A 288,358-nucleotide genomic window follows, 5' to 3' on the forward strand; every position below is an offset into this window, starting at 1 on the left:
TTAACAAAGCCAAGTTCCCAGACCCCAGGTTAGGCACCCCTACTTGAGCTAGAAGCTGCCATTTACATGGCACTTTTTAAGACTTACAAAAGCACCGTGCACTCTCCCAATGGACCGTCCCGTAGTCCCCTTGCTGGTACCGTGGCCTTGGGAGTCTACCTCCTGTGCGTGTTACAGTGTAATGGGTCCCGTCTCTGAAGGTCGGGGGGCGGGGGGGTGCCCTCTTTGGGAGGCAGAGCCTCTTTGTTTCATGGCAGCTGCCAACACAGGCCCAAGATTCTCAAGGGTGCCAGAGCCGTGTCCCCCCCCCATCCCCCAGGGCAGCCCGATCACCCCTCCTCCCTTCCCGTTCCCAGAAGTGACTTCAAGCAAGAAGAATCGGAAACGAGCGCATGGTTTTAAGAGCACTTTATTGTTCTTTAAGGCTACTTTTAAGTACAAAAAAAGATGGCCTGCCAAACCTTTTTTTTTCTTCTTCATTCAGGTGAAACAGGCCACAGAGAATGGTATATTACAGATTTACAAACATGGAGAGAATGGTCCAGAATGAACTGCAGATAGCTCAGCTTGGTGAAGAAACTTCACTGTGCTTTTTTTAGATCAGGGAGCTCATTCCTTCCCCGTGAAATGTTTGGTTCCCCTCTCCCCACGCTGCTCAGTCAGAGCATTTGGGCCAGGGCTTGTCCTATCCCATTCAATCTGTCCCATCCCACCTCTGTCGTGACCTATCGCAGATAAGTCATCGCCCCAGGGACCCAGCTCTTATTGACACTGTTTGCTTTCCTGGTCTTCACCACGTTGTTGTTCCAGAAATGTCATTGGGAGTCACACTGTCCACAGAATCCATCTACAGTGTTAGTATTTTCCTGTTACAACACTCAGTAGCCTGTAGCGATAAACTAGTGGCTATTAATGCAGATGCGGTGTTCTCATAGAATAACTGTGTTCCTGCACTTTGACTGTTATCACAGACAACTCTAAAACAAAAAAAGATCAACTTTTTTCTCCAAACAAACAAAAAAATGAATGATTACAATAGGAAAGGGAAAAATTAAATAGCTACATATCATTAACAAATTAATTGTTCCTCAAAAAATACCTACAAATTTCTCTGTACATTCTTTACGCACAGCGTAATGATGGTCTTAAAGTTCCCTATATAAAAAAAAGTGTTCTCAATGGTTTTCCTACAGAGAGTAGGGGCCTGAATGCCAAAGCAAGGAAGCATCGACTACCAGAAAGACGGTAGTGAAATGTACGGGAAGTGGGGCGGTGGGGGGACGAGGGGAGTTGGGGTGCAGAGAGAGACACTCCCTCAAAAACAAAACCAGCGATAACAACAGCAACGCCACCTCGGCACCAGCCACCCTCCCTAGGAATGCAAGGGAGAGCCGAGCCGCTTTTCATCCCGCCCTGCACCCTTTCCAAATTTAACAGCTCCACTTCAAGCTCCTCCAACTGAAAACAAGTGACGATGGCCCCAATGCGAGGTCACGAGTTGTGCCGTCACCATACAACTCAGCAGCAATTTCCTAGAGTGCCCCGGGTCTGGCCAGGTGACCCAGGATCCAAGGCTCCTGATGGAACCGCACTGGGGGGAGGCTGGAATGTCGTACGGGGAAGGGGAAGGTGACAAAAGGGAAGGGGGGGGGGGGTGAGGGCCAGGGGTGTCATTTAATAAGAAAAATAAAGAGAAGCTGCTGTCACTTCCACAGCCGTGGTGTTTGCCATGCTTTCCTCTTTCCCTAATTTCTAGTTAGTAGCTATTAATATAGCAAATGAGAATAAATGCAGTAATAACTGTATAAAGTCTTCTAATGGAGGAATGTACATTGCCTTGGCCCAGGCTTACGAGTAAGCACAAAAAACATCGCTTCACAGATTGTCCTTAATCTGTTGTTCAGCCAAGAGTTGGAAGGGAGCAGTTTCTGCATCTAGGGGAGTTTGAGGACAAATCCTGAAGCCTCAGGAAGCAAATCTGTCGAAAACACAGAACGCTGCGCAAAAATTGATGACGACGGCCCTGGGCCAACCCGGGATGATCATCTACCGAAGCGCTCTGCTCAGGAGGGCCGTCTGGGAATTCCCTCCAGAGCCAGCTGTGAGTAAAGTGAATACCAAATACAAAAATCTTCGAGTACAACTGTACCAGCAGTGAGTATATCTAGGACTGTAACTGACAAAAATAAACTAATTCTGAACAGAAGCTAGTAAGTATTATGGTTTTAAAACTGTCTATACATTAATAGATACCAGCTATTTTTTTCCATAAAACATGCATCTTTTAAAGCACTATTGAACCCTCCAACCTCAGCTCTAGTCTAACAAACTGCAGTGTTTAGAAAAACTAAAATGCCCGTGTTCGGTCGAGTAATGCAGTCCAGTTGCAAGCACCAAGCACCTGAAAACTAGAGAGAAAGACCTATAACCTGTATGAGACTTCCTCTTCCAAGCGGTTTTGTTGGGGAAAAAAAAGAGCGAGAGCGAGAATACACACACCAATGGACAGAAACGTCGTTCTTAAACCCTTGTTTTCAGCAGTTTGCCCTCAGAATACTAGCATCTTGCCTAAAGTTGCCAGGCAACTAGTCCTCCTCCAATAGTGCAAATCATACATGACAGTTCTTTTCAAGTATATACATACAAAATGACTGAACGAAGAAAGCAATGGGAGCAACCACAAGTCTAGTCTCGAGAAGCTAATTGAAAGCACAAAGCATTTTGGGTCAACCACCTGTCATCATGGCTTTCAGTGAGCAAGCAAGCAAGCCGCGCGTGCGCATTGCAGATTTCGGTTCCTTTCAGAGGGTCAGCAGACCTGCATCAGAGGTTTCTTTGGTAACTGAGGCAGGAAGTAAGGATGCTACATTATACGGATGTTTCACACGTAGTTCCTGCTATCATGTTTGAGGGCACCCTTGTACAAATACCAAGCAAGTACAAAAAAAAAAAAGACGTTGCAAACTAACCTTTCCCCACCCCCACCCGTCCCCTACCCCCATCCCCACACTATTTTCCATTTAAGCATCGACTGTTCAAAGCTCAGGCAAACCATGCAGATTCACTTGTTCTCCAGGAGAGGAGGCGATGGTGGTCCTCTCTTCAGGAGACAACAGAGGGGGAGTGATTGTGATTGACCATGTGGGAAGAAGGGCTGGGCGGCTGCCCTCTCCTGGAAGCGGACTCGGGACTGCTGGACGCCCCATCCTTGGCAGCCTTGATCTGCAACCATGTGTCGCCCAGTGCTTTGGCAAAGTGGTCGTCCACCGACCCCGTGATGGACACAGAGTTTGCCACGGGCTCCGGTTCCTTGTAGTTCTTGCCGAGGCTCCGACGGAAGTGCTCTTCCACCACAGGGTCGCATGCAGTGGTAGCTAGAAGGAAGGGCAGGCAGCACATGTTGAGAACCCTGCCCACACCGCACCCCATGCCCCCCAACCTGCATCTCCTCCATACGTCATTTAAGGAACAACTTTGGGCTTCACCTGCCTACTAGAAAGTCAAAGACTCTCAGGTAATATCCCAAATCTTCCCAGAGGGGGGAACCAAATATGCAATAAAAGGGCTAGAATTTTCCATCCTTGACTAGCCCAGCTCACAGGGAATCCTGGCCCCTTGAACTTCTAAGGCTGTTTATCCTTCATCTGGCACTTAAACATTCCACCTCCGGTGGGCTGATGTTGCCTGCCTGGATTAGATTCTAACATTTCAGAGGGCAGAGACTTCTCTTGTCTCCCTCCTCCACCATCCCTCATTTCCCTCCCACACCTCTTTCCCTGGGCGATTCACAGTACTTGTTCCTGTACTCCACACAGCTCAACACCTCGTTATTTACTATTATTGGTCATTTACTAATTATCCCAGTTCTCCAATTAGCCTGGAAGCTTACTAAGGCCATGTACAATGGATGTACCCAATGCAAATCTGCTGGCAAAAACATCTATGTAGAACAGGACACCGTGTTGATCCCACTCCTTAGATTAAAGCAAGATCCTTTCTACTGAAAGTTGTGTAGTTTCCCAAGTCTCATTCCCAGTCCCCGGATTAGGCAGTGTTCCACAGTGGTTCACAGCGGATGTATTTTGTGGGAAAGTTCGTTGGGAAGTGTCGGTTGTGTCGAAACAAAATATCAATAAAATCGTTTTGGGACTAGAAATATGAAAAGCATGAAGTAAATCAGTGCTGGTGATGAACAACAAAGGCGGTTTCTTAGTCATCTCTTCCACAACAAAGGGGTGGTGTGGTGACTATAGAATTTTTAAAACCTTTTTTCAGAGGTATCATTTAGAAACTAGGTAAATAGCACTTTCTGAACCAACAGGGTTTCCCCCTGCTCTGTTACTGTTCCCCACCCACTGCCCCCAAGTGAAGGGGAAAGAGCAGAGTTCACTTACTGCTTGGGGGCCGCCTGTAGTTTGCTGGTGTAGATGAGACGCACCCACTGTGGGCAATGGGGCAGTGGGAGAGGTTGCAGTTACGGTTGCTTGCAGAGGCACAGGTGATAACTGAGGGGCGGTTCTAAAGATGCAGAGCAAGAGAGGAAAAAAAGTTAGTTCATTGGCAAAAATGCTGGCAACTAGCTGTCCCTCCTCCCCTCAAAAGGAGCCACCTGAAATGAACTCCGTTCCATCCAAGCTTGAGGCATGATGTACTTCATAAGGAATGAAGAGAGAAGAGGTTGATTTGACTTTGGATCTCCAAAGGCAAGAAGGAGGCACCATGGCCGGAGTGCTGAACGTGGAGTCAGGGAAGACGAGTTCAAATACTGGCTCTCAAACACTTACTAGCTCTGTGATCCAGGGCAAGTTCCCTGGCCTTCCTAAGCCTCAGTTTCCTCATATATAAAATGGAGATAATAATTGCACCCACCTCCCAGGGTATCTATGAGGATAAACTAAACCAATGTCTGTAAAGCACTTTGCAAACCTCAAAGTACCATATAAGTGCTAGCTACCATCACCGACCCTTCCAGAGGGTAGGCTCAGTCCCCAGGCCGGTGCACTAAACTCTTAATCACTGTTTGTTGAGTTAAACTGACTAGTTATTAGCATTCTCCTTCCTGTGACCCATCCACCACTTTACAAAGCCAAAGAATAGTATTGTCTGCTATAACAGTTTGAAAACAGACTTTTTTTTAGTAGTTTTCTATTCCTCAGCTAAAACCTCAGAGTCTGAAACCTCAGGCTGAACAAATCCAGGGTGGGCAGGTTTAGAGAAGAATCTGGGCAGTTAAGGAAGAAGGCTGCGATTTATGGAGGGCCTAGCCAGGGGATAGCCTTCTTCTCTTTTCTGTCCTTGGCTACCATTTTGGATTCTACAAAATATGAATCCCTTCTGAGCCATTTTTCCTCTATCAGGAAGTCCTCCACGTTAATGTAACCTGGCCAAGTCAAAATTTCTCCTGTGGTCACAATTACCCCCTGAAGACGTGCACAAATTTCCATGGAGCCTTTTGTGGGAGGGGTTCTATGTGGTGGGAGGAATACAGAGAGCCTCCAGTCTAAAAGTCTCTGAAAGAAATCCCTGCTGCAAAGGCCCTTGTAGTTACATTTGTGTGTCACCCAAGAAAAATTGGAGTCAGCCTGGAATGGGCTTTGGATATACAGAGAGTCATCCCTTAGCTGACTTTGATAAAACATATCACACATGTCAAAGGTGCCTGTACATCCCACCAAACTCCAATGATAGCATCATTCCAAGCTCCTGGGTACCCATGGATGTAGTGGGTGTGTGCACAATTACACTGCATTAGGCAATGTTCATGGTGGGGTCATAGCTTTAGAGGCAGAAGGGCCTTTGGAGATCATCTACTCCAACCACCTCGTTTTAAAGGAGAAGAAAATAAGACATAGTTGCTTCCCCAAGGATACATCAAAAAGAAGTCAAAGGACTGAGTATGGACGGATCAACACAAATCTCATTGGGATGGAGTGTCTGAATTGTTTGTGGACTTGAACGTAACTCTCCCAACTTCTAATCTACATTCATTCAGAGGCTGTGCCATCTTTCTTTTCTTGTGGGCTCAGGAGAGATTGATATTTTGTAGAATACAAAATGGGGCCTTGGCCAGAAAAAGAAAGAAACCACTGCTGCTCACAGCTAACCCAACATCTGAGGTAACTCTGCGCTCTTATAACCTAATTTACTGTCTGAATTGTTCATATTCTTAAAAAAAATTTGGGTCTTCCTATTTATGAAACCTCTTCCTCCAAAAGCCCAGAGAGCTGAGAATAACCTAACTTCTCATGGCATTCTCCAGTCTTCTCTCTGTGGGGTACAGCCTAGCAATCCTCTCCAATGACCTTCCAACCCTATGACATTCTCCTGGCTTGGCAGGAAAAAACGAGATAGTCCATGGGGAACCCTGGCAAGCTTGTGCACATATACACATGCATGCATATACTTCACATTCCCACCACCACTGAAAACATGTCCCATTTGGAATCTGAAAATGCTAAAAGGGAGGTGAGGGGGTGGGAAGTGTAGGGAAAGGGAGATCAGACTAGAAAATAAATCCAAGGGGCCCTCAAGGATCAGCTCTAATAATCTTCCATTCTAGGATGACCTAGTCCAACCTCCTTTTGCAGATAAGGGAACAGAAGCTCAAAGTCAATGGCCCATGATCACAAGGATCTGGTGGCTTCTAATCCAGTTTTTTCACCTCAGGCAGTTTCTCTGCATGGACGGCTAACCTAGGCAGCCTTAAAAAACCCCAGCAAGGAGTGGAGTCTCCTGCTGTTACATTTTTCAAAAATGTACTTTATTCAGCCTCATCTTCATTATTGGTGCCTTCAAAGCACCCCATCCTGAGACTCCTTGCACATTTTCACTAGGTCCAACATACGTTTCCGTAGCTGCTATTCATAAGGACACAATGTACCTACGTCACCTTCCATAATCCACTTCTATCTTAGGGTTCAAGCAATTTGCCCATGCCAGTTTGTTTCATCAGTCACATTTCCACGCTGTAGAGGGAGTTGTTTGTTGTTGGCCCCTTTGGGCCCTCCTTCAGCACAGCCTGTCCTCCCTGACCCAGTGACGGGGAGCCACAAAGCTATTTCTCTCTTGTATTTTCCCTGTGCCTATATCACTTCTTGCTAAATTTCCACTTGGGCCAAACAGTCATAGGAAATACGTAGTCAAATAAATGAAACCAAAGCAAGTCCCTGGAAATAGATGAACAATGAAAGGGCTGAAGGTCAGGGGGATGCAGGCTAGGAAAAACGCCTAGAGGAGAACAGCATAATTGGGGCAGGGCTGGCAACTAGTCTAGAATGGGCGGTTCCACTAACACGGGACACCAGGGACTTTTCCTTTTCAGTCATCAATGAGCCAAAGTTGTGCAGGAGGGAAAAGCTGACTGTAAAAATGGCAGCCCTGCCATTAGGTTGGATAGCACTGTTGAGGCAGCCAAAGCTTGTCCAAGTGAGGACCATTTGTAGCATAGCTGGTTTGAGTGTGTGCTTTTTAACAAGGAAAAGGAAAAACCATTCCAGCAAAATGCTGAGCACACACGTCAGTTCTGAACTCTTGGCTACCATCTCCCACCTCAAGCAGGAGTGGACAAGCTTTACCCCACGCCTCACGTGGTGCCCAGCCTCGGAAGGTCCTTAATAAAAATGCTGGGAGATTGGAGAGCCAGCACAGGGAAGGACACTGCCCTCCCCTGCCTGCTGCATACTCAACATAAGCAGACACATCTTCTCTCTCTTTGTATCTGCCACCATATCAGGCTCGTCTATGGTCATGAAAACCAAAGACTGGACAGCCCCTCCCAAGGCTAAGATGCTTCCATACTGTGCACAACAACCTCTGAAGAACAAATTCCTGAAGGCTTCCCTTCTCTCCTGCTTTCATCTCAGAAATGTAGGTCCAAGCAGACGTTTAGAACTAAAGAAATTGCTTGGATGATGCCATCCCATCATTGTACAAATGAGGAAACTGAGGCTTCAAAGAAGCCAAGGAAAATGGCTCAAGTTACCAGGTAAACTAGCAGCCATGCCTAAACAGTGGTTTTACATGTAAAGGGCTTCTGGTTACCCCATTTCCCCAACCACCAAAGCAGCACAATCTGAGTTACCTTAATTTTAAGTCTGTCTAATTAACCCCTAACCATACATCCATCTGACCCTTCTTCCTAACATGCCCCTTGTCTGATCTCTACCTTGTCACTTGAAGACTATGTACACCATCCTAAACAGAAAGCAAAGCCCAAGTCTACAGACATCCCAGAGAATACCTCCATTGGAAGGCTTTGGAAAGATCCTAGACAGTCTAGGGAAGCTCAGGGCCTCCTCAGAAGAATGCTACTAAACACATTCGGTGACATACCTGCTGGCGTTCCACAGGAGTCAATGTTGGGGAGATGCCAACTGTCCTGCTGGCATCCATGCTGTTTTTGGTCAGTGCAAGAGGTTGCTCCATGGTGATGCTGGGGATGGAGGCATACATGTGATTGCCATGCAGACTCATGGTGGGAGCCACAGCACGTTCAATGGGACTGCGGCTTCTCTCCCGGTGTTCTTTCCGGCAATCCCCATTCTTGCTTCTGGTAAGGAAACATGGATACATGAAGGTCAATACTTGGCACTTACAAAAAGTCATGATACTAAAAGGCATGCGCACAATGGCATCTGGGGTTACCACCTTTCTAGTCTGTTGTTGTTGGACTCTGAAGAGGAAACGCAGGTGATCAGTCATTCAAAACCTAGACTTTTTTGTTGGTTTAATTATTTTTATGGAAATCTTTACCCTTTTTTAATTGACTTGCTTGTTACATTAAAATTACCAGGGATCTCCCTCCCTTTCTTCCTTCCCCACACAAGAGAAAGCATCATTTGACTTATTTATTGCATTTATCAGATCTTTCTCTGGAAGTCATTCTTTAAACAATATTTCTGTTACTGTATATGATGTTCTCTTGGTTCTGCTCATTTCACTCATATTATTTCATGTAGGTCTTTCCATATTTTTTTTACATTAACCTGTTCATTTCTTATGGTGCAGTAGCACTCCATCAAAATCATATGCCACAACTTGTTCAGCCATTCCCCAACTGATGGCCATCCCCTCATTTTCCAATTCTTTGCTATCACAAAAAGAGCTGCTATACATATTTTAGTACATGTTCTTTTCCTTTTTCCCTGGTCACCTTAGAAAATAAACTTAATAGTGGTATTGCTGGACCTAAGGATCTAAAGGTCTAAGACCATTTTATAACTCTTTGGGCATAATTCTGGATTACTCTCCAGAATGGTTGGATCAATTCACAGTTCCACCAACAGTGTATGAGTGTCCCCTTACAGTTGTCATTTTCTTTTTTACTTTTTGCCTTTTATTATTTTTGCCAATCTGATAGGTGTGAGAAGATACCTCGGAGCTTTTTTTTTGATTTGTACTTCTCTAATCAATAATGAAATGTCTTATTTATATTTCTATTGTCCTAATTAATTTTTTAAATTAACAAGACACTATATTTCTCTCCCATTGGTAAGGAATAAAAGGAAAACAAACCATTGTAACAAATAAGCATAGTCTCCAAAACAAATTCCTACATGGGCTGTTTTTTTTTTTTTAAAGAATGCTTCATTCTTCAGCTAGGTGGCACCATAGTGCACAGAGTGCTGGGCTTGTAGGAAGACCAGAGTTCAAATTTGACCCCAGAGACACTAGCTGTGTGAGAGTGGGCATGTCACTTAATCTCGGCTTGCCTCGGTTTCCTCATCTGTAAAATGAGGATAACAAAAGCACCTCTTTCACAGGGTTGCAAAGATCAAATGAAAGAATATCTGTAAAAAATGCTTAACACAGTACCCAATTAGAAAGAGAAGATTAATACATGCCCAAAAAACAAAACCCAAGATGATATAATTCAGTCATCATTAGATAGTATCTGTCTGTCTCTGTATGTATATATGTACTCTAGGAATTCAGACAAGAAGAAGATCAGTGTGGGGATACAGAAAAAATGTGAAGTCGTAGAGCTTTTCTCTTAAGCAGCTTACAATCTAACACAGAGATGTCAAACATGAGGAGGATAGATCCAATGTAACTGGAAAATATTTAACTAAATAAATAAAAATACACCAGAACATAGATAATGCCGATATGTGGTTTTCTAAGTCAACATGGAGCTGCCGGCTTCCTCCTTATGGTTCAGTGGTCCTTGTTTCTCCACCAGTCACCTACCAGGTAAGTCACGACCAGCACAATAAATCAGCAGAGGACGACAAGGCTATATCTAATTTAGTACAGAGGTATATGATCTGCACTTTAGGGGTCATAGGAATACCGAAGAGCTATCACAAATGGCATAGTCAGAGAAGGCTTCGTGGAATAAGGATGACTTAAAGTGGGTCTTGAACAAAAGGTTACTCTGAAAATACCCAAATATCACCTCTTCCTCCATGTGGAAGGAGAGGCAGCTGGGTGGTATGGGTCTTGGAGAAAGAGAGAAACTAAGTTCAAAGCCCACCTCAGACACTTACTAGCTACATAGTTCTCTCTTGTTTCCTCATCTGTAAAATGGGGATTTTCACAGGGTTGTTGTACAGACTGAATGAGTTAATATGCATAAAGTATTTTGCAAAACGCAAGGTGCTACAGAATATTGTTTTCTCAAGATTGATCTATTCGTTTTTTTATACTATTTCCATGGCCTAGGATCTCTTGGTAAATAAACCATGAGAACCCAAGCAGGAGCACCCACACATAAGCAAAATCTCATTTCTTACACATTGACACCTAGATATACCACTGCTATTGATGTTGTTTTCTCTTTATTCTCTGGCTAACACAGAATTGGATTAGGAAGTCTGGGAGGAGGGGAAGAGGGCTGGTGTTAACTACAGACTGGCGTTTCTTATACGATCAGTCCCTAGAAATAACTCCCAGTACTCTGGAGTCATGGGCTAGCTAATCTTGGGTATTTTCAAATGAGTATTGGACCCAAGGGCAGAGGATTGAGTTTAAACCCTGACTGCTTATGCAGCTTTGGCAACTCATTTCCCCTCCTCTGGCCTCAGTTGAATCTAAACTGTATGGGCATATGGTTGGGAATAGAAATTTCCAATTAACCTAATACTCTTGTTAATAAGCGTTAATGCCCCCTATACTGGCACTTTCAAAGAATATGAACATTAAAAAATTTATTTAATCCTGAAAATATGTGGCGAGCATTTAATCTTTCTTTGATGGTCCAGAAGGCTTGTCAGGATGCTTCTCTGAGACACTGAGGGTCTCATCATAAACATCAATGCTGAGCAGATGTGCAAAAGTGCCTGTGAATAGTGGGCGGACTGACAGAATGTGAGATAAATCAGCATCTACTATACTATAGTATTTACTCTAAAACAAAATCCATTGATGTGGGAAGGGCCCATGTGAGTACACATGCTTCCCTGGCACTGCACGCATCCACTTTGATGAACGCCCAGAGTCATTTTGGAAAGAAAGAGCAAACTGTTTTTCCTATGAAAATACACTTTTTCTCTGTGCAGTGGCCCCCTTGGTAGAAACTTGGATCGATGGGAATCCTGGAGCTGGAAGGGATCTTACCAACCAGGTAACTGAGCCCCTGCTGTACTTGTACAAATGAGGAAATAAATCCCCCCCCCCAAAATCATCTAGCTAAAGTCATGCTGTGTTAGTAGCCTGTTTCCAGAGATGAACTTTCTATGATCAGGAAGTAAATTCAGGAAACTTGGTGACCAGACTCTGCCAGTGTCAGGTTTGGGAAGTACATTGGACAGCAATAAAAGCATACCTGGGAGTCTGCTAAACACTATGGAATTGCTGAATGCCAGAATAGGCTTTTTCATGACTGGGGGAAGGGGAGAGCCAACCGCGTGAGCTGAAGACAAAGAACAAAGCCACAATGGCTTGATGGCCAATAAGAGAAGGACACAACACCCAGAAGGAAAGTCAGCTCAAGAACTCCTAGGTTAATTTTAGCGAAATTATACATTGCTCACATCGCTGGTTCATTTTCCCAGTTCCCAGGACTCAAAAACAGACATTGTTTTCCATGTTTCTCCCCAATGAATCATAACCAAGGCTCCAGCGCTTACCAAGCATCATGTGCTTCCATGGATGTCAGACCCAAACCACACACATCCTGCCTGGGAGATAAAAGTCTGCTCCCCTCTGGTTAAAAATAAAGTTTGCTAATTAAAAGCAACGCTTCAGCACTACCAAGCCTGAAGTCATTCAAAGGTAAGCAAGTTACCCAGGCGCCCAAGAGATAGCCTCACTCTCATACCACCTGGAAAGCTGGGACTCGGGAACTGGCCGGGAGCCGGTCCATTCACACCATCCCAGAGAAGCGGGCTCCTCGGGCCAAACGTTTTAGGAGAGGAAAACGGAAGGGGGGGGAGAGAGGCCCTCTGAAGGGAACAGCTTTTGTACACTTCCCTCCAGGACCCAGTTTCCTAGGGAATGTATGCCAAATATGTTACTATACTCTCTGCATTGAGAAATCAGAAATGTCCACATCTTTGGCAGAAAAACCAGAGAATCCCAACAGTCAAACTGTAAGCATAGCTATCACAGGAAGAAAGAGCCCTGCAGCCACTGGTAATTCTCATTAAAATGAGATTTTCTCTTTCCTTAAGCAAATACCCCAAGTTCAGAGTTCAGGGCAGGCTCTCAGAATGTATCATTTGACATTGGCCCTGGGCTTTCATTTAAGCGTCAGACATGGTGTTTCATTAACTCTTTGTGGTGATTCCCAGTCTAAAGAGTTTGAAGTTGGTGGGGGAAGGGAAGGGGTAGACTTCGTAAATGCTGTTTAAGGATGCTGAAGGGTTCTTTTTCAGTGGCATGGGACCGAGCACTCCTGTAGAATGTAGACACTGTGCTCCCACTCAAATGGAGGAGACCCCCCCAGGACAGAAGGGAGCCCTAGTTCCTTGTCTTTCCCACAGACTGGCACCCACATTACACAAAGCATCCATTTTGAGGCAACAGATTAGCTCTTCTGGACGCTTGCTTCTGCTGGCAGCAGTGAATTAAAGACCTCTGTGACAATTGTCCACTCTGAAGCCAGACTAGGCATGAGCTACTGGGAAAAGTGGCAGTGGCCCCAGGAGCCAGGGCACAGCCAGAAGGAAACGAGCACACATGGGGACCAGAGCCAAGAAAAAAGAGCTTCCTCCCACTCCCTCCTCCTCTCCATCATCAATAAAGTTACTGATGGAGGATCTATTTGCATCCATTGCTGGGCATTATTCAAAACTGCTTTCTAAGAGCCTACTCTGCCCTACGAACAGAAATCATCTACATGGGACTGGCACATATCACTCCTTAAAGCTTGCCAATAGGCTCCATCCATCCACTAGAGCTTCATCCCTATGAGACTGGGGCATGGCTCTTATTATTATTCCCGTTTCACAGAGGAGAAAGCCAAAGTCAGATAAGCAACTTGTCTAAGGTCACCCCATTAAAAAGCTGCAGAGCCAGGGATTCCTACTGCCCTGCTCTATTGTCCATCATACTTTACATAAAGGAAAATAAGCGATTACCAGCCACTTCCTTCTTCAAACCCTCCTCCCAGCCTCTCTGTTTTGTTTTTGTTTTTTCACCTCCCCTTTCTTTCATCTCTCACAGCATTCAGTGTCCATCACCGCATGGTCCAACAGCTCAAGGCTTAGAATCATCGCCAGATTATTATAAATCACTGTCCTTCTGAGTTTGTTTCCTTATTCATTGGAATACTGTTAAATGGAATATCTACCTACCCAGCTAACAAGGTTCTTGATAGGCTTCTAGAAGTGTTTTGCAAACTATAAAGCTATTATTAGTATCAGTTTGGGGCACATCATAATTAATAATAATACCTAGCATTTACAGAGTGCTTTAAGCTTTGCAAAGCACTCTACATACAGTATCTCACAACCACTATTATTATCCCCATTTTACAGAGGAGAATCTGAGGCAAACAGGGATTAAATGTCTTGACCAGCGTCACAGGGAAAAAAGTATCCAAGACAGGATCTGAACTGTGGTTATTCTGTATGCTATACTGCTTCATTTTATAGATAAAGAAACTTGAACTATAATAAGTGAAGGCTTGCCCAACATTCTCATTAGTAGTAAAAAACAGAGGCAGGATTTGTAAACAAGTCTTCTAACTGGAACCTAAATACTCATTATAGTAAACAAATTTTAATATTATGTGTTCATTTACGGAACTTGATGCTGGGTGAATAATTTATAGGAATTTCATTTAGGAGGGAATTAATCAAGGAAGTCTTCTTGGAAGAGGTATCATTTTCAGGGCAATTTCAATTGATCTTAGCCTTTGGGAATTTTAACTAAAACCTCTTCTTTTTACATTACATAGAATTAATCATCATCTCCTCCACAATGCTTCCAAATTCTTCCCCTACCCCCTTTCCCCACCCCTTCTTAATTGGCTAATAATTTCCCAAACTCTTGCATCAGAGCCTTTTGGCATGTCACAAAGGACATCTTGGATAAGCTACAACATCCTGGACTTCCTCACTGGCTTAGGGCTAACTGGTGACAGTGCAGAAGAGTAGCTGGGGTGTGATGGGTGTGTGTGTAAATGGTTAGGGATGAGCAGGACCAATAAATGACTAGACTATGAACCATACACAGTAGGTACAAAATAAATGTTTGTTGAATTTATGTCTGGATTTGGAAGGTGGAGGAGGGGGGGGGGGAGCTAGACTTCTAAATACTTCAGCTGGCAGGTTAATTCGTAGAACAAAGACTAGAAAAGGGGCAAGAAGCACTGGTACACATGGCTAGTTCCCATTTCTTCAGACCATTACCAACAGCTCCCAACAGCAAAGATAACAGAAAACACAAGGGATAAACCCCTCTTTGTGTTCAGGGACCAAGAAGGTGGGGAGGATGGAGAGAAAAAGATACAGAAGTCTGACTCTGTTTCAGGGTTCCAGACCAATTGTCTCTTTTACCTAACAATGACCATAAGGTTCAAAGAAATGACTATCACTAGCATCGCCAATCATTCTCAAAAGTGCCTAGAAGAGAGAAGAAAAATCAAGGTGGATATTATCACTTAATTTATCATTTTTTGGACTATAATTTTATTGTTCTTTTTCCAGATAAAAGCATTTCTTTGGATCTTTTTACCTTCCAAGTTTTACATTTATAACAGCAATGAAGGCAGCAACTGACTTTATATGACACATGAAGATGTTTAAACACCTTTACACACATTATCTCATTTGAAGCTCACGACCACCCTCTGAAGTAGCTACTACTATTGCAATCATCCCTGTTTTACAGAGGAGACAATGGAATCAGGTTAAATAACTTGCCCGTGGTCAAAGAACTAATCAGCTGACAAAACTTAACTGTTTCTTGAAAGCTTAATTTTTTTCAGTCAAGAATCAAAATTATACAAATATAGTCAGGCCAAATCCCTGTCAAAAGGCAGATGATAACAATAACAAGAAGCTATTTCCACAAAGTCCCTTCAGTGTCTATGTCATATGACCACTATCTTTCAATTTCCCTGTCTAGACGTCAAACTCTGGACCTATTCTTTGGTGCTACTATTCCACCAACTCTTGAATTGCTTCCAGAGTAAGTTCCTACTATAAGATTTTCATTTGCAGACACTCATCTAGTATCAATTCTTTCTTTATGAATTTATGTGACCTTGGGGAAATCACTTAACTAACTCCCTTTAGAGCCTCAGTTTAACTAGCTCCATTTGGGTCTCAGTTTACTTATCTGTAAATTAAAAGGGTTAAATCAGACTGCCTTTCAGATATCCATATATATATATGGATATAGATATATAATATATAACCATATTCCAATATAGTTGGCTTCCTAGGTAATCCTATGTATTACATTTTATAAATTTAGAAATGTTACTCTGAGAAGGGGTAAGAAGGTTTCACCAGTCCACGATGCATGCAGCTGTCTCATCAATGCCTATACAACTTTAGGATGCCAGGGAAGCTTAGGGCATCTTCCCCGGATCACAGAACAGTTAAAGTTGGAAGAGAGTTTAAAGTAAGGTTTCCCAATCCAAATGATATCAAATCCCAGAGCTCTAGAATCAGTCCCTTGGGGGCTAGACCGTCAGTCAAAGGTAAGGAACCAGATGAAATAGGAAGAAAAATCAGTCTTGTAAGTGTGTAGGGGTTTTGTTTGTTTGTTTTAAAACCTTTACTTTCCATCTCAGAATCAATCATGTATATTTGGTTCCAAGGCACAAGAGTGGCAGTGGGGGTTGAGGAATTTGCTCAGGGTCACACAGCTAAGAAGTGTCTGAGGCCAGATTTGAACCCAGGATTTCCTGGCTCTCAATCCACTGAGCCACCCAACTGCCCCAACTGGGTAGGTTTTAAGAAATACCATCTTTTGCAAATCAAAACAACTCTGAGGTATCACCTCACATCTAGCAGATTGGTTAATATGACAGCAAAGCAAAGTAATGAATGCTGGAGGTGATGTGGCAAAACAAGGACATTAATTGCATTGCTGGTAGAGTTGTGAATTGATCCAACCATTCTGGAGGGTAATCGGGAACTATGCCCAACGGGCACTAAAAGTCTGTCTGCCCTTTGATTCAGCCATACCACTGCTGGGTTTGTATCCCAAAGAGATAATAAGGAAAAAGACTTGTACAAGAATATTCATAGCTGCGCTCTTTGGGGTGGCAAAAAATTGGAAAACGAGGGGATGCCCATCAATTGGGGAATGGCCGAACAAGTTGTGGCATATGTTGGTGATGGAATACTATTGTGCTAAAAGGAATAATAAAGTGGAGGAATTCCATGGAGACTGGAACAACCTCCAGGAACTGATGCAGAGTGAGAAGAGCAGAGCCAGGAGAACATTGTACAGAGACTGAAACACTGTGGTGCAATCTTCTCCATTAGTGGCAATGCAATGATCATAAACAACCCAGAGGGATCTACAAGAAAGAACACTATCCACGTCCAGAGGAAAAACTGTGGGAGTAGAAACACAGAAGAAAAACAACTGCTTAATTACATGGGTCGAGGGGACAATGGCTGGGGATGTAAACTCTAAATGAACATCCTAATGCAAACACCAACAACATGGAAATAGGTTCTGATCAAGGACACATGTAATACCCAGTGAAATTGCGCATTGGCTGCGGGAAGGGTGGGGGGAGAGGAGGGAGGGAAATAATATAACTCTCATAACCAAGGAATAATGTTCTAAATTAACTAATTAAATTAATTAAAATTTTAAAAAAGAAATACCATCTTTCTGTTGAAGCAAAGGACTGGAACCCAAAGGAATATGCATCAACTATACAAGAACAACAGGCTGCAAAGGCAAACTGCTCTGAAAGATTTAAGAAGTCTGGTGGACGCAGTGACCAACCACAACTGCAGAGTCCATGAAGCCCACTCCTCCCCTCCTGAGGGGCTCAGGGCACAAAAAAAAAAGATGAAGAGCTATTAGATTAGTGGGAAAGAGTATAAGCTCAGCATTAGGATGTTGAGGAAGAAGTGGTAATGGTAGGATATCAGGTGCACAACCAGAGAGAGACAGAAGGGATGAGAAAGATTGGGAGAAGAGAACATGAAATCTCAGAAAGAAGAGAGACTCTACAGAAGGAAGGGGTTGTCAACAGTGCAAAATGCTGCCCAAAGGATAGAAAGGCTGGGATTTAAAAGGCGATGGAATTTAACAATAGGATGTCAATGGGAACCTTTGAGAGGCTAGCTTCAGGAGACTATTGGGTTCAGAAGCCAGACTGCCAAGGAATAGAGAAAGTGAGTCCTGAGAAAGTAAACACTCAAAATCTCTTCGATCAGGAGTGCCCCTTTGTCAATGCTTAATAGCATTCTACCTACCTGGCTCATGAAGCCCAGCCTTAGAATGATTTGCTCTTTCCTCTAAGATGCTTTTATTTGCTCATTTGTCAAAAATCCAAAGAGATAATTAAACCAGGGCATAAAGAAAAATAATCAGTATTTAACCTTGCTGTAATCCACTATCAATTCAATGAAGAATTAGTAAGAACTTACTTACAAATGTGCAAGGCATTGGTGCTGGCACAGAGGGGGAAAAATGAATCATCCCTTGCCTGCCCCCAAGGGGCTTACATTCTATTGGGTAGGAGACAACCAGAGATGAGTAAATATAAGGTGATTTCAAGATGGAGAGTGCCAACAATTAGGAAGTGGGACAAGAAAGAATTATAAGGAAAGGCTAAATATAGGAGATGGCACCTCAGTTTTAAAGGGTGACAAGAATTCTATAAGACAGAGTAAAGAGGCAGATGCATCCCAGATATGGAAAATTATCTGTGCAAAGTCACGTACAAGAGGAAGATGGAATGTCAAGGAAAGGGAACAGCTATATGGCAAGTTTGCCTGGAAAAGAAATATAGTAGGATCTCATTTTATGCAAACTCAACACATGTAAATTCAGGCAAGGTGCAACTAGCAGTTGAAAAAAATGAAAGTAAAAAAAATCTGTAAAGTAACAACTTTTAATTATGCATTAAATCCACACCATTTTCCCAAGTGGCATAAAGTCTCCTAGAATTTTGCCTAATCGTGCTCATTCTCTGCTCTGAAAAGTGTTAGTGCAAGTCATTGCATGATTTTGCACCAAGCATTGGCTCCCCATATCAGTGTTTGTCTGGATTTCTCTCTTGTTACAAGTCATGTCCCAGCAGAGCAGTGCTTCTCTTTGTTTCATTAACACTATTTAGTTATTAAAGATGGCTCCAATGTAGGAGAGCAATGATGCTGGTAGTTCTGATAAGCCTAAAAGAAGTTGTAAAGTGCCTGAGTTTGCATATGAAATGCTTCTTAAATTCTAAACTATTATATGTGATTTTCAACTTATGTGAAGGGTTTTAGAACATTTGGTCAAGTAAAACAAGGTCCTACTGTAATAAGAAAAAGGACTGGAGCAAAAGGTGGGAGTCATATTATGGAGGCTTTAAATACCAGATTGATAAGTGTGTACTTTATTTTTTTTTAACACTTGCCTTCTGTCTTAGAATTCATACTAAGTATCAGTTCTGAGGCAGAAGAGCAGTAAGGACTTGATAACTGGGGCTAGGACTTGCCCAGGATCACACAGCTAGGAAGTATCTGAGTTGAAATTTGAATCCAGGACCTCTCATCTCCAGGCCTAGCTCTCAATCCACTGAGCCACCTAGTTATCTCAAGAGTGTGTATTTTTATTAATTTAAAACACAAGTGTCCTGAAACATGGCATATTTACAAGCAGAATCAGCCTATCCACTATATCCTCTTTGCTCTGCTCTGAGACTGATTTTCTAGTAAATCTGAAAGAAATCTACTAATTTGCTTCCTGAAATAATGCTTGCTATTCTTTTGAACATAAATATACATCAAGAGATAAAAGCATACTATTACCACTAATAAAAATGTCTTTGAAAACCAAAGAACAATAGGCTTGCTACTCCCTTAGAGCAAAGAAGAGCAATCCACATTGGTCGAGATGGATGGGAAGGTTTACAAAGTGAAACTCTCACGACAGCCCAGAGGACTGGGTAAGTCAAGTGTTCTCGTCCCCTACAGAAGACAAAGCAACTAAAGGGTTAGTGGCTCTCTAGTGACCATGCAGCCAGTTAAGTGTCCAACAGAATTTGAACCCAGATTTCCCAAATCCAAGCCCTGAGCTCTTCCTGTTACACTACACTAACCCTCTATGTGAGTCCCTTTTTTTTTCTAAATGAAAACATTTTTTTTTCAGATGAGAAAACTAAGGCTCAACCAGGTTAAAGAACTTGCCTAGGGTTAACTGTTTTTAATTGGATATATTTTACTTCCTACCACTAATGTTAATTGTGCTGAGGATTAACAACTGACATTTCTAATACTGCTTTAAGGTTTTCTACATGTACAATAGCTAATAATCCTAAGAGATAGGGACTATTCCAAGTCTGATTCCCATACTTCAGAACCATGATGTCTCATCCTGGAATTTCCCTCAGTGCCTGGGGATTCCTCACTCAGGAATATCCAACTCCCCCATTGGCCTGCTCAATCTGAAATGCCCTTCTGTCAGGCTCCTGGAAGCCCACGAGGAGACTCAGGATAGCCTTCATTCCATCCTATCTGCCTCGTGGCTCCCAGACTTCCAAACTATGCTATCTCATCCTGGAACTCCACTCTGTGCCTGAGGCTTCCTTCCCCTGGAACACACAATCATCTCTAAGAATTGCTTTACCTGAAATATCTCTCCTTCCTCTTCACTCCTCTCCTTTTAATCTCCCTTGAAAGCAAGGACTTCCTTCCTTCCTCCTTCATTCCTCCCTTCCTTCCTTCCTCTTGTCCTTCTTTCCTTCATTTTTATCACAATGTTTTCAGTTTATTTAGATGGTGTCACACATGCATCACTTGATCTGGTTTAGACCATTAATAGTGTCCCTGATTAAGGTCTCCAAGATTGTCTTTCCACAGGGTTCATCTCTATCATAGTTCATTCACTAAGCCTCTTGTACTTCATTTTGAGTTTCACTTTTCCTTCCTTTCTTCTTTTCCTTTTTTCTTCATTCCTTCTCTCTTATTTTATGGCAGGGAAGACTGAGCCTTAAGGAGGTCAGATGGGTTGCCAATGGTCACACAGGCATTAAGTAGCTGAGTTATGGTTTTAGCCCAGATATGGGCAGAAATGTGGTATCTGACCTGGGTCCTCATCTGTAAAATGAGGGGGTTCCATTAGTCAAGCCTCTGAAGTTCCTTCCAGCTCTCTCTCTGAGCCTGTGAATTTTCCTAAGTGCAGAACCTGAGATCCAAAGGAGTGAGCTCATTTGCCCAAGGCATGGCAAGACTTGAAGGCAGAATGCCTATAGGACCCCAAATCTCCAGATACCTCCTGGTAACTCTCTCCTTTCCCCTACTGTCTTTCAGTTGCACCTTGAGATTTTACAAAAGGCAAACACTGCCCACACTGCCTAAGACTACAATTGGCCACAGGTTACTTTATTTCAAGGATACAAGCTGTCTCTTCTTATTCCTAGTTCCTTTATTCATAAGAAGGATCAAAATTATAGACAGAGTCAGAAGAGATTTTACAGACTCTCATCAAGCCCCACACATTTTACATTTGGGGAAACTGAGGCTCAGATCAAGGGCTTGTCTGAGGTTGCATCTTTGGTTGGTGGCAGACCTGGGGATAGAGTCCAAGTTCTCCTAAGTCCTGGCCCAATTTTCTTTCCTGAAGATCTCTTAAAGCCTGTCTTAGAAGATGTAAGATCTCTCTCCCTTTTCCCATACCCATTCGTGTGCAAAGGTGAGGAACAAGAAGAGAAATTAGGGCCATAGGGTCCCATGGGCTAGTATGTGTGTTTTGGGTTTGAGAGAGGAGGATATAGTTTTGGATTGGTTCTTTTTGACATTCAAGGTGCTGGGAGGCTATGGATTCTCAGAGCTTATTATACCAATTTCCACCTCGATAATATGAGAAGCAGGCAGCTAGTTAGCACAATGAATGGAATACAAGGCCTGGAGTTAGGGAGCCTCCTCTTCCCTAGTTCAAATCTGATCTCAAGACATTTATTATATGTATGACCCTGGACAAGTGACCTAACCCTATTTACCTCAGTTTCCTCATCTATAAAATGAGCTGGAGAAGGAAATGGCAAACCAATCCAGTATCATTACTCAAAAAAACCCAAATGGGGTCAGAAAGATTGAGACATGTCTGGAAAATTGATTCAACAGCAACAAATTATGAGAGATGCCTTGCTCAATGTTGAAACTGCCTGGTCCTGCCACAGCAACTGCTCTCTTCTCCCTCACTCATCTCTAACTGAATTTCAGGTAAAGACATGATCATTTACTAAAAAGTTAAAAAAAGGGGGGGAAAGGTTCCAAGTTCTTTGCACTTGGCAACAAGGGCATGGACAATCTGGTGGTCTTTTCTTTTTTTCTTGGAGGCTGGGAGTAAGGGGAGAGGGAGGTGATACCAAGAATAGGAATTTGACATATAAATTTTTATGAATCCCTGTTGCCAGGACTTGGTACTCAGTTGATTTTGCCTTTTAATTCATTTTTTAAAATTTATTTTAAAACCCCCACTTTCTATTTTACTATAAAATCTAAGACAAAAGAACAGAAGAGTTAGGCAACTGGGAGTTAAGTGATTTGCCCAAGGTTACACAGCTAGTAAGTGTCTGAGTCCAGATTTGAACCTATGTCCTCCTGGCTCTCTGCCTCTATTCAACGATACCTAGCTGCACCCCACCCCACCCCAGACAGTGGATTTAAACTCATCTTTCAGAGTTCTAAATGAGGGGGTTGTGATTAAATGATCTCTTAGGTCCCTTCCAGCTCTGAATCGCCAATCCTATGAACTACTTAAGTTTTCTGAGCAGAAAAGTAACATGGTTGTACCTCAGCTGAGGAAGATTACTTTGGCAGCTCTGAGAGGGTGTAACCTAGAAAGAAGAAATTGGAAGCAAGGACTGATTAGGAAGCTAGTGCAGTAGTCCAGGCAAAAGGTGATGACCTGAACTAGGGAAGAATCAAGAGTAAGGAAGAACTGCTGGGAATATACTTCAAGGAAATTATTACGAGAAAGAAAATACTTATATAAATATCCATGGCAGCATTATTTGTGATAACAAAGAGCTGGAAACAAAATATTTGCCTAAGGATGGGATAATGGCTGAATGAGTGATAGGATGTGGAGACTTCAAAGAACCATGGAAAGATTTGAATAAAGAGATGTAGAGAAAAGAAAATAAGACCAAAAGAGCACATACGCAATGCCTACAATAGCGTAAACAACATCAGTTTTAAGGGATAATGAAACTGGTCAAATGCAACAACCAGCCTCAGTACTATCCTCTCAAGATTCCAGGACATAGCTTTTTTTTTTTTTTGCTTGGGCAATATACTTGATAGGAGAGGTTGTTTGGGTATCTTTTGAGATGTGCATGTAATGGCAAAGTGAATTGCATCAATATTTAAAAAAAATAATAAGGGAGAAGGAAGTCAAGGATGATGAGGTGATGAATGTAGACAACAGGGAAGGCAGGGTTTTCGCACAATGAAATATGGGAATTTGGGGTAAGGGGCTACCAGTGGAGGGTGAAAATAATGAGTTCCAATTCGGAACTTGTATGATCTGTCAGTGCTAGATCCTCTACAGTCAAATCGAGAATCAGGTTCTCTCTATTTCCCAATACTTCATCACCATCATCAACACTTGCAAAGCCTTTTAAGATGGAAAAAGCACTTTCTCCACTGTAACTCTGGACGTATTAAGTAAATACATTATATTTGTATAAGAGTATATAGATCATATATTATACATAAGCATAATGTACAAGTAAATACATTAAGTAAATACAAGTGGATACAAAAAAAATTGCTATTTGCATTTTACAGAAAAGAAATGGACTAAAAATAAGAAACTTGCTAGGTTTATAGAGGAAATGTCAAAGCTTGATTTCTAACTCCAACAGATCAAGGCCAGTGAGCTTTCTATTCTATTGCTCTCCTTCCTTTAATCAATCTTTTCAGATGCTGCCTAGAAAAATAACACACCCCACCATCCTCTCCACAAGAAAAAGGGAACAGAAGAAACAACAGTATAAAAATGAAAAAGCTGCATGTATTTATGTATATGTATACACATATAGTTTATAGATATATACATACATTCTGTATATATCTGTACATAGACAGACCAGACTGCTAGACAAATAGGCAGATAGCAGATAGTCAGATAGCTAGACAGACACAGATAGACAGCAGACAAAGGTAGATACATAAATGACTTGTCAAGGGTCACATAAGTAGTAACTATCTGAGGGCAGAATGAAACTCAAATCTTTCCAGAGTTCTAAATGAGGGGGTTGATTAGATGATCTCTAAAACTCCCTTCCAACTCTTAACTCTATGATCCCATGAGCCACTTATGCTTTTTGAGCAGGAGAGTATGTACGTATGCATGTATACACACATACATAATTATGTTTGTATATGAATAGATTATTTTAATATACAATGTGAATATATCACTATATTCCTACATAAAAATGAGATATAAATGCTATATTCGTATACATACATGAATTATTCAGCTCCCCCTAGTATATTGCCTGAGTTTTAACCCCCATCACTAATTACTTTTTAGATAATCCAAACTGGATGTTCCAGAGACATCTGAAATTCCACATATCCAAAACTGACCTGTCTCTTTCCTCTCAATCCTCTCTCCCCTCTTCTAAGCTCCCCCATGACTGTCCAAACTACCCCCAATCTTCTAGTCCCCAAGGTTCTTAACTTCCCCTCCATACTCTCCCTCATGGATCCAATCAGTTGCCAAACATCCCTCATATCCAACCTCACACCCCAGCTAACACAGCTGTCACCCTAGTTCAAGTCCTTGCTGCCTCTCACCTAGATTCCTGCAATACCCTTGACAGGTCTCACTGCCTTGAGTCTCACCATTCTACACACTTCTGTCAGTCATTTTCCTTAACTGAAGATCTGACCATGTGATTCCCCTATTCAACTAATTCCAGTGGCTTCTTATTTGCATATAGGGTAAAACCCTTGTTGACCTGGCCTGTACTTACCTTTCCAGATTCAACTGGACATTACTCAATCAGTCACTGAATAAACATTAAGTCCCTGCTATGTGCCAGGCACTGTGCTGAGTCCTGGGGATACAAATAGAGACAATAGATTGTCCCTGCCCTTCACAGGTTCACAGTCTAATGTTGTTTAGTACTTTTTCAGTCATAACTGACTCTTTGTGACCCCATTTGGAGTTTTCTTGGCAGAGATACTTCAGTGATTTGTCATTTCTTTCTCCAGCTGATTTTACATATGAGGAAACTGAGCAAAGAGTTCAGTAACTTGTTCAGAGTCACATAGGATATACATAAATTAATTCACATTATATTTATGCTATATATTTTTACATATAAATTGTCTCCCCCATTAGGATTTAAATTCCTTAAGAATAGATTGTTTCATTATTTGTATCTGTAGTTCTAGTGCCTAAAAGAATGCCTGGCATACAGTAAGCACTTAAGAAATGGATGGTATTTGAGTGATTAAATTAAATACTTTAGAGATCCTCAACAGGAAGTTCTGTGGATATAAATATTTCAGAACCACTGGCCTAAAAGTACTATCATCTGTAACTTAAAGAGAAGACCAAGTCTGTTTAAAAAAACAATAGTTGCTTAAGTTATATCCAGTGCCTTAAAATATATGCAATGGCATATTTGTAAGACTGAGTAATATTGAGAACAATAGCAATAATAGCTGATGCTTCATGTTTTAAGATTTTCCAAAATTCTTCATATCATCTTTCTGAGATTATAGACATAAATGCTGTGAAGTGTATGCTGCAAATATTACCATCCCCACTTAAGAGGAGGCAGAGATGAGTCATAGAAAGGTTCCTCTTCATGTAGCTAATACGTGTCAAAAGCAGGAATGAAGTGTAGGTTTTCTAATTCCAAGTTCAGCATGCTGCATTACTTCAAAACACAATGCATGTGTGCCTCCACTGTAAAAATCCCCATTAAAGGTGAGGTTGGCAGGACCACATATCACCTGCTACAAAAAAGTGAGATCATAAAGTGCTGAGGAAATCTGTTCCATGTAACTGATATTCATCAGAAATGAAAGGACCAACAACATGTGCACTTGCTGTTTCATCCTTTCTGGGGTCCTTCTGAGTTAGTCTCTTGTCATCTTTAATAACCCTATTCAAATTCTTATTGTCTTGTTCTCACTTAATGGACTACACATTTGGAAACCAATAGCCAGAAAACAGTAAAAGGTAAATGATGACAAAATATCCAAGATTTTCATTCATCCAGAGAAGGAAGTTTTGCATTAAAAAATAAAGAAATAAAAGAAATTTGTTATGCTATTATTCTGTGCTAAGTTCTAAGGTACAAATCTATGAATGGTCTCTCTTGAAGATCATCTCACTCAGTGTGACAAGCCTCTTTAGAGAACACCAGGCAGATTCACGGGGCAGCAGAAATAGTACCACAATCCTCAATGGAAGAGCCAGAGTCAGGACCCATATTTCCCAACTCCTAACCCAATACATTTTTTAACCATCCCATACAAGCAGTGTCAGCCTCTGCCTGCTTACAAGCTTCCAATGATATAGTATTCTCTATGTTCCAAGAGCTAGTTAAATAATATTTAATTAATTAAGTTTTAATTAATTAATTAAAACTCTGATAATTAATTAAAATAAATAATAATTAAGTAAATAAATAATAAATAAAAAAATAATCCTCATAACAACCCTAAGAATCTGGTGCTATAATTGTTATTGTTCAGCCATTTGAGCCAGGTCTGAATTGTGATCTCATTTGGGGTTTTCTTGGCAGAGATACTGGGGTGGTTTACCATTTCCTTTTCTAGTTTATTTTACATATTAGGAAACTGAGGTAACTACAGTTAAGTAACTTTCCTAGGGTCACACTCAGCTACTAAATGCCTTTGGCTGGACCTGAACTCAAGTCTTCCTTATTCTAGGCTCAATACTCTATCCACACTCTCCCCAGCTGCTTAGACCCACTAAATATTCTTTATACGGAGCCCAAATTTGATTCTTTATAATATACATGCCATGAGTTATTAATCTGCCCTCTAGGGCAACACAGAAAAATGTTTATGACAGCCCTCTATATATAGCTATTAGGATGTCCCCCCCACTATTCCTTCTAAGGTACAACTTCTCAATTCCTCAACATCCTGGTTCACCCTCCTTTAGATGCATCCTGATATTCCATTATCCTTCACAGATCATGGCAAACAGAACTGGACCAAACAATCCAAATGCTTGACCAGTATGACAAACAGGAACAACTCCCTTCCCGTTATTTGAATGCTGTGCCTCTATTACTTTAATCCAAAATTACATCAGTCACATCACGCTACTGTCTTCACATTGAACCTGTGGCCAACTAAAACCTTTCAGGTCTTGTGAACTGATCTATACTCCTGATTGTTAGATTTTTTTGGTTTGGACTTAAAAATTAAAGTGGTGGTCACCAGGATTTTCATTTCAAAATCCCAAATGAATTACTAAAGTAAATATAATTTATAGTAGTTTATTTACAATAGAGGGAAGATATCAGGTCCAGTTCCACAGCCAAGTCTCTTCCCTCCAAGTCTGAGTGTCTTGTCTTCCAGTCTCTCTTCAAGCGTCTGATGATTCTTCAGTCTCTCCTCCCAGTGACTCTTCTTCACTCTTCATCCAACTCCCCAAGTCAGAGCTCTCTCTCTTCTGGACTCTGTGGTCCTCTATTTAAAGATCTTTTTCTCTTCCTCCCCTAAATTTCACATCTACCAATCACAGCAGATATACTCTCCAGGACTGCCCACTCTTTAGTTCACACCTTTTTTGGTTAGATTATACCTTTTTTTGGTTATATCACACCTTTTGTAGTTAGTTCACACCCTTAGTGGTTAGTTACTTTTTTGTAGAATAAAATGGGTAGATCTACTTCAAATACTGATTTAACACTTTTTGAGGATTTAAGTCTAAAAATAGACTGGGGATTACAATTCAATCTTCCCAATAAAGGAAGAGTTAAGTACCTTCATTGTTATGATCGGGGATAGCTAACTCCAATCTTCACATGATCCACTAAAAAAACTTTGATACACAAGCTCAAATAAGAGCCTAAGATTTGCCATCAAGGAAAAGGAGAACAACAAGCAAACCTTCTACTGTTTGCTTTATTACAAACTAAAAGAATTCTTCTCACAACTGGGCAAAAGCAGCCAGCCCTAGTTTCTAATCCCTACGTGAGAAAAAAATCAAATGAAATAAAAAAGATGATGTGTTTCTATAATACTTTATAAACTATACAGCTATAAATGTCAGCTCCTATCGTTATTAGCCAGCATTTACACATTCAGAGCATGTTGATATTAGAAGGTAGTTTAAAATTATCAACTAACTTGACTTGAAAAGTTGATTCAACAAATGGAAGTGATTCAACAAAAACTTAACAAAGACCAGGAAACAGGTTTAGGAAAAAGCCATCCCCGCCTTCTCTCTCTACTTTGCTGGCAAAGTTTAAATAACAGAGCTAAGAGTACAATGGAAAGTACTCCTAGAACTGCCATTTGGAGACCTGGCTTCCAGGACCCACTTAGCCACTTACAAGTTATGTGACCTCAGGAAAGTCACTCAACACTTCTGAACCTCAGGTTCCTCATTTACAAATGTAATGTAATGTAATGTATGTATGTATGTATGTAATGAATGAATGTAATAATGCTTATCTCACAGAACTGCTGCTAGGAAAGCAGTTTATTACAAATTTTTATATATACATATATATATATAAAAACAACTTTTTCCTCAAATAAAAGCATATGTGTGTATTAAACAAACTAAAACTTTTATTAAATATAAACAGCTATCAAGTGTACACATTAAGAGAGTTCTCCAGGTTCTATTCTTCAAGAATGTACTATGGTTGATGAGCTATATATATTTTCTTTCACTTACTGGTTGACAAAGGGTTCATCAACATGGGCCTTAATCTATGGCTGATGACTATAAAGTTTTATAAAGGAATATTTTGATGTTAACTCAGGTTAACACAGACAAAGACATGTTTTAAAGGCAGATCTTGAACCAATCCTCTTGGCTTTGAGGCTACCTCTTACCTTCCATCCACCAAGAAATATCACCTCTTTTTCTACATCAAAATAAGATTTAATCTATTTCACTTGTTGAGAATTTGTGTTTATTCAGACAAGCTGGGATGAATGCTGTTTTTGCAATAGCTACAAATACAGGACTTGCTGAATGAATCAATCAAGGAAACAAAGTTGTGTTTAAATTAATGAACATAATAAATTGATTTCAATCAAACTTCAAAGTGTGTATTTACAGATAAATACTGGACACACCTCCCCAGATACCTCCCTCATCTCATATCAAAAAATGGAGGGACCTTAAAGGCTGGGCCCCATGGAGCAGAGATTCTAGGAGATTTTAGAAAACTAGAAAAACACAGACTAAGGGCAAGAAGGTCGTCACTGAGTGGGCTGTACGAAGATTTTTTTTTTTTTTTAACCACAGAGATTCTAGAAAACTGTCTACCAAGTCAAGAGTGCTGATGAGCTCCCTAAGCTGAAGGCATACCCACAAATATAAAACCTGAAGAACTGAAGTACCCTGACTACAATAATTCAACTAAAGTAAATCCCCCTAGAGACTCCTCCAGACAACACAGAAAGCCTGCTTTCAGTTATTTTGTTTCCAATATTTGAAATTAATAAAACTAAGTTTAAAAAAACCTCACACTCAATCTATTCAGGATGAACTTCTCAAGTTCTTAATTAGTAAGCTTTTACTGTATGGTATTATTCAATCTAAAAGGGATTTCCTTTTAGGATTTCCTACTATCTGGTAGAATGGGGGGGGGGGGAATGGAGAGGGAGGCAAGAAAGCCAACTTACCTTCACCATTTTATAGACAGGCAGATGGTTCAGTGGATAGAACATGAGGCTTAGAATCAGTAATAAAGGGGTTCAAATCTAGCCCCAGACACTTACTAACCATGTGACCCAGAACAAGTCACTTAACCCTGTTTGCATCAGTTTCCTCACCTATAAATTGAGCAGGAGAAAGAAATGACAAAATATTTTGTCAGCTTCACCAAGAAAAGCCCAAAAGTGGCCATGAAGAATCCAATACAACTGAAACAATAACTAAACAAAAACAAGATGCTAGTATTGACAACTCTGAAACAAGTCAGAGAATCCTAAATTAGTATCTGGCCTCAGACACTGACTAGCTGTGTGACCCTGAGCAAATCATTAAATGTCTGTCTACCCAAGTTCCTCATCTGTAAAACAGGGATAATAATAGCACCTACCTCCCAGAGATTTTTAGGATCAAATGAGATATTTGCAAAATCCTATGCAAACCATAAGGAATTGCATAAATGCTTGCTATCATCATTATTGTTAGTTGCACCATTTATAGCAAGTATTTCATTTCTCTAAGTCTTGGCTCCTTCCTTAACTAAATGAAGATGTTAATACTTCACCTACCTTACCAAGTTGTTGATAAAAGAATCAAGTTATTTAATAAAACAATTACTTAAACTAACTCAAACAAACGTCTATTTGTCAAGTACCTATTTCTTAATAAAATAATGTGAACAAAGTGCCTTGTAACCAAAAAGGGCTACATATTATATTTAACCCACATTGAGAAGTGTCCTAAAAAAACCAGCAAGATAACTCTATCTGATGGAAAAGTAGTATTCCCCAAAAGGTTATTTCAGAACTTCAGACTCTCTAGCAGACTGTCAATTTCTTAGTACTGTACCACAAGCAACATTTTTCAGGGACCTCCAAAGAGCCAATGCTGTGAATAAAGTATTTGATTATCCACTATATTGGAACTACAGAAACATCAGTTCTTACCATTTAATTGGTTGTATTATTTAGAACTAATTACCCAGGTCTTGAGTTATTCTGGCTGCCACAGCTTTTCTCCAAGCTGCTTGCCTTTTGAGCAGCATCTTCCTCATAGCAGAGGGAAAAAAGGAGCCACCACAGTTGTTTCCTTCCTTCCTTCCTTCCTAACAGCTTTGGCAAATCATTGGTAGAGAAGGAAGTTGAAATTATTGAAAGAAAAAGTTTTAATATGAACTATAGCCTTTATTCTCCTTCTTTACCACAGAAAGCCAAAGGTCTACTGTTATCTTTGGAGCGATAGTAAGAGTTCCAAAAAATAGGTCTCATATCAAAACTCCGCTTTTGACAAGAACAGATCAAATAATTTCACCAGGGAAACACTCCTGAATTTAATTCCAAATTAGGAGTAAAATGCAAGGTATTGTAGAGTTGTGAGAAAAAAACAACACTGGGCTTGGAATTATAAGACTTGGGTTTGAATCCTGGCCTTCTCTGTGACCTTGAGAAACCCAATTCACCAAGGGGCTTCAGCTGAATAAAAGGATTAAACTAGATTATCAATAAAAGTCTCTTTGGCCTCAACATCCTATCATCAAAGGATGATAAAATTAAATAAAAGCAGAAAAATGTTTTGTTCTATCATCAGCTTAGCTCACTCAATACATCATCATCACACATTCCGAATTTGACACATTTGTTGTTCAGTGGTGACCCTGTGGACTATATCACCCCAATATTGTCCATGGAGTTTTCTTGGCAAAAGAAGTGGAGTGGTTTGCCATTTCCTTGTACAGTGAGTTACTTTCAAGCCTAGCAAAGGAAAATTCTTGCTTTCATCCTGAGACTTTCAAAATTAAATTCATCCGGAAGGGGTTAATGTTAAATAGGCATCCTTTCACTGGCTCAACTAGAGCCAAGAAAATGTTTCTCAAATGATAAAAGTGGGAAAAAAACACACTAAAATTCAATTGCACTTAGGTGTGCAGGCATGTGTGTGTTCACTGACACCCAGTGTTCAAAAGCACAGAGTTGATTATGGCACATTCATTTAAAACTCAGTTTTCTCTCCCCACAACAGGGAGAAGAAAAGTTCGAAAGCTCCATGCTAGGGGGTTCCTTTAAAAGTTACAAGCTGATAAAATGCATTCAATTTCCATTAAATGGGAAAGATCTCTCTGTCTCTAATTGATCCTACACTCTAAAGCAACTCTAGAGAAATAAAGTTTCCACTGAGAGAAGTGATCGAATAACTGAGGTCAGAACCTGGAGACTTCGACTGGAACGAGCGCTTTTATGCCCCCGTTGTAATTTTCTTTGAGAATAAATACTCAACTTAAAACATACCCCTTGAGGAGGAAGTCGTGGCAGCTGGAGGGAGCAGAGAAAAAAAGCGCATTGTTCTCCCCCCAATCAACCGCCACTTGAAGACTATGCCCCATTGTCTAGGGACAGTCACATGATAGCCCAGCCTGGCAGTAACATGTCAGCCATCACCTGAAACTTTGTTACTCCCAATTCATTAAGGATACAATTACTCAGTGGGCATTAACCCTTGCGCGTTACAAAGGCTGTCGGTCCACGGTTCGCAGTCCCAAGCGAGGGAGCGCAGGAGACGGATAGGGAGGGAGGAGAGAGAGGGGGAGGAGTGGGGAGGGGAAGCACCCTTCCCCCGCCTTCTGCATGTCGGGGATGAAAGCCTTGCATCCCTGACACGGATCTGATGATGAAGCCAAGGTGCATGCAGCCAGCCGGCCAGGAGGGGATGGATGGATGGATGGATGCGAGGGAGAGCAACCACCACTGTCCCTCCTGGCTAACAAACTAATCGCCTGACTCCTTTACAGCACTTGCTGCCTCATCGTTTAAATTAATTGCAGCTGAAAATACAAGGCTGCCATCTGGTTTGAAAAAGCAAGGCTAAGGGAATGAAATGAAAGGGGGTTTGGGTACTAACCTCACTTTAATCATTGCCAAAGAGCATGAAGACAGCCCAGCGTCCTCCCACAAGAAAGCCTTGGGCCTCACAAACTTGGCAAGCCGTCTCCTGCACAGAAAGGCTGGGGAGGCCGCGGGTCCGTCAAAATAAAAGTCCCGGCCGCCCGGCCCCGCTGCCAGCCCGGCGGCGCACAGAGCAGCTTCCCCACCGAGCAGCCCGGAGAGAGCTGAATCAATTCTAGGCCTGTTTATTTAGGGAGCGCGCAGGGCCAGAATGCTGGTTCCATTTTTTATGAAGACATGCTTGCTGCTGCCCACGATACCCTCTTTCTTTGTCTGAGGCAGCTTCTACCAAAGCTCCATTTAACAATAAGACCTCTGCCCCGGGGCAGGAGAGTGGGAGGCTGGGGGCGCACCCTATCCAGGGCCCTCTCAGGAGAAGCCCGGCGGATTCCTGGCCTGGAAACCGTCTCTCTCTTCCCCCGCAGAGGAGGAGACAGGGCAAAAATCCCCCATTCCTGCACTGGGGCTGCACTTCGGCCTTACAATACTTGTGTTTTGGAAGCAGCAACAGAAACGTAGAGGGCAGCCTCCCCTCCCCCAACCCTGGGAGTCCCCACCAGCCCTTCCCAGGGCCCTCCCCTTCTCTCCCAGCAAGTATGTCAGTGAAATCCTGGCTATTGGCTCTGGAAGTCCACAAGGTCTCTCATGGAATCCCTCCGCAATTCCTGAAGCCTTCCCTGACCCTGAGCCCACCCAATCTTGGGATCGTCACTTAAAATGCACAAAGCAGTCTTTGCAGGCTAAGGAAGGCTGGGGTGTCGGCCATTCGGTGGAGGGAATACCATTTAAAAGGCAACAGGAAGGAGTTACAGTCAATCTCTGTTTCAATTACGCTTCGCTAAAGACAATGAAAGAGCAACACGTTTTCAATCCGAAATTGAAGCTCCGTTTATAGTCCAAATCCTGCCCTTCCAGAGGCACTGTCTATAGCAACAGTGTCCATAACACTCCAAATCTCCAGAGTGCAACTTTCTAGTAAATGGTACATCTGTCAAACCTCAGGAAACATCTGGTAAAATGGTTAAATAAAAGCTGTGATTTTAAACTTTTGTTTCAGAGCTTGCTTAGGGGACACAACAAGAGAATGTTTCTAAATTCATTCTAGATTTTCACTGCTTTCTGAATTGGCCCCTGGCTCCATAGCATGTAGTGCTACAATGGAAAATGTCCTTGACAACAAAGGGGGAGGGGGAGGGAGAGAGATGATCTCACAAGGCATGGTGTTTCCTAATCTTGGCAAGCCAAATCAGAGGAGTCAGACTCAACAAGCTCCCTTAGTAATTAATGGTCAGTTCAAGTAGAATCCCAGACGATCAGAACTCAAGAGAGACCTCAGAGGTCGCTGAAGATAACACTTTCATTTTTTCATATAAAGAAACTAACATCCATAGGACCAAGGTTGGTGCCAGCTAGTTCATGTCAAGAATCGAGAATTCAATGGTCCAAATAATATTTCAGCTTTACATGGAGATTTTGTTCCCCCACTTAATCTGTAATGGCTGGTCAACCTTTTACTAAAACACATGCCCATGTACACAAATGCCTATGAGCTCATCAATACTACCTAGTGAAAACTCGATATGGATTTATCAATATTTTTCTTATCAGATTCTATTACCCCACCATGTGACATCAGGCGAATAACCAATATAGTTATAAACTCTCTTCAGTTTTAATGGAGAAAAACATCCTTCATTCGTTCATTCGTCAAACATTTACTATGGATCTTTTGTGTGCAAAAACCCTTTAAGATATATTTGCAGTTTGGGCACAGATATTTCATTTCCCTCCTAAAAAGTTATACCTATTAAGATTTTTTTTAAGTTCCCATGATTTTAAAAGGAATCTTATTGCGTATCACATGCTCAGTCAGAACTGAGAATAGATTCAACCACAGGAGCTAAAATAAAACTTTTATCTCTAAGGGATTGAAGTTGAGCTTCAAGTGAATTACTGACAAGTAATAAAACTGAGAGCAGGAAATAAATGGAGTATCTCACAGGACATTGGTCTAATAAGATTCAGTTTTGTTTATGGGCTTTGATAGAAAAGGGATGGTACTTGTTCCTTTGGTCCATCAAAGTGAAAAAATATGAACTAAAAACATATTTTTGGGATAAGAGAAGAGGGAAATGGGATAAGGAGACAGTAAGGGTATACTGAGTAATGCTAAAAGTATCTGAAAAGATGATTTTGTTTTCTCAGATTTTTACACAGGTAATCATATAGCCGGAAAAAATAAAAAGTTTACATCCTTCTCTTCAATTCTTCCACTTAGTTCTATTTCTTCTACAGCAGGACAATCCTTAAAACAATGATTTTCTCTCCTCACAATCAACCCTCTTTCTGAACTCATGCTTTCCATTTCATAATTATTCCATTACACATCTGAATATATAACCTAAATAATTTTCCAAATTTTTCATTTCATTTTCATCCTTTGTTCTGGAGGATATATTTTTATTTTTAAAAGTAACTTTATTAACATCTTATTTTTATATCACCTATGTACACACAGGAAATTGTATTCTTCTCTCCTTCTCCCAGAGAGTTATTGCCTATAATAAAGAATAAAAAAGTAGAGAGGGAAAGGTTGGGGGCAGGGATTAACAAATAACAAAAAATATCTCACATTCTATGGTGCTATTCTACACCACATTGATCCCCACCTCCACCATTTAGTCATTTCCCAATTGATGGGCATTACTTTGTTTCCAGGTCTCTTAATAACTGGCATCCTTGGGGTACACACATGCTTAACAGTCAAAATGTATGAACATTGTAGTCATTTTCTTAACAGAATTACCAACTGGTTTCCAGAATAGGTAGATAGATATATTTTCAGTTAGGCAGATAACAAGTGAGATTATATTGCATTCTTCTTGTAGCTTTCCAACTTCAGAATTCACTTCTCTTATCCTAATTCCTTATAAAAAAGACTTCCTTACAAAACCTATCTGAAAATGGTACCCACATGTCACTAAACCCTAGAAGCTTATGGGAAGCTCACACTGTAAGTCAGATCTAACAAATGGGGATATTTGGGAGGGGGTGGGGTGTAAACAGATGAGAGCTCAGTCCTGCCCTGAATTCCCAAGATAACAGTTGTCAAGCCAACAAGGAAGAGAGTTGCATTCTGGTCTTAAGTTTCCAAGCCTATACTTCCATCTGGGTTTTCTTCTTTGGAGTAGGGAGAGGAAAAAAGGTCAAAAAGTTAAACAATGGTCTTTGAAGTACCTCCAGGTCTAGCAAACCTTCAATGATCCTTTTGATGTTCTCTAAACTCCTATAAGATTTATAGTCTACTCACATTTGTCCACTTATCATATACTTATCTTATAAGGCAGTCCTGGGTGGTGTAGTAAATAGAATACTTCACTCAGAGTCAGGGAGACCTGAGTTCAAATCCTACCTCAGATACTTACTGGTTCTATAAATGTGGGCATGTCACTTAGCCATTCCTAGCCTCAATTTCCCTATCTCTAAAATGAGGACAATAAGCAGCCTGCTTCACAGGACTATTGTATGGATCTAATGTGATAAGAGTATGTGAAATGCTCTGCAAACCTTAAACCATCATACAAGCATGCTTCATTCCAGCTATCATATTCTATTACTAGAGGTGAAACTACTTTAGGGTCATTCTGAAATGACCATTACTGGTCTGTTTGTTCAGCCCTATTACTCTTCACATGGTCTGTGAATTTTTTTTTCCTTGTTGGTCTTCAAGGGCATTTTTCATCATGGCATTCAATACTAGGAATCAGTCCAACTGAGAAATCCTAAAGACTCTGAAAATGACAGGGCACAGACAGAGCGTACTTCAGGGCAGAGGTCTTATTTTGTATTTATTGATGAAAAACCCACTACATATGAGACCCTGTGCTTCATGCCCTGGGAGAGAAATAAATAAGTTTCGGGTCATGCCTTCAAGAGGCTTAGAATCTACTGTGTGTGTGCATATATGCACTGTGCACAGAGATAAGTCTGATATAAGGTATTACATGTGATACTATGTATTAGTGGTGAAAGTGAGATCCAAATTGCTATAAAAACTTTGGAGGTGGACATCCATTCAAGTGGGGTCATTCCTGGAAAAAGTGGCATCAGAACTGGGACATGAAAAAAGAAAAGCACATCAATACATGGAGCTACAGACATAGAAGGTAGGAATATTTGGTTTTGTTCTTAAGAATATAGAAGCTTGGGCGTAGTAGAAAGGTTCCAGTAAAAAAGAAAAGATCAGAAACAAAGGTTTAAAAATATGAGCAAATAGTTCTAAATAATTCTGAGGAATATGATCATTCATATTAACCATGAAGGACTTTTGAGGGGAAAATGCTAACTATCTTCAGAGAAAGAAGTATGTATTGTATGGTTTACATAGCAAGTGATGACCTTCTCTAATGTTGGTTTGGGAGGGAGGGAGAGAGGTAGATAACTTGGAACTCAAAATGCAACAATAAATAAAATAAATGAATGAATGGATAAATAAATAATAGTCCATAATAGTTTTGAAAAGCCCTAAATAAGTTCCCCCATTTAGGAATGGCCTAATAAATAGGCTTAAGACCTCTTATGTGAGATCTATCCTTTTATTCAGGATTCTTCATTAAGATTTTAGGCAAATAAAATATTATTTTCCTATTATGAATCAGAGGCACAAAGAAACTCAGTAACTATTTAGTAATTTCCCAGGAAAATTCAGGGATATTTGTAAGAATTGGAACTGTAACCCAAGGACTTCTGGCCACTGCCTCAACTATTTCAAGTCCTCTCCTAAGAATCTAAACTGTTCATGGCGTGGCCCCTTCCATCCTTTCCAATCCTCTTGTTGTAATTATGCTCCTCCACTAACTGTCTGTCTGATCCAGCTCTGCTGGCCTGCATGCTGCCCCTTGCACAACACACTCCATTTCCTCTTCAGTCTTTGCACTTTATCTTTCCCCATGCCTGGAATGTTCTCCCTCCTCACCAACCCAGAGTAGCCTCCCTGACTTCCTTCCAAATTGAGCTCTAATCTCACCTTCTCCAGGCAGCACCTCCCTGTTCTCCAAGCAGCAAGTGCCTTCCCCTTTAAGATGACCCTCTGGCTATTCTGTATAGCATAAGTCTTACACATACCCAGTTATCTGTGTTTTCTTTCCCATTTGATAATCTAAGATCCAGAAGGGAAGGGACTGGTTTTACCATTCTGGTATTCCCCAGGGCCAAGCAGAGTAACTGGCTTACACACAGTAGGGGCTTAGTGAATGCTTTTGGACAGACTGACCCTAATCTCAGAAGCTCAAGAATTGCCTCTTCCATGCTCCTTCCTGATGCAAAGGCTGGCAGTGATGGAAGAATGTGGGTAGAAGCAAGAGGTGTTGCACTTCCCAGTGGTAAGAAGTCGCAGGTCCTGTGAAGGGAGTATACTTCTTGAGAACCTGCACTGAATCTCTAAGAGAAGAGAGGAATAAAGCAGGAAGCAAAGAAGCAGTGTAATATAATGTGAAGAGAGAGCAGAGTGCTAACTACTGTATCGATCCCAAACCGGCTATATTCTCTCTGGCACCACATTCCTATCTGTGGAGATGATCTCCAAGGGCCTCAAATCACCTCTCCTGGTTTAAAATCATCATTTAATTATTATTATTTAAGCACAAGCAGCAGTTTCATAGGGAACCACTAGAGAGAAAACTAGCCCTGACTATCACAAGGCTTGTTGAGAGGCAACATGGAACAGCCCCTAGACTAGGCATTAGCAGAGAGGTCTCGAGATCACTTTAAGGAAGAGACCTTAAAATTCATTTTGACCTACTCTATTTTGTTTTATATATGAGGAAATTAAGGCCCAGAGGTTTAAGTGACTTCCCTGTGGTATCAGAGAAATCTGACTCTTCATCCTCTCTCTCCAAATTCATTTTTCTTTTCTCTTATCCCACCTGGATTGGAATTTTTGCTTCCTACATTTACTGGCTATTTAACCTTAGGAAGTCACTTCACTTCTCAAAATTCAGTCTCATCATCTGTAAAATGGGAATGATAATAATACCTCCAAGCACTTATTTCTCACAGGTTACTATGAGGGTCAAATGAGAGCATGTGTGTCAAGTACTTTTGTAAAGCTCAAGGCTTTATATAAATGCCAACTGAATTAATTTTTATTATTGTAATGATGAGTACATCTTTATTGAAAGCCACTCAAAAACACATTTTATATTCCTAATTTAAGAATCTAAAATGCAATGAATTGTACAACAGCTTCATTTATAATTTGAATTTTTGAATCAGGGTTCATCTTTCCTTTTATCAATCATTTCCCAAGTGCCCAGAGCACTGGAACTGGAGTCAGGAAGATTCATCTTCCTAAGTTCAAATTTGGCCTCAGACACTTAATAACTGTGTGACCCTGGGTAAGTCACTTAACCCTGATTGCCTCCGTTTCCTCATCTGTAAAAAATGAGTTGGAAAAAGAAATGGGCAAACCACTCTTTGTCAAGAAAACCTCAAATGAGGTGACAAAGAGTCTAACACCATTGAAAAAAATGTCAGAAGCACTTAGTAAATACCTAATTAGGTGCCAAGTATTATGTTAAGTGCTGGTCTTACAAAAACAAAAATGAGTTTCCATCCTCCAGGACCTGTCTTTTCTTTTAAATATTTTATGTCTAATGTTCCATATATGTGTAATATATGCATAAGTCTATATGGTGTCCTAAAAGAGTACAGTTTTCTATTATTAAAAGCTTAATATTGCATTAAGATTGAGACACTCTGTGTACAATCACTCACCAACAGACTTATTTAAGGGGACAGCTGGGTGGCTTAATGGATTGAGAGCCAAGCCTAGAGATGGGAGGTCCTAGGTTCAAATCTGACCTGAGACACTTCCTAGCTGTGTGACCCTGGGCAAGTCACTTAACTCCTATTGTCTAGCCCTTCTGCCATGGAAGCAATACACAGTATTGATTCTAAAACAGAAGGTCAGGTTTTTATTTAAAAAAAAAAAAAGACTCGGTTAAGGAGGAAAAAAAATTAGTAAGTCAAGAGAATACATCAATTCAGTTGTGAGATTTTCTATCACTCCAATTTCCAGGGGCATATCAAAATTTTCTTTTTTGTCCCATTTTATACTAAGTCATTATTTCACTAGGGATGGGAGCTTAAGTCAAAGATCCAGCCAAAAGGTTTCTTCTTCACTAGAAGTGGAAGAAGTGCCCAAGCACCACCGGATTCTATTAAGTTAACAGCCAGGATAAACTGTGGGAAGAGCATCCTCTCACTTCTGAGTGGCTCAGACAAACAGCACCCCCTGATATTGACTTATCAAGCAATCCAGCCCACTCCTGGAACTCAATTTCATGGAGTCCCTATTCTAATCCATCAATATCATTTCTTAAATGGTTCCAGCGATGGGAAGGTAAAGGGGAGAGGAGTTCAAACAAAGGATGACAACATGATTTGATTCTTTTTACTCTGCAGAGCATTTAAGACCGTCAGGCTTGGAGGCTCTAGTCCAGAATCAGGATACCCTATTTGGCAGAGCTGATAGCTACTGCCAAACCCAGTATATTACTGCATCATTAAGTTCTCTCATTGTGCTTTGGAGACAACCTAGGAAGAAACTTCAGGTTGAAGAGCCTTTCGACAGTGGGGTGGCAAGAGTGTGGGTTTGTTTTTGTTTAAAAAAAAAATCAAGACAATGCAAAAAAGCAGGTCACTAACCAAGTCTACATATCAAACCCTTCCCTCCATACCTTTCTTTTCCCTGTGTTACCAAACAATGTGCCTGGCCCAGACTGTTTTAAAAACAAAACAAAAAACAAATTCTGCCCACAAAAATCCCATCAAGCTGAGTATAATTCCATGTATTTCTCTTAGTGTCCAGGCAATACAGGCAATAAGCCTTGGGGAGAGGGTGAGGTGGTTTGTTTTTTTTTTTGTTTTGTTTTGTTTTTTAAATCATCCAGATTGGGGCTCTTCTCTCTAGCTCTTCTCTCTAGCCCTTCTCTGCTCTTGCTCTCCTGAAGGTAATGGTACTTGTGGGCTCTTTGAGCGATGAGTGGCTCCACAGTCTAACAAATAAGAGGCCTCAGGAGGTCACAAAAGCAAAAGCAAGATTAATCTCAGGACTTGAGCTAAACAGCTGCAATTTGTTGCCCCAGGAGTGTGGCATCTTCATGTCTACTGGAAACTAACCTAAGTGATCCAAGAGAGACAAACAGCAAACAGAGAATGAGGGACACAAAAGTACCCACATTTCAGAAGATAAACACATGCTTCCTTTTTCAGAGCCCAGAATAAATGCATTTGGTTTCATCCAGAATCTCTTAGCAGAACAGACATGTCTTTTTCCAGTTCCATTAAAGACTTAAAAAAAAATGTTATTTTATGTGTGCTGACTAGCAGGCTCTCAGATAACAACACTGTTCTTTAGTGGGTGTTTCTTATTACCTAAAAGGTTGGGAGTTTTCATTGTTCTCCCGCCTCCCCCCTCCCCACTTTAGTAGAGTTCAAAATAAAATTCTAGCCAATAAAGGCTGAAGGGTCTCTTGTGAAATAATAAGGTGACTGTGGAAGTCCCAGGTACATGTTAGATAAACGAGCTTCATTCCTTTTTTTCTGCCCCTTTGACTCTTGGCACCCTTGGCATTTGCTTATTGTGTGTGTTACTTGGCAAAGAGGCCTCCAGGAGAAGAAATGGCTATCCAGCTTTCCAAGCTCCCTGGGAGGACTCTTAAGGCAGAAATGATGCCTGCTGGGAAAAAGCTGATGTCAGCTCTTAAGAGCCCAGCTCCCTGCAAGGATAAGGAGGTCTTTGTTTTCAGCTGAACTGTGAAAATGAGAAAATGCCTCCTGCCTGACAAACAAGAGACCCACACAACACAGGTCAGGCCTGGGACCTTTATTTAAAGGTACAACACTTGATTCTCCTCACACTTCCACATATATGCATTTCCAATTACAAGGCAGTGGCCACAAAGAGAAAACAAAATCAGACCCCCCTCCCCCCAATTTAGCTACCTTTTCTCATAGCTGATATTATATTATTCTTGTTAGAGAGATGGATTTCTGATATGGGGCAATTATTAAAAATTATTAAAACACCGATTAGAAAGTAACAGAAGCTTAAAATGTTGAGCAAAAATCAGAGGATGTTCATTTAATAAACTGACCGTGTATGGACACTATAAAGAAAGCTATAAAGTATAGTTTTTAGGGTATTTTAAAAATGGAGCAGGAGAGAGAAGGTATAGACTGTACACTGTAGAAAATCTCTCCATCTAAACTAAATTTTTCCCAATTTAAACCAGAGAGCTGGGGTGGGGCTAGAACATTACTAAGGGAAGAAGAGGAGGAGGTGGTGAAAGAAAGTAAACTATTTAAAGAAACCAAATTGGACTAAGACACACAAAAAAAGTTGTGGTATGTACAAACACTTTCTAAGCTAGTCCAAAACTACTCAATTTAAAAAATTTCCCAATCAAGGCCACAATGGATCCCCAACATTTATGTTAATCATGAGTTAAGTTTGAATACAATAATCAGATTTTCCCAGACCATGCAGAATACAAAACCATAAAGTGCTCTCTCTCTCCCAAGAAAATTAGGCTTTTAAAGCCCATTTAAGGTTGCAGCTACTTAGTGAGTTTCTCCAGAGCACTCCCAGAAGGAAATTACTAATGATTACATATCTAACCTAAGACTTTTTCATTTTCTTCCATTCTTCACTAGTGACATCCAAATATTTTTCCTGATTTTGTAAGATAGCATGACTGTATATTTACATTTACCCCAAACCTAATATGATGTCTAGAACATTTATAGGCTTTGATTTGTGATTTCAATCACTGGTAAAGGGAACTAGAAGAAACTCCTACCAATTTAGGTGGATTAACTAAAATCCTTGGTTTCCTTCGAGTCTCTGTTCAAGCACCAGGAACCCCACATCTTCTTCCTCCCTCAATGAACTCCTGCCCTAAAAAAATTTGTATTCCTTTTGTGTATATTGTATATTTTCTTACACGTATATGTATATTCCTTGTTGTTAGGATGTAAAGCTCACTGAGGGCAAGAATTGTTTTACTTTCTATCCCCTAGTTCTCAGAACAGGGCCTGGCACTTATACTCCCAATAAATGCATGCTGATTGGTTGATTACAGCCTTAATTAGAGAGTCACTTTAGTACACTGAAAAGAATTGCTTCCCCAGTGTAGAGGAGTGGCAAATTTACTTGATCTTCATTTTTCTCTTCCTATGTTGCTCTTCAGCAAATGACCAAAATCCAGAAAAAGATGAGGCAAAGCAAAGGAATTATCCAAAAGTTGGATAAATGACTCCTGAATTAAGAACCATTGTTTCCTATTATGTGAAAAATGAGGCAAGTGGTCTCTTAAGTCTAATTTTCTATGATCCAACTTTAGGAAAACTCCAAAGAAATGACTAGTTACTAAGAAAGCATCAATTCATCCCAAAGCAGTATGGCCAATGTGACAAAGAAATGGTGGTGTGTGTGTGTGTGTGTGTGTGTGTGTGTGTGTGTGTGTGTTTTCATTTAGTCCTTCCTTGTTTATCAAATTCTATTAAAAATAGCTCAGTTGATTATGACATGAGGTGAGCTTTAGTCAATTCCATAGGCATAGTATAGATATGGCTTACTCTATTTGTCTGCCCAATGAAGTAACAAGGCCCATTTATCTAATAAGTAATCATCTCTACTGCTGGTGTATAAAAGCCCTCATAGGCTCTGGATGAAGAATTAATGGCACCATCTTCAAATAGGAATAGCACGTGAAGACATTTCAACTGCCAAGAATTGTATATCAGTGCCCAATCTCCAAAGGTGATACACCTCACAGGGCAACTCCTTATACCAATTCCAAATATACACTTAAACCAGTGAAAACTACTTCAGTTTAAAGAGTAATTTACTGTGCCTAAAACTTCAGCTCAGAGGCCTCCCATCAAATTCCACCTGTCAGCCAGCCCAGAATAAGTCTCTTTAAAAAAACACACCTCTGGCATATTCTTTTTACTATGTCAACTTGGTTGAGTCACCTATTCTAGCTACTTCAAATTTCTTATTGACACAAAAACACTTAGTCTTTTTACTAAGCAAAAAAGAACCGGATTAAAAGTGGCCAGGTAAAGTAAATTGGATTATGTGTGTCAGGAAGTGAGGTAAAGGAAACACTTTCCAGAAACCCTTCAAGTTCCCTCAGAATCTGAACTCTGGAGATTACTAACTAAATAGCTTTTAAGGTTTGCAATTTCTCAAGGTAAAGGGAGATACCGTTCCTAATTTACAACCACATCAAATTTACAAATAGATTCCACATTTTCCTTTTTTTTTTTAACCAGTAATTTCACATGAACTTAGGATTTCCTTTTAACTGTATCACTGGGTTTGTTTCAATGGGGAAGGAAGGAGTAAGCTTCTTAATGTGAGAAGATACATTAACTCTTTTGTCTCCCATAGCTCAGATACTGGAGTTTTTCCTGTTTCTTTACCAGACATAGTCTCTCTATCATGTGGTTTTGTTTAATTATTTTTCTAAGTTATAAGAAATTATTCAATGCCAGGGAAGGGGAACAGAGGAGCTGCTTTTTCAGAAGTGATCTCCATATAAAAGCAAAAGACTTCAATAAAACTTATTGAAAACAAATAATTAAATAAACAAACAGGGGACAGCTAGGTGGCTCAGTGGATTGAGAACCAAGCATAAAGCCAAAAGGCCATGAGTTCAAATCTGATGTCAGGACACTTCCTAGCTGAGTGACCCCGTGCAAGTCACTTAACCTCCACAGCCTAGCCCTTACCACTCTTCTACCTTGTAACCATACACAGTATTGATTCTAAGGGTTAAGAAAAAAAAAAAAAGCAAAGATATGAGTTACTTGGAAAATAGGAGGGAAGTGTCCTAATATTCAGGTATATTTGATCTTTAAAAGAAACCCATATGATATCATGTAAAGTGTAAAAAACACCCAGATTAGCTAATCCATTTATGAAGGCAAAATAGAGACCACTCAAAATGATGACTAAAGCAGATTTCAATGAGATATATCAGAAAAAAAGTCATTAACTGGTCTGAGAAATAATAGCAACATTGTCATTATTATTATTATTATTAGTTGTTAAAGTGAAAAAGAAAATCTGCAAAACTAGAGGATCCGCACAGACTATAAAAGGTCCCCAGATCACACTCAGAAAATCATTAGTTCAGCTTCCTCCTCCTCCCCTCTGCCTAAGACCAGCCCTTAAAAATGGCTGTTACAGTGCTTTTTACCAGCCCAAACACTTTATTTACATATTAAATGTCCCTTGTAGTAGGGAACAGAATTTCTCTTGGGTATTGTATAGATAGCGAAACCAGTCCTGAGAATAAATTATCAGGTACAAGAATAAGAGTTCTGTTCTTGGTTGGTATCATCTTCTCTAGAGTAAAATCAAATGAAATTTAATAATCCTCTTTGCAGCCTTCTAAATCAGTGTTCAACAAAGCCAGATCCTCGATCTAAATTTGGAAAGTTATCTAAGTACAATTGTTTTCATGAAATGCTGCCAAACCATATATCTTTGAAACCTTGGAACTAGCTGCCAGCTCTGTTTTTGAATACTGCTCCTTCCCCAGATTTATTATGATTTTGTAAATGATAAAAAAAAACATTTTATTACAAGTTCTTAGATTTAAGAGCACAAAAACAAAAGCATATTTTAATGAACTCCTATAGAGATTAAATATAGTATACTATCATCATCAATAGAATTCTGTCCCAGAAAAAAAGAAAGGTCTGTGAGTCATTATAGAAAATCTTTTTTTCTTCTTTTAAGGATCTACGTTGCAGCTTTCCATAGAAAAACTTTTATCATACCAAACAATTGTATTTCCCAAATGCCACTACAGAAAGGCACTGCAAGGTAATGGGTCCTTATATTTGTCCATGAAAGTGATACAAACTTTTCATAAAGCACGAGTGAAGCAATAAGAAACATCCTTAAAATTAATTATTAGCTGAAATAAGGAAAACAAAATAGATGAGTTAATTAAATGCTAGAGTAGAACCCCCAATTAAGCTCCAGGGCAAATCTATGAGACCTCAGGGTCTAGTTACTAGTTCTTCCTCACTGCCAAACTACTCATAGACCTGCCCATCAAAAGACTGGCATATAGTTGAAAAGCCCCAGTCTGAGCCAAATGAAAATAGTATGAAACTGTGTCCTTCCAATTCTCTCATCTCAGAACTAATGCTAAATAAAGTACTATGATTAACACAATGACCAAAGACATCTCATTTCAATATAAGAATTCTGAAATTAATTCTCACCACCCAAAAATATTACAAAATCATGTCCCAAAGCTTGCCTTCAGTGTTAAGAGAAATCAGAAAAACTCAATTTGGATTCATCTAAGCAAAGATTTTCAAAGCAAGAAAGGACTCTGGAGACCATCTAGTCCAGCCTCTTCATTCTGCAGCTGAGAAACTGAGGCTGAGAAAGTTTCATTAACTTGCCCATGGTCATACAAGTGTCAAAGAGTACAGCTTGAACCCAGGTCTCAACACCAAGTTCAGAGTTCCTCCCACTATGCTACTGGTCATAAAGGGATACAATTCTCCCCAAGAACAATGGTCTCTAAACAGTTAAACAGACACGTTTTTTTCCCCCTTTCCACTTGTGAGTTTTCATTGTTTTGCATTGCCTTGGTCCTGGATTCCTGATTTGTAGCAAATTCCAGGGCTACAGACTGCAGGCTCAGCCTCTGACTAACACCACAGTGATTTATTTGAAGATAAATACCTCCGTCAGTGTCTTATGACTGAACACAACAGGCCAAAGCAGAGTGGAATGTGTGGAATGCAGAAGGCTGCTGAAGCCAGGGCAGCAAGCTCCAGTTATCAAGCTACCTCTGATTGCCCAAGTACTCAAGATCACTTCCTCCAGTGAGGAAGGAAAGAGGGGAACTCTCTGCGCTGCTTCAGATTGCTGCCAGAAATAGAAGCATTCCCAGAAACAAGAACTGGGGAAGAACAGTATGTGGATTAATTACAAAACAATTAGTTCTCAATTTGTCTCTCTGCCCCAGCTTCCCCCACCCCCTTCTTGACACAGCAGGGAGAATGGCCAGGATGGGCAAGCAAAAGGCACCTTTAGAGCTATGCAGAAAACTCCTTTTCTCTTTTACAGATGTATTGCCAAGGATTGAATATGATCACACAAATAAAGTCTGATAACAACTGTTGCCCACACAGTTGTCAGACCACACTCTGCTGAGCAGCTGGCTCAATGTCTCCTGGCCCAGGAAATATGTAAAGCATTTCTCTCTCTTTCCAAGGAGTGTGTATACTGGGAAGATAGCAAGAGGGAGAAGTCAGAAAATAGCATAGTGGGAATTACTTGTAATTTTGTATATATGTATTTTCACACTCATTAGAAAGTGCCTGGAATAGACAGCATTTAAGCTTAATTCTCCTTCCTTCCTTCCTTGCTTCCTTGCTTCCTTGCTTCCTTCCTCCCTCCCTCCCTCCCTCCCTCCCTCCCTCCCTCCCTCCTTCCTTCCTTCCTTCCTTCCTTCCTTCCTTCCTCATTAATCCCATAGGACCAGAACTAATATTTAATGTATGTAGAATATGTTAAATTCAATACCCCTAGTACATAGGGGAATAAAATAGTACAGGACTTTTAGAGAAAAGTCTCTCCTTCTCTATCACCTCTAATTATATAACTGACACAACCACCACCCAGGGTCAAAGAAGGTATCCGAAAAGGACATTTCATCCAATTCCCTCAATTTACAAAACAGAAGATGTGTACAAAGAAATGGACCGATTAGTCCAAGATCACCCAGGTAGTGAATGAAAGAGCTAGAATTTGATCCCAAATTCACTAACTTTAGATCCAGGGGTCTTTTCCGTGTGCCACGCTGTCCATCTATCATATGTCACTTTTTCTAGGAATGACATATTCTATGTGAGTATACATAAGTGTAAACAGACAAGAGAAGTGAATCCAGCCTACAGAATCCTAAAAAGCTGTGATTGTAAGATGTGAACCATATCAGATCACCAAACCAAAATTTGAAAACAATATCAATATTCATATTTCACTAGGAAATAAATTCTCTAGCAATCATTCTGATTCTTTTTGACACTGTATTAGTTCACACAGAGGTTGTTTGCCCTTTAGAACTCTAAATAACAGAAACAAACAACTGATTTCAGAATCTTTGATGAGAATGAGTGCTTCATCTAAGACCAGACTTGACCAATGAGCTCTGAATGATCCTGGAATCAAGGTGTACATGAGGTGCCACTATAACCAAAACCAGTTACTTACAAATGGGGGCTGAAGATGCGACTCATCTTGGAAACATGGTCATTTTCACAGTCTAGGTCATCATCCCCTTGTTCCACACTAAATTTCCTCTTGCTGGGGCTGATGGGAGGGGGCCCTGTCCGATGATTGGTCAAGGCAGAGGGCACAGGAAGGGCTTGCATTCTGGGTTCACCTCTTAGAGCAGCTTCACCTGCAAGAAGAAAATAGATGAAGTCATCAAATATAAAGCACATGCCCCTAATTCAATCCCTCTCCAACCCCTACCCCCCCAAGTCAATTCTGGCTCCTTCCAAAATTGTTCCCACTGGAAACCTTTGGCATTTTGGCCAGATGCCTGTCATGCTCAGAACATGGTTTGAGTGCATGGTTAGAAGCCAAGCATGAACCATTTTATAGAAGACGTGGTTTTTTAAGCACAAGTAGTCTTTAGGGTAAAGTTTAAAAATAAAAGCTGGAATAAAATAACAGGGGGTGGGGTGGGGGGGAAGCGCCTGTTTACCATAAGTAATCTTAAAGCCTCATCAAATACACAGGTTTTGAAAGGGTCTTGATTCCTGGCCCATGGCATGAGACAAATTTAATACTGAGCTCATTAAAACCAGAGTGCCAAATTAACTTTTCTTCTTGTTATATTTTTATCGCTCTTTTTGGCATATTACTTTGTTTAAAAAGAATTTATGAGTTAGAAGTTCACTTATTTACAGGAAAAAAATAAAATGAAATCAAGGAGGAAAATACATTTTCTTCATTTTTGGTATAATCAATTAATTGAAAAGTATTTATAGAGCATTTACTGTGTCAGTCACTGAAGATACAAAGAAAGAAGAAAAAAAAAGATTTCCTGCCCTCAAGGAACTTACACAATAAGAGACAGGGGGAGAAAACATGTCAATAAATAGGCATATTCGATCTGTACAGAGAAGATTGGAAGAAACCTTAGAGGGAAAGGCTTCTAGCACCCAGGAAGAGGGAAGGAGATACAATAGACTTCCAACATAGTACAAGGTGATAAGGCAACTTACAAACATAACATGCCAGAAATTTGATGAAATTGTTAAAGCAAGGGGGCATGAGACTCACAAATTATCTAATTTGTAACTCTGATGCAGTGTTAACAGTCAGACTCTTGACTATTCAAATATCAAAATAATTTAGGCTATGCTATCGTTCTCATTTATTGAAAACTAAATTGACTTAGCCTTTTATTTTTCTACTATGAACACAGCATATATTATTTAAATATGTATATTATATATCATAATTTTACATATATTAACATTATGATCTAATATTATATAATACATTTCTATAATATTATATAACAATATTTAGATTAGATTAGGCCAATAGCTAGAAAGGTCGAAAGAGGTCATTTAGTTCAATGCCCTTATTTTACAGGCAAGAAAATTAAGGCCACTGAGGGGGAGCAACTTAACTTAGTGAAGGCTCCACAAATGAGATCTGACTCCAAGATCAGTCAGCTTTTGCCTCTACTGAGCTGCTTTAAGCTTAAAGTTAAAACAACACATTGAAAAGATTTTAAAATTTAGGTTGGGGTAAGGGAAAAGGGAAGAGGAGAAGTTTGGGTGAGGGAAAGATAATCAATGTCCCCACAGGCAGTCAGAGTTCAGAAAAATAAAATTATTAAGCCCTGGTCTCTGAGGTCTGAACCATTTTTATTTCCACTTGGTCCCAATTTGGGAGTAATATTAGGATAAAGTCAACTTCATCTGAGGCCTGTGGTCCCTAAGAAAGGAAATCTTTGTCTGCCACCACTAATTTTCATATCACCACTGATGCGTGAATGGTTTTTTAACAGTCATCTATTTCATTCACGTATGACAAGTGTGATTTTGTTGGGGAAAGGAGGAGCAAGAAGCAAACTTTCTGAATGTTTACCAGGAAAAATAAACATGGTGCCAATTTAGTCAGCATGATATAAACTAGCAAATATATAGTGACCCATAACACACCACAAGTCAGACTTCCTTTTAGAGATGCTGGCAGCAAAACTAAAGTGGAACTTTCCATTTCAAACTAAATGTCTAAAAAGCCAGGACCTATTCTGGCCTAATGAATTCACAAAACCAGACCTACTTCAGTTTGTCACATAAAGAATTCATACCATCCCTCTATCATTATAGGGTTTAAAATTGAAAGAAATCGACCAACGACCATCCACCAACACCTCCATTTTATAGATGAAGAAACTGAGGCCAAGGAAAACGACAACCTTCCCATGGTCACATAGGTACTAAGGGGCAGAAACTAGAATTTAAGCTTCAGTTCTTATTCTCAACACAATGATTCTTCCAGTAAGCCATGATATTCCAGTCAATCTTTTGTCTTCATTTTCTCTTTTCATTAAGCTAGGACTTTTTAACCTGGGGTCCATGAGCTTGTTTTTTTTTTAATATATGTGTATGTATCTATACACATAAATATCTATATAGATACACACATATATGTACACATATTTTGAGATTATTTCAATAAAATTAAAGCCTGTTATTTTATACATTTAAAAACATTACTCTGAGGAGTCCATAGGCTTCACCAGACCACTCCATGAAATAAAAAACCACTGCATTGTGCTTATTTCCTAAAAATTCAAATACCTCCTTTTTTGGCTAGGATACTTTTAGTGAAAGTAGTCTAGGAGTCAGGCGACCAGTCAGGTTTGCAACAATCTTGGTCAAGTCATTTTAAGTTCTCTGGTCCTCAACATCTTGGTTCCTATAAAACATGATTAGATGGGATCTTTCCAGTGTTTTAAACATATGTCCCAATGAACACCTCCTATGTGCCTGGTATTCTGCTAAGCATAAGGAAAGAAGCTAGAGATAGGGCTTCAGACAAGACAAAATGGGCATCCATGAAACAAAGAGTGGACAGGTCAGGTGATATAATTTCCTTGCTCAAGAAATCTCTCCTTCATTCCTTGAGGACAAAATACCAACTCCTATTCATCATTTCTTCTTCAATTCACCTTTTCAGGCTTATCAAATATTATTCTCCATTATAGACTCTATATTCCAGCTAAACTGCCCAGTTGCTGTGCTCTATATATGATGATTGCATCCCTATCGCTTTGCACAGGCTGTGTCCAATTCCTGGACCACCCCCACCCCAATCATCTTCACTATGTAGCATCTTTTGCTTCCTTCAGGACTCCCCTAAAGGGCCATTTTATCACCACCATGGCCAGTGCTTTCTGTCCACCACTTCCAATATATTTTGTATTTACCATTCTGCATACATGTGGGCAGGGGCAATTTTCTCCTTGTTCCCCCATTGCATGGCACAGAGTAGATGCTTAATAAATGCTTGTGAAATGAATGAAAGGAGGAAGTTTTTGTTCAACTTGAGCTTAGAGAAGGGTGAGATTCATGACAACTGGAATAGCCTGGGGAAAACTTCACAAAGGAAATGGGACCAGAGTCCAGCTTTAGAGCATGGATAGGATTTTGGGAAGGAGAGTGTTACCCTCAGGTGGTGGTGACAGGCACTCATTTGATTATGTTTAACTTATGAATCAATCAACAAACGTTTAGAAAGCAGCTACTATGTGCTAAGCATGAGAGGAACTCTAAGTGGTCCTGATGCATCCCATCTTCATTCTGGGAACTTATGCACAGGCCACTATGTAGAAATGTGAATCAGTTCTGGAGTTGTTTATGGTTCTCAAAGCATCAGTGTCCTGGGGCAGCTAGGTAGTCCAGTTGATAGAGTGCCAGACCTGGAGTCCAGAAGACCTAGGTTCAAATCTGGCCTCAGACACTTCCTAGATGTGTGATTCTGGACAAACCATTTAACCCAGATTGCCTTGCCCTTGTCTGTCTCAGAACTGATACTAAGGCAGAAGAATTAAAAAAAAAAATCAGTATCCTCCTGTCCTTTGGCTCTGTCTCCCTCAACAAGGATGTGCTGACTGGCTGATAAAGTGCTTGAATTTTTGGATTTATTTCACTGGGAACTTCACAATTTCATTTGTTGTTGTTCAGGAGGTTTTCAGTCACATCCAACTCTTTGTGACCCCATTTGGGATTTTCTTGGCAAAGCTACTAAAGTGGTTTGCCATTTTCTTCTCCTGTTCATTTTACATATGGAGAAACTAAGGCAATCAAGTTTAAGTGATTTGCCTCAGGTCACATAGCTAGTAAATGTCTGAGGTTCTCCTGACTCTAGGCATGGTGATCTATCCACTGTACCATCTAGTTGTCCTAATACAATTTCATACTTCATCGTTAATTTTGTCTCAACTAGATTGCATGCTCCTTTTTGGGACTCGTGTCTAAACCAGTGAGTTCACTCCCTGAATGATGATTAACAATATTATTAATAACAATAACAATTCACATTTACATAGCACTTTAGTTACAAAATAAATTTGCTAGGATCATGTGATCCTTCAAACAATGTTATACGAGTACCCAGTGTAAAACATTATTATTCTCATTTTAAAGATGGGAAAATTTAGGCTTGCAAAGGTTAAGTGACTTGCCTAAGTTAACTATGATTTAGTGGCAGTGACAGGACTGGACACAGGTCTTTGGCTTCTAAGACTCACGTTCTTACACTAGGTCAATCATTCTTTTCTTTCTTTTAAACCCTTACCTTCTATCTTAGAATCAATACAATATTGTACTTGCCCAGGATCACTTAGTAAGAAGTACCTGAGGCCAAATCTGAATCTAGGACCTTTTAGGTCAAACATTCTTAGGCTGCAGAAGAAGACATTTTCTTCTAAAAACAATAGCTAGCATTTACAGAGTACTTCAAGGTTGGTAAATGCTTTTAAAAATACATTATTTTGACTCTGTGCCTAACGTTTTTCCCACATCACCTAAACTGATCAAGGAAATGTAATGTGTTGCAGCTTTAAGAAGAGAATGCTGATCAAAATTATAGAAAAGACCATGGTGTTTCAATTTATAATGGGAAGGAAGGGATATAACTGTACAGACAATATAATTCCTGAAGATAAATTTTAAGAATAAAACCTACAGAATTCAAGGTTTTCCATCATACCACAAACTAAATCTCTGCTTTTGCCTCTAAGACTTAAAAAAATTGCTTTCTCCTGACACCCCTTCCCCTTAACAGTATGAGAATCTAAAATCAGGGAATGAAAACCACAACCTGATCTGCTGAACAAGCTCCTGTGCACCAGTGATTTGTCTGTCATGGCCCCCAGAACTGACATCATCCTACTGGCAAGACAGACCCCTGATAAAACAACTGTACTGTACCATCTAACGAGTCATCTCAGATCTCCCCAATTCATTACTGTACAGACCAGAACTGTGTCTGTGCAAGAGCAAAAACGCCAACAGTCAGCGCAGATTCCTTTTTTCTCAAATAATACTTGTCTTTGTCTCAGTGAACAGCAGCTGGGGATAAGCCTCTTTCAAACAGTTCAGCTTGTGCCTATTCATTCCATTTAACTTTGGGGGGGAAATAGGGCTGTTGGGCAACATGATGAAATACATAGAAGGCAAACAGAGATAACTATGTGACGTAGCGTCTGCCTGGATACAGTACTGAGTCCGGCAGTTCCACAAAACTTAAGAAACAGAGCCTCAGTCCCAGCCTTCTTGCTCCAGTCAGGAAGGAGCGCATGTGCTTGTGTTTTTTTTGTTTTTGTTTTTGTTTTTGTGTGTATGTGTGTGCTCAAACACAGGCTTTTCAGCTCTCAATGTAATGAGTCTGATCTAGCAGCAGGGTGGCTAACTCATCCCTGCAGGTCATTTATACCTAAACTAACACTGGCAGGGACTTGTAATGAATTTAGAAATATTCTGAATTCTTCTTGATGATTCCTGATTTCTCTTTATCTTGAATCATAACTCAGAAGACATTCCTAGTAGAGCTGCTTGTGTCCTCTACAAAACTGAAAACTCTTTTAGGGTTAGTTCCCCTTGACTAACAGGACATTAAACAGCAATTAAGTCAAAATATTTGTTAAATGTTGGATAATGATAATACGGAGAGGGTTATCTGCCTTATTGACTACTAATTATAAGTGGTGCAAGGCTTGCAGTGCACTTTACCAATGTTTACTATGTAATGAGATATCAATCTCATGACATCATTGATAGGTAACTGAGACAGCAATATCATCGGATCCTCATAGCCCTGTGCAGTGGCTGTTATTCTCTGTCAACCTAAGTGGAAAAAACTTAAATGAATTCTCCTGGGTCACTCAGTTATTAAGCATCTGAGGCAAGATTTAAACTCAGGTCTTCCTGACTCCAAATCCAACAGCTCTACCCACTGTGCCACCTAGCTGCCCCAGAATTATGATTAACATTTCAGTCTGGTTTGAGCCCAATCAGGAGTGTCATGGTGGGGCTGTACATGGTTCATGGGTTTAACACTTGTGCTAGAAGTTCACAATGACAGTAGAGCCCTACATGATGAACTGGTTCTGAAAAAGTGTTGGATATAACTGAAAACAACTGAACGATAACAACCTGAAATTTAATTCACCAGAATAGTCCAATTCCTGAGCTTGCCTGTTCCTTGAATTTGTATTGTCTTTTACTTTGAAAAATATTTCCACATATAATGTCTTCTTACTTATTATAACAATCTTGTACACACTGAAGCAGGATGACTTTCTCTTAATAGATGAAGAAACTGAGGTACTGAAAAACTGTGACTCTCTAAAATTCATATAGTTAATTATTGACTATGTTAGCAGACAACACAGGTCTCTCTTGACTCCAAGACTCATGTTCTTAAATTAGACCAATTACTCTTAAGCAGCAAAAAAAGAAGACTCTTATAAAAATAATAACTGCTAGCATTTACGTAAACTTTGAGGTTGGTAAAATGCTTTTAGAATACATTATTTTATTTAACTTTTAATACCACTATGAATAGGTGCAATTATTATCCTCATTTTACAAATGAGCAAACTGAGGCTTAAAATGACTTGCCAGGTCATATAGCTACTAAGTATTGGAAGCAAGATTGAAATTCAGTTTTTCCTGTCTCCTAGTACAAGGCTCCTCTATCTGCTATATCACCTCATTGGACTAATTCTTCAGGGAATCATCCTTTGCTAAGGATATACTCACTGGGGCTCACTTGTACTTCCTCTCCCAAGATTCTACTGCCCAGGTACCCCACCAGATACATGTCTCACATAACAAAAGTCCTGAATCTTTAGTGGTAAAGGAGAAAGAACATGAAGAGGAAGATCTCTGAATTTGAGCCCCAGCTTTGTCATTTACAATCTTTATGGTCTTGGGGAAAATATTTGATGGCTTCGTAAAAGAGGAAAAATATTTTCACCTTATGATTTTTAGGGTGGTATCAAGATTCTGGCAAGATAACATATATGAAATACACAAAGTTCTTTTAGAGGAGGGGAACTCTAGAGTCAAGATTTCATCCTTGTTGGGTCCTGGTGTAGAAACTCCCTCCTCTAATATGTATGAGTAGCTTCTTGGTATGGTCTTAGAGGGTCATTTGGACTCTGACCCATCCATGGTCACACAGATGGATGCCAGGGATAGGAATTAGGTTAACTTAGGTTAGAGTTAGAAGGATTTTGTAGAGTTGGAAGAGATTATTGTCACTTGAAAATAACTAAGGACTAGAAAAGTTCCGTGACTAGCCCAAGGTCTCACAGGTAACAGAGATCAATTAGAAACAAGGGCATCGGACTCTAAAGCCAGGATTATTTCCACTGCACCAGGTCTTCCAAATTCTGAAGCTGGTCTTCCTCTAACTATGATGCCAAGCTACACAAATATAAGCTATTATTATAACAACTGTTGACAACAAGGGGACAGTCATTCCATGAAAACAGGACTGGAATAGGAGTCTTGCTGTTTGGAAAACAGTGGTAAGGAAAGTTATGTGTACCCAATGTCTTAAGTACCTGAGGTCTGGGGCACCTAATATATTCAGTTCAGTGGTTGAAAAGCTTCTCTTTGAGACCTAAATTCAGAGCCATCATTACCATGTGGTAAATAAAACTTTGGCCCCAGAGAACTAACATAATGGGAGGGGGAAATGTGTACTTTCTCCATGAAAAGTTACAGTCCACTTCTTCCCTGCATTCCCCTTTATCCACATACATATATCTCATATATACTCCAATGACCCTTGCAATTCCCCCTTTCCAAGTCCTTTTAATATACACCCTCCCAAATAGACCCAAAATTGGTCTTTCTCCTATATAAAGCTCCTCCTATCTACCGTAACTGTGTTAACTTCAGATGGAGACAGGCTTTGCCTATACTTGCCCCAACTATTCAGTGTCTCTAAAAAGAAATAATTAAAAAAAAAAAGAGGAAGGACCTTCTTGGACAAAAATATTTATAGCTGCTCTTTTTTGTGGGGGGAAAGAGTTGGAAATTGAGGAGATCTCCATCTGTTGGAGAATGGCTGAACAAATTGTGGTACATATTGGTGAAGAAATACTATTATTCAAAAAGAAATGATAAGCAAGATGATTTCAGAAAAAGCTGGAAAGATCTGCAGTAACTGATGCAGAAAGAAATAAGCAGAACTGGGAGAACATTGTACACAGTGACAGCAATATTAGATGATGATTATCTGTGCAAGCTTGGCTACTCTTAGCACTGCAATGATCTGGGACAATCCTTAAAGACTTAGGATGGGGAATGCTATCTGCCTCCAGAGAAAGAACTGTTGGAGTCATCTTTCAGATCAGTGTAGCTTAGGTTTTATTTTGGGGTTTCAGTTTTGTATGAGTTTGATCTTACAATGATCAATATGGAAGTATGTTTCGCAGGACAATAAAAACCTTTTTTAAAGAGAATAATTGGGTAGAAAGAAAATGAAAGACTTGTAAATGCACTAGGCAAGTCAGATCAAGAAGCGCTTATCTTAATAAATAATAAAATATCCATTCTCCACCAGGCACTGTGCTAAGTGCTGGGCATTCAAAGAAAAGAAAAGTCCCTGATCTCAAGGAGCTAGCTTACAGTCTAAGCAGGGAGAAAAACATGCAAATTAGCTTTGGAAACTACCATACAAAGCTCATAATGTCCATAATCTTGACCACTAGGTATAGTTAAGTAAGGAAAATGCATCCATCAAAATTAATCCATCACTTATTAAGTCCATCCACATTACCAGAAATGTGATCATTATGATAATATTAAAGAAATAATCTCTGACTTCACTAGAATTTGCAAATTAAAACTTACATGGGATAAAATATGAATAAAAATTTTAGTGAACAATGAGTGATCAGATTTGTGGGATTTTTCCTACAGGGAGAAATAATAAATAATAATAATGATAGCTGATGTTTATAAAACTCATTAAAATTTTCAAGATGCCAAATAGTAATACAATGTATTAACTTCATAAGAATACAGAAACTTTTTTTCCATGCTGGTTATCTGCTCATATTTCTAAAGTGTTTTGAGACTTAATAGGTACTTTCATCACAATAAATTCATGTGACAGGCAATGCAAGTATTATTATCTCCATTTTATAGATAAGGAAACTGAGGCATGAAAGATTTTAAATCAGTTGCCCCTTGGTACACAAAGTTAGGACTTGAACTTGGGTTTTCTGACCCCAAGGTAAGAGGTCCTTCCACTATACCCCAACAAGCAAAGAATAAGTTTAATACAGCTCCAACAAGCAGAAAATATCCTTCAAACATTGCCCCTTAGGGGCAGCTAGGTAGCTCAGTGAATTGAGAGCCAGGCCTTGAGATGGGAGGTCTTAGGTTCAAATCAGATACTTCCCAGCTGTGTGACCCTGGGCAAGTCACTTAACCCCCAGTGCCTAACCTTTACCACTCTTCTGCCTTGGAACCAATATACCGTATTGATTCCAAGACGAAGGTAAGGGTTTTAATTAAAAAAAATTTTTTTTTTAAAAACCATGGTTCCTGTACTGTCAATTAAATAAAAAGATTATAAACCGTTTGGCAGCCAAACTCATCTCCTTCATCTGAAATATAATGTCTGCTTGTCTTCCCCAGAGGCAGCATGGAAGAGTTGAACAGGAGTCAGAAAAAACTAGTTTTGAGGCCCAACACTGACACTTGGTAGTTGTGTAATTTTGGACAAATCATTATATTTCCCTGGGTCTCAGGTTCCTCACCTGTAAAATGACCCAACTTTGTTACATTTTGTGATACCATCTTTAAATTACCAACAATGGAAGCCCCCATAGTGGAAGGAGGACCCAAGTACATGGTACCTAATCACATGACTCTTTAGTATTTTACAGCCCTTTTTGTATAACACATGGATGTCAATTCCCCATTTTCAAAAGGTAATCCCTTTGCATCTTACTTAAAAATCGATTGCATTTATTTGCAGAGTCCCACTTTCCCTCCTTTTAGTGGAAGTTTTACTGTTAATGGGGAAGAGGGGAATTATTAAGGCAAATTGCTCCCACAGAGCAGTGAAATCAGGGACCAAGCTAAAGCATAATTTCTTCCCTGGTGGGACTTGTAAAAGCTTGGTACAGTTAGCAAAAAGAATTGTTCATACCTCCTCCTCCACTCATATAGTAGATTATAAACTCCATGAGAAGAAGCATAGAGTCTGGTTTTTCTTTATGTGTCTCTCCTTTCCTAGCATATTTATTTGTACATTGTAGGGGGAGAAGGAGGGAGGGAGAGAAGGGAAGGAGGGAGAGAAGGGAAGGAGGGAGAGAAGGGAAGGAGGGAAAGAAGGGAAGGAAGGAAGGAAGGAAGGAAGGAAGGAAGGAAGGAAGGAAGGAAGGAAGGAAGGAAGGAAGGAAGGAAGGAAGGAAGGAAGGAAGGAAGGAAGGGAGGGAGGAAGGGAGGGAGGAAGGGAGGGACGGAGGGACGGAGGGACGGAGGGACGGAGGGACGGAGGGACGGAGGGACGGAGGGACGGAGGAGAGGAATTTCTGAAATGTGTTTATTACTGAGCACAGTAGCTCATGAGGAAAAAACTAAATGGAAAAAGAAAATGGCATACTTAATTCTTCAAAATTTAGACAATGAAAAGAATGAAGTTGAGAAGTAGATCTGTTTAAACCATTTGAAATACAACTATAACAAGACTGATTTTTGATATCTTTTTAAAATGCATGAGAAGCAGCCTGGCATTATGAAGAGAGGCCGTTTAGGATTGTTCCAATCCTTCAGAAGAGGTAGGATGGTATTAAATCTCTGAAAATGAAGTTCATGAGACCCTGAACAAAATCTGCCCAGAGAGACCAATCTAATCTTGAAGAGCACACTAGTCTCTATCCCTATCTGAACTACACTTTGCATTCTTTCATCTTTCACTTCCTCATTTTAATGGTGATATCACTTAGGCAAATGAGGCCTCAGTTTCTTTGCCTATAAAGTGAAGATCCTAATATCTATCTACCCTGCCTATTCCATAGAGATAAGATAAGTCAAATGCCCTCTGGAAAAATATAAAATCCTGTATACTGTTTGTATATAGCTATTTACATATTATTGCCCCCATTTGATTATGAACTCCTTGAGGACAGGAGCTATTTTGGCCTTTGTTATCTCCAGTGTTTACTTAGCACAGTGCCTGGCACATAGAAAGCACGTGATAATTGTTCATTAATTTAAATGCAATTACTTTTTGTTTTCCAACTGAAGTCAAGATCAGGATTCTAAGTTTAGTTCCTCTCCTTAAATTATGAGACCAACACAAGTCACCAGGAATGGCATTCTATGTCTGTAAAAGAAAGGATGGACACCAGGATCCTTAGAATCCCTTTCAATGCTCATATTTTATAACTACGTCACATTAGCCAAAGCTAACATCCTAATTCAGAACCCTTCAGTTTAATATCTGGGCATCTCTCACCATCTTTGGCTACACATTTAAATAAAGACAATCATTGGGAAATTTTTACTTTAATCCTTCTTATTATTAACATTCAAGTACTTCCCTCTTGATGTACTTTGCTTGTACTTGGGAGACATATTGAATAGATACAAGGATTCCATGGAAGTTCTAATCTACAAGGAGTTCACAATCTAATAAGAAGAGATGACACAAAGGAACAAATAAAAAGACATCACAGGATGATAGAAAGAGAACTGAATGTGGAGTTGGAGGACTTGAGTTCAAATCCCAGACCTTGGTCAAGTCACAATTTCCTTGTTCCTACATTTTCTTAATCTGCCAATTGAGATTAAACTCAATTTTGAAAGTCTCCTCCCAATATAAATTCTATGATTCTATGAAACAAAATGCATGATAAATGCATTAGAGAAGTATAAAACAAATGCTATGTGAAGTCAGAGAAAGTCATTATTGTTTGAAGATTAAAGAAAATTTCATGGTGATATCTAAATTGAGATTTGAAGAATTATTATAGGGTTGATATTAACAACCTACATTTAAAGGTCTCTTAATAATAGTAAATTATTAATTGAATTAATTAATAGTAAAAATGTATCATCTCCATTTTAAAGATACAGAAATGATGACTGAGAAAGGCTAAATGATAAGCTTAAAATCACCCGCCTAATAATGGATAGGATCAGGGTTCCAACCCAAATCTTCTGACTCATCTCCAAGTTTGTAGTCCTTGCCATTCTACAGGAGAATAACAAAAGAGAGTCAGGGTGGGATGGGAAAATTCTGGCATAGGGAAGCACATAAGCAATAGCAAGGAGTTCCTATGGGGGATGGCAACATCTTCCATGTCCATGAAATGGATCGAGTCATTTCCCTATATGAGAATTTATAACTGTTTCCTGCTTCTAACTTTATCAAATTGATCAATCTTAGCATTAAAAGCTCTCTCTACTGTTCCTTACCTCTGCCTTTACAGACTTAACTCATTACTCATGTACCCTAGTCCAGAAATATATACTCCCATTCCCCAGTGAAGTCCTGCAATTCTCCAGCCAGCATGAGTCTCCTTCCTGTGAGTGGGCTCCAAGCATTTTATTTGTACCTCAAATATTTTCACACTCTTTGTATTAGAGTTATTTGCGTACACATCTCTCCCTTAATAGACCATAAATTCCTTGAGGGTAGGGGTTGTGTTTTCAACATTACTTTTCACCCCGTGCCTCGTGCCTTGCACAGACTTAATGGATGCTTTTTATGTTGGGTGAAATGAACTCAAGTAACTTTAGTCCCTCAGTTCCAGCAAAGCCAAGATAATCTATTTACCATAACTCTCTCTCTCTCACACACACACACCCCTACCTATAAGCGTACAGTCCTCCATAATCCCCACCACTGACTTGGCCCCAATTGTGCCTGGACCATGTGAACCATAAGAGATCTTCTCACTTCCTATTTTGAATACCCATCACGTGTGAAAGTAAGGAAATATTATTAAAATTATTTTTAACATTAAATTTAAAATTATATTTTCATCAAAATTTTAAAAATAAGGAAATATTACATAGTAAGAAATGACAAATCAAATGTTATTTAATTTGATCCCCACAGCTCTGGAAATTAGGTGCTATTGGTTCTTCCTGACTCTAGCCCAGCATTCTATTCACTGTACCAACCAATGGTTGGTACAAGGTTGGTACAAAGAAACTTGGGCAAACTTGTATGAATTAAGATAGAGTGAAATGAGGAGAACCAGAAGATCAATTTATCCCTATGATGCTCATGTCATAAAGACAACTTGAAAGACTTTAAGAACTTTGAGCAATAATGCAATGATGACCCATAACTACAAAGGACCATTGATAATACATGCTACCTACCTCCTGCCTAAAAGAAGATGGCCTAGAGAAAGAGAATGAGAGTCCACTTGTGGACTTGTCCAATGTGGAAGTTGGTTTTGTTTGGCTATATGTATGTTACAAAGGAAGTGTTTGGTTTTTAATGCAAGGTAGGTTAAGTCTAGAGGAGGAAGGGAGAAAGAAGAAAGAAAATCCAGTCATTCAAACATGCTTTTAAAATGCAAAGAAGAGAATAAAACCAATTCTTACTGGAGACACTGACAAACAGGACAACTTTGAAACAGACATGTTGAATTTATTATCTACTTTTAAAAACCTGTATGTAAGAAGAAATGTACAGCAGAATATATAATCCTCTTTTTAGTTCTTCTCTACATAGGGAAATATTAATATTTGTTGGTGTTTATCATCAGAATGACAAAAAATTAAAAAATTTTAAGTTGAATATCCATACCCATTTCACTCCTTTCTCTATCACTATCTAGTCAACAACCCAATGAAGCTCATTTTGAGATTAAGCCTGCATTCATCTACTCAACTTCCTCTTCTGTTGACTTCATTTCATCAATCCTATCACAGTGAAGAATGTTCTAATATCCAGCCCTAACTCATAAGTGTTAAGCTAGTTAGAGCTTTCTATGAGGTCAGAGACTTTCAGGTGAGAAGGGATCTGGGAGACCTTCAAGTCCGAATCCCTTTTTAAAAAAACCATCCATCCATTCATTTATTATTATTTTTCCTAAATATTTATGTATTTGAAATGCATTAGCACATTCCAAATGGTTCATTCATGTGATTAACATTGTACACAACAATGCTGGGAACCCCCTAATATGCTATTTTTATGTTGAGATATTAATTGCATATATGACCAAGTTACATGGATAGGTAATCACATCAGTTATACAAACCCCTTCATAGCTGAAGCCTCAGAATCATAAGTTCAAAGGTCAGCCCAGCAGCAAAGACAGGAGTCAAATCAATGTCCCCTTCCATAAACTTCAAGAGTCTTTCTATGACACTAAAATGTCACCCCTTTCCTTCTCAAATGTAATGGACAAAATGGACAATATACTCAGTCCCAAGGAATTAAATAATATCCTTTCCTACCCATGTCACTCCATTCCCAAGTTAACTCAAATTTATCCCAGACATTCCTAGCCACATGTTTTAATTGTAGAATCTCCCTTATAATCCTGAATTCCCCAGCTCTTACAAGAGAGCCAGGTGTTGAGGTGACTATCAAATGCCAATTTTCTCAAGCCATACATCTTTTAAAAAAAAAAAAAGCTTGTCTATATCCTTCAGCTTTTATTTGATTGATTTACCACAAATAAATACTGACTCAGAATGACAGTTGGCTTCATTATAGTCAAAACATGAACCTTCTATATATTAAAATAGGGTATCCAAAGTCAGAGATTCTACTGTAACTGATGCAATGAGAGCTCCACAAAGTATTTGTGCATAGATTGAATTGCAGAGTAATTCTATATCAATAATTTTTAAAATTTAAATCAGACATTTAAAATGTTTGTTAAATGTTATAAAGAACCTATACATTGTATAAAGATCAAGGATATCATCAAAGAATAGTATTTATAACACATAGTAATCAATCATTTGTTCAACATCAAGAATGAGTTGGTATTCACTTTCACATAGGTGGGAATTAAGATTTAAAACCAAATCTAGTATTTATTCAACTATCTGTGATGAAGAAATAAATTTCCTTTCCAAGGTTAACTCCCAAATTTGAACCTGGAAGGCTGGGCTAAAAATTCGAATTAGGTGAAGGTAAGAATAACAAACAGCAAGGGGAAAAAAAAAGGTACATCCAGCAGAGGATGGTCAGTGTAATCAAAGTGTTATCAAAAGGTGCAGCAGAAGAGTCAAGATGAATGAGGACTTCAAAAAAGCCAAAGTATTTAGTAATTAAGAAAACAAAGGATTAAAGAATTTCAGCCTTAGAACTGTCTAGTTTAATATCTCCCCCACATTTTATAGATGGAGAAAGTGAAGCCCAAGAAACTGAGTGCCTTACCCAAGGTCATACAAGTAAGTAAGAATCAGAGGTGGAATCTGAGCCCAGATTCTTTGGCTCCTTATTGATAACCTTTGTGAGAAAGCAGAAGCAACAAAGTAGGATATTGGAAACCAGAGGGATTGATGAATTGAAGCTCTAGAAGAAAGAATTAAAAGAATAAATTGCTTAGAATAGAAAGTGGCAGACTTTATCCAGGCAATATACTCCCTGACACAGAATAGACCAAATAGAAAATGACCCCTGAAATAACAAGAAATATTGGAACAAAATAAAAATAAAATAGAATGTTTTTAAAATAGAAGAAAATGTAAGCTTCTAGCTATCTAAAACATCTGTCCTGGAAAACTGAGTCAAAGGGAGATAAAATTTAAGAATTATTGAACTCGAGGCAGCTAAGTGGCCCACTGGATACAGCACCAGGTGTGGAATCAGAAGGATCTGTTTTCAAATCCGGCTTTGGACACTTCTTAGCTGTATGTCCCTGAGCAAATCACTTCACTCTGAAGGAAGACAGACTGACAGAGACAGAGATACAGAGAGAGACAGAAAGACAGAGAGACAGAGACAAAGACAGAGTGAGAGATGTTGAATTAGACTTGGAAACCAAGAAAAGAAAATAAAGCCTGACACTATATTTCAAGAAATTAGAAATGAAAACTTCCCAGACTTAGAAACAGAAGGCAAGAGGCGGCTAGGTAGCTCAGTGGATTGTGAGTCAGACCTAGAAATGGGAAGCCCTGGGTTCAAATCCAATATCAAGATACTTCCTAACTGTGTAAATCCGGCCAGCCCCATTGCCTAACCTTTACCATTCTTTTGTCTTGAAACCAATACTTAGTATCAATTTTAAGACAAAAGGTAAGGGTTAAAAAGGAAAAACAAACAAACAATGAAACAGAGGGTAAAGTGGAGATAGAAAGAAATGGCCAAATAATTCCTAAAAGAATCAAGGCATTAATGCTGATTATTATGAGAACTATGCCCTTTGAGAGTTTCTCGTTTTCAACCTCGATGTGATTTCCTATTTGAAAAGAAAAGTACCTTGGATGACAGGACAAAAATTCCCCCAAAAGCACAGAATTTCGGACTTATTTAGCAAGGACCTCAGGGATCATCATGTCTAACCCATAGTTGAACAAAAGAATCTCCAGTACAATTTATCCAAGCAAGTGGTCAACCAACCTTGACCTAGAAGTAGCAGATACATGTAATACACTACCACATGGACACTTCTAAACAACTCTTACTTTCCCTTAAGTCCCAGTTCAAATGCCTGTTCATCTATGAAGTCTACTCTGATACTCCTCAATAGTTCATTTTCTCTCCCTTCTTCAATTATCTTTTATTTACTTTTCTGGGATATACCTTATTTCCCCAACCTCCAATTAGAATGCAAGTTACTTGAGAGCAGGCTCTCTCATTATTATTATTATTATTATTTTATTCCTAGAATTTGCCACAATATCTAGTGCTGGATCTTACATTTTACAAATGTTGGGTCACTAGAAATGAATTCATGATTAATAGCTTGGATTTGAAAAGGTTGATTAATTATTACCAGTGACTTCACAAACAGAGGCAGCCTGGCCACTAGTATGTTCTAGAAAGAACACTAGAATGAAGTAAAAATACTTTCTCAGAAACTTATTATCAATATCAAGTTAAGCCAAGTCAATAAACTTTTAATTGCCTAATATGTGCCAGACATTGTGCTAAGAGCTGGGGAATAGTTAAAAAAAAAAAAAGAGGCAAAAGACAGTTCCTGATCTTAAGGAATTCACAGTCCAGTGGAGAAGACAACATGCAAACAACATTTATACAGAATAAACTGAGGCAATCAACAAAAAGAAGGCCCTGGCATTAAGGGAGATCAGGAAAGAGCTCTTGCAAAAGGTGGGACACTTCAGTTAAGACCTAAAGAAAGGGAGCAGCTAGGTAGCTCAATGGATAGGGAGACAGGGTCAAGAGAGAGGAGGTCCTGGGTTCAAATTTGATGTCAGACACTTCCTAGCTGCGTGACCCTGAGCAAGTCACTTAACCCTTATTGCCTAGCCCTTATAATCTTTCTGGCTTAGAACACAGTATTGCTTCTAAAATGGAAAGTAAGAATTTGAAGGGGGGGGGGGGGACTTAAAGGAAGCCTGGGAAGCCTGAAAGTAGAGGTGAAGGAAAAAGTTCCAAGCCTGTTATTAAGAGGGTCAGGAAATAAAGTGCCCAGTACTACACAGCAAGGACCTGAGACTTTTAGACTCTGAGAGACTTTTTTCTTATATAAAATTAATAGTTTAGACTACATCAGAGGTTCTTACCCACTTTTGTGTCACAGACTCCTTAGTCAGTCTGCTTAAATCAATGGGCCCCTTCTCCAAATAATGTTCTTACTGCCTCAAATAAAATACAAAGAATGACAAAGGGAAGAAATGAAATGAAATCTAGTTAAAACATATTTTTTCAAAAGAGCCACCTTTATGGACCCCAACTTAAGAATTCCTAGGACTAAATAATTTATAAGGTACCTACAAACTATAGGATACCCCTCCATTAGCACTGGAAAATTATACTTCTATAATCATCAATTTCTCTGATAGAGTTAAATTTAAAGTTAAGTTTAAAAGTTAAGTTTAAAAACCTATTTTAAAATGTTTAATCACTTTCTAGAAATGAAACTCATTTTCTTAGTTGCAAAGATGTTGTTTACCACTAAATTATACATTTACAGAAGATTTTAGTTCCATATGGGAATTTGTCTGATTAATCATTTAAATATTTGACTCTTGACATTTAAATGTTCCACCATTGACAAGCTACATCAAATGACAAACTAGAACTCCCCCTATCCCCCTGCAAAAACAAAATCCCCATTCCTTAAAAAAGCCAGGAGACAGGACTAATATCCCTCACATGACTTTACTATATGTAGATATAAGAATTCCAAAGACATATTTAAACCCACAGAAATCCAAATCTGAATTTATATGTGTTCGATTATACTTATTTCCAAATATAGTCATTGGTAGGACAACCAAGGAGTAGAGCCAAGTGGAGTACAAAGAAACAATGGCACATACAATCTTGTTATTTAGTCACTTCAGTTGTTTCCAACTCTTCATGATCCCATCTAAGGTTTTCTTGGCAAAGATACTAGACTGGTCTGTCAATGCTTTTCTCAGCTCATTTTTAAGATAAAGAAATTGAGGCAGAGTTAAATGACTTATCCATGATCACCCAGCAAATGTCTGAGGCTGGATTTAAAGGAAGAAGGCTCTTCTTGACCCCAGGTCCTATATTCTATCTACTGTACAATATAGCTGCCACATAAAATCTTATAGAATGGAATAAAATTTCATTGGGTACATAATCCAAAATTCTATTTTGACTAGTAGTACACTTTTATATAGATCTTGTTACCTAATTATTATTGTGCTAATATTAAAATGAATTTCATAGCCTGAGTGCATACTGATAATAAAAAGTTGGAGCCCCAAATCCCATTAGGGACATAAGGTAACTGAAGGAAATATAAATTTATGGAGTTCAAAGACTCAAGTTAGAATTTCAACTCAGCTATTTGAGTGACCTTAGGGGAAGTCAGTACCCCACTCTACATATTTCAGTTTCCCCAGTTGATAGAAGAGGGGTATGGACTAAACAATGTCCTTTCCCATTTTAAATCCCCTTATTCAGGAAATGAAAAATACATAATTCAGAATTAATAGTAACTAAGGTCTAAAAAGCTTTTATGTATCGGTAAATCACAACTCCTGAATAACATAACAGCATTTGCAAATAAGGGAACGAATCTCTAAATTGTTCTTAAATGTGTATTTCAGAATCATTTCTCTAAGATTTTCTATATTTATGCTCTGATGGCCCCTGCCATCCATTTACCACCAACAGTCAACTAATTTCCAACTAGTTAATAGTCTTTAGAAGCAGAAACATGAAGTGAGGAAGAGAGAGAAGCTAGCATGTGGCTGGTAGACCAAGTCACCTTTTGGCCGCCCTGCCCCCTTTAAGATCCCAGATGAGACATCCCAGGACCTGGGCTCAAGTGTTGGAAATGGTGAGTGTGCAGCACCCTAACCCTGCCCTAACACCTGCCATGTTTCCAACCCAGCCCCTACAGCCATCATCCAAGTGGCCTATCCTTGTGGGAAGGAAACTTGGCAATGGCTCCTGTGAATGCTGAACACCATCTCTCCACCCTCTTCTAGGAGCCATAGCTACTGAAGACTTGAAAAAGAAATTCTCATGACCAAAGTTCTTGGTACTATCAAATGGTTCAACCTCAAACCAAAATGGTTATATCAGTGGCATAGCAATAAAGAAAATATAATCTCATCTGCTTTGCTATTTTACCCTAAAAACCATCTGGCCTTTCCATCTGCCCTGCCCAGCCCAGCCCACTCCTTTATTCAAGTGAGTTCCTTGAGACCAGAGAATGTGTCCATTTTTCTATCTGTATCTTCATCTCTTAGCACAGTTCTTGTCTTTAATAAGTATAATAAATGCTTCTTTCTTTCATTCATCAGGGCATTAGAGATCATCTAGTTCAAACCTCTCATTTTTCAGGTAAGGCTTAATCAGCTAGTCAATAGTATTTACTAAGGTCTACCATGTTCCAAGCACTTTACCTAAGGAAGCGATTGGATTGCATCTGAACCCAAGTCTTGGACTCCAAATGCCTGCTGTTACTTTCACTACACTATACTGAAAACATTTGATTTCTAATGAAGGAGATTACTTAGGGAAGACTTTCTGTTTCATATTCAGATAGCAAATGACTGTTAAATAATAAACCAAGAAGTCATAAAAAGTAATCTGAAAATAAACATCCAATTAGCATTCAAAGTTTAGTATGTTTCCAAAACTCAAAACACCTTCATCAACAAACTATATGCTGATGGAAAGTCTCATAGTTATTCCGAATGCTATAAGAACAACTTAAAATATTCCTGGGGAGCTGATTTTGGTTTGTTGTGCTTTTGAGGGGAGGAGGGAGATGCAATTGACTACAATGACATTACACAGTGTTCAAGTTTAATCAAGGCCAGAAAGGGCTGACTTTACTTGGGTGTATTTGCTTAAGATATGGCGGTCAAATAACCATTGTGCTCCTCAAAATTGTGGCCCTTTCTGGGACTACTTCAGGTCTTTCCCTACCACCTAGGTAAGTGATTTATTTTGAAACAAAAGAAAGAAGAAAACTGAGCTGATCAAAGGGCAATCTGTCATTAAGTGATCAAAGATAAAAGGCTCCTCTCTCACTTCAAAGGCAAATCTGTGAAAGGGTAAGGTTACAATGGGAAAGACTTTCAAGATCAGAAGCTTTGACTATAACTTAATGGCCTATATGGCATCCCCAGAAACAGTTATGCTTATATTAAATATACCTTCATGGACTTACTTTTAATGGGAAAATGACAAATAGAAATTTCAGTAACTTTTTTGGTGAGAGTGCTTGGAGGATAGGGAAACCCAAAAGGGCATTCTGAGTCAAGTACAAATGGGTTGTACTTTTTCCCCCCAATGTTCTCAAGTGTTTTTATTTTTTATTTATTTTAGAAAGATTTTTTATTTTCATTTTTAAATATTTTCCCATGGTTATATGATTCATGTTCTCTCCCTCCCCTCTTCTCTTCCCTCTCCCAGAGCTGACAAGCAATTCCACTGGCTTATACATGTATTATCACCTGATACCTATTTCCATAGTATTCATTTTTGTAATAGAGTAATCTTTTAAAACCAAAATGATAGGTAGTACTTTTAAAACTGATGTCTAAATTAACAGATTGTTAACAAACCTTCAAGTCTAGACACAAAAGGGAAGTGAGCTGCTTTGAAATATTTTTCCTAGGGATCAGTTATATTTAAACCAAGAATTCTTTATATGAGATCTGTGGATAGAGTTTAGGAGGTCCAAAAACTTATGGGAGGGAGGCAATTGGATCTTTTTTTTTTCATTCCTTTATAAGTGAAATTAAGCAGGTTTTTCAATTACTTATAAATATGATTCTGAGAATGAGTCCATAGGCTTCACCAGACTAACTGAACCAAAGTGGGTCATGACACGGAAAAAGATTAAAAGCATCTGCTTTAAAAGAATAAGCTACTTCATACACCCTGGGTCTATATAATATGTTCTAACGCTAAATTTCAGTTTAGCTTGGAGAAGAAAGATCTACTATATTTGTGATTAATTACCATGATTTAACCTCATTATTTAACCTCCAGCTTTGTAAGGTTGGAAGAAACCTCCTAGGGTGTCTGCTTCCCCACTGAAACCCTTTGCCAGTTCTGGGAGGAAGATCCTGAAAGTTCCAGGTGATTAGTTGAGGGAATGAAAAGAGCAGAGAGTCAACTGGCATCCTCTACGGGAAATGGAGTACAATCTATTTCCTGACCCCACCCAGCACCATGGATGACGCACATGCACATTTAAAGGTCTTAGCCTGCTGATTTGAGTAAATCATAGACCTAAGCAATAGTGTTCGTGAATGAGCCCTGATTATTTGGATTTATGGTATGTATCTGATTTCAGCGAGTGGCACATTTCTGTATGTCTACCTAAAATAGGGGTCCTTTGTCTGTGTACTTAAAAATTTTGATAATTATTTAAAATATCATTGATTTCCTTTGGAGTACTATGGATTTTACTTTCTGAGAAAGGTGTCTATAGGCTTCACCATCTGCCAAAGGGACACCAAAAAGTTCCAAATCCCTGGCCTAAAAAGAACTAAAATATGAATAAAAATAAATAATAGAAACTAAAATGTTACTTTTGTTAGGAAATCACTTTCTAAAGGACAAAATTAACAAGTCAAATAGCTTTCAAAAAGAGCATTTTAAACTAGATTATACTTCACATCTATTTCTTTACAGTTATCTACCATTATCTTTGTCACTAATCTAATAGATTTTGCTCCACGAAAATCAGAGACAAATTTTTGCAGCAGCACACAAAGGAAAGATTGATTGCACTGCAGACTTTAAAAAACAGTCCTCATCCCTTTCCCTCCTTTCTTGGTGAGCCAGACTGCCCTCTGTAACCAGACCAGTGCCATCTCCTGTTATATAATCAGAGAAACCAAACTTTTAAATACTAAGTCATTTCACTGGGCAAGACCAATGTCCTAAAATCCCAGAGAAGGGAAAATTATGCTTACGTGGAAATGCACAGAGTCTTTTGAAAGCCTTGTTTGAGCAGTTTTATAAAACAGAAAAGTTTAGCCACCACTGGTAATAGTAATATTAGAGGGCTGAAGCTACAGGAGCCTTGGGCTGGGCTATTTCCCTGGAAAACCTGCTGACAGATTAAACTGCTCCCATGCTAAAATGATCCCAAATTGGTTCATCTCTGACACGAGGTCAGTGGAAATTATACTAATGAGGAAAGAAAGCAAAACTGAAATGTTTTAATTTAGGGACTATTAGGCTGTATTAACTTCTGGTAAATTAAATAGGTCAGTGGCTTACAACGGCCACTACGTCCATCCCTGCCCATTTTCCAGGCTGCTCCTCGACAGCTCACCTTTTAGTCCTCTGAGCTTTCTTGCGAACACGCTTTCTAGAGATGATAGAGTTTGCGGTTCCATGGTGTCTGAATGGCACATGGCTGTTCAAATGGGAGACAGCAGGTGCTGGGCTAATGTAATTGAGGAGGTCCCATCTGTTGGGTGGCTACTGCAGTCTGAAAAGGCTTCTGTTTTTTATTCAATTGACTTCGCCAACATGCTCATGCCCTCTCCTGGCCCAATGGTGTTCTGGTCAGCCATGGAAAGGCAAACTTAATTAATGACTTGGTATTTCAGCATATTTTTAAGTGGGCAAAGTCTCAGCCTTTATTGTCTTATGTAGACGTTCATCTGAAATCCTTGCTTTGGGGCTAGTTGAAAGCACATGAGAGGCTTCCAGATGGAGAGAATGACATCACCTCATCCTACATTATCCAAATCCTGGCTTCAGTGCGAGCCCACATGTATTCAAGTGGCCTCTCTGAGAGACCCACTTCATCAGTTAGGAGGTTGTTGTGAATTCAATGCACTCCCAGACCAATGGGACAAACTCAACTCAAATTGCCTGTTTGTTTTAAGTTTATATCACTAATCTATTTGTACTACCACAATCTAAATCTTTGTTTCTCTCTACAAAGACCCGTTAATCCAATTACACACTTAGCTGAACAAAACTATATAGTATGATTGTATGTGTGCCTGTGGAGGGGTGTCTACGAGTAGCCCTGGGTTTGGGATTCCTACTTTAGTCTTTGAGGAGGTAAGAAATGGGGTCTATGGAATGGAGTAAGCCAGGAGTTATATTTCCAATCCTTAGGTGAAGGTAGGTAAAATAGTAAAAAAAAAATAGTCTGTTTAGCTTTTGAAAGCCTATAAGTATCTGATAAGAGATGATTTATGAAAACACTTTTATTAAGTAGATATACATGTAATTTATGTCACATTTTAAATGGAGAGCAGAGGTGGGGAAATGTCTAACTTGGACCTTGGTTTAATTTCGATGGTGATGGGACAGTATCCCTCAGTGACAGCTACAATTTTTTAAGTTGCTATTAAGAAGAATACCTCATGACTAAAAATTGGCGACCATCACCTTAAAATAGGCACTAGTTTAAAAAAATACTCCTAGGTCAAGTATGGACTATTGTTCAGACATTGTGGTAGCCCCAAGAACAAAGATAAATACTGTCAGGGAGCTTATATCAGGGGAAGGGATACAGACAAGTAAAGGTCTAGTCAAAATCTATCCAAAGTAAATACAGTGATTTCAGTAGGGAAGGAAATAACAATTTTGGGAGTGGGGATGGGATGGAATCAGAGAAGGAAGTGGCACCTGAACTAAGCTTTAAAGGAAGCTAGAGATTCCAAGGGGCAACTAGGTGATCCAATGGATAGAGTGCCAGGTCTGGAATCAGAAAGACCCGAGTTCAAAGACAGCTGCAGATACTTACTAGGTATGTGACCCAGGCAAGTAGCTTAACCTATTTACCTCACTTTCCTCATCTAAAAATGAGCTAGAGAAAGAAATGGCAAACCACTCCAGTATCTCTGCCAAGAAAACCTCACAGGGGGTCACTAAGAGTCTAATGATGAGATTCCAAGAGGTGGAGGTGAGGCAGAAGAGCATTTCTGGAGTTGAGGGAAGAGGCTGTATAAAGGCAGAGATGGGAGACTGTGGACTCTGGGTGAAGAAGAGGAAGATGGCCAATATGACCAGAAAGTGGTCTATATAATGTCTGGAAAGCTGGATTGGACAGAACTTACAAAGGACTTTAAATGTCACCCACAGGGGTTTGCATGTGGCCTAGGAGCAATAGGAAACCACAGAAGACCAAGAGCAAGGTGTATGACTTGGCTACACCTAAGCTTTAGAAATATTACTATGGTGGTTAAGTGGAGAATGAATAGATTTAGATAGAAAACTAAAAGAGAATTAAATCAAACAGTACTACTATCATAATGAAAGCCAAAACAAGTGATGGCCAAAGGAATGAGAGGACTTAGGTTCTAGTCTTGGCTCTGCTACTGACTCAATATATGATTTTAGAAAACACACTTAACTGAGCCTTGGTTTGCCTATCTCAGAATGGGTTAACTCCTTATCTACTAGGATGGTCCAATGGACGAAAGAGCTCTTCAGATACAATTAGGAGGCATTAGTGTCTTTTTCATCACCTCAAGTGCTGTTTACCTCAAACATTTCTATATACAGAAATGATATTCCATCAAGTTGAGTACTTAAAAATTGTTTTGATATAAATATACTTTAATATACGGTCCATATATTCATTCAATGAGAGGTTGTATGGTATAGTGGAAAGATCAGTTGATTGGAGTCAGAAGTCTTGAGTTCAAATGTGACTTTTGCCATTTCATAGCCAGTTGCCCTTAAGTAAATCATAACTTCTTTGGAGCTCAACTTCCTCATCTATAAAATGAAAGAGGTTAGCCTAGATTGCCTTTTGGATCTAAATTTATGATCCTATGAAATGATTACCAAACATTAAGCACTACACGGTTTTTCATTGATTGAGAATCCCAAAAGGTATATATACATATATACATGCATGTGTATGTATATAAATTTTTTGAATTATTTTTCCCTTTGTAGATTACTTCAGCTCATTTTTATCTATCTGTAATTCTTCCAGAGCCAGCTCTAGAAAGAGATGCAAAGAAAAGTACACTCTTTAACTACAGCCACTGGTTTCAACATGCTCAGCAGGAAAAATGTGTATGTCAGCATTCTCCCAGCTGGCTTCATGTGATTTAATTTAAGTCAACCACAGAGAGACTGTGATAGCTTTCTGAGATGCCACAGCAGGCCAACTGAAGGGTGGGGGTTAAACAGCAGCCCCACATACCAGATGTCAAAAGAGAAAGACAACTCCAAGCTCTCCACCAAGAGGAACCCTTTGAAAACAAACCCTTTTCATTCTATGAATAGTTATACCCCAGATATAAGAAATGAAGTATTGAACATAGGAATCCATAAAAGGACTCCCTCTATAACTGCTCAAGAGTAGTCTGTTCTTCACTTTGCTACATCCTAAATAGCCTTTTTAAATTTGGTTCTTTGTCAGAGTAGATTCCAAAAGACTCAGCACAATAGATATTATTATTTAAGTCAAACTGTTCATATACAGTATTTCATCTTCTCCCTAAACAGTTCTAGCAGGCCTTGTAAAATCAGCTGCTTGCATTTGCCAGTCCTGGTTTCATCAGACAGTATGGAATAAAAATACAGTATTAAAAAACATGCCCCCTTGTCCAGCCCCTGGCTTACAACCCAGGACCGTGGTAGTTGGCTATGTGGATGAATCTCAGGTTCATGGAATTACAAGTTTCAGTGTCGAACACTTGGAGTCTGATACTGGACAAACTATCCTGGCTTGAACATGAGCCACTCAACAGAACTTGTGTCTGACAGGTACTAAAAATATGCCTCTCTATTACCACAGCATTGTAAACTGTTGGCTATCACCTTTTTCTGGGATGTAGCCAGCAAGGGAAATGGCAGGTTTTTCCAATTCCAATTTCAAATTTGGAAAAATGGGGGAAAGGATCCAGCACAGTGATCTTTCTGACTGCCATGAGAGCTAAACAAACAACTATCAACTTCTAGGCTTTTGTTTTTGTTTTTGTGGTGGGGGGGAGGAGAGGAAGTTGGAGGAAAAAAATTAAATGCCTGAAAACTGCCATTTTTTTTTAATGATCAATTTCAAAAAGCCACAAGTGAAACAGAACCAGCATGGGGCTAAAATGGGGTCCTATAAAATTCTAAGGAGTCTCATTGAGTCATAGGCCAATCAAGCATCCCAGAGATCAATCAAGCAATGGCCACCCATGTGGTGATGAGTATAGAACTTCAAGCAGTAGAAACATGGGAAAATTTTTAGAACTCAAAGATATATAAACTGGGCTTTAAAAGGAGGGCTGGGCAGAAAGATTAGCCACAGCATATGTAAAACAACCAAGAGACTGCCAGTCAGTCTGGAACAAAAACAAGAGCTTCCTTGTGCATTAATGTGGAGGAGAAACAAATATCAGTTAAGTCTTATCTCTTTCTTTCCTATTACTTAGAATCTGTACTCTGGGAGAGCAGGAATTCTGCCTTTTTTTCAATAATACATCAGGATTATATATAATGAGAGAATAATTGATGAAATAAGAAATTCTGTAACAATTCTCCTCAAGCAGCTCTCTCTGTTCTGAACCTCCCTTTGGTGTGCTACAGTCTCATATTCTCTTTCCCACCACTTTTAAAACAAAAAATTCAATTCAAAAGCAATTAAACACCTACCCCATGAAAAGTGGCAAAAAAAAAAACCCTGAATGGTTCATCCAAGTACAAAGAAAAAATAAGTAAACATCAGTGATCGACTACTACAAAATCTTTTACTGCGAAAATTTTACAGAAATCAAAGCTTTGTATTTACGTAAAATTTAGGCAAAAATACATAGCTCCAACTAGTGAAACACATTTTTGCAAACTGACTAATTAGCAGATATACTGTTACTAGATCAGTACCCAAAAGATCAAAGAAAGCAATAAAAGGCTTTTAGGTAAATGTATATCTACATATACATATATATGCACCCATGCATACATATTTTATATCCAGATCTAGATAAAAGGGGAGAGGGAAAGATCAGATCTTTTTGTGGTGGCAAAAAGTGGGAACCAAGGGGATAGTAAACAATTCAGAAATAGTTAAGAACATTGTTGAGATGAATGTCACAAAATTCTGTTGAGCTTTAAAAGTGCTGAAATAGATGATGACTCCAAAAAGACACTGAAATTGATGTGTCAATGAATTGATAACAGGATGAAATAGCTAGAACCAGAAAGATAACTAATACAATAACAGTAATATGAAAATGAACAATTTGGAGACATTTATAACTGATTTTTTAAATTAAATGAAATACATACTAAACATGTATGCACCAAATGGCATAGCATCCAAATTTCTAAAGGAGAAATTAGAGGAGTTGAAGGAGGAAATAGTAAAAATATACGAGTGGGAGACCTGAACCTTCCTCTATCAGATCTAGATAAATCAAACCAAAAAATTAATAAGAGGTAAGAGATGTGAATGAAGTCTTAGAAAAATTAGTGTTAATAGATATATGAAGAAAAATAAATAGGGGCAAAAAGGAATATTCCTTTTCAGCAGCACATGGTACATTCACAAAGACTGACCACATACTAGGGCATAATAACAGGGCATAATAAGTGCAAAAGAGCAAAAATAATAAATGGGGGAAAAAGTAATGAGAAGAACCATGAGAACAGTTTATACAATAATAACAACACTGTGAAGACAAACAACTTTGAAACTTTTAAGAACTATGACCAATACAATACAGGATTCTAGAGGATGACCAAGGAGAAAGAACTTATGGTATAGAATAAGACATATTTTTATAAACCGCAACTGAAGGAATGTTTTATATGACTTTACATATTTGTTATATGGAAAAGAAGCCAACAATTTCTGCTAACAGTACTTTAAGGTTAGAAAAGTGCTTTAAAAATATTATCTCATTGTATCCTCACAGTACCTCTGAGGTAGGTGCTTCTATTATTCCCATTTTACACATGTGGAAACTGAGGCAAAGAGAAGTTAAGTGACTTACCCAGTATCACAAAGCTATTAAGTGCCTCTAGCATATTGTTAGAAAGACATGCCTAGGCAAAAAGAAGAGAGAAAAAAATTCTGGAAACTGAAAATGTGAGGAGAATCACCAGTTAATGAAGTGCTAAGAGTCACTACTTGATGCACATAATTGTAGGTAATCTCAGCCAAGACTGAAGTTAAGTAGTAGTAAAAGGAATAAGCTTCCTCTTTCGGGTATAGCCTGAAGTAGCTCCTTGGGGGCTAGAGGCAAGACACACTTAGCCACAGGGGTTTCCAAGGCTTTGGTAGAGCCTTTCCTCTGGACTGGGACTTGAACAAAGAGCACATCTAATTCCACCTTGCTTATTTGAACAAGAGATGTGGTAATAGACGGAGAAAGCAACCATATTGCTGAGAAAGATTACACAGGGAACCAGAACAGAGAAAAGAGCTAAAACATGTCAGCAATTGTGGGAGGAATGTGAGTGAGTAGGCTCCAGATCTAGGAGGCATGGTGTGAGCCCTTGCCCCTCCCTGAGGCCCAGGAGAGGGCAGAGGCTAAGACAGAAGGAAGGAAGGAAGAACAGTTCTGAAACCTTGGCAGGGACAGTTCTGTGGGAAGAAAAAAAAGGGAGGAGGTGCTACTCATATTTTCTTTTCTTTTTACTCCTGACTCTTGATAGACCTATTCTTTGCTCAAATATTTTGCAAGGCTGATGGTATGCAGGGTGAGTGGGGAGTGGGGACCAAGGTCCTTAGAGAGTCAGGAGCCAGATATCAGACGTTCCCATGGCTGGAACCCTGGGTGGGAGTTGAGCTGTAGCTGTGTTATTCTTGAGAGAACACAGAGATCGAACCCAGCTGGTTTCTGTGAGTCCAGATCTGAGATTGGGAGCCTCGGGTTACATCCTGGCTTAATGCAGAGCAGGCTACCCATTTGGCCATGATCCATTGAAGCTCTTCCCTCACCAAAACTTTCAGCTCATTCTAATGGAGCGTTTTATGCTAGGTGACTAGCTGTCATTTTTACAATGGTCTCCTATTTGCACAAATTTTCTCAATGACCAGCATCCCTGGAAAAAAAAAGCCTCTTTCTTAAAGTGAGCGATGCTCCGCTCTCTCCTCAGTTCCATTGGGGAGGAATTTCTATATAAGTACAGGTTACAATTCATTTGCTGCTTCTCCTCCTGTTATGATTCTTATAGATAACTTTCCACAAGTCTTTCCAAAAAAAGTCTGGCCTCCCTCTTCTCTTAAAATATCAAGGTTAGTACTAGGGCTTGTCATCTTGACACATGACTCATCTACCTTATTTCCTGGTCATATATGTCCTCTGAGATGCCTTTTACATCACTTCTGCCAATATCTGTAATATCTTACTGCCTACTTGTATCTAATATATGTATTTCCATTGCTTTTTGGGGTTATTTCTAATTTTGCCTCTTTTGAGATCAGGATTTTCTGTTCTTTTTCTTTTTTTTTAAACCCTTAACTTCTGTCTTAGAATCTATAGTAAATATCCATTCCAAGGCAGAAAAGCAGTAAGAGTTAGGTAATTAGGGTTAGGTGACTTACCCAGGGTCATTCAGCTAGGAAAGTATCTGAGGCCACATTTGAACTCAGGTCCTCTTGATTCCAGGCTGGCACTCTATCCACTGAGCCACCTAACTGCCCCTCCATTATTTCTTTAAATAGGATATCCTAAAAGCCTTGGTACAATTTTAAACTTTAATAACTTCAGAAATACAAATGCTACATATGTATAAAATATAAATTCTAAATGCATAACAAAAATGCCATAAAAAACAATGTAAGAAAGTTATTTACACTTTAAAATGTTAACATTTTTTCTTATTAAAATTTAGCATAACCACCATCTTGTGCTATATGTCACACTGATGTTTGAATTTTGTACAAACTTTTCACCTGGTGCTGCCTGGGGCCTGAATGGACTACATTTATAACCTTAACCTTAAGATGATCCAGAGATAGGAAGGTGGATTAGTGGATAGAAAGCCTGGACTAGACAAGAGGTCCTCAGTTCAAATCTAGCCTCAGATACTTCCTAGTTCTGTGAATCTAGGCAAATCATTTAATCCCCATTTGCCTCACCCCTACCATTCTTTTGCCTTGGAACCAATACTTAGTAGACAGAAGGTAAGAGTTAAAAAAAAAAAGATGAATCAAAGAATGAGATTTTTGATGTGTACATGACAGTTCTGATATAACCCCCACATGAAAAAAATCCAGAGTAGATTCATTAAGTGACCATGGTCACCAGCAAGAGGACCTCCTCTACTGATCTACTAGTATGAGAAAAGATCATCCAGAAAATTCCACTGAACATTCTTTATTCACAATTCACAAAAATAAATAAGTGTAAAAAGAAATTCAAATAGTTAATCTCTCAAACAGTGTTTTTTTATAAGTTTATAGTATTAATATTTCCCAAGTTATTAAAGGTTAAAACTGCACTGGATTTATATCTTTAGGGCTTAGCATTATGCCTGGTCCAGAGGAAAAGAGATAGAGATACAGAGGAGGCTTGTGATTTCACTAGCACAGGGACCTCCCATTAGAGAGAAAAAAGTATTAAGCCACATGCCAGGCATAGTGCTAAGCTCTTGATCTACAAATACAAGCAAAAAAGAAAGATGATCTTGCCCTTAAAGAACTTCTATTCTGAGAGCTACCTAGGTGACTTTGGATAGAGTGATGGGTCCCTTAGAGAGCTGCCTAGAACAGTGAGGGGTTAAGTGAATTATCCAGGGTCACAAAATCAGAATGTGGGGACTGGGATTTGAATCTCCTTAATTGTAAAGCTTACTCTAGCTACTATGATATACTGCTTTTTATTCTTATTCTGAGGCTTAACAAATGCTTGTTGATCAACTATAAAATTCATACCTATTACAGAGTCACAGTTAGAAAATAAGAATTGCTATTGTTCAGTCAAATCCAACTTTTCATGATCTCATTTGGGATTTTCTTGGCAAACATACTGTAGTGGTTTGCCATTTTCTTCACCAGCTCATTTTACAGACTAGGAAACTGAAGCAATCAGGGTTAAGTGACTTGTCCATCATGGCCCAGCTAGTGTCTGAAACTGAATTTGAACTCAGGTCTTCCTGCCTCCGGGGTCAGTGCTCTATCCATTGCACCACCTTAACTGCCCAAAAGTAAGGGACGCTCATACAAAAGGAAACTGAGAGCAGCCCAGACATTGCTAGAGCATAGCAGATAGATTAAACATCTCCCAGATGTCTGAACCAAGCTGAGTACCGAGGATGGAGGAAGAGGTGCCCTATAATATCACAAGATAATTCAACAACCTAAAATAAGGTCAGAATGTTTCCAAATGGGTACTACCTCAGGGAATCAATCAACTTGTGTTTACTGTGTGCCTATATGCAAAGTCCTAAATGGTTTAAAATGAAATCACTTCATAAACATTTACATGAAAATTTATTCAACTATATAAACTTATTTGGCCACAAGTTCATTGTCTTTTTTGTGTTGTGGACCACTTGGGCAGTCTGGTAAACTCGATAGACCCTACATATTGTTACTAACATCCATAATTGAAGGAAATGCTAAATAGTTGTTCGCCATTAGTGAAAAGAATAATATTTTTTTTTCCCATCCAGACTCACACACTTCCTGAAATCTATTCATGGACTCCATCATAGGCCCCAAGTTGAGAACCCTTTCTAAGCAAAAGAGATAATTTAAATAGTGCAAGTGCTCACCCAGTGAGGAAATGAGAATTTGTTGAAATTACCTAGGGAGATGACATATACCAAGTATGAATAAAAAGCAACAACGAAAAACCTAAGCAAACGTATGTATAGGTTTATACACACACACACACACATATATATATGAAGTATTGCTTCTTTGTAGCTTAGAAATCTATATATTTATTCTAAATAATTACCATTGCCAAAAATACTTTTGGACTGACCTCTTTTGAAAAGATCTTCAAGATCAATTTATTGAGGCATCCTCCCCACCCCAAAATCTGTTATTTTATAATTACACCACTTCCTCTGCCTTCCCTTTTTTAAGAAAAACAATTTACAAAACTACATGCCCTAAGCATAAAGGGTGATATCATAAGCAAATCAGAAGAATAAGGAACATATTACCTATCAGATTTACAGCTAGAAGAAGAATTTATGGATAAACAAGGGAAAGCATTGTAAGATGTAAAATGGATCATTCTGAATACACCAATTTAAAAAGGCTTCAAACAAACAAAACTAATGTAGCCAAGATTAGAAGGAAAGCAGTAAACTGGGAAAAAAAATGTTACAGAGAAAGTCCTAATGAGTTCTGTTAGATTACCAAAATTAAATCTATCTTCCAGGAGTAAGCATTGAAAATAATTCTGAAAAGAGCACCCCAAATGCAACAGCAACAGTAGAATACCAAAGTGTGTAAGTCTCAGGAAGCAACTACAGTCACAACTCACAAAGCTGCCCTTCCCATTTAAGAGTTCAGAGTAATAGATCTATATGTTACAAGTACTGTCATGGTGAGGTTATAAACAGCCCAACTCCACTGTATGGTCACAGAATTCTATCATAGTGTCATCTGAAATTCAAAATTAATAATCCTAAAATACAGGGTTGCCCATGTCACTTGCTGCCCAAAAATCTTCAGAGACTCATAGTCACAGCTTCCTTAGCCCAGCTCCGGCAGCCAAACAGTGGTTCCCACCTACCTGGCCAGACAATTCATATCACTTTCCTTCACCTTTTCAATGTCTCAGCCAAACTCACCTACTCATTATTCCTCAAACTTGAAATATTTCGGTCTCTCTTGTCTGTGCTTGGCAGGGGCTGTCCCCCATGCATCCTCACTGCTCCCTCTCAAAATGAATATTTTCTCCAGGAAGCCTTCCTGAGCCCCCTCATATTCAATTATTCATATTCTTTTTGTTCTTAAATGATCTATCTGTGTAGATGGATGTATATAAAAATGTTACATACACAGATAATATAAGAATATATTTGTATTGTGTATGTGTATATTATGTACAGAGCAAACTTAAGAATATATCTGTGTATATGTAACAGATAATTTAATAATGCACTGTACATGTGTATATTACACAAATATTTTAAAATATGTGTATATCTGTATGCATGTATATGTTATATACATAGATAATTTAAGAAAATTAAGTATATATGTATGCATATATATATACATATATATATATGTAAATTTCCCTCTTCATCTCCTCCCACAAATAGGTTGTCAGATCCACAAAGGTGGAGACTGCCTTATTGGGGTGGGAGGAGAAGGGGCTTTATATTGCCAGTACAAAACACAGTGCTTTGTATATAATTAACACTTAACATTTGTTTAATTTAACATCACTTGGCTAATCACCCACTTACAATATTGTTCGTGTAGAATTGTTTTTCTATAACACTGTTTCATCTAACTTCACATCTTCCTGGAATTGTAGGATGAGGCTATATTGCCTATTCTTTGAAGGGAACTGTAGTCCTTTGAATGTATAAGATCTACTATTCTGTTTTTGTTTTTGTAATCACATTCCTGCATAGTCATAGCTTTATACACAGGAAAAAGAGATCTAACAATTCCAGGTCGCAACAAATGAGTCCTAGAAACAAGTAAACACTACAGGTATTCAGAAAAAAATGAGGGAATGTTGTTAACATTTAGAGCAGAGGTTTTTAATTTTTAACCTAGTGTCCTTGAACTGGTCTTTTTATTTTAGGATATTTTGATGACTACAGCTCAAAATAATTGTTTCCTTGGCAATGATATGAATTTAATTGTGGGCATTAAAAAATATTATTCTGAGAAGGGGTCCACAGGCTACCTAAGGGGACCACAACACAAAAAAGGTTAAGAAGCCTTGATTTAGAGAGTATAGAGTATAATCACAAAATGGAATGATCAAATCCCAGAGATCAGTTGTAGTGGGTACCCCAGTGTATATCTAGTCTTAGCCATACCTCAATGGGAATTTCCCCCATCTATCACAAGTGGTCATGAAGACACTACTTGACAACCTCCAGTGACAAGGTACTCATTCCCTTATCCAAGTGGCCAACTCCACCATGGGACAGCTCTTTTTGTTAGAAATGTTTTCTTTATATGGAATTTAAGTCTATTTCCCTGTCACTCCCACCCAAATGCTCCTGGTTATGCCACTTGAGACTATTAAGGTTGTTCAGTCCAGAGGACACAGGAAAGAGTGATTTTCCTATAGATAGTAAGGTGCTGTAGACATTCATATCTTTAAATCATGCTTTATGTCAATCCCTAAAACATTGCAGAGCCTTTTAAATGAGATCCCAAATAACTCAAGATTTTAGTGTAAGTATCCAAGTAGACAAAAGAATATTTATTATACAATGATATGTATGTAGTTCCATAAACAACCCATATTTCATAGACACTAAATCTAGAATTGAACAGAAGACAATGCCTTTGGGAAACTGTCTGGTACTTTTAATCACTCCAGGCTTTTCCTTAAAATAAATGTCGATCTATTTTACACACTGCAGAGAAAGTGCCCTTCTACATTGGTAGAGGGAGTTTCCTCATCCAAGAGTTCCCTATACCAATGAAAGCACAGATCAAGTCCCTAGCTTCTTCCCTTTTAACATCATCATGATAGCAATTTTTGCATATAGGGTGACTTCAAGTCATGGAGCACCATCATCTTCAAAGAAATAAACATGAAAGTCAACTAAAGGGCAATAGAGAAAAACATGGTAGACAAGTAATCTGTAACACATAAGTAATATAAGTCCTCTCTGGAGAAGCAGTTGAAGAGCATCCTCTGAAAGTTGGATACTGGAAAAAAAAGGTGGGCAGGGGATATAATAAGAGTGAAACACAATGGAGGAGCACCCCCACAGGATCCATTGCTATCCATGTGACTTCAAGAGGTGGTGAGGAAGGGGTCCAGAACTGGAGGTGGATGCCTTATGGAAAATCCACAAAAACAAAGGAAGTGTGACAGAATAAGAAGGAATACATGGGTTGAGAAGACCTTCCCTCCAGTGACATCATGGGTCAGTGGAAAGAGCACTGATTCTGGAATCTGTCAAACCCCATTTCTGATGTCTGTCGCCTGTGTGATCTGGAACAAATGACTTAGATTTTTTAGATGTCCGTTTCATAATCTATAAATTTGGACTTGATAGCTTCTGAGATCCCCTCTAGCTCTATAGCTATGATCATGTGAACAACCTGGAGGGGTCCAATGTATTACTGAAATGATCTACCAGCTTATTTCCATGTCTGGAAACTGATCCAATTAGGAAATAATAAACTTTTGATCAATTAAATCAAACAAACATTTGTTAAATGCAAGGCACTCAGGCTACAAACAAAATATGCATTTATATGTGTAAATATATAAATACATAATAGCCTCCAACCCCAAGGACCTCTACCAGACTAGAGAAATACAATATGAGCAAACAAATAAAAGATAATTTGAAAATAGAGTATTAATAGTTTGGGAGAAGGAGGTCAGGAAAAGCTAAGGAAGAAATGGCACCTGGTAAGCCTTCAAAGAACCTCTTTGGAGACAGATGGAGATGTCAAGAAACTATTTCAGGCATAAAGGGATAATTTAATGAAGGCACAGAGGTGAGAGACAGGATATGGAATGTGGAAAGCAGCTGATAGTCTGATTTTGTTGAAATATAAAATATGTAAAGGGGGGTAAGAAATAAAAATAGGAAAACAAGTTAAAGAGTATATATCTTAGCCAAGAGATAATAGTGATCCAATGAAGGGTTTTGAGGAGAGTGGCAGGAAGATTACTTTAGAAAATTAAAGTGAATATGACAGCAATAATGGAACAAGATTGGACTCAGATATCTGTATCTATAATATATACATATAATATCTATATCTATAGTTTATATACACCCAAACATATGTATATATGCCTATGTATACACTATCAGATACAGGTGATTTGTTGGATGTTTTGTGGAACTATTTTTTGTTCTTTCTTTTTAAATCTTTATTATAAGAGATGGCTCACAGGGTGGGGAAAGGAAGAGGAACAGATCTGGGCCCAAATATGGGTGACTCAGTGGCATAGGAAATAGAGCACTGGAAATGGAGTTAGGAAGACTTGAATTCAAATCCCACACCAGACACCTACTAGTTGTGTAAGTCTGGCCAAGGCACTTACCTCTGTTGGCCTCAGTTTCCTAATCTCTAAAATAGAGAGACTACTGTGAGGATCAAATGAGATAACATACATAAAAGGCATTAGAAACCTTCAAAGGTTGAGTAAATGTTGGCTGTGATTATCATTTGGGATCCCAAAACAAAAGATATCCATAAAAATAAGATAATTTTTAAAAGTAGAAGATGACTTTGGCATATTGTTGAGGAGGAATAAGAAAAAGGAGAGCTCTTCTTCCCAGTCTGTTTCATTTATATACATTTAGCCTCCCCAAGAGCCTCCATACTACAACCTAGATAATATTAATTTGTGGTTTTATGAACCAATGTGAAGACTGAAGAAATCCTTTCCTATGGTTTAGAGGCCTTAATTTCTATTTGAGTTTGATATATCTGCTCTAGTACAAGTCCCTCACTTTAGAGAAAAAGAGAAATGAAGAGACTTGTCCAAGATTACATAGGTAAGACATACAATAGAGACAGAGCCTAAACCCTCTACCTAGAAATCCAGAGTTCTTTCCCCTGCACTGAGTCTGAGAGCCCTGACACATCCAGGTGGGCTGTCTGTATCTAGCAAATTATCCCAGTAATGACTCATCTTTTCATTCTTCTTCATTTGTTTTGAGCCTTCCACTGATTAAATGTCTCGAGCATCATGTAAATCGCTCCAAATGAACCACAGAGCTTCCTGGCATAATGGAAAGAGCAATGGATCCAAAGGCAGGGTATTCGTGTTCAGAATCCAGCTCTGCCCTGGTTTCCTGGGAGACTTGGGCACCAGCCTAAATTTTTAGGCCTCCAGGCCTCAGTATCCTCGCTGTAAAATGAAGGGGTGGCCAAACTGATCTCTAAAGCACTGTCCAATTTGAAAATTTCTAAATCTGACTTATGGTTCACTTCCATTTATTCATTCAGCAAATATTTATTGAATATCAACTCAATGCATTATGCTAAAAATGCTTCCACTAATACCCTACTGTAGATTAATGACTACCAAAAAATTCATAATAGTGAACTACTATTTCCTGGAAAATATATTTAAGGGGAAGCACCTATATGCTGACTTCTCCCTTAAACTTTTAGGAGACTGTCTTTTCTACATTTCAGGAGTCATGACTTTTTATATTTTAAAAACAAAAACAATGTCTAATGAATAACAAGTACTCAAAAAAAATAAAGTTGTACAAACACCTTGTTAACCATTTCCCAATGAAACCCAACTGAAATTTCCAAATGAAACCCAAGAATAAGGTAATGAATATTTGGCTATTAGACTTAATACCATGTGGCCTTCAGCAGGTATCATACTTGGTCTAAGAGTATTGTGTCTATGGGCCACCAACACAGGGAATCATGGAATCCAAGAAGACCAAGGTAGATCTCTCTGAGCTCATTTATTTCAACTTCCAAATTTTACAAAGTAAAAAAGGAATGTGTCCAAGGTCAAGAAGCTAATAATGATCTGAGTCAAGAAATAAACCCAAGTCTTCTGATTTTTTGCCCAATGCTCCGTTTATTTTGATATTCTGTAGCAAGAGGGCATTCAAAGCCAACCCTCTACAAGCACATCAAGGGCAGCTGAAGAGGGGGAATAACAGCTATCCAATGACCTACCTGCTCCTGAAGAAGTCTTACTAGGTACTAGGCTCTCTGCTACTCCTTTCCTTAATCTCTTTGGACCTAGGATAAGACCGAGTGGCAGATCTTTATCTGGGGAGGGAAATGATACATGAGGAACCTTACACAGATGGAATCATAAGTCCAGACCAAAACAACACAACCATATTTTACATCTAGTGGCATCAAAGCAGTATAGATTAAGAGCTGCAAGGGACCTCAAAGATTATCTAGTCCAACTTTCTCATTTTACATATGAAGAAAATGAAGTCTACAGACCACAAGAACTGGCTTTTTTTTTAAAGGTTTAAAAGGAAGCGGTAAAATTTGAGTTCCCAATGACGCATTCAGATACTGTGAAATGACACAGTTATTTGTTTATAATAAAATAAGGCAATCAAAAAAGCTGGTTTTTTAAAAATATCAAAATATTAACAAAATGACTGACCCATTTAAGGTTTCAAATGAAATTTCTAAAATTTAACAAGGTGTTAAAAAAAAAACAGATGAAACCTTCAGAAATCCAAGGGATTTATTTTGCTTACAAAAAAATAATACAGCTTGAAAATTAAACCAGAACAATTCTTGGGGCAAGGACTGCCTTAAACTTCCCCAGAAAACAAACTGGACTTTTGGCAATATGGGGTAATGATGGACACTTTCCTCTTTTGCCCATGGTTCAAGAGAACAATACTATAACAAGGAAGGACAAAATGAGTTTACTCTACTTTCCCTTATTTCTCTGCCCTAGTTCTTAATTTCTTTTTCCCTAACTAGTATATTTCTTCCTCTCCAGGCTCCTCCTAACTTTCTCTTTTCCTTAACTGGTCATTATAAGGGTGGAGAACTTTAGCCCTAGAACTAGATTCAGCCTTAAATAGTCTATGGCATTTGTTCTAGATCAAGGATTGATTCCATACCATTTGTTTGATCTTCTTTACCCTTCACTAAGTTCTTCCCTAGGACTTGGGGCCTTTCAAAGCTGTCCAGAACACTCCAAAGAAACAATTTTATAGTGAGGGCTCTTTTGGCCAATTACTTAAAGCACTGCCAAACAGAGCAAAGATTTCCAGCAGAAAAAGAAAATAATTATTCTCTGTAGGGTCAGGCAATACTTTATCAGTCGTTCATCTGAAAAACACATGTAAGGACAAGTATTCTCAATATAGAAGAGAAGAAGAAAAAAGTTGCCTGGTTTTAAAATAAAATTTTAAGTCAAATGGATGCCTTTTTTATAATTCAAATTTTGTTTATTTTAAAGGGAAAAAACCACTCTAGAGATTTTCACTCATCATTCCCTCGACTATTATCAGTCAAGAATTATAGGATCTGTCCTGCTGGCTTATGGGTAGTGTAAACAATTTTGCTAAATTGCTTGGCAGAGTACATATGCAACAAGCATATTAAAATTTGGAACTGACTCTGCCAGAATCAAATCATAGAGCTCCATCTGCATTAGTGTCTAGAAAGAATTAAGAGGCAACTATTTTCATGTAAAACAGAAACAAAATAAAAATCAAAACCAATACATATGGATGATTCTTTTTCATTCATAATTTCAGAGTGTACACAATGAGCTCAGTTGTTGGAGGTCTTTGTTGCTTTTGAACAGTCCTCTATACAATGTAGTGTATTGTTTGAACACTGGAGCAATTTAAGCTTTTTCTATGTATCCAGAAAGTCCCTGGATTTAAATTCAAAGAAACCTGGCACTGCCACAAAGTTGACTTGTTGGTAACAGTTGCTGCCTTTAAGCAAATTGCTTATTAACGCAGAACTAAACTTGTTGCTTACAGGCACTAATTAAGTGACGAATCTCCAAAATGATTCTCCACTTTGTCCTTCCCCAAACTCTGCTATTATTTGTCATATATTTTCTTCCCAGTAAAAATAGATAGGGGAAAAGAAAGGTAGGTACACTCCTAAGGAGTAAACCATGGGAATGTAGGTAAAGAAGGAACTCACAAGATACAAGGTAGGACTCTTACTGGTTTTGTGTGGAGGAAAGACATTCAGTTACTGGCTCTCTTTCATCTTGAAAAGTCCTGGGAATTTAATGTGGAAGGACATTATGGAGTTTCCTCTAATCATTTACTCAAACTATTTCAGTGAGCTGTGTTTACTTAACTTCTTTGCAAACAAAAGAGTGAAATGTAAGCCTACTGAAAGATCATATAAATAGCAGCAAACTAGAGAGGACCTTAAGAAGATAAGTTATATTTTATTTGAGTAAATAAACACCCTTTCAACTACCAGAAATTGGCTCGTTGTTAGGGGCAAAATATAATGTAGACACAATATACTAAAATTAAAACAGCCTACTGAGTTGAGTAGAAACTGATGTTCCAATGTAGGATGGAAGAAGCAAACTGATGGAAATCATTCTTCAGAACTCAACCCAACACATGATTTTTAGGAGGGAAAGAAATGAGCAAATGGAGTTTGTAAAATTACTTTCAGGCTCTGCATTTAATATTAAGCTTCCACTGAATTTTTTGGAATGGATACATGATCTCTCAAAAAAAAAAAAGGGGGAATGGTCCTAAAGTCGACATTGCCAGGCAAAACTGATACTGTAGGCTAAATAATAAAGTCATGGTGTACTAAATATGTAATACACGATTACAATTAAATAACATCAACAGTCCCCTGCTCTATTTCTGTGTGTCTATATCTATATATAATATTACACATTCTTCCTCATAGGAACTGTTTATACATATATACACAAAATAAATCTGTATCTAATTTTCATCATAACAAAACCCAGTTTTCTACAACATCCACATGATTAAACAGAACTAAAACTACTTTAAGGGAGTTGAGCCTCCTCATATAGGGGTGGGGATTTCTTTGGATCTTTCCACATTTTTTTTTCTCTCTCTCACTTCAACAAATCCAGAGGCCCAGGAACACAGCAATAGCACACATCTAAACAATGGGGGGGGGGGGGGGGAGAAGAGGCTCAAGAGGGAGAGAGGGAGGAAGGAAGCCAAGTCTGCTTTCCCAAACAGAGCCATCTGTACACTGCAAGAGATAAATGGCCAAGGGAAATAATCTGGGGACGAAGAGGAGAGAGGAGAGAAGAGGAAAAGGTGCAAATTGGTGGGGGAGGGAACACACGAATGCCAGGAAAAGAATAACCAAAACCTTAGGGTTCAAAAATTGTAAGGAATAGAAACCTCCACTGGCTGGTCTTCCTGCTAGAAGTTTCAGTACTCCTGGCTCACCTGGGCATGTTTCATAAACCCCAACCCCTCCCAGTGGCCTCATTCACATGTACTCACACTCCCAGGGAACAACTATGGGAAGTTAAAATAAAATTAGTTTCCATGGTAAAACAGTTACAGATGTTCTACCTCAGAAGACACCCCCCCACCCTGCCTGTTCCCCCCAAATCAAACCCTTGCCATTCATTGGTTCTACTGCCCTAGGGGAGTCCAGTTCTACAGACTTCTGCTCTGCCACCTTTTCACCTCAGTCAGAGCCCAAAGTTTCCCTGGCTTCCTGATTGCTGAGCTAATTAAAGAAAGAACAATGAAAATGAGACTCCATTACACTGGGAGCTATTCAAAACTGCTCCCCTACCACATAAGAAATCCAGTTACTTAGGCTCATGTAAATCCCAACATGGCGATCTCAAGTCAGCAATTCTGAAACCCTTGCTTATTCTCTTATATTCTCAGCCAGCAAATAGTTCTAGAATCTGAGGAACTGAACAGGTTTTCTCAATATTTAAGAATACTGTAACATGTGGAAGATTTTTACAGTATAAATCACATTATTAAAAAAGAAATTTTCTACCAAGCAACACTCAAGTGACTCCAAGCCCACAATGAAGAAAGGCATCAGGAAGAGAAGTTGAAAGTACCCTCCAAAAGGCTCTAGGTTCACAGAGTTAAGAGCTGGGAAGGGAGGTTCTCAGGATCACCCAGTGCCAGGAGTTTTTATGTGTGTATGTGTGTATGAGAGACAGAGAGAGTCTGAGTGAGAGTCTCAGAGAGTCAGAGAGAGAGACAGAGAGACAGAGAGAGACAGAGAGAGACAGAGAGACAGACAGACAGAGACAGACAGACAGACAGACAGACAGAAACAGAGAGACAGAGATAGAGAATGTGTATGAAGATCCCTCTGGCTGTCTGGAGAAGCCAATGGACCCTCTTCTCAGAACATCACTTTTAAATGCATAGGATTACCAAATTCAGCTATATTCAATCCCAGTTACCAACATGTTTTTTAAAAACCAAGTTCATGGGCCCCAAAGGTTAAGAACCCTTAATTAAATCTAACCCCCTCAGATAAGTAACTGGCCCCAGAGAAATTATGGATGCGTGAGGGCTGAGATTCAAACACATGTCCTTTGACCCCAGAGCTGCTGTTCCTTCCATCATATATCTATTGACTCTAATCCCAACCCCTTAATTTTATTGAGAAGATTGTGATCCAAAGAGAGTAAATGGCATCTGCAAGGTCATATAGCTTGTAAGAGTAGCAGCAAAGCAGGCACTTGAATCGAGGTCCTCTGTCTCCAGATTTTCCCCCTGTATCTGCCCATCTATTAGCACCAAATTGGCATGTGAATGTAAGCTGCAGTCACCTTGAAGTAGGTGGAGGAACTAACCCGTACTAGGGGACTTTCAACCATTCACTTGGGAGTTATTCTACCTGGCATGGGAACAGGGCTCTACCAGAATTAGGCTTGCCTCCATTTACAACAAGAACAATAACAGCATTTGCAGAGCATTTGAGGGTCTGCAAAGCATTTTACAAATATTAACTTACTAATTCCTTCACTGCACAATATGGAAGCAGAAAGGAAACCCATTGGCACAAAGCAGGTGGAAAAAACTTATCTTGATGAGGATGAACTAAGGAATTACCTGCTATTGATTTTGCTTCATGTTTAATGCAAACCAACAATATCCAACACTCTGTGGAGAACAGAAGAAAGATTCCTCTCTTTTTGGGGGGAGGGAGTTGTAGGAAGGTAAGACCAAAAGAGGGCAATTTTAAAAAGCTTATACAATAGACTTGATTTAGTCTGACAGATTCTGAAAGTTCACTCCTTTCAAGTGTTCAAGGAACACTACTATGAACACACAGGAAAGATAAAAAACAAGAAGCCAAGGCACATCCCTAAGTGACCTGGTGCTCAGATGTGTGCCATAGCAGGGTATCCAGCCAAATTCTTCCCAAGCTCTGAAATCCACTCTCTGCTGGTATCCTCCCTCAGTCAAGGTACAGATCAGGCCCCCCCTCCCACATAAAGCCTTCCTGAGCTGTTGGTATTCCCTCAAACTTGCACTTACTTATCTCTATCCATGTTGTATTCTCCCTGCAGCCTAGGCACCTGCACACACCCCAGTCTGTAACCTTCATGGATTTGATGGGGATGGTGCTTTTGCTTTGGTTTCCCCAGCACCTAGCCCTGAGCCATAAAGAATAAATAAGAACCATAATTTCACTGGTCTAAGAAATTCCCTGAGGAGGAAGCTCAACCTACCAAGGCAAGTGGGCAGCTTCTCTGCCACTCAGTCTTAGAGAGGAGCTTCCTAGAACAACACTCTAAAGTATGAGAGACCCAAATTAAAATATAATCAGGGAGCAGTTAAGTGGCTCAGTAGATAGAGAGCCAGGCCTGGAGACAGGTGGTCCTGGGTTCAAATCTGACCTCAGACACTTCCTAGCTGTGTAACCCTGGACAAGTCACTTAGCTCCCATTGCCTAGCCCTTACCACTCTTCTGCCTTGGAAGAGATACTCCATATCAATTCTAAAAACAGAAGATAGGAGTTTAAATACACACACAATTCAACAAAATAAAAATACAATAAAACACAGACAATAAGTGGTTTTCTAAGTCAATGTGTGGCCAGATACTTATGTATGGTTTAGAGGCTCTCATTTCTATTTGCATTTGATGCCCCACCTAGACCCCTGAGAGATTTGGTGACTTTCCCAGGGACACACAACTAGTATATATTAGACGCAGCACCTGAACTCAGAACTTTTTGGGTATGAGGCTAGCGCTCTCTCACTATCTAGTCACCATACTATGCTGCCTCTATAGAACCTATCTCTCACTGCTGTTGTAAGGATAAAATAAGATCATATTTGTAAAGCATTTTTTAAATCTTAAGATACTCTATAAATGCTAATTCTTATCATTGTTGTTATTATTATTATTATTTAAGGAAATGCAATAATGAGAATGAGAAACAGTATGGTATAATGGAAAGAATATAACCTGACCACTCCACCTCAGACACACTGTGGCTGCTGGAGTGCTTGGGGCAAATCATCAAATCTCTCAGTGCCATCAGGAAAGTTTAGGACCTAGAAATATCCGAAAGAAGGTTTCCAACTCCATACAAAGAAGTAATTCACCTAGAGGAACCTACGGGTAAAATCACCAGGCTTACCACAAATTCAAAAGAAATTTGTTTTGAAGATATTGTCTTCACAATGATGCTGTGGCATAATTAGTACAAGCACTGGTACTCCTATTTTACAGCTTTAGAAGATGAGGCACAGAAAAGTTGAGAGACTTGCCTAAAGTCACACAGCTGGCTCACAGTTCAGGACACAAATTCAGTTCTTCTGACTGTAAGGCCAGCTTTCTCTCTACTGTTCTATAATGTTCTAATGAGCATTATATGGAAAGGCATAGAGTTGATAAATTATGCTGTTTACCTTTTGGTCCAAGACTAACTGTTGAATTTCCCTGGAGATATTTCAGTAAAAAAAATCCTTAGGTTTAAAAATAAATTTATCACAATAATGACCAATATAGAAGTATGTTTTGCATGATAAAACATGTAAAACCTAGATCAAATTGCTTACCATCTCCAAGAGGGGAGAGGGAAGGGAGAGAGGGAGACAATTTGGATCTTATAATTTCAGAAAACACATGTTGAAAATTATTATTACATGTAATTGGGAAAATAAAATGTCTCTGAAAAAATAAAAAATAAATAAATGTGTTAGCTCAGGCTTAATTTCTTATTCTGCTCATTTGTAGTGAGAAAGTTCAGTTGCTAAATATTACCATGGACATATTTCTCTCTCCTTTAAGCCTTTCCCCAGTTGCCCTTTCTTTTCTACCTGCCCACCTCCCTCAAAACACCTCAACATCACACATTTTGATTAGCTTTCTCATTTTCTTTTCAGTTCTTCTGTTCTTGGTTGAACTGAAATGGACAGTACAAAGAAGGCAAGGTCCAAGGAACATTAGAGAGGAAAACTATTCTCTACCCAATCCAAGAAAAAAAATTTCTTCAGGACTAAATTTCAGAAAGATCTTGACTAAGAAAAGAACAAAGAATTGAATAAATATATCTAATAGTTTTAGAATTAATAAGAACAGAGAAAGTTTAGGGAAGGATAGGAGTAGCCAGATCCCTTCAATTTTTCTGGATAAAGATTATAGTTTCTTTTTATTAGTGCTCAGAACAAACAGAATTTGCTCAAAATAAGATAATAAAAATAACTTATCAGGAAAACCCTAACTTTTTTCTTAATCCTCTCACTTATATGTCAAATGCTACATATTCTCATTTAAAAAGAGACCTAGAAGTCGTCTCCAGTAGGAACTGAAATCAAACCATGCCTAAGGACTGCCATACTTATACTATAGGAAAACAACAGTAAAGAAGAGCCCTTCAGCTACAGATCACAGTTACAGAATGACTTTCCTGAACTTGGTGGGTGAGCTCAAGTATCATCCTCAATGGAACCTCATCACCAAAAGGATCTATTTAATACACACAACCTGACAGTGACCCTGAGTACTCCATTGGAACCTGGAGCAGATCCTGAGTTTTTAAAGGCAATGGCGGCAGAGCAAAAGCAATGGGCAGGTCCTAACCTAGCTCTAAGGATTTCCTCTGACAGGCCCAGATCAGTCTACCTAGGTTTGGGGAGGCTCATCACCAGAGGGCTTTTCATCAGGTAATTAGAAGTATTTTACAAAGACAATCTACCTAGGCCTAGAGGAGTCTTGACCTGCTTGAGTAGAAGGAGTGTCTACACTGATTAAGTCAGGTATCCTGGAAGAAATCACAAAGTCTGGCATGGAAGGTCTGTGCCCATCTCCAAAAATCACCCTTTGGGGTCCAATGCAGCTGTGAGCAGTGTTTATACTGAATAAACCACTGGGACATAAACAGCTCACTATAAACACCACTCACATTTTGCTTTGCTTTTCTTCATTTCCTGTGTGTTTATTTTGGTGTTAAATAATGTTAACGTTCATAATAAGGAAAATAGCAACAGATGTTTAAACTAAACAGACTATATGGCCTATTATCTCCTGTTTCCCATACATCTATTTTACTTTCAAAATCAGAGTCTCCTCAAAGTAAGAGGGCACAGAAGAAAGTTCTATCGGGGACTTCCCATTACAGACACAAAAAACAGTTAAACAACCAATTCAAGGCCCTCCATCAGCTTAGCCTCACCATGGCCAGCTGGAGACATAAAATATTCATCCGATATCAGCTTTCCTAACAATGTTGGGACTCATCTAAAGGGTTGACAGCTATGTTGTACGTGTATTTTTTCTTTCTGAACTTTATTTATGCTTTAGTAGAGGATCATTATTCAGTGGGGGCAGGGAAAAGTGAACCAAAAGTTTGTGCTCATCATCTATTGAAGAAAAAAGTTTCAAAAACAAACTACAGTGTATTAAGATACCAAGGAAACAAGATGGATCACTTACTGCTTACACCATTCTTTAGGTCTGCCCTGTAATCTGAGCGCTTAAAAGGCAAGTCAATACTTTGTACAGCAGATTCAAAGAAAGCTTTTCACTGAAGTACTCCAACCTACAGTAGGCAGGCAAGGAGGGGATTTCTAGCTCCCCAAAATCAGATCTTCTCCCATAAGAACAAAGAAAAACAATTCACTCAGACAAGGATTTTGTGTTTTATGTTTTCAAGAAAGGAAGGACAGGTTTGTGATTGGTTTTAGTCCAAAGAGGCCCAAGATCTTTTCCTTCGGAATATTCCCAGCATGTGATCTGAATTCATCGAATCCTCCAGTGGGTGAGTCTCCTCCCCACCCAACCCCCATGTCTTTCTTTTCCAAGAGAAATGCTAACTTTAATTAGTAAAAGAACATGGAAAATGCTCCTCCTGAAAATGCACTGTTTGTATGTGGTTACAACAAAAACACTCCTACTGCCAAGCCAAATTCCCTCAGTAGTGCCTTCCTCACCACTCGAAGTCAGGCCATTACCTCTTCTCCAAATTGCACGTAGATAATGCCGATTACAGAAATAGACTGCTCCCTTTTACTACATATAACCAGAAGAAAATTTAAAAGTACTAGACAGTAAAAAGGAAAGGCTATTCGTTGGGTCTTTCAGTTAGTTCTTTCCCCCCCTTAAAAATCTTCTAAATTTTAAAACTTAAGTTTTCTGGGGTGTTGTGTGTAATTATTTCCATAAGAGGCCAGAATGTGGGGGGGTGAGGAGGGGAGGGGAGGGGAAACATCCTTCAGTGTCAGAATCCTCTCAGAGCTGTACAGGAAATGAGAAATCAAACAAAGGGCCAGTCTGTACTATCTAACATGGGTGCCCTACCAGTCCTCCAAAATGAATGGCAAAATTCTTTATGGGTTTGCGCCATCCCTCCATTAAAAACAAAAACACACTGTAACTTTTTGTTCTCAAACATAGGCAGATTTTTTTTTTTTAACAATTCCCGAGTTCTGGAAGGCCTAAAAATACTATATATTATAAAGAACAACTACTAGAGCCCTACCATACTGTGGTATAGAACATAGCCTCTCCCGTTGGACTTGTACTTCGATATTAAGTGTTCTTTGTTCACAAAATGAGGAATAAGAGCAACAACAAAACCCAGCGACCCCTCCCCCACAAATCCCATATATACACACATAAAAGTACTACGGATATCACTACATATACAGCTAGGGAACAGGCAGGCTGGAGCAGGCACCCAGCAAACTTTCCCAAGGAGCATTTCAAACAAGTTCCCTCTTCAATGCTAGCTTAACATTGAAGACAACTTTGTCGCCTCAGAAAGAATAAATGGACAGACATTTCCCCAAACCCTTGAAAGCCCGTGGACAACAAACAGCAACAGCCACCCCCAACAAGCCAATGTTATTAGAATACTAATTAGAGGGAGGCGCCTCCCCCAACCCGGCTGCCAGCTGACAGACCCAAAGACAGACAGACAGACAGACAGAGCAGGTCAGTTTCTCAGAGGTGCCTGGAGGGCCGTATTTACCTTCGTAGCACAGAATGCCAATATTGTTGTTCATCTTGTCCAAGTACTGGTAGTTCAACAGGTCCATCTTCATAAATAGCATTTATTGGGCTTAGCAGAGAAAACCAGCTTGTTTGCTTTTGCCCCAAAATACGGTAAAGAGGATTCAAAAATCAATTATTGCTCAGGAGCACCTGGCTCTTTTTATTAACTTCACAAAAAAAAAAAAAAAGGCGAGGCCCAGCCTCAAACTATCAAAATAAAGTCTGTAAAAGTTTAAAAAAGGGAAAAAAAAGAAAAAGAAAAAAGCAAGCACACAAAAAGAAACCTCAAAGCGCGCACATACACTAAACCCCTCAAGGGTTTATTGGGAAGCTGGATTTGATCGTTATCCTTGCCTTAGAATTTAAAATACAGTTTCAGAAGTCCTTACGAATCTTTCTTCAAATTAAAAAAGCATTTTAAAAAAAGGCCAAAAAACGAGGCACATTTCCTAGGACAAAGACACGCTAGTTTTCCTCACAGCCCCGCTGCAAGTTAACTGCACTGACATGCTGGCTATGCTTGGTATGACTTGGTATGTAAACTAGCTTCCTCTTTCTAGCAGGACGGAAGGACTGAGCATGCTCACTGAATCCCTGGAGCTCTTCAAATGTCAGGGATATTTTCTGCACAAGATCAGGCTCTAAATGTATTGAGTGTTTGAAAGAAAGAGGAGGAGGAGAAGGAAAAGAAAGAGGGAGGAGAAGGAAGAGGAAGAGGAGAGCCTTTATTGAAGGAGCCATGTCAGAGGCTTTCATGATAGGAGGACGGCAGCCCTGCCACTGCAAAATTTGTAAGGAAAAAACCAACAATGCCTATGAAGACTAAAAAGTAAAAAACCCAAGTCTATCTTGCAAGCAACAGAAGGATTTCACTTTTGGAAAAAGTTTGACTTCAATTCTTAAGCACCAAAAACATTCTAAGAGTTCAGTATTTCTGAATTTAAATTTCCTATACTCTTTCTCAGTTTATAATTTCCATTTGTCATTACAATATTTTTACAATAAGAATAATTAGGGTTTTCCAAAAAGTTTTAGAGCAACTTTAAGCTTTAATTGCTTAAAACTGCATAAGAGTATTTGTAACAACTTCTAGTTATAATTATATATTACTTTTGTCATATCAAATTAGTTGGTTTTCTTTGTCCTTGGGAGAGAGGATCTGGTGGTTTTTTGGAGCTAGAAATCCCTTCCTTGCCTATTTATTGTAGGTTGGAGTGTTTCAGTGAAAAGTTTCCTCTGAATCTGCTACTCAAAGTTTTGACTTGGTTTTTAATTCCTCAGATTACAAGGCAGACCTAAAGAATGGTGTAAGCAGTAAGAGACACATATATTTGTATATATACACACACACATATATATATTTGCTGAATATTTTATCTGTTAACTGACTGGGTCCTAAAAACCACCATATGAGGGAGGTTTAAAAACCTAATCAGGGGGCAGCTGGGTAGCTCTGTGGATTGAGAGCCAGGTCTAGAGATGGGAGGTCCTAGGTTCAAATCTGGCCTCAGAGACTTCCTAGCTGTGTGACCCTGAGCAAGTCACTTGACCCCCATTGCCTAGCCCTTACCACTCTTCTGCCTTGGAGCCAATACACAGTATTGATTCCAAGACAGAACGTGAGGATTAAAAAAAAAAACCTAATCAATTTTACAGATAAGGAAAATGATAGGTAAAGGTAGAGGGATTAATGTTCAAGAATATAAAATTAGTTCATAAAACTACAAGTAACACTAATGCTAATAACTAATATTGTTACCATAATTTTTATCTCCTGGTTTCTAATCACCTGCTTGTTCTGCTGCAACAATATTACAGAATATTCAGAATTTAAATTTTTTAAGTCTGACACAGTTTTGGTTAGAGGAAGTTCCTCACTGAAAGTTCTTTAAACCAGTGGAATAATAGGTACAATATTTTTTTTAAAGTTCTAGAGAATACAAAATAAATTCTAAGCATACCACACACACTCAAAAAAAAAAGCCTGACACATTCAGGAAAACCCTGGTTTAAGTCAGAAATAACCAAAACTTATTTTTCTTATTTCATCTCTTCATAATGCAGATGGTGACCTGCCATCTCTGTATTCCAGATTCAATTGAATTCAGTTGATTAAAGACAGAGCAGAAAACTACCTCTTTATAAACATATATGTATTTATATTAAACATATAAATACACAAACACATATTTATATTAAATATAAATACACATATAAAACATAAATAATACAATATTACAATGTAACCAATTATATAACCAATTATGAGGAATCTGAGGGTCTGAGATGTTCAGTGACTTGCCCAAAGTCATACAGCTAGGCAGTGTCATGCTAGGATATGAACTGCATATCCTTGGATCAAAATCCTCCATTTTGTAGTCTGATTAGATTGTCTCTTCCTGAGAGAATTAGGAGCTCTGGCTCTAGTTTCTCAGTATTTTGAAGAAAGAACAAAGCAGAGGGCTTACTTTTCAGTCCTACATCTCTGAAATTTTGGAATTATGTTCACTTACTCTTTCAAGTCTATGTGCCATCATTCATGTCACCTTCCCATCCTTGGAATGGGTTCTTCCTCATTTTCAGTCTCTTGTCTGTTGCTATCTTCAAGGTCCATCTGAAGTGATCTCTCTCCTGTGAAGCATTGCCCCTCCCCTCCCCAAAAAATCTCAAAACCCAACTTGACAACTGATCGTTTTCCTCCAATTTCTCAGTTTACTCTGCTTGTGTCTCTGCTTCACACTTATGTCACTCTCCCTTGTATCAGTTATTTGTGTGCATGCCTTCCCCCATGAGGCTGGAAATTCCTTGAGCAAGACCTGAAAATATCTCTCTCTTTCTAACATTGGCACCAGATACCATACACCAGTGTGCCATACAAAATGGGTGTTTCATACATGTCTGTGTTTAATTATAGACGCTTTAAGCCAATAGTTCTTTCTGCATCATTATTACTATAGACTCTGTGTGTGTGTATGTACACGTACACATACATATTTGGGGAATACACGATAAAGCGGTGATTTCTTCAGTTTAGCAGATTCCCTCCTCTGAGATTGATAATGAAGATAGGTTTAGTCTTGCTATATCAGTTCTACGGATTTGCCTGAAGCACAGAGAAATGGAAAGTCTGCCCCAAGGGTCACGCAGGTAGTAATCCCTAGAAATGGGAAGAAAAGCTGGGTCTCCCTGATCTCAAGTCCAGCATTCCAGCCAATCCTCTAAACTGTCTTACTGCTGTATATACATTACCAATAACATAGAAGCAAACTGTTGTACATATTTACAAACAATTTATAGTTAATAAGTGACAGGCTATACAGAAAATATTTTGACAGTTTTAAAATATGGGTAAAGTAACTCAATTGAAGATTCTTCTTGAACATTAAAATAAAAGTATCCCCGCACATCCAAGAATTAGCCTGGAAGTTAGAAGTTCCTGGATTAGATTACTGCCTCTGACAGATACCAGCTGTGTGACCCCGGGTAAGTCACTTACCTCCTTTCTATACTGCAGGTAAATTTCTATAACTAAACAGTATGTCTGTTGTTCCTCAATCAGGGTACTCAATGCCAATGAAGCCTCAAATCTACACATTCCCCAACCCCTAAACAAACAAACCCCAAACTCAGAACTGAAAGAAATAAGCATGTTATTGATACATATAGCCCTCAAATTTATATGGGATTTCCTTTTTTGATAGTCTCATTTTTACAACCATTAGAAGTGGCATTGGTTGTTATAAAATTGAAACCAATTAAAGGCAGCTAAGTGGCACAGTGGATAGTAAGTGCTCTATGCCTAGAGTCAAGAAAAATCAGTTCAAATTCTGATTCAGATACTCATTATGTAGGGCCAAGTGCTTAATCACTTTGAGTCTCCTTTACCTCCTCTATAAAATGGGGGTAATAGTAACACCTACTTCCCAGGACTGTTGTGAGAATCAAATGGAACGATATTAGTAAAGCACTTAGCACAGGGCCTGGCAAAGAAGTGTTATATAAATACTAGTTAGCTACCTAGTGACAACAGCAGCAGTAGCAATAGTAGTAGTAGCAGCAACAGTAGCAACAGCAAGATGAAAGAAGCAACCGAAATTTAAAATTCTGCAAGTGAAAATTTAACATCCTAAGACTTGAGCGTTAAAAGGGTCCTCAGATATCATTTAGTTCAATTATCACTTTTCGGATGAGGAAATTGAGGGCCATAAAGAATAAATGACATGCCTACTGTCACCTAGGTGAAGGAGAAGCTAAGATATGAATCTAGGTCTTGGGACTCCAAATCCAGGCCTCTTTCTAACTTTGCCAAGATCACAAATCATAACTTTGTTTCCTGATTCATCAGTTCTGTTAACAGAAGAGTCTTTTATTGATCTATAATACGTCAATTAAATACAATAAAAAATATCTACTAGGGCTTTTGGAAGAACTAGAAGAAAACTTGGAGGGAACTCCTGAATTATTACCATTATGCTTCTCACTCTTTGACATTTGTCTTCCTTTTGGCATATTATCTTCCTCCACTAAAGTATAAGCTCCTAGAAGGAACTATCTTTTTTTTTATTCCTAGCATTTAGCAATGTGTGTAGAAAACATTAAGTCAGTAATAAGTGCTTGTTGACTGATTATATATATATATATATATTTATATATATGGAAGGAGTTGATAGAATAGGAAGTATCATTGCTACTTCACAGAAGTACCTGGATTCAATTTTTATGGGAAGAAAATGCAGCTCTTGGTGATCCCATGGGAATTTTCTTGGCAAAGATACTGGAATGGTTTGCTATTTCCTTATCCAGCTCATTTTACAGATGGAGAAACTGGGGTAAAAAGGGAGAAGTGACTTGTCCAGGGTCACACAACTATTAAGTATCTAAAGCCAGATTTGAACTCATGAGAGGAATCTTCCTGACTTCAAACCCAGCATTCTGTCCACTGTGCCACCAATTTTCTCCTCTTAAGGGTATAAATATCAAGTCATTACTTATCCCACTACTCCCTAAACTGAACACTCATCTCTGGTTAGCCTCCAGTGAATGACCACTGAACTTCTTTCTCCAACAAATACTTCTATAGCAAGCTTATTCTCTGCACTGTGTCTTTTGCTTAGCTCTGGAATGCTTTGTTCTCTTCATTTATCTAAATTTTGCTAATTTGTTTTGAAGAAACAGCGGAAGGAGGAAGAGTAAAGCCCATACTAACTTGTGTTATGGATATAGTCCCAGGCTTGGAGTCAGAAGGACCTGAATTTAAAATCTGCTTCAGACACTTCCTAAGCGGGTAAGCCTGAATAAAATGGCTAACCTTAGACTTAGGCTGTTTCCTTATCTGCAAAATGGGGCTACTAATAGCAGATACCTTACAGAGTTATTTGGAGGCTCAAATGAGATAATATAGGCAAATCATGTTGTAAACCTCAAAGTATTATATAAGTGTTAGCTATCATCATTATTAGTATTATCACAATTATCATTATCATTATAAATTTTGACAAGGATTAGAATCTAGACATAACCAATTAGCACTTCTATAATTGCACAAACTGTCCACTGATTGTTTCATAAGTGGTTTCTTTCTCCTCAATTAGAACAGACATTTCTTGAAGAAAAAGATTGTCATTCTTTTTTCTTATGATTGTTAGCACTATATGCATAAAAGATGATCAATAATAATAGCTAGCATGTCGATAGCTCGGTAATACATCTCACCTGATCTTCACAACCTAATGAAATGGGTGTTACTATGGTTCCCCATTTTACAAATGAGGAAATAGAAACAAAGAGCTTAATAATCAAGAGGTAGAGACAAAGAGCTTAATAGTCAAGAGGTAGAGGGTAATACACAGCTGGTAAGCTTTGGAAGCAAGATTTGAACTCAGGTCTTTCTATGTCCAAGCCTCAACACTCTTACTGTCTCCTCTAAATAAATACTTGGGGACTATCACTAGTTCTCAACTAAAAGAAGACAGGAATTACTCAAATTAAAATTTTCTACTCACCAGTTTCTACCTTCCTAAAAGTTTGTATAGCTGTGTATTAATCAGATTCTGAAAATCATTTGTTTTAAAAATGTAACTTTGATAAGCTGGAAAAAGATAAGACATTCACATAATTCTGAAGAAAGGAAAATTCTGAATGTTAAAGGTAATTGCTGCTTCAGAGAACCTGGGAAGGAAACAAAACCCTAACAAGTCCAGGGAGCTCAGTTTCCCCTGATTCAAAAGCTTTCCTTTTTAGTAAAAGTCTATTCTGTTTAACATAAACTTTTGAAGAAACTGTCTCAACATGAATCAAGAATAATAAATGAAAATGTTTCTCAAAGGGAAAGCAAATATATTTCACTTTATACATTTGCTTTTTAAATTGACTCCTTACCTATCAGGTGAATATACATTGGGAGTCTGTCAGACTCAAACACCTTTAGAATTTACTCATATATATATATATATATATATATATATGTATTTCTCAGCAAAAAATACAGATGTAATAATTCTGTTTACAAACAGAATAATTATTCTTACTTGGTGGTAGGGTGAAAACAAAGGAGAGAGTTTGCACATTTAAATCATTCCTTTGAGCACTGATTTAAGGAACATCAGATACAGCCTAGAAGCTGAATTTTTTTAAAGGTTCAAAATTGAGGGATAAAATGACAGTCTGAAAAATATATTTGTTTAAGAAGCGAAAAAAAAAACTACATTTCTTCCTATGCAAACAAGGAACTTTTAAAAGACATCTTGAAATTCAAGTGTAAAGGTAAGCAATTCATGTTCTACTATCATTAAGAATGATCCCCAAAGTCACTTCAACTGGCTCTTTTTTCATTACAGGACTCAGCTCCACTGTCCATCTATCTAAGATATATGGACTTATGTGCTGTTCATCCAAACTCAGCATGTCCTAGTCCAGGCAGTAAGTGTTCTTTCCCTACTTGTTTGTTTTTTTTCTGTGTGGATTGTGTGGTCAAACTTTTTTGAATGACTGTTAAACTTAACAGTCTTCTTAGGAGGCTTTCTAGTATTCACAGGCATGACATCAAGATGTCACTACAATGTTTGTTACAAATAGGAGTATCTGGGAAGGGTCTTCCCATTAGTAGGAAGCTAGGTGACCCAATGCATAGAGCACTAGATCTCAGAAAGACCAGAGTCCAAATTGCACTCAGACATTTATCTGCCATATAAGCCTGGACAAGTCACTTAACCTCTCTATCTGCTTCAGTTTCTTCATCTGTAAAATAGAGATAATGGAACTTACCTCCTAGGACTGGTATGTGTGTGTGTGTGTGTGTTGAGGGATGGAGAGGGGAATAGCATTCACAACATGCTTTGCAAACCTTAAAAGCTAAATAAACCCTAATTATTGTTATTATTTCTAGAGAAATATATGCCAATTTCAAGGATCCCAATTGGTTCCCTAAAACAAAAAATTATCAGTATTCTGACAATGATGCTACATGGCTTCAGATTATGAAAAATCACAATAAAAAAAATAATGGGCACAGAGTGGGAAAAACTAGATTAGGGCATGTGGTCAACAATGACCTCTGTAAAAGAGTAGCAAAATTCATCTGGGAAATATCAGATTTAAAAAATGGAGGTATAAGAGCAAAGGATAATTAGATGGCTAGTGTTTCTACCATGGGACATTAAAACAGGTAAAGGAAGGTCTTCAGTATATTGACTGAATCCTCCTATGAGGATTTATTTATGAGACACAGGTCAAATAAATTCCCTAAAATATTAAAATACCAAAGCATACTATTTCTGGATCATCTGCCTACTCTTCTTCCCATTATGGGCATCTCATCCATTTTAAATAGTTTAGGATGCAAATGGTATGTATAAAAACATATACCATTAAATAATATCTCTCAAGCTTTATTATTCATGAAATCTTAATGCTTATAAGGTAATGTACTTTTAATGGCTAATAAATGGCATTGTGTGAGATGATTTACTACTTAATATGATATTAATTTTATTAAAAAGTCAAATAAATGTTTTTTCTTTAAACTGCTCCCATCAAAAGCTTGAACTTTCAGTACAACAGCACCCCCTTGAGGATCCTTATAGCTTGCATGGGTCCCATGAAACTACCTTCATTCAACTGATTTTCTTTAAAAAATTGATTTTTTTCATCAGAGAGGTAGTATGGAAGCCAGGAGAATGGTATGGCAGAATAGTATGGGAGAAAGAGTTCTAAACTGGAAAGGAAAGGATCTAGTTCTCATTCTGCCACTGTGGCCCCCAAAAAGGAACACTCTTGCCTTCAGTTCCCTCATTCATAGTATCTGATAGCCTTCAAAGAATTAAACTTAGGGTTGTCACTGGGTCAATGGCCTCAAAATCTGGTGAAATAGTTCTTTCCCACAAAATCTCACACAATCCCTCCCAGACTCAGACACTTGATGGTTTTTGATCCTCAAAATGACCCTAGAAGGGAGGCACTATTGTATTTCCCATTTTACAACAAAGGAAATTAGGGCAGATACAGATTAAGTTAACTTCCCACTATCACACAACTAGCATCTAAAACAGGATTTGAACTGAGGTTTTCCTAACTCCAAATACAACATTAATTTGGAAGGTACTGTATAAGAAAGTGGGGAAAATATTTCATTTGGATTTCAGTTCATTGCCAATAATGATGCAAAGTTCTGTTCCCTTCCAGGAAGAATTTATAGGTTATAATGAATATTTACAGATTTTCTGTATCTGATTCTAGAATCCTAGGAGTGCTTTGTGCCTTCCGCATTTTTTGTCAGATAAAATTAAAGCCTGTCCTCATTCTCAATCCACTCTTGATGGAAGAGAGATGTTCGTAAATGCTGCATATTGAACTTCTTTTTGGACTCTTTTTTTTTTAAACCCTTACCTTCTGTCTTGGAATCAAAACTGTATATTGGTTCCAAAGCAGAAGAGTGGTAAGGGCAGGCAATGGGGGGTTAAGTGACTTGCCCAGGGTCACACAGATGGGAAGTGTCTGAGGCCAGATTTGAACCTAGGACCTCCCTTCTCTAGTCCTGGTTCTCAATCCATTGGGCTACCCAGCTGCCCCGGGGACTTTTAAAAACATTTATCAGTTGTGCTGATTTCTTTTTCTTTTTATGTTTTTTTTAAATATTATTTATTATATTGGATCCTCTCTGGGATGGAAAGAGATATAGGGGGAAAAAAGACAAATAAAAACATTTTTTTAAAAGGTTGTCCTCTAACCAATAGGCTTTTATTGGCTTGAATGCTTGTACAAGAGCTGGAGATCCTGTTAACCACATTTGTACAACTTAAACATGAACAGAATTAAGTGACTTTTCCAGGGTCACATAGCTAGTAAGTATCTGAGGCTAGATTTGAACTCCTGACTCCCGGCCCTGCACTCTATCCACTGTGGCCACCTAGCTGCCCAAGAAAAATAATCACTCCCCTGCTAAACTGCCATTAACATCAGTCAATTTACTTGATATTCAAAATCCTCCATATAACCTAGATCCAATCTAATTTTTCATCCTTATCTCACCTCTCCCTTTTACATATATTATGGTCTACCCAAAGGAATTTACATACTATTCCCTGACTGCACACTTTGGGATTTTCAGGAGATTGTTCACATTATTCCATATGCCTAGAATATTTGCCCTCACATTTCAGTTGGATGAATCCCATGTACTCTATAAGGTCTGACTCAAATAGCATTTTAGGTAATTCATTTAACTTCTTAAGACCATTTGTTTCCTCATCTGTAAATAAAGGGTTGAATTAAGTTATCTCAAATTCATTCCAGCTCTGTAATTTCTTCTTATAAATTCCATGATCTACAAGTCAGAAATGATCCTTCTCACCTATGAACTTTCAAAGCCCTTGGTTTGCATCTCATAAGCACAATCTACTTCAAAATCTTTGTTTTTGTTTTTTATTTTTAAAATTCAGTTTTATTTCCCCTAATTAAGAGTTTGTTAGTCCATTTCAATGAAAAATTCATCAATTATACCTAAGCTTTACTCAATCTCTTTTGAATGGCCATATAACCTTTTTATTTTCCACTCCCTCCCTTCCCCACACCTTAGAAGGCATCATTAAACAATTATATCTATGTAAATTGTGTCTCTCATTGTTTTCATTTTTCAGTTCATTCTCTAGAGATGAATGTTCACAAATTACTCTTCAAATATTAAATCTGTAGCTGTATTTAGTGTTCTTTTGGTTCTACTTGTTTCACTATTCACACAATCTAGTCTGTGTTGTGTTTACTTATGTGTGCATCTTTCCTGCAAACACTGCAGGCAGGGATAGCATCTTATGCTTAGCCCTCTGAGTGCCTAGGCACAGTTAGTTTTGCATACAGAAGACACTACATAAAGGTTACAAAATTGAACATGGACAGTAATGAATTTCTCCAAGTCATATTGCTTTGTTCTTAAACTCTCTAAAGACAAAGGGGATAATTACTCCTTAGCAAACAGAAGGCATTAAAAATCTTCTGTACCAAAGGAATTGATTCATTAGCTATTAGAGGAGATAATAAAGTACCTCCATATAGGGTGAGTAAATCATTCTAGAAAAAGTAAAGGGGATCTGCTTTGATGGTGGCTGCTTTTAAAAAGTCTATGGAGGTATGGAAGGAGAGGAGTAACATAACACTCCAACACAGACTCAGTTTTAAAGATCTTATGTTAATGAATATTGGTCATTTGGGAATAGACAAGGAAAATATTTAATTCTTAAAATTCACATGGGATAATTGTTCTAGAGGAGACAAATTTGCTAAATTTCCCTCACCTGAGACTCTGATAGATTTCTGTCTGGAGACATAAATAGTCAAAGGGGAATTTCTGGTAAAGACTGCAGCCATGTCCAGCTCTCTCTAACATGGCTGAAATCACAATAAGATACATAGTCAACTGAAATAGAAGAGCAAAAAGGAAGTGCACAAAAAGAACTTAAGAGAAGGTAATCTCCATGGGAGAATAAAGAAAACAACTGAAGGTTGTTTTTTCTCCCCTTAATAGAGTTCTTCCTTCACTAGTCTTTTGAAGTAATACCATAGTAGCAGAAAGAAGGTGACTGTGCCAAATTCATGATTATCATATTAAGATATGGGAAACTGACCCACATACATGAAGAACTTTAAAAGAAGGTGTTAGATTGAGGCAACTGGGAGACAGGATGGTCATGTGATTCATTCAACACATCCCAGGTCTATTCTCTTAGACTAATTTATCTGTTGTGCAACAAGGGTTGTGTCCATTTATGATGTTATAACAGAAAGTGGCATTATATTTTGGGAACACAGAGTTAAGTGAGGCATGCTAGTCTTGAAAAGTCCTGAGGTACCTCAGGAGGTTACTCTGGACTACTTCTGGTGTATTTTTTACTGACCTGCACACCTCTGATTTTGTAACTCCATCTGTACCCTCTAAGCACAACTGAACATGAAAACCTAAGAGGAACAAATGCACATCTGTGCACTTCTATTTTAAAGGCTTACCTCCAAAGGACCACAAAGACTAAAGGGCAACCTTAAATTCAAGCAGAATCATAAATTAGCATATTGCCTGAAGGGGTGGGTCCAAGAGTCCTGTCTGAAGGAGAGACCCAGGGGGAAGGCAGGCAGTAAGCTAGAGGAAGAACAAGAAAGCAGAACTAGAGGCAGAGAATGGAGATAACCCTATCCCTTCTGTAACTGGCAATAGTTTATTTCTGCTTCTTAAAATAAGCAGATCACTGGTTTGAGGATACCTGGTAGCATTTACTTACTAAGATACATAAAACAAGAAAAAACCTATTGTCAAAACCTAACTCTGCTCCCTCAGATCCATCAAATCATGACTGTTTTAGAAAAATGGGATTCGATTATCTTTTTTAAAACTTATTAATTCTTTATTTAGTTGAACTTCTTAAAAGTGTATCATAATTAATACTGAGTGTCATGGCTATAATTTCCATTTTTCCTAAGAGAACTCATTTTCAAAACTGCTATAAAAAGAATCAGTAATCTATATATCTTATTTTTTACTTTTTTACAAATAATAGTGTGTGAATTTCAATGAGATTATAGCAAAATATTTTACAAGATTATATACTATGATCAGTTTGGTTTTATTTTTTTTTAAACCCTTGCCTTCCGTCTTAGAATACTGTGTATTGGCTCCAAGGCAGAAGAGTGGTAAGGGCAGGCAATGGGGGTCAAGTGACTTGCCCAGGGTCACACAGCTGGGCAGTGTCTGAGGCCAGATTTGAACCTAGGACCTCCCATCTCTAGACCTGGCTCTCAATTCACTGAGCTATCCAACTGCCCCCTCAGTTTGGCTTTATGACAGCAACACAGAATTGGTTCATTCAGGAAACTATAAATGTAATAGATTATATTAATGGCAAAAATAATAAGTATCACATGATTCTATCAATAGATGCTCTTAAAAAACTTGACAAACTAGAGTACCTTTTTATGTTAAAAGCATTAGAAAGGGAGCAGCTAGGTGGCTCAGTGGATTGAGAGCCAGGTCCAGAGATGGGAAGTCATGGGTTTAAATCTGATCTCAGATACTTCCTAGCTGTGTGACTGTGCAATTCATTTAACCACCATTATCTAGCCCTTACTGCTCTTCTGCTTTGTAACAAATATAGAGTATTGATTCTAAGAAGATAATAGTTTAAAACAATTAAATAAAAGCAACAGAAAGTGTAGAAATAGTATTAATTCCAAACCAAGCATTATAGAACCTACTATCAATCTTTCAAATTCAGTAAGGGATAAAAGCAAGGTTATTCATTGCCACCACTATTACTTGACAGTTCTAGAAATACTTCTTAGAGAAATATGAAACTGAGTCTGAAGTGGGGTAAAGACCCTGAAGGAATAAGCATATGTGAAAAAAGAAACAAAATGATTTCTTTTTGCAGATAATAGAATAGTTCATTTAGAAAACCTCTGAGATTCCCCCAAAAACTAATAGGACTAAAAAACTTCTATGAGATATCAGCATAAACTCACAAAAATTATCAGCTTTTCTGAACACTATCAACAAAACTCAGCAGAAAAAAGATAGAAAAAGAGCAGTGTCAACTTAGAATTATCTAATCCAATGGGACTTTTCCCAATTCTCAGCCTTCCTTACCTCTTGGCAACATTTGACACTGTTGACTAGCCTCTCCTTTTGGACTACCCTATCATTTCTCAGGATATTGCTCTTTTTTCAGTTCTACATCTATCAGTCTTGACCACCCTTCTCAGATTCCTCCACTGACTCATAATGCATGTCATACTTTATAATTATTGGCATACCCCTAGATTCCATCCTGTGCTCTTTTCTTCATATTTTCTCTCTTGGTGATCTCATCAGCTTACAAATATTTAAAGATTATCTCTATGATGAAAGTTCCAAACTATACACCTAGCACTAGTTATCTCTCCTGAGCTTTGATCCTACACAATTGAATGCCAGTCATTTCAAATAGAAATCCCAGAAAAAGCTCAAACTCAGAGTGGCCGAAACCAAAACTTATCACCTTTAAATTGAATTTCCCTATTTCTGCTAAAGGCATCCCACTGTCCCAGTCACAAACATTCACAAGCTCCAAGTCATCTTTGCCTCCTTACTCTTAGTCCACATAAGTGGCCAAGTCTTACCATTTCAACCTCTAAGCATCTTTCACTTCTATCCCCATCTCTCCACTCACACAGCCACTACTCCAATGAAGCATTCATCACTTCTTGATTGTTCTATCAGAACAAGGTTTCTCGCAACTTCAGCCCATCCTCCACATTGCTGCCAACATTACTCTCTTGTTTAAACTCCAGGGGCTCTCTTTTAACTTTACCATGAAATAAAACATCCACTGTTTGACATTAAATCCAGATCCCACTCAATCTATATTTGCACATTCTACAGTTAAGTTAAATTGATCTTCTTGCTGTTCTAATAATAAAAATGATGATGATAATGATGATAGCATTTATATAGTTCTTTAGTTTGAAAAATACTTTACATATATTATCTCACTTTATCTTCAAAACAACCTTAAGGGATAGGGAATATTAAAATTCTCAAATTATCAATAAGAAAATCAAGGCATACCAAAATGAAATGACCTACTCAGGGTCACATAGCCAGTAATTATCTGAATCCATACCATAGGTCTTTCTGGCTCCAAGTCCAGTGCTGACTGCACCACCTAGCTGCCTTGGAATACTAATGCCACCAAAGTACAAATCCCAGAATGCTTCTCCATTCAGAATCTCTGAGTTATACTTCTCTTTATATCTTTGGCACTTAGCACAGTGCCTAACACAAAAAGGAGGTACTGAGTAAATAAATGTTTATTGATTTATTGATTGCTGCTTCCAACCAGAAGAAATTAGATTTTTCTCTTTACCACAGGAATGAAAATAACATCTAAAATGTCTGCAGTAGTTACTAGAGGGTTAAAGAGTCCAAATGCTTTATGTATTGCAGTTCCAAGAATAATCCTATTACATTTAAATGGCTATCACTCCCCTTTGAAACTCTGATTAGTCAGGAGCCAGCCAATGCCCATTGCTGTGCTAATAGCCCTGCAGCCTGCCAAATAGAAAATTATGCTCCAGCTGCAGTAAGAACTGCCAGTGTTCATTGCCTCCCTGTTAAATAATTCCTCCTCCCTCTCCCTGCCCAGCCCTCTACTCCATTTTCATTGTACAATAGCTTTGGGAGTGGGGGAGGGCATAAATTATAAGTGAATATGTCATTGTGCCTGCAGCTTCAATGGCATGGAGCTTCCCATGCAAGACATCTTATTGAGGACTGTTTGCCAGGCACAGCTGCTTCTGAAGTACACATGGAAACCTTTCTAACTTCCGATGGAACAGCCAGAGGTTGCTCATCCTGACCTCTTTTGCTAGACTTGCATGGAAAACAGAGAAAAGCCTTCTTCCTCTGGATTTATCAGGCAGTGCCCAAAGTCCAATTATCTTGACTACGAAGTTGGGCAGTAGTTTTGTTTTACTGCTGATTCACAGAAGCAGCAGCCATCAATTTTAATAAGATCTGAAATCCACAGAGTAGAAGCAAATATTCTCTCTCCTCCAGTTTTCCTTCCATTCTCCTAGATTGTTTCTTTTGATTAATGAATGAAAAAGTAAATTTCAGATTTTCCTTCCTATAGACACACAGGTTACACGCACCAAAAGGAAGTAAACAGTTCATACATCCTCATTATTTGTCTTTTGTTTCCCATTCTCTTTTAATTTTTTAACTTAAAAATTACTTTTTAGCACTTTTTAAACATATTGCAATAATTTCCAAGTAAAATTCCTCTGAAACAAAGGAAAGCCAAATGACACAAGTTACTGTTCCTGCTAGTATATACAACATCTCACACCCATAGCCTCTGACCTTTCTAAAGATCTCTGATTCCTTCCTTTAGGTTACTGTAGCCATTTCAGAATATCTTTAATTGGTCATAATACTCCAAATAAAGTTTTTCATTAATCCTACTATTTAAAAGAGATCGTATGAAGGCAGCAAGATGGCTCAGTGATTGGAACACTGGACCTGAAAACAAGAAGACATGGGTTCAAATGGTCTTGGACATTAGCTGTGTGAACCTGGACAAATCACTTAACTTTTGCCTCTATCAGTTTCCTCATCTATAAAATGGGGGCAGTAACAGCATCTACCTCGCAAAGTTGTTGTGAGGATAAAAAAAATGAAATAACATTTGCAGGGCTCTTTGCAAATCTTAAAGTATTACATAAATGCTGGCTAGTAAAAGTAGTGTTAAGTGAAATTTAATCATTCAGTATTTTACAATATAAAATGTTAATATTTTTCTATCCTTCCATTGCTTCTGAATGACTTGTATTCTGAACGTTTCTTAAAATGTACTATGATTTTCATAGTATATACATGAGGGTGTATATATGTGTATATATGTATATATGTACACATATACACAAACACTCCACACAGATTGTGAAATTTCACTGTTTGCCTTGCATGTCTCAGCACACCTCCACCACCAATGGAGTTTTCCTGATTTTTAATGCCATTGGTTTAAAAAATATCCTTAAGGATTAGGGTGTGTGTAAGAACACTGAAAATGACGCTACTTTTTTATGCTTCTAAAATAGAAGCAGCTGTTTTAAAAAAGCTAAAAGACACCGGGACCTTAAATTAGGACTTTCGTCTCCACTTTATTTCCCTCTCATTGTGAGAAACAGAGATCAAGTTCCTAAATAAAGTATACTTCCTCTCTCTTCCTTTCTAAGGTAGGGGCTGTGGGTGTTAGTTTGTCCAAGATGTGCAGAATGAGCAGGCTTGGGTAGCTTGCAACCTACAACTTCCATTGAAGAAGTTAGGGTCTGTAGTATTCAAGAAAACATCTCCTCATAAAGGTGAAAGTTTTGAGTCCCTCTCTCTTAATTGTTCGAGTACTAGTCAACAGAAATCTCATGAGTCTTGAATTTTATCTTAAAATGGGAGAAAAATAAGAGCTTACGACTAAATGTAATAAACTGTTAACTCCAAATTAAAGACTATTCTCAGATATATATCTAAAAAACTGATTGATTCATTTAGGTTAAATAATCAACTGATTAGGAAGATATTAGGAGAGGTGAAGAATAGACAACTTCCCTTGAAAATAAAGCTATCAATGGGCATCTAGGTGACTCAGTACTTAGAGAGTTAGGCCTTGAGGAGGCTTGGATATTGGGGGCGGGGGGCAGCTGGGTGGCTCAGTGGACAGAGAGCCAGGCCCAGAGAACCAAGAGAGGGTTCAAATATGGCCTCAGGTATCTGTGTGACCCTGGGCAAGTCACTTAACCCCCATTGCCTAGCCCTTACCACTCTTCTACCTTGGAACCAATACACAGTATTGATTCCTAGAAGGTAAGGGTTTTATTTAAAAAACAAACAAACAAATAAAAAACACCAGAATCCTAGGGGCAGTGAAGTAGCTCAGTGCATAGAGAGCCAGGCCTAGAACAGAAGATCCTAGGTTCAAATCTGACCTCAAATACTTCATAAATGTGTAACCCTGGGTAAGTCACTCAACCCCCACTGCCAAGCCCTTACCACTCCCCTGCCTTAGCAGAGATACTTAGTATCAATTCTAAGACAGAAGATAAGGGTTAAGAAAAATACAGAATCTGCAAATAATGAAGATTGACTAAATCCACAAAGTATATACTATATATAAATTGCAAAGTAAATGTAATGTTATAAATCAGCAATCATCAAAACCATTTGCTACTGTTTAAAAAAATTTTAAGTAGGTCAGTAGAACAGATTAGAGAAGAAAGACTCAAACAACTGAATATAGTAATGTCATTTTAGATTAATCTGAAAACATAAATTGCCTGTTTAAAAATTCCCAATATGATAAGGATTGCTATGGAAACTAGAGGAAAATCTGGTAGAAATTAGGCTGAGACTAACATCTTATACCAGATACTACAATCAATTCAAAATATATATGATCTGGATACAAAAGATTAAATAAAAAAGCATATGGTGTATCTTTCTTCTTTCAAATTTCAGTATAAGACTTTCTTATAAGGGATGGATCTCTGGATAAGATTGGGAGGAAAAAATATATTGAGAAATATGTTATAAAAACAAAAACTATCAATAACATTTATTTTTAAAAAGAAGCTACTGGAGAGATGCTAATATGAACATGTAGAGGGAGTCCTTTACCAGGATTTCCTCACACCTATATAGCTACAGGTTCAGTTAAAACAAAACAAGTAAATCAAAACCTAAAGGTAATCAGAACCTGTTAAACCACTGACATTTCTGAACTAGAACTGTCCCTTCCTTTTCCTCTTTTCCTCAGTCTTCCCTAAACCAATGAAAGCACAGGTACAGTTAACAACAGCCATTAGATCAGAATGCAGCCCAGCCACATAGTAGTTGAGATAATAGGACAGTTAGGTGGACCGAGAACTTGTTAAATGACTACAGACAAAGAGAAGCCATGATTGAGTTGATGCTAGGATGAAAGGAACCTCTATAAAGGTTCCCTATGTGAAGTTCAATTCTATGCTTGATAACACTTGGATGGAGAAACTGATGACCACATTATCAAGTTTGCAGATGTCAAAAAGCTAAGATTAATCATAATATCTTAGATGACAGGCACAGGAATCAAAGACCTTGACAAGCTAAGAAAAGCAATAGGCTTTAGTGAAATTAAGTTTAATGTTAATAAATATAAAGTCCTACATTTGGGACAAAAAATCAACTGTCTAAGTTAGGATAAAAGAGATATAGTTATACAATCGTTCCTATGAAAAATATGTGGGTTATAAACCAGGTTAATATAGACACATGATGGACCCAAAAAACAAAACAAACAAAAAAACCACTAAAGTCACCATAGGCTGACTCAATAAAAGTAAATCATTCAAAACAAGGGGAGTTATGGTCTCATTGAATTCTGGCCTGATCAGATCACAGGTGGAATATTGCTTTCAGGTTGAGAAGCCACATTTTAGGAAAGACATCAACTAAACTGGAGTGTAATTGAGGGGAGACAACTAAAATGGTAAGAGGATTGGAGACTATGTAAGGAGGAACTAAGATGCTTCAGCTGGAGGACACTTTAGAAAAGATGTAATAATTGTCTTCAAAGACACTAAGGGATAGACTATAAATTAATTAAACTAATTCTCTTTGGTCTCACAGGACAGAACTAAAGCAATGGGTAGAAGTTATAATGCGGTAGATTTCAGTTGAGTAGAAGAAAAAAACTTCCCCAAAATTTGAACTGCCTGAAAGTAGAATAGGATGTCTCAGGAAATGGCGTGTTCCATTTGAAATAACTGTAGACAATATATAATACCTGGGGTATACTTACCAAAACAAATACAGAAATGATATGAACACAATTACAAAACATTCTTCACACAAATAAAGGCAGATCTAAACAACTGAAAAAACATTACTTATGAATAGGCTGAGCTAATATAATAAAAATGATGATTCTACCTAAATTTAGTTACCTACTCAGTGCCAGACCAATCAAACTACCCAAAATGATTTCATAGAAACAGAAAAAATAAGAACAAAATTCATCTAGAAGAACAAAAAGCCAAAAATATCAAGGAAATTAGTGGGGGACATGAAGGAAGAAGGCCTAATGGTACCAGATTTGAGACTATATTATAAAGTAGTAATCATTGAAGTAATTTGGTATTTGCTAAGAAATAGAGTAATCAATCAATGAAATAGATTAGGTAACTTGATAATAAACACACAGCAGTTAACATCCATAGCAACTTAGTGTTTGATAAACCCAAACATCTAAGTTTGGGGGAAAGAACTCAATATATGACAAAAACTGCTAGGAAAAATAGAAAATAGTACAAGAGAAGCTAGGCATAGACCAACATCTCACACCATATACTAGAATAAAGTCAAAATGGACACTTGATCTAGAAGTAAAGGGTGATACCATAAACAAATTAGAGGAACATGGAAAGGTTTATTTGTCAGACTTATGGATAAGGGAAGAATTTATGACTAAACAAGACATAGGGAACATTATGAAACATGAAAGGAATAATTTTGATTACTTAAATTAAAAAGGTTTTGTACAAACAAAACCAATGCAACTAAAATTAGAAGGAAAGCAACAAATTGGGAAAAAATATTCATAACAAAAACCTCTGACAAAGGTCTAATAACTCAAATCTATAAAAAGCTAAATCAATTGTACAAAAAAAATCAAGCCATTCTCCAATTGATAAATGGGCAAGGGACATGAATAGGCAATTTTCAGATAAAGAAATCAAAACTATCAATAAACAGCTGAAAAAATGTTCTAAGTCTCTTATAATCAGAGAAATGCAAATCAAAACAACTCTGAGGTACCACCTCACGCCTAGCAGAATGGCTAACATGCCAGGAAAGCAAAGTAATAAATGTTGGAGGGGATGTGGCAAAATTGGGACATTAATGCATTGCTGATGGAGTTGTAAATTGATCCAACCATTCTGGAAGGCAATTTAGAACTATGCCCAAAGGGCACTAAAAGACTGCCTACCCTTTGATCCAGCCATAGCACTGCTGGGTTTGTACCCCCAAAGAGATAATAATGTACCAGGATATTCATAGCCATGCTGTTTGTGGTGGCAAAAAATTGGAAAATGAGGGGATGCCCTTCAATTGGGGAATGGCTGAACAAATTGTGGTATCTGTTGGTGATGGAACATTATTGTGCTCAAAGAAACAATGAACTCCAGAAATTCCATGTGAACTAGAATGACCTCCAGGAACTGATGCAGAGTGAAAGGAGCAGAACCAGGAGAATATTGTACACAGAAACTGATACACTGTGGTACAATCAAATGTAATGGACTTCTCTACTAGCAGCAATGCAATGATCCAAGACATTTCTGAAGGACTTATGAGAATGAATGCTATTCACATCCAAAGGAAAATCGGGGGGTGGGGGGGTGGGTAGAAACACAGAAGAAAAACAACTGTTTGATTACATGTGTCAATGGGGATATAATTGGGGTTATAAATCCTAAATGATCAACCTAGTGCAAATACAAATAATATGGAAATAGGTCTTGACCAAAGACATGTAAAATCCAGTGGAATTGTGCGTTGGATATGGGAGGGGGTTGGGGAGAGGGGAAGGAAAGAATATGATTTTTGTAATCCTGGGGAAATGCCCTAAATTAATGAATTAAATAAAATTTAAAAATTAAAACAAAAAAAGAATTTGTGACTAAACAAGACATAAGGAACATTATAAAAAATGAAGTGAATAATTTTGATTACACTAAATTTAAAGTGCTTTATATGAACAAAATCAATGCAGACAAGATTAGAAGGGAAACAACAATTTTGGAAAGAATATTTATAAAAAGTGTCTCTGAAAAAGCCTCATTTCTCAGTACATAAACGAGTCAAATTTATAAGAATACAAAGCATTCTCTTATTGAAAAATGGCAAAAAGAAAAGGCAGTGTTCAGAGGAAGAAATTAAAAACTATCAATAATCATATGAAAAAATGCTCCAAATCACTATTGATTGGAAAAATACAAATTAAAACAACTCTGAGACACCACCTCATGCTTATCAGATTGGCTAACATAAGCAAAAAAGGAAAATGATAAATGTTGGAGGATTACATTGTTGGTAGAACTGTGAACTAATTAATACAACCAGTCTGAAGGGGCAATATAGAACTGGGCTCAGAGGCTCATAAAACTACACGTACTCTTTGACCCAGCAATATCACTATGGGGTTTATATCTCTAAGAGAACAGAGGTAGAGGGAAATGACCTATCTGTATCATAATATTTTTAGCAGATCTTTTTGTTCTGGCAAAGAATTGGAAACTGAGGGGTTGTCCATCACTTGGGAATGAATGAGTAAAGTGTGATACATGATTATAATGGAATACTACTATACCATAAGAAATGATGAACAAGATGAGTTCAGAAAAACTCAAACTCATGCAAAGTGATGTGAGCAGAAGCAAGAGAACAATAAATGCAGTAACAGAAAAATCATATGATGATCAACTATGAAGGATTAAATCATTATGAGCAAAGCAAATAACCACATGGGACTCATGATGAAAATGCCATCCATAGCCAAGGAAAGAACAGTTGGAGTTGGAGTGCAAGTCAGAGTATGCCATCTTCCACCTTATTTCTCTTATGAGGTTTTTATTGTTGAGAGACATGTCTTCTATCATGACATAAGCAATATGGAAATATGTGTTGCATGGAAGTACTGGTATAAACTATGTCAGACTATTTACCACCTTGGGAATGGATGGGGAAAGGGAAAGAATCTTGCCTAGCTATCACATCTCTCCCTAGCCCACTCTTTCAACCCCCAATTAGTCTTCCTTTCTCAAAGCTAAAACATCCCCATTTCCTTTAGTCATTCCCTGTAAGGAGGATTCAGAATCATCATCCTGGTCATTTTCCATTGGACACATTCTAGTTACTCTTAAAATATAGTTTTCAGAACTAAAGAAAATACCCTAAGAGCTAGTCTGAACAATGATAAAGACTATAAGCCTATTCCTCTCAGTGAACAGAGTACTGTATTCTGTTAAAGCAACCTCTGATTTATTTAAGGTTCAGAGAATTACTCCCATAAATAGTATATAATATTTGCCAGTCAAGATGACAAGCTTTTAAAATAAACTTCCCTTTGAACTAGGCTCACTGCTAGTCTCCTAGCTAAAAATGCTCTGCATCTAATCTCACCCTTTCCACTATAAAACTATAAATAGGGATAATTTTTAAGCCTTTAATTACCTATTTTCAGAAAAGTCAAAATTGAAAGAAATTGGACAATCCATTCATAAATATTAAGTTCCTACTATATATGCCTGGTACTGCTGAGCAATGCACATACAAAGAAAGGCAAAAGATAGTTCCCACCCTCAAGGAGCTCACAGTCTAATGAAGGAGGCAACAAGAAAACAATTACATAGAAACAAGCTATAGACAGGACAAACTGGAGATAATCAACAGAGGGAGGTACTAGAATTAAAGGCAAGTAGGGAAAGTTTCTTGCAGAAAGTTGGATTTTCACTGGGAAGGAAGCCAGAGAAACCAGGAAGTAGAGATAAGGAGAGTATTTCAAGCCCAGAGGACAGCCAGTGAAATGCCCAGAGTCTGGCAATGGAGCATTTGAGGAACAGCAGGGAAGCCAGTATCACTTGATCACAGACTGCACAGAAGGGCCCAGGTTGCAAAAAGCTTTGAATGATAAATTGGGGATTTTTGATTTGAACCTATTTTGAACCTCCTATTTGAAATAATAGAGAGCCATGGGATTTTACTGAATAGGGAGATAACATGAACAGATTCACCCTTTACATGGAAAATGGACTGAAGTAGAGAAAGATGTGAGGAAGGGAAATCCAGTTGGTCTATTCCAGGCTTTTGAAATAGTCTATGGTGATGGGGGCTGCACCAGGGTGGTGGCAATATCAGAAAAAGAAAAGGGGAAGTCAGAGCAGATGCTACAAAAATCAAATCCACAGGACTTGATGACAGATTGGATATGGGTGTAAGACAGGAGTTTCTAGTCTGAGGGAATGGGAGGAAGTTGGTATAAGAGGCAGTAATGAGGTTAGGAAGAAGTCTCAGTATTTAGGAAATATTCATAGCAGCCATATTTGCTACAGCAAAAAAAAAAACTGGAAATGAAGCAGGAGATCAGCTGGGGAATGAATAAACAAATTATATACAAAAATATCATTAAAGACAGTGTTGTAAGAAATGCCAAATAAGAATTCAGAGAAGGATGATTTAGATGAAATATTGCAGAATCAAATAAGGAGAACTAAAAAAATGACAGGCACAATGGCATCAATGTCAATAGAAAAAAAAACAAAAAAATGAAAACTGTATTTTTATAATGCCCAGGCTTGGCCCTCAAGAAAATATGAAAATTCACCTCTTTCTTCTGTGCAGAGAGAGGACAATGGACAAGGCATACAGCATACTGTATACTATTAGACAGAGTTGATGTGTTGGTTGGCATGTTGCTTTTTTTTTTTTAATCTTAAAATCTGTGTTAGAGGGAAGGGCCAGAGGAGAGAGAAATGGAAATGAAAAAAAAAATTGAATGGGAAAACTAAAATCTTTGTTTGAAGGGATGATTCACAGGGTAAGGGAAGAAGAATATATTTGGATGAAGATGCCAAAAAAAAAAGATAAAAATTAAGGTGGCAGCTAGGTGGTTCGGTGAATGGAGAACCAGAATTAGAGATGGAAGGTCCTGGGCTCAGATCTGGCCTCAAATTAGCTATGTGACCCTGGACAAGTCACTTAACTCCCATTGCCTAGCCTTTACCACTCTTCTGTCTTGGAATCAGTATACATTATTGATTCTAAGACTGGAAGGTAAAGTTTGAAAAAAAAAATTAACAAGTCAAACTATTTAGTTTGTATTTCAAGGTATAATTTATTGAACCTCCATGATTAATTAACTTTTTAATCAGAATAATCTATACACACCTAACTTTCCTGTTGCTTACTCGGAAAACAATTGCAGAACATGAATTAAGAAAATCTAGATGTTCTATTGCAAAAATGAATAATATAGAAATAGATTATCAAGTGATAACATTTGTACAACCCAGTGGAATTGCTTGTCAGTTCTGGGATGGGGGAGGGAAGAGGGGATGGAAAGAAAATGAATCATGTAAACATGGAAAATTATTTTTTTTGAAATTAAAAAATAGAAAATCTAGAGTTTTCTAAGGAAAAAAAATTTTATTCTAGTCTCATGCTTTAAATATCTGTAGCATTTTCCCCAGCCAAAAAATAAAGTGAGTAAAAATGTTTCCATGTGATTTTGACCTAAAATGTAATGCACAATTGAAATTACATTTATCTATCTGCAGACCGTATAATTTATAGGTAGAGGGGCAACCAAATTGTAATAAGCCCATACAAGTTTTACAGGTACTACAGGGTTTCCCAGCAGGGAGAACATACTTTTCCTCTGGTTTCTGTCTTCTAGGGAACTAACAAATAATGGGGAGAGAAAGAAGGCCAAGAAAAGGACTGTGAAAATTACTGCTGTTTATTGGCCCTAACCCAGAAAATCATAAGCAGAATGTAAAATAATTCTGTGTCATTTTCATTCATTCACCGAAATTTATAGAGTCTGCACCAACTACTATATTTGAAGTGTACTCTGTAATTAGGTACCTATTTATTGAACCTAAGGGAACAACAATCTGTCTTGGTTTACTATTAAAGAAAGGCTCACTGCCCTGTGTTTTCCTCATTATCTGCTTTCCTGGCTAGTATTAACAGCTTGAAATGGATGCACTTGCTTTTTCTGCTGCCTCAGGACACTTCTTACTCTTATAGTCCTTGTCATATCTCACACCTAGTACCATTTTATCTAAGAGAGTTTTCAAATCCAGAACCAAGTAACTCTGGGTTATAAATCATGAGTTTTCTGGAAAAGGGGAAGCAACAAAATTTTAACACTCAACCCAGTAGTAATATGATAAAAGGGAAGTGGGTATTTTAGACAGACTAGTTTGACCAAAGTACATAGGATCTGGGTAGTAGATATAGACACTACAGTAGATAGAGCACTAGGCTTGGAATCAGGAAAATTCATCTTTCGTGAGTTACCTAATCTCTGATACTTCCTAGCCATATGACCCTGGACTAGTCACTTGATCTTATTTGTTTCAGTTCCTCATCTGTAAAAATGAACTGCAAAAGGAAATGGCAAACCACTCCAGCATCTTTGGCAAGAAAATCCTAAATGGGTCAGTAAGAGTTGGATGCAACTTGAAAAACAACTGAATGTAAGACTGACTGGTGGTATGGGGAGGCAGGAGACAGGAAGATCAATCAGGATTAGATTGTATATTATTTGTTATAAATGTAAATTCTATGCACTTACCTCTTTCTGCATCTTTTGTATGAGTTCCTAAAAATATCAGATGGCCAATAAGTGTTCTTGAAACTGGAATAATGAACAGTGAGTTTGTTTAAGTAATTTCACTGGTAGAAAGAATCCTCACTGAAGAATATCTTCTACCATTGCCTATGGACAACTGCTTTAAAGTAGTCTTAAGAGAATTCTTTGGGACACTGAGAGGTTAAGAGATTTGAACAAAGTCAGTATTTCTCAATTGTGGGATTTGCCCCTAAGACACCAGGATGGCCTCTTTAGTAAGTTAATGAGTAAATAAAATCTGGCTGCTAGTTCACTTAAAAACAAGTTATCAGTAGACACGAGTTTTCTCCTTTTTCTTTCTTTTCCTTCAAGCAATATATCCAAAAACATCATTATTGTTCATAAGCACTGTGCTAGAAGTATTTCCCTCAGAAGATAGTGTGGTTAACTGAGAAGAGTGCTAGAGTGAGAGGACTCAGGTTCATATTCTTGTCACTCATTACTCACTATGTTTAACTTTGGATAAATCCCTTTGGAACTCATTAAAAAACTAGGGGGTTGGACTAGAATTCCCTTCTACCTCAACCTCTAAAAGAAGTTCTTTTTTTGGTGAATTACCATTTGTTTCTATTCTTTTAATATATAACATAATATAATATGTAACAATAATAATATGATAGATTAGTTATAAATATGTAATAAATTATAATAAATATGCTTATCCAAGAGAAACAAATTCTCACATTAGCTATGGGTAAATCAAATTCTTTTTTTCTTCCCCTTCTTCCCACCTTTCCTTCCCAATAAGGCAGGTAATATGATATAGGTTGTACATATATTAAAATATAATACATATTTCCCTATTCAGCATGTTGTGAAACAAAATACATACTGTTTTCACTAGAGAAAAATTCATAGAGGAAATAAAGAATAGTATGTTTCAATCTGTATTCAGAATCCAGCTGTTCCTTTTATAGCAGTGGATATCTTTTTTCTTCATGAGTCCCTTGGAGTTATCCTAGATGTTTCCCTTGTTGATAATAGTTAAATCATTCATAGTTGATCATCATACATTATTGTTGTTACTGTGTACAATATTCTCCTGCTTACTTCACTTTGCATCACTTCATTTAAGGAGTTTTTTTGTGATCATCTTATTTATTATTTCTTATGACACAGTAACATTCCTTTACAATCACGTACTATGACTTTTTCACCTATTCCCCAATTGATGGGCATCTCTTTAGTTTTCTTTGCCACCACAAAAACAGTTGTTATAAATATTTTAGAACATGGGGGCAGCTGGGTAGCTCAGTGGGCAGCTGGGTAGCTCAGTGGATTGAGAAACAGGCCTAGAGATGGGAGGTCCTAGGTTCAAATCCGGCCTCAGCCACTTCCTAGCTGTGTGACCCTGGACAAGTCAATTGACCCCCATTGCCTAGCCCTTACCACTCTTCTGCCTTGGAGCCAATACACAGTATTGACTCCAAGACAGAAGGTAAGGGTTTAAAAAAATATATTTTAGAACATATAGTTTTTTTTCTTTTTTCCTTGATTGCCTTAGTAAGTAAACCTTCCTAGTAGCATTACCAGACCAAAAGAAATGCATAGTTTTATAACTCTAAGTATAATTCCAGATTTCTCTCCAAAATAGTTGGATAAATTCAGTTCCACAAACAATATATTAGTACTTCTATTTTTCCACCTCCCAAGATTTGTCATTTTACTCTTTTATCATCTTAGTCAACTTTATAGGTATAATATCGCAGAGTTGTTTTGATTTGCATTTCTCTAGTTAATAATGATTTAGAACATTGTTTCAAATAATAATATATAACTTGATTTCTTCATCCAAAAACTGTTCATATCTTCTGACTATTTATCAACTGAGGAATGGCTCACATTCCTATATATTTGACAAAATTCTCTATATATTTTAAAAATGAGACCACTATCTGAGAAATTGCCTATAAAATTTTTTTCCTCCACTTACTGTTTTCCTTTTCATCTTGGCTACACTATTTTATTTTTTACATTTTACATTTCACAATGCTTTCTATCTCATTTATTCATAAGTTCTTCTCTTACTCATAAATCTGATAGGTAATATGTTCCCTGTTCCTCTAATTTGTTTATAATACCACCTATATTTTATACCTTAGTCATGCAGTCATTTACTAAATGGTATAAAATATTGGTCTAATCCTAGTTTCTGCTTCATAGCTTCTTAATCAGGGGCTCTTAACCTATTTTGTGTCATAGACCTTTTTGGCCAGTTGATAAAGCCCATGGACCCCTTCGCAGAATAATATTTTTAAATGCACAAAATGAAATACATATGGTTACAAAGGATAAACCCTTTCCAATCTAGCTCCAGACTACAATTTATTACTTATTTCATAATATTCATACCTTGGATGCTATTTCCCAGACAAACTAGATTCCTTAAACTCAGAATATCATTGTTTCAAAGACAAAAGTCTTTATAAAGGGGATCCTCTGCACTCAAAAATGACTTTACCTCTCTACCTTTTAGAATTCAGAGATTCCTTCAAGGTGCAATTCCTACAGAAATACTTTTTTGATCCCTCTACTTATAAAGGATCTCCTTCCTTAAAAAAATTTATATATACATATATAATCATATATACACATTTACACACATATAAGTGTGTATAAACACTTTACATGTTTGACCCCACCAATAGATGATAAGCTCAGTTAGGGAGGCAGATTGGCTTTGTTTGAGTTCTTTTTGGCTTATGGCATCATAGATTTAGAGCTGGAAGGAATCTTAAAGATCAACTATTCCAACTCCCTTTTTTTACAGATCTGAGAACTGCAGTTCAGATAAGTTAAAATACTTGTCCAAGAGCTAGGATTTGAACCCAGGTCTTCCTGACTCTTTCCACTATACAATGCAGTCACTCCATTTTGTCCTTATATTCTCAGCCCTATTACAATGTTTTACACACAATAGTCCCTTAATAAATGTTAGTTGGATTAGCTGGAAATGTCTTCCCTTACCAGCAACCCAGGGAATACTTTCTTTCCCTCCTTTCCCTTTTTTTCCTGGCTTCAAGACAAAGGATGTTGGTGACAGCTACTGTGTTCTCCCAAACTCTTTTTGATTAACTTTTAAAAGATAAAGCCACAGCCCATGTTGTTTGCCAAAAGGTGGAATTTGAATGTTTTCCCTCAGTCTTAAAAACTCCACATCAAATATCAACTTCAAATCTCAACACGCCTCCCTACACCTGTCAGGCTGCCAAAGTCACTTTATCCAACACCGTCAGCCAGCAACCTGTAGGGTGAGAATGTGGAGTGGGCAAAGTCAGCCAGATGGGAGGCTGGGCAGAACCGAGAGGGCAAACATGCTCCTGTGTGCACACATACACAAAGGCAACTTCCTGCCCATGCATGCAGGCATCGAAAAGAAAATCCACACGAGGAAAATATCAATCAGTTGGGGAACAAGGAAAAAGGCTGGAGGGGAATTTCTTGCCTGGAGTCAAAACAGACTTGCTCTCTGGGAGATTTTAAATATTACCCATAGCCACCCTGGATCCTCAAAGGCTCCCTTGGCAAAGCACAAGCACCAGCAAGCCTTGCTGAGCTGGAAAGGCTTTGAGTCTGGGCCAGCATTTACAGTACACTTATTGTCTGAGGAGCAGGCTTGCTAAGCCCAAAGAGACTCATCACCATGCTGGTCACCTGCCAATGAATTCCCAAACTCCCAAAGGCCACCTGCCATGTTACTGGGGTGTCATACCCTGTGTCAAAGAAGAGAATACTCTGACCCCAAATTACAGATCGATGCATCCCTGAAGTATTCATAGCAACCACCTAAGGAGACCCAAGACTTCTATCATCTCCAGATCTATGATCTTGTAACTATATGTTATTAAACATTTTATTATTCATATATCATGTTTATTATATACTTTATTGAATATATTTTACCACTTATATCATATACATTAGAATATACTTTAAGTGTATTTTATTATTTATGTATTATTAGATATTTACATATTTATTATTGCATAGGCATCATTAAATATATTTAGTTATTAATATTATTATATAATTATTGAGTATACTTAGTATTACTATATTATATACTTCATTAAGTATATTTCATTGTTAATACATTATTGGATATGTGTATGTTATATACTTTGTTAAATGCATTTATTATTTGTTATATATAATTATATATTTTGTTAGGTATATTTTATTATTTGTATGTTATTAAATATTTCTATAATTATAAGTTTATTGTTGTTTCTTAATTATTTATTATCTTTATTAAGCATATTTATTGAGCCAAAAGAAACCTGAAAAGTTGTGATGTTTTCAGTGAATAAACGTTCTGAAATTACCTTCTGAAAGGCAACCTAGGGAAGAGGTTAAATCACTAAATAACTTGCATTCAAGTATTAATTTTCCCACTTTGCTTAGTGAGCTCCTATCCCTTTCTTCATTTCTTCTCCTTCACCCCCCAGATCAAAGTAACCACTGCGCTCTCCTCCAGGTAAAGCTGGTCTACTGATATTTAAAGTGGCCTCACCCAACAGGTAAGAACGTGTGTCCCAGGAAGCCAGCCAATCTCCTGCCATGGACCTCTTCCTCAAAAAAGGTGGGGCAGAAAAAGGGCTGCTGAGAAGTTAGCCAGCATTTTCAGAAGTACAGAGGGGAGCTCTATAAAAATTGATTGAATTTGCTGAATTAAAAGGCTGAATAGGCTCCAGTCACAAAAAGATAATGGGGACCACCCTAACAATGTGCTGTAAAATACTTAGCAATATTTTACACACACAACTAAAACAAACAAGGACATTAAGCTGTTCTCCATACATATTAATTTGAGGATTCTCATTTAGTACCAAGTCCCAATGAAACAGATCACTTCACAGACAGATTCCTCACTTGTAAAGGAATCTGGCTGGAATGACTTTTCAGATCCCTTACAAATTTTGAATATTTGATCACTCTTTGCACTGAACCCTGGAATCCTAAAAATCGTGTGACCATTTAAATACACAGAAAAAAAAATTTACAGAAATTATTACAATAGTTTCAACATCATTATCTTAATGAAGGCTGTTAATTAAAAATAAGAGAAAACCTGGCTCCCTGTTGCCTTTCAGGACAAACCTGTTTAACCTGCTAAAGACAGTACAACTAATGTGGAGACACTTTAAATCCCCAGGCAACCAATTGGATGACTTTATACAAGAATGCTGGCAGGATTTTGATTTTTCTCAAACTTAGCTCAGAATTGGATTCATTTTCAATTTGTTTTTCGGCAAGAAGGGTAGGTTAGGAGGACAAAAAAAAAAAAAACCCAACCCATAAACAAAAGACCTTAATTTTAAATGTCACACCAAGTGGGACATCCCGTCAAAGTTGAGATAAAAAAAAATCTTAGAATTCACAAACAACTTTTCTATGACAATTTAAAGTTAGATGGACTTAATTGCTAATGGTGATCTTCTCCACCAAAGATAACGGAAGAGCCACCCATAGAAGAAAAATCCAGGATTACTAATCATAGTTCACTATCCAGCACAATAATGAAAGTTCCTTGGGAGCAGGAACCATCTTGTGTCTTTCTTTGTAGTCTGAGTGCTTAGCACAGTGCCTGTCACATAGTAGGGGCTTCATAAATGTTTACTAATTGACTGTCTTGGAGTCAGGAAGAAATTCTACCTCAGAAATAACTCAACTGCTCTTTGTTTCAGTTCTCTCATCTGTAAAATAGCAATAATGATTCTACCTAGGTCCTGGTGCTATTGGGAGGATCAAATGGGATAATATTTGTAAAGTATTATGCAAACCTTATAATGCCATAGAAACGTTAGCTATTTATTAAATTAGGCAAAGAGACAAGCACCAGGAATGATGACACTTGCCTGGCTAAGAAATCATGTCTGTGAAACATATCTTTTTAGATCAGACCAATGTAGAAATTTGTCCTCTTTGATTATGCATATTTGTTAGAAAGGGTTTGTTTTTCTTTCTTTTTTTTTTTAATTAGTTACGGGGGAAAGCCTGAGAGGAAGAGAAAATAAATGCTTTCTAACTGAAAAATAAAATCAAAAATCAAAAAAGGGAAAGATAAGTGGATAATCTGAGACTCCAAAAGAAGGCGGTTGAGGACAAATCTGATAACAAAATTAAAAATTATTCCATTAAGCTATCTAAGGAGATTATTGTGGAGTTAGATAAATTAATGTTTACTGAAGTTGTGAATGACCCAGAGTGTTATCTTAGGTTGGAAAGTTAATACACTGGGTGACAACTTTAGATCAAAGTACATCTCAACAGACTAGAACAAATCAATAAGAGGAAATTTAATAGAGACAAAAGTAAAGTAATTCGTAAATATAAGGTAAAATGAAGGGATCAGACTAGCTGGCCTCTGGGGGTCCATCTAGCTCTAGATCTATGGGAAAGGTCAATGAGCAAATGCTTTTGATATGGCAAACAAAAAAAGCAATTGTATACTTAATGTGCATTAATAGAAGCAGGGTGTCCAGAATAAGACAGTGATAGTCCCACCATATATTGTCCTACCACTTAACACAGTAGCTGGCACATAGTAGTTGATGTTTAATAAATGCTTGTTGAAGACTTGTACAAAAATATTCATAGCTGCGCTCTTTGTGGTGGCCCAAAACTGGAAAACGAGGGGATGCCCATCAATTGGGGAATGGCTGAACAAACTGTGGTATATGTTGGTGATGGAATACTATTGTGCTCAAAGGAATAATAAAGTGGAGAAGTTCCATGGAGACTGGAACAACCTCCAGGAAGTGATGCAGAGCGAGAGGAGCAGAACCAGGAGAACATTGTACACAGAGACTAATACACTGTGGTATAATCGAACGTAATGGACTTCTCCATTAGTGGCGGTGTAATGTCCCTGAACAACTTGCAGGGATCCAGGAGAAAAAAAAACACCATTCATAAGCAAAGGATAAACTATGGGAGTGGAAACACCGAGAAAAAGCAACTGCCTGAATACAGAGGTTGAGGGGACATGACAGAGGATAGACTTTAAATGAACACTCTAATGCAAATACTAACAACAAAGCAATGGGTTCAAATCAAGAAAACATCTAATGCCCAGTGGACTTACGCGTCGGCTATGGGGGGTGGGGGGAGGAAAAGAAAATGATCTATGTCTTTAACGAATAATGCTTGGAAATGATCAAATAAAATATATTAAAAAAAAAATTAAAAAAAAAAAATAAATAAATAAAAAAAATAAATGCTTGTTGACTAATCAGATTCTGTCTGGAATATTTTGTTCAGTTTTGGGTACCAAATTTTAGGAAGGATATTAACAATCTGTAGCATGGGAACAAATAGGTACAACAATGAATAAAGTACCACGTTGAGAGGATCTGGGTTCGTATCTGACCTCAAGCATCCTAGCTGTGTGACCCCAGGCAAATCACTTAACCCCAATTGCCTAGCTCTTGCTACTCTTCTGTCATTGAACTAATATTAATACAGAAGGAAAGAGTTTAAAAAAAAAACAAAGACCATCTGTAGCATGCCTGAAGGAGGATAACCAGGTAATGCAGAGCCTCAAAACCATGTCTTAGGAAGCCTGGTTGAATGAACTAAATGTGTTTAGCCTGGGGAAAAAAAAAGACTTGAAAAGCCCAAAGACTTGAAGGATTGTTGGGTGGAAAGGGGTCAGACATCTTTTGCCTAGCCTCTAAGGGCAGAATTAGAACCAGTGGGTGGAAGTTTCACAGAAGATTTCAGTTTAGAATGAATAAAGTTTCCTACTAATTAAAACTATCCATCCTCAAATGGAATGAGATCCTTGGGAATTTAGGAGTCCCTCATTACTGAACATCTTCAAGCAAAGGCTGTCTGTTCACCCTGAAGGTTGTAGATCTTTTCACTGAATGTGGTAAGCTCTAAAGCCCCATCACAATTTATGATTCTGTAATCGCTCTATAGAACAAAAATGGAAGCTGACTGCCACGAGACGAACACTGCCAAATTAGTGAATGAGGGGGCAACTGGGTAGCTCAGTGGATTGAAAGCCAGCTCTAGAGATAGGAGGTCCCAGGTTCAAATCTAGCTTCAGATACTTCCCAGCTGTGTGACCCTGGGCAAGTCACTTGACCCCCACTGCCTAGCCCTTACCACTCTTCTGCCTTGGAACCAGTACAAAGTATTGATTCCAAGATGGAAGGTAGGGTTTAAAAAAAAATTAGTGAATAGAAAAATAACTATAGCCATCAGTGGCTCTAGAATCAATGGACCTAAAGAAGACCACATTAACTAGAAACCTTGGGGAAATTATTAATATCTATTCCTGCTCTAGGTTGACTTAGTGTAAAATGCTGTTAGTCTGATGTAGTAGAGTGTGCTAGATGTGGCAACAAGAAAGCCTGAATATTAATTCTGTCTCAGACACTAGCTAGCAGGATGATCCTAGACAAATAACTTAATGTCTCTCAACCCCTATTTCTACATATGTAAAATGGGAATAAACTACCTCACAGAGTTGTTGCTAAGATTGAATAATATAACATGCATGAAGCACTTAGCAAATCTTAAAGTATTATATAAATGCTAGTTTGTTATTACTTTCTTTAGCAGACAACCCTTTTCCACAATTATCTGGGATGGACCTGAGTTAAAGAAAATGTAATCTTAATGAGGTTTTGATAGATATATGTATGTGTGTCACATATATGTGCATATGTTACATAGATAAAATATTACATAAAGGTATGAATACATGCAGACACATACACACACATGTAATGTATCCTTTGTCACAAAGGATGTGAGAATGAAAAATGCCTAAGAAAGCACTTTGGAGTTCTGCTGAAGGAAGGGATGTCTACTCTTCTTTAAAAAGAACAGCAGACTTGTAGAGGGAAAACCCTTGTATTCTGAGTTTAAAAAGCTAGACTAAAGTTTCTATTCTCCCACATCAGCTATGTGACCCTGGGCAAGTCTCTTAACCTTTTTGAATTGGACTTCTCATGAAAAAAATGCAGATGTTGACTCAATGTTTTCTAAGATCCCTTTCAATTCTATGATTTTAAAAGACCTGTTATCTCCCAAAGTCTGAGAATTACTTCAGAGACTTCAGATGAGGTTTTTCAAGAGTTGCTTCATTAAAACTTCAACCAGCAATGTTGGCCTTTCTCCAACATATATATATCAAAATGTCACATTTACTGAATGCATATTTCACATCATAATCACATGCTGGACAACACATCCATGTGCATGCATGCACACGCACATGCACACAAAATTCCTCTCAAATGGTAATCTACTAGGTATGATTTAGGGGAGGACAAAAAGCAAAAATAATCCTTTGCCAGGGCTCATGAATTACCTAAACCAGCAATAGGCTACAGGGTCTCATTCTGCAATCATAATGTTTATAAGATATATATATATATATATTTTTTTTTACCTCAACCAGTAAAATTCCATGCAAGCCAGAAACTGTATCACAGGCTGGTTCTCTTTTAAAAATAGGTTTTTAGGGGGCAGCTGGGTAGCACAGTGGATTGAGAACCAGTCCTAGAGATGGGAGGTCCTAGGTTCAAATCTGGCTTCAGCCACTTCCCAGCTGTGTGACCCTGGGCAAGTCACTTGACCCCCATTGCCTAGCCCTTACCACTCTTCTGCCTTGGAGCCAATACACAGTATTGACTCCAAGACGGAAGGTAAGGGTTTAAAAAAAAATAGGTTTTTAGAATGCCTCACATTTATTCATAAGACTACAGTATTTGCATAAAATTCTGGTGAAAACTTTCAATTTAGTCGTTCGAGGCGTTATTTTCTTGTTAACTACACACCCTAAGTTCAGATCTGCACTTCTTAATTCCCATACCATACCTGCCCAAATGTCAAATTCTAGGCAAATATTATCTCATTTGTGCCTCAAAACAACCCTGGGAAGAAGGTGCTATTATTATCCCCATTTTACAGATTAGGAAGCTAAGGACAAAAGGTGCCAAGTGAACTGCCCAAGGGTTACATAACTAGTAACTGTCTGAGGACATATTTAAACTTGTCTTCCTGACTCCAGACTCAGAGCTCTGTCCACTGTTACCTAGCTGCCCTTGACAGAGGCAGATGTATTTAGCCGGTTTCTTCAAAAAAGTCTAAGGTGGCCTGATACAAGAATGTCTTGGAGAATACCTGACTTTCTATGTAACCTTGGTCTTAGTTTACTGAGCTAGAGAATGAGTGAGGTTGACAAGATAGTCCATTCTAGCTCTCAAATTCTGAGATATTATCAGAAGGAAAAATGATGGAATTAGGAAACCTATAAACCTTTCACTTTCCTAAAAGTATAAAGATAATTTAGCTAAGTGATTCTTTTTTTCCTAATTGATTTATTTTGAGTTGAAAAAGTAGCAAGGAGTGCAATACCATCATGAACTATGTAGACATTGCTAATATTAAGTGCCCTATTTTATTTATACCCTCAGGACTTATTAAGGCTAAATTATTCCTTTTTCATATGAAAATTAATTTAGAGCAGATGTAATTAGTGGCAATAAGTACAATCATATTCATATGAACATATTCTATAAATATCATGACAACTGCTGAAAATAGATAGCTAACGCAAGGTCCTTGGATTCCCAAGAGTCAGTGGATAGAGTCTGCAAACTAATATGGGGGAAAATATCTTTATTTTCACCGACCTCTAACTAAAATTTAGTATTTCCTTCTATCCTGAATGCAGACACAGAGACATCATTCTGAGGAGTCTACTGGGTCACCAGAGGGGTTCATGACACAAAAAAGTGAAAAGTCCCTGTTTGATATGTCATCCTTTGAAGGGCTTTAGGGCACAGTATCCCTCCAAGACCAGGCACAAAGCATTAGATCTCATAGACGTATCACCTTTCATCTCCAGGCATTTATTTAACTCTTCCTATAAATGCCTGAGCAGGAAAAATGTGCTTCTTATTACTGTCCCCTGCTGTATATTGGGGAAATGGCCATTCTGCTGTTTTCTTCTTTCTAAAAGCCACTCCATTCTAACTTGAACATGCCAAGAACATCTGCCTCTTCAATAGATGCATGTTACCAAGCGGAATTCTCCCCAACTCCCAAATCATTTTCCAGAACAGAGGCAAGTTTCAACACCAAGTCACAACATGTCCTAGCATACCACCCGGAAAGCCATTCCTGCAGGGTAATTACACACTCATTCCCTGACTGGTAGCATCCCTTTGATGCTCCATCTTCACAGCAGGCAGGTGGGTAGAGCCAGCTGATTATAAGAATACAAATCTATTTAACATTATCTAGAATTACAGAGCCATAGAATATAAGGACTGGAAGAGATCCGAAAGGCATACAATCCACTCCCTTAGGGAGTGTGAAAACTAAGTTCTTTTTTCACCAGTGTTAGTACTGAGGGAGAGCATGCCAGCCCTCCCACTTCCTGCCTCAAGTGGTTTTGAAAGGAGCCCTGGGTAATCTGAATAACCACTCCCAGATGGTTAGGGGTAAAGGGAAGATGATGGGGGGGGGGGTGCAGAATTTACCTTAGAGACAATTGGGGAGGAGGGGAATGGGGGGTGCTCTCCTAAGTGTTTAAATATTTTTTTAAAAAGGATTGATATTTGTCTCAATTATGGAGAGAGAAAAGATTTTTGTCATTCAGACAAATAGAAGACATTATGAGACCTAAAATTTATGAGTCTGATTATACAAATATAGCAGAAGTCATTTTGTAAAGCTGATCTGGACTCCTTTGTCCACTTCTAGGGATATATGTGCTCAGTGCTAAAGGACTTTGGAACCCCACAACAATCCCTTGGTCCCTATGATAGCAGTAGAGAAGGGGAGAGCACATAAAAGAGAATTGACTTCCCTCCAGTGGGGAAATATTACTCTTCTCCTTACCTAAGGCAGCAGACACACATGCTGCCTTGGTGAGCCAAAGCCCAGATTTCAGGTCCTGGCGGCCTCTCTTGTTTCTGTTTCTCTCCTTAAGCGCAGATGACCACACAGTGATCCTGAGAGAAGGACTCTTCAGGAGAGGCTACTTCAGGGATGTGAAAGTTCCCAGGGTATTTGGTTAGAGTTGACTGGTAGCAAGAACTTCTTGCAGCTACACCCCTTTTAAAAGATAATCAGTACCAGAAAGATGAGCCCAAGCCATGCCCCAGCTTGCCAAGAGACAGGAAATTTGAGGTAGTTGCTTGGAAAGGGCAGAGCTAATTTGAAGGTAAAATGACTATTCAATAGTCTCTGTAAGTGCTTTATATTGTAATATTTGAAGCAGCAATTGACTGGGAGAATGGAATAGGAATCACAAGTTTCTGTATCACATCTTTAAGTCCTAGCCAACAGACATGGAACAAAAAAATCTTTTAGGGTTCAGCTGGGTGGCTCAGTGGATTGAGAGGCAGACCTAGAGATGGGAGGTCCTAGGTTCAAATCTGACCTCAGACTCCTCCCAGCTGTGTGACCCTGGGCAAATCACTTCACCTCCATTGCCTTGTCCTTACCACTCTTCTGCCTTGGAACCAATACACAGTATTGACTTGAAGACAGAAGGTAAGGATAAAAAAAAAATCTATTCTTTTTTGTTACTCATTGGGTTTATACCAAATTAAGTACTAAGAGCCTAAGCAAGATTTTCATTCATTATTTTGAATACTTATTTGATGATTTGTTTTGTTGATGGTTATTAAATAGAAAAAAATTTTAAAGAAGAGACATAGGAAGGAGAGTTCATTAAGTTCTCATTTTAAGTTAGTAAAGGTAAAAAGCTTTTAGGTGCTCTGAAGCTCATTTGGTCTGTGCAACAAAGTCATCCCATCATTGCTCTTTGTAAATTCAATTAATAGATCACCTACAGCTTTTAAAATATTCTTTATCCATACCTCTTTGGAGTTATTTTGAATTAGATAGTCCAACAAGGTAGTGGGAAGAAATTAGTCTCTATGCTACATCTGTAGATAAATTGATGATAAAATGAAGAATCAAATCATGCCAGTGGGTCCCCACCCTTATCCTTAAAATCTTATATCTTGCTGATATAAAAGGATCTCCTGATGTATGTGGAGGAATAGGGATCTGCCCTCAAGATCCATTATCTAATTTAATGAGAACAAATATCAGAGCAATTATATATACAAATAAGGAACAGTGATGTGGCTCAGTGGATAGAGAGTCAGGCCTAGAGTTGTGAAATCCTGGGTTCAAATATGACATCAGAGACTTCCTAACCATGACCCTGGGCAAGTCATTTAACCCCAGTTGCCTGGCCCTTATGCGTATTCTGTCTTAGAACCAATATTTAATATTGATTCTAAGATGGAAGGTAAGCTTTAGAACATATGTATGTATATGTGTGTGTGTGTGTGTGTGTGTGTGTGTGTATCACATACACATACATATACAAAGCTCATATATAATTCCCCATTTCCAAAATTTCATTTTATAAAAAAAAAATTGTTTTAAACTCTTACCTTCCATCTTGGAGTCAAGGCAGAAGAGTGGTAAGGGCTAGGAATGGGGGTTAAGTGACTTGCCCAGGGTCACACAGCTAGGAAGTGTCTGAGTCCAAATTTGAACCCAAGACCTCCCATCTCTGGGCCTGACTCTCAATCCACTAAGCCACCCAACTACCCCCTAAAAAATTCTTTTAAGCATACCCTCCAGTTGAGTCGTGGGGCTTCTAGTTTCCAAGCCTAAAGTCATTTTCCATTTTGTAGAGAAAGTGAATGGATGCTTAAGAGAGCTGTGTGGTAGATGAGAGCTCCATGTTGGTCTTTTGCCCTATTTCTTGATACTTGCTTTCACCCAATTCTACTTTCCATTTAGACTAGCTGGTTTGCTATTCTCTGTGCCTGGAATTCCATCTCCTACACACCTTTACACAGACAGAATTTTAGAAGGCTGGAATGTGCTTCTTCTTAATTGTCTTCTTCTAGGTTTATTTGCAACACTTCTATGGGCAGATTCTCTGGATCCTGTCCCCATTGCTGCTCCCCCATTCTAGGTCATCTCCAACTTCTTTCAGCTTTCTTCCTCTTTATATTCTATTATAGTGCAACTAGGTAGCACAATAAGATAGAGCACCAGGCCAGAAGTCAGGAGGACCTGGGTTCAAATCTGATTTCAGGTACTTGTTGCTGTGTGATCCTAGGCAAGTCAATTAACCTGAATGCCTATCCCTTCCTGCTCTTGTCTTAGAATTAATATTAAGACAGAAAGTAAAGGTTTTAAAAGAAATGAATGATTGTGTTGGCCAAAAATTGGAAAAACAAGGGGATGCCCATCAATTTGGGAATGGCTGAACAAATTGTGGTATATGTTGGTGATGGAATGCTATTGTGCTAAAAGGAATAACAAAGTGGAGGAATTCCATGGAGAGTGGAACAACCTCCAGGAAGTGATGCAGAGCGAAAGGAGCAGAACCAGGAAAACATTATACACAGAGACTGATACATTGTGGTACAATCGAAGGTAATGGACTTCTCCATCAGTGTCAATGCAATTTCCCTGAACAATCTGCAGGGATCTAGGAGAAAAAACACTATCCACAAGCAGAGGACAAACAGTGGGAGTAAAAACAACAGAGAAAAGCAACTGCTTGACTACAGGGGTGGAAGGGACATGAATGAGGAGAGACTCTAAATGAATACCCTAATGCAAATACCAACAACATGGAAATGGGTTTGAATCAAGGAGTCCTGTGTCAGCTATGCGAGGGAGGTGTGGTGGGAGGGGGGAGGAAAAGAAAATGATTTTTGTTTCCAAGGAATAATGTTTGAAAATGACCAAATAAAATAATGTCTAAAAGGGAAAAAAACTTTTAAAAAAGAAAGAAATGAATGATGAGTAAATAAATAAATTCTATTTTATGGGATTCTGTCTTCTATCTCCCAAGTAAAATATAAACTCTTTGGAGGAATAAACTTTTTTTTTCTTGTTATATTTTTATCCCCAGTGCTTTGCTAACATTGTATTTAATAAATGTTCATCAAGTTGAATTGAACATTGGGAATAAAATTGCCATTGATCTCCAAAGGTGACAAGCATGATATTGCACCTTGCATCACTTGTCTCAGGTCAGCTTCTCTCAAAATAAGACCCTGTGAGCAAACTCAAATACTTAGGAGTTAATAAAGAACGAGGGTCACAGATAGAAAAGAACACTGGATTTGGAGGTATATAGGACCTGGGTTTTAATACTCTGTGTGACCTTGAACAGTTCATCTTCCAGGACCTCAGTTTTCTCATCTATAAAATGAGATTCTTGGACTAAATAATTTTTAAAGTTTTTTCTAGATCCAGATCTAAGATATTCTGTATATTTTGTTTATAGATTATCTTGCATGTCACAATATCCTACAAATTTCTTGCCTTCAAAGATAGTTATCACATGGCTACTCATTAACCTGTTATATAGACAGGTTATCCCAAAAGTCTTAGTGAAAAGCCTAACAGTTTAGCTTGAAGCTATTATCATTTAAAACCACACTAAGATTTTTTGGATCCTCTGTGTTATTTTTGTTGCTGGCCTCCCAGAACAGTTAAACAACCATATTGGTAATATTTCCACTGATTTTCTCATTAACCTTGTGAAATAGATGGGGCAGGTATTATCCCCATTGGGAAAAATGAGAAGTTAAATGGCACAGCTGTTAGCTGAGTTGCTGTGCCTGGATCCCAGGTAAACTTCAAAATATATTTTTTAAAATGAAATATTAGACCTGGGAAATGATATGTGGGGGAGAGAGGGAGAGAGGGAGAGAGGAAGAGAGAGAGAGAGAGAGAGAGAGAGAGAGAGAGAGAGAGAGAGAGAGAGAGAGAGAGAGAGAGAGAGAGAGAGAGAGAGAGAGAGAGAGAGAGAGAGAGAGAGAGAGAGAGAGAGAGAGAGAGAGAGAGAGAGAGAGAGAGAGAGAGAGAGAGAGAGAGAGAGTGTAATTATTCTAGTGTTTTAAGACTTTTTCAATGCAAAGATGAGTTGGGCTGATTTTTTTCCCTCCTTAAAAAATACTGTTTATTATATGGGATGACTCCCCAGGAGAGGAAGGGGGAGGGACATTTGAGATAATGATGATGATATAACAAATGGAAGACATAAATAAAAATTTATTTTAAAAGAGACCACACAGCCTCTATCTTTGACAAGCGTACAGGCTAGTAACAATTCACATCTACATATACTTTAAAGTTTGCAAAGCACAACCTTTAAATGATCCTAAAAGAAGGTCATGAGAGTTCCACCTCCATTTTATGGATGAGACAATGAGGCTGAGAAATTGGCTTGCTTGTGATCAGGAAACAAAAAGGTATTAATTAGAACTAGGACTCAAACTCTTCTGATTCCAGTTTCAATGTTCTAGCCACTATGCTACCCCCCCCCTCCAAAATATGGAGACATGGACACTTGTATATGACATAATAGAAAACAGGACATATTAAGAGTCTAAGAGATGTACAAATGAAGTGTTAGGACAAGTCCAAGAGGAGGAAAGGTAAATTACCAACTACCTCAAGGAAGAAGAGGGTAAAAGGGAGAGTAAGGAAAAGACCAAAAAGGGAAATGAAAACAAAAATTAGAAAAAAGGTTCTGTGAAAAGTTCACAGGAATACATATTCCTTCTCAAGACCTGGAATTCTGAACACGGAGTTGTTCCAGTTAACTTGCAGTAGCTCAAGAGGTATGATTTGATCTTCAACCAATTGCATTATTTCTTACATTTTTATCCTCTTTTTTCCCCCTCTGTTTTTATCCAAGGATCCAAAACCCCAATGATTCTTTTTTTTTTTTTAGTTTAAAATTTTTATTTTAGAGGCCATAACCACTATCTGGTCCAGCCAAATACAATGGAAAATAGCAAATCTAAGGAGTCAGAAGTTTTGGGAGGTTCAAATTTCTGTTATGGGAGGTTCTATTTCTGACACTACTTGGGGTACCTTGCTTAAGTCAATTAACCTTCTTGGGTCTATTTCTTCAATGTGTAAAATGAATGTGTTGGACCAAATAAAATTTTAAAGTCCCTTCCAAGTTTAGATGAAAAAAAAAAACTGATTAAGAACTTATTCGTGACTGGAACGACCTCTAGGAATTGATGCTGAGCAAAAGGAGCAGAACCAGGGGAACAATGTACACAGAGATGGATACACTGCGGCACAATCGAATGTAATGAACTTCTCTGATAGCAGCAGTGCAATGAATGATCAAAGACAATTCAGAGGGACTTATGAGAAAGAACACTATCCATATCCAGAGGAAGAACTGAGGAAATAGAAATGCATTAGAAAAATATGTGATCCCTGGTACAAACATCTATAATATGAAAATAGGTCTTGATCAAGGACACATGTAAAACCCAGTGGAATTGTGCATCAGCTATGGGAGGGAGTTGGGAGAAGGGAGGGAAAGAACATGAATCTTATAACCATGGAAAAAGAATCTAAACTAAATTTTTTAAAAGTATGTGAACGATCATGTAATGTGATAGGGATATAATTGAGGTTTTGATGTTAAAGGATCATGCTACTGAAGATATGAATAAAACAGAAATAGGTTTTTAACAATAATAGATGTATAACCCAGTGAAACTGCTTGTCAGATTTGGAAGGAGGGAGGAAAGAGCAGGGGGAGAAAGGGAATCATGAATCATAACCATGGAGAAATATTCTAAATAAATTGTTTTAAATAGAACAAAAAAGAAAGAAAGCAAAAAAAAAACTTCATGTCTAGATTATTTTTGATTGTTTAATTCATTTGAGACATCTGGACCTTCTGTGACTAACATGATGGTAGACCTAGTCCCATCTCTAGATACATAATCTCTTTAGTTCGGGTGGCATAGTGAGTAGCATGTTGGACCTGGAATCAGGAAGACTTGAGTTCAAAATCTGGCCTCAGACACTTAATAGCTGTGTGATGCTGGGGAAGTCACTTAATCCCATTTGCCTCAGTTTCTTCATCTGTAAAATAGCTTGGAAAAGGAAATAGCAAACCTCCTCCATACCTCTGTCAAGAAAATCCCAAATGGGATCACACAAATGGGATCACAGAGTCAGACATGACTTGTTAATGCATTAACTTGTTCCCTTCCACTCTGTCAAGGGCTTTGGGTTGTGGTAAGACCTTAGTCTATATTTTATATACTTATATATTTGGTTTAAATTTATATGAAGCTTAAAAGCATATCTTGCCACAGTGATGCCAAGTACACTCATTCATTAATAAGGAACCAAATGCTATACATTTCTTAACTATCCAACTTCTGTCTCTTTCTTAGTTTTAAACAATGCCCAGCATGTTGGGAACAATGGTGGTGAGCCAGCTGCGGTGGAAGATTCATGATATATCATATTCCATGGGCTCCAGGGAATCTTCTGCTCCTGACCCAAACCTCACTGATTCATCCTCTCATAAATTAAATCAAAATGTGTATGTTCAGATGATTCTGAAAGAAAACAATATTCCACACAAATCTGAAACCCTAGGGAAAGAAAATCATAAAATGTAATGATAGTCTTTGAATCAAAGTGGATACCTATAGAAATTAGTTACAGAACAAGATCTCATACTCAAGGAGGGGAAAAAAATAAGGATTACTTCTGCATGTACTAGGAACTATGAATTTGGGATGGTAATGAACTTCCAAGGAACTGAATGATGAACTGAATGATATCACTACAGGCAGTATCTAAGGATTCAGATGTTTTGCAAGTCTTCTCAGGCTATAAATATATAACATGAAATATAAGCAGTACTCTCCATACAATGGATCTTTCTTCTATTTCTCATCAAATTTTAAAAACAACATTTAAGAAAAAGAATGTACTTATTAAAATTAAGAAAACAATTTCCTATGTTTATGTAACCTATATCCAAAAAGAAACAATGAAAAATTTACAGAGCACTCATAGTAAACTGAAAGCAGACTCAACATTTCTCTGGTCTTAAAATCCTCCAAGAACCTTTACATAAATTTATGTGAAACAATAATGTAAAGAGACAATATGGAGAACACTTGGCCCATTTTAGGACAAGAAAAAAACCTAATTGTTCGCAGGCTCCTTTATCAAAGGAAACACCAGCTTGATTAATAATATACCAAATAGGTTGCAATGCACTGAAAAGTAATGGCATCTAGACAATAAAAGCCTATGGTGAGGCAGTGTGCCAAGTGTAGTCAGGAACATCTGGGTTCAAATTCCACCTCTGCCACTAGCTCTGTGATCATGGGCAAATTACTTTCTTTATCAGAGCCTCAGAAAAATCCAAAGGCTCATCTACTGAATTAGATAGTTTAGGAAGTCCCACACCCTGGATGAAATTAGCCTGAAGTTGGGTTTGAAAATTTGGAAGCAAAATAAAATGTGCATTTTCTTAGATTTTATCACAAATTAATTCCTTTGTATTTTTGATTCTTATTTTAAAAAATGCTCTACCCTTAAAACAAATTCAATTTTTGAAATGTGTTCATTCAGGAGCAGCTAGGTGGCTCAGTGAATTGAGACCTATGCCTAGAGATAATAGGTCCTAGGTTCAAATGTAATCTCAAGAAACTTCCTAGCTGTGTGATCCTAGGACCACCAATTCCTAGCCCTTACCACTCTTCTGCCTTGGAACCAATATACATTATTTATTCTAAGATAAAATTTTGTTTTTAAGTGTTTATTCCTTGCTTTTGATCTCCCTACACTAATGGCATACAGTAAAAACACAGAGCAATGATTCTCTAAGAGCTCAAAAACAAATTCATAGTCTGAAGGGTTTACCAACATCTTGTTATGTCTATGGTAGCTTCATACTGGATATAGAATATTCACAATGTTCTAAACCCCACAACCCAGGGGAAGAGGTTCCCTAGAGGATAGAACATTTCAGCAAAGACAATGTCTTAGGCTTAATATACAGCACCCAGCATCCATGACCAACAGTTCACACTCACCTAGCATAGACCCAATTGTTATATAATAGTACTTTAAAAATGCCTCTTCATAAGAATGAAGATGAAAGCACCCCATATTTCACTTTAGTTTACTTGGGTTTTTATTTGGGAAGTTTGGTTTTCTATAAGGAATCTTTTACAACAACAATATAGAAATGTTTTGCATGATAATACATGTATATTTGGTTTATCATCTCCAGGAGGGGGAGGAAGGGAAGGAGAGAGACAATTTGGAGAATGTATGTGGGAAACTGTTCTTACAGGTTAACTGGGGGGGGGGGGGAATCTCTTCTTAAAAAGTCTCCTAAAAATATGGTTATGTGATTGCACCAACCTCACAATTATGTTTCAATCTGGTATACAAAGGACCTTACACTTTACATTGTCATACTCTGAGTTTTGGGCAAAGTAATATTATATTTTTTACATGAATTGTGAATATTGAAAACCACCCGGGCTCTCCTCTTTCAAATATGACACAGTAATTACTTCAGTTGGTTTAACATTTATTTACTACTTAATTTCTCCCATTGCCTACACAAAACAAACCAGTTCTATACATTTCCCTTCTAGCTATTACTTGACTCTGGACCTGCTTCTCATTTACCAAAAAGATTTTCCCTCATAATCATAATGTTATTAGAAACAGACCACTGTTCACCCAAAGACCAAAGAGGCATAAACTAAGGGATGAAAGGACTGTGCCACTAATAAACAAAGGCAATCCAGAGAGCTTTAAAACAGCCCTTCTGCAGTCTACATTTTTATAGAGCTGCAACCTGCCCCCCTCCATCGAAATATTTCATCTAATTTAAATTGTTATTAAAAGTAATGATAAATGATTCAATTTAATAAAGCCTTAGTTAGCACTTTACATTTATTTCAATAAACAGGGATTCTTAACCTTTTTTGTATTATGAACCTCTTTTGGAGTAGAGTGTGAAGCCTATGGCCCTCTTCTCAGAATAAAAATTCTAAATACATGAAATAACATACAAAAGAACAAAATTTCTTAATCCTAAATTCATGCATCCTAAGTTAAGAACCTTTGACCTAGAATATTTATATATATTTATACAGGCAGCTAGGTGGTAAAGTGGATAAAGTGATGGGACTATAGTCAAGAAGATTCTTCTTCCTCAATTCAAATCCAGTTACAGACACTAGCTATGTGACCCTTAATCCTGTTTGCCTCAGTTTCCTCATCTGTAAAATGAGCTGGGGAAGGAAATGGCAAACTATTCCAGTACCTTTGCCACAAAAAACCCAAATAGGATCATGACAAGTTGTACATAATATCTCCTGGTGTCTTTCAACTTTCTCTCCAGTTACAAGTCTAGCAAACTGAACAACTGAACCTAGAGATTTTTTTTCCTCTAAGACATAAAATAGTTTTAAGGATATAAAGTGATTAAGTAATGAACCTCAGGGAGCAAAGCAATGGCAAGATAGAGATAGTACAAGGGAGGGGAAAAATTGTATAGGCAGAAGATGACAATATTTCAATAAAATGAGGCAATATAATCTTGGAAAATTTGCCAGCCTCAGTTTTTTCATTTGTAAATTAAAGGATTGGTCTAATTGATTTCGAAGGTCCTTTTTAGCTCTATATTCTATGATCGATCATACCACCTGTTCTTCAGTAATTTTCAATCATGTCCAACTCTTTAATATTAGATTTGAGGTTTCTAGATTTCTTATTAGTGGATTGATAGTAACCTAGAGAGATATTTCACAGAATATGGAAGAGTTTTGAACTCCACCCTGACCTGGTCAACATTTTTATTAATAACTTGAAAACATATCCTTTGGCCCAGCAATACCACTCCTGGGTCTATATTCCAAAGGGATCAGATATAAGGGGAAAGGGCCTAACTGTACCAAAATATTTTTAGCAGTTCTTTTAGTTCTGGATAAGACTCCAAGATAAGAAGTTTGGGACAGTGCCCCCTCAACCCCAGGAGCAGAGCTCAATGTTACCATAAAGTTAAAAAATCATGAAATGGGCTGGGGAAATTGGGGGCGGAGGGGCGGGACAAGAAAAATTAATCTGACCTTAGAAAGTTACTTGGTGACAGGAAAGATCAAAACCCAAATTCAGAAAAAGACAACAATGACCAAATAGCAACATGCAAAGCCTCAAAGAAAGACAGGAAATGGTGTCAGGTTCAGAAAGAACTCCTAGGGGAGCTCAAAAAGGATTTAAAACATCAAATGAGAAGTAAAAGAAAAATTGGGTAAAGATATGAGAATGATGCAAGAGAATCACAGTCAACAATTTGGTAAAGGAAGCATCACCAAAAAAAAAAGGAAAAATATGTACAAAACCCACTGAAGAAAATAATTTCTTATAGCACTGTTGGGTTTGTACCCTAAAGAGATCATAAGGAAAAAGACTTGTACCAAAATATTCATAGCTGTGCTCTTTGTGATTACAAAAAATTAGAAAATGAGGGGATGCCCTTCAATTAGGAATGGCTGAACAAGTTATGATATCTATTGGTGATGAAATACTATTGTACTCAAAGGAATAATGAACTGGAGAAATTCCATGTGAACTGGAATGACCTCTAGGAATTAATGCAGAGTGAAAGGAGCAGACACAGGAGAACATTGTACACACTGATACACTGTGGTACAATAAAATGTAATGGACTTCTCTACTAGCAGCAAAGCAATGATCAAGGACAATTCTGAGGGACTTATGAGAAAGAACGCTATCCACATTCAGAGGAAGAACTGTGGGAGTAAAAACACAGAAGAAAAACAACTGCTTAATCACAAGGGTTGATGGGGATATTATTGGAGATATAGACCCTAAATGATCATTCTAGTGCAAATATCAATGGTCTGGAAATGGATCTTGATCAATGACATGTGTAAAACCCCAGAGAAATCGTGCATCAGCCACATGAGGGGACTGGGGGAGGGCAGGGAAAGAACCTTGTAACCATTGAAAAACATTTTAAATTAATTAACTAAATCAAAATTTCAAAATAAAAATAAAGTTAGAAAGGCTGAAACCTATTTCTCTCTTTCTCTCTCTTTACTAATAAATGCTTATAAATCTAAAAATAAAAAGTAGAATTGACCAAATGAAAAAGGAGGTACAAAATTTTGCTAAATTAAGAAAATTCCTTAAAAACTAGACTTGGTCAAGTGAAAGCTAATGACTCAAAAAGACATCCAGAAACAATAAAACAAAATCAAAAGAATGAAAAAATAGAAAAAAATATGAAATATCTCATAGGAAAAACAACAGACTAATAGATCCAGGAGAGATAACTTAAGAATTATCAAACTTCCTAAAATTCATGATAAAAAAAATGATTTATACATCATCTTTGAGGAAATCATCAAGGAAAACTGCCCTGAGATTCTTGAATAAGAAGGTAACCTAGAAACTGAAAGAATCTACCCATCATTTGTTGAAAGAGAACCCAAAACAAAAACTTCCAGAAATATTATATCCAAATTCCAGAGCCTCCTGGTCAAGGAGAAAATATTGCACGTAGTCAGAAAGAAACAATTCAGATATGTGAAGTCATAGTTAGTATTACTTAGCAGCTTCCATGTTAAAGATGTGGAAGACTTGGAATATGATATTCTGGAAAGAAAAGTAGCTAGGATTACAACCAAAAATCACCTATCCAGTGAAAGGAAAAAGCTAGGAAAAGACTAAGAGGGAAATCACCTGGATTCTTAGTTAAGTGGAGACTTCTTCAATAAACTCCCTAATTTCCCCAAACACTTTTCATTTTCTTCTCATAATAGAAAAAAAATCCTACTATAGTCAGGAAATCAAAACTTTAGCCAAGATTTTTATGGAGACATAATAATAACTAAAGATGTTGGTTCCTTCAATCATCAAAAGGTTTTCTGAGGAACATTCTAAATGTCAATTTCATAGTTAGTGATGAATTATTCTCAAAATTCTCCAAGAGTAACGCAAGAAGCAGCATGATTATTCTGAATTATAAAATATCACACAAGATAACTCTAATAGTTAATCATCATTATTGTCTTTATAATTGAGGGAGTTCACATATGAACCCCAAATCTGATCCAATAAAGGTTAGTAAAATAAACAAATTAATTCCATAGTGACAAATTATTCACAAAAAAGCTAGCCCTGTGAAAATTCAAAGAATAAGAGTCAATATGGAACCAAATAATATAGACTATTATGAAATAGTATTTATTTTTAACATATCCCTAATATTAATGCTTTCATGGAATTTCTAAGCCAAAAAGGAGACCAGAAATTAACTTTACCCTCTGATTCTACAAATGAGGAAACTGAGAAGGGAAGTGATCCACTTTAATCATTAATGCAGGACTAGTAAATAGCAGGGCCAGGATTGGCCCATTCATCTTACTATGAACCACAACTATTGTAAATTCATCCAACAAATTTTTACTGGGTTCCTACTTGTGCAAAGCCCAATAGTTAGGTGGCCTCACAAATTGCTCTGCTTATATAGTGTTCTATGAGTATAAAGTACACTCAAGTCCTACTCTGGTGCCACACTGTGATAAGAACGGGACCCTGGGTTCCCAAAATCAATCCTAATAGATTATAAGCTCAATTGAGTCTTTACCAAATTGTAAAGTTCTCAAGAATTGTTTGGCAAATGACTTTATGCCTATACCAGCTGAGTGCACTCTAGTAGCCAGAGATTTGGGGTTGGCTTTTTTTTTGGGGGGGGGGGAGAGAAACTTCTAAGCCATTGATTTCTACTTCAGTAAATAGAGTGTTACTCCCAAGAGAAATCACACAACTTCAAATGCCAAAATATAAACTTGCAAATTCTGTCCATGTTAGCATATAGGAACATTTAGGATTCCATTTTAAAAACCCAAATAGCAGGCTTTTGGGCACAAAGAGAAGGCACTAAACATTAAAACATTCTTTGGAAGTGAGCAATGAATGAGCTATGTTAGGGTCCCCTCTAACAGGCTAGTCTCCTGAGAATGAATGGAACCTTGGGATTGGAGAGTTAAACAACCACCAAGTTTTCAAAGAGTTAGATCTTTATCCATTTGCGAGATGATCCCCAGCTTTTGATTAATGAACCTCCTAGCAGTAAGACTCCATGCCTCTGAAGCTTTACTGATGTGGAAGGCACATCACTGACTTCACTGAGAAAATTCTTCCCCTGATTTCTGGGAGCAACCTTCCTTTCAGCCCTGCCAGCAGCTGCTGCAAATCCGCCTTTCCCTCACCAAAGGCAACCACTGGAATCACATGCACAGGACAAGGTGGTTGGGCATGAATGACATCATATTGTTTTCTTTCAAGTGTAATGAAGACTTGGAGAATAAGCAAGCAATGCCTCCTCCTCTAGGAGAAGCTCTTCCTTTCCATTCTGTGCCTACTTTTGGAAAGTCGGCACCACAGAAAATGGCCACACTCCCCTAGGGAGACCCATTTAGCTATTTCCCCCTTAAAACTCACCCCATCCCCACCCCCATCCTGTCTGGAGCTGGTCAATATTTAGAGACTCCCAAGATCCAAGTAAATCAGGAGTCTGCATCCACCTGTCCAGTGCCCATGCACACAGACGGTCTCATATTCTGCCAAGAAAATCAGATTCCAGGATGAGGGTACACACTAGAAAGATATGGAGAGATAAACGCAAGGAGCAGAAGACGAGAGGGAGGGCTCAGGAGGGAGTGTCAGCACCTCTGCGCCTCTAATTAGAGGGAAGTGCTTGTAACAGCACATTAAACAAGCGAGGTGCAAACACATGACCACAAACCTCAGCTTTATTGACATAGATGCTTCCAGAAACAGAACTCAAAGGTCTTTAAGGAGAACCTAGAAAAACATGGGGGGGGGGGGGGCGAATGATGTCATCTGCATGACTTAAAAGAAGACAAAATGAAAACCTGTAATAACATTTATGAAGCCTCAGTGATATCCCCCAGAAATATTCCACGCTAAAAGTTAACAAAATGTGCAAACCTATTTAAGGCACTCAGACTAGGCAATAGATCACCTTTACAAAAGGGTTTGCAAAAACATATGACATCACTTATCACATGTATATATGGGTATATGATTTGGGGTTTAGGCTTTTAAAAAATCACTTTATAGCAAAAAATGAATAATATGGAGAGAGGTATCAAGTGATGACATTTGTACAACCCAGTGGAATTTCTTGTTGGCTCTCAGAGCTGGGAGGAAAGAGGGGAGGGAAAGAAAATTAATCATGTAAACAAGGAAAAATATTTTAAAATAAAATAAATAAATAAACAAATAGATTTTTGATGGGTTTGCAATACTTTCCATTCAACAACCTTGTGAATTGAATTGTTACACTCTTATCCCAAATGTACAAGTGAGGAAAAAAATCTCAGAGAAGTTCCATGATTTGAATAGGGTCGAGGATATGAGCAGGTATAAGGGGAGCAGGGAGAAACTCACACCCTGAATCTTCTGACTTAAAATCCAATCCTCTTTTCCCATGTTACCTTGGTAGCTTTTATACCTCTCATAAAAATCTCTCCCTTACAGGAAGTAGTTCATTTGGCAGAAGTAACATTTATAGAAGCTGTGGGTTCAAAAGAGCCTAAACGTTCATCTTAAGTTTAGTCATGCTGGCTTCCAAATATGACTTTTCTATTATCGATCATGTTTTTGTGTGCCAACATTAAAATAAAATATAGAAGCCCCTCACCATAAATATGCTAAAGAACATTCTTTGTAAAAATTTTCGCCTCAAAGTAATATGACTAGCACCCTTAGCTAACCAGTTCTCCATGATACCCAGAAGGTATAGAACAAAGTACCCAGAACTTGATTTAACCAAAGAACAAGTCAAGTCAAGTCAATGAGCATTTTTAAACCGAGCTTGTTAAGCATGCTAGGCACTATGATAATGGCAATGCAGAAAAAATCGAAAAACAAAACAAAACAAAACCAAAAAACAGTCCCTGCTCTCAAAGAGCTCACAGTCTTTTGTAGGAGACTGAATAATTGTGTATAAGCAGATTACAGAATAAACTGGAAATGATCTTCCAATCCCCCTTAATTAGGAAAGACAACTTTGTGAAATCACCAAGAAGCATCAATATTGAAAATGTTAGATGTATTCAGGCTTTACTGAAGAGTAAAACAAGTTTGTAAATGCTCTATCTCCCTTCTTAATCAATCATGACTCAGATTTTTAAAAGAGTGAGAAAAGCCAGGGATTTCCCAGTGCCTGTATTAAAGATCACTGAGAAAACAACCACAAATCAAACAGCTTCCTCACACACCAGGATCCCTGTATGAATGCCAATCTAAATATGTATTTTCATTAGTTTCCAACACTGCCCTGTGCACTGACTAAATCACTCCCCATAGAATGGAATGATTATTTTAAGTGAATAGTATAGTGAACTGAGCCATGACCTGGGAGCCAGGAAGACCTAAATTCAGGTTCCACTCAGACATATTGGGGGGGGGGGGGAGGTGCAAGCAGATTCGTCTCAGAGCTCTAGGTAACTCTAGGAGGTTGTAAATTACAGAGCAGGTGCTATCTCTAAGGGTAGAGAAAGATTTCTCCCTGGGAAGTCCTTAGGCCAATGAAATCCCAGGTCTCCCTCCTTCTTTCTCATCCTTTCCTAACAATTCACTTACAAGTGCCTGTTGCCTCATTACAGAATTGCTGTTTTACTATTTGCCCTACATTTTGATTATGCTTTTCAGCTACTTCCTTTTCTCCATCCTAAGACAAAATACAGTTCTATAGTTATAAGTTTTACTTATACAATCATAATGGGTATTTTCTTTAAATAATGAAATAAAAATCTCTTTGAAAAATCCTTACTTTCTTTTTCAACAGCAATCTATTTGTAGAAAAAAAAAAGAGGGAGGGGAATCATTTGTGTCAGCTAAACAAATCCAACCCAGGGTGTCAGAGGCTTCCTGCTAAGCCACACCTCCCCTTACAAGCACTCTGGGTGACAAAAGCTTTGAAATGTAGATGGTTTATCTATATGGCAAAAAACTGGGCAAGGACTGGTAGATGGTCCCATAAAGAATCAAAAGAAATTTTCCTCCTTCATTGGATCACCCTCCCTGCAAGAACCCATAAAGTTTTTATGGCTTATTGTAGTAAATCCTGGGTGGTTTCCCAGCAAGTAGTTCAAAGTTTCCTCCTCCTCCAAGTCAGTTTTTGTACCTACTGTATTGCTTTTTTCTGACAACTCTCCATCAATGCTTGGCAATGTCATTGCCACTGCTTTCCATTCCCAAAAAGATTTATGATCCTTGTCATCACTATTGCTGTTATCACCTCCAAGCAGGTGTCATGATTTAACTCAATTCAACAAGCACTTACTGAATACCTACTATATGTCAAATGCTATTAGGTACTGAGACTTTAAAACAAAAAGAGAACAGCTCCTTCTCTCAAGAACTTCATATTTTAGGGACAGTTGGGTGGTTCACTGGATTGAGAGCCAGGCCCAGAGACAGGAGGTCCTAGGGTCAAATCTGGCCTCAGACACTTCCTAGCTGTGTGACCCTGGGCAAGTCACTTAACCCTCATTGCCTGCCCTTACCACTCTTCTGCCTCGGAACCAATACTTAGTATCAATTCTAAGACAGAAGGTAAGGGTTTAAAAAAATAATACTAATGACAATTATGTCAAAGAACGATTACATCACTGTAGAATCCTTTACATCTTTACTTTCCTTCTTGACATAGGACTAACAGGGAAATGATACTGGAGTTACTCCTAAACCAAGAGAAGCAACAATGAAGCCAAATGAAAATTATTCTACTGAAGATAGTTTGATGATTGCTCTGACCTTCCACATTCATCCATGCTCCTAGCTGTTTATCAAATGTGAACTTTTATAAGCCTAAGGGGAAAGAAAAGATTACTCTCCTCTCTTTCCATTATGTAGAACAAGAATTCTCCAATTAGAATCCAGAAGAAACTCTTGGAGAATCTATGAGATCATCATTACCATCTGTACCCTGGACACATAGGGGAAAATTGAGTTTATCTTTTATTTTTTATTTACTTACTTCCCAGAGGAAAAGGGAAGAAGCCAATAGGCAGAGGGCCAATCCACACTCTACTGCTCCCCCTCCAACTCTCTGATATTTTGAAAGAACACACCTCTGAGGATGATGTCCCTAGCTAGTCACACCAACTCCCCAATCCAGTATCAAGGCCTATGAGGGTAGGGGTCACAAACAACTGGTACTTTTCCTGTACTGTGGGGTTAGTAGACTCCTTGATTTCTGGGCTTCAGAATCAATATCTACAAAAACTTGTGAGAAATTATTGTACCTTGGGCAAATTCAGTGGGCTTGGGGGGGTGGAGGTGGGGGTCAGGGGTTGGAGGACAGTACCCCAAGGATAATCTGACCCTGAGTGCGATTTGCTGGAGGGAGCCTTTTGTCTCTTAAAGAATATGAGCCTTAAACCTTCAACACCTTGGTGTGTGGACTGGAGTCTGAGGAAAAGTAAGCTGAAAGAGAGGAGTGCCATAGTGATAAGTTCCTAAAAGAGATGGCTTGCATGGCAGTATGGCCTAGCAAAGGACAAAATGGACAGGAGGCATGGAGAAAAATGATGCCTCCTCTTCATGTTAATGCCCTAAGGCAAAGGCTTCTTTGGTTCTGCCACCTGCCAAGATGAAAAGTGCTCTTCTATGTTACCACTACCATCTTCTTCCATATTGTTTTCTACCCACCACTTCCATTATGTCTCATGAACTGAAACTCTAGAGAAATGTCCCTTCATCCTAGATCTTTCTCTTATATTCTTCTCATCTTGCATTCATGAAACCCTAAGGTCTCTACCTCATCCCTGACCAATTTCTTCAATGAAGGTTGCTCCTTCTTTCATGTCCACAGTGAGGAATAGACATAATCCTCATTCCCCAGAACTAATTCTAGATTCTACCTCTTCAATCATCTTTTTGTCATTTCTCCTCCATAAGTCAATTACCCATTGTAGATTTTTTTTTTGCCACAATGTATTGACATCCAGCACACACACTCTCACTCTCTCTCACACACACACACACACACACTCTCTCTCTCTCTCTCTCTCTCTCTCTCTCTCTCTCTCTCTCTCTCTCTCTCTCTCTCTCTCTCTCTCTCTCTCTCTCTCTCTCTCTCCCCTCTCCCTCCCTCCTCTTAAAAACAGTCCAGTAAGTAGCTTATAGGTATGCTCTCTACCCAACTCCTACACTCACATCTGAGGTCTTGAAAATACATATTGTTTGTGCCCTTAAAAATCCTAGCCTCAAAGAATTGGAAACTGAGGGGATATCTATCAACTGGGGGAGTATATGAACAAGCTATAGTATATGTAATGAAATACTACTGTCCTATAAGAAATGATGAAGATTATATAAGAAAAACCTGGAAAGATCTACATGAATCAATGTAAAGTAAAGTGAGCAGAACCACTAGAACATAATAAACAGTAACAGTAATATTATATAATGAACATTTATGCATGACTTAACGATTCTTAGCAATACAGTGATCCAAGACAATCTTCAAGGACTCAAGATAAAAAATGCCACCTGCCCCCCAAAACTGAAAGAATGTGAATGTGGAACAATACATACTATATTTCACTTTATTTCTTCACTTTTTTTTGTTTGTTCGAGTTCTCTTTCATAAAATGGCAAATATGGAAAGATTACCATATGTAATATTACATATAAAAATCTATTATCTGATTTCTTGCTGATTCAGAGAGGAGAATAGGGAGAGGATGAGAATTTGGCTCAAACTTTTAAAAAACCAAGGTTAAAAATAGCTTTTTCATGTAACTGAGGGGGAAAATTGTTAAAAAGAAAAAAGCCTAGCCTCAGAGTTCCCTAATATCCTGTGACCTACATTCTTCATCCTCCTATGTAAACTATCCATATAGATGATCATAACACCTTAGATCTCATAATAATTTCCAAAATATGTCATCTGCATTCTATTGAACTCTAAAATTCCCCTCCCAATCTCCTATATTTCTCTCCCTCTCCCTTCTTCTCCCCCTGCCTCTCTCTCTGTCTCTTTGATTCTGTCTCTATCTCATTCTCTCTCTGACTCTCCTTCTTGCCTCCTTCCTGTTCTTCCATTCCTCATTCTTTTCCTAGCTCCATCAACCCAACTCTGGGTTCACTTTCCTTTATTAACAATTATGACCCAATAGTTGACTAATTCGATACATCCTCACTCTTGAATCTTGTGCTTATTGTCTGACTTTCATGCACAATCTGTCACTCCTTAAAGCTAACTTGCTTCTGTCATCTCCATCCCAACAACCATCTCCATGCTATGAATGCTCCTAGAGAATGTCATACAACTATGGCCCTTTGAGTTCATTTCAGATTCATGTTATTTAATCTCAGCTGCAGCACAATGATCCTTTCATTCCTCCCTGATTGACTGCCACACTTTGCATAGTAACTGCTCAAACCCCGATTCTCTTCTCAAACCCCTCTATGTCACGCCCCCACTCCATCCCCTTTATTCTGCTTAACAGAGAAAATTGAAGTCAAGCATCATAAGTTTCCTCATCAACACTTTTCTACTCCTCAAATCTCTTTGCATTTTTCCCTGTCCTTTATTTCTTTGTCCTAGTCTTTGAGAAAAAGGTAAACTTCCTTGCCAAGATCAACCCTCTTATTTGTACCTTTGATCACATTTCCTTCTTGCCCAACTCCTTTAAGAACTGCCCCATTCATCCTCCCTTTCTTCTCTCCCCCTTTTCCTCTCCCCTTCTCTTTATTCTTTCTCCCTCCCTCTTTCTCTCCTCTGTTCTCTATTTCTTTCTCTTCCCTCTCTCTCTCTTTTCTCTCTCTTCCTTTATCTCCCTCCCTCTCACACTGGTATCTTTGATTCTTTATACTGGATCCCTCCCTGCTGCTTACCAGTATGTTCGGGTCAGCTCCATTCTTTAAACAAATCCTTCCCTGTACCCTGCCAGTGCATCCCCTTATATTTTTTCCCTCCTGTGGTAGTGTTGGGACTTATTCCAGGCCTGGGGAATTGCTCATGGTTCATTTCATAGATACAGTATGCCTAATATGAAGTATTGATCAATAAACCCTGAGTGGATTTTACTCTGTTTACTGTATGTACAACATCCTTTAGGTTCTAGAGGTTGGGTCAGGGGTGTCAAGAGTTAAATCAGAATTCAGGGCAGGACAAACTTTGGCACCTTTGTTCTTTTCAATGAGCTCATGACCACCTGTGCAGGGAAAGTTTCTTAGCCTAGCCAAGACCTGGTAGAGCAGGCTCCTATCTCTGAGAACAAGCCCAAAGTTAGCCTCAGGATGAGTCAGATTTTCTCACTCTCAAATCAATCATAATGCTTGAGGATTTCAAAGCATAAATCTGTGAGTGGAAGTACCAGGTAACATCTTGCTTCCCCACCTAGAACTCCTTAGAACTTCATGGAGGTTTTTATCATGCATCCAATTGCATTTAAAAAAATTATTTTACTGGACTTTTACTCATTTTAAATTACAGTAGATAAGTATAATTTTAATCATGAAAAGTTAGGTGCTAGTGTTTGTTGCAAAAGATGAAAAGGTAGAGAAATTTGAAAAAAGGATATAAGACCACCTAAATTAAATCAAAATATACTGTGGCACTAAGTGATCTCATTACAAAGGAGGGTGTAGGGATAATGGTAAAATAATAGTATTTAGGAGTAAGGAATGAGAGAGAGCAAGGGTCTGTAAATTACACACATCTCATATCAATTGATTAAAAATGGATTCTTGAGAAAATAATCAGGAGTTAATGAACATAGCAAACACCAAATAACACAATTTACAAACAAGAAATTAATCATGTATTAATGCACAGCAAATATATCATTACTTTTGGGAGAATCATTTATGACCCAGTTCTTTGTACAATCAGACCACAAACTTTTTAAAACATAAAAAGTAACAAAAACCTAGAATAAAAATCAGTAAAGGTATGAGGTACAATAAAACTGCAAATGACCTGTTTAAAATTAATTACTGATATTGAAAAAAGGGGAAATGAATGGGAAAAAGAATAGCAATTGACACAATAATTTCTTACACTTAGTGTAAATTTATAACAAGGATACCAAAAGATCCTAGAAAATCATCTCATCTATCAAACACTTGAACTCCTTACTAAGCAGACAGAAATGGTGGTCAAGGGAAATATTGGTTTAGAATATAAATTTATTTATAAAATCATGGTAGGTTGTGAATAGTATTGCCTCATAAAACAAAAAGAAAGAATGGAGGAGGAAAATGTATAAAGGAAACAGAGATCTTCAAGAAATGAAAGATGGGGAAAGCAGTTGTATTATAATACCAAGTACAATTAGGAGAGATTAAGGTTGAAGGTGAAAAGGGTTTGAAGGCATTGAAGGAAACACTCAAAATCATGCAAGATACTTTGAAATATGTAACCACAAAAATAACTTAGTTCAACTGCTCTTTGAGTATTAGTATTAACTTAAGTATAAAATAGGGAAGAAATGACTTGGGGCATTTTCATTGACTGTCCCTCATGTCTAGAATGTTCTCACTCATCAACTCTGCCTTATAGTTTCCTACAAATCTCAGCTAAAATTTTTGCTTTCTTCAAGAAGCCCTTTCTATTCATCCTTAATTCTAGTACCTTCCCTCTATTGATGATTTCCAATTAAATCTATTATGTCCTGATTGTATAAAGTTATCTGCATAACGTCCCCTCTATTAAATTATGAGTTTCTTGAGATCCAAGACCATTTTCAAGCCTTCTTTCTATCCCCAGATCTTAGCACACTACTTGGTGCATAAAAGGCATTTAATAAACTTTTGTCAACTTGACCGACTATACATATAGGAAGAATCAAGTGGATGAAGAATGTCTATTGTCTAGTTCTGACACACAGACAGAACTCTAGACACAGTACCTGTATCTAAGCCAGACAATGCAAAGGGATAATGAGTTTGACTAAGGATTAGACAGCAAGCAGACAGGAGGCTGAACTGCCTTGGAACATTAGGCAGTGCTTGAAATGATGCCAAGCTTCTCTGTGACACAGAAACTTATTTTTTTAAACACTAGTATTCCCCTATTACTGCTGCATATAATACAGCCTATGGAATATAACTCCTGAAGAAATGAAGTAATGGAACATCTAAGGGGAAATGGAGAAGCAATTAGTGAGCTAGCTGAAACATAATAGAAATGTTTTAGAGGTGACTTTGAAGTTATCATCAGAAAAATTTAGGACTTGAGGGGGGGGAGGAGAAAGGCTAAGCCAGTCACACAACAAGATCAAAGGTCAACAGCAAATGTACTCCACTGGTGTATAGGCAATGTGGTAAGAACATGATGTGACAGAAGATTCTTTGTATTAGGATATACTACTTAGGACAAAATTTTGAAGAGCATGAACAAGAGTTGTCCAAGATGTGAGGGTAGGGATAGATTGAGATCTGCATTGTTGGAAGGAATATCTAAATTGATTAGATCATAGATCTACTGGATTATGAGAAAAAGTAAAATACCAAATCAAAGCTACAGGGCCCTAATAAATAAACACCAAAATTAAGAGCATACAAATACCCTGAGGATCAAGAAAAAATAAATCTCCTCAGTGACTACCATATGCTGGGGATTACTACATGAAGGTAAAATTTGTTGACTTACGTTTTTCATCATCGGCATGCACTAGGGAAGCTGCTCTTGACAAAACGTCCAATGGAGTCTCCATTCCTGGTTGGAGCCTAAAAGAAATACCACGAAGATTTAGAGTGTAAGCTCTATTGAAACAGGAATTATGTTTTATTTCATCAGATGAGGAAACTGAGACAGAGGCTAAATGAATTGCCTAGGGAAATATAAATAGTGTCAGAGGCAGGATTTGAACCCAGACTTTCCTGATTCCCAGTCCAGCCATCTATCCACTATATTCAACATTTTAGTCAACTCAATAAAGACTGTACTTAAAGCCTTTCAGATGGGCAGAGATTACTGCAGCTCACCCTCAGTTAGAATAACCCTTGAGAAACCACAGTCATCTCATCATGGAAAGGCTTCAGGGAAAGATTTTTTAATATACTCAATATGTGTTCATTGAATTGAAAAAGAAATCATGGACCTCTTCTCAATCCTCCTTCTTCTTGACATCTCTGCAGCTTTTGACACTATCTAATTTTTGTGACCTTGATTTCTCTTGGTCCTCCTCCCTGTCAGGCCATTTTTTCCTCTCTCCTTTGCTGATCTTCATCCAGGTCACATCTTCTAAACCTGAGTATCCTCCAAGGCTGTCTTAGATCCTCTCTCTTCTCTTTCTATTCCATTTTATCAGTTCCCTTGCCTCTATACAAATGATTCTTATATCTATTTATCCTGCCCTAACCTCTATCCTCAACTCTACTCTTTTCTCTCCACCTGCCTATTGAGCATCTCAAACAGGATGTTCCAGAGATTTTAAATTTAAGAAAGCCAGAACTGAACTCATTACTCTTTCCTCAGACCCTATTAAAAGAACTTCCCAATTACTACTGAGTGCACCAGCATCCTCTCATCTCCCAGGCTCACAACCACTTTCTCCCTCCACATTCAATCTATCTCCATGTCCTTTCAATTCTACATTTAGAGTCACCTCTCATATACCCCCATTTTTCCTGACACTGCCACCATCCTGATCCCTTATCACCTTTCACCTGGACGGACTATTGCTGTAGCCTGTTAGTCCATCTTCCTGCCTCATGTCTCCCACTCCAGGCCATTCTCCACTTGACTATGAAAGTGATCTTCCTAAAACTATGTCATCTCCTCCAATTTAATATACTCTAATGATTATGTATTATCTCCAGAATTAAATGTAAAGTCATCTATCTCTTCAGTTTTTAAGTCCCTTAATTTTCTTGTACTTTACTCCCCTACACTTAACTTCATGATCCAGTGACACTGGCCTCCTTGTTGTCCCTTAAGTAAAACATCTCATCTCTCAAGGCAAATTTGACTTGGTTGTTCCTATCTATACCCCAATTGTTCCCTTACCTTCTTCAGGCTTCAGGGTTTCCTTCAAATCTCAGCTAAAATATGACTTTTTACAGGTCTTTTCTAATCCCCCTTAAAGCTAATGCCCCCCCCCACTGATTATTGCCAATTTATTCTGTTACGTGTCTTGTTTGTACTTGTACAGTTAATACATTGTTTCTCTCATTAGAATGTGAGATCCTCAAGCAGAGATATTTTGTCTTTGTATCCCCAGCTCTTAGCATAATGCCTAGTACATAGTAAGCACTTAACAAATGCTTATTGACTTGACTTAGAAAGGATTGATAGTAAAAGAGAATGTTGCAACATAAAAAATCCACTTTTTAAAAAGAAATATATTTAAGCATTTTGATCCAGTAAGAAGAGAACTTTCTGGAAATGTAACTTTAGTATTTTGGAACTATACCACCCAACATCACTAAACTATACAAAGTCTTTTACCAGAAATACTACTCTTGGACATATGCACTAAGGAGATTAAAGGCAGAGGGCAAGGAGTCAAATATATAAACATAATGTTAGCAGAACAAGAAAACCAAACAGACATCCTTTATAAATAACAGCTTAATAATTCAGTTGGTTCAAAACAAACCAATACATCTCTGGTAGTTGCATTCCACACCTACAAGCCTCTGCTGCTCTGCAAAGAAGGCAGGCAAAAGCTCTTATCTTTTCTTTGGAATCAGGTGTGGTTCTTCACAGCAGTCAATTTTGTTGGTTTTGCTGTGGGGGGTTTTCCTATTTAAATTATGTGTATTTTGTATATTGTTTTCCTGACTCTGCTTACATCATTATAAACATGTGTCCTTGAATGCTTATCAGTATTCATCATATTACTTCTCACAGCGTAGTAATATTTCATTCCATTCACAACTTATTTAGCTATTCCCCAATTGATGTCTACTCTTTTCCCACTTCTTTGTTAATACAAAATAGTTACAGTAGTAGCAACAAAGTGGTTGACCATTGATTGGAAAATAAGCAAATTTTGGCATACAAATCTATATACAGAACAAATTAGGGTTCTATAAAAATAACAAATAGGACAAATTTAGTGAAATTTTGAAAGATCTGCATAAACTGATGCTAAGGAAACAAGGAGACCTTAGATATAGATGTAGATACTAACAAAGATAATATAAAGGAAAACAAATTTACACTCAGGTCTTTGATCAATGCAGTGACCAATTGTGACTTGAGAAAACTAATGATGAAGCTTGGCCTCTCAACTCTTGTCAGACACATGATGGCTCTGCTGGTGAAGACATGGCACAGAGAGGGCTTTTCTGTTCCCCCTCTCCACAGCACCTGAAGACATTTTTTAGCATGTCCCACCCCTCTGTCCAGCCACCCAGTGCAAGCATCTTTTCCCTCCGATGTCTGGGATGATATAGGGGGTTCACAGGCAGCTTGAGGTTGCACTTTGGGCACACAATCTAAAAAACATTCACTAACACTAGACTAGAGGTACTGAATGAGACACAAACTTTCATACATGGCAAATAGGATGATTGATTTTGTTTCGATGATTTTTGTTACAGGAGAAGAGGTCTTTTTTTTTAACCCTCCCCTTCCATCTTAGAATCAATATTATGTATTGGTTCCTACGCAGAAGAGCAGTAAGGGCTAGACAATGGGGGTTAAGCTCAGGGTCATACAGTTAGAAATGTCTGAGGTGGGAGGGAGAATTCTTTTGGAGACTGTGAATGAGTCATAAAAATTAAGCAGAAAAAAAAAAAGCACTGATGAGACTATTAAAATACACTAAATAAAACATAAAAGTTCAGAAAGGTACACACATAGGATATTTTTCTTACCACCTTATTAAATTTAATATATACTTAAAAAAACTGTACTCAGTAGAAGTGGTCCAGGTATATGTGCATGTGAAGATTTTTGGATTCTTTTTGTATATGTGTGTTTATTGAGGTTAAATTCATAATAAAAAATAAAATGTTTTCAAAGTCATTTCAATCATCTCAATGTAGTGAATTCCTTGAGAAAAGGAATTACTTCCCTTTTTTGCACCTCTAGTAACTTACACACATTAAGCATTCAATGTTTGTTGAATCACAGCATTTGAGTCAGAAAGAAACTCAAAGGGTATTTAATCCAATAACCACCAAATATCATTGTTTTTATTTAAAGTCTCTGCTGATATGCAGCCCACTCCCAAAGCAGTCTGCTCCATTTATGGAGAACTTGAATTGTTAGAAACCTTTTCCTTACCTTGAGCCAAAAAAAAAAAAATGGAAGCCTAGAGAGATCTGTCCAGGAGGAGATGGTTAATAATGTCAGAAATCATAGAGAGGCAAAGAAAGAATTTTCAACAACAGCCAGAAATAGGATTGTCTTCTGTCACAATTTTATACAAGTAAACCTAAGGTGATCTGATACAACCCTACCATATTACAAATGAGGAAACTGAGGTCAAGAGACGCTAAATGACTGCACAATATCACCCAGGCAAGAAATGTTTAATTTCCCAGCCTCAGCTAAGAGATTATGACATTCATGGGAGAAAAGTATTCTTTATGACTGTGGGAAGGTGTATGTTGATTTACGTGGTGGATACCTTCATGAAAATTCATGTGTGAAATATATCACATTTTAAGTTTAATAGGAGAAACTCACAATTTAAAAAGTAATGTATAATAAACCCTTTTATAGAGTATGCTTTTGTAATACAATTGATACTATGATAGATGTGTGTATGTGTGTGTGTGTATAAAATCAAAAAGCTTTTATTAAATGCCTACTAGGTGCCAGGCACTATCCTAGGGGCTGGATCTATTGTAGGGCTCTTAATACAAGACCTCGCAGGAGTCTGGCACAAGTCTAACATCGATTCTATAATACTTTCTTTGCTAAATTCTTTCACCATACCAATTGTTTATTAAAACAATATTACTCAATACAATACAAAGTATTTGGCTTTTTTAAAAAAGAGAACACCAAGAAGAAAACTCATACATTCAAAACATTAAGACTATATAGTGGGGGCAGCTGGGTGGCTCAGTGGATTGAGAGCCAGCCCTAGAGACTGGAGGTCCTAGGTTCAAATCTGGCCTCAGCCACTTCCTATCTGTGTGACCCTGGGCAAGTCACTTGACCCCCGTTGCCCAGCCCTTACCACTCTTCTGCCTTGGAGCCAATACATAGTATTGACTCCAAGATGGAAGGTAAGGGTTTAAAAAAAAAAAGACTATATAGTACAGGCAGATTCCTAAGAAGTCCTATACTATGAACCTTATTATTTGCCTAGTAAATTAAGAAGGTATATACCCAGAATTCTAGATTTGAGCTCTCAATCTCAATATTAAGAACAGAAAGAGACTTTAAGGGACCATATAATTCAATCCTTTCATTTTATAGATTAAAATAACAGAAAGCCAAAGAGGTAATATACTTTACAGAGTATGTGAATAGGAAAAAAGCTGAGGACAAAGCAAGACAGAATCAAATGTGATGATGAAGTATATTAAAGAGAAAAAAAATCAATAGGCTAGGATAGTCGAGGATAATTTTCATGGAAGAAGTGGGAAATAGCTCTTGAAGGTTTACAAAACATTCATGATAAAGAACATAGATTCAGAAATACATGGGAAGACTTGTATGAACTGATACAAAGTGAAATAAACAGAACCAGGAGAACATTGTACACAGTAACAACAATACTGAAACAATGATCAACTGTGAAAGACTTTGTGATTCATATCAATGCAACAATCCACCAGAACTCCAAAGGACTAATGATGAAAAATGTTATACACCTTTATATGGAAAAATAGGTAGACTCATGAGAGGAGAGTGAGAAATTTTCCTTTCTCTATTTTTCTTGCCTCCCCTCCTCACCACCACAGAACATGGCTAATGAGGAAATATGTTTTACAGGACTTTTTTATAATAGATATCATATTTTTTACCATTGGGATAGATGGAGGGAAAGAATTGGTAACTGAAAATAAAAATGGAATGCTTTTATGTTTTTTAAAAAACAAAGTTTATAAAAACACTTTCCCCATTAACAACTTTGTGAGATAAATGATGAGAAGACTAACCTGCCTGGGGCAGTATATTAATATTGGAAATGGTATAAATTAAATGGATGAGGTAAGAAATAGAAAGAGGGAGATAATGAGAATTTTAAAAATTGTCAAACTAAACATGTAAAGGACTTTACTACTAGTATTAGCAATGCAATAAGCCAGGATACTACTGAAGGACTTATAAGAAAGAATGCTATCCACATTGAAAGAACTATAGGAATAGAAACATAAAAAGAAAAACATATGACTTATCACTTGGGTAAAGGAACTGAGGTTTTGACTTTAAAAGATTACTCTATAGCAAAAATGAATAATATGGAAATAGGTATTAAGTGATAACATTTGTACAACCCAGTGAAATTGCTTGTTGGCTCTGGGAGCTGGGAGGGGGAGGGAAAGAAAATAAATCATGTAAACATGCAAATATGTTTTTAAAATAAAAAAACTTTAAGTACTTTCCCACAATAACCTTTTGAGGTAAATGGATAAGAAAAACCTACTAATCTGGCTGGGCAATGTATCAATATTGGTGGAAACTGAAGTTGGGTTAGGTTAAATGGGGCCAGATTATAGACATACTGTACTTATAATCCAAGAAGTGGTTAACAAAGTGAGAAATGGACTCTAAGATCAGTTCTAGCTCTATCTATGAAGTGGAAAGCTATTGTATCAATCAATCAATAAACATTGATTAAGCACCTGCTATGTGCTAGGCCCAGTGTTGGGCACTGAGGATGCAAAAAGAGGTAAAAGACATTTCCTATTCTCAAGGAGCTTACAATCTAATGAGGGAGGCAGCATACAAACAAACAAGCTACGTAGAAGAAAAAAAAGAAGTAGTTAATAAAGAGAAAGTACCAGAATTGAAAGGGACATGAGGTGGTACAGTGAATAGAGTCCCCATGCTAGAGTCAAGAAGTCCTCAGTTCAAATCCATCCTTAGGCACTTACTAGCCATGGGACTGAGCAAGTCACTTAACTCAATTTGTCTAAGTTTCTCATCTGTAAAATGAACTGGAGAAGGAAATGGCAAAAAACTCCAGTGCCTTTGCCAAGAAAATCCCCAATGAGGTCACAAAGAATCAAACCCAACTGAAACATCTCAATGACAACAACCCTGTAATTAAGAGGGACTCGGGAAGGCTTCTAGTAAAAACAGGGGGGGATTTTAGTAGGGACTTAAGAGAAGATAGGGAGGTGAATAGGCAGAAAAGAGTAGGGATAGCATTCCAGGAATAGAGGACAGCTGGAAAAAATGCCTAGAGCTGAGAGATGAAGGGTCTTGTTTGTGGAACAGCCAAGAAGCCAATGTCACTGAATTAAAGAATATATGGAGAAAAAAAACAAACAAAATAGACAAAGTACTGGTCAATCTAATTAAAAAAAGGAAGGAAGAAAAGCAAATTAACAGCATCAAAGATGAAAAGGGGGACATCACCTCTGAGGAAGAGGAAATTAAGGCAATCATTAAAAATTACTTTGCCCAATTATATGGCAATAAATATACTAATTTAAGTGATATGGATGAATATATACAAAAATACAAACTGCCTAGACTAACAGAAGAGGAAATGGAATTCTTAAATAATCCCATATCAGAAAATGAAATCCAACAGGCCATCAAAGAACTTCCTAAGAAAAAATCCCCAGGGCCTGATGGATTCACCAGTGAATTCTATCAAACATTCAGTGAACAGTTAATCCCAATACTATATAAACTATTTGACATAATAAGCAAAGAGGGAGTTCTACCAAACTCCTTTTATGACACAAACATGGTACTGATTCCAAAACCAGGCAGGTCAAAAACAGAGAAAGAAAACTATAGACCAATCTCCCTAATGAATATAGATGCAAAAATCTTAAATAGGATACTAGTAAAAAGACTCCAGCAAGTGATCAGAAGGGTCATCCACCATGATCAAGTAGGATTTATACCAGGGATGCAGGGCTGGTTCAATATTAGGAAAACCATCCACATAATTGACCACATCAACAAGCAAACCAACAAGAACCACATGATTATCTCAATAGACGCAGAAAAAGCCTTTGATAAAATACAACACCCATTCCTATTAAAAACACTAGAAAGCATAGGAATAGAAGGGTGATTCCTAAAAATAATAAACAGTATATATCTAAAACCATCAGCTAATATCATTTGCAATGGGGATAAACTAGATGCATTCCCAATAAGATCAGGAGTGAAACAAGGATGCCCATTATCACCTCTATTATTTGACATTGTACTAGAAACACTAGCAGTAGCAATTAGAGAAAAAAAAGAAATTGAAGGCATCAAAATAGGCAAGGAGGAGACCAAGTTATCACTCTTTGCAGATGACATGATGGTCTACTTAAAGAATCCTAGAGATTCAACCAAAAAGCTAATTGAAATAATCAACAACTTTTGCAAAGTTGCAGGATACAAAATAAACCCACATAAGTCATCAGTTTTTCTATATATCTCCAACACAGCTCAGCAGCAAAAACTAGAAAGAGAAATCCCATTCAAAATCACCTTAGACAAAATAAAATACCTAGGAATCTACCTCCCGAGACAAACACAGGAACTATATGAACATAACTACAAAACACTCGCCACACAACTAAAACTAGACTTGAGCAATTGGAAAAACATTAACTGCTCATGGGTAGGATGAGCCAATATAATAAAAATGACCATCCTACCCAAACTTATTTATCTATTTAGTGCCATACCCATGGAACTCCCAAAAAATTTCTTTACTGATTTGGAAAAAACCATAACAAAGCTCATTTGGAATAACAAAAGATCAAGGATATCCAGGGAAATAATGAAAAAAAAACACAAATGAGGGGGGCCTAGCAGTCCCAGACCTCAAACTATATTACAAAGCAGCAGTCATCAAAACAATTTGGTACTGGCTAAGAAACAGAAAGGAGGATCAGTGGAATAGACTGGGGGCAAGTGACCTCAGCCAGACAGTATATGATAAACCCAAAGATCCCAGGTCTTGGGACAAAAATCCACTATTCGATAAGAACTGCTGGGAAAATTGGAAGACAGTGTGGGAGAGATTAGGAATTGATCAACACCTGACACCCTACACCAAGATAAATTCAAAATGGGTGAATGACTTAAACATAAAGAAGGAAACCATAAGTAAATTGGGCAAACACAGAATAGTATACATGTCAGACCTTTGGGAGGGGAAAGACTTTAAAACCAAGCAAGACATAGAAAGAATCACAAAATGTAAAATAAATAATTTTGACTACATCAAATTAAAAGGCTTTTGTACAAACAAAACCAATGTAACTAAAATCAGAAGGAAAACAACAAATTTGAGGGAAAATCTTCATAGAAACCTCTGACAAAGGTTTAATTACTCAAATTTATAAAGAGCTAAATCAATTGTACAAAAAATCAAGCCATTCCCCAATTGATAAATGGGCAAGGGACATGGATAGGCAGTTTTCAGATAAAGAAATCAAAACTATTAATAAGCACATGAAGAAGTGTTCTAAATCTCTCATAATCAGAGAGATGCAAATCAAAACAACTCTGAGGTATCACCTCACACCTAGCAGATTGGCTAACATGACAGTTATGGAAAGTAATGAATGCTGGAGGGGATGTGGCAAAGTAGGGACATTAATTCATTGCTGGTGGAGTTGTGAACTGATCCAGCCATTCTGGAGGTCAATTTGGAACTATGCACAAAGGGTGATAAAAGAATGTCTACCCTTTGATCCAGCCATAGCACTACTGGGTCTGTACCCCAAAGAGATAATGGACAGAAAGACTTGTACAAAAATATTCATAGCTGCACTCTTTGTGGTGGCCAAAAATTGGAAAACGAGGGGATGCCCATCAATTGGGGAATGGCTGAACAAATTGTGGTATATGTTGGTGATGGAATATTATTGTGCAAAAAGGAATAATAAAGTGTAGGAATTCCATGGAGACTAGAACGACCTCCAGGAAGTGATGCAGAGCGAGAGGAGCAGAACCAGGAGAACATTGTACACAGAGACTAATACACTGTGGTATAATCGAACGTAATGGACTTCTCCATTAGTGGCAGTGTAATGTCCCTGAACAATCTGCAGGGATCTAGGAGAAAAAACACTATCCACAAGCAGAGCACAAACTGTGGGAGTAAAAACACCGAGGAAAAGCAACTGCCTGACTACAGCGGTTGAGGGGACATGACAGAGAAGAGACTCTAAATGAACACTCTAATGCAAATACTAACAACATGGCAATGGGTTCGAATCAAGAACACATGTGATACCCAGTGGAATCACGCGTTGGCTACAGGGGGTGGGAGGGAGGAAAAGAAAATGATCTTTGTCTTCAATGAATAATGCATGGAAATGATCAAATAAAATACTATTTAAAAAAAAGAATATATGGAAGTAAGTAAAATGAAAGAAGACTAGATAGGTAAAGGGGACTAAGTTACAAAGGGCTTTGTATGCCAAATAGAGCATTTTATATCTGCTCCAGGAGGCAACAGAGGCCCTCACGTTTATGAAGCAAGGGGTAATATCACTAAACCTGAGTTTTAGGAAAATTACTCCAATAGCTGAATAAAGGATGAGCTATAATGGAGAGACTTGACACAGACAGATTCTCCAGCAGGAGCTATTATGTTTCTTGAGCAGGGAATGACATGTGCAAAGTGTTATATTAGATATATTACTATTCAGGCAGTATATAAAATGAGTTGCAGAAGTGAAAGATTGGAATTAGATCAGCTGGGAGGATTTTGCAGTAAATCAGGTCTGAGGTGAGACCAGATGTGAAGTTGTAGTCATAATCCAATGGTGAAGGGCTAGTTCAGATAATAAGCATCTGCTCTCTACAGAAGAACTGAGCAGATAAAGAGGGCAGCAAAGGAAATTGAATGAAGCCTACTGAACATTTGACACAATAAGTCAAGTAAAATGAAATCCAAAATGGTCATAAACTGCAACTGCAACATAAAATATAGAATTATATTAAAAGTTATCACCTGACCTCATGGAATCAAAGAGCTGTAAGGACTAAAAAGGAGGGACCAAATAGATCACCTTGTCTAAATTTGTCATTCTGCATGTAGACACTAACATCAGAACCATGAATAACCAATTTTATACAGCAGAAAAGAGATTATAAAGTTTTTAGTTTCAAAAACTCTTAAGCATGATTTTATTACTTTTTTCTATAGCTTCTATACTATATATAATAATATGGATAAAACACTGAATCTAAATTCAGAAAGGCCCATGTTCAAATCCCACCTCACATATTTACTAGTTGTCTCACTCCAGGCAAGTCATTTAACTGTACTGTTTCTCAGTTTCCTCATCTATAAAATGACAGGGTTGGACTTGATGGTCTTTATGATTCCTTCTACCTCTAAATTTTTGATCCTATGAATGATACGGACTCGTATTGCCTATAACACACTTTCTTGCTTGCCATGCTTCCTTGAAACCAACAATGCTCCAGATAGCTACAATTAGCATCAGTTTTAAATGAAAAACTCATTCATGAGGTAAAAAAAAAAAGCTTTAAAAGTTTCAAGAGGCAATGTGGTATGTCAGAGAAAGCTTTGTCTCTGTGGTCAAAAGATTTGGACTCAAATCTCAACAAAGATACTAGTCATATGACCATGGGCAAGTCATTTACCATCTCCAAGTCTGTTTCCACTAATTAATGGAGCATGTGATTTGGACTCAAGAAGCCCTAAATTCAAATTCTGCCTCAAACAGTTACTAGCCATATAATAGTAGTCACTTGACTTCTGCTGCTTCAGTTTTCTTATCTGTAAAATGGGGGATATCATAGCACTGACCTCTCAGGGTTGTTTTAAGGATCAAATGAAATAATATTTGTAAAGTGTTTTGCACACGTCTCTTACAGGGTTAGTATGTGGTATTTTATAAATTTTAAAGCATGACAGAAATGTAAATTATTATTCTTTTCAGACACTGCGTACAAAAAAAAGATATTGTCCTTTTTAAAAAAAAAAACTATTCTAGGGACTAATAACAGAATTCCTAGGTACAGCCCAAGGACCACAATAAACTTTATTGAATGACAACAATCTGCCAAGGTACCATGATGGGTGCTGGGGAATACAGAAATAAAACTGATTTAAGATATGCTCATGATGCCAATTTAGTGAGCACAAAAGAGTAGTCCAATTATGATGAGAAATATTCCAGATGGGGAGATCTAGGGTGGCCTCAGGGACAAGGATGACAGGGTTAAGGAAGGAGGGGGTTTTGACCAGCAGAGATTTAGAGGGAGATGGGGGGAGCCAGGGAGTGGGGCAGAGTGAGAATGTTCACTCTAGGTGCATGGGACAACATTAGCAAAGACAGATATACTCTAAGAAAGGACACAAGGGGCAATGAATCCAGTTTGTCTGTAACAGAGAATTCATAAAAAGTAGAGCAAGAGAAAGCTAGAAAGAGAAAATAAGGCCATATAGCAGAGGGACTTGAATGCCAGGATGAGAATTTATTCATTAGATAGCGGGAAAATAATGAAGATTTTCAGCCAAAGAAACACTTCTGTCCTCTCTGTTGAACTCAGTTGAACTTCAGTTCCCTACTGGACATCTGAAACTATGTCCTATGAATATCTTATTTCCTCCAGCCAAAAAAAAATCTTCCGCTCCTTTTAAGTCTCCATTATTGTCAATGGCACTACCAACCTCTAAGTGACACAATGGATAGAACACTGGGCCTGAAGTCAAACAAACTTGAATTCCAATATAGCCTTGGAACCTTACTAGCTGCATCACTTTGGACAAGACACAAGTTCTGTTTCTTTTCTGATTTCCAGCCTGCTTCTAACTGGAAATAATTTCTCTCTCTCCTCCAAATACTCTCAGAATCTTGTTTGTAACGTTTCTTATGAAATAATATATTTTGCCTTGTACATTAGTGATTTTTGGCTTTGCCTTATCATCCCTATCACCCCTTCTGAAGACAGAGTATCTTATTCATCTTGTATACTTCCTAAGGCAGCTAGGTGACACAGTGGATAGTACACTGGACCTGGAGATGGGAGGACCTAAGTTAAAATCCAGACTCAGACATTTACCTGCTGGGTGGACTCTAGGTAAGTCATTTAACCTTGCTTGCCCCAGTTTCCTCATCTGCAAAATGAGCTAGAGAAGGAAAGGGCAAACCACTCCATTATCTTTGTCAAGAAAACTCCAAATAGGGTCATAAAGAGTTCAACACAACTGAACAACAGCAAATGTTTTCTAGTACCAGGGTTAGAGTAGGGAGAGAAAAAACTTAATTTTTCTCTACTTAACAAAAGTCAGAATGATAAAATCTGAGAATTGGAAGGAATTTCAGAAGCTTTTGAGCTCAATTTGTATCTATCCTAGAATCTCTTCTACAAAATAGCCAACATGTGGCCATTTGGCGTTTTGCCTAAACAGCTCCAATAAGGGAAATGCCAATTTCTGATTCTGACATTTAACATGTGTGATTTGGGGCAAGTCCCTTAACCTCTCTCAGCTTCAGTTTCATCAACCATAAAAAAGGAGGGGGGGGTATGACTTAATTGCCACTGAGGTCCCTTCCATCTCTGGACCTATAATCCTATGAATCTGTTATATACTTTTTATTTATTTATATGTTTGTGTCCTCTCATCCAATATAAGGTAAACTGCAGGCAGGGACAATTTCATTTTTGTCTTTGCATTTCTAGCCTCTAACATGATGTCAAGCAAACAAAATGCACTTGCTAAATGCATTAAAATTGAATAGAAAAATAAATTTCCTATTTAACAATTCTATCAATATTTATTATATTTAAATAAGTAAAATTTACTCATTATAAATTTAATCATAAGTCTCATATTAAGCCTAAGTCTCTCCACTCCTAGTTTTGCCTTCTAGGACCAAGCAGGACCATATAATAGTCCTTCAAAGACTTGGAGATATCTATCTCATCCCCCTTGTCTTCCCTTCTCTAGGTTAATACATGCCCAGCTCTTTCAACTAATCCTCATTTGGTGTGATCTCAAATCCTTTTGCCATTCTGCTCAACCTCTGGGCCCTCTTCTGAAAATGTGATTCCCAGAGTTTAACAGAATATCCAAGATGTGTTCCAATGAGAGTAGAGAATACAATTATTACTTTGTTTGTGCTAGACCCTAAATCTGTCTTAAAAGATCCTAAAATCACACTACTTTTATTCTGGTTGCCATAAAACACTGTTGTCTCATAATAAGAGAATACTGTAATTCTCAGATCTTTTTCATACAAACTAATGTCTAACTATATCACTCCTATCTTACACAAGAAATCAAAATTAAGACTTTACATTTTCCTTATTAATGTTCATCTAGGTAGATTCAGCCTCACATCCTAACTTGTTGAAACTAGATGCTGTCATCTGGGTGTTAGCTACCCTTCCTGAATTTATGTTATCTACAAATCTGATAAGTATGCCATATCAATCACTTACAAAATTATTAGGTATCATGAAATCATGAACAAACGCAGGGGATGCTTCCCTGGAGACTTCTTTCCAAATGGACACTGAACTTTTAATGACTGCTGTACTCTTTGGATCTAGCTATTCAACCAATTCTAAGTCTCCCTGCTCATCTATCTTGTCCACAGGAATATCGTGAAAGCCTTTAACAAATGCTTTGCTCCCTGTGATTTATCTAACAAACAACCCTGCCAAAAATGGAAATCAGGTTAGCTTGACACGACCTGTTCATGATGACGCTTTGCTAGACTTTGGTGATCATCACTTCCTCTTAGAAATGTTACTAATAATCCCTTTAACAATATGTGCTATGACTGTTAATAATTGAAACCATTGTTACTAGTTTATATTCTGTAGACTCTGCTCTTCTCTCTTTTTTAAAAAACTGAACATTTGGTCCTTTTTTCCAGGCCTGAAGCATTTCTGCCATACTCCTTAATTTAGCTAAGACAGTTTAAAGGGGATCAATAATCACATCTATCAGTTTTTTCAATATTCTGAAAATAGTTTGTCTGATCCTGGTGACTTGAACTCATCAAGGGGAACTAGGGGCTTTCTTACTATTTTTCTATTTCTCCTAGTATCAACTCACCATTAGTCATCTTTGTTCTGTCATAGTAATTACCTTATTACTAATAAAAATATCTGAGTGCTGATATAACTCACATAGGATGTAATATAAACATTGACTCATGCATAGCCAACCAATAACAAATACTCGATTCAATGTATGTTTAATACATACCTACAGTACAAAGAATATATGCTAGGAGAGATACAAAGTCAAAATAAGAAAGTGTTCCTTCTGAACTAAGAGCTGTTGGATTGTTGAAAACTGATACAGTCTCTGATCTTGAGGAGCTTAATAATAAGTGTGGACTGCCTTGTGGTTGAATGATCAGTTTCAACTGTAAAGGCAACAGAAATGACAAGATTATTCAAGCTATCATCTGACTTTAGTAGCTAAATGTCAAACTAGCCTCCTTCAGCAGGAAAACAAATTAGGCATACAATATCAGAAGCAAAATGAACTTAGTCTAGTTTTTGATAAACCCATAAATTCTACTTAATAGAAAAAATCCTCAATTTGACAAAAATTCCTTGAAAAGCTGGAAAATTGATTTAGATAACCACCTCATACCCTATGATAAGACAAGATTCAAGTACATGAACTAGATATAAAAATATGTATCCAGATATACGTTTATATTATATATGTATATGAATATACATATACAGACATATATGAACAAGAATGATATTTCTCTTTAATCTATGAATTGGGGAAAGGTTCATGAACAACCAAGGGATAGAAAGAATCTTAGAAGATAAAATGGACAATTTTTATTAAATAAAAATGAAAGCTTTAAAAACCAAAGCAATTAAAATTAGAAGGGAAATAGATAACTGGGGAGGAAATTTTTTTGCAGCAAATTTCCCTGATAAAGATTGAATTTCTAAGATACATAAGGAACTGACTTAATTTATAAGAATCATTCCCTAATTAATAAATCATCAAAGGACATGAACAAGTAGTTTCTAGAGAAAGAAATTCAAGCTATCAATAGTCATATGAAAAAATGCTCCAAATCACTAATAATTAGAGGAATGCAAATTAAAGTAGATCTGAGCTTCCATCTCACATTCATCAGATTAGCCAAGATGACAAAAAAGGAAAATGGCAAATGTTGATGGAACATCAGGAAAAGAGGCACAATAGGTGAAGCTATAGATTTGTCCAGCCATTTTTTGATAACTATTGAACTATAACGCCAAAGTCATTTTGATTCAGTGATACCAATACTAGGTTTGTACACTAGCAATTGCAAGAGGAAGAAAATAATTTGCATGTATAAAAATATTTATAGCAGGGGGCAGCTAGGTGGCTCAGTGGACTGAGAGCTAGGCCCAGAGAAGAGAGATCTTGGGTTCAAATCTAACCTCATATACTTCCTAGCTATGTGACCCTGGGCAAGTCACTTGACCCCCATTGCCTAGTCCTTACCACTCTTCTGCCTTAGAATCAATACATGCACAGTATTGGTTCTAAGGCAAAAGGTAAAGGTTTAAAAAAAAATCATAGCAACTATTTTTGTGGTGACCACAAAGAACTGTAAGCTAAGAGATGTCCATTAATTGGGAAATGGCTAAAACAATTATAGTATAAAAATGTAATGAAATACAATTGTACCATTAAGAAATGATGGAAAATAATAAGTTCAGAGAACTTTATGAAGATTTGTAAGAACTGATACAGAGTCAAGTGAACAGAACCAGAACTTATACCAAAATAACTACAGGGTAAAAACAAACAACTTGGAAAACCTTAATTCCCATCAATGCAATGACCAACCTCAATTCCAGATAAACACCTTCTGTTAAGTGATAGATTTAAGATACAGAATGAGACATACACATTTTTGGATATTGTCAATGTGGGAATGTTTTGCTTGACTATGTTATTTGTTACATAGATTTTATTTTTTCTTTTTTCCTTTCAAATTGGGAGGAATGTGAGAGAAGAAAAGTTTTCTAATTTAAAAAGAAAATGAAAAAGAAAAACCTGGTCTCCATCAATACTTTTATACTCATTTTTATCCCCTAAATGCATTTGCTCCTAAGCAGTGTTTATTTGTCCCTTAATACTTCCTGGCGAAACCTATAAGGCTGTTAACACTATAGTTTTTCTCTTTCTCCTTATGGTCTTTCTGCACCTTATAGTTGTATAGAGAAGGGCAGGTAGGTAGCACACTGGATAAAGGTTCAGACTTGGGAATTTGGAGGAGCTGGGTTCACATCTGGCCTCAGGTACTTCCTAGCTGTGTGATCCTGAGCAAGTCATTTAACACCAATTGCCTACCCCTTCTGTCTTAAAGTTAATACTACGACAGGAGATTATAGGGGTTTTTTTTAAGTATAGAAATTATGAGATTTCAAAGTATTCCATACTGCAACTTTTTTCATCATGGTTTCAATATATCATGGGTCTACTTAAGAAATTAAATGGAAATTTGGGAGTAGTTTTGTGGAAGTCACAGATGACATGTCAAGGCCAACAGACAACACAGAAAAAGTTTAGAAACTCATTTTTTTACTTAACTTTGACCTATATATAGCCTATAATCAAAACTTAAGCCAAATTTTACAATAAAGTATTTTAAATAACCCATAAAAGAAAAAAATTAAGACTTCTACAAAGGAAGAGCCCAAAATTTTTACTTGGATTTTTCAGATTGCAGGAAGGCTATGTCTCTAACTCCCTTGAAGTGGAAGGGACACCTATACTTCCATATGTCATCTCATTTTAATATCACCTTGCTTTTTCTGAGTTTCCATGTAAATTACCTCATCTAATTATTCTGAGGTAAGTAAGGCAAATATAATTATCTCCATTTTACAAATAAACAGAGCAGTTAAGTAGTTTCTCCAAACTAACCCTGGCCAAACCCCAAACTTTAAAAAATTTTTATTCTTAAATATTTTTCCATGTTAAATGATTCATCTTCTTTCCCTCCTCTCTTTCCTCCTCCCCTCCCATAGCTAACAAGCAATTCCACTGGCAAACCCCAAACTTGAAGGATAACAAAAATGCATTTTATGACTCATAATATTTTGAAAAAATACTTTTATATCTATTATCAAAGAATCAGAGTTTTACAAAAGAAAGTGGATGATTGAGTTCCATCTCACTTAACAGAAGAAACCAAGACTCAAAAAGATTAAGTGACTTACCCAATGCTAAGATAACTTGTTAGCAGCAAAGCTACAACTGAATCCTCCTAACTCCCAAGCACTATATATTTTATGTTTGATCTTCAAAAAAAAAGTTTTGAATAGGTAGGTAAGGCAGGTATTATTATCCCCATATACCCCCAGCAGAAAAAATGAGACACAGAAAAGAATGACTTTTCCAAGATCATAGAGCAAAACTCAATTCTTAGATCTCCATTCTGGTGTTTTTTTTTATGATTCCAAGTGAGATCCCATTACCTTCTGAAATTTAAAAAGTTTCTTTTCCTTTCTCAAAGACAAAGAAATCATACCATATGTGGGGTATGGAAAAGTAGAGGGCGGGAGGGAATCATTAGTGAAGAGAAGTTCAACTCTTTAAGACACTTTAAAGCTATTATTAGGGAAATTAAACCTGGCAGCAGAAGAAACAAGGATTTTTTTTTTTTTAAGTTATAGCCTAGAACTTGGTCTGAGTCACTGCTGAGCACAATCTTCAAAGGTTTCTGAGTAAAGTATCAAGGAGAGTGAATGTTGTTTTCTATTTATCTCTGGTAAAGAAAACCAAGGTTTATACAGTGATTAATAACAGAGTTTTGTACTTAACTTGTACCTAAGTACTTACATTTCTTTAACCCTTAGTCTCAATTGAATATAATACTCTCTCTCCTCTAATAATCAGATGGCTCTGTGACCTCATCAATTTTGAGGTTTCCTCTGATGACAAAGTACAATGCCTCCCCAGCTGTGCATCCTGTGTGATACTTACCTAGGTCTTTGGATCATTCATCACAGTAAGGTCCATTCAATATGCTGTAAATCTTTCTAGTTTTCTGATAGCTTGAGGATATCAATGGTGTACTTCAGCTGCTTAGTTGCGCTTGACATGTAGCCATTCCCATCCTTATTTTTTAAACCATACATTTACTTTAGGCCATCTTTTACACTAGCTCCTCCTGGAAATTCTTCATTTGCTACATGTCACAGCCTGCTCACATTCACCATAAGCTTTTCTAGTGCCCTCTGTGTAATATCTGTTTTCAATTCTTTTGAGACTATTATGTGCTATGTCTCAGAATACAATAATAATACCCATATTTGTAAAAGTGGGCCTTTGTTTCCAGCAGAATTTGGGACGCTAATTCCCCTAAGACAAGCCAGTCTACTCTCTTCCTCCTCTTTAGTTCTGGGCCCAATCTGTTGTCTATTTGTATTGTGTGTCCCTGGATATACATACTAATGGACAAGTTCCATAGGATGTCCATAGAAATGCCTATCATAAACTTGGCAGTAGACATTCTTTATTCATTTGTTCTACCCTTTGTGGATTCTCAGACTAAATTGTTTTGAGTTTACAGATCTCTTCCAGGAGACACTGAAATACTCTTAAGCTTGATGCAACTTCACATATGGTCATCAGGAGAACCTCACCATCCATAAAGAATTTCTTGAATTTCTTGAATTTCCATAGCATCGGCTATGGAAAGGGTAGGGGGAGGGGAGGGAGGAATAGAATACGATTTTTGTAACCAAAGAATAATGTTTGAAATTGACCAAATAAAATTTTTTAAAAATTTCTTTTCCACTTTGACTTCAGGCTGGATTTTCTCCATCTCAATGGCAAAACCTTTTGTGAATGTCTTTCTCCATGTTCTATGTCTTATTTGCTGTTGATGATCAGTCATTAAAGAAAGTTTGTGTATATCTTCCTTTTTTTTTAAAAAACCCATACCTTCCAATCTTAGAATGAATACTGTGTACTGGTTCCAAGGCAGAAGAGTGCTAAGGGCTAGGCAATGGGGGTTAAGTGACTTGCCAAGGATCAAACAGCTAGGAAGTGGCTAAGGCTACATTTGAACCCAGGATATCCTGTCTCTAGGCCTGGATCACAGGCCACTGAGCCACTAGCTGCTTCTGTTTTTTCTTTCAAGGAATCCTGAATGGTGTTGGTATTTGAAGAGACAGACTGCTAAAGCATTTATTAAAATACCATGTTCCAGGAATTGTGCTGATTGTTGTTCAGTCATGATTGACTCTTTGTGACCGTATTTGGGGTCTTCTTGGCAAAGATACTGGAATGGTTTGCCATTTCCTTTTCCAGCTCATTTTACAGATGAGGAAACTGAGGTAAACAGAGTTTCCCCAGGGTCACACAACTAGGAAGTATCTGAGGTCAGATTTGAACTCAAGAAGAGTCTTCTTGACTCTAGGCCTGGCACTCTATTTTACCACCTAGCTGCCACTATGCTAAGGATTAGGGCTACCTATATTTTAAAAAAGCAAGACTGGCCATGTTCTCAAGGAGCTTATTCTAATGGAAGAAGACCAAATCCAAAGGAAATCTGAAAAGTGAGAAACAAGGAGAGTCAGCAGGCAGGAGACAGGGATTAGAAATAGCAACTGGAAATAATGTGGAAGTGTGGTGCTAGGCAAAATAAAGAAAAGGCTTACCTCTCTAGAAATTAAGAGTGGACCCTGAATCAGAGTCCAATATTTAGGTGGGATGGTCATGAAAGGATTAAGAATGCTTGCCAGATGGCATGATTTAGAAATAGTGGCCAGAAAGTCAGTTTTAAATCAGCCTTTTGAATTTTATGAAGGCTAATGGAAGATTATGAACAAGATCTTGTCACTAAACAATGAAGAAAAAAAACAATTTAAAGAGAGCCAACTAGGCAAAATTATCTCAAGGACATTTATGGAAGGACAAACAAAAAAAATATAAAAGACCTGTGCATTTTTTATAAACTATTTTCACCATCAAGAGTAAAAGTAGTAGAGCTACCTTACTAAGATGGTAATGGAAACGAGCTAGGTGACTCAGTGGATATAGTATCTGGCCTAGGGTCAGAAGGTCCAGGGTTCAAATTTGACCTCAGACACTAGCAGTGTGACCCTGGGCAAGACCTTAACCCCATTTCCTAACTCTTCTGCCCTTCTCTCTTAAGAGTTGTTACTAAAGACAGACGGGTTTAAAAAAAAAGATAAAGAAATCATCCTTAAATCAATATTTTTATAATTTTCAGTGGTATCTGAAAGGCAAAAAGACATGGGAAATGTCTCCCATACCAGGAATACAGCCCCTTTTCATTTCTACTTAGATAGATAGAAGGAATCTATCTTCCTTCAAAACTGAACCCAAGTACCAATCAACACAAGGAGACTTTTCTCATAGCCCCTCTTTCCTCAATTACTATTAGCTTTTCTCCCTAGTGCTTGTAAGAAACTTGTATTAATTTTATATAGATTTTATGTGTGGGTATGCACACACATCATCCACTGTCCTCTTAACAGAATATAAGCTTCTTAAGGGCAAAAATGATTTCATTTTCTGCCTTTGCAGGGCCTTCAGCAGTGACTCACTTCACTATTGATGAATTGAGATTAGACCTTTCTATCAGGAATCTACATTCAAGTACTGCCTCTGACACTTACTAATAACTGTAAGATCATGGGCATGTTTCCTGACCTGTTAATACCCGCAGGCAACTCTCTAAAAATGTAAGCTATGGACCATTCACTGAATTGGTGAAAGCAATTTCCATTCTGAGAGTTCTCCCAGACTAATGAAATCACAGGTCTGGATTCCAACCCCTTCTACCTTAGGGGGGGGGCGGGGGAGAGCTTAATGTATTTTTCTAAAGCCTTCATAATTGGATCATATACCATTAGTCTTTCTCTTTAGCCATCCTTTTAGAAAATTTAAGAAAAAGTTGGGCTACAGAACCATTTTTCACCATTTTGCCATGGTGGCAGTTACTTGAATTTATAGGCATAGTACTTGGGAAGTATTAATCAGTCATTACAAGCCTAGCCTTGCAAACATCACAAACCCTTAAGCTAGGTTGCCAGGAAATTAGTTCAGTTCTCCTTGTTTCTGGCCAAAAATGATTTTCCCATTAAGCAGTCAGTCAATCTGTCAGAAAACATTTATGAAGCCCTTACTAGGTACCAGGCACATTACTAGAAACATAAATGCACAAAAATGAAACATTTCCTCCCCTCAGGAAGCTTACTTTCTAATGAAGGCTACAACATGCACATAATATGTATGCTACATTCAATTAGAAGATGCGATACACATGCATTGGGCAAGAGTCACATTCTACTGGTAGCTACAACATGAATGTATTGTATATGAGGATGTTTAGACATATACATACATGTGCATGTATAGTAATGTGTTCTATATTGGGAATATTCTATAATATACTATCATGTAAAATTATATAATACCTTATGACAAACATTATGTACTTTATTAAGTATATACTATTTATATATTTCATTATAAAATAAACTATACCATTAATATTATATATGTAGAATATATTATTTTTAAATGGTGATGATAATAATAGCTAGTATTTATAAGGTGCCTGGTATGTGCTGGAATTTTATACTATGCTAAGAGTTTTATGAGTATTATATCACTTGATGCCCACAACAACCCTAGAAGGGCTTTACTATCTCCATTTTATAGTTAAGTAAACTGAGGCAAACAGGGGCTTACTCATGACAACACTGTAAATGTCTATGGAAAGATCTGAAGAAAAAAATACAAGGTGGTTGGGAAGGAAGGGCACTGGAATTTGAGTATCAGAAAAGGTTTCTAGGAGTACTTGATGCATTTTAAAGGAAGAGAGATTCTATGAGGCAGAAGTGAAGGGGAAGTGTATTCCTGGCTGCAGAGTTGAGAGCAGCCAGCACAAAGCTCTGGAGAGAGGAAATGGAGGCTCATGTGGGAAGAACAGAAAGAAAGCTAGACAGTAGTTGGCAGGAAGGGTATATTAATATATAATAGTAAAGAGAGACCAGAAAGAGAGGTTGGGATGGGGTTATAAAGGGCTTTAGAGACAAATAAGAGGAGTTTCTATTATATCCTACAGAAGGTAGGGAGTCATTAAAGTTTATTAAGTAGGGTAGTAACTTAGTTGCACTTTTCTATCCAAGTCCTGTCTACAAATTACTGCCTCAGGAAGAGGTTCTAGAAGGGGCCATTTGATTCTTTACCAAATGGTGAAGAATCAAAAAACAACAACAAAAAACAACAAGCCTGGTTTTATAAGAATCAACCTGGGGGCAGCTAGGTGACACAGTGGATAGAACAGGAAGCCTTGGGCTCAAATCTAGCCTCTGACACTCTCTAGCTATGTGACCCTGGGCAAGTCACTTGCCTTAGAACTGATACTAAAACAGAAAGCAAGGATTTAAAAAAAAAAACAAATCCAGACTCAAAAGATCCCCAAAGTAGAGCATTAATTTATTACCTTCCCTCAGGCCCAGATGCTAGAATCTTCTCCTTCATCTGAATTGCAAAGAAACATTCCCTTTAAGGTACCCATTTTCTTCTAGGATATTGGGTTTCTTAAAGCAACTTCCTCCCTATGCAGGTTACAAAGTGAAGGGAGACCCACCAGAAATAATAGCAACAAGTATAGCTAATATTTAATTATTTAAAGTTTACAAAATTATTTCCTTACAAAAACCCTGAGATAATAGCGCAAATATGTTTGTGACCATTTCACAGATGTATAAACTAAGTCTCAGAGATTAAAACAACTTGCTTGTGATCTCACAGCCAGTATTTATGGCAGAATTTCAACCCAGATCTTCTGGCTCCAAGGGCTGCTTTCTTTCCACTATAGTGCTCTGTGTTTCAACTATCAAGCGTTAATTTATGAGGATTTTTTCATTATTTGGTTGCTTATGTGTTTCTTATCATGGAGAACCAGGGCATTCTATCTATTCAACTCACTTGAAAAGAAGAAACCTACCTCCTCAAAGATTATAAAAGACAAGAATTGGAAATATATTACTTTCCTGGTAGGCAACCACTCATCATAGGATCAGAGGATTTAAGAGCTGGAAAAGACCTTAGAAATAATTTAATCCAAGTCCCTTCTTTTAGAGATGAAAAGATGGAAGACATGGGGGCTCACACAGGTACTAACACATCTTAAGTCTCTTCCATCACTCAGTATTCCTTCCACTGAAGCCAGGTCTCCTGGGCCCTCTCCATTATACTTAAGAGAATAAACCACCAAGTGGTTTCCCTGTTAGAATGTGAACAGCTTGAGAGCTTGCTCTTCTATTTGCAAACAACGGTGCTTAGCAAGAAGCACTTAATGAATCCTTTTTTTTATCATTCATTCATTAATTTCCTCATACTGGATCTATGAAAGCAAAGGGAACATACAATTAAGAAAAAGAACTCTCCTTTTTCTTTTAGCTGATTCAGACTAAAGGTGAGTATTTTAACAGCACCATGATTAGCACAAATGAATATTTGGCTATCAAGCTTGAGCCAAGAAGCTCATGAAATTGATCCTACAGCATTTTTAATCCACTGTAAAACAGCTTGCTATTTACCTCCAGCCCAAAGCATAAAATCTCCCTTTAATTTTCAGGACCTCCATACATGTTCTCCTCTCCTATCTTGCCAAACCATACAGTTAAAACACAGCATCCAGATTTCTAATTTCCTTAATGGTGGTTTACCTTAAAAGGCTACAGAAACATTATCCAGCTTTGCTCTATTTTAAACTGTTATATATGGGTTTAATTAAACATGGGATTCTCCAAAAGAACCATAAGGGACATAAGAACTTCTGTTAATTTGGCTGTTTCTCATGCAAGAAATTATGTTTTCCTAAATTTAATTTAGTAGCTATCATATAATTGAAATATTTCCCTTTTCACTAGTTTTTCTCACATGTATAATAGAATTTATCAAACAAGGCATTAAACAGATCATAACTATCAAAGATACCATGGTGCCTAAGAATATCACACAAAAACTATTTACTTGGAGTTTTTTCCTTCACAGCTCCCTATATTTTTTATTATGATTGTATTTCAAATAGCATTAAAAGGTGGAACAAAACACAACCTAAAATAATTAATTCAAAGTCCAGGCCAGTTGGATGCCTTTTTAAGAATTACTCAAGCAGATCAATCTATCCATCCATCTATCAACATATATGCCTACATATACATTTAAACATAGATACACACAGATATATGATGTTAACACTATAAAGAAAATGAATTTCTCATTGAAGAAATTTGCCAAATATGCTGAAGAATAGATAGTGAAAACCTCAGTTTGCTAATAAGTGTATTGATAAGAAGTTACCTACAATATACTAAAAGGTAAAGTTTCTTTCCTTCTTATATCCCAAATAAGCATCTGACTTTACCAATTTTGTGCTCAATTAGTCAACTATCAATTATCCATATAAGAGAAAGGACAGGACCTAAAGGAGATTTTTGTTCTGCTATCCACTGTATAAGACAGATGGCTTCAGTGAAAGTACTAGCAAAAACAGAGATGATCCAATTTAGCAAGCATATATTTTTAAGTTATATAGCATCCATTCTAAATAATTTAAAACAAAAATAACAATAATTTGCTTTACTATTGTATTTTATGATTTTTGGGAAATTTCATTCAATCCTTAAAGCTAGGATGTGTATTGTTATGCTAAATTTATGAAGAAGAAAACCTTCTAGGTCAGGTTATTTAAATACAGTTCTATTAACTAATAAACCAATGCTCTTTCAACTAAACCATTTAGAGTTCTATTTTGAATGTATCCTATGGTTGTTTTTATAAGAAATTTATCTTCCTATATTTTATTTGGGTCAGCATTATAATTAGTTTGCATTTCAGTCCCAAAGTAATTAACATTTTCCCAGTTAATCCACAAATTGGGTAGCCTACCTTATCATAATGAGGGGGTTGTTTCCTAGCCAGACCTAATAAGAAAAAGCTCCTAAGAATGCATACACTCTTCATTAACTCTGCAGGGAGCACTGCCCAAGTACAGTAGGAGCCCAATCTGGATGCTTTGTCTTGTCTCTATTTAAGGACAGAGTTCAAGTTTGGTCGAGTGTGCATAAATGAACTTTGAATCCTGTGAAGAAAGCTAGCCTTGATGATGGATGTCCTGGGAATGCTCAGGAGTAACACATCTGGATATTTATTTTATAAAACAAAGTGGCAGTTTCAATTGAAAAATAAAACACTCCAAAAGGGTAATCCATTCCTAAAAAATGGGTGGCTAGCTGCGGATAATAAACTAAAAATAATCACCAAGCTGCTGCTTTTTATTAAGCAGTAAAGGAAACACGACTAGCAAGCAGCACCATTGATGAAAGCAAAACTGAACTGTAAAAAAGTCATTCCAACTTCAACTGAATTTCAAATGTCTGTCGGTAAGTCATTTACCTAAAGGATATTGAGCAATCTCAGCAAGACCTGTCATCATCATATTAAAAAAAAAAAAAGCTAAGTATCATACCTCAGTAAGTCTAAGAAAAGGAAAACACCTTTCCTCTGCCAGTGAAGCCTGGTTTTCGAGTAAGAAATGGGGTTATCCTGTTCGTGGCTGTGCTCCCCACCACCACCCCAGGTGGTGGAAGGACAGATGAATGGAAGGGAGTCCCTGTTGCCTAGCACCACATGAAATCTCATTCATTTCTCTCCAACCCAGTACAGGCTGACCTGCATCTCAGGCTTCCAGCAACGTCTTAACTTAGCCACTACACAGTTGGAGTCTACCCATATATTTCTCTTTTGGTGTCCTTCACAAGCTCTCATTCTACTTGCCTCCAAGAGAGGAGAAATCCTCTCACGACCCTCAATCTCAACCTTCCCCTCAACTTCAATTCTCTTTATAATTAGGAAACCTCAGGTTCTTTCATTCAAACACGGGACCAGCTGAGCTGATTGCTGTCCTAATCACAAGGAAGGAACTTCTTCCAGCTTTTTTTTTTTTGGTCTCTTCACTCATTCCCAAAAAGGATTCCTTCAGTCTTCATCCACCACATCAAAAAGATCAGTTACCCCTCCTCTGAGAAAGTCCCTCTTCCTCCTTCATCAAACCTCAAAGAGCTCTTTAAGCTGCTCCCCATCCCATTTTGGAGGACTCCTTTCTCTGGTGTTCCTACCGCACAGAAGAAACTCCCTTCGAAGCTCCCCCCGGAACTGCTTTCCCTGCGAAGAGAAGCAGTTGTTTCTGAGGAGTTCCCCAAGATCCCCCTCTCACTGACCCCTTCCACCTCACAGAAAGAACCCCCTGACTCCCTTCGCCTTTTCAGAGAGACCCTTAGAATTCTCTCCGCCCTCTCAGAAGAGGGGTCCTGTCACACACACACCCACGGTCTCCCTCCACTAAAAAGGAGGGATTCCCTGGTCCCCCAGTTCCTTGGGAAGAAGCCTTCGCTGGCTGCGCCCTCTCAGGGAAGGGAACCTTCACCCCCTTCGGATTCCATCAGCAGGAAATCCCTGAGTCCGGGAGAGGCTGAGCCGCAGCAGGACCATGAACTGGCAGAGCCTCGGAACCGGTTCCGCGGCCCCACGTGCGCGCTCCTGACTCCCTCCGGCCCTCCCTCTCTCCCACTCACCGGACCGTGCGCGGGTAACCCCCGGCCACCACCTCCGGCCCCGGCCTGGCCGCTAGTGGGGGTGTGGCTCTCGTGGGGGGCGTGGGCCCAGTGGGCGTGGCAGGGAGGGCGCTTCCTCCCCTCCCCCTACCTCCCGGAGAGAGGGTCCGGGGCCGAGGCTACCGCCCCGACTGAGCTCCTCCGGCTGAGGAGAGGGCAGGGGGCAAAGCCGGTCCCACGGACGGGGGCGGGATGGGAGCCAGGACCGTGCGGCCCGAGCTGGAGCGGGAGCAAGAGCGTCAGGAATCCCAGGAATGAGGAGCCGCTGCCGCCGCCTGCTCTGGGCTCCGCCCCGTCCCGTCCCGTCCGGCCGCTGCTGCAAAGCAGGTGGGGACGCAGACCTGGAGAAGCGAGTCCCGGCGCGAGCGAGCGAGCGAACCCGGAGCCCAGCGGGGCCGAGGGCGGGGCCGGGCAGGTATGGAGGCGGAGCCGCCTCTTCCCCATCCCCCCGAGCTGTGCACCGGGTGTACGCCAAGGGCGTACACGCAATCCCCCAACACCAGCCATGTGCGCATTCTGTCTTACACCTGCCCCCAACACCCGTAGTGCCACACACACACAACGTACACACGTAGCCACAGGGCACATTCAATAGCCATCCATCCATCCATGCAAGCGTACAAACAGGTGCTTGCGTCCGGTAAAGGCTCGTAAGCACTGCCTAGCAAACACTTTTTGGGAGAAATGGCTCCTACCTACAACAGACCCTAACAAAAATCACAACACCTCATCCCACCCCACCCCGTCCACACTAAGCAGACCGTTCATTCCCACGCTCACTATCTGCTTTTCCACCCGATTTCCACATCGGCAGGGCACTTATGCTTGTGTCTTGGCTCCCAGACTGCATGTAAACACAGAACCTTCCCTAATATTCTCAGAACCCCCCAAATCCTTCATGTGCAAGCTACTTGGCTGGCGTTTAAGTAGGCATCCTAACCACTTCACCCAGCAAGATCATGCGGGCCCTGATGTGTGTCTACTTACGTGCCACACTGATTACGAACGGGGCAGCAGTACAAAGCATTTACGGAGCTTTGCCTCCTCCCATTACAATATTTTACAGACACTACTACTATACACACGCACATACTCTTACACACAAGTAAGTCACTCCCATTCCCTCCCTCCCTTGCCTCAAGGAGGAAGTCAGGGTAAATCAAAACAGTGTGGAAGAGAGGGAGGGCTGGAGGAGGGGACGATTCCCTTGGAACAGCTCTCACAAATGCTGGCTGGCTTTGGCAAACTTCTGGACTCCACAGCTATGTCTTCTCTGGTGTGTTCCAGGAATGGGGGCTGATCGAGGGGGTCTGCAAAAGTGAAATGAAACATTTCTCAATAGAGTCCATTTATTCTTATTACTAGAATATAGAATCGAGGGATGAAAAAAAAAGACTTGGGGTTGTTTTTTCCTCTCATTCTCCTAAGGCACTTGGGGAGAATGAGTTTGCAAAGCATCCAGCTTGCTGAATGTATAGCCCCTCAGCCTTCCCCCATCCTCCCTTTCTCCCCATTGTTGTTCCTGGGCTGCCACAATTAAAAGATATTTTATAATGTAAGCAGCCATTCACCGTATAAAATGAATAATCAGAGATGCTACTTCCCTTTTTCCTCTCAATGCCTCCGTGTCATTTGGTTTTCTATTGTGAGACCTCAGCAACAAGTAACAGATGCTTGGTATGAAGGCTTCACAAGGGAGTGAATGGATAGGTATATGTGGGAAAGAATAGCATCAGAGATTTGCTAAACAGAGACTGTTATATTTTGTACAGTGTTTTAGAATTTCTAAAATGCTTTTACATACATGAAAGCCTAGGACACAATAAGCACGGATAATTTTACAGATAAGAAAATGGAGGCCCAAAGGAGGAATAACCAAGGTCCAATTGCTTGGGGGATTGGGGAAGTGTGGCAGAGGACATCTGGGAATAGAACCTAGAGCCCTCTTTCCTCCCAGACTGGTTCTCTTTCCACCATACCACACTGACTCCGCAGAATCAAAGTATGGAATCCAAAAAGTAGATCTTGCCTTATGGATGGTTATATCTCATTTCATCATTTTTTCATCTTACTTATATCCTTCCCAAGGGAATCTTTCTAATACGGGAATATAGAAGAGCCCAAGAGAGAAAGTTTAAAATAAGTGCTATCCAAATGGCATGATTATTCTAATCAGTAACCTTAGGAGTCTTAGTAGAGGCAGTAATAGACTGGGAAATGTCTCCTGTGCAAGAGGGAGGAAAAGAGGCAGAGAGCTTGGAAGAGAAACAGGGCTTCTGTAGCCAAAAGGAAAGAGAGGGAAGGGTATCTGGTCAGCAGACATTTCTCAGTCTATTACTGCCTCTACTAAGCTAAAGTTACTGACTGGAATAATAATGCTCTTAGCCTCCATTTACAATAATCCAATCCTGTTACAGAGCATTAAAAAAAAAGGTGACAGCAACTTGGAACTGTTACTTAGATAATCAGAAAAGGAAACAGCAGTTTATTTCACTTATTTACCCAAAGATCCCATATTAATACTTGTCATTTGTATGGTGCTAAATGATTTGCATGTTCCTATAGTCCAGAGGTCCTCAGAGGGCCCACTGACTCTCTTCAATTTCCTGCTCTGCTTAGAACCAGCTTGATTCTGCAGATGTCTTTCCAACACAGCTCTGTCTGGAAAGCATGTGACAAGCATTTGATCTTTTGTCTTATTAATTTCAGCACCTCCTTTTACATCTGTATGTCAGAGCCTTGGCCACTTAGCTGACTTTTGTGAGCCTAATATGGCCAGGAATCTCTGTGGAGTGAATAAAAAATGTGAGCTTTTTGCCTTTTCATTTTTTCCCATATAATTTCTGTGTCCAGGGTATTTAACTGTTTATCAGTTTCAGACTCTTTGGCCTCCCTCTGACTCCAGGGTCCTTCAAATGGTTCTTTCTCCTCAAGCTATGCACCAAAAGGACAGATAAATATAAACCACCATTGATTAGTAACCTGAAATGTTCACCTAGCACAAATTCTTAGGAACTTTTTTTTTAATCAAGGAAAACATTGACCTTTAATAATTCAGTTCAAGAAACATTTAAGTGCCTCCTACAGCCAAAGCTCTATTATAAACTTTGGGTATTAAAACCCAAAAACAAAAGTTAACTGCCATCAAGCAGCTTATATTCTATTCGACATAGGCACATAGATAAATAAAAATATAAAAAATTTAATTATATATTATAAAAAACATACATAAATAAAGAATTAGTTTGGCAACATGAAAAAGAACAGAATTAGAACCTGGGAGAACTTTGAAGGAAGCTAAGCATAAGAAGTATGAATGAAGAGAGAATCCATTCCAGAGATAGAAGCTTGTATGACATCTTGGAAGTGAAAAAGGAAATGCTGAATTTGGGGGTATGATTAGTAGGCAATACTTATTCATATCACCACTATCTTCTTACCACCTGTCCTGCTTTCTGAAGGATGCCTTTCCTCCCAGCTCACTTTCCAATTACCAACTCCCAGCCCCAACTGCAAGAACAATTATGAATTCAATACTCCTATAATAGGTGCTTCTGTCTTCTCCCAATGGCTCCATTCACCAATTCATTGACTTTCCAAATAAAAAAAATACCCTATCTCTGGTTATAACTCCCTTATATCTGTTGTATATATTGGAATGTAAGTTCCTTGAGGTCAAGGGCCATCTGAGTTATATATCTGTATCCATCATGTTTGTTCTTTATCCAAACAGTGCTTTAAAAATGTTTCTATGCATTCCATATAGTTTAGTGAATGAGGAATAATGATAAAGGTAAGCCAAGGAATAGCCAAATCTGTAGAGGGCATTAAGTTCTAGACAAAGAGTTTGAATTTTATCCTAGACCAAGTAGAGGTCTAGAGATGCAAGATACTGGAGCCATGTGATCAATTAGGAGGCTATTACTATATAAGGAGGACCTGGTCATTTCATAGCATCTCAGAGGTGGAAGGGACCTCAAAAGCCAACTAGGATAAGACTACTTTTTTTGCAGGATTCCCAATCAGTAGTCAGCCATTCAGCTCCTACTAGAAGAGATATGAACTGTGAAATGGTGATAGACCAGCTTCCAAGGTGGCACATTCCATTTTGGACCACTTAAATTGGTTAGGATTTTTTCCTTTATGCAAGCCAAATCTATCTCTGGGTAACTATCCTTCAATGATATTAATCAAGTAGCATTTATTAAGAACCTACTATAAAGGGCAGCTAGGAGGCTTAGTGGATTGAGAAGCAGGCTTAGAGAGAGGAGGTCCTGGGTTCAAATTTGACTTAATACTTTCTAGCTGTGTGACCCTGGGCAAATCACTTAACTCCCATTGCTTAGCCCTTACCACTCTTTTACTTTGGAACCAATACACAGTATTGATTCTAAGAAGGAAGGTAAAGACTTAAAAGAAAAGAAAAGAAAAGAAAAAAGAGCTACTGTGTGCTGGGCACAGTGTTAAGCTTTGGGGATAAAAAAGGGGGGCAAAAAACAAAGAAACAAAAACCCCAAATCACCAAATCCTTCACAGTCCCTGCTCTCAAAAAGCTCACAGGGCTGAGAAGAACAAATCCAATCACTTTCCCTCATAATGGCCCTTTAAACACTTGAAGACATTGATGGTATCTACCCTTGAATCTTTCCTGCTCTGGGTTAAACATACCCAATTCCCTCAAAACTCTTCAGAAGTTATGTTTTCTTACCATTCTAGTTACTTTCTTCTAGATTATTCTAGTTTGTTTATATCTTGCCTAAAATATGGTCCCAGAGTTGAACAAGTACTCCAGATGTGATCTAATCTGGGCAGAAAATAGCAGAATTATTAGCTTCCTCTTTCTGGAGGTGATGAGTCCCTTTAAATACAGCTAAAGAGATTTTTTTTTCCTTTCCTATCACACTGATGATTTATATATAACCTCTAGTCCCCTAAAGCCCACATGTCTTTTTAAAAAACCCTTCTATCTTAGAATAAATATTGTAGGGGGCAGCTGGGTAGCTCAGTGGATTAAGAGTCAGCCCTAGAGATGGGAGGTCCTAGGTTCAAATCTGGCCTCAGCCACTTCCTAGCTGTGTGACCCTGGGCAAGTCACTTGACCCCCATTGCCTAGCCCTGACCACTCTTCTGCCTTGGAGTCAATTATTGACTCCAAGACAGAAGGTAAGGGTTTATAAAAAAAAAAAAAAAGAATAAATATTGTATATTGATTCCAAGACAGAAAAGTGGTCAGGGCTAGACAATGTGGGTTAAGTGACCTGCCCAGGGTCACACAGCTGGAAAGTGTCTGAAGCCACATTTGGACACAAGACTTCCCATCTCTAAGTCTGGCTGTCAGTCCACTGAGCTACCTATCTACCCCCAACCCCACCCCTACCTTTTTAAAAATTAAACTAAAATTTTTTTAATTAACAAAAATATTTTTTCTTCTTTTCCCACATTTCTACCCCCCTCATCAAAAAAGGAAAAGGAAAAAGAATACCCTAGTAACAAATATACATGGTCAAACAAAATAAATTCCCACAATGACCATGTCCAAACATATGTCTCAATTTGAACTCCATCACTTCTCTGAAGAAAATGGGTAACATGTTTCATCATCAGTCTTTGATGATGGCTGGTCATTGGGTTGATTAGAATTCTTAATATTTTCAAAGTTGTTTGCCTTTATGATATTGTTATTATATAAATTGTTTTCTTGATTCTTCTCACTTCACTCTGTATCAGTTCAAACAAGTGCTCCCAGGTTTCTCTGAGCTTCTCACTTTCATAATTTCTTTCAATTAAATAGCATTCCTTTGCATTGATATACCATAATTTGTTCAACGATTCCCCCAGAGTTTTCAATCCTTTGCCAATACAAAAGAGCAATACTATAAATATTTTGTTACATAGAGTTCCTTTTCCTATTTCTTTGGCATATAGTATAGCCATATACACTGGATAGTAATGTCTCTCCAGACACCAGGAAAGGAAGGCCAGTTACTTACTCACCCAAGAGGCAATCCAAGTCCCAAGTTACCCCCAAGAGGCAGGTGAAGAAGCTGAAGACAAAGATGCCCACCACCACATGGCTTGCCTACACTCTTACTTAGTGTTAAGTAGGGGTGCTCTGAGTTCTGGAGTTATCACTCATTTTAGCAAGTGACTTGCACATTCTCTTCTTCAAGTAACTTGTGAATTCTCTTACTTGATGGCTAACAAAGTGTTAATTCAAAATAGACAAAGAGAATAAAGAATTTCCTTTCACAGTAATTTGGGGAGAATCATTCCAAATTCCTTTCTCAAATGGCTGGCAATGCATTAGTGTAGCTGTTTCCCCAAAGCCTTTCCAGTATGCCATTTTTTGTCAACTTTGACAATCTGATGGGTGTGAGGTTGAGTTGATTTATTTTGCATTCTCCTAATTTTTAATGACCTGGACCATTTTTCATTGCTAGCATAGATTTCTTTCTCTGAAACCTGTCTACTCATATCCTTTGACCATTTATTAATTGAGGAAATTAATTGAGGAAAAGCCTTTATTCTTGTAAAATCAAATTGTTCCTTATATATCTTGGAAATAAGTCTTATATCAGAGAAACTTCCAATAAAGATTTTTCCAAAGGTTACAGGCTTCCTTTTCATATTACCCACATTAGTTGTGTTTGTATAAATCTTTTTTACCTGCAAATAATTAAAATTGCCCATTTTATCTTCTGAGGTAATCTATATTCTTTTTAGTCATGAACTCTTCCCATATCCATAGAACTGAATGATATCTGATTTGTTTATAATCCTACCTATCTTTTGCATAAAACCTGTTGTCTTCCTCAGAATGAGGATATCCTAAACTTAGTAGTTGGTTTTTTTAAGTCCAGGTGTTTTTACATTTCCATTCATTCTCCCCTAATCACTAGCTCAATCCAGTGCCTCTCTAGCTACTCCAAAGAGGCCACAACTTGACCTTTCTGTCCCTTGGAATTGAGGAGGGAGGAGCCTTCTCCCCTTCATCTCCTCTAGTTCCACAATGAGCACCAAAATCAGAAAATTGTATTCCTAACTCTTCTACTAACTCATTTCCTCTCTTTGTACCTGTTTCCTCATCTTCAAAAATGAGTCAGACTTTGTGATCTCCAAAGATTACAATGATTATAACTGCTTTGACTTTTCTCAATAAGAATTAAAGGAAGCAATATTTTTTCCCCTCTGGTGGCTGTAGAACTGCTTACCAACCCAGGAAAAAGACTGGACCAGCCTTGTTTCTATTTAAAAGCCCATAGAAGAAAAAAAAGACAAATTTGAGAGGTTAAAGTAGCAAAGAATAGTCAAATAACAGGCCCATTTAAAATATTAAAATATGCACAGCATCTAAGAGCTTCAGAAGAAACCCTATCAGCCTACAGAAACCTGGCCCTGGAGCTCCAACACAGGCTGGGGATTTTATCCTTCTATTAGATAATATGGAAAGGGTCCAAGTAAAGGGAGGAGGAAGAAGGGGGACCATTTTGAATGGCAGTAACCTGAGCCTCACATCCCTAGCTGAATTAGGGGATTATCAATTATCTTTGAGGGCATTCTTCCAAGGTTTGTGGATAGACTATTTGAAACCTATCAGGGGTTCAAATTGTTTGGTATTTTTATGAATGTCAGTTGTTTTAATAGCATCATTCTAAGTGAATCCCCTTGTCAGACCAGATTTATGATTTGAACAATCGCTCCAGACCTCAAATCCCACAGGGAAGTCTAACCACTATTCCAAACATGGATTTGTCTTCACATGACAATATTTCCTTAAAACAAGGCACAGCCAACTTAGCTTTGTCCTACATTTTAATTCTTAGCCTTAGCTGTCTGTTCTGGATGTAGATTTTAGTCCAAATTACTAGCAAGATAAATGGACCTTCCCCCTTCCCCCCACAACCCCAGAACAGATAAAAAACAAGGATTGCAGTTTCACTGACGAGGAGGAGTTTCCTCTTGGTTTCAGTGAATCACCTTGTCACATCAAGATGGTTTGAATCAGAGAATATACCAGAAAATGGCCATATGTTATTGTTCTCCAAAGTATGGAATCTGGAGGGCTATGTCACCTCCAAGAGAATGCTACAAATCCTGACATTCCCCTTTTGGCTTCAACCTCTGTCTCTAGATACAGTTATCATAGTAACATACTAGAAGCAGAAAGAGAACATACCAAGCAAACAACCAGGATAAAGCCTGTTGGATTATTTCTGAAGGAACAAATTTATCTAATCTGGAAGCAGCCAGCTGGAAAGCCTTCACTTCTGAAGGAAAAAAAAAATTCCCAGTGCCCTTTTCCTATCCCTCTGGATTCTTCTACTTCTTTTTTTTTTTCAAACCCTCACCTTCTGTCTTAGAACCAATACTATGTACTAGTTCCAAGGCAGAAGAGCAGTAAAGGCTAGGCTGTTGGAGTTAAGTGATTTGCCCAGAGTCACACAGTGATGAAGTATCTAAGGTCAAATTTGAACTCAGGACCTTCTGTCTGCAGGCCTGGCTCTCTATCCAGTTAGCCACCTACCTGCCCCTACTATCTACACTGCCCCCACACACTGAATTATTCTTCACACTAGTTCTAAAATTATATGATTTTAAGCATACAGCTATGTTATTACAAATGTTGAAGATGTGATTTGTCCTGCATGAGCTTTCTGAACATTTTTCTATTTGCCCAAAATTCAGCCTTTCAAATATAACAAATGGGGGGGTGGGGAGAATTGAGACTCAACCTGTGAATTCATTGGTATGGTCAATGCCATTTCTACAATCTGTGGTCATAGAAAATGATCTAGAATGCTGAGATGTAAAGTCAACAAGCATATATTAAGTACCTACTGTGTGCAGGGTACTGTGTTAGATGGGCCATGTTTGTTGTTCAGTTTTTCAGTTGTGTCTGACTTTCCATGACCCGATTTGGGGTTTTCTTGGCAAAGATGCTGGCAAAGGTGCCCTTTCCTTCTCTAGGTCATATATTGGGTGAGGAAACTGAGGCAAACAAGTTTAAAACAAACAGGGTCGTACAGCTAGTAAGTATCTGAGGTCAAGTTTTTCTGACTCTAGCCCTAGCACTCTCTCCACTGCACTACCTAGCTGCCCTTAAATGAGATAGAAAGAAGTGCAAAATCAGTCCTAGCTCTCAAGCAGTTGACAGTCTAATGGGGAAGACAACCTGCAAACAACCAAGTACAAACAAGAGATGGACAGGATAGAATGAAACTAATTACAGGGACAAGGCAGAACCAGGGTATGTCAGAGGTGGGATTATCAGGCCAGTTCCTCCTGTTTTGCTTTTTTTAAACCTTACCTTCCATCTTAGAATCAATGCTGTGTATTGGTTCTGAGGCAAAAGAATGGCAAAGGCTAGGCAATGGGGGTCAGTTGAGTCGCCCACCGTCACACAAAGTGTCTGAGGTCAAATTTGAACCCAGGACTCCTCCTGGTTTTGAGGCTGCCTTTGGGTCCTTTCCCCACTCCAGCCTCTCATGAGAGGAAAACAAGAAAGAAAAGAGAACTCTGCTTTCCAACCGTGTAGACATCCTTGCAAATAAAGCAATTGCCCCAGAAAGTGTGCCTTGTGCCATTCCTATAATGAAACACTTTCAAAAGGAGGATTTTTTTAAAGATGTTGAATACAAAACAATGCCTCACAAGGCAGGTTCTCTTCAGCTAATTGCAGCCACATGTAAAGCTGAGCATTCACAGACAATGTCCTTTTAGCAGAGAGCTATTGGGAATTTGGATGAATGCTTCCGAGTATTACAATGACAATCAGTGTAGGACTGGAACATAAAAATGCTGTTTCCTGGTTTCTAGACCCTTTAAACCAGGACCTGAAGCTTTCTGAGCACCATAACAGATTTCTGAGCTAACTTGCAAAGTGCCTCCTCTGGCTGCTTTCTTAAGGTCATGTCTAAAGAAGCACAGTGGACTCTGGGACCAGAGACTTAGTCATTCACCAGGAATTGCCTGAGCACCCTTTCTGGGGAGAGATGGGCACAGATAAGTCAGACTCTGACTTTACCTTCAAGGAATCTGTAATCTAGTAGAACACAGACTTTTTTTTTTCCTTTTTAGTCTGGACCTATGATTTCATCAGGGCAGGGAATTCCCCAGGCGGAAACCACCTCCAGAAGACACTAATGGCAACTCACTTGCAACTTGCAATCATTAGTGCCTGGAGCACTGACAGCCTTAGTAGCTTCCCAATAGTGACAAAGCTAGGCTGTACTACAAGTGGCAAAGCCAGGACTCGAATTCAATTTTTTGGCAGCATGGCTGGACCTCTGCCTATTGCTTCACGCTGGCAGCTCACATATATTGATAAACAATATCAAAATTAGAATTTGAGAAGTGTGCAAGAGGAGACAAAAGTATTTCTTGACCAGGTAGAGGAGAAATCACTTCTAGTTTAGGGGAGAGGGAAGGGAGTAAAAATCAAAGAAGGCTTCAGAGAGGAGGTGACAGTTGAGCAGGGCCCTGAAATAAAGGGAAGGTATCAACAGGCAGTGATGGTTCCTCTTGGATGCCAAGTCTTCAGCAAACACAGTTATGGCAGCGCTGAAGTCACAGAAGGGATTTCCAGTGGCATCCTAACACTGACTTCTTTTAGGACACCCCCTTCTTTGTCAAGTGTGAGTGTATACTTGGGGACCTGTCTGAAGGAATTTACACTTCTCTACTCTAGTTAGAAAGGAAAGTCAACAAGAAATAAGAATTTAGTTAGTTCCTACTAAATGCCAGGCACTGTGCTAAGTACTTTACAAATATTATCTTATGTGATCCTCAAAATAACCTTGGGAGGTAGGCACTGTGATTATCTCCATTTTATTTGAGATTAATGCTTCTGAGTATGATGAGAAACAGAGTAGGACTGAAACATAGAAATATGGTTTCCTGGTTTTTAGACCCTTTAAAGCAGAACCTAAAGACTTTTGATCACCATAACATGAAGGTAGTTTTTCAGATTTCCTTGCTAACTTACAAAGTGCCTCCTCTGGCTACTTTCTTAAAGAAAGAAACAGAGGTGAACAAAGGTTAAGTGACTTGTTCAGGGTCACACAGCTAGTAACTATCTGAGGTTGCATTTGATCTCAGATCTTTCAGGCTCAGCACTCTATCTACTGAACCAGCCAACTGCATATAATTCTTTGTTGCCATCCTGTTTTGCTTTTTTTAAAAGAGAACCAATGATATCATCAAGTAATATCTTGGCTTGCTCCTGAATCACATTTAAGTGAGGCAGAGTTGCACCATCATTAGGTGAAAAGTCAGGATAACTGGCTGTGGCCAGGGATGCGGTGGATGACCTTGGCATCTTCTGTGTCTGAACAAGCTCTAGGCCCTCAATATGGCCTGCTTCAGCCACCTTCATGGCCAGCGAAACAAATTGTTCTCATCTGCCCATTCCAATGGGGAACTCTTCACATGCTTGGGGCAGACCCCCATCTAACTAATGGGTGTGAGGTGCCCTCAACCTTGTTTAGCTGTTTAGCTGGTCTGCTGAAACAGGAAGTTTTACCATGGGGGAAGCTGGATGGCTCAGTGGATTGAGAGCCAAGTCTAAGGAAGTCCTAGGTTTAAATCTGATCTGAGACACTTCCTAACTGTGTGACCCTGGCCAATTCACTTAAACCGAATTGCTGAGCCCTTACTGTTCTTCTGCCTTGGAACCAATACACAGTATATATTCTAAGACAGAAGGTAAGGGGAAAGAAGGGAGGGAGGGAGAAAGGCAGGAAGGAAGGAAGGCAGGAAGGAAGGAAGGAAGGAAGGAAGGAAGGAAGGAAGGAAGGAAGGAAGGAAGGAAGGCAGGAAGGAAGGAAGGAAGGAAGGAAGGAAGAAGGAAGGAAAGAAGGAAGGAAGGAAGGAAGGAAGGAAGGAAGGCAGGAAGGAAGGAAGGAGGGAGGGAGGGAAGGCAGGAAGGAAGGAGGGAAGGAAATAAGGAAGGAAGGTAGGTAGGAAGGAAGGTAGGAAGGAAGGCAGGAAATCAGGAAGGAAGGTAGGAAGGCAGGAAGGAAGGAGAGAAGGAAGGAAGGAAGGAAAGAAGGAAGAAAGGAAGGAAGGAAGGAAGGAAGGAAGGAAGGAAGGAAGAAAGGAAGGAAGGAAGGAAGGAAGATAGGAGGGAAGGAGGGAAGAAAGGAAGGCAGGCAGGCAGGAAGGAAGGAGGGAAGGCAGGAAAGTAGGAAGGAAGGAGGGAGGGAAGGAAGGCGGGAGGGAGGGAGGGAAGGAGGGAAGGAAATAAGGAAGGAAGGAAGGAAATAAGGAAAGAGGGAAGGAAAGAAGGAAGGAAGGAGGGAAGGAAGGAAGGAAAGAAGGAAGGAAGGAGGGAAGGAAGGAAGATAGGAGGGAAGGAGGGAAGAAAGGAAGGCAGGCAGGGAGGAGGAAGGAAGGAGGGAAGGCAGGAAGGTAGGAAGGAAGGAAGGAAGGAAGGAGGGAGGGAAGGAAGGAGGGAAGGAAGGAGGGAAGGCAGAGGGAGGTAAAGAGGGAAGGAAATAAGGAAGGAGGGAAGGAAGGAAGGAAGGAAGGAAGGAAGGAAGGAAGGAAGGAAGGAAGGAAGGAAGGAAGGAAGGAAGGAAGGAAGGAAGGAAGGAAGGAAGGAAGGAAGGACGGAAGGAGGGGAAGAAGGGAGGGAGGAAGTTCTACCAGCGTGTTGCCTCTGCTCATGCTGCAACTTCTTGGAGCCATAGGTGAGAGTTGCCTAGCCAGAGAAGTTACAGTTGCATGACTTACCTGTGGTGTCTGCTGCTGATAATGACATGGCTACTGATGAAATTAGTAAGAACTATAGGAATTAATGCTTATATAGGATTTTGCAAAGTGCTTTTGTGTCCATTATGTCAGCAGAAGCAGCACCCTGGTGAAATAGAAGGCATTGGGCTCACTTTTAGTTGTAACCTCAGCCCTCTATATCTGCCTTTCTTCTCTTGTAAAATGAGAATTGTAAAGCCTTTAGAAAATGATATAACTGTACATTAGAATTACTTCCTCTGTTTTGCAAATGAAAAAACTGGGTCTTAAAAAGGTTAATTGATAATCTTATAGCTAGGGCTTGACCCAGGTTGCCTTATTTAAAGACCACTGTTCTTGGATAACTAGGCAGCAGAGTGGATAGAACACCAGGATTAGTCAGAAGGACCTGGGTTCAACTTTGGCTTCCTATGTTTCCTAGCTGTGTGATCCTGGGCAAGTCATTTAACCCCATTTCCTAGTCTTTGCCTTAGAATTGATACTAAAACAAAAGGTGAGAGTTTGAAAAAAAAAAGATCACTGTTCTTCCACTAGCCCAAGTACCCCCATATTTCAAAAGGATGTTGTGAGGACCCAGCAATCTAATCCCAAGTGATTTGCAAATGTAAAGTGACATAAATGTGAGTTACAACCTTTTCCTTAGTGACAGAATTAGGTCAAGAACAAAGGTCTTCCATCTCTTAATTTGATAACCAAATTACTGACTATATTAGTCTGCAAAGGGAGCAAATGTTTTCTTAAATTTTCTTTGGAGTGATGAAAATTCACAGTGGTAACTTAAAGCCTTGTGGAATGGTCTCACACCCAGATATTTACTGAAACTTTGCAAGATACAGTGGGAAATACCATATACCAAACCCAATTCTTGCCCTACAGGTGCTTACAATCTAATCAAGCACTGAGAGATAAAACAAATGCTGGAGAAGTTAAAGAACTTCCCAAAAAAAGGATTTAAGTAATACAGTGTTCAATATATGAAAAGAAATGACAACATTTTGTCATTGGAGGGTCACATAGCTTTAGAAAGAGTTCAGGAAGGAGGAAATGATTAATTCAGCCTGGGGCCATCAAAGAATGGGTCCCCTGGAGGTGAGACTAAGGCTGAACCTTAATGGATGACCTGAATCTAGATAAGCAGAGGTTTAAAGAAAGTCATTCTTAATGAATGGAAGGTCATGTGTTTAAATAGCAATCTGGGAAAGGAGTGGAGAATGTATGGGGAGCCAGGATCATTAGATTTACAGCAGGAAGGGTTGGGGGAGAAATTCAGATTTGCCAAGCACTTTCCTCCTGGGGTGGCGCTATAAATTACACAGGGTTTAAGTAATCTGAACCCCTCATTTCAGAGACGAGGAAAAGGAGGTCCACACGGGGGAAGTAAGTTGGTTCTAGTCACAGAGACAGTACAAAGCAAAGATGGGATTTAAATCCATATCCCATAATGCCCTTGGTGCTATACCATGACAAATGGTAGCCATAAAGTTATAAAGGCAGATTGTGGTCAGATTATTGTATGCCAAGATGATAGACTAAATGACCAAGAGATTCTTGGAAAGAATTCTGAGTAAAAGATTATGAGATAAGAGGCACCAACATGGTCAAAATTTTAGCTGTGGATGTCATTCCTGAGCCCTTTAAGGACCTGGGAGAGAAATATATGGGTAACATTAATGGGATTTATGCTTTTCTGTACTTTTACCTGTAGCAGCTGAAAGATGAGAAAGGAAGCCCTGGAAAGGGTAGCAGTGCACCTGGGAAACAGAATGACAAGTCTCTTATATCACAAGCCCCAACTCTAACTAGCAGCAGACTCCATTTCCTTTTCCCTGTGGTTTTTACCTTATTAACCCTTGAGAGCCTCAGAGCTACAGCATCTCAAAGTCAAAACAGGACTGACAGAGTCTCTAGGGTCAGGCCTTCTAATCCCACCAGTCCCTCCTTCAAGATAGTGATAGCCAACAATGAGATTAAGCACTATATACATAAAAATAATATATAATTAGTTTTTGTTTTATTAAATACAGTTATATATTACAATTATATATTTGTGTTAAACTATAAATATTGTGAAATCATGTTTTTTTCTCAAAGTGACACACCACCCAAGTTATTCTCAGTTTTTTGGTGAATTTTGACACACCAGGCTCAAAAGGTTGCCCATCACTGGCTTAATATATACAAAGGACATGATGTTTGTAAAGGATTTAGCTCAATGCCTAACACATGGCAAGTGCTTAATAAATGCTTATTCTTTTCCTTTATAATGTGAATTGAATAAATGGAAAATACTAATAAAATCAACTAGAATACTTACAAAATGAATCTGGTACAAAATTATTAATAATACACATATGTTATTAATAACTTAATAATGATAATAATTTATATATCATTTTAAGATTTGCAAAGATAATGTTGTGGAGTATTCTTCAGCCAAGAGCAGTCCCCAGGGATGGTATAACTGCTACCTCCCCTTAATGGTAGGAATGGGTCATCCAGTGAAAGCTAGGACAAATGGTAGACAAATGGCAGCCTTGTGGAAAATCTTTTTTTCTAAGGGGGTGATAATGCTGCCCTAGGCTCAGGAAAACATATTTTTCTATTCTTCAATTCTTCACATTTTTTATTTACCCAAGGCCTGACTAGTCTGTGTGTGGATGTGAGGGGGCGAGGAAGGGTATAACCATATGTATTTGTACCTAACCCTCACATTGGCTGTGACTCTTTGTAAGAGACCACAGACATGTCTAATGCAATCACCCAATTCTAGAGATGAGAATTTCTTTCTTCTCTCTCCTTTAATGGACCATACTAGAAATCAAGTATGATTATGGATCTTGTGTACGAGGCTCTGCAATATTCCAGAGCTGGATGCAGGCAGTAAAATGACATCTGCAAATATAAATAAGCATCTGGAGGAATTAATAATCTAGAAAGAATCCTTCCATTTGGACTCTGTGCTGAACAGAACAGCCTCCCTAGGGCAAACACCCTTCCAGAATATGAGTGATAAGCCAAGGTGTCCTTCCCCCACCTCCCTCAACCATGAAAGTCTAAGCTTGCTTTCTTTCTCTCCCTCCCTCCCTCCCTCTCTCTCTCTCTCTCTTTCTTTCTTTCTTTCCTCCTTACCTTCTGTCTTATAACCAACATTGGTTCTAAGGCAAAAGAGTGGTGAGGGATAGGCAATGGAAGTTAAAAGTTAAGTGACTTGCCCAGGGTCACATAAGTAAGAAGTGTCTGAGGTCAAATTTGACCTCCCATTTCTAAGTCTGGCTCTCAATTCACTGAGCCAACTCACTGCCCCCAAGCTAATTCTTTTAATAAAAGTTAAGGAAGCTGATGACCAGATTTGGCAGATTTAAGCCTCAGGCACTTTCCTAGTGACTTCTGGACATATTGATGTGACTTCCTGTTTACCTAAGGGCATCAAAAGATACAAGTACATGGAGATGGGATCCTAATTTAGGCTTGGTGGCTTTTCCAATGAACATACTGTGCCCTGATGACTAGGGAAATGTCATGAGGCATTTACTTCCTAATGAAGGTGAGGAGGGTGGTTGGGACACCCATATCTAACTGAATGGAATGTTGGATTCTTGTAATCTTTCTCTGCAGACCCACATCCTCCAGTGCTTAAACTATTGCACTCCCATGCTGGTTGATCTCCTTGCCTTAAGTCTTTTTCCATTCATCAGCAGTCAATCTAATCTTTAGAAATCCAAGTCTAGGGGGCATAGAGGTGATTCAATGGATAGAGTCAGGTTTCAAGACATGGAGATTAAAAAAAAAAAAAGACATGGAGATCTTGGCTTCAAATATAACCTCAAATATTTCCTAGCTATGTGACCCTAGACAAGTCACTTAAGCCCCATTGCCTAGCCCTTACTACCCTTCTTCCTTGGAACAAATACTTACTATCAATTCTAAAACAGAAGGAAAGGATTAAAAAAAAACTTATCTCCAAATAGTTCTATATATAGCTTGCTTTATACATAGTTGTTGGCCTGTTGTTCCTCCCATTAAACTGTGAGTTCCTTGAGAGTAGGTACTGGTTTTTGTTGTTGTTGTTGTTATTGTTTTCCTTTCTTTGGGAATGCAAAGAAAGACAAAAGACAGACTCTGATTTCAAGGATTTCACATTCTAATGGAGGAAACAATGTGAAAGCAACTATGTACCAAACAAGAGACAGACATAATAGATACAATAAATGCTTATTAGTGACTGTTGTTTAGTAGTTTCAGTTATATCTGAATTTCCATGACCACATTTGGGGTTTTCTTGGCAAAGATGTTACAGTGGATTGCCATTTCCTTTCTTCAACTAATTTTACAGATGAGGAGACTGAGGCAAACAGGGTTTGTGACTTGCCTAAGGTCACACAACTAGTAAGTATGTGAGGCCAGATTTGAACTCAGGAAAATGAGTCTTCCTGCCTTCAGGCAGAGCACTCTATCCACTGAGCCACCTGACTTGATAATTCCACTATGGCTAATTATGCTTCCTTTTGTTGACTGCTGAATGAGCTCTAAGTGTTGTGAATTTCAAAACTACTCCACCCTATTCAGACCATTCTTTAGAAGATCAGATTTAGCTATTTCCTGATCAATAACAATAGAGATACTTGAAATAACAGAATCAGATCTTAGAAACTACATTCTCTACCCTACACAGTGTAACAGGATTGGGAAGGGCTGCAGCAAACTCAAGATTTAATTATTTGAGAATATGGCCTTCAATAGACATGTGCAAAAAAAAAGGACAGACCTCTGGGTGGTCCTAGGTCAAGCTTGAGCCACCATTGGCACATGTGAGACGCAGGAAGTGACATAGAGAACAGCCTCTGGAGTTCTCAGGGCTTCTTGGGAGGAGGGCTAGAGTTCAGTTAGAGGTTGGTGCTTGAGGTTGGAGGAGCCCCGAAGACTGCTTTCCTACAGATTGGTCACGTGAGTGATAAGGACTGATGCCTTTCCCTGCCTTGGCTATCCAAGGCCTTACCCTCAGCCTGAGCCAGAGTGGTTCTGAGTTAAACTTCTTTCCTTCTCTCCCTTTTCCTCTCTCTCTCTTTCTCTCCCCCTCTAATATTTTCTTCCTCCTGTTGTAATTAAAAACACCATAAAAATTTGGCAGCTGTCTTGAGTGTTTCATTTAGGAATTACATAAGTGAATCCCCTGGCAACCTTAAATTTATATATGTGTGTGTGTGTGTGTGTGTGTGTGTGTGTGTGTGTGTATAAGTCTTTTAAAGTGATTTCAATATCACAGTTTGGCTGACCATGTTGGTGTGACAAAACACCCTCAATCTTCTTAACTTTCCTAAACTTTTTTCTACTGTGACTATTTTTTTAATAGCTTATTTTGATCAGCTATACAGGTAAGTAACTTATTATTAGATTAGATTAAATTAGATAGAACACAGCTGTTTTAAATCTTAGCAACAGGGCCCCAAGGTCCGGGCTGGGAGAGCTGTTTCTAAATCTCCTTTCCCTTAGGGAACAACTGTATAGATTAGGAGTGGAAAAAAAACCTGTAGAAAGTTTTGGCTTTGTCCTGCTCCCCATGTGTTTTGTGAAGACCGTTAGAAAAATAATTACAAAAAATATATATATATATACATATATATATATATATATATATATATATATATATATAAATGAATACTACATTTATATGGCGGTTGAAGAATGGGACATTGAGGAATACAGCATATCTCCAATTTTTTATATTAATAGGTAATGTCATTTTTGTACTCCTCAGCACTGTGTTTAGAGATGCTAACATAAAAAACTTAATTGAAGCTGAAATTCAGAAAAACACTAAAAAAATTGAGGACATAAAAAAGATGCAAGAGAACATGCAAGCCCAATTTGAAAACTTAAAATGTTTATTACAGGATCAATTGGCAAACATCCACCCTACCAGAAACAGACCTGTTTCAGAACCTTTGAATAAGGAAATTTCCTTCCCTGAAATAGAGATGGAAAACACCTTCCCTATAGCTCAGTTAACAGACTGCTTCTCTTGTGTAGTGCAAATTTTGACTGAATTTAATCCCCAAAACCTTTTCCCTGCAATCCCAGTTTCTCATGATCCTTCTCTCCCTCTTTCTTTCTCTCCCTTTTCCTTCTCTCTCTCTCTCTCCCCCTCTAATATTTTCTTCCTCCTGTTGTAATTAAAAACACCATAGAAATTTGGCAGCTGAGTTGAGTGTTTCATTTAGGAATTACATAAGTGAATTCCTTGGTGACCTTAAATTATATATATATATATATATATATATATCAGTCTTCTAAAGTGATTTCAATATCACAATGTCTCATTTTTCATTTTTGTATCACACCTAAACTATGGGGCAACTAACTTGAGTTAGAGTCAGCACAATAAGTACTCCCTGTTTCATGCCTCCCTAGATATTAATGTTTTATTATATCTTTCAAGAATGTTTGTATGACTTTGCTATTTGCATGAGAGATACCTTGTTGAAACAAAATCATTAAGGTCACATTTTGTTCTAACAAATCAATTTTTTTTAATTAAAAAAATAATAAACAGTGGATTCTTATGTTCTTCATATTTTTTGTCAGTTGTATTTATAAAAATGTGTTCTGCTATAGCATATTTTTGTGAGAAGTTACCTACTGTTGTTGTAAGATGTTGTAAGGTGGTTAGCTGATCAATAGGCTTGCAGGTCCTATCTGTGATTTTATATGAAGGTCACTTATTCTTAAATACAAAAGGGATACTATCTTGACAGGGTAGGTCACTTCAGAGTATCCCTAGACCAGGGATAAGAACCCTAGTGTAAGGGTGGACTAAATGTATAAAAATGTGGTCACTGAAATTATATTACTCAAGTCAGGATGACTTTTTATGGTGGTTTATTTACAAAAGGGGAAAGAGTGAAAGTAAGGAAATAAGATAGATAGAGTAGATAATTAATCCAGCCAGGTCTGAACCAGGCAAAGCTTCACAGGCTCCAGCAAAGGGGGCCCAGAGGTAAACGAGGCCTCCTCCAAGATAAGGGGCCTCTCCAGAGGCGTACCTCCAAAAAATCCGGGAAAGGGAATCAGACTTTTTCACTCACCCATGTGGTAATTTAAAAGGAAAATCCAAGAGCAGTCCAGGGTCCCAAGATGGAGCTCCTTCAAGGTCAAGTTCGAAGGCAAAAGAGCCAATCACAGGAAGTTCCTCCCACTTTTAAAGACCATTCCTTGCGTCACTTCCTGTGCCTTCTTTCCACTTTACGTGGACTAATTTCAGCTATAGTTTTGCTTAGGCCTGCCTAAGGGGTAGTTAGTAGATTCTGATTTGTCACCTACTATATAGCACACATGGGTCAAAGACCTCTCCATAATTAAGGATAGGTGGGGTGTATATGCCTCTGGTGATTAAATCTAAAAATGGGCGAGGGATGTTAATCCTATTTTTCATACTAGAGAGTGACTACCCAAGATAATCTCACTTAAGTGCAATTTTTCCTGAAATTAACAGCAAAAGCTTTCCTCCTTTGAACATTCATATGCCACTTGACAATTGAGAAATTTAAAAAAAAAATGTGTACTTCACATTGTATAGATTTATAGGAAATGAGGATGAAACTATATGAATTGTCACTTGTTATTTGAATACATGTTTAGGGGTTTTGGTTTTATGAGATTATTCATTTATAAAGGAAAAGCTCCAGAGGGGTAGGGGAAAGGGGAAAGGGTAAGGAAGAGGGGAGTCCATGGCAGGAGAAGAAACCCGGTTTCTCTTATTTACTTTAAAGTTCTGAAATCCCTTCTTGGTTGCCAAATAAAATGTGAGAGTAAAAATGAATAAAAATCCAAGTATTTTAAATAAGTAGGATTTAATAACAACAAAAGTGAGAGAGAAAGGGATTAATTCAGCCAAGTGAGCAGAGAACAAGTCTAAAAACCCACACCTGCCATGCTTTACCAAAGCACAAGTTCAGTAAGAGCACAGTGTGGGTCTCAGCCAAATTTATCTCCCTTATGTAAAATGAGGATGTAAATAAAATGATGCTGGGTAAATGTAGTTTAGGTATAGCGAATTTCTATTTGTACATATCCCTCTGTGATCCTTTGGGAGACCAGTATCCCCAATGGATCAATTAATTCAAAACTTTAAAGATTTTTTACTGCTGGGTTTGTACCCCAAAGAGATAATAAGGAAAAAAACTTGTACAAGAATATTCACAGCCACATTATTTGTGGTGGCAAAGAATTGGAAAATGAGGGGATACCCTCCAATTGGGGAATTGCTGAACAAATTGTGGTATCTGTTGTTGATGGAATACTATTGTGCTCAAAGAAACAATGAACTCCAGGAATTCCATGTGAACTGGAATGACCTCCAGAAATTGATGCAAAGTAAAAGGAGCAGAACTAGGAGAACATTATACACAGAGACTGATATACAGTAGTACAATCGAATGTAATGGAGTAGCAATGAGTATGAGTAGCAATGCAATGATCCAGGACAATTCTGAAGGGCTTATGAAAAAGAGCACTATCCACATTCAGAGGAAGATCTATGGGAGTAGAAACACAAAAGAAAAACAACTCTTTGATGACATGGGTCAATGGGCATATGATTGGGGTTATAAACCCTAAATGATCACCCTAGTGCAGATATCAATAATATGGAAATAGGTCTTGACCTATTGACACATGTAAAACCCAGTGGAATTGTGTGTCAGCTATGGGAGGGGTTAGGAGGAGTAGAGGAAAAGACCATGATTTTTGTAATCCTAGAAAAAAGAAAAATTTAAAAAAACCTTTAAAGATTTTAAACTAAAGGTATATACAGTATTGCAGTTTTTAAAGGAAAATAACAATAATTTGGAGATAAAGGAAAATAAAAGAAAAAACAAAACAAAACCAATGTTAAGTGCATTTACAAAGAGCCAATTAGGGGGCATAAGAGTGTACATTCAAAATAAACACATTCAATCCCCCATAGTTCAAATTCACCATATCTCAAAGTTCACTCTTGATGTGAAGATTGGATTTAGCTCTCCCTTGATTGTAACAATGAAGGTACTTAGCTCTTTCTTTATTGCTAAGATTAAATTGTAATCCCCTGTCTATTTTTAGATTCTAATCCCTAAAAGTGTAAACCCAGTACTTAAAGTAGATCTACCCATTTTAACCACAAAAAGGTATGAACTAACCACAAAAAGGTACGAACACCCATTTCATACGTTGAGTGGGAAGTCTGTGTCCCACGAGTGAAAAAGTGGGCAGTCCTGGAGAAAAGCATCTGCTGTGATTGGTAGATGTAAAATTTAGGGGAGTTGACACAAGAGAAAAAGGTCTTTAAATAGTGGAAACAGAGACACACGGGGGAGATCATCAATCACTCAAAGTTGGACTGGAGAACAGCACTAGGATTTGGACTGGAACAGTCACTCAGAGTTGAACTGGAAGACAGTCACTCCAACTTGCGGTGAACAGTCACTCCTACTTGGGGTGAAGACAGTCACTCTGAGCGAAGACACTTGGCTGTGGAACTCGACCCCTGCAGGAGCTCGTGCAGGAGACCTCAGACTTTTTCCCTTTTAGATGGTCACTGTGTTGAGTGTAAAGGCTGACTTAGTTCCTTGCCCTTTCTGGAGGTGTGAACCTCTGAGAAAGGCCCATTGTCTTGAGACTCCTTTTCCCCTGACTGGTGCCTTAGTATTTCTAACTGGTTCAGAGGAAGCCTGTCTCTCTCTCTCTCTCTCTCTCTCTCTCTCTCTCTCTCTCTCTCTCTCTCTCTCTCTCTCTCTCTCTCTCTTGTCTCTGTCTCTCTCTGTCTCTTTCTCTCTCTCTGTCTGTCTGTCTCTCTCTCCTTTTCCCTCTTCCTTAATATCTTCCCTCTATTGTAAAATAAACTACCATTAATTTCATTTACTTGAGTAATTCATTTTGGGATTTAGCAATTAAATCCCTAGTGACCACCAATTTATTACTCAGTCCAACCACATAAAATTAACAGGATCTTTTAGTGCAGCATGTGGTCTCTTGGTCCAAATTAGGCTCAAAGTTCACAACAATAACATAGTCCCCACTGAAGAGGATAATAACACAGAACCATCAGGAGAGGCTGGCCATAATGAAAAGTATGAGGAAGTGAAATATTCTAGGTTGAGATGGAGTCTCCTGATTGCTTCTGTAGGTTATTAGAAGAAGATGGACCAGTTGGTGCATTAAAGGAAGGAGGCTGAAAATGGCATGGATTTAACTGGGTTCTCCTTACAGTCTGTGGTTTTTGGTGCAAAGTCAGCAAAAAATAACATAAGAAGTTTGGCTCTGAAAGAGGCTAATCCCAGACAAATCAACTTCTACAGTGACTTTGGAGGCTCTGAGTTCTCCTTGAGAAAAGAAAGGGTCCACATGGTATACAGAACAACACCAAAACACTGTATTTAGCATTTAAACAATGCATTAGTGTTCAAGTGATGAGACAGAAATCAGGTCCCAGGGGGACCATTGGACTTAACTGATATCCTTCTTGAGTGCTGTCATACTCTGGATTCTACTCTTGCTCTAATCAACCAGACTTCAGGTAAAGAAAAAGTACTAAAATGGACTAGCAGGACTCACCCAGCCAAGATGGCACTTGAATATCCAATGCCTATTGAAAATAATAGATAAAACCAGTAACCCTCTTGACCCAATCCCCTTAGAAAGGTTTTGGTTATTATATATTTGCCATCTTAGGTCATTCTAGAACAAACAGCCACATTACATTTCATGTAACAGGCTTGGGTCATGCCAGAGCAAGCAGGATTATGTGATTCATGGGCAAGATGGGCAGTCCTGACAACTCTCCCACAGTCCATCCCAGAATCCCCCACATCTCTAGGTTTATTGCTATATAATCTAAGATCAAGCCCATTAGCAGGCTGGTACTCTATCTTATTCCTTTTCTTGTACTGCAAGCCTAGGCACATAGGCTGGTCTCACTAAAGGAGTAGAGTTAATAAAAAAAAATATTATCTCATCGAGCAGCCTTTTCTCAACAAGAGAGTAAAGTAAAAAAAAAATCAAACAGCAATACAGAGCAATAATAACATAGATGAGAAAGCAATCTAATAACATAACTACATATTATAATGTATAATGTGTAACAATAAAAGCAGGAAGCATTCATATGTACTTTAAAGTTTTCAAAGTTCTTTAAAAATACATCATCTTATTTGAGTCACTTAATAGCCCTGTGAGGTGGGGTGCTATAAGTATTATTAACTTCTTAAGATGATAAAATAATTAGATCATAGATTTAGAACTGGAAGGAACCTTAAGTGCCAAGCTCATTTAAGTCTAGCCCTCATTTTTACAAATAAAGAAACTGAGGTTGAGCAGTTAAGTGATTTTGTCAATCAAAAGTGGTATTTTAACCCATTTCTTCCTGATTCCAGAGCTCTTTTCCTCTGTGTCTTACTGTCCCTCTCCACTAGAGATTCTACACCTGTAGACTAGACCCATAAACAGCACAAATCTTGACCATTCCTACTTAGGTTATTATCTAAAGGTTTATAAAATGCCCTTTTCTTTAATTAATTGTAATAACAGGGAAGAGATTTAAAATCTATATCTTTTATGGGGGTTTATTTATTCTATAATCCTTTCATGATCTATGCTGAAAAAGCAAAGTGGATGAAAAATATATTCCATAGACTACAGGAAGATGGACAGCCTGTCAAGTTAAATGTATGTCTTGAATTGTTGCTGGAGATGTACATCTAATTGGGCTCAGAAATGAAGAAAGGAGGGACTGGGCTGGGCCACTTTGGAGGAATCAGTGTAGCCAATAGCTTGCTACAATATGATATAGCTACAGATCATGGTGCAAGATCTCAGCAGAATTGATTACTGTTGATCCAAGGTGGTTGGAAGGACAGATGCATTATGGAGGTCAGCAGGCAATGGTGATTTGCTTGCAGAAAGTTTTGCAATTGAGTTTGGCAAGGCCATGGACAATTAGAAAAGGAGGTGGAAGGACCAACTGTGTGGTACAAAAGATAGCCTTTGTGTTGCATTGTTCTGCCAAGATGCTAACCCAGAAGATGGCCTCTTTTACATTGTCTGGGTCCTTTATGGAGGATTTATTGAATTACCTACAGGTAATATGATTCAGAGAGCCCTGAACTTAGAATCAGGAAGATCTGGATCATAATCATACCTCAGCTAATAATAAATTAGCTGCTTGACCTCTCTCAGCCTCAGTTTTCTCAACTGTAAAACGGTGATAATAATGTCACTTCCTCCTCATAGGGTTGTTGGGAAGTCCAAATGAGATAATATTTGCAAAGCTCTTAGTAAACTTTAAAAGTCAATATAAAATATGAGTTAGTAGCATTGCTTTGTGTATATATGTATGTGTATGTGTATATTATACAAATAATCCTTATCTTCCATCTTAGAATCAATACTATCTATTGGTTGCAAGGTAGAAGAGCAATAAGAACAAGGCAATCAGGGCTAAATGACTTGTCCAGGGTCAAAGAGCTAGTAAGTATCCGGGGTCAAATTTGAACCTTGGCGTTCTATATACTAAGTCATTTAGCTGCCTCTGCTTTGTATATATTTTGAATTTATTTGCTAGTGGATATGTCTCCTTGCAGTTGTTCCAACAAGACGCTCCTTCTCCTGATTCTGAGGCATTTTTCCTGGCCGTCCTCCTGCCTGGAATGCCCTCCCTCCTTCTCTCTCTGTCTTGGCTTCCTTCAAAACCTAGTTTAAATTCTTTTAGAGAAAGCCTTTCCAGACCCTCCATTCCAGTGCCTTCCATCTGTTGACTATTTCCAATTTCTCTTATTTATAACTTATTTATACATAGTTGTTTGCATATTTTTCCTCCATTAGACTGTGGGATCGTCGGGGAGAGACTGTCTTTTGCCTTTGTATCCATAGGACTTATCACACTGCCTGGCACATGGTAGACACTTGGAAATATATTTTTTTAAATGATATTTTATTTTTTCCCTCAATTATATGTAAAAGCAAATTTTAACCTTTTTTTTTTTTAAATGTGAGCCAAGTTCTCTTATTGCCCCCCCTTTCTCCCAGAGGGAGCTTTCCCCTGTTTATTTTTTTTCTCCTTTCACCCTGAAATGTTTCAGTTCTCCTTTAAAAAAAAATTCTAATATTTTAGAATCAATACAGAGTATTAGTTCCAAGGCAGAAGAACAGAACTGACTAGGCAATGGGGATTAAGTGACTTGCCCAGGGTCATACAGCTAGGAAGTACCATTCAACTAGGAAGGCCTGACTCTTTAACCACTTAGACACATAGCTGCCTCTGAGTGTTTTACTTCTGACCACCTTTTTCCCACTCTGTCTTCATTTCCATCATTGGTGCCCTCTTTCCGTATTTTATTTACTGACTCCATTCCACCTCCCTAGAATATAAGCTCCTTGAGGACAGAGACTTTTATTTTCATCTGTTTTTGTAGGTCAAGAACTTGAAACAGAAGATCTTTTGGAAATATTCCTTGAATTGGCTTGAACTAATTGAGAACAGCTAAGTGGTGCAATGGGTAGTACAAAGATTCATCTTCACTTGGTTCAGATCTGGCCTCAAACACTTACTAGCTGTGTGATCCAGGACCTGTCATTTAGTCATGTTTGCCTAAGTTTCCTCACCTGTAAAATGAGCTGGAGAAAGAAATGGACAACCACTCCAATATCTTTGCCCCCCAAGCCCCAAAGGGAATAAATAAGAATATAAGTTCATTGCCCAGTTGATAAAGAAACAAAGGATACAAATGGAATTCCCAAAGTAATTAAACCTCTCTATAGTCATGGGAAAAAATTGTTCTAAATCACTATTAATTAGAGAAATGCAAATTAAAACAACTCTGAGGTACTACCCCATACCTATCAGATTGACTAGTGACAGAAGAGGAAATGAGGAAACTTGGAGGGGATGTGGGAAAATTGAGACACAATGCATGGTTGGGGGAGTTGTAAAATGATTCAATCTTTCTGGAGAGCAATTTGGACCTAGGTTCAAAGGGCTATAAAACAGTACATACTCTTTGAGCCAGGAATACCATTACTAAGTTTGTTTAATAAATAGATTAAAAAAGAAAAGGGCCTATATGTACAAAAATACTTATAGCAGTTCTTTTGATGGGGGCAAAGAATTGGAAAGTGAGGGGATACCCATTAATTGGGGAATGACTGAGTAAATTATAGTATATGATTGTAATGGAATACTAATGTGCTATAAGAAATGACAAACAGGAGGAGCTCAGAAAAACTTGGAAAGACATATATGAACTGAAGCAGAGTGAAATAAGCAGAACCAGGAGAATATTGTACAAAGAGACAGGAATACTGTACAATGAACAATTATGAATAACTTAGCTATTTTCAGCAACACAATGATTCAAAACTATACAAAGAAAGGACTCATGATAAATGCCATCTGCTTCCAAAGAAAAAGAACTAATTGAATCAGAATCCAGACCAAAGAAAACTTTTTTTCACTTTCTTTCTTAATTTTTTAAAATTTGAGTTTTCTTCCACAAAAGGATTAATATAGGAAAATGTTTTATGTGATCACACATGTAAAATCTATATGAGATTGCTTACCATCTCAATGTGATGTGGGGGTGGGAGGGATGGAGAGGATGGAGAGGATGGAGAGGGAGGGAGAGAGAATTTGAGGCTCAATCTGCTTTGAAAAATGTTGGGAATTGTTTTTACATGTAATCAGGAAAAAATGAAATTTAGAAATAAAAAAGAAAACAGTAATAAAGCATATTAAGCTCAAAATTATAAAGAAAAAGAAAAAAGGAAACCCAAGAATCAGAAATGACTCAACAACACTGAGAATAGCACAGAATGAGAAGCCATAGAGGGGTAACAGTTTCCACTGGTCTCTACTCACTGTACGCAGTGTCATGAATTTATTTAAGTATCATAGTCAATTCTACTCATGGAATAAAGTTTTTTGGCTCCTAGATTTCATTTGAAAAGGTGAATATTTACATATGACTATTCCTCACCCTCCATCAAGCCCCATCAAAACGAGTTAAATTAATAGACACAAATGAAGAAACAGGCCCAGGAGATTAGATGACTTCCCCAAGGCTACATAGATAGTAACTGTTAGTTGTTGGAGTTGAACCCAAGACCTTTGACTCCTAGTGTATTTTGCTGCCTTTTTGAGTTTGTTTTTATTTTTATGTGATCTGTGATCCCTCATCCCCACCCCCACCCCTGTGCCCCAAGAATGGATGATCCCACTCCAAATTTAAAGCAATGGTGGCTTACTGAGGTTTTGGATGAATGCTGCAGATCATTTTAAGCAAGGATCCTGGAGAATCATCAGATCTTAACATTTCTAATGAAATGCCAGGGGCCTAAAAGTACCTTAGCTGATTGGACCCATACTTTCAAAAGGCTTGTGTACCCTTTGATGATAACTGGGTAATTGCAGGTGGCTTTTTGCCTGGGTTTATTTTACTATCTAGATCCTGTTTCTCTAGGAAAAATAAATTCATAAATAAATGGCAGATAGTATCTCTGAAACATATGGAGAGCATAACAGTCATAGCCCAAAGCCATTTCTATTGCTGATGTTTAATTTATTTTTAAAAATTCAAAAGAAAGTCTGGAGGGAAAGAGATTGTACAGAGAAATTTTTTGTTGTTGTTGTTTTTTTAATTGTCCAATGCAGCAAGATTTCCAGGGGGAAAAAAACAGTGGCTTAAGAGGTCGATAACTTTGGTTCTATCCCTTACTACCACTTTTAGTTAGGGTCAAGTCACTTCTGCTCTATGAGCTTCAGTTTCCTCATTTATAAAATGAGAAAGGCAAATGGGTGGACATGTGGTATAGTAGTAGAACAGTGGATTTGGAATCCAAGGGCCTAGGTTAGAAATCCCACCTCTAACACTCACTACCTGTGTGATCTTAGACAAGTAATTTTACCTCTCTACTTCTCTCCTCTGTAGAGGGGTATGAGACTAGATGGCTTCTAAGATCCCATGACTATATATGCTCTCCAAGACCATTCTGACTCAGATTTTTGGCGATTCAATGATTTTCCTGCTTCCTATACCCCTTCAACCTCCATGGAAAGCCTTGGGAATTCCACTCAAGAAAAACAGCCCATAAATTAGAAAAGATCTACATTGTCCAGCCAATGGATCTAACCTATAATGTTTCATTCTGTTTCTCTCCTTGACCTGACAGCCTTAGAGGCCAAAGTCAAGTAAAAAGATAATGGCAACCAGAGGTTTGTACCCCCAAAGCAAGGACTGAAGGTTGGGCCCCTTGCAGGTTTCATCTTCTGCAAACTTTGTGGAGCACATGGGACTTGATATCCCAGAATAGCTCCTTGTAAGTCATGGAAACTAGAGCTTGCTAGTATTGTCAACACTTGTATATATGAAAAGAATATTAAGAAGTATCCTTCTTTGTGCCATGCTCATGCCCCATCGAATGTGCTGCACACAAGGCAGCAAATGACCCAACTGGTCTACCCCTAGTACTGGTTTTAGTGGATTATTCCTGAATTGTCACTAAGAGGAATTAAACTGGGATAAAGTCTAAGGACTGGAATGGGATTTCTCCTTAGATTCCATTTATGGCTCTAATTTTCCACAGCTTAGAACCCCCCCAAATAAGCTGGCACCTTTACATAAGCATCTATTCTCTCTTGTATAGCAGAAGTGAGTGCCTCTCTTCTTGGACTCAGTTTCTAATTCCTTTTCTAGTGCTGGAGCCCGAACTGATGGAACAAGAGGGCCTATTTCCAAGCAAAGATTTGAGTTGTTCTAAGGGCTTCAACTTTCCTTCCCAGCCCTACCTCTTACCACAATACCCTTCTTCCTTAAGCTAGAGATCCCAAGGGTAGCTTAAAAGGGAGTCATTTACATTGTACTTTCTGTTAATCCACTGACATGGCTTCTGTGACTCACCTTCTTTGGGTCAGGAGCAATTCACTCAGTCTATAATCCTCACTGGGGAGTCCTGAGGAGCCTCCCATTTCTGAAGACAAACAAGGAAAGCATCTCTGACTCACCTGCTGAAGTTAGAGAATCCCTTTGAGAGACTTCTCTTTCTCAAACTCCCAACACTTGGAAATGGAAAGGAATTTAGATTTCTCCCCCTTGTTGCAAAATAGACCATACTTCTCAGTTACAATCCAGGTTGCCAGGTAGGCATTCTGCTGGGAAATGCCCAACAATGTCTCATGTCAGTCTAGGCATGTCAAAGATGTATAGGGAAGTGGGTCCTTGCATGAGTCCCCCATGTGCTTTCTGAACTGCATGTCAATAAGTCTTAGTTGAACTTGGCTGCAGGGTACAGATTCTGATCTGTTAATATACTTTCTGTACTTGGAGTTTTAAGGAACCAGACAGAGTTTTTCAAGGGCAAGATGGGGAGAGAACTGAGTTGAATAGCTGGAGGAAGAAGAGAAAGAACAGCTCCTCTGTTCTGAGGTCTGACATCCTTGGATAGCTTGGAGTAGCATCACTACAGTGTAGGTGCCTGAGAAAAGGCCAGGGGATGAATGGTGCCATTGGAGATAGTAGCCAGCTATGAGAGCATCAGTCCCCCCAGAATAGTGGCCCAGACAGAAGAGATGAAATGGAATGGGAAGTATTGTCAGTTTGTGTTGTTCACCTGCTAAACTGGGAACCTCGTAAGGGTGGGATATTGAGTGTGTGGAAGTCTAAACTGTCCTGTGGGTTAGGATGATGAGGTTTGAGAACGCTGCTGCTCAATGCCATTTCAATGTCTACTCAGCTATCTTGTTTTGATTCAATGTCCTCTTTTTATTTTAAAATTTTCTTTTCTGATTTGGCCCATTGGGGCTACACTGGTAGGTACAAACAAGCCAACGAGACGAATTTGCGAGAAGCCTTCCATGGAATGAACTTGGTTTGTCTAAACTCAAAGCTGAGGTTCTGGGCCATGGGCTGCAAATGGAGAGACACACAATACTCTTTAGTCTGGCTATTGTACAATGTGTCCCTAGCACTGTCCTTCATCTTCTCTCCTTCACCCGATGAGAAGAGTCAAAGAAAATTCCCAGTGTAGCCAGGGTTAAAAAACCAGGAACTCAAAGAGAAAGGAAGACCTATTTCTAGGGCCCTTCAGTCAATAAGCAAGGTTTTTTCCCCTCATAAAGTCACATGAAGTGTTAAAAAGAGCAATGAGACCCAAGTTCATCTCCTACCCCTTGGGGACCACCAGAATCATAAACCATGCAAAGATGACTGGTAGCATCAGACACCAAGAAGGGCTTCTAACAGCTATCAAAACACAGTTGATAAGTTATATGCTATGTCACCATGATGTCATATGCTTTATACCTCTCAGAGGAATCAGGCTTGCTCTGGGCTTGACTAAAAGAGAAAAACCGGGGCCTCCTTACAAAAAAAGCATTTAACAAGAACCAAATCCAGACAATTTCTATATCGGAAAGTCATTCAGGAGAAGTAAATCAAAGGAAACATTCACGCCCAATTTTGCCCTTACTAGTGGGGGGGATATTTGATTCTGGATGACCTCATCTCAATGCTTTCCTCTCACTTTCATCATGGATGAGACTAGGGAACTCAGATGGGAAAGTCCATTTGATCACCGCCATTAATATTTCCCAGGTGCCGACTGGCATACACTTCATCTGAACTCGGCCCCTAACCTTTCTCATCTGAGTATTGTATATAACAAACTAGTTAAACTGATGACATCTCTAGATGATTGGGAAGCCAGGATGAGGAGGCAGAATCTCCCTCTTGGGCCTGCTCCCCCAGAACGCTTTGTAAAGTAAGTTCAAGAAAACACTTTGGACTCACAGATTAAACCCAAAGCTCACACATGTTTATGCATCATAATTCTAGGACCTGTCAAATGTAGTCATTCCGGACTAACAAGTTACTCCCATCTAAGAAAGCCTCCCCCCCCCCCCCCCCCCCAGCCTAGGCCAATTCACTAGGGAGGTTTCAAGACAAAGCTTGCTCTCTTGTCTGTAATGTATACAATTGTCTGCCCTCCCCCAAAGCAGGATTCCTTAGAGGCAACCTGTCTCCATCCGGTTCTGACACAGACCAATCCCAGATCACACAAAGTCCTCCAAGACTAGAGTTTCCCAAGACTACCAACAACCTCACTTGTGACTAGACTCACCTTAGGTGCCAGACTCCTCCTCTGGAGGGAGCTCTCCAAAGACAAAACATCTGCCCCCAATACATGCCCAATCCCAAGAAGAGATGAGGGATGACAGGCAGGCATCTCCCTCCCTTGTTTGCAGAGGTGGGAACCTATGGATGTGGAATATGGTATATATTGTCGGACTCCTCTAAGGATTCTGCCTCAAGGATTGATCTGGCTGCTTTGTGAGGGAGCTGGAGCACCTTGGGCACTGTATTTCCCACCAGTCCAAGCCTGGCCAGGACTCTTAGCCCTGGGTGATGATTTGGTGATTTTTAGCTGAACTTCCCAGCACTTCTTTAAATTTTCATTCAGATATTAACATGGAATCTAGAGTCCCCCAAACTTGTAGCCTAGTAAGATCTGATGAACCCCAAGTTTTAGGGTTGGCTTGTAAGCGGAGATCCCAATTTCATCCCTGTTCCAGGAGGGATGTTTCAGATTTAGCTAGTCTCAGACAGAACAACAGTTAGGTGGGGCTGAGCTAATGCTAAATATCCTTTTATATTATAAGTTTTCTCCTTTGTATCAGGCTTGTTCCCAAGAAGGGACCATCCTTTTAGTATCCTTTGTAGGGCAGGCACCCTCTAGCCTTTGGCTATGGTCTCTTTCCCAAGCCTGCCTGTAGCCCTGTCAGCTAGTTTGAACACTCCCATTTCCTTGTCACCAGGGTAATGTCATTCAATCATATTTCTCTGTCTCTCAGTTTCCCAAAAGGTATATAAGTTCCCCAAATTCTTTTGTCCTTTGGAATTGTCCAGTCTAGCACAGTTGGCATTCCCAGAAGCCAGTGACCACAGAGCAACCAGTCTCTGGACTCCGTGTGGGTGTGTCACAGCTCTGGTGGAGACTTTGAGGAAAGCACTGAACCCCTTTTGTTAATTAAAGTGTAGTTTTTCTGACTATTTAATAGTTCTGTGTTTGTTCCTAGTTAACACAGAAATAGAATTGATGTAAAAACAAAAGAAAATTGGAGGGAAAAGCCACAGTCAGGCTCAGAAGACCTCCAAATTGAGTGGGTTATAGATATGTCAGCATGGAATCTAGGAACCCCAAACTTGCAGCCTAGTAAGATCTGATGAACCCCAAGTTTTAGGACTAGATTTTAAGTTGGAGACCCCAAAGTTTTGTTGCCAGGAACAGGGAACAAGTACAAACTCTGGGATCTCTAGCTTACAAGCAAGTCCTAAAACTTGGGGTTCATCAGATCTTACTAGGCTGCAAGTTTGGGGTCTCTAGATTGCATGTTGACAGATGGAATTCATGATTTTTTGAAACTTGTTTCTTTTCATGTCCCATTCCACAGGGGCTCCTTTGCTGATTTTAAATCCTGCATCTTAAAAAAAAAAGGCAGTGAAATCAGATAAGTATAAAGTAATAAAATTAATAAAACATCTTCCTCTTTGGGAGATGTGATTTTTATGAAAAAAAAAGATAAAAGGGCTTTTTATGGTATGCTATATATTAGAGTGTGTTCAACCAATACTTAGAAATAATGTCTCAGGAAGGCCAATCTACTGCTCTCAGAAAATCCCTTATGAAGCTCTTTAAGGAAGCAGCAAGCCCCAGTCACCCCTCGATGCCATAGGGCATGTTCAGCAAAAAATCCCTAGTGATTCAGACAAGCAAGGCGGGACCTTAGAATTTAGACCTTCAAGTCAGGCTCACCCCTTCTGCTGTCATTCCCTGGCGTCTGTGGCTTTCATTTACCAAAAGCAGAAGTTCAAGAAGAAGAAGCAGAAGAAGCCAGAGCCCCCAGCTTAATGAGCTTATTGTCCTTCCCCTCCTCCCCGCACTCTCTGGGCGGAGGGCTAACAATAGGCGCTTTTGTACAGCTCGGGTTAATTGCAGGCCCCTTAGCAGGAGTTCCAAAGTGGGCAGATTTGGCCGGCCAGCTGGGAGAGTTTTGATAGCAGCACCCCGTCACCTGCAAGCAGAGGTCTTAAGGGGATGATTTGAAAATAAATGCAAAACAACCAACCCCTTATTTGCATGCTAACTGTTCCAGGGAAATGCTTTTAACGGTTGGAAATAGAGTTGGGGGAGGGCTGGGAAAGGGAAAGTTGCAGAGCATATTAAGAAGCCCCGGAGGTTTTAGAGAAGTCGCCTAATTTCCGGGTGGCTCGGTTTCCGCTTTGGGAAAGAAATGGACTGGATGGTCTCGGCTTCCTTTTCAACCATTGAGTCTCTGCTTCTCGGAAAAAAGGCGGCCTCAGAGAAGCCGGTCTATTTTGGTTTCACGCGGGTAGTGAGGAAACTCCATTTACCCAGGCTGGTCCCCAACTGTCCTACAACTCACTTTGTTTATATTTTTTATTGCCTTGTTAAACTGTAAATAAACTAAATAGTAACCTTAATATTTAGTTATGCTTAGATGATTAAGGTAGAGGAGAGATGAGCAAACAATAAAGGGGGAAAGTAGATTCTCTAGTTTGTGTAATAAATGTGCCACAGTCAAATGGCACAATGGATAGAACACTCTGACTGCTCTGGAATCAGACACACCCAAGTTCAAATCCAGACTCCTATATGTACTAGCCGTGTGACCATGGGCAAGTCACTTAACCCTGTTTGCCTCAGTTTCCACATCTGTAAAATGATCTGAAGAAGGAAATGGCAAACCACTCTAGTATTTTTGCCAAGAAAACCCTAAAAGGGGTCACGAAGAGCTGGACATAACTGATAATGACTAAACACTAGGCAGCTGCTGTGGTTAGAATGCTGGGCCTGGAATTGGAAAGACCTGAGTTAAAATCTGGCATCAGACAGTGATGGGATCTTGGGTAAATCCCTTAACTTTTGTTTGCCTCAGTTTCCTACATTGTAAAATGGAGGTGATAACAATAGCACCTACTCCTGCAAGGCTGTGATGATCAAATGAGATAATATTTGTAAAGTACTGAGTACAGTGCCTGGCATATAAGTACTATGTAAATATTAGCTATTTTTATTGAATAACTTTTAATATATAAAAGTGGGGACTCAGCTATTAATTAATGAGATGTGATAATTTTAGTAAATTGAAGAATCATTAAACTATGTCCTGTTAAGGTCCGGGAATTCACCCACCACCATGGAAGACCGAGGACAATGCAAACAGGCAGAGAAAGGCCATTTATTGAACTGATACACACCTCAGTGGGAACCTCTGCCATCAGAGTTCCCCGTTTCTTCTGAGAGGCTGGGCCTTAAGTACTCTCCAGCATGTATGGCTCCCCCCTTCCAGCCCTTTATTTGCTACATACGATTCTTGGAATGTTGCCGGCATGTTTGGCTCCCCTCAGCCCTTATCGGTTACATACTATACTTGGGACCTTGACAATTTTATGTTATTGGGGTCTTCCTGGCCTTTATCTGGTACCTACTGCAGCTGCATGTTTATTGGGGTCTTCCTAACTTCCAAGGCTAGCCAGCTTGTTAAGGCTTTCAAGGCTGGTCATTTTGGCCTCCCTCAGTCTCTTGATTATCTTAGAACCCGGGATAAAAATAAATGAGGAAAATGGGTTAACAGTAGGTAAAGAGGTGACTGCCAAATTTGCCTATACATAGAGGAGCTGAACCTAAACATTGCCAGACATATATATGTGTTTGTTTTTTTTCTCCCTCTGGATGATTTCCCCAATTCATACTATTGCATTGGGTTCTAGAGGTCAGCTCCTATCTTTGATTCTATGGTCACTTGGGGGTATTCACTTCATCTTCTTTTTTAAAAACTTTACCTTTTATCTTAAAATGGATACTAAGATAATTTCCAAGGCAGGAGAGTCATAAGGGCTAGGTGATGGGGGTTAAATGACTTGTTCAGGATCACACAGCTAGGAAGGATCTGAGACCAGAGTTGACCCAGGACTTCTCATTTTCAAGCCTGGGCTCTCTATCTACTGAGCCCCCTAGCTGTCCCCAGTGTTCACTTATAAAGTTATAAATCACAGCTTTGTGATTTGTGCTTCCCTTTAAGAATTAACTGGTAAAACATCCAGAGTAAGAACTGTGGGAGCAGAAATGCAGAAGAAAAACAACTGCTTGATCACATGGTTTGATGGGGATATGATTGGGGATGTAGACTCTAAGCAATCACCCTAGTGCAAATATTAATAATATGGAAATAGGTCTTGATCAATGACACATGTAAAACACATGTAATTGTGTGTTGGCTACAGGGTGGGAGGAGGGAAGAGAAAGAACATAAATCATGTAACCATGGGAAAATATTCTAAATTAATTAATTAAATGTTTTAAAAAAGGAATTAACTAGAAGATACGGTTAGCTCAAAGCTAAGGTATTTACTTAGATGGGATAGTCAGGGCTTTGTTAGCCACTAAGAATTTCCCCCATAAACAGTGTTCATTCTCTGATAGATTCTATAGTATCAATGGGGAGAATTGGCACATACTGTCCTATTCTAATTAGGCACACATGTTGGGGATATATGTGACTCAAGTAGGTTGCTCTCCTGCCAGGTTAGAGTTCTTCTCACAGTTTACTCTTCCCAGCTAAAGTCTCCACCATCAGCAACTTCAAGATTCTTCAGGAAAAGGAGTAAGACTGGTCTAGCTTTGAGACATACTCCCTCCCACTGAGGACAGAAGAACAAAGGTTTAGCCTTTCCTTTTGATTTCTGTCTGGTTCTGCCCAATGGGAAACCTCCCCTTTACTTATTATGGGGACTCGCCTGTACATTTCCCAAAGCATTATCTCTGCAGACAAAGCCATAAAACACAAAGCCAGTTTGACCAATAATTACCAAAAAGCTTGGGGATAGAAGGTTCCTCAAAGACTTTAAAGGTCATTCCTTGGTTTATATAGATTGAATGGCTGGGAAAAAGTCCTGGGGCAGTCTATGCCCAAGGGGCAAGGTTGTTGTCTCTCTCCAGGTTTCTCAGATGTGCTTCTAGACTTTTCATATGCAAATGACATACCCAAGGTCTCTTATCCTTTATGAGATACAAATGAGTTTACTCAAAATTTTGCTTCCTTTACAAGGCATAAAATGATCCAGTCTTGTATGAAAGTGCATCTTTTACAAGATGTAAATATAATTTGAATGGGAATCACCCTTCCATATCACCATCTCTGTTACTTGTTCCTTCATCCTAGAAATTTATAGGTATGAAAGGAGATACTCTTATATGCATATGCATGTGTTGTCTCTCCTGTAAAATATAAGCTTAATAAGAAAAGAGATTGTTTCATATTTACTCTTTGAATCCTCAGCACCTAGCATAGTCCCTGACACATCTGATTACTGTTATTCAGTTGTTGGTCTTTTTTGTTCTGACTCTTCATGACCCCTTTTGGGGTTCTCTTGCCAAAATTACCAGAGTAGTTTGCCATTTCCTTCCCCACCCCTGACAATTATAGGTGCTTGATGAATACATTGATTGATTTCTTATTGATTAACATTATATTAAATATCTTGATATATGATATTATATCATTATCATATTAAATATATTAATGTAATATCTAAATTAGGTATATATAATATAAACTATATGATGCATATCATATATTATATATTCTAATATATTATTGTAAGAGAGAGAAATATGCAAAAGAGAGAAATGGCAAAAGAGAGAAATCAGATCCAACAAATCAAGAAGCAGTCTACATGGGGAGGGGGCAGAAAGGAAGAGACCCAGCATTTCAGGGCGAGAACAGAGGCTGAGTAGAACTCAAAAACTGCCATTTCAACTCTCACTCCTTCAGCTGAGAGCCTGACAAGAAGATCTCTGAGGCTGGATGTCTCTCTGAATACCAACTGCTTCCTAGTGATCCCTGGAAGTCTTTTGCTCATCTTAAACATTGTAGACAACTTTGAAAGAAGCCATCTATTGAAGAAATCCTCTCCAAAGATATTCTTTGCCTCTCTATCCCCAATTTGTCCTGAACTCCATTATTTTCCTAGATTCACTCAGGAGTAGAGACCAACCAGCAGCTAACCAGAAGAGGGGTTGAGGCTGAGGGCCTGGAACCCCAAGATTTGGGGGGGTCAGTCTGCCAATCAACAGGGATTCCTGCTATCCACTTTCCTTACCCAATATTCATTTTCCCCTTCCCTGTGTGGTTCTCTATTAAAGTGTTACTATTTAGAATCAAGTCTGCCTACTTTCTGACACCAAAGAAGGGTACTGGGGATTTGGGGAGAACCATACTTCTCCCTAAAGAGGATTAGCTCAAAAACCTTGGGGAGTCAACAACTAGATCCAAACTGTAATCTTCTCCCCAGGGCTGAAGAGTGAATCTAGACCTTAAAGGGAAAGGTGGTGGTTGGGTTACTGGAAGGACCCAGAGGCAGGAAAATCTATCCTGCCTCTCAACAATAGCTAAAATCAAGAAGGGAGGCAGTGGGTCATTTCTCTAAAGCCCTCTCCTCCAGTCCTTAACCTCCACCTCCCAACCCCATTCTCTGATGAGACATATTCTGTCCCTCAGGGAGACAAACTCAGATTGTCTTCACCTAGGGGAAGATAGGGGAAGATCAACTTCTCCTCTCTCATTCTCTTAACCCTTTCTCCCCTTCTCCCCAATTCACCAATGTAGGTGGGTGTAACCTACCTTATTGGCCCTATATTACATTATATACCATATAAGTATATTAATTAATTAATAATATATAAATATATTAAATAATATATAAGAATATTGTAATATCCTTATTGATTTTTGACCCCACAGCTCAAATTAAATAACTATTATGTACAAGGGTTGGTAAGTAAAGCAGAACAGTCAAATTCTATTCATTATGGTTATGCTGTCTTTCAAATCACTATTTCATAAATATTTCATTTGAACTAGTAAAAAAGTCTGATTGAGATGATTTATTTTTGATTGTCTTTAGCATTCTTATATTTCTATACACTGCCATTCTGAGTCTTTTTCTATTTTCATTTCACTTTCTTCTCTTTGTCTTTATAATCTTCTCTCTTTAGGGAAGAAAGCTGGTAAAAACTTATTCATAATAAGGTATTTACTTATCCTGTAGGTACTATATATGTATATACATATATGTATGCACACACACATATATACATACATACATATATATATATATATATATATATATATATATATCTTTGTTTGCATGTCTCCTCTATTAGATTGTAAGCACCTTGAGAGCAGGACTTGTCTTTTGCCTCTTTTTTGCATTCATAGCTCTTAGCACAGTGCCTAGTACCTAGTAGGTAACTGATAAGTGTTTATTGATTGATTGTCCTCATGTATATTGTTTTCCTGTTTCTGTTTATTTCATTCTGTATCAATTCATGTAAATCTTCCCAAACTTCACTGAATTCTTCACCTCCAGTGTTTCTTATGGCACAGTGAGATTCCATTATATTCATGCACCACAACTCCAATCATGGGCATCTGTTTTCCCTCTGGTTCTTTGTTATCACAAAAAGCCCTATTCTGAGTCTCTTTGTTTATATGGGGCTTTTTAATTTTGTCTTTGACCCCCATGGGCTATTTGCCTAGCAGCAAGACCTTTGAGTTCAAGGCTAAGGACATTTTAGATACTTTTTAAAAAGCAGAATTCCAAGTGGTTTTCCATAGTAGCTAAACAATTTCCATCTCCATTAGCAATGTTGTAGTATGCCTGCTTACCTTTTGGCAGTCCTTTTATCATTGACCATTTCCACGTTTTGTCATTTTACTTATAAATTGTGACAAAGATGGATGAGGTGTGAGATGAAATCTCAGAGTTGTTCTGCAAACCCAGGCATCTTTCTGCCATACAACATTGCCTTCCTGTTCATCTTCCTCATCCTCACAACATTCTTCTTGAACATGCAAAGCAAGGTGTTGGAAATTAGAGTACTGCCATGGCCCTCTACTGAAATCAGGAGAGAATGGAACCCAAGCTGGGGCTCTGGGAAAATCTGAATGACCCTGGTAAAATCACTTAATCATTCTGAAGTTATAGTTCTCTATCAAGTGAGATGGAAATATCTGCACTCTTACCTCACCAAGCTATTGTGAGGAAAATAATTTATGTTAAAACTGTAGAAATGAGATTTATTATTTCTATTTAATTTGCTTTTACAAAGAATATTACTTCTGTTCCTTTGAGTCAAGCATTTGTTAGATTCCTCCTTCCAGATTTTAGTTACTAAGCTAAGCACTAAAGAGAAATAAAGGTGAATAGGGAGGGAAGGAATAAGTATTTATATAGCACCTATGTGTGAGGCACTGTACTGTGCTTTTTACAATTATTTTCTCATTCGATTCTCCCAACAATCCTGAAAGGTAGGTGTTATTATTATTATGTTCATTTTACAGTTGAGGAAACTGAAGCAAATTGAGGTTAAGTGACTTGTCCAGGGTCACACAGGGAGTAAGGCTGAATTTGAACTCAGGTCTTCCTGATTCCTGACTCAGCGGTCCATCTAGTGTGAAAGTCTCAACTCTAAATGTGGTTATGATCTAATAGGGGATTATATAATCCAATCACTATAAAGAGAGTTAAGTCCTTAAGAGTATATAGTATGAAAGAATGGAAAACTAGATAAATGATTAGCATTATAGTTATGAATCTGTTAAAAGGAGCTATAACTAGGGCAGGGTGGATAGGATTTTAACTCACAGTGCTGATATTTAATGGGGTATGCTTTTTCTTTAAGGCAATCTAATAGCTACATTCCCAGTGCCCCTATCTTGTGGTCTTGTGCCCATGACCCTATTTCTTTGCTTTGGTCTCCTCAGATTTGTCACTATGGTATTCTTTTCCTGGGCTTTGTTTCCCACCTCCCACTACCAAAGCTCTCTGGGTTGGCTGGACTCTCTGGGAGCTGGCTAGCTCTCCTTCCAATTTGATTGCCCCACAGTGGGACTGTCCTCCTTCCTGACTATTTTCACTCCTGGTGAAAACAATTCTTCATGTTATGATTCCTCTATTAGATGGTAAGCTCCCTGTTGGTGGACACTCCACTCTGTGCATTCACTAAGCATGGAGCTCTGCATTTAGTGTCTAAGAAACTTCCAATGGTATAATATAATGTATAGCAATTGGAACAGAAGTTAGAAACAAAAACTTCTGGTGTTGCTTCCTGGAGTTTGCAGTAGTTATGCAAACTAACTCCCAAGTAGATAGGCTAGCTTCTTTGATTAAAAACCTGAGCATGCTTCCAGTTCTTGCACTGCACTTTTTATAGCTCCATCAGATTCCCAGTGCCATGATGTACATCACTGCCAGACCTCTGGGGATGAAGTCACAGGCTTGGTGGACAGAAAACTGCTTAAATATTCAAGCTAGCCTTTACCTTTATTAAGGGCAAGTTAATGTCTTTCTTCTTTGAGCAGACCAGCCCTGTGAAGAGAAAGATGAAGTAGTCATAAAGTTCTTCCTGCAACTCCCCAGATCTCTCTGCCAGTGCTCTGTCATATACACCTTGTCTACTTGGCCTGAAATTTCTACCATTATTCAATCACTGCCTTTGTGAAAGATCAGGGCTTGTTAGCAGTGCAGCATTGTGGACAAAGGCCTGGACTCAGAGTCAATGAGTCCTGCTGGAATATAGAATGGCTGAAAGACCCTGGGCAGATGAGGAGACAGAGGTCAAGGGATTTATTTCTTCAAGGTCAGACAGGTAGTCAGTAGCAGAGGTAGGATTCAAATTCAGTGCCAGACTCCTGATCCAACACTTTCCATCAGACCATGCTAAGATCTCTAAGGTCCTTCCCTTTTTAAAATTGCTCCCTAATTCCCCTCCCCTCGTTGCTCTAACAATGTCTCCAAATCTAGGCTTCAGAGACTTTCTTTAGTGTCAGAGAAACAACATTAAGATGCTTGAACTTGAAAAGTGTAGATACCCTTACCTTCCAGAAGCTGCTTGTTCTCTTCCTATACCAAGTATTTAACCCTTGCCCTCTAGCAGTCACCAGGCTAAAGAAAGATGATTTATTTTTTCTAGTTAGTTCAGCTACAGAGAACAAGGGTCTGATTTGGCACAATCTTTTGAGTCCTGATTTTGTAAAGTTTCATGTATTACTTACTATTCCTGCCCCTGCCCCCTCTAAATAGAGCAATTATCATCTGTGTATCTGTGTATGTTGTTGGAGAAGACTTTTGAAGAGTTCCTTGGATATCAAAAAGATCAAATTGGTCAATACCTAAAGAAATTCACTTCAACTATTCACTGGGTGGTCAAATACTGAAGCCAAAGCTTAGATACTTTGGCCACATAGAGAGAAGACAGGACTCTTTGGAAAAGACCCCATTGGCTGGAAAGATTGAGGGCAAATGGAGAATGGAAGGGCAGATGTTGAAATGGAGAATGTGTCACGGAAATAACCAATGTGAACTTAGAGAGAGTTCAAGAGAGTGTGGTTGATGGAAGGGTCTGGTATGCTGTTAAATTTATTTGTGATTGAGACTGAAATATATTTAATAGTTGATTTAAATTGGTGGTCACCAGGGATTTAATTTCTAAATCCCAAAATGAATTACTAAAGTAAATGGAATTTATGGTAGTTTATTTACAATAGAGGAAGATTTAAGGAAAGAGAGAGAGAGAGAGAGAGAGAGAGAGAGGGAGAGAACTCCAGCTTCCTCTGAGCCAGGTAGAAATTCTAAGGCCCTAATCAAGGAAAAGAGTCTCAAGAAGATGGGCCTTTCTTGGAGGTTTACACCTCTGAGAAAGGCAGGGTCACTTAAGTCAGCCTTTCACTCACCAAGGTGACAGTCTAAAAGGAAAGCAGTCTGAGGTCTCCTGCATGAGCTCCTCCAGGGGTCCAGTTCCACAGACAAGTGTCTTCACTCCAAGTCTGAGTGTCTGTCTTCACGTCGATCCTCAAGGGTCTGTCTTCCAGTCTCTCCTTAAAGTCAGAGAGCTCTTCCATCTTCTCGAATTGAATATCTCTTCTTCTGGCCTCTAATTCTCTTTTTAAAGATCTTTTTCTCTTGTGTCACCTCCCCTAAATTTCATGTCTACTAATCACAGCAGATGCTCCTCTCCAGGACTACCCACTCTTTAGTTCACACCTTCTTTGGTTAGATTATACCTTTGGGGGTTACTTAACATATTTTTTAAATGGGTATATCTATTTCAAATACTGAGTTACCACCTTTTGGGGATTAAAAATCTAAAAATAGATTGTGGATTACAATTCAATTATCCCAATAAAAGAAGAGCTAAGTACCTTCATTGTTACAATTTTACAATTTCACAATAAAGGAAGAACTAAGTATCTTCATTGTTACCATCAGGAGATAGCAAAATCCAATCTTCACAAAGCTATGGTCCTTGGGGTCATGAAAAGTAGGGCATGGCCGAATGGTTGAACAACAGTAGTTTGTGTGTGTGTGTGTGTGTGTGTGTGTGTGTGTGTGTGTGTGTGTTTGTGTGTGTTTGTGTGTGCGCCTCTGTGTGTGTGTGTGTGTTTGTGTGTGTGCCTCTGTGTGTGTGTGTGTTTGTGTGTATGTGTTTGTGTGTGTGTGTTTGTGTGTGTGTGTTTGTGTGTGTGCCTCTGTGTGTGTGTGTGTTTGTGTGTGTGTGTTTGTGTGTGTGTGTTTGTGTGTGTGCCTCTGTGTGTGTGTGTGTTTGTGTGTGTGTGTTTGTGTGTGTGTGTGTGTGTGTGTGTGTGTGCAGGAGGGTGATAGAGGGTCAACAATGAAAGCAAACTACTGTGGGAAGGTGTACCTTTAATCAGAACAAGAACTAGTCACATGCAGAGTTGTGTGTGAGTCATAGCCCATTCACTACTGGATTTCTACCAAAAGGAAGATTTGTGCAAAACTCCATAGCCTTCTGGGATGAGGTTGGGCATTTTAAAAGGCAGAGATAAACAGAAGTCAGAATTCGTGCAAACAAAGTCTTTTCAGATCCCCAAGATGTTGGGGAGGGCAGCTAGGTGGTATATGGGTAGAACACTGGGATTAGAATCATCAGGTCTCAGACACTTATTAGTTGTATGATCTTAGGCAAGTCTCTCAATCCTGTTTGTCTCTATTTTCTCATCTGTAAAAATGAGTTGCAGAAGAAAATGGCAAACACTTCAGTATTTGTGCCAAGAAAATTCTAAAACGGAGTCACAATGAGTTGGACATTGCCTCTAAGCTGAAGCTAACTGACCAGAGAACTGGGTTGTAATTCTACTTTGCTGCTTTGTAGCTATGTGATTTTATACAAGTCACTTTCACACTTTGATCCTCAGTTTCTTTCACTGTAAAATGAGACTAGAAGACCCCTAAGGTCCTTTCTATGAGTTTTTCTACTAAAAAGATTTACTTAAAACATGTTTGTAAAACATCAATAAGTGATGTACATCATTAACATCATTAAAATATATAGCTCTTGTCTGGGATGCCTCAAAGCCAAAGAGGTATCCTAAAAACTCAAGATGAATTGTCAGTTCTTGCATACAGGTAGGTCAAATAAAAGTCATCCAGTTCCAAGCTAGTTCCCCCATAAATGAACTCCCTTAAGAGCCACAAATATGGTGCCACAGAAAAAGTCACAGAAGAGCCAGTGTTCTCACATAACCACACTGTGATATATATCATAGACCTTAGTCAACTATGGAACCAACTGCATTGCATTCCCACTTTTTTTTTTAACTCTTACCTTCCAACTTAGAATCATTACTCTGTATTGGTTCTAAGGTAGAAGAGTGGTAAGGGCTAGGCAATGGGGGTCAAGTGACTTGCCCAGGGTCACACAGCTAGGAAGTATCTGAGGCCAGGTTTGAATCTAGGACCTCCCATCTCCCAGTCTGGCTCTCAATCCATGGAGCCACCCAGCTGCCCCCTGCATTCCCATTTTCTTTTTTCATTTATTTAAAAATATTTTTCCATATTTATATGATTCATTTTCTTTTCCTCCCCTCTTCCCTCCACCTTCCCAGAGCCAACAAGCAATTCCACTGGGTTGACAAATATTATCAATTTATACTTATTTTAATATCATTCATTTTTGCTGTAGAGTGATCTTTTAAAGCCTAAACCCCAAATCACATACCCATTTATTGTGATAAGTGTTGCCATATGCTTTTGCATTTCTACTCCCACAGTTCTTTCTCTCAATTTGGATAGCATTCTTTCACATAAGTCCTTCAGGAGTATCCTGGCTTGTTGCATTGCTACTTGTAGTAAAGTCCATTACACTGGATAGTTCAATAGTGTTTTACTTTCTGTGTACAATGTTCTCCTTGTTCTGCTCATTTCACTCTGTATCAGTTCATTGATGTTCTCCCAGTTCCTATAGAAATCCTCCAGATCATCATTCCTTACAGCATATTAGTATTCCATCACCATCAGATACCACAATTTGTTCAGCCATTTCCAAATCGAAGGGCATCCCCTCATTTTCCAATTTTTTTGCCACCTCAGGGCAGCTATGAATATTTTTGTACAAGTATTTTTCCTTATCTTTTTTTGGGTACAAACTTAGTAGTGGTATTGCTGGATCAAAGGGTATATATAATCTTTTAAAATCCTTTGGGCATAATTCCAAATTGCTTTCCAGAATGGTTGGATCAATTCACAACTCTACCAACAGTGTATTAGTGTCCCAATTTTGCCACATCCCCTGCAACATTTATTACTTTCCTTTGCTATCATGTTAGCCAATCTGCTGGGTGTGAGGTAGTACCTCAGAATTGTTTTGATCTTCATTTCTCTAAATAGGAGGGATTTAGAATACTTTTTCATGTGATTATTGATAGTTTTGATTTCCTCTGAAAACTGCCTTTATCATATACCTTGACCATATGTCAATTGGGGAATGGCTTGGTTTCTTGTACAATTGACTTAGTTCCTTATAAATTTGAGAAACTAGACCTTTGTCAGAGGTTTTTGTTATAAATCCCCGCCCCCCCCCCAATTTTGGTAGCATTGGTTTTGTTTGTACAAAATCTTTTAAATTTAATGTAATCAAAATTTTTTTATTTTACATCCCTTGCTTCATCTTAAATTTCCTCCTTTCACATAGATCTGAAAGGTATACTATTCTATGTTCACCTAATTTGTTTATGCTTTCCCTCCTTAAGTCATTTACCCATTTTGAATTTATCTTGGTATAAGGTGTGAGATGTTGATCTAAACCTAATCTCTCCCATACTTTTTTCCAATTCTTCTAGCAGTTTTTGTCCCACATAGTGGGTCCTTGTACCAAAAACTTGGATTTTGGGGTTTATTGAACACTATCTTGCTGAAGTCATTTACCCCAGGTCTATTCTGTGATCCACCCTTCTCTTAGTCAGTACCATATTGTTTTAATGATCACCACTTATAGTACAGTTTGAGATTTGGTACTGCTAGACCATCATCTTTCACATTTTTTTTAATTAGCTCGGTTGATATTCTTGACCTTTTGTTCTTCCAAAAAAACTTTGTAATATTTTTTTCTAATTCTGCAAAAAAGTTTTTTGGTAGTTTGATAGGTATAGCACCATACAAGTAAGTTAATTTAGGTAGGATTGTAGTTTTTATTATATTAGCGCATCCTATCCATGAACAATTAAATGTTTTTCTAATTATTTAGATCATTTTATTTGTGTGAAGTTTTTTGTAGTTATGTTCATATAATTCCCAATTTCATATTGACAAGTAGATTCCTAGATATTTTATATTGTTTAAGATGGGCTTTGTTGGAAATATATAGGAATGCTGATGATTTATGTGGGTTTATTTTGTATCCTGCAACTTTGCTAAAGTTTTAATTATTTCCACTAGCCTTTTAGTTTATTTTATTGGATTCTCTAGGTATAACATCATGTCATTTGCAAAGAGTGATAGTTTAGTCTCCTCATTGCCTACTTTGATGCCTGTAATTTCTTTTTCTTCTCTAATTGCTACTGCTAGCAACTCTAGTAAAATATTAAATAGCAGGGATGATAATGGGCATCCCTGTTTCACTTCTGCTCTTATTGGGAATGCTTCTGACTTATCCCCATTGCATATATTTGCCGTGCATTCCTATTTTTTAAGAGAGCAACTTTTCTTATTAAGTCAGTCTTTGCCTATCTGGTGAAAGTTCAAGAAGGAAGACAACTGATCCTTTTAAGAATAACCAGAACTTATGAGAAAAAACCCTATCCACATCCAGAGAAAGAATGTGGGAGTAGCTTGATGGGGATATGGTTGGGGATGTTGACTTTAAATGATCACTCTATTGCAAATAGTAATAATATGGAAATAGGTCTTGATCAATGATACACGTAAAACCCAGTGGAATTGCTCTTTTGCTATGGGAGGGGGGAGGAAGGAGGGGACGGAAAGAACATGAATCATATAACCATGGAAACATATTCTAAATTTATTAATGAAATAAAAACATTTAAATAAAATTAAAAAAAAAATAACCAGGGTCAATCATCTTAGCTATGGACATTCCTAATGGGGTATCACCTAAAATTAGAATACATCTTGGCAGTTCAAAATGGTCTTTTCAGAATTTCTCTAGTGGCTGAAATCATGCATGCATTGAAGGATTGGAGGGCTAAAAAAGAATCTAAGAATGGCTCAGTTCAAATCTCCTCACTTCCTCCACACGGGTTACAGATAAGGAAACTGAGGCTTGGAGAGATTGAGATGTTAATTAGTTAGCATTTCTAGGTCATCTTCCTTCTCATATTTATTATTCCTGGAGATTTTATGTTATTATCTCTTTCTGTGTAATGGAAACAAATGGGTAACATGAGAATCCAAGGCATTCCTAGATAAAGGACTTCCTCGAATAGCACAACAGAACCCACTTCCAGCAATGGCTGCCATTTATTTAGTGCTTAATTATAGGGGTGTTAAGCTCAAATAGAAATGGGGGTCTTCCAGTCCCTACAGAAGTCTCTGTGACTTCATCTTAAAATGTACTATTTCTCCAATATTTCCCAATTACATTTAAATTTGGCTGGGGCACCCCTGAGTATTGTGGACCCCATATGGCCAGGGTGTTTGACATCTCTGTTCCAATTACAAAGGTTACTTACTCTATAACCACCAAGCATTTTCAACATCACATGACAAAGCAGATTAGGTAGTTCTTACAAGCCCTGTTTGGGCAGATGAGAAAGCTCAGGTTTGGAGACAGTAATGAGTTATCTGAGGTCACAGACAGACCTGGAGCTTCAATCTAGATCTCTGAGTGGAGCCGTTTCGATTCTACATGCATGACTTGGGCCAAATGCTGAGGCCAGAGTTTACATGATTCCACGGAGAGGTCATAGCTCATCACCTTTGACCAAAATCTACAGTAAAAGATTCAGCTGCAAATGAAAGTATGCAGACTTTGATCAATCCTACAGGTCTTCAGTGTTATCCATACCCCCGGCTTTCAGGAAGGATGAAAGGCATTGCTAAAAATACAGATGAGAGGGCTAAGCTAGAAGCCCTCTACATAAATCAATCTTATTTTAATAAAACTTTACAATTAGAGGACTTCAGAGTTTATACTTTTCCCATAATACCTTAGCATGGGAGGATCAGAGGGGTCAAGGGACTTAACCAAGGTACAGCTGTTGGGCAGCAGAGCCAGGATTCCAAGTCCAACTGAAAATTTGATACATTGTTTTAATATATTCCTTCCCAACATTGTACCCCTCCCCAAACTTTCCATTAGCAAAACTTCCGGGGTTTTCTAGCCAGGCATAGAACCTTCTATATAGAGTGAAGGGTGTTTTCCCATTCGTTTTCTGGTACCAATACTGATCCACTGTATTTGATTTGAACTGGTTTCCATTACCTTATTGCAGTCATCATCCTAGATTTTTAAAATTTCTGTTATTAAAATCTTTCAGCTGCACTATGCTGGGATAGAGTAAGCCTTCTGCTCTCCAGGGCTGTTCTTTTATTTTAATTCAGAGACTGTTTAAATTGGTTCACTTGGGTGGTTATCCTGCTCCAGTAGTAATAAATTCCAGGCAACACCTAATGTGCATTAGCTGTTGAGTATCTAAACCAAGCACCTGTAAACAGTAGGCATCTAATGCCTCCTGTGTGGCATCAATTTTGGAGTGTCAAGTCATGAAAAAAGCACTGGCCTGGGAATTAGGATAGGGCTCAGGTTCAAACTCTGCCAACAACTAGTCATGTGACTGGGAAAATTAACTCTTCTTGCCTAGGAAATCAATGGTCAATAAGATCCCTTTAAGATTTAAAATTGTGCTATCCAAAACCAGAACATTGTACACAGAGAATGTAATGGACTTTTCTACTAGCAGCAATGCAAGGATCCAGGACAATCCAGAGGAACTTAGGAGAAAGAACGCTATCCACATCCAGAGGAAGAACTGTGGGAGCAGAAGCACAGAAGAAAAACATAAGAGACTGATCATGTGGTTCAATGGGGATATGATTATGGTTTTGGTGTTAAAAGTTCACTCTACTGTAAATATGAGTAACACTGAAATAGGTCTTGAACAATGATATATGTATAACTTAGTGGAACTGCTTGTCAGCTCCAGGAGGGGGGAGGGAAAGAACATGAATTGTAACCATGGAAACATTCTAAATTTTAAAAAAATTGTGCCATCCTTGAGTTTCCAATGCAATCCTTTTGCAAAGCCTCACTGTTGTGTGTTTAATTCTGTTTTGTTTTGTTTTTTTAAATTCTGGGCTCTTGCCCAAAATTGGCCACCAGGTGATAATATAGCAATCCATGAAATAATTTGCTGATGAGAAGGGGGATTGCAAACTGGATCTGCTGAAGTGAAATCAAGTAAGGAAAAGTCTATTAGGTGCCTACCATAAGCCCAGGGTTGGGTATACAAGTGGAAACTATGGTGGAAGATAAGGATGGATTGGTCAAGTGGAACCAGAGGAAGGAGAATTTTGGTGAAGTCCAAACTTAGGGTAATTTTCAAAGAGGAGCTCTTAGATAGCTTTGGCAGGTATAGAGTCGCTGGTTGAGGCCATTGATTTAAGACTGGTCTGAACTAGAGAAAGAGTGGCAGCAGAGAATTGAGGTAGGGCTTCCTACATCGGTGGTAAGATTATAAGGGTCTTGACCCTGGTACTGGCAGTAGGGATAGATAATACATAGGCAATTCAGAGGAAAAGGCTAGATCTAGTGATAATGTGGTCTCAGGGACAGAGTTTTCCTAGGTTTGGAGCCTGATATTACATTTCTTATAATTTGTATACTATATGGCAGAAAAGAAGACATATGGATCACCAGGATGATAAAACCATTATAGTTAGGGGCTCAGAGACTATAGATCAGATTATGACTACTATGCATTTTAAAGAAGGACATCAAAGAAAAAGACATGCTTAATTCCAGTAAAACTTGAATTAAACACTTTGAAAAAAACAAGCATGTGATTGCGAGAAGCCCAGTAGGGAGGGAAAGCTTCTTAAACCTATCATCCAAGGACTGAATATTCCACATGTGCGCAACTTCACACACCTTTGACACTGATATACCTAGAAAATGTGTCAGTCTAAGTTCAAATGAACACTGAATCCAAAAAGCTGAATGTCTGAACAGAATAATTCTCTTGGCATAAAAACTACCCCAAACCACTCTAAAGTAATCTTTTTCTATTTGTCCCAAGGTTTCCAAAGAAACTAAATAGTAGGTAGAAATAATTAATATTATTCTGACAAAAAGGAGATCAGATACTTTATTCATCTATACACAGCATGTACAAAAGCAAGCAACATTAGGATTTCTGCTTTGACCATCCGGTGTACATTTTTTGCAGTTTCATTGAACTGTAAATCACTGATTTTCTCAAACCTGAAAGAGAAAGGCACACACAAAAAAAGAATATTTAGTGGAAATTCGGTGATTAAATGGAATATCTCAAAAACAAACTGGATACATATAGTCATAGACCATGACAACTAAATACCATGAGGTTTCTCATGATTAACATAAAGGTGGTGGGCAAATACTCAATCTTACATCTGCTGAGGATGTAGAGATGCAGACTAATCAAGCAACACATTTTTAGACCTCAGTCTCTCTTGTGTCTCCTGGCTAGTCAGGAAGAATGTCATCACCTTCTTGAAAATAAGGGCTATCTTTCTAACTCACCTCTGTATTTCCTTTGGTGCCTAGCACACAGGAGGTTCTCGATAACAAGGAGACAAATGCCTGATATGTGTACCTCTGGAGATACAGCATATTACATCAGTGGTACAGTGGAAAGAGTACTGTTTTTGGAGACCAACAATAGACCTAGGTTCAAATCTAGCCTCTTACACTCCTTAGGGACTTTGGGCAAACATTAGCCTCCCTGGCTTCCAGTTTCCTAGCTGTAAACTGAGAAGAGCTTGGATTAAATGGTCTCCTGAGATTCCTTCTTGCACTAAATCTTTGGTACATATTTCTTTTTAAAAATTTAAAAAAATTTTTGATTAATTTAGAATATTTTTCCATGGTTCCATGATTCATGTTCTTTTCCTCCCCATCTCCTTCCCAAAGCCAACAATCAATTCTACTGGTTTTTATGTGTATCATTGTTCAAAACATATTTCCATATCATTAATATCTGCAATAGAGTGATCATTCCAAGTCAGCATATGATATATATTTCTGACAAATTAAAAAAAGTAATTTGTGATTAGGTTTTTCCTTGAAAACGACAACTTTCTAAATGCTGGTCCAAGTAAACCCTGAAGAGAATGGAAGCCCTTAGAGCAGAGGTCCTCAAACTGCAGCCCCCTGAGGCCATGGTGCCCCACTTCTGGAAGGGGCACCTCTTTCATTGGTGGTCAGTGAGAGGAGCTCTGCATTAGGCGGTACTGCAAAGCATGTCCTTGCTCACATACAGTACTACTTCCAGTGACATAATCCTTTGTGTGGTGCCTTGTTTTGAGAAAGGTGCTGAACAAAGGATTATGTGGCTGCACAATGGAAGATGTCAGCTGGTGAGGGGCGATCTGGGGGAGGGGATTCTGCACTGTGTATACTGCTGCCTGGTTAGGTTAGGGTTAGGTTTTTATAGTCTAGCCTTCCAATAGTCTGAGGGACAGTGAACTGGCCCTTGTGTAAAAAGTTTGGGGACCCCTGATTAGAGGGCAGGGATTGTCTTTCTTTGTACTTGTGTTCGCAGCACCTGCCAACCACAATGTCTGGCACAGAGCCGGTGCATCCTAAATGCTTTTAATTAACTGGTAGACTTTTTCTAGAAAACCCTACAGAAGTGTTTATTATAGGAATATATTGAAAGAAAAGACAGGTGTCCAGGAGAACTCTTCTTCTAGTCCCTAAGGACCTTCTGGCACTCTGACCTGCTGACTAACCAGCAACCTATTCTAGAAATGCAGAGCAAGAAGATGGCCCTTCTCTGCTGCCACCTCCTTTCATTTTCTCCCTGGAGTAAGTACTCTCAATAAATCTCACCTACTTGAAGCAGGAACTTATAAAAGAGGATTTTACATTCCTATCTGAACCAACCAAGTTTTCAAATCCAATACAGATTTTAGGTTCTTTCACACAGCAGGCTAAATATGGCAGGGCCAGGGAACTAAGCCATAGCTAGACGATGCAATAGCTATTAAGTCCTGCTCAGTCCTAGAAAACCTCCATACAGCCTATTTGGAACGTAAGCACATTAACTAATGTAAAAACAGAACTCTAAATGAGCTTTTGTGATCTGAGGGAGAATGAAGTAAAAAGAAACAGAACAAATGATTCAACGACAACAATATTGTAAAAACAACCAACTTAGAAAAACTTCAGCTCTGATCAGCACAATGACCAATGACAACTCCAGATGATCACAGATGAAGCACGCTGCCCACCTTCTACAAGAGAAGCGATATATTGGGGAGGGTGGGGCAGGGGGGTGGCAGAACCCTATCTTTTGGGGAGTGACCAATGTGAGAATTGGGGGGGGGGGAGAGAGAGAGAGAGAGAGAGAGAGAGAGAGAGAGAGAGAGAGAGAGAGAGAGAGTGAGAGAGAGAGAGAGAGAGAGAGAGAGAGGTGAATCAAAACCTTCTGTTTTAGAATCAATACTAAATAACAGTTCCAAGAGCAGAGGAGTGGTAAAAGCTAAGCAACTGGGGTTAAATGACTTGCCCAGAGTCACTGAGCTAGGAAGTCCACTGAGTTGCCATTATGTGTACACACATACACACACACACCCCACCCACAAACTTTGCTTTATTTTTTCTGTTACATGTAAAATTTTTTAATATTCATTTTTTAAAAAATTTATTTAATTAGATGATTTAGAATATTTTTCCATGGTTACAACTCATGTGTTTCCCTTCCCTCCCCCCACCACTTCCTGTATCTGATGCACAATTCCACTGGGTTTAACATGTGTCATTGATCAAGACCCATTTCCATACTATTACTATTTACACTAGGGTTCATTTAGCGTCTACTTAATATTCATCTTAAAAGATTTTATGTTTCAAAAACCCTCCCCTCTCCTTGAGAAGGTAAGCAATTTTATATAGATTATACATGTGTAGTTATGCAAACCTATCTCTATATCAGACTCATTGCAAAAGAAAACAGATGGAAATAAAAAAAACAAATAAACTAAACCCCAAGATAAATAAAGTAACAAAAGTTTGTTTGAACTGGCACTCAGGCTCCATCAGCAATTTCTCTGGAGGTGGAGAGCATTTTTCGTAAGTCCTTCAGAACTGTCTTAGATCATGTATTGCTGAGAAGTTAATAGTCAATCACTGTCAATATTGCCCTTATTGCTACAATATTCATATTCTCCTGGTTCTGCTTGCTTCATTTTGTATCAACTCATACACTATGCAGATTTCTTTTTTTTGTTTTCCAATGGTGTGAAGAAAGAATATTTTTGTTAATTCAAAAAGATTTAATTGAAAATCCCTAGTATACAGACTTCTTCTAACTAGCACAGTCACCTTAAAAACAGGCATCATCTCTGAAAGGAAATTTGATACAGGGCACTTCAGTTTAAACCCCAGAATCAATTAGTCAAACAACCAATGGAGGAGAATTGATTATTAAACACTTAGTAGGGGCTAAGCATACAAATATAAAATCAAGTTGGGAATTATTCTTTAAAGGACATAAAGCAGGAACTATTAGAAGAGCAGTGGTGGGTCAGAATGGAGATCTAGGTCCTGATTCCAACCCTATCACCAACTACTTCTCTGACCTTGAATAAGTCACAGACTCTTTGGGCTTTAATTTCCTCAGCTATAAAAGCAGGCTTGCTGCTTTCTAAAACTCTAATTCTCATGTAAATGGGGGCAGCTAGGTTACTGAAATGAACACAAATTCTGTTTTCTTGGCCTATATCACACTCATTTAACAATCCTTTTTTCGACTAGCTGTTTATGACTCACCTAGATCTCATGTATTCCTCTTGTACCTAGAACACTAATCTACTTCTACTATTATGACAAATTCTTTGTAGGAACTAGAGATCTGGGTTCTAATCCTTGGCTAGAACCGAAGTTCTAAACCAGTGTTTTCCCCTGGGTGTGGGGTGGGGGGTCCTCAATCCATTTGCCTCTTAATAAAAGCAGACACACATCACTAAAACATGCCTATCATGTACACCATGTCTCAGTTGAGTAACAACTTGATGTATATATGATATACCTGGAAGATTGAGGATCACGGAGCTTAGGTGACTTGCTTAGGATCATCTAGCTGGCGTCCCAGGCAGGACTGACCCTAATCGTCCTGACTTCAAGGCAGGTGACCCTCTATCTATCCTGCTTCTCTTGGCTGGCTCCTCAAGTTCATTTTGTTCCAACTGAGCACCACTTTACCCTACCCACACATCTAAATCCATTGCTTCCTTTCTGTCTCCAACCTCCAAAATACCTTGCCTTGGCCCAGGTCTTTCCATGGCCTGATCTACTGCATCAACCCAATTTCAGGTTTTGTTCTCTTTTGCATTTCTCTCTTTTTAGTCCATCCTTCTCACTGTTGCCAAAATAGTCTTCCCAATGTCTTGTTACTCTCTGTGCTTCAAAGCCTTCACTGACTTTGATGCTTACCAAATCAAACCTAAATTTCTGAGCCTGACATTCAAGGCTCAACCCTAACCTTTCCAGACTTTATTCACAAGACGATTCTTCACTCTTCCTAAAATCCTGTGAAATGAAGTAAACTATAGCCTCTTCTCCAGTGTTATCCTGAGTACTCTCCCACCTCTAAGGATTTGTACACACACTTGTCATCATGATTGAAAGAGATGGACCTTCCTCCCTTCTCCACTTCTAACTGGGGAATTCTCTTTCTTACTTCAAGTGTCACTTCCTTTATGAAACCTTCTAACAGCTCCTAGCCAGAATAGCTGGAATAAATCTTTCCCTTTTCAAATCTACTTCTAAGGATTTTATAATATTCTATTTTTTAACCACAATTGTGCCCATTTCTTCCTTTACACTAGCTCATAAGCTCCAGGATATAAGAAACTGTTTCATTTTCCCATTTTTGTCTAATGCCTAGCACACAGCAGCGGCATGCAGGACCTACTGGCCAAGCAACACTGTTACACTTCTAATTCTGCTAACTAAACATTCATAGTTTACTTCTTTTGGGTTCATCAACTATGAGTACCTGGTAGTTCACAAAGATCAAGACAAAATCCCTCCAGTTAATAATGAAGTCAGATATGAAAGTCTTAGATTGAAAGAATATATTTTGTCATAACTTTAAGTACCAGATGTTTCTTCTAATTAAGCTCCTAACCAAAGTAGTTGTATCTACCAAGAAAATCTTTTCTAAGGAACAAGTAAAAACAAAGAAAAACTTGTTTAAATGGAAATTCCTCAAGAACCCAAAGACCCAGGCCCAAAGGACAAGCAAATCTTTGCATAGCCTTTACTTGTAACACCTGCCTGTTTTATGCTGGCTTCATGTGCACTGCTCAAAGTAAACATGAGAAATGGCTTCAGTCATATACAATCATCGGGTTTCAGCCAGCCCACTTGCCTATTTGCCTCTAGCACAAGTTGAGGTTAATGAGTGAGCCATTCTGTTGCCTTCAAAGCAGAGCAGGTAAACAGCAACTCAGGCATGCCAGAAACCTGCTCAGTACAAGCCTTAACACGCCTTAAACTAGGTAGTTTTTTTCTGGCCTAAAATAGTACCCAGGGACCTGGGCCCAAAGCTGCCCAGAAAAACAGATCAGCCACATTCTGAAGCTCATGTTTTCACTGAGGACTGGGCTGGGAAGAGGACAGAGGGTCGGTTGGCAAAAGCACAGACACATGCAGGGAGGCCACAGGGCCACCATCTAGTGGTGGGAGAGAGAAAAGATGCTTACACTGAGAGGCTAAAACCAAGCCAGCCATTTTCATCTAAAGAGGCTGGAGGTTATCAGAATCCTTTAATGTTTTGTCACCAAATACTGTAACAGTTACCATAAGACATTTTAGAAATCTCTATAATAGGGGTTTTGAACCTGGGATTCATAGCTTTGTTTAAAAAAAAAATAACTGCACTTAATTATAATTGGTTTCTTCTATAATTTTACATATTGTTTAAAAACATGATTCTCAGGAGGGGTCTTTTTAGGTTTTCCCAGATTGCCCAAGGAGTCTACAACACACAAAAAGTTACTAACTCCTGCTCTGTAGACATATTTTTAGGTTGGACAAAATCTTTTAAAACATTCAAAAGATTAAAAAAAAAAACATTCAGTTGTGAAACCACGCTGACCCTGGGAAGAAACCCCTAGCTCATGGCATTGCCATTACTAGAGCTAAATAGCAGACACTCATGGTAAACTCAATGAATGGAGATGAGGCACTTTGGCTTTTGACTATAATCAGTCCTCAATTAGTAACAGATATATGCCATGGCAAATCTAGCTTCCCTGACAGATGAAACAAATGATGGAAAGCCAGGAATGGGGTCTATCCCCAGGTCTGCTAGAAGTGACCCTAAGCAAGTCATTTAACTTCTTTGGGCCTCAGTTCTCTTAATGGTTGGATCAAATGATTTCTGAAGGTCTCACTTAGCTCAAAAACTCCATGACAACCTGTTTTCTTGCAATTCACTTTCCTTCAGCCATAGAAGGGATAAAATAGGAATGATAACACTTGCACTATATACCATTTCCCTCTCTGTCTAATGGAGAATGTGGGACGCCATTTCTATTTGGAGTGCATTTTTGAACTTATACTTGAATATGGTTGTATTTCAGATATCTTGGGAAAACACATTTCAGTTAAAATAATGGAAAAGCAGAGTGATGACTCGAGTCAGAAGAAACTAGAACACTGCCTGTCCAGTTCTGACAGACACCAAGTCCCATCTAAGGCTCTTTCCTCATTAAAGCTTAGACCAGATGGTCTCCGAGGTCCTTCATGTTTTAAAAGTTCATGTGCTTACAGTTTCTCCCATCCTCCACTACTTTTCTATTCTGTGCTAGGGAAGGATTCTATCATCTCTCAAAATGAAGGAAGCACAAACTAAAATTTAGCTTTCCTCTCCCTTGCTAGTTATTTGGCTCACTTACCTCTTCCCTAAGGAAAGAGAAAGCGATTAAGGGAAGCCTGAATATGGGTAGAAAACAAACCTTTTTCAATTCTTGCTGATCTATCTTTACTACTTATTAGTGGTGAGACCTTGGGCAAGTCCTTTCACCTCTTTCAGTTTTAGAGAAAAATGAAAGGAAAATGATTTTACAGATTAAGATCTATTATAAGGAGTATGAATTAAGGTTCCTTCTAGCTCTAGAATCTGATGCCAAAGATGGAAACTCCAGAAAGTAAAAACAAGGGCTAAAAATGTTCACAAAGGAAAAGGAAACAAAGTAATAGATATTATATGGTTTCTGAACCCATTTATCAAGTGAAAAGACCTGCTGTGAGAAAATCAATCAGCTGGATGGATAATCTGAGTTTTCACTTTGTGAGTGGGAAGGTTCCCTGCAAAAGAAGTAGCCAGCTAAGTCAGGAGATGAGTCAAGCAGGGAAGGCATACATAAACCACCAATTCAATAACTGGTATAGTCAAGGAAGCCTTTAGATCTCTATGAAAGTGCTTAACAATACCATTTGGACGTGTAAAGATGGATATTTCAAGAGTCAAGAGGACTAGGTAAATTTCAAATAATATGTCAAGGCAATGCTTGTCCAATATCCACCCAAAAATCTGAGCTGGCAGAAAGACACAATTAATCTAAAATAACTTCAGGATTAAATAAAGGAAATAAATGTGGGGAAGCTATGTTTAGATACTTTTCCTATTTCCTATAATTCTATTGCAAGTTGGTTCAGTGAAAATGTCAGGCCACTTAATACTGTATCCCTGACATGTTAACAATGCTACCTCTCCACAGAGAGGATGAGGTCACCGGCTCCATTCCCCAAGAGCCAGGCTTGGCACTTTCTGATCTTGCCTGCCATCAAGACCCAAGGAGCCTGGGTTTCTGTCAGGTGCACACCGATTGCTGCCCTCTGCTGGCACAGAGAACCCTGCTCTGAAATGAGTTCAAGGGCTCCTTTCAGGTTGGCAGAATCCATGATGGTCCTCAACTTTAACTAGGTTAAGTGTAAAAACCATTAACTTTTAAACCTTAACCAAATGGTCTACATTAAAGGAATTGAAATAATGACTGATATGAACTTTTGCAATGGTGATGACAAAAATTAACTCCCCCTCCCTCCCAAGGATAAACCAGTAGAAAGATTAAGGATTACTTATTACTTGCCTTTAGGAGGGTTGCTCCTGAGCATTTTATGCTAAATTAGCCATAAGCAAATCTGACTTGGAGTTGAGTAGCTCTGACAAAATTCAGGTGGGCAACATAGTAGTTTAAAAGTCTAGGGGTAAGGTGATACTATGGAAAGAGCCCTCCAGTCACAGGATGTAGGCTTAAATTCCCCTTTTGCTGCTTACTACCTAGGAGACCTTGGACAAATTAGTGAATGCCTCAGTTCTTTATCTGTAAAATTGGAGGAGTCAGCTAGCTGAGTAACAGAATGGCTGTACTTGGGAATGGGATGCATAAATCAACGATCATTTTCTATGTCTTCTTCCTTTCAAGGCTAAAATCTACATTAAGGTGCCTCCTCTTACAAAAAATCACCAATCTGGAGCCTGACCTCATTATTCAACTGAAACTGACCTCAACAATAGCATAGTATTTACTAAATTTTCAGATGCAACCAGGTGGCACAATGGATAGAGTGCTGGACCTGGAGTCAGGAAGACATTCATCTTTCTGAGTTCAAATTTAGGTGACAATGGGCAAGTATCATAACCCTGTTTGCCTCAGTTTCCTTGTCTGTAAAATAATCTGGAGAAGAAAATGGCAAACCACTCCAGGATCTCTGGCAAGAAAACCCTAAACGGGGTCGTGAGGAGTGTTTGTGATTGAACACATACCACCACTTGATCTTTTTTTTAAACCCTTACCATTTATCTTAGAGTCAATACAATACAGTTGCAAGGCAGAAGAGCAGTAAGTCATACAGCTAGGAAGTGTATGAGGTCACATTTGAACCCAGGACCTCCCATCTCTTGGCCTAACTCTCCATCTACTGAACTGTGCTAAGTACCCCAACAATACTCAGTCTTTATCCTTCTTGACTTCTCTGCAGATTTGATACTGGTTGTCATCTTATATTCTCTGGGTTCTCAAACACTGTTCTCTCTTAGTTCTCCTCCTTCTGTCTCTTTTGCTAGTTCTTTATCTAGGAAAGGCCTGCTAGCTAACTTGGGGGTTTCCCCAAGGCTATTCTGGGCCCCTCTTTTTTCTCACTCTATAACATCTTGCTTTAGTGATTTCATAAGCCCCCACAGATTTAATTATCTCTCTCTATGCTGATTCCCAGATCTATGTAATTATCCCTAGTTTCTTTCCTGGGTTCCAGTCTCCAATCAGTAACTTCCTACTGGATATCTTGAACTTTATGTCCTATTGACACTAAACTTATCATGTCAAAATGGTCTTCATAATCTTTCTTCTCAAACTCTTCCCTTTTCCAAACTTCCTATTAGGGTTGAGAGCACCACCTTCTTAAGGCATTTGGTTTAACAATCTTGGGATCATCCTAAATCTACCTATATATATCTTAATAAAATTGAGGTAATAAAAGCTCACATGTAATTTTATGGGATATCCATCACATTCTCAGCATTTGAGACAAAAACATCTATCTTGAATTTTTTAGAATTTTGCCTTTTCTTTATTGGGAAGTTGGTGGGAGAGACTCGGTGGACTATTTTTGAAAAAAATTTTTTAGATGTTTTAGAGGTGCAGAGATGCTGCTGGTAGACTGATAATGTGGATGAGGTGGCTACAACTATAGGAATTATAGTTCTAGATGTTCCAGGATGGAACATGTTTAATTTCATGAAAAGAATGTTTATTTAGCCATCATCACACCATGTGGCCTAAATTGTGTTTCAGAAAATATAATCAACAAATTATAAAATATCACTTTAAAAACAGCTTTTTTCACCTTAAGGCAGATTAGGAAGCATGCTGTAGACAGTGTAAAGTGTAAAGTGTAAAGAACACTAGATTGGAAACTAGATTTGGATTCAAGTGCTGGCTGTGCTCAGTGTGACTGGGCAAGTCCCTTCTTAACCTTTCTATGCTTCCATCTTCTTTAGTTATAAAAGGATGAAGCTGTTATAAAAGTTATAAAAGGAGTCGAAGACTGAGCTTGGAGCCCAGCCTTCACAATCTTCAGCTCTGGTCTCTTGGCCATGGCAGATGGGAGCAGAAGCCTCATCTAGTGCTGTCTGCTTCTATTTCTGTTCAACAAGTCCAAATGAGCGGGTGCCTACTTTTTAGGTTAGGCATGAAAGGAAAGATGGAGTGTAGAATAAAACTTCTCATAGAACTGTTATTCTAGTGTATGGAACACTGAAATGAAGGCAAAAAATCAAGTGCTTTGGGTGTGGTGTGAAGGGAGAGAAAGCTAATGTTAACAGGAAGGTTAAGAAGAGACTTCATAGAAGAGACACCACTAGAGTGGGCTTTAGGATGGGCAGGCATCCAACAGATAAAGCAATGGAGGGATGACATTGAGGACCATGGGAGAGAGCAGAGGAAGTACAGAAGTGTCAGCTCATAGACAAGAGTCTACTGGGGAAATATTTTTTTGTATCACAGACCCCCCTGACAGTCTGATACAGTCAATGGACTTCTCAAAATGTTTTTAAATGCACAAGTTGGGATTACAAAGGAAATAATTTCTACTGGAATACAGTTATCAAAATAGGGGAAAAAAACCAACCCTCTCCTCAAAAACATGCTGATGGATCCCTGGTTGGGAATCCTTGGGCTCAAGTATAAGCACACATGGCAGGAAATAGGAGGAAATAATGCCAAGAAAGACTATGGTGCCCAATGTTCCAAAGCCTTCAAGGCCAGGCAAAGAAGTTAACTTGATTTGGCTGGCAATATGAAATTACTGAAGATTTCAGACATGGCTGAATCTATGCAGAAGAAAACTACATATGAAAGATGGAGGGGATAATGGGAGAATAAAGCCTAGAAGACTTACAACTCAACTGTACTCTTGGGGGAAAAGGAAGAGTTTAGCGCCTGTAAAAATGGATCAAAATGAATGAATTTTAGAATAATACTTTCCAATGTTGTTGGTTATTCCCCTTATGAGTAAAAAAAATGTTTGACCATGAGCTTCTTTATAGATATACTTATATATTGTTTACAAATTCTAGAAATGTAATACTGTATTAACAATTTTGATTGTATATATTATACAACTTGCACAATAACTAGAAATTAAGACCATCAATTTGGCAGGTGGGAGGAGCAGAAGTGTCAAATTCACAGTCTGAAATGTGGCCCACAACACTTCCAAATGGCCCAAACCAGGTTACAATTGGGAAATATTGAACAAAATAAATAAAACTACGGCAATGCATAGAAAATATTACAATTTGGACTCAGATGATATGCAGCCTATAGGAATCCTTGTATGGTTTAGTGATTCCCATTTCTATTTGAGTTGGATACCACTGTGCAGAAAGGTTGGATTGAAGAGGGGATCAGAAACAGAAGCAATCAGGAGACTGGAACTAGCTAAAGCAACAGGTAAAGAGGGAATGAGAAAGGTGGTGGCTATCTGGGCAGAGAGAAGGCATTGGACACAAGAAGAGTGGCAGGGAAACAAAAGCTGGTAGATGACTGGGCATACAAGTTGGGAGCCTGAGGGACTGAAAGATGACAACCTTGTCTTCTCACTTCAAACAGCCAAGTATGGGACAGGGGTACACTTCGGGGAGAAGACTATGGGATGGAACATGTTCACTCCACATGGCTTCATCATTCCTGTTGATGATGAAGCTGGAGGGAGCTCAGTCGTAGTCCCTGCCTGGGCACACAAACTGCCCCGTGAAGGGTTGGGATGTGGCAGGCCAGGAGGTGGCTGTGGGGATGCTAGGGCAGTGTGGCTCCTGTGGGTGTCCAGGTTAAATCATTAGGTTTTTTTACTCTCCTGAGGGGCCAAGGGTTGGTGTAGCTAGGGGAGGCCAATGCTGGGGGAATGTGAAGCAGTAACGAGTAAGGGGAATGGAATCCTTATGCTGGAGGCAAGTGTGTGACTGGGAGGTGGGGAGAGACCCATTTTCCTAACACATCAGTCTAATCAGGTCACCTCCCTATTCAAATCAACTCTAGTGTTTTCCCCTTTAATGCTAGGGCCTTCTCTCTGTTGCTGATCTCCAATTCCACCCCCCCCCCCCCCAACACACACACACACACTTAGGACAGTACCTGGCATAGAACAGGCACTTAACAAATGCTCATTAACTTCCCACCTTCTAACCAGTTGATTATATACTTCACTTTCTGGGGCTCTCATGGAAGAGAGATTTGGAGACCAATATTTGAAAAAGTTGGGTAGAACTTGTAATGTGTAGGCCAGGACCTCAAGTGTAATGTCTCTAATCTCTAACTCTCATTGTCCGATTCCTCAGACTACCAGATTAGAGTCACAGTAGACTGTAATTTCTCAAAGATGACTTCTGCCTTTGGGTCCTCCCCAATTATGCCACCTGGAGCAAGGCATGCCCAAAGAGGCATTTAAGAAAGGCCTGAGAAACGAATGGTGATCAGAATTTGCCCAGTGAGAATGCTGACCCTGAAACCAAGGGTGAAAGCAGAGCTGGGATTTCGAAGTTCTTTCTTACCAGCTGTTAGGAGCCCTTTGGTGCTCTGCATTACGCTAGAAGGTCTCACAATGCCTGAAAGTCCTGTAAGGGGGAAGAATATCAAATACAGACGTTAGTCATTTCAAAAGTTTTAAGACTGAATGGAAGATAGTGTGTTTTTCCACAGGTCCAATAAAATGAGCAAAAGTGATTTCTGTTTCAATGTCACATAGATTTGACATCTCTTAAAGGCTACACATTCAATTACCTTTATCAAATATGTTAAATGCTTTAAGTGCTAGATGCCCAATAACCAACAGCTCCTACCTCAAAACAACAACAAAAACTCCATAAACACAAATGGCCCAGTCCTGAATGTAAAACGGTATTTTCAGCTTTTATTTCACTTGAATAGACAATGGGTATTTAACATCAAAAGAGACAAAAACCTGATCAAAAAAATAATTTGTCCACTGATTTTTAATAATGCTTCAAAAGATGAGTCGGTTCTCATTTATCTGAGTATATGCTGTGATATTTGGGCAGTATTTATTGAAGTAACACTCATTTGTGTTACAACTTATATGGGATAATGGCAATAATATTTACACCATCTCAAGGAGCTCAATAACTACTGAATGAATGAAAATACAACATATCTGTTGAAAGAGGATGTATTTTCAGTTTCATGTTAAGACTGTGAGGAGGAAACATGTTTCTAATGTTCTATTTTATATTGAACAGTGAAAAAGCTTAAGCTTTTTAAGCTAATATGAGGCATTAGCTATATAGCCTATGAAGTTTGTTTTTTTTTAAGGTCTTATCTTCCATCTTATATTTAACACTGGGTATTAGTAGTTGTGAGGCAAAAAAGAGTGGTAAAGCCTAGGGTAAAGTGACTTGCCCAGGGTCACACAGCTAGGAAGTGGCTGAGGCTAGATTTGAACCAGAGATGACCTGTCTCTGGGCCTGGCTCTCAATCCACTAAGCCATCTAATTGCCTCCACTTTTGAAGTATTTTCAAGGCTGTAGAAAGACCTGTATTCAAACCCTGCCTCAAACACTTATTAGCTACATAACCTTGGGCAATCACCAAGCCTCTCTCAGTTTCAATTTCCTCATTTGTAAAATGGAAATAGTTTCTTGCTTCCAGGGTTGTGATATGACTCAAATGAGACAACACCTGTAATGGGCTTTGTAAGCTTTAAAGTACTTTATAAATCTTAGCTATTATTGTTAGAACATTCAGCTTGCTGAATAAAGTTATGTATCTAATATTATAAAAAGGTCTCCAGCCATATGCTAGCCCAAATTACTACACCTGGAATATTTGAGTACTGTTTTTATTTTAAACAATGAATCACAAGACATAATTATCTCCCTCCAGTTCTCTGTAGAAGTGGGGGACCCTGAATGTGGAATATTACATATCTTTCCAAAAAGGGGGGGAAGGGCAATATAAATGTGCATTTGTAAGAAGAACCTTGAATTAATGATTCCTTCCTTCCTTTCTAGAGATAATATGTAAAGGATACTCCCTGTCTGGATGGTCAAGTAAAAACAGGATCCCTAAGCTATCTTCTCTTCTCCAGGGCCAACAGTTCCTTGAAGAAAACAAATTAAAAAACCTACCTTGCCGTACCACATTCCCACAATCAGGATCATGAGCCACTTGTAATAAAGTTTCTTCTACATCTCTGTTTTTCCCTGGAGTGCCCATAAGATAACTTATTTCTTGCTGTAGGGTTTTTGGCAAAGTCATTAGCTGAGTGAATTGACCTTCTGGGCTTTTATCTATCTGAGTAATAATAAAAGTGAAAAAGTCAATCAGGGAAGTGCTCTGAAGACAATTAACCAAAGCTAGAAAAGCTTTTCTGTTAAACATATACCCATCCCTCAAAAAAAGCTAAGCAGCTCCTTCCTGTCTTTTTTAGGCTAACTATGGAAATATAAAGGATTATATGAACCTTCCATATTGTTTCATCTCTGTAGTGGAAAAAAAAAGACCTTTCAAAGCCCAGGTTTTTGTTTTGTTTTGTTTTGTTTTTTGAGGTTTAAGGTTAGGACAATTGGCATCATAGTTTACTAAGCATCTAAAAACTTGTGCTGATTATTATTTTCTTCCAAGAGATAGCAGATTAGGGGCATCTGCCCAGCTGAAATCTCAACATTCTCCTCCTATTTTAAAATAATACCTCAAGTCAAATTTTGGAGTGGCAAAGCCACAAAAATTGGGGTGAGACATTTTTCCAGCCTGAGAATTCTTAAGAGGTAGGTAGGAGAAATCTGTGACACTGGAAGAGAGGTCTGTTTGGAGCCTACACATGTGGTGGCAGAAATAATAGCTGCTGTAGCAGCTGCTTTGGGAGCTCTCAAGTCCTGAAATGGGGTCAGACAACTGCTCAGAAAGATATTACAGGGGATCCTTTGCTGGCACTGGGTATAGCTGGCCCTGAATGGCAACTCATATGTAGCTTTGGTTTGCAGTTCCAAGGTACAGAAGCACTGTTGGTCAGTCACAAGGGAGCATGGGTCCTGCTCACAGTTCCAAATAAAAGAGGAATGCTAGTGTGTGCAGTTGTAGGGGATGAAGGGCTCTTTCTTGGTAAAGAGCAGAACACAGACTAGGACAGCAGTGACCACACCTTTCCCAGGAACACAAAAAACTTGCAGACCCCCAGAATTAGCTGTGAAAACAGCAGCATGAATAAGTCTGTGTCAAGGAAGTTCATTCCCTCTCCCTCCTGAGTAACTTGACCTGTTTGTCAAACATTCTGGACATAACACAGTTGTGTCAGGTTTTGTATCCCTCTACATGCTGTATGTCAATAAAAGTCAAGGCTTTGGGGCTTGGGGTGGGGGTGGGGGGGGAGAACTGAGAAGAGAACGAAGAAGGAAGGAGTCAGGAACAGGGCAGGCCAGTGAAGGGAGGGAGGAAGAGACATGCAGGCTAGGGACCAGGTGGTCAGGTTACTTAGAGGAATGATTGTATACCCTTTCTATAAAATATATATCTGGGTAGAAATATAATTTCAATTCTTAAAAGCCTGAATTTTGTAGTCCCTCTCCAAAGTTAAGAAATAAGTTGAAAATTTGAGCAAACAACAAAAAAGGAATATGACCATAAAAGGCTATGATGGCACGGAAGAACAAAACATAAATTCAGAAAAACACAACAATGTGAAACCAGCTACAAAAAAGTGTCAAAGAAAAATCCTAACTGGATCCAAACATAATGAGAATTCCTAAAGGAGTTAAGAAAGAGATAAGTGGTAGGCAAAAAATTGGGAAAAGAAATGAGTGATGCAAGAAAATCAGTAAAGGAGAATTAGCAGCTTGGTAAAAGAACAACAAAAAAATACTCAATCATTATTGCTTTAGAGAAATGCAAATAAGAGCAACTCTGAGATATGACCTCTATCACAGTGGTTAACATGACAGAAAGGAAAATGATAAATATTGGAGGTGATGTAGAAAGATTGAGATGATAATGCACTATTGGTGGAGTAGTGAATAGGTCCAATTATTCTAGAAAACAATTTGAAACTATGCCCAAAGGGCTATAAAACTGGATACCCTTTGATCCAACAAGATTGCTATTAAGTCTTTATCCCAAAGAGATCAACAAAAAAGGAAAAAGGCCTACATGTACAAAATTATTTATAGCAGTTCTCTTCGTATTGATAAAGAATTGGAAATTGAAGGGATGTTTGTCATTTTGGGAAATGGCTGTAGTGTATGATGGTGATGGAATACTATTGTGCTGAAAGAAATGATTAGGGGATTGGTTTCAGAAAAACCTGGTAAGTCTATACATGAACTGATGCAAAGTGAAGTGAGAACCAGGAAATCATTGTGTATAGTAACAGCTACGTTGTAATGATAATCACTTGTCAAATATTTGGCTACTTTGATCAATACAATGAATCAAAGGACTCAAGATGAAAAAATGATATCTACCTCCAGAGAGAAAACTGACAAACTTTCAATGCAAACTGAAGTACACTTTTCTCACTTTATTTTTCTTGCCCTTTTTTTTGAAATATGGTCAATATGGAAATATATTTTGCATGATTTTTATGTGTATAATATATATATAATATATATATATATATTTTTTGCCTTCTCAGTGGGTAAAGAAAGGGATGAGAGGGAAGGAGAGAATTTGGAACTCTATTTAAAAAGAAAAGAATGCTATAAATAATACATTTTAAAAATACATTGTATTTCAGAGACTATGAAAGCTTTTATGCTTTACTTAAAACTATACTAAGACTCTTTAAGATAGTAGAACTATCTCATTTGCAGATGTCCCATAAAAAAGGATTAAGCACCAACAAAACAGGAAGTCTGGACTTTCCATCTGAATTTATGTTCTGGAAGCCAAAGATTTGGCTTCCCCTTTCAACTTGAACTAAAAAGATACTTAGATGAAGAAAAACATAGAAATATAAAAGCTTTTATAAAAACATGCAATGTGTTTCAGTAGGCTTCCTCAGGGAACCTGAAAACCACACACCTTATTCAGCCTCATTGCTCAGCATGCTGCCACAGTTAATGACATTACGATGAAGAGTTTGTGAGCTCCTGTGGGCAGAAAGCATGACCTGCACTTCTCCAGTAACTGCCACCAATGCCTTATACAATGCTCTGTACATCAGGGGTTCCTTATGCTTTTATGAGTAGTATTTTTTATTTCCTTGAAGTCTTGAGATCAATGGGAAGAGGGCAAAAGGAATTTTGTTAGAAGGAAAATACTAAAGAGTTAAAGTCCCTGAATAGATGCTGGGTAAGAGGCCCTGAGGCTCACTGTTCCCCCTACCCTACAACATATGGCAGGAGCAGTGAGTTCTGAGATCCCACAAGGCAGGATTTGGAGATATGCTGGCTGGGGACCTGAATTGTCAACAGTGGGAGGTCAATGAATGCCCTTGCCCAAAATGCAAATGAGTTAGCAGAAAGATTCCCTGAGTTCTGGTGTGGTTAGAAAATATACATTAATAATCTCTTACAAATGACCACAGATTAAGAGGCAAAGAAGCCTCAGAGATTCCAAGTATAATCTGAAGCCCTGTCCAAGGTCACAAAGGTACCAAAAGAAGAGGTATGATGTATACCAAAATCCTCTGATAAATTAGCACTCAGATAAAAATCTCTGATATCATCAATGGAGATTGCAACTTCAGGCCTGCCCATTCTACCCAGGTCCTTCCATAAGTGTGCCATGGGGTTCCAACCTACATGTTCAATGAAGGTACCCAGTGCCAGAAATCCTAGTATAAATGGAACATAATCTAAACTTTGCTTCCAGTTTTCACAAACTTACTATATTGTCAGGCTGTTGTAAAGACTAGAAATTCCTTGCACAGAGGGACAATAACTTGTTATCAGAACACCACAGCACTAAGAATAACTTTGTCATATAATTAGGAGGTGTTTAATATTTGTTGAATGAATAACCACAATGAGATGTTTGAAGAGAAACATGATTTGAAGAATGAGTTCAATAGTTATAATTTTAAAAATTATTTTTCCTGAAATTTTTATTTAACTGATTAAACCAGAGTAACAGAGATCATCAGAGAAATGTTTGACCAAAAAGACAAGTTAGTCATCATACAATAAAATGAAGGACAACTTCTGGGCAGCCCGTGTATACCAATGACATTTTGTAGTATCAAGAAAAATTGACAGGCCTAGAAAAAACTAGAAACAACCCATATATCTAATGACTGTGGAATAGTTAAATAAATTATGATATAGTAATCGAGTGGAGTACTACTGTGATGCAAAAAAAAGGAGCAAATAGGAAGACTACAAAGAGCTATGGGAAAACCTATAAAAAAAGAATGTATAGAAAATTCAGCAGAACATCACCATATACAATTTAACTACAAGTAAATAACTTTTATAAACACCATAAAAGCAATGGAAATTTATGAGTACATAGAAGGATTTTTTAAGGGGTAATAGAACACATGTATTGTTATGATTACTCTGTTGATATTCATAATACTTTATAGTTTGAAAATTAAAATATGAATAATTCAAATTTTAGGATCTTATTTAGAGACTTATTCCACATGTGGTTTAATGATTCTTCAATACAGAAAATGCTAAATTTATAATTTGAGAATATCAATCCAGATTAAAATCATCTCAAATTAGCTATCTTTAAAATATTTTTATTAAATCTTGCTTAGATGAGTTTAAATAGGAACCATTCAAATGAAGAAATCTAAGCACTGAAAAATTCTTCATTTTATCTCACTGTGCATTTCCTCAGTAGAGAATAATCTAGCAAACAAGTTTGAGGGGAGTAAGCTGGTTAAGTTTTGGTACTACTTGGTAAGGTAATTTCTTACTGTGGGCTGTGGTTTTGCTAGCTGAAGGGCTTGGACTATATGATCTTTAAGGTTCCTTCTGGTTCAAACACTCCGTGTCTATCAGTATACATAAACACACATTCCCATCATTGACCTAAGTGAAATGAAAGTACTCCTGAAAAGAATCCGTATAGAACCAACATCATGACTACTAAATGCTACAATACTTCAGGGACCTGGGATTTCATGGGGGTGGATATCTCCATCCATACCTTAGTAGATGGTCTTCATGGGAAGCTGTGGCCAAAAAAGTCATCACCCTACAGCCCTCCAGGTGATGAGCCTCTTTGAGCTAAACTAGGCTGGTCCTAGGACAAGAGATATACAGTCTATCATCAGGCCTATATCTGAAGCCTTTCTGGTTTGGTATTCTTGCCAGGGCCCTGTGCTCAGTGGACATTCTCCAAGAACCCAGAGTCACCTACACATTATGAGACAGGACTTTTTTTTTTTTAACCCTTACCTTCTCTCTTGGAATCAATACTGTGTAGTGGTTCCAAGGCAGAAGAGTGGTAAGGGCTAGGCAATGGGGGTCAAGTGACTTGCCCAGGGTCACACAGCTGGGAAGTGTCTGAGGCCAGATATGAACCCAGGACCTCCCATCTCTAGGCCTGGTTCTCCATCCACTGAGCTACCCAGCTGCCCCTGAGACGGGACTTTTTTAGCAGAAAGATAGTTAAATAAAACTTATTATAAAAGCACCATTGAACTACTGAAGATTAGGGTTAGCAGAGGTTCTCTGGTCAGTTGGTCAGAAGCCTCATTTGATGAGAAGGCTAATAGGATCCAGAAAGATTAAATTATTTGTACAAGGTCACATGACAAGTTAAGAGAAAAGCTGGGATTAGTGTCCAGACCTCCTGATCTCCAGAGCTCACATGTGCTTTATCCTCAATGTCTTCAATAACATTAATTTGAGATCAGTTTTACTCAGTGAGAGAGAGTAGAGATATTTCATGAACCAAGATAGTTGGCTCATGGAGTCTGAGGGTTTGCCCTTTACTTGGACCTAATATATTGATTTTCATTCAGAATCTTCCTCTTTGGTACATCTGTGATCTCATTGGCATGAGTAGTATTCCTTCTACCAGTATATATAGCAACCTAGTCACATCTTTTCATCTTATAACATAAATAATTGATAGAAAGTAACTAATATCACTTTTCTTTTGAAGAAGACAGTGTATTACAGGTCATCTACCAATAATGTTTCAGGATCATTACATTTTGCCTTCAAGAATTCAGAGTTTTGTCTGTAAATGCTTTTGTAACCTAGAAACATGAAGGTATTTAAAAAAAATTTGGTGGTGTAACACACTTCACATCCTGGTCATAATAGCAAACCCAAGATAGATATAATAATAGCTAGCATTTCTATGGCACTTTAAAGTTACTATTTGTGGTTAATAATTTCACTGCCATAGGCTTGTTTACTAGTTCTCTGGCTATCCTATTTAAAGTCCTAAGTTTTACTGCATTATCCATGAATTGTACTGTCACAATAACATCTGTGAATATAAGTGGATACTGCTTAATTTGTTGAGAAAGTTGAATCATCAAATAACTGAGTCATTTGTTAATGGACATATTTAAAAGCTGATTTTCAGCTAACAGAAACCAACTTTTTAGCTGTGTGTAATTTCCAAGCATTCCCTACACCGTCTACATGGACATGGAAAGTAGAGCAGGTAGACTTGTATATGCTCATTTGTCATTACATTACTACTGCCTTTAAAGAAGTCTTTCATTTATCCAAGAAAGGTCTGAGAAATACTGGTCTAATCCAATTTCAAAATACAATGGAGGAATTCTTTTTTATAGTATTCCTGATGGATGGCCATAAATCTTTTGAACACCTCTAATGACACGGAGTTCTCTAGCTAAAAAAAATGTTTCTAAAAAATACATTTAATTATTCTACTACAATATACACCAGGGCAAGGATTATCCATACCAATGAGGTCACAGATCCATTTTGAGTATGCTATCACATGATGAAAAATTTTTTCCACCTCCAGAGAGAGAACTGATAAACTCTGAATGTAGCCTGAAGTATATACTTTTTTTACCTATTGTTTCCTGCCTTTGTCTTTTCAATATGGCTAATACAATAATATGTTTTGCATGATTTACATGTATTATGGATATCATACTGCTTGCCTTCTCAAACTCTGCCAAGTCCTACCGTGCTGAAAAGGCTCATCAACAGGTCGGGTAAAGGCGATACATTTTTGGGCCCCAGTAAATCCTAACGGCCATCTAACATATCAGGGAGAGGCTGTGATCTGCATGGGTGGAAGGAACATCCAGAACAATAAAGATGTCAATACTGAAGTACTGAAACACAAGAATATACATACATTACCTCAAGTCGGCCTTGATTTTCTTTGTACACTACTTGGGGGTCTTTACGTAGTATGGAACAATATAGTTCACGAAAGTGAGGTATGTTGGGCTTCACAATGTTTACCACCTTTTTTTTCTCCTCTCCCATCAGCATCCGAAAGTCACCTAGTCATAAGGGAAAAACTTATTCAAAATTATTTAATTAATTAATTTAATTAATTTCGGATATTTCCCCACGGTTACATGATTCATGTTCTTTGTCTTCCCTCCTCACTTCCCCCTCCCAGAGCCGACGAGCAATTCCACTGGGTTTTATATATATCATTGATCAGAACCTATTTCTGTATGATTGATATTTGCATTAGAGTGATCATTTAAAGTCAACATATCCAATCATATCCCCTTTGAACCATGATATCAATCACATGTTTTTTCTTCCTTACTTTCCGTCTTGTAGTCAATACTGTGTATTGACTCCAAGGCAGAAGAGTGGTAAGGGCCAGGCAATGGGGGTCAAGTGACTTGCCCAGGGTCACACAGCTGGGAAGTGTCTGAGGCCACATTTGAACCTAGGACTTCCCATCTCTAGGCCTGGCTCTCAATCCACTGAGCCACCCAGCTGCCCCCTCATGTTTTTTTCTTCTGGGAAGAGAAAAACTCTTGAGAGGTAGATACTGGTCCTAGCAGCAAAAAGCCAATTAGGATGTATCAATTCTATGTTCAGACCTCAAGCTAGCTCTTATAGTTGGGCACATTAAAGGAAGATAAACAACCAGAGTATCTGCCCTCAAAGAGCTTCTAATCTGGTGGGAGATTACATAGGACACTGTGGTGTTCAAGAGTTGAAAGAGACCTTGAACATCATTAAATTTAATCACTTCGTTTAATTGATGAGGAAATATTTTCTAACATAAAATTAACAGGGAGCAACATCTCTAATTATAGATGAGTTAGTATAATTAGGCGCTGAACTGTGGTGGTGGTGGTTTCCCATTATATGTACTTAAGGAGAAATTAAAATAAATGGGATATACCTAAGGATATCTGGAAGGTCTCATTTAAGATCATTAAAGAATATATAGATAAGGAGAAGGAAGGGGAAAAGGTTATAGGAATAGAGGTCCCTAAGATTTGGAGGTAAGGAAGCGTTTCATGTGCCATCCAGGGTCCAAACCCCACATTTAAAAAGATGATCTAGGCTCAGAAAAGGAAGTACCTCCAGCCCTTGTCCCTTCAAAAATCTTTAATGGATCCCTGGAGCCCTTGGGTTAAAATATAAATCTTGAACCTGACATTTAAGGCTCTCCAGAATCTAGATCCCAACCGTTTTTCTAGTCTTATTTAGTATTGCTCCTTTTGTGTACCTTCTTTCCCATTAAACAAGCCTGTACATAAAACTTTACCTCCTACACCCAGAATTTCCTCCCTTTCCAAATGTCTTATAGAATCCCTAACTTCTTTCAAAGTCAAGCTCTGTTACCACTTCCTAAATAAGGCTGTTCCTGATCACTCTCCTGATGTTACTTTGTATATATCTATTAAACCCAGGTCTTCTGACTCCAAATCTAATGATCTCTCAACTATATCATTCTGAAATCAGAGGGGGGAAGAGCAGGGAATATTATGTATATAGTACCTATTATGTGCTAGGCACTGTGTTAGGCACTTTACAGATATTATTTCATTTTTGATCCTCACAACAACCCTAGGATATAGGTGCTACTATTATCATCCTCATTTTATAGTTGAGGAAACTGAAGCAATGGTTCAGGTCACACAGCTAGTAAATGTCTGAGGTTGGATTTAAACTTGGATTCCTGACTCTAAGGCCCAGTGCTTTGTCTACCATGTCATCTGAGTGGTCTCCAAAGCAAGGACAAAGGCATGAAGGCAGGATATATGTGAGAGATAGTAAGAAAACCAGAAGAACCAAGGGAATATAATGGAAAGTACACTGGAAAGAGAGGAGAAGGGTCTTGAGGCCCCAAGCATTGCTGTGTTCAGGTAAGTTGTCCGAGACCTCAGAGGCTGCTTCAGTCTAGGGCTAGGGAGGTTCCCAAAGAGTTGGCTGTAAGAGTGTAGCTGAGTCTTGTATAGCTTCTTAATGGCAAACATTTACTAACCAGAATAGGAGAGTCCAGCGATCTGCACAAAAAGGTCTTCTTCTGAGCAGCTTTCTGGGAGCATGAGAAAAGCTGCAGTGACAGCACTTTTCAGGTTCCGATCGAGTGCAGCCCGGAGCAAACTGTTCTCACTGAAGGACACAAATCTCACCTGAGGACAGAGAAGGGCAGAAGGGCCACAGACTCAGGTCTGAGTCTCTCCTCTTCTCTCCCCCGTCCTCCCTTCTGATTCTTTCTTTAGAACCCAGAAACTTGTTTCTTTTTTCTTCTGAACCCAGTCCCTCCTGCCCTGCCCTCTTTCCCTGGCTGTATTCCTACATCAACCAGTGTAAGAGTGAAATCCCAAAGTGACTGCCTATTGCTTCTAGGTGCAAATACAAAAATGCCCTTGCCTACCTTTCCAGTTTTCTTACACCTTATTTACCAACATGTTGTCATTGTCTGTCCTTTGTTTTCAGAGGACCAATAACGTTACCAGGGGATATCTTGACTTGCAGGTGAATTGGACTTAAGTGAGGCAGAGCTGCACAAAGTTGTCAGTCTCATTCTCTCTTCCAGAGTCCTCAAAATCCCATGGCAGGATAAAAGTCAGGATGACTCACAAAGGCCTGAGGTGTAGTACATGACTAGAACACCTTTGATATCTGACCAAACTCTTAAGTGTTCCACAGTCCCTGCTTCTGCTTCCTTCCAAGGATATTGAAATTGTTCATATCTATCCATTCTGCCACATGCTTGGAGACAGACATTTCCCTAATTCATCAATGGTTTGAGTAAGGTAGCTAGGTGGCTCAGTGGACAGTGTTGAGCCTGGAATCAGCAAGGCCTGAGTTCAAATGTGGCCTCAGACACTTGGATTCTGGGCAAGTAGCTTAACCCTGTTTGCCTCAGTTTCCTCATTTGTAAAATGAATCACAGAAGGAAATGGCAAACCACTCTAGCATCTCCAACATGTACTCTTCAATTCAGTAACACTGGCCTCCTGGCTTTTCCACAAATGACATTCTACTTCTTGGCTCCAGGCATTTTCTCTGGCTGATTCCTATGCCTGGAATGCTTTCCCTCTCCTGAACAACTACTGATCTCCCTAGCTTCCATTAAGTCCCAACTAAAATCCCATTTCCTACAGGAAGCCTTCTCCAATCTCGCTGAATTCCAGTGTTCTTTCTCTGTTAACTATTTCCTATTTATCCTATATACACCTTGCTTTGTATATATTTGTTTGAATGTTGCCATTCCCCAAGCCCCTGTCCCCTCTACCCCCGTTAAAATGAACTTCATGAGGCCAGGGAGTCTTATGCCTCTTTTTGTATCCCCAATGTTTAGCACAGTATCAGACATATAGTAGGTACTTAATAAATGTGTTTATCTTTCCTTGATCTTGACATCTCTATAATGAAAAAGACCAAGATGACTAAAATTGTGATTAGGTGTGAAACTCCCCCACACAAGACCAATCTGAACTCAAACCTATCATTAGAAAAGATCATAATGCTAATCAAAACAATAATTTTAATTTTCTAATGAAGAATTAGAAGAAAACAGAAGGTATCTCATATTAAAAAAAATGATCTAGAAAATAAATTAAAAGAGAAAATTTAGGAATCATCAAACTACCTGAAAGCCATGATGAAAAGAAAAAAATAATTTAGACTTATTTCAAGAAATAATAAAACTGCCCAGGATCTCTCAGAAATGGAGAGAAAGTGAAAAGAGAAAGAACCATCTGAAAGAAACCTCAAAATAAAAACTCCCAGGAAGTTATAGCCAAAGTTCAGAACTTCCAGGCCAAATATAAAATTTTACAAACAGCTAGAATGAGTTAAAGTAATCAGGAGCCACAGTCAGAATCAGGCAGATCTGGCAGCTACCACTAAAAAAACAATGGTGAACTTGGAATCAGATATTCCACAATGAAAAAGATAGATTTACACCAAGAGTAATGTACTTGGCAAAACTGAAAATAATTCTACAGGAGAATTTAGGCCTTTAATAAAATAGAACACTTGTAAACACTGCTTATGAAAAGAACAGAGCTGAGCAGAAACTTGGAAATGCAAACAAAAAGAGTTCAGAAAAAGTAAAAAAAAAGTTTAAGCAGTTAGCAGGGACTACACAAGGATAAAGTGTTTGTATTTTAATGAGGGAGAAACGACAACTTCAACTTGGAACCCTACTAATGTTAACAAGGGTCAAAGAGGAAGTGAAACTGGACAAAAAGCCTTCAAAGGATAAAGGGAATATTCCAGCCAAGGAATGAAAGGTGGGGTAGGGAGGGTAGGATTTATAATCTCAAGTAAAATGGGCATAAAAGTTCAAATAAACAAGGAGGAAGAGGGGACAACTACACTTTTATGTGAATTTGTCACAGAAGGGTAGAAGTCACTGACAAGAGTTTAGTGTAGAAATATTTAGAATTTTTTTAAAAGAAAAAAAAATTTGCCAATTATAAATCACTACTAGGTGGCACAGTGGATAAAGTATTAGCCCTGGAGTCAAAAGTCTTGAGTTCTGATTACGCCTCAGACAACTGTGTGACCCTGGGCAAGTAACAATCTCTGCCTCTATTTCCACATTTGTAAAATGAAGTTAATAACAGCACCTACCTCCTAAAGTTGTTGTGAGGATAGTTTTATAAAATGCTTTATAAATCTTCAAGTGTTATATAACAAGAATGCTACTGTCACTGTTTCTTATATTACCATTCCTTTTGTTTTTCATTTCAAACATTGGGTGATTTCACTTAAATAGGTGCTCCCTTCACTGATTCAAACCACAACTCCTCCTAATGTCAGTAGTTAGTGTGGCTGAAAAAATTTAAACTCAGTCTGGGGGATGACTTTTTAATGACAAACTTCTCTGAGATTTAACTAGATTGAGGCTCTGACACAAGACATATAGTCTACTGTGAGGCTCATATTTAAAGCTTTCCAAGCTTGGCGAGGCCTGCCAGAACTTGTCTTTTCCTGGCAAAAAATTTGTCACCTCTAGGCCACAATGAGATAATCTTAATAGATGCTTATGCAATTACAAGGATTTAAAAGCAATCATTTACCAAATGGCAAAACTAAGTCACAGACTAAAAGTGTGAGTTGCCTACAGACAAAAGAATCAGTTGGAAAAATCAGAAGACAACCCTTTGTTTTCAAATCAGGTCCAGGTTCACAAAGTTAAGAGTTGGAAATGATGTTGAAGGTTAGTTCTAAACCCTTTATTTTTCAGATGAGTCTACTTACCCATAAAGTGATGGGGAGACTTGCCCCAAGTTACACAGTAATAGAATGGTACTAGTTACTCTTGATTTGTAATCCTATTAATGTCCCACTACACCATACTAACTTACTTCTTTGTTTCTTTTTTGCATGGTTCCTCCATAAACTCAATGACATTGAGATATTTAGTAACTTAATTAAAATCAGATAAACAAAATAAAGCAGTACTTTTGAGGTTTTTTTTTTCATGTTCAACAAAAAAACAGTTTGTTAGCCACGTTTTTCTTTCTTTTTGAATTTAGAGTAAAAAAAAAACAAAACTTTTTTTAAGGCTAAAATAAAGTATCTGTATGTAAAAAGCCAAATTTAGACGCCTCTACCATCATGTTGATCCAGTTTTTCAAAGTTAGGTGAAATGGGAACTTGGCTTACTAACACTGTTGTGTGGTGTTCAGAGTGGAAAGCCAGTGACCCCTTGAGGTGCTGCCCAGGAAGCCTGGGAAAAACCCGAGTTCTCATATTTGTGAATAGCTGTTTGTATCTCACTAGATGGCCTGACCTGAACTGCCTGGGCAATGTTAGTCCTAGTGCCATAATAAAAATCTTTTAGAGGATGGGACAGCTATTACAAAAAGAGTCAATTAAAGAGTTGTGTATGCATGCTGAAACACAGAAAAAAGGAAAATCCATACGTGTCTTCTTCTTCAACTAAGTTACATGAAGAGCTGAACTCAAAGAATAATACTACAGCCACCAAGACCACTACTGATCTGAGCCCTGATAAGTGTTCAAACTTAATAACACTAAGCAAATAACGAGATTGCTCAGGAATTTTCCATTTAGACTATGAGCAATCTGCTCAAGATTCTAAATGTGTCCAAAAGGACAAAAGCTTTACCAACGGAGAATTTTAGAACCAGAAGGTTAACAGAGACCATCTGCAGAATTTTCTCATTTCTTAGATAACAAGTCTGAGGAAGAGAGGTCAAGGTCACATTGTTGGGTGGTGGAAGAACTGGGACTGGAAACCTTGGCCTCTTTACTCCCCACCTTTTATTGCTCTTGGGGTACAATGCTTTTTGCACTTGTAACTGATATTTTTCTATCCAAATAATGAAAATCAGAAAAGGAAAATATAACTCATTAGATGTATTCACTGTTGAATGAATGAATTTAAGTGGGCTGGAGTCTTACATAGGAATGTCCCTTTATTTCTCTGGATATTAGAATGAAAATTTGACTAGCTGATCTCTAAAGTCTCTTAGAGCTCAAAAATTCTGATTCTATGAAAAAATCCAAGTGAGTAAATAAGTGAGTAAAACCCTTTTTATCATGACTGATTTCAGCATAAGTAATATGTCCAAAAAAAGTGATTGGGAGGAAAAAAAAAACACTTTCCATTAGAGGACCCCACCCCCGACCTTTGAACTTATAAAATTAACAAATTAGGCAATGATTCTTCACATTAGTAATAGGATTGATTTACAGAAAGATTTATCACATTCTTTTGAACATTAAGAACTTTCTTTTTCTTGACAAAAAGGACAGGAAGCAGAGAAATTCTAGGTTACTGTAAGGAACCCTTGTCAAAGGAAGATCAAGCAAAAGCAAAAACAAACTGTTTCTGAAATTGGAGTTAAAGATGAAAATGTAAATTAAACAACAAAGCCCAACTCAAACCTTGCTTTTCCAAAAGACTCCATTCTGTTCAACCAGTTGCCCCTTCACACACCTTTTCATCTTTTATATTGCCAAAGGTACCAAGTACTATCTATTCAACAAGCTCTAAGTCAAGAATCTCTTGGAGACAGCAAAGTCACTTTAGCCAGAAAAGCCGAATTCATCTCCTTCTCAAAGACAAAGACAAAGTGCAGGCAAGCCTATTCTCAAGTCCTTTTATCATTGCTTGCAGCTCCTGGCAGGTCTTGGTTCCATCTACATAGGCTGAATCATTTGCTGATGGAGGTCACCAACAGGTTCAAGCCCCATCTGCTGCCACCTAGGGGTAGGTCAAGCCTGTTCAGAGACTCACAGCCCATTCATTTAACTCCTGGGGATTGCTTACTCTCATTTTCTTCTCTGTAAAGAGATGAGTTCAATTCTATTGACTAAGGAATACTTACTTTATTAATGCTAGTTAACTGTTCCTACTTATTTGGGTTTACATTTTTATTGTACGTGTCAAAGACCTTCTAAAATGAAGATGTCTACTGGTGGTCAATCTTCCAAAGTAAATAAAACTGACCTGAGCCATGGAGTCCAATATGTAGCTTCAGTATGCTGCCAATGCTCAGATCTCCTCTTGGTCAGATCCTGAGTTCTGACTGGAGACTGGCATAGATCAGAATATGGATCATAGAAGATACCCAGGAGAACATCAGAGACTCCCAATGAGCTTCTGATTGCCTCTCTGGAGGCCCTGTATCACAAAGGGAGATGGAGGGGGAAAAACCCTAGTCCCCTATAGCTGACCTGCAATCCCACACAACACACACTGGGAGCCTCCCAAAGGAGAGGTTAGTGAGGCCAAGTGACACTGGTCCCAATGGCAGTTGTAAGGCTGGTTGAAATATCTCTTCTTTCTCCTCCACCAAGTGGGGAGGGAATCCTTGATGCTCACTTCCAGTGTGTGGCCTCCTTTCTGTTAATGGTTTGTTTGTTTTTTTAATCTCATCCTCTCCATGCTTTACAAGTAATTGAACCTAAAGGAGAGAAAGTTTCATTGACACAAATACTAAGCTATTGTGGCAAATCTGCTGATTTCCTGGAGTCACAGGTTTGACATTTCCAGGGATTATATTGGGCAGACTTGGGAATACAGCAACACTCTAACAAACTTTCTCAGGCAGCCCACTTCCCATTTTGAATACACAATGCCCCTCACATTTTCACAAACTCTGTTTTCTTCTTTACCTTTAACATACTCTACAGCTTGTATCATATTTCTTCGTTTAAATGTCATAACAATTCCTACCCCTGCCTTCGACATCTAATCTAATCCAATCCAACAAGTAGTTAATAAATGCCTATTATGTCCTGGCTGGTACTAGGCACTAAGGCTATTAAGACAAAACCAAAATGATCCTGGGACTGGGGGGGGGCAATACAACAGGTTCTCAGGCAAATCAATTCTGGATGAGGAGTTCTAAGGCAGAAGTGAGCATAATGCCTGACATATAGTAGGTGATTAATAAATGTTCTGTGAATTGGTTGTTGAATTGATTATTTAAGATCCCACCTTTTCCAACACATAAACAGAGAGCTGAGTCCAGAAAATGTGAAGAACAAAGTTAGAGGGACCACCTGGATCCCTGGAACTCTTTTCTAAGTTTTAAAACCACTGACATTTTCAGAAAAAAGAAGCATAGTCACTCACCGGCTTTTGCAGGCGTCCAGCAACATATAAGGTATCCCAAGTAAGCAGATCCTTAATTAGAGTATCAGTGCTAATAACTCCGTATTTGATAAGCTGGGGAGAAAAAAGAGCAATATATGGCATTAGACTGTTCAAGTATAAAATACATGAGTTGAATCCAGTTTAGTTTCCTGGGACCCTCAAAAGTACATCTTCAAGATAGGCCCTCTGACTTCAGTTCAACTCCTCTCAGAAGAGAATGGCAGTAAAATGACTTGCCCTAAGAAGCATTTGTTGGTTTTCACTTAGAACTACAGACTCTCAGAGATATCAGAGAACTAGTAGGTAACCATATCCAACTTCAAATCAATCAAGCTTTTCAAAGAAGTGAAGTTTCAGTGCCTGGTCTAAGTTGATAGAGCTAGATCTAGAACCTAGGCTTCTTGGTTTAGGTTGGTTCACTACACAACAGATAGCAATTTTCCGTATACTAAAACTTTCTGCAGACTCCCTGAATTTTCAAATGCTTTTCTAATTAATAAAATTTCCCTTTATCAGTGCCAAAACATTAGACAATTATGGCTAATCTCATTTCAATGATAATAAGCATAAGCCTTGACTATAATTCTTCCTAGTTTATAAAATCCTATTTGCAGCTGTACTGTTGCACTTTCATATCCAAAAACATTCTTCTCCAGCTTCCTAAGACCCCAAAGCAGTCATAAATCTTTGCTAAGGAAGTCTAATTCCTTTGGTTCATAATTATATATACTAGGAATATTTGTATGGAGATGATTATTTATGCTTATAAAATTATTTGAAAAGGTTTTAAAATTAAAGATAAGCTTTGGGTAAATTAATTGTGAAAACAAACCAGCATTTTCCACAGATAAGTTTTAAAAAATTTATAACAAAACAGAAACAGGCCATGAATAACTCTTCTCCCCAAAAGTAAGCTTTGTCACAAGGCTGTTGCAGGAAAAGTGCTTCACATGCCTTAAAGCTTATATAAATGAGTGACTTTTATAAATGCCTAATGAAAATGTGACATTAATAGTTGATTACCTGTTTAGATTTAGAAATGTATTAACAGAAAGTTATACAATGGAAAGGGTAGACAGGACATAAGCTGTGAGAAACAGGTCTGAATAGAGAATACTTAGGAAGAAAGCTAAAAGAGAGAACTTATTTTCTTTTGTAATCCTATGTATTTAAAAATATGATTCTGAGAAGGAGTGTGTAGAGGCTTCCCCACACTGCCAAGGGGTCCATGACATACAAAATGTCAGAATATCCAATTTAATGCAAATTCCTCATGTTATAGTGAGGAAAATGAGGTCCAGTAGAGAGAAATGACTTGTCCTAGGTCATACAGGTAGACGGAGCAGGATATGAACTAAAGTCTCCTGGCACTAAATCCCACTAAATCTTGCCACCAACACATGTAATATAAGGTATAAAGAACCAATTTCGAAGGTAAGCAGGTTTGAAGAACGAGGCTTTTGGCCAATGTTCAGTCAACAGGAGCTAGGGAGTCCCACGGTAGTGAAAGAAAAAGCAGTACAGGTTCCAGCAGAGGCCATGACCCCCTTGCCTGCCCATTATTTTATCTATATCAAACAGTGGCAGGAGAAAATAATTATCTGCATTATTAATAATATCAGGGCAAGGAGAGTACATATGATATAAGTGATATAGGAACAACCTTACTGGGTTTCCATATTGTCAAGCTGTTACAGGATTTGCCTAGAACATTCTGCAAGATTCCCCCCTCCCATGTGGGAAAGTAGGGACATTAATTAATTGCTGGTGGAACTGTGAATTGATCCAACCATTCTGGAGGGCAATCTGGAACTATGCCCAAAGGGCGATAAAAGACTGTCTGCCCTTTGATCCAGCCATAGCACTGCTGGGTTTGTACCCCAAAGAGATAATAAGGAAAAAGACTTGTACAAGAATATTCATAGCTGCGCCCTTTGTGGTGGCCAAAAATTGGAAAATGAGGGGATGCCCTTCAATTGGGGAATGGCTGAACAAACTGTGGTATATATTGGTGATGGAATACTATTGTGCTCAAAGGAATAATAAAGTGGAGGAATTCCATGGAGCCTGGAACAACCTCCAGGAAGTGATGTAGAGCGAAAGGAGCAGATCCAGGAAGACTTTGTACACAGAGACTGATACACTGTGGTACAATCGAAGGTAATGGACTTCTCCATTAGTGGCAATGCCATGTCCCTGAACAATCTGCAGGGATCTAAAAAACACTATCCACAAGCAGAAGATAAACTGTGGGAGTAAAAACACCTATGAAAAGCAACTGCTTGACTACAGGGGTGGAGGGGATATGACTGAGGAGAGACTCTAAATGAACACTCTAATGCAAATACCAACAACATGGAAATGGGTTTGAATCAAGAACACATGTGATACCCAGAGGAATTGCGCGTGGGCTATGGGAGAGGTGGTGGGGTGGGGGAGGGAAGAAAAGAAAATGATCTTCGTTTCCAATGAATAATGTTTGAAAATGACCAAATAAAATAATGTTAAAAAAAAAGATTCCCCCTCCCCCCATTTTTTAATCGTCATGCAAAACACACTTCCATATTGGTCATTGTTAAAAGTGCAAAGTCATACATAACCAAACCCCCCACCTCAAAATCATAAATGCACTGATGTCAAAGATGACTCCAAAAGTTCTTTCTTTGGAGGTAGATGGAGATAGATTCTCCATCATAAGTCCTTCAGGATTGTTCCAGATCATTGCATTGCCTTGAGTAGCCAATTTCACAGATGACTGTCATCCAATATTGCTATTATTGTGTTCTCTCAGTGCAAGATTTTTTTCTAAACCCTTATCTTCTATCTTATAATTGATCCTAAGTATTGATTCCAAGGCAGAAGAATGGTAAGGGCTAGGTAATGGGGGTTAAGTGACTTGCCCAAGTTCACACAGATAGGAAGTATCTGAAGCCAGATTTGAACTCAATGCCATTAATTACAGGCCTGGCCTTCTCTCCACTGTGCTACCGAACTGCCTTTATTGTGAGGATTTAAGAGGCTTTAATATTGGAGGCACTCACTTATGAACCCATCATTGTTTATCTACTGCGACTCAGTGGCTTCTTTTCATTTTCTATAAAAGATGTGATGATCAATTGCAAATGCTTATCTTCACAGACTAAAATGAATCCGAGAATGACTGGTTCCTGCAATGGGTCACTGGAAATAGTTAGAAACCATGAGTAATTAGAGATAACTTTTTAGGAATTGTCCTATGGTGGTGAATGCATGAATAGAGAATGTTTTATGAAGGCAGAAGTGCTATGTAAGTGTCAGTTATTATGACAAAGGTGGTAGGGCTACAGAGGTCATTGAGATTAACCCATTCATTTGACAAAGGAGGAAGCCCATGGCCACAGAGGCAATAGGAGAGTTGAAAGGTGAACTAAGACCTGTTACTCCAAGTTTCATGCCCTTCCATTAGATTCTGTTGGTTCCATGGAATAGTGAAGTCTTACTGTTTTTCTAAATTGAACATGACCTCTCCATTTTGAAAAATGCAGAATCTCTCCTTTGGATCACAGACTTAGAGATGGAAGGGAACCTGAAAGCTATCTATTCCAAACCACTCACATTTGGATGATTTAGTGATGCAAAGGGAAGAACATTTAACAGAGGGCCCAAAAATCTGGGTGCTGGTTGTTTCTCTGCCATATAGCCATAGCTATCTAACCTTGGGCAAGGCTTTCATAATAGCAATGTTCTCATCAGTAAAATAAAGGCATTGGATGAAATTGTCCCTTCCAGCTCCTAGAATTCTACAATTATAAACAACATTTCAATAGTTACGATGAAAGAGTAAGGACTTTTAGATTAATTTCTGATGGTACACTAAGAACCTCAGATACTTCTTCACACTGAAAAAACTTTTAGAATATAATCTATCTTCAACCACTTACCTCTAATCCTACTTATGAGTTACTTCTTATAAAGAGAGATAAGTGTAAGCCTTCAGTTAACAGGGACTGCTTTGCTTTCTACCTTTTCACTCACTACCAAGCCTCTTAAATCTACCTTCAAAGACTCCTGCTTTCGGAGATGGTCTTAAGGCAAAAGATAAAAAATATAAAACACTGGATTTGGACTATGAAACCCTGGCTCTAGCCCCAATTCTGCTGCTTAGCTAGGTAGCAACAGACAAGTCATTTAACTTTTCTTAGTCTTACTTCTCTCATTTGTAAAAGGGAATAATAATAATTAAATTAAATTGCTTTACAAGGCTAAGAGACTTTGTAACCAGTGAGGCCCTCGATCAAAATAAGCTAGAAAAGCTCTGAAGCCGATACCTGGTTCCATACCCAGTTCCTCTCTTATTCCTGATGACCCTATAGCCCAAGTCAGAAAGATCCCTAAGAGCTAGAGTCTTTTTGCCTGAGGCCCTCTGGCTAAGCTCTAGATCCAGGATACCAGGTTTATTGTTTTCTGTCCTTAAGACCTCTCAGTTCTTTTTAAAAATTAATTGGTTAATTAAGAATATTTTTCCATGGTGACATGATTCATGTTCTTTCCCTCCCTCCTTCCCGGAGTTGACAAGCAATTCCACTGGGTTATACATATATTATTCTTCAGAACCTATTTCCATATTATTAATATTTGCAATAGAGTGATCACTTAAAGCCCAAATTCCAATCATATACCCATCAAACCAAGTGATCAATCATATGTTTTTCTTCTGCATTTCTACTCCCACAGTTCTTTCTCTGGATGTGGATAGTGCTCTTTCTCATAAATCCCTCTGGATTGTCCTGGATCATTGCATTGCTGCTAGAAAGTCTATTACATTTGATAAGACCTCTCAGTTTTTTATTTATATTCTTTAAAAATAGGGCAATTTAGTGCATAATTCTAGGTCTGAAGAAGCCTTGACTTAAAGATGAAACTCTCTCCTCCTTCATCACCCCATTCATCCATTCATATATTGTCTCCCCATTAGAATTAGTTTCTTTCTTTCTTTCTTTTTTTTTTTAATAAAAACCCTTACCTTCCATCTTGGAGTCAATACTGTGTATTGGCTCCAAGGCAGAAGAGTGGTAAGGGCTAGGCAATGGGGGTCAAGTGACTTGCCCAGGGTCACACAGCTGGGAAGTGGCTGAGGCCACATTTGAACCTAGGACCTCCAGTCTCTAGGGCTAGCTCTCAATCCACTGAGCTACCCCAGCTGCCCCCAAATTAGTTTCTTGAGGGCAAGGACTGCCTTGCTTTTATATTTAAGTCCCCAATATTTTGTATTTATTTTCATTCATTTCTCCATCCTTCCATATCCTACTTCTAACACTACCTTGTGGCTCCATTTCCTTTTCTTCATTTGTAAAATGGGATCTTTATATCACCAATCTCACAGGATTACTGTGAAGCTCAAATGAGACAAAGTTCAAAATGTTTTGACAATCTTAAAGTTCCTATCAATGTTGCTAAAACACTTTGACCCTTGGATCCCAAGCTCCCATAATTCTGGTCTATCTGGCACAGCTGGATCCCAACCTCAGTATATGTGCTGCTAAAGGGAGCACTAGGTCCCAACCTCTAGACTTGGGCATATTGTAGCTGGCAATGATCTCCTTGGTCCCTGAGGCTGTGTCTCCCTCTAAACACTGGCTTTCTTGGAGTGCTATGGCTTCCTCTGTCCCAACCAGAGGCCTTATAGTTACAATTGTACTTGGGGCCCATGGGGTGATATCACTCAAAGCAGTGTGATGGAAGGGAGCCCTGCCACACTGCTGATCCAGACCCAATGTGACCTGGGTCAAGTTGCTACCTTTTTGTGCCTCAGTCCCTTCCTAGGGGGCCACTAAGATGCTAATCTCTGTTCTAGTTTGCTACCACTGGTTAATGTGCTCTTGTTTTAGGATTTACCCCATTTGTTCAATGGAGGCTGACCAATAGCATAGATGTCTCGTATTCCCAAAGGGATTAACTATTGATATACCAAGAGGACCAAGTAGGCATTCTTTGGCTTTAGGTGAACCACAAGACCCTGGGTGGTATTTATCCTACCTTTAAAGAAGGAGGGAAGAAAGATTTGTCTTGAAGAGACTTAATTTTCTTCAGTTATTTCAACAAATATTTTTTAAAGAGAGGAAATCCTCACTGTGTAGTAGAAAGACAAAGTAAGAGGCTTAGTCCTTCTTGGGCAGGGCAAGTTACCACTTACTTGAACTACAATTGTAGTTAATGATTGTAATCAATTTCCTATTTAATCTGTTATTAAGTTGAAAATCAGATTTATTGAGTTTTCTGATGACCAGGGATAGTGGTATCAAAGATGCCCAAAGTCCACATCAGATACAGGGCCCAGGCTCACTCACCTTACCGTCACATTTTATCATGGCGTTGTAGTAGATTCCTGCTCCAAAGTTATTCTGTACTTTAGCAATAACGTTGGGTCCAAAAAGTCTTAAGCAAGAGTAGTGGTTGCGGTTTTTTTGCAAGTTCTTTGAATGCCATGTTACAGGGTCATCTACTGAAAACACAAAGTCCAGCATAATATTCTGATGGAGGAAAGAAGAAGGGATGCATGTTAAACATTTAACTCAAGTGTTTCCAAGAGAAAAATCTGTTCAGGACTTAAGTTAGCTAAAGTGATGACCTGGTTTAAATCCCAACTGGGTCAACTATCTATGTGAGTTTGGAAGCAGCATGGTCTTTTGGAAAGATCATTGGCTCTGGAGTCAGCCATGGATTCAAATCTTGCTTGATAATACTTGTATGACTTTGGAGACGACACTTAAACTCTATGACTTCTTCCAGATCTGTCTCTGCTCCAATACAAATTAAAGAGCAACAGCCCAGCACAGGCTGCCAAAAGAAATGCTTCAAGGTTTTACTAAAGAAATGGTGATATCTGAGGGTGCTGCCAGGAGGCAAAAGCAGCAGAAGAAGATTCATCTGCTGCTGAGACTCCACACACACACACAGGCAGCCAGAAACAGGTAGGGCTTACTGCAAATTGAACTTGTTGGATATTACAACCACATCTGGAACATCAGGCTTTTTGGCAAAGATTCTCCCTCTGAACTTCTGTGGCATTCAGTACTGAGTCTTCTACTAGGACCAAGGCTTTTTCCACTTCTATTTCCTACACTATACTGCAAGGAATCTCAGTTTCAGACACATGACTTCTCCTTTTCTGTGTCCCTTAAATGGCAAACTCTTTCTAATGCTTAATGGCTTTACTTCCCTCTTCACTCCCTTCCTTTCAAGGTCAGAAGATATTACTTGGAAGAGAAGCTCCCCTTCTAAGGCAGCACAGTGGTAGTGTTTGGAAAAATCAGAATACAAAAGAAAAATCTGGCCTTGGTCTCCTGCTTGTTCCTTTAAGGGTATGCTAACATTACCCCCAAACCCTCTTAACCACCACATTTTCTTTTTGTAGACTACAATAGAGGTGTCCTTTTCCTGGCCTGAAAACATAGTTTGTGTTTTACAAACCAAAGGGGAAAGAAAAAGAGCACTTGGGACTCACTAACAATGTTAGATGTGCCATGGGGATTTGCTTGGGCAAAAGGTGTGCATTTGTGTTCCAGAGTAGCTAAGAGGAGCAGTGAACAGAGAACCTGGAATAAGGAAGATCCTAATTCAAATCTGTCCTCGAAAGTAGGTTGGTAACTCTGTAAATAGAGCTAGGCCTAAAAAAATGGTAAGTCCCCGGGTCAAATTTGACCCCTGACACTTCCTAGTTGTGTGACCTTAGTCAAGTTACTTAACCCCAATTGCCCAGCCTTTAATCACTCTTCTGCCTTGGAAGCCAGTATTGAAGGTAAGGATTAAAAAAAATAATAATAATCTGGCCTCAGACACTCACTAGTTGTGTGACCCAAGTAAATTCACCCTGTTTTCCTTAGTTGCCTCATCTGTCAAATGAATTGGAAGAAAAGGTAGACCACTCCAGTAACTAAGCCAAGATCCAAATGCAGTTACGGAGAGTTGGACAAGACGACCAGATCCCCGAAAGGAGTCGAGGAGCGGGGCAATGGGGAAGAAACAGGGCGCTGGGGGCCAAGAGTTGGCTGAGGCGGGGAGAGGAACCAACCCCAGAGGGAAGGACGGCTCCAGCGGCCCGGAGGTTCGGCATTAGAGGGCGCCTGGGGCTGCCCCCAAGGAATGTGACATTGCACCCAGGCTCCCGTTTACCAGGGTGAACTCGGGCAGGAGCTGGGCCTCTCGGCCCCGGGGGACGCAGGGGTCTCCAAGTTTCCTTTCAGCTCCCCCCCACAAGAACACGTGGGTGGGGGTGTGGTCGAGGAGGGGGCGGAGGGGCCGGTACGGCTCACCTTGCGGCCGCCGTTGGGCCCCGCCTGGCGGTACACCGCGGAGCCGTAGGCGAAGGCCAGGCTCAGGTTATCGGGGAAGTTGGCCAGGATCCGGCGGAAAGTCGCCATCGAGCCCGGAATGGTGTGCAGCGACATGACATGAGGCAACCGTGGTCACGACTGCTGAGCGGGAGCCGAGCCCGCCCTGGGTCACAAGAGGAAGAAGCTGAGGAAGGAGGAGCGCCACTGCGCAGGCGCGGCGCTGGCTTCCTCCGCCAGGAGTGGGGTGGGTAAAGAGGGGGTGCGATGGCCGGGAAGAAAGCCGGTGTCCGCCCTATGGCGCCACCTGGCAGCGGGAGGATCATGGCGGCCAGGGCTCTCACTGAGCCCCGCCCTCTTCAATTGCCCCTGGTTACGTCACACTGCTGAAACCGGTCTTTTTTTTTTTTTAACCGCTTACCTTCCGCTTTAGAATCAATATAGTGTTCCAAGCAGAAGAATGGTAAGGACTAGGCAATGGGGGTTAAGTGACTTGCCCAGGGTCACAAAGTTCTGAAACTTCTTAAATATGTACTATTTTTTAAAAAACTTTTTACTTTAGTTCCTGTCTCCAGACTTGGCTCTCTATCCACTGAGCCACCAGCTGATCCTAAATGTATTACTTTTATTTTGTTTTATTTTTATTAATTTATTCTTGGGTATCTCAAACTCCGACCCCCAAGATATTTTACTTTCAATAATTTGTTTTGTTTTATTTTTTCTCCTGGCTACAAGGTAACATTTGCAAAGAGTGCCTTCATGACTTTGTGTCTTCTTTGTATATTTTGTATCCACTTATCCCTCCCCCCCAAAGGATTTGATTTCTACAAGAGCAAGGGGAAATAAGTTGAATAAGAAGAGATAGCATAGTAGATGGTGATCTAGACTTTAAAGCACTTGGGACTGTCAACTAGAAAAAACACAGAACTATTAAATAGTCAAAAATCACTCTTTAATCAAGGGAAAAGGGGTTAGCGCTACTAATGTTATAACTCGCCCATGTTATATTCAACAGATTCCTGTCATCTGTTTCAGAGCAGAACCTGCCTGAATCACAAGGTGGCTTCCGACCAGATCGCAGCACAATCGATATGGTCTTCACAGTGAGGCAAATGCAGGAAAAATGCCTTGAGCAGAACCTGAGTCTCTACATTGTCTTCATAGACCTGACAAAGGCGTTTGACACAGTGAACAGGGACGCATTGTGGGTGATCCTCAGCAAGCTCGGTTGCCCAGCAAAATTTGTCAAACTGATCCAGCTCTTTCATGTCGACATGACAGGGGAAGTCCTATCTGGTGGAGAGACTTCTGATCGCTTCAACATCTCCAATGGTGTGAAACAAGGCTGCGTCTTTGCTCCAGTGCTATTCAAATTATTCTTCACCCAGGTATTACGACAGCTGTGATGGATCTAAATCTGGGCATCTACATCAAATACCGACTGGATGGCTCACTATTTGACCTTCGCCGCAAACAAAGACAACAGAGAGACTCATCCTGGAAGCTCTCTTCGCAGATGACTGTGCTCTCATGGCCCACCAAGAAAATCATCTCCAAACCATTGTGGACAGGTTCTCCACCGCAACAAAACTGTTTGGCCTGACTATCAGCCTCAGCAAAACAGAGGTGCTGTTCCAACCCGCACCAGGAAGGCCAACAAACCAGCCGTGCATTACAATCGACAGCACGCAGCTTTCTAATGTCAACACTTTCAAGTACCTGGGCAGCACCATTGCCAATGACGGGTCCCTAGACCACGAGATCAATGCCAGGATCCAAAAGGCCAGCCAGGCACTCGGGCGGCTGTGCTGCAAAGTCCTCCAACACAGAGGTGTAAGCACTGCGACGAAGCTCCAAGTGTACAATGCAGTGGTCCTCAGCTCGCTCCTGTACGGTTGTGAGACATGGACACTGTACCGGAAGCACATGAAACAGCTGGAGCAATTCCACCAACGCTCCCTCCGGTCAATCATGAGGATCAGATGGCAGGACCGAATCACCAATCAGGAAGTCCTCGACAGAGCCAACTCCACCAGCATCGAAGTCATGATGGTCTGGACACGTCATCTGCATGGACCCACAGCGAATACCAAGACAGGTATTCAATGGTGAACTGTCAGCTGGACTCAGGAAACAAGGCCGACCAAAGAGAAGATTCAAGGATCAGCTAAAGTCAAACCTGAAGTGGGCTGGCATTACACCAAAGCAACTAGAACTCGCTGCCTCTGACAGAAGCAGCTGGCGAACCCACATTCACCATGCCGCCACCACCTTTGAAGATGAACGACGTCGACGTCTTGCCGCTGCGCGTGAACGCCGACACCAGGCCACACCCGCACCTCCGTAACAACTGGCGTCCCAATGCCCCACGTGCCACAAACTTTGCGCCTCAGCCTTTGGACTCCAAAGCCACATGAGGGTACACCGTAGATGAAACTGCACAAAGACAATGTCATTCTCAGACACCGAGAGACTACCACTATAGTGATGTCAATCATCTTTCCTTTCCCCTGGATTCCCCAAAGGGTATATAGGATCCCCAAATTCTTTTGTTCCTCGGAGTCCATCCTGAGTCAATGGCACTCCCAGGGATCAGTGACCAGGGCGTCCAGACTCTGTGCAGTCTCAGGGAGTAGCTCTGTTGTCGTAGCCTATTAGCGCTGAGGCCTTTAGCGCTGAACCCCTTTAGCCCTTGATTAAAGAGTGATTTTGACTATTTAATAGTTATGGTTTTTTTCTCGTTGACACTTTTATGTCAACTTGGAAAAACACAGAACTACTAAAGTAGTCAGCAAAACCAAGTTTTTAATAAGGAAAGAGAGAGATGCATGATAATCGGCCCACTACACAGAGCCAGGCACTAAAATACTACACAAAGTCAGATCCCTGGGGCTCTGGGATGATCCGCTTTAGATGATTCTCTAAAAATTAATAGAACTTGGGGATCTTATATACCTTTTGGGGAACTAGATACAGCAAACATACACAGACAGATGGCAAACAGGCTTGGGAAAGAGGCTGTGGCCAGAGGCTGGGAGTGGTCTACAACAATGAATACAAAAGGCGAGTGTCCTGCCAAGAACTGGGCTACCTAGAAGAGAATTTTAACACAATGGAAGAAACTACTATGACAAAAAAAAGGGTATTTAATATTTGACTACTCTTCGGTAGTCCCACCCAAACTGGGATCACCTAGCACTTTAAGGTCTATTGTTCAGTCTGAACTGGTCTGTCAGGAACTTCCCTGGGGTGAGTTCTCAAGGGGCAGGGGCAAACTTGGGATTTGCAAAAACCCAGTTGACATTTCCATCTTAGATTCCATCATCATTGTATACTGGTTCCAAGGCAGAAGAGGGGTCATGGCTAGGCAATGAAGGTTAAGTGACTTGCCCAGGGAACCAAGGCTAGGAAGTATCTGAAGCCACATTTGAATCCAGTACTTTTTGGCTTTCTATCTTCTTCACTGAGCTACTAAGCTGCAACCGTGCACCTTGCCAGCTTTTAATGAATGCTTGTTAACTCACTCATTATGAAGGACCAGCCCTGGAACCTATTTTCTCCCTGACCCCTTGCCCCTAGAGCCCCTTCAGTCAAGTTAATGAAGAGCCAGTTACTGTACCCTGGAATGTGCTAGGAACTGATAAGGACCCTAACCCCAGGAGTTCCTGTTCACTCCCCCCCCTCCCAGGAATTCCTGTGCAATCCCCCTACCACTCCAGTATAAAAAGCCTGCAAGCCCCAAGATCTCCAAGAAATGGAGATCCAGCCATTGTTAGAGTGCTGAGCCCAAACTGCAGTTTGTTTAATAAACTCCCTTCAGTGTGTTACATTATTGGTCATTGTTTCATCTTTGGGATCGATTAACTGGGCACTTCAATTGATTCTCCTATATTAAAACTTTTTTTTTTTAAGGCTTGTAATGTCATCGGTGTAAGAAACTTCTGGCAACTTCCTACTTTAAAACAAGAAACAAAAATAAAACCCCTTTGAGACCAAGAAGGCCAGGAAGGTGAGCGGGGGAGGATCAGAGGAGCCTTTTGCTGAAGCATCAGGTTCCTCCTGGCAGACTTTGGTAAGGGTCATATGTGACAGGTTCACCTCCTCTCTCCTGAAGTGTTCCACCCAGCTAAGAGTCACTTTCTTCCCATGCCAGCCACACTTCTGATCCACGCTTCTACATTCAAACACATTTCTCGTTTTCATCTAATGTCAAAGAACCCTTGCTTGGCTTGAGGAACTAGAGGCATTGCTCTCCTTCCATTGGCACCTAGAAGCTCTTTCCCTACTCTAGACCTGGGCACATAGGGCCCCTTTCCTGGGGGAAAGGTACTGAGAACTCTGACCCCACCCAAGTACACAAGTGACAAATCCTTTAAACCTTAGATTTTAGCTGAAGACCAGGTCTCCTCAAAGAGGGGAGTAAAAGGGTTCTTTGTATATAATGTATTAAGATGTGGTTCACGTATTTATTTTCCATACAAAAGGAGCAATAATCACTGATATGCTTTAAGATTTGAAAACTTCTATTTATTAAGTTTTTGTCATTTTGTTACATACATATAACATGTATACATATATTTGCACACTTTATATAATTATGTAGATTGTGTATATTATTTAATTCTCACAACTACCTTGAAAAATATAGAGAAACTGGCTGAGAGTATGTGACTTACTCAGGTTTACATAGCTAGTATCAAAAGTAAAATTTGAACTGAAGTCTTTAAATTTTTTTCTATTAAAATTTTTCAGTGAACAAGTATTTCTTCCCCCCCTTCCTTCAAGAAAAAACAAACTCCTTATAAACAAATAAAGTTACATATTGTCATGTCCAAAAAATGTGTCTCATTCTACATATTAAGTCCATATCACCTTTGTTGACAGGAAATGTATAGCATTCTCCATCATCAGTCCTTTGGAATTGCATTGGATCAATTTATCGATCAGGGTCCTTATGTCTTTTAAAGCTGGTTTTGTCATAAATTGTTCTAATGACTCTTCCCAATAGACTGCTTCCTAATATTAACTGGTGAGAGAGCAGGAAATTGCCGGACCTTGGAAGTTAATATGTCAAAGGTCCCAGAAGCAGTAGGTCCCAGATAAGAACTTAGGGACCATAAATGCTGGCAAACATTCCAACAATGGTATGTACCAGATAGGGACTGGGGGGCCATGCATGCTGGAGGGAATATATATCCCAGCATCCCCAGACTAGGATGGGAACTCTTTGGCGGGGCTCCCCTGGTGTGTGCTGCTGGTGCAAACCAGTTCAATAAACGGCCCTTTTGCTTGATTGCATTGTCTTTTGGTCTTCTGTGGTGGTGGTCGAAATCCCGGAGCCTAACATTTTGGGGCTCATTGGGCTCGTCCCCACCTCAGAACCCCTTGACAGAAGGGCCAAAGGCACTGGGGTGTGAGAGTGTGTGTGTGTGTGGTGACCGAAAGTGTATGGGGGAGAGGAGGACTCTTTCTAAACATATGGCCCAGTGGATGATTCTCCGTGCCTGAGGTTTATTCAGGCCATCCTTAAGCTAAGTTTCGAGGCCCATCCCATTCTGGGGTGAGGGGTTCGACCCGTGGCATCTGTCTGATCCTCCCACCTGTTTCTGAATGTGGACTCTATTGTACTGTATTTATGTGTCCTTCACGAGGAGGCTAGTTGGGAACCAGAGGAAGCGTCTGTGATCTGGGGTGGGGAAGGAATACAGTCGTACCAAACTTGGAAGTTTCAGGCGGTTTGAGTCCCCTAAGAACAGAGATCATGTCTCTGTCTTCGTCAGGTTGGGAGGGCCCTGAGCACAAAGTTCGAGTCTTCGTCACGTTGGAATTGCTCTCAACTAGCTTTGGGAAAGTAGTTCAAGTCCCATTTTGGGAAGAAATTGCACCCCCAAGAGAGACCTGGGGAAGCCCCACGATCTCTAGGTGATTTTTAGACACACTGAGGTTTTTTTTTTGGCCACAAGGAGAGACCGGGCGGCCGGCCCCTGACAAGCAGCTGCAAGCAGTCGCTGGTGTCAGGATTCTTTTAAATCCCTGGTATCAATCCCCTCCTTAGTTTCTTTCAGCCCTAGGTGATTTATCAGTTGTTAACTCTTTCCTTGCACACAGGGAAGGAGTGCTTGTAATTCACTCCCCTCCTTATCTTTCCTTCAGCTCTAGGTGATTTAGCAGTTGTTAACTCTTTCCTTGCACACAGGGAAGGAGTGCTTGTAATTCACTCCCCTCCTTATTTTTCTTTCAGCCCTAGGTGCTTTTTTTTAGACACACTGAGGTTTTTTTTGGCCGCAAGGGAGGGACCATGCAGCCAGCCACTGACAAGCAGTCACTGGTATCAGGATTCTTCACTGGTTAAAGAATTATTACCTTCAACTTCTTGGTTGGTCTCAACGATAGATAATCTGCCTGCTTGTCAAACAGCTTACTTTAAGGTTTATGGTCCTTACAAGTTTCATAAGATAAGCCCCTACGGTTGGGGGGGGGGTGTACTGCCCCGAAACCTAGTGAATGTCCATGTCTCTGTTGTTTGTCTTCTGCCTTTTACTGTTTGTCTCATGTGTCTTTCTATATTTGGACAAAGGTGTATGAATGTGTAAGAGAGGGTGTCCTATAGGCTTCTTTGAGTCTTTGTCGTGGCTAGATTAAACAAAGAAGATAAAGGAGTTTAGGATGCAGTGTCACAAAGGGGAATTAACTTTGCAGTGGCTGTTCCCCTGCTCCCTCTGCCTGCATTCCAACCAGGCAGGCTATGAAGGAGTAAAGTCCGCATGAGAGGGGATTTAGAAGTTCCTTCCCTGAGACACTTAAAGGAGCAGTACACTGAAACTGTTTTAATACATTTTCTCCCTGCAACTATTTCTTCTTAAGAATGGATTCTAAAACACTGATTTTTTTTCCTTTCAAAGCATGTTGGCCACAAAGTTGTGTGTTTCTGTCACAGTCTTGTCTCTATATAAAAATGGGGGAGATGCAAGATTAATCCTCAACAGAGGACAAAAGCAATTACCTGTTCAATGATTTTTTTCCTCTTTCTTCCTTTGGATGGGCCCCCAAAGGAGCGAAAGAGAGAAAATTCTGAGCAGAAAAGGGAGATTTTTACTCCACAGTTAGAGGCACTTTTCATTTAAAAAATTAATTAACTCTAAATGTGAAATGTTGCCAGATTTTTATTGAGCACAAAAACTCCTGGTTAGAAGTTTGTTTTGTTAAACCTTGCAATGCATAATGGTTTCTAGAATTTAAACTTGGGAATCTTTCAAATCAGGTTTATTTTATTTTTTTGTATTTATTTATTTATTTTAATGTATGTGCTGTCAGAACTAGCAGCGAGAAATCATATGACACACAAGAAGTTTTTAAAGTGGTTAATCTGTGCATGGGAGTTAATGATATAAGTGCTAAGAATCTGATATTTTACAAAAGAGGAAATCTTTAAATGACGTTGACTTTGATCAATGTTACTTGAATTGTTTTTAAATGTGCAAAATGCATAGGAAGGAATTTGCAATCTAGAGATGAACATGTATTCAGATACCAAATGCTGGAAATTAGTAATGCTGAGTGGATACAAAATATGTATGCATTTGTATTATGAGGAGAATTAAGTTTTCCACCTAAATAGGTTAAGGTTATATGATATACAAACTGTATGTCCTTAACAAGACAAATTTAACCAGCCCTGAAATCGAGAGGGCTTGTCATGAGGATTAAATACAGTCTACCTTCAGATAGATCAAAGAGGTCAGGCTGGAATGCCAGGTAACATGTAGCTAACTAGGGAAAAGTGATTAAGTACATGTGAAAGGAAATAACTTTCTATCTTATAACCTATCTATATAAGTTAATAATTGAATTTCGGGGTGTCTGGATTCATTTTATGAAGTGCTCCATTTCAGTAAGAGTAATGAATAGAGGTACTAACTGATACTATGAAATCTAGTATGAAATAGATATAACAAATTATAAATTGGAATAATGTTGATGGACTTAAATGAGGAATGTGGCATTGTTTTGAGCTAAAAGAAAACTAAACTGGAGGTTCTATTATACTTTAGACAGGTTTGAGAGGAGTACAGGTACATGCTTTGCACCTCAGTTTGGTTAAACTGAAACATTGCTAAAGGACTTAATCAGAGTTAGTTATTTGGAAGTGTAGAGTTCAAACTGAAATCCACTGAGAAGGATGGACCAAGGTTGCTAAGTAATAAAATCTAAATCAAGTCTGGCAGCCTTAGGATAAATTACTCAGAAGCTATTAACCCCTTCCTTGAACACAGGAAGGAGAAAGAAGTGCTTATAATAGTTCCACACTGATACTTAGGGACTGAATTAGGGACCTCAGAAGGTTGACAATCACTGTGTGATAGAACTTAAGGATGGGTGTATTTTTATTGTATATTTTGGAGGTTTTAAGGTGCTCAAGCATGCAAATATTGCCAGCCCTGTCTGACCAAGAAGCCTGTTTGAAGCTGTGGAATCTTTTTTTTTTAAACCCTTACCTTTCGTCTTGGAGTCAATACTGTATATTGGTTCCAAGGTAGAAGAGAGGTAAGGGCTAGGCAATGGGGGTCAAGTGACTTGCCCAGGGTCACACAGCTAGGAAGTGGCTGAGGTCAGATTTGAACCTAGGACCTCCCATCTCTAGGCCTGGCTCTCAATCCACTGAGCTACCCCCAGAAGCTGTGGAATCTTAATGCAAACATTCCAGGTCCCGAGTGATAAACTGAGTTGAGCGATATGTAATTGATAAAGTTACCACATACGAGTTTTGGGAATTTGGTGGTTGAGATTTTGATTACATTTTGATCTGTATAAGGATATATGCTGCAAACAGTAGCCAAAGAGCGGGTAGGATGTTAAAAATGGCATATATGTGAAAAATGCTTGCTCAGAATTTTATGATTGTTATGTGAGTTGCTGCTGAAACACGTATTTTAAATATTGTTTGGATGTAAACAAAACTCATTGTAAACCTGACTCTACCATAGATTTTGTTCAATACTCAGTGGTTACCTCAGTTTACCAATTTGTACTATGAACTGAAATTTATAATGGTTGAGCCCTATGCTGTTACTGATTAGCAATCGAAGTGATACCAATGGAATGTTTGGTTGACGTGATGGTAAAAGCAAGTAAGAGAAAGTAGAGAAGGTATGTTGGGTTTGAATTCAGAAGAAAGAGGGACTTTGATCTAAAGTCCATAAAACTTTAGTATGTGGGGTTTGTAAAGGAAGAATGGAAGGTGTGTTCTGCTTTTTAAGCAGAGGGTTTTGAAGGGAGAAAGAGAAAGACAGAGAGAGGAAGGTGAAATAGAACAGATAGATTTTTTTTCTCATAATTGGATCTTTTAACTTAGGGATAATTTCTAGAATTGATGTATGTAGTTTTGTAAAATCACAAATAATCCTGGAATTTCTCTGAAATCCTTAGAGATTCCTGACTGATCTTGTCTTAGTTCCTTCAGATGGCCTAAGTTGATCTAGCTCTGATATGTATTTACTGTAGAGCTAATGAATTCAACATTCCTGTTCAGGTTTTATGACTAAATTGTGATAAATTAATTATTGTCAAAATATGTAAGAATAACTGCTATAATGTAGACTCATAGGCCTTAAGGAATTTTTAGAGAGGGCAAATGGTCAGAAAAGCTTGTTTGAGGGTATGGAAATTTGTTTCTGGTCTGCTGACAAGCAGAATTTCTCTGAGCTGTAATGAGTGAGACTTGTCCTTTAAGGAAAAAGAAGGCTTCTGGGATCCAGTGGCAAGTGCTCTAAGGAGAAGGAAAGTCCTAGGATGGTTATAGAGAAGGCAGCTCAAGGCTCACTTTGGACTGAATTTTCCTGACCATCTAGGCTGCTAATCCTTGAGTTAAACAATAATGACAGCCTTGTTTGGTACATGAAGCCACTCATTGTGTCCTTTGTGACATGTGGAGATATTTTCCCTTTCTGGACCTTCTTCCTTTGTGACATACCCATAATCAGCACAAAATACAAATTGGAAAATTAAAGTTTCCATTTCCCCAAACAACTTATTAGGTTAATAATTGGACATTCTCAAACTGTTAGGGAACATGCTTTGAGAAGTAGGTGAAGTTTATTCATAGATGGCTTGTATTTGGAGCCTTAATTTACCACAGTTGAAGTTTGGATCTTGAGCTTGGAATAGCTCAAAGCTTTCTTGAATTTCCCCCAGAATCTGGGGTAAAAGAATACATCTGTAAGATACTGTTACTCAAGTGTTTATAGATGTTTATAGTTAATGTGTACTTTGCAAAGGTATGTTCTTTAACAGAGACATCACATACCAGCTCTGCAAACAACTCAGGAATCCAATTTCCTGAGGGGGTCTACTCCTGTCAGAAGATGATTTCTAAGGATGAAGTCTGTTGGCTAAGATACCCAAATGCAAATGTGTGATGCCAATTACTGTTGTATTAATGTCCTGTTCCTATCTGCTATTTGTCCTGGTACACTTCTATCTTAGGGGCTGACTTTCCCCTTGTGACTGGTCTGCCAATCAGGGGAAGCAGTGGCTGGACACCCTTCAGATCTCCAAGCAGTTCTCCACTGTCCTGGGACCCTGGAATTCACTGAGGACATGACCCTAAAGACCCTGTGTCTGCAACTTTTCCCTCCCCCTCTCTCCTGACCATAGGCAGAGACAGCTCTACACCCATTCTCAGCACTGAAGAAGCTACAGAAGACTTGGACTTCGCCCTTTCCCCCTTAGATACTTGGAGAGGGGAGGGGATAGGATGGCAGGGGGCACTGAACCAGGTGGGGCCTGAGATTCTGGCCCGCCTGAAGGCTGTGTGAGTCCCCTGTGGCAGTGGGGAGACAGCTAGCAAAAAGAATACATGACACCACACATAGGAGAGAGAAACTGCTGGCCCCTGGTGCGCCCACCTTTTTAGCTCTTCTCCCTGGTTCACTACCCTAGTCACGTCCCTTATAGGGCCCCTTGTAATCTTAATACTATTCTTGACATTTGGCCCCTGCATTTTTAACCGCCTTGTTTGGTTTGTGAAAGACTGGCTGGATGCCATCCAGGTGTTGGCCCTCCGACAACAGTACCAACTCCTAGCCACCCCTAGCCACCTTGAGCCCAGAGCTGAGGCTATGAGCCCTCTCAGCGGGTGGACCTTCCCTTTGCCCCCTGAGAGAAAAAGAAGTAGGAAATGAGGGAGCAGGAAACTGCCAGGCCTTGGAAGTTAATATGTCAAAGATCCCAGCAGTAGGTACCAGATAAGAACTTAGGGGCCTGAGCAGGAAATTGCCGGACCTTGGAAGTTAATATGTCAAAGGTCCCAGAAGCAGTAGGTCCCAGATAAGAACTTAGGGACCATAAATGCTGGCAAACATTCCAACAATGGTATGTACCAGATAGGGACTGGGGGGCCATGCATGCTGGAGGGGATATATATCCTAGCATCCCCAGACTATGGAGGGGCTCCCCTGGTGTGTGCTGCTGGTGCACACCAATTCAATAAATGACCCTTTTGCTGTCTTTTGGTCTTCTGTGGTGGTGAACGAAATCCAGGACCCTGACACTGGGAAAAGTCAGAAAAATCACTCTAATTAAAGAAAGGGGTTTAGGGCTAAAATTTACTCCTCCTCCAAGAACTGTGCATTATCAACCCGTGCAGAGTCCCCAGACTCTGGCAGCTTCAGTCAGCAAACTCCTGGGAGTGCCACCACACTAGATGACTATTCCAAGGAGCCATTAAAGTGGGAAGTTTAAATACCTTTCTAAGGGAACATGGGGACTGAGGATAGTTGATTGGCTTTACAATGATAATAAAGAAAATGAGGAGTCCCAGACAGGAATAACAATGAGGGACTGATGCTTTACAATGGACACAAAAGGGAAAGACCCACCCAAGGGCTAGGCTACCTGGTAAAGGACTTTGGCCTAAGGGGAGAAACCATTGGGGCAAAATAGATACTTAACACCTAATAGGATTAGCCATCCCCACTTAAACTACTTTAAAGTCTATTGTTAGTCTGCTCCTGAAATTGGACTTTTCCTCAGGGAGAAACTCTGAGGTAACAAGGTCAACCTTGGGGCTTTCACCTTGGAGCTAACTAAACTGGGGGTCAACAAATCTCACTATGCTACAAGTTTGAGGGCTTCTAGATTCTACTTTGAGTGTAGCTTTTATTTAAACCATCTGTTTTATAATTTCTTTGGGCAGAATGATATTCCATTAATTCATATACTGGTGCTTTATTCTGTATTCCCAAAATGATGGGTATCCTCTTAGTTTCCAGTTTTTTGTTACCACAAAAAGAGTTGCTATAAATATGTTGTACATATGGGGCCTTTTTCTCTTTCTTTAATCTCTTTGAGGTCTATGCCTAGTGGTGGTATTGCTGGATCAACGTTGGACTGCACAATTTTCACAAGTTTTGGGTCATAGTTTCAAATTGTAGGGCTAGTCCAATTCACAGCTCCATTAATATTGAGTATTATTTCCAAGGCAGATGAGTTATAAGAGCTAGACAATGAGGGGGGGGGGTAAGTGACTTGTCTAGGGACACACAGCTGGGGAGTGTCCGAGGCCAGATTTGATCCCAGGACCTTCCATCCCTAGATCTGGATCTGAGTCCATTGTAGTCATCCAGCTGCCCCAACAATGTTTTAATGTGCCTATTTTCTCACAGCCCATTTAACATTTGTTTTTCTCTTTTGTCAACTTTGCCAATCGGATGGCATGAGGTAGAAGTTCAAAAGTGCTTGAATTTACATTCATCTAATCAGTAGTAATTTTTTTTCAAATGGCTTTTGATATGTTAAATTTAAATTGTGGTTGGACTCTGGATATTTATATAGGTGTTCACCAGGGATTTAATTTCTAAATCCCAAGATGAATTACTAAAGTAAATGGAGTTTATGGTAATTTATTTACAATAGAGGGAAGAGATAAAAAAGGAGAGAAAGCTCCAGGTTCTTCTGAGTCAGATAGAATTTCTAAGCCCCGGTCAGGGGAAGAGAGTCTCAAGAGGATGGGCCTTTCCTGGAGGCTTCACACCTCCAGAAAGGTGGGGTCCCTAAGTCACCCTTTCACTTACCAACAGTAACCATCTAAAAGGAAAAGCAGTCTGAGGTCTCCTGCATGAGTTCCTCCAGGGGTCCAGATCCTCCAGTCCAACTCTGAGTCAGAGAATCGTCATCCAACTCGAATCTCGAATCTAATATATATTCTTCTGGCCTTTGATCCTCTTTTAAATATCTTTTTCTCTTGTGTCAACTCCCCTAAATTTCACATCTATCCAATCTACAGCAGACGCTTTTCTCCAGAACTGCCCACTCTTTAGTTCATACCTTCTTTGGTTATATTATACCTTTTGGGGTTACTTAACACCTTTTTTTGGTTAGTGCACCTTTTGTAGTTACTTAACACCTTTTTGTAGTTAAAATGGATAGATCTACTTAAAATACTGAGATAATCACCTTTTTGGGGATTAAAATCTAAAAATAGATTGTGGATTACAATTCAGTCTTTCCAATAAAGGAAGAGCTAAGTATCTTCATTGTTAAAATCAGAGGATTACAATTTAATCTTCATAGATAGCCATTTATACTGTTGTCAACATGGAATCTAGAAACCCCAAACTTGTAACCTAGTAAGATCTGATGAACCTGAAGTTTTAGAACTAGCTTGTAAGTTGGAGACCCCCAAAGATTATCCTTGTTCCTGTGAGAATCCACTCTGAAGAGAATCTCAGGCTAGCAGTTTCAGACTAAGTAATGGACCTTCAGGTAAGTGACAATCATAAGCTGAGTGACTCTTTGTGCCTTAGAAGCTTCCCCATTGTACTACATCCCCCTTTTGGGGATTGAGTTCAGGACCTTCAGCTTTCAAGACTGACATGCTGCCTACTGTACTAAAGGCTTATGCTTAGCTCCACCTAACAGGGTCCATTATTCAGTCTAAAACTGCTAGCCTGAGATTCCCTTCATGGTGGATTCTTGGGGGAACAGGGAATAAGTATAAGCTTTGGGGTCTCCAACTTACAAGCTAGTCTTAAAACTTGGGGTTCATCAGATCTTACTAGGCTACCAGGTTGGGGTTTCTAGATTCCATGTTGACACTATCTATCCAAAAATGTCCAGTTAAATTCCTTCCACTAGTGGTAATTTTTTTTTAGTGAAAAAAACAACCTTACCATTGGTCAGCTCTATTCAGTGAGCTCAAGACCCATGGACCTTCCCAATTTAAATGGTTACATCCAAGCTTGGTACATCCATCTTGAGAAAGATATTTGATTACCTACTTAGTAAAGATCACACAACATGTTTCCAGAGGCCCAGGAACAAGCTCCCCGGGGTTGAATCCATCTTCCATGTGGGAATAAACAAGAGGGGAAAGAGGAGGGGGAGGAGGAAAGAATGCTGTATTGCCATCCATCATCCTACCCTCTCACAGGCAGGCCAATGTCAGAGAGGATTGTATGCCAAATGGACAAGTAGAAAGGAGTGAGGCAGAAGCTGTCTCTTCTTTTAATTCATGTAGCACCCTGTTCCCTTGCTGCTGTACGAGGTGGGTAAGAGAAGAGGCCAAGGGACCACCCAGTGTTTTCCAAATCATAGCAAAGGACTAAATCCTCTCATCACTGAGTCAGAAGTGGCCAGAAGTAGCCACAGATTCCTCAGATTCAGGCACATAGAGTCAGCAAGAGGCAGGCAGGAAATCTCTCTCCATGCTCTGTGAGACTCTTTATCCAAAGAATCACAATTTGAGAATGCCCTTTACATCGAACTTGACAAGTGGTCACTCAGCCTTTTTGGAAAGATCTCCAAGGACAGCCAACTTCCCAATTCTGGTTCTATTTCGCTGTTAAAAAGAGAACCAGGCTAAGATTTTTCTTGACAAGCATTCTAATTTTCCTCATTCTAAATTATTAGTGGAATTTCCTGATAGCTGTGGTACAAAGAAAATAATACTGAATTTGGAATCCAAGTTTCTGGATTGAAATTTTGGTTCTCCTACTTGTTGTCTGGGTAACCTCTGGCAGATGACTTAACCCCACCAATCCTGAGTTTAGCCTTTTATAAAATGGAGACCAGAGAAGTAGGTGGTCCAGGCACAGAGCCATAGTATAGGATATAACAGATGGGTGGCTCGTGTGGTATTGTGCAGTGGTATCCAGGCTATATTAACAGAACTAAAAGAAGGTCTCCAGGATGTTGAACACATGCTCTGTTGAAGTTCTGCGAGAAGATGTGGGCAAGGAATGCCCAGAATTAAAGATTTAGGATTAGAAGCAACTTTAGAGACTAGTGAACTCAATGCTTTAATTTTATAGAAGAGAGTTCTGAGTGGGTAGGGAGTAGGAGAGGGCCTTCCAAATAGGGAAAGCAGAAAGAAAGTCTTCTTGTTCAGTCATTCAGTTATGTTGTGACCCTTTGGATTATGTCTATGGAGTTTTCTTGTCATTTGCTTCTCCAGTGTGTCCCCATTTTTCAGATGAGGAACCAAAACAAATAGGGGTTAAGTGACTTGCCCAAGGTCACATAGCTAATATGTATCTGAGACCAGGTTAGAACTCAGATCTTCCTGATTCAAGACCTAGTGTTTTCTCCACTGTACCACCAAATCTTGGGAAGTAGAAGAAAAGGAAAATGGATAGTGCTTAAGCTTACCATAGGTAGTGCAATTATTATTCTTATTTTAAAGATGAGATTTGGGGCAGTGAAGTAGCTCAGTGGATAGAGTGCCAGGCACGGAGTCTGGAAGAGCTGGGTTCAAATGTGACCTCAGATACTTCCTAGCTGTGTGACCCTGGGCAAGTCACTTAACTGCAATTAGCTAGCCCTTACCACTCTTCTGCCTTAAAACTGAAGTTTTAAGATAGATGGTAAGAATGAAAAAAAGAAAAAGATGAGAATTGGAAAGACTAGAGTAT

At 38.8% G+C, this 288,358-nt stretch overlaps 2 protein-coding genes across 7 annotated transcripts; both read right to left on the minus strand.

Annotated features, from left to right (window-relative positions):
- Positions 1-393: 393 nt before the first annotated feature.
- VGLL4 (vestigial like family member 4) lies at positions 394-184,789 on the minus strand. 5 transcript variants are annotated; one of them, XM_056804667.1, is made up of 6 exons: positions 184,772-184,789; positions 156,698-156,774; positions 47,731-47,920; positions 8,332-8,548; positions 4,395-4,518; positions 394-3,374 (listed from the first exon to the last, which is right to left on the minus strand). In XM_056804667.1, the coding sequence occupies exons 2-6, from the start codon at positions 156,759-156,761 to the stop codon at positions 3,103-3,105; spliced, it is 867 nt and encodes a 288-aa protein (XP_056660645.1). In that variant the 5' UTR covers positions 156,762-156,774; positions 184,772-184,789; the 3' UTR covers positions 394-3,102. The 5 variants fall into 5 exon arrangements, with proteins under 5 accessions (XP_056660645.1, XP_007500301.1, XP_007500298.1 ...); XM_007500239.3 differs by lacking the exon at positions 184,772-184,789 and adding an exon at positions 183,746-184,062; XM_007500236.3 differs by lacking the exons at positions 156,698-156,774; positions 184,772-184,789 and adding exons at positions 86,396-86,491; positions 96,654-97,293.
- Positions 184,790-234,234: 49,445 nt separating this feature from the next.
- TAMM41 (TAM41 mitochondrial translocator assembly and maintenance homolog) lies at positions 234,235-272,693 on the minus strand. 2 transcript variants are annotated; one of them, XM_007500242.3, is made up of 8 exons: positions 272,433-272,689; positions 270,468-270,650; positions 264,121-264,213; positions 257,533-257,683; positions 255,429-255,574; positions 248,310-248,475; positions 246,717-246,779; positions 234,235-234,373 (listed from the first exon to the last, which is right to left on the minus strand). In XM_007500242.3, the coding sequence occupies exons 1-8, from the start codon at positions 272,565-272,567 to the stop codon at positions 234,297-234,299; spliced, it is 1,014 nt and encodes a 337-aa protein (XP_007500304.1). In that variant the 5' UTR covers positions 272,568-272,689; the 3' UTR covers positions 234,235-234,296. The 2 variants fall into 2 exon arrangements, with proteins under 2 accessions (XP_007500304.1, XP_056660647.1); XM_056804669.1 differs by lacking the exons at positions 234,235-234,373; positions 246,717-246,779 and adding an exon at positions 253,276-253,371 and having other exon boundaries at positions 248,341-248,475; positions 272,433-272,693.
- Between the last annotated feature and the right edge of the window lie 15,665 nt (positions 272,694-288,358).

The sequence above is a fragment of the Monodelphis domestica genome, chromosome 7, assembly GCF_027887165.1.
Source record: "Monodelphis domestica isolate mMonDom1 chromosome 7, mMonDom1.pri, whole genome shotgun sequence".
NCBI lineage: Eukaryota > Metazoa > Chordata > Mammalia > Didelphimorphia > Didelphidae > Monodelphis > Monodelphis domestica.

Excerpts from the sequence above, each read along its gene's own strand:
- VGLL4 (XM_007500236.3), bottom strand. The coding sequence starts at position 96,735 with ATGCTATTTATGAAGATGGACCTGTTGAACTACCAGTACTTGGACAAG. Across the intron at positions 4,519-8,331 it reads CTCCTGTGGAACGCCAGCAG|AACCGCCCCTCAGTTATCAC; the intron begins GTATGTCACCGA and ends CTGCATCTTTAG. Across the intron at positions 3,375-4,394 it reads CTACAGGCGGCCCCCAAGCA|CTACCACTGCATGCGACCCT; the intron begins GTAAGTGAACTC and ends CCTTCCTTCTAG.
- TAMM41 (XM_007500242.3), bottom strand. The coding sequence starts at position 272,567 with ATGTCGCTGCACACCATTCCGGGCTCGATGGCGACTTTCCGCCGGATC. Across the intron at positions 246,780-248,309 it reads TGGGAATGTGGTACGGCAAG|GACTTTCAGGCATTGTGAGA; the intron begins GTAGGTTTTTTA and ends TCCCCCTTACAG. Across the intron at positions 234,374-246,716 it reads CAAAGGGCTCCTAACAGCTG|GTTTGAGAAAATCAGTGATT; the intron begins GTAAGAAAGAAC and ends TTTCTCTTTCAG.